General features: G+C 50.9%; 5 protein-coding genes across 8 annotated transcripts; 1 reads left to right on the top strand and 4 right to left on the bottom strand.

Annotated features, from left to right (window-relative positions):
- The first annotated feature begins 8,427 nt into the window (after positions 1–8,427).
- Positions 8,428–73,542, top strand: Shisal1 (shisa like 1). Of its 2 annotated transcripts, none has more exons than XM_057792225.1 (5): positions 8,428–8,771; positions 31,766–31,861; positions 34,803–35,016; positions 46,410–46,727; positions 64,603–73,542. In XM_057792225.1, coding segments are annotated over exons 2-5 (600 nt in total). In that variant the 5' UTR covers positions 8,428–8,771; positions 31,766–31,794; the 3' UTR covers positions 64,604–73,542. The 2 variants fall into 2 exon arrangements, with proteins under 2 accessions (XP_057648208.1, XP_057648209.1); XM_057792226.1 differs by lacking the exon at positions 8,428–8,771 and adding an exon at positions 11,459–11,567.
- Positions 73,543–105,662: 32,120 nt separating this feature from the next.
- Parvg (parvin gamma) lies at positions 105,663–122,809 on the bottom strand. Of its 2 annotated transcripts, none has more exons than XM_057792034.1 (14): positions 122,752–122,809; positions 120,877–120,954; positions 120,541–120,636; positions 119,520–119,584; positions 118,872–118,974; positions 117,538–117,678; positions 116,826–116,941; positions 115,784–115,839; positions 115,391–115,413; positions 113,929–113,987; positions 113,670–113,738; positions 110,677–110,778; positions 107,675–107,747; positions 105,663–107,341 (listed from the first exon to the last, which is right to left on the bottom strand). In XM_057792034.1, the coding sequence occupies exons 2-14, from the start codon at positions 120,938–120,940 to the stop codon at positions 107,232–107,234; spliced, it is 1,077 nt and encodes a 358-aa protein (XP_057648017.1). In that variant the 5' UTR covers positions 120,941–120,954; positions 122,752–122,809; the 3' UTR covers positions 105,663–107,231. The 2 variants fall into 2 exon arrangements, with proteins under 2 accessions (XP_057648017.1, XP_057648019.1); XM_057792036.1 differs by lacking the exon at positions 122,752–122,809 and adding an exon at positions 122,358–122,394.
- A 13,193-nt stretch (positions 122,810–136,002) lies between these two features.
- Positions 136,003–217,717, bottom strand: Parvb (parvin beta). Of its 2 annotated transcripts, none has more exons than XM_057792455.1 (13): positions 217,574–217,717; positions 179,654–179,743; positions 177,993–178,063; positions 171,409–171,511; positions 162,255–162,395; positions 160,337–160,452; positions 157,625–157,683; positions 153,857–153,876; positions 148,190–148,251; positions 147,734–147,802; positions 142,750–142,851; positions 138,939–139,011; positions 136,003–138,761 (listed from the first exon to the last, which is right to left on the bottom strand). In XM_057792455.1, the coding sequence occupies exons 1-13, from the start codon at positions 217,686–217,688 to the stop codon at positions 138,685–138,687; spliced, it is 1,098 nt and encodes a 365-aa protein (XP_057648438.1). In that variant the 5' UTR covers positions 217,689–217,717; the 3' UTR covers positions 136,003–138,684. The 2 variants fall into 2 exon arrangements, with proteins under 2 accessions (XP_057648438.1, XP_057648439.1); XM_057792456.1 differs by lacking the exon at positions 217,574–217,717 and adding an exon at positions 194,732–194,756.
- Positions 217,718–232,362: 14,645 nt separating this feature from the next.
- On the bottom strand, positions 232,363–257,652 carry Samm50 (SAMM50 sorting and assembly machinery component). The gene is made up of 15 exons (XM_057791580.1): positions 257,508–257,652; positions 253,112–253,222; positions 251,640–251,741; positions 249,606–249,693; positions 247,827–247,933; positions 247,267–247,397; positions 246,979–247,066; positions 245,437–245,565; positions 244,916–244,987; positions 244,420–244,506; positions 241,636–241,706; positions 239,397–239,464; positions 237,366–237,512; positions 236,834–236,975; positions 232,363–233,722 (listed from the first exon to the last, which is right to left on the bottom strand). The coding sequence occupies exons 1-15, from the start codon at positions 257,526–257,528 to the stop codon at positions 233,677–233,679; spliced, it is 1,410 nt and encodes a 469-aa protein (XP_057647563.1). The 5' UTR covers positions 257,529–257,652; the 3' UTR covers positions 232,363–233,676.
- Positions 257,653–258,941: 1,289 nt separating this feature from the next.
- On the bottom strand, positions 258,942–279,678 carry Pnpla3 (patatin like phospholipase domain containing 3). Its single transcript, XM_057792720.1, has 9 exons — positions 279,441–279,678; positions 276,232–276,464; positions 274,767–274,832; positions 273,299–273,508; positions 270,874–270,934; positions 267,582–267,764; positions 265,936–266,068; positions 262,203–262,307; positions 258,942–260,744 (listed from the first exon to the last, which is right to left on the bottom strand). Exons 1-9 carry the CDS (start codon positions 279,625–279,627, stop codon positions 260,672–260,674), a joined length of 1,251 nt encoding a protein of 416 aa, XP_057648703.1. The 5' UTR covers positions 279,628–279,678; the 3' UTR covers positions 258,942–260,671.
- Positions 279,679–285,329: the final 5,651 nt, after the last annotated feature.

The following is a 285,329-nucleotide window of genomic DNA, read 5'->3' as shown; positions in this document are numbered from 1 at the left end:
TCCGAGGCGAGGCCACTGAGGAGGAAAGCGACTTGTCCCAAGTGACAGGTTCCTGGTAAGCAGCAGACCCAGCCTGGGTTTTACCTTGTCACATGTGGAAGGGACATAAAGGTTGCAAGGAGGCGTAGAGCAGGGTGGCCTGGGCGAGTACCCAAGCTCTCATCTCAAGATCCCCCACTTGCAGTTAGTCTCGTCTTTCCTAGAGTCCCTGGTGGGCTGTGACTCTGGGTTCCATTTTGGCAGATGGCTCCCGGGGCTCCCACAGTGCTTTGGGGCAGAAGGCAGCCTGTCTCCTTTGTCTAGAATCCAGTAGTCAAGGGAGCCTGGAAGCCAGCCATGAACGAGTCTGTCGGCACAGCTCTGGCCCCTTGTATGGCTTGGGTGGGGAGGGCTAGGCAAGGGTAGCTCTCAGCCTCTGAAGTTGGGGTCTGCTTTTTTCTACACAAACAGTGCTGCTGTAATCAATATGGTGGAGGTATCATCTAATTACCAGCTGTGTGACCTCGAAAGAGATACTTAACCTCTCTGATCCTCCCAAGCCTTTGCTATATACGACGAATACCTTGCTCATGGTGGGTTAGTAAGACTCAGCCTAAGGTGTGTGGACCCAGGTTCTGAACATCAGCATCTACACTCATTGCTCTGGTCCAGAGGAACTGAGGCCTGCCTGGTAAATCAGCAAGGAAACCCCTGACAGGGCTTCTGGGTATCTCTAGGCCCTTGGCCACCACACACCCTCCCTCAGTCTTCCACTCCACACCCCACCAGGCCTTTTGGAAGCTTAGAATCTTCATATATGTGAGCCACTGTGGCTGACCAGTTGTCAGTTGACTGGCCAGTGGTCAGTCCATGGCTTACTCTCTACTGGGAGTCTCCCCAGAATAAAATTCAAGCCGTTTGCTCCTTGAGCTGTACAGAAATACATTTTATTTTTTTTAGTATTAAAGGTTTCTGAGGAGGTCAAGCGGACAGTCTAGGGGTGATAAAGAGACTTGGAACCCCATGGGGTCCCTGCATTTGAGACATTGAACCCTGGATAGCCTGCATCCCCGTGCCTGGACAGAGTCATCCAAAAGCCAGCAAGACCGAGCTTGCCAGAGCCTTGCACTACTGACTGGCAGTAAGCATGGAGCAAGCTGGAAAACTGAGGCCTAGAAGGCAGAGAGACATGCCCCAATTCCAGGGTCTTCCACTCTGCCAAGACTAGCAGCCTGGAGAGAGTGGTGGTCCTAGCTGTGTGATGCTGTGTAAGTCACTTAACATCTCTGGGCTTGCTCTGTTCTCTAACAGGAGCTCAGAAGCGACTTCCGAGACAGCTGTGAAGATTTGAGGGGCATCTGAGTGGTACTGGGGTGGGTAACGTACCCTAGCTGGTTTTCAGTTAGACAGACACACTATTACACCCGTCCTTTCAGATAACCCTAGAGGGCAATCTTCAGTCCCAACAAGCAGGTCAGAGAGAGGCAGTGTCAGCCTGTGACATGAAGTCACACAGACAAACCAAGGCTCCTGTTCCGGCCAGGGATGCCTTGCTTGGCCCTGGAACACTTAAGACAACAGGCTTATGTAGCAAAGTCCCTCATGCTAACCTTCCGATTCAGAGACCCCTCTCCCACAAAGGGATAGCCCAGGCCAATGGGAGTTCCCAGAGGGCTCCTCCTTCCCAGTATCTGAGCTATGTGGCCTGGGGCCAGTTAGACCACTTCTCCGAGCCCCCTTTCCACAACCTAAACACACGGTTAGCCCTGGCCCTGCTCCCTGTACTTCTCAAGGACACTTGGTGAGCCAGGAAGGCTTCTGTTTGTGCCAGGGCCATAATTAGCCTCATGTTGGCACCAGGGTTCCAGGTCTGCTGAGGAGAGTCAGGGCTGGGTGGCAGTCAGGCCTGTGGCTTGGGTTCTCATCCAGCCAACTGATATATGCCCTGTTCATCTCTGCGGCCTCTGGTTTATGTCTATGCTGCTTCCATGGGAAGACGAGGTGAGTTGTGAGGGCCACCAGCTGTGGAGAATCCAAACCCAAGTGGGCCAAATGGGAGAGTTTGCCACTGCCCATGTGAACCGATGTTCCCAAGGCCTGGGCTGGCCTCTCCCTCTGTCAGCACGAGCTCTTCCTGTTGTGAATGAGCTTTGGGAGACCCTCTGCTTGGGTCACCAGCTAGCACAGGGTGAACTGGGGCTGAGGCCCAGGGTTCAGAGCATCACTGAAGCCTGAATGGAAGCCCACACCTTGGCTTGTCACCTCGATTATCAGCTTGTCACCTAGGAAGCTGTTTGTGAGGACAGGTTGTAACATCACATCCCCTGGATGTGTTACAATTTTGTGTGCCTTCTACCCTGAGAATGGAGCCTGGTGCTTCCTCGGTGTATGTTGGGAGGGGGCGGAGAATTATTAGTGAAGGCACAGATGGGGAAACTGAGGCATGACACTAACCCCCCGGGGCTCTTATTTTCCAGTTTTGAGCAGTGAAGTGGGTGACCTATCCCTGGTTCCTTCTTGACACTAGACACAGACAGCCCTGGTAGCCTGATGTCCTATAGCAGAGTCTGAATTAGGCAACTCAGTAAATTGGGAGCCGGAGGACCCTTGCTACTGCCTCTGAGGGTGGCAGGCCTTTGTCTTCCCAAGATAAACACCAGACCAGGCCCCACTCCACTCCGCAGGCTAGACCACAGGTCTGCAAAGCAGGAGGGTAGCAGGTCAGAGCTGTGCTGGCTTGGTTCTGTTGCAATGGGACAGATGAGCTATCAGGTAAAATGTGTTCAGAAGCCACAGGCATGAGCCCTTCTTGAGTACACTGGCTAGAAAGCTATGCTTGGCTTACCACCAGCAACCCTTTGTGGCTCTCATGTGCAGACAGACAACCAACCGGCCTCTGGGGTTCCTCTGCTCAGGCCTCACAGGCAGTCATAATGGTATCTTCAAGTGGAACCCAGGCCCCGGCACTTAGAAGGTTCTGTCTCCTACTGAGACCAGAGTGCCCTTAGCCTTTCCCTTCCTTGCCTGGAGAACCTTATCAGCATCCCAACCCCTCCCACACTGGGGCGCTGGGAATAGCCTCTGTTTCTAAGGGTTCAAGGGGTACAGTCATCACCTCATAACTTTCTCATCCTGCCCTCAGTAGATATCAACATTCTTTTTAATGTCTGCACCTTCTTCCCTTTCTGCTTGCTGCAAAGTCGCAGGCCAGCTGCTGGGGCCATCTTGAACCCGGACGAGCTACGAGTGCCTGCCTTAGCTGTGAGAAATGCGAGCTGTCCTGCCTCTCCTTCTTCAGAATTAGCAGGGGAAGTGGTTACAGCAGCTGCAGTCAAGAGGGAACAGGCTAGGAGAGAGAAGAGGACTGGGAATCTCTAAGGAGTTCCAGTGTAGACAATCAGGCCTTTGGTCATTCTGCAGGGCATGTGGTCTGGGAGGATTTCTGAACCCCTGGGCCAGTTCTCCAAGTCTGAGCTCCCAAGTCCCCAAGATGACTGTGGCACATGCATCGCGCTCAGTTCAGTACGTCTGACCTGGTTAGTTAGCTACATGGACCTCGCTGACATGTGCAGTGAGACCCAGGGCACATGTAGCCCTGGAAGCCACACTGGAGAGCCTGGCTCAGGGCTGATACCATAGCTGGCTTCCTAAGCCCCTGAGCAGCCTGGCTTTGGCAGGCCTGCTCCTACAGCATGGGGAGGCTGAGGCCATACTTTGTTCTGTGGCTCCAGAAGACCCTGGGAAACATGCAGCTGTGGGTCTCACCTTCTGACCAAGACAGAAGGGCAGCAGTGAGCAATAGCTTTGCCTGGGTCACTTTCACCTCAGGGGTACCTATCTCCACCAGGCAGTCTTCCAGGGCACCTCCAAATACTTGCTTTAGCAAAGATCTTTCACTCTTTGTGAACAAGCAAGTTAGCAGGGTCCCCAGTGCAAGCAAGCTAGCCTGCATCCCCAATGCAAGTATTGGAAAGTCCCATGGCCCAGCATGTATCTAAAGACAGAACTGAGGCCTGGTCCAGCCTTATCCTTATTTGGGGGATCAGGGATCTCTAGACTTCTTGAGTCCTGTTCTACAATGTGTATTGTACACTGGGGACCTGGGGCCCAAGGTTAGAACCCTAAAAGCTTGAAGAGGTGGAAGGAAGGAGCTAATGGTCCCTGGAAGGTGGGGGCCACTCCCTGAAAGAAGTCTGGGAGAGACATGTCACAGCTGGGGAGTCAGCTGGCTCTTGCCCCCTGGGGCTGTGCCTCCCCCCTCAGCCTTCCCCAGGAGGATTCCAGAGAGATCAGGGTGGGAAGCCTTATGCCCCCAACTTCTAATTAAATGGCAACGATTTTGACATGGCAGGTGATCTTCTCGGGAAGCCTGGCTTTAAATTTAGCTTCCTCCCCAGCCAGCCCTTTGAAAAGGCTGCACTCGCAGAGAGAGCACGCATGAGTCATCGTCAGGCCGGCCCGCCTGCCGGTCGCCTGCCTGCCCGGTGAGCAGTTGCTTTTGCGGGGGAGCAGGCCTCCCGAAGGCTGAGAAATAGTAAATAAGGCTGGGGGATGAGGGTGGTGCTGGGGTTCAGAGCAGGGCTCCCCGCTGCAGGTGCCGAGATGGGGTGAGAGCAGCTGCTCGGTCAGCTCTGAAGACACCAAACCCACCTCCCTCCTGGTGGAGGAGGGGACTCGGCACAGATGCATTGATGGCTCTATAGATGACCAGTGAGCTGCCTGCCTCTCCTCATCCTCCCTGCTCCCTGCTCTGCAGATTCAAAGGGGAGGAAAGCTGGGCATCACTTCCCTTCCCCCTTGGCACCCCAGCCCCATTCCTGAGTCTGCTGTTGGTCCCTCAAGGGCTGGCAAGATGGTTCAATGGGTAAAAGCCTTCCTACCAAGCCGAACAGACCTGCCCTTTAATCCCTGGGACCCACATAGTAGGAGGATAGAACTGATTCCTCTGACCTCCATATGACACACACACACACACACACACACACACACACACACACACACACACAGTCAATAAAATGAAATAAAATGGAGAGAAATGGAGGCCAGGTTGTGGCTCAGCTGGAAGAGCGTGTGCCTAGCACACACATTTAGATTCCATCCCCAGCAATACACACTGTGCGTGGTGGTACATGCCTGCAGTCCTAGCCCTTGGGGAGTGAAATCAGGAGGGTCAGGAAGTCCAAAGTGACCCTTGGGAGTCTGAGACCAGCCTGGGCTATTTGGGAGCCTGTCTAAAAGAAGGAAAAAGAAAAAAAAAATAGGTTTTCATGTGGTGGGGTTAAAGATGCTGAGACAGGAAGTTGACAGGGATTGTTGGGGGGAGCCCCTGGTGCAGGCTGAAGCAATACACCCACCAGTGATGGATATTAGGGTCACCTGGACTGAAGGTGCAGGAAAGGATCTCTCCAGAAGCCCCCAGGAAAATATGGCCCCTCATATTTGGACACCTTGGTCCAGGGCCAGCAGAACTGTTGACTTAGACTTCAGAACTGCGGAGTATGAAAGAGATGTGCGACACGTGAAGCTGCTTTGTGTGTGGTCATTGGTAGGTATAGCAACCACAAGGTCCTGGGATGCAGAGGCAGGCAACAGTGAAATGGGGTGGGGCCAGGCAGAGGACAAAACCTCCTTCTCTCTAAAGGACAAGAGGACACTGGCAGGACCAAGGACCTACTAAGTCAGTGCTGGCTTGTTGAGATACAGGGCTGAGGTGAGATACTGGTCTGTCAGTAATCTTCCCACTGGTCCTGGTAGTTATTCTACTTCACAGATGAGGAAATAAGGCTCAGGGGTGCTAAGGGATTTTGTTCAAGGTAGGGAAATCTGTGTAACGGGGTTGGGGGGAGAGGGGACCTCATTGTGCCCATGATGGCCTCAGTGTAGCCGGCACAGGCTGACTGCAGAGGGAGTGGTCAAGGGGTGAAGACAGGGGTCTGGGTTGTGGCCTGTTGAACTGGGCTGGCAAGAGGCTGGAAATTAGCTGTCACAGCAACCTATGAGGTTCAGGGCAGTGAGTCCCACATATCTCCAGGTACCTACACTCATTGTGACGTGAGCCTGTTCCACACCAATATGGGAGGCAGGAAGAGGGCACCTCCACCCAGAATGTACCATACACAGATTGCTTTCATCCCAGACAGCCTGCCCCCCCCCCAGGCATGCCATACCTGGGGACCACTTGGGAGTGTCTGGCAAAATGAGATGCCCCATTCATCCCACTCACCCCAAATATCTGTTGTACATCTCCCCCAGGTACTATCTACACCATGACACATGCACCTCACCCAACACACACCACACATATACACATAAAAAATAGGCTACGTCCAGCACTCTGTACACACTACATACACCATACACACATCGTATCAACCTAACACCGGACCACACCACATATGAAAATACCCTACACCATACCATATAACACACATGCAAATATATATACATATATATGTATATATATATATATACAGTCACAGCACACACAACATATACTGCACAATACCCACACTTAACACACATGTATCACATATCACCCATGGGCATCCCACACAGTGTATCACATGCTCCCCCCTGCTCTCCCACCATGCCCTGCTCCCTTGCTGTACACATGTGAGTGTCTTTGGTCTCAGTTTCCATTACTGAGAACTTGAGGCCAGGGTCTCAACGGAACCAGAGAGCTCAAATCTTACATAGTACTGCTCCTAACAAGACCTTCAGTTGCCTCAATCCTGCTGGTTCCCATGCTGATATGGAATGGTCAGAGAGCTCAAAGGGCCTCCTCCTGTCTTCGACCTCAGCTGAAGTAGGGTCTTCCTCAACTTCCTCTTTGGAAGGAGAAGTTTGTGCCAGCCAAGGGCTATGGCATCAAGAAAGAATACAGAGTTACCTTGGTTTGTGTCCAAAACCCAGAGTGATGGGGAGGCCTTCCCTTCTGTGCCCTCCTGTTACCAAGCAGGCTTCGCTTCCCAGGCCCTATCCAGAGCCTGGCCTCACCTAGCCTGGGCAGTTTTGGTGCCCTGGCCATTGGCTGCAGCAGTTCCCATGGGCAGCCCTGGTCTCAGGTGGGCCCGGTGAGTCAATCCTGGCTATATCCACGAAGAGAACAAGGGCACGGATGGAAACCAAGGCCTTCACCCATACAGGCTTGGGTGAGAGACAGTGCTGGTCCTTCCCATCTGGCACCTCTTGGGGTCCCCTAGCCTCAAAAGCAGAAGTGCCAGGCAGGTTCCAGTATGCCATGGGGCTCTTTCTAGAGCCTGGAGAAAGTTCAGTCTGTTCTACAGTGGAGGGGGAAGGGTCTGTTCTGGAAGGATCTCTCCACCGGGAGAGAAGAGTGAGGTTCTTGGGCTTCATTTTGGGCCCCGTTCACCCCTTGTGGACTGAGTGGCTCTGAGGTACTATCTGAGCCTGAGTGTTTATCTGTCAGTATAGGGGAATGGAACCACTCAGCGAGGTGGCAAGAAGTTCAAGGCAGGTAGTGCTCAGGCCAGTTTTACTTGAGATTCCACTGAGGTCTTTAAAATCAAAGGTGACCCCGAAATGTGGGCAATAACACCCTGGAGGGATGGATCTTGGGGTCTGCTTTCCCAGGTACTCAAAGGATATTCTTCTTCGGTAAATAGTGAAGATGTTCCGTCCTGGCTGTACCCTGAGAGAAATTCAGGGTCACCATGAGCAACCCACAGGACTTTCTGAGGCTGTCCAGGCAGTGGGAAAATATAGGCCCACAAGCTTGAGGCTGGAGTCCAGCACCTCCTTGCCCTTCAGGTGGGAGATGAAATGCGGGTGAAGTCGAAACTAGGGGTGTTCTGGGGAGAGATATAGGGTGAAGGCTTAGACCCAGGTCTAGAAGACTAGGGAAGCAGGGCTTTCACCCAAGGAAATTCAAACCAAGTCTGCCCTGATTTCCTGGCTCCGGGGTGGTTGGTAAGATAAACCTCTCAGCCCGAGCTTGGAGATGTGCACAGAGTAGGTGGGGCAGAAGGCCACTGGCTGACCGGGCAAGGGTCTGTCCTGGAAAGAAAAGAGGCTGGGTCCCTGCAGGCAATTGCTGGTCTCTCTTTCGGAGTCTTTCTTGGAACAGGTATGGGGCTGTGGGTCAGGTGGGAAGGAGGAGGAGATGAGGGGAATATTGAGGAGAAGGCCCTGGTGGAGGTTGGGGAGGGGGGAGGAGGGAAGGGAGAAGAAGGAAGAAACTGGAGGAGAGGAGGAGGAGGGGGGAGACGGAGTGGGCAAGGAAAAAGTAAAAAGCTAGGAAGAAATCTAAGGGATGAGAGAGATGAAAGAAAGGGGAAGGTGAGGAGAAAGAGCCAGAAGAGAGAGATGGAGAAAAAACAAAGACAGAGGGAAAGCAAGGTGGAGAAGGGAAGCGGGGGAGGGGGGTAGGAGGGAGAGAGAGAGAGAGAGAGAGAGAGAGAGAGAGAGAGAGAGAGAGAGAGAGAGAGAGAGAGAGAGAGAGAGAAACGCAGAGAGAGAGAGAGAGAGACGCAGAGAGAGAGGAAGAGAGGCAGAGACGCAGAGAGGTAGAGAAGCAGAGAGAGGCAGCGAGCGGAGCGCAGGCCGAGACGGCTCAGGGCAGCAGAGGGCGCGGCGGCCGGGCTGAACGCTGCGCGGGACGCGCGTGGGGCGCAGCAGGCGGAGCGCGGCCGGAGCCCCGGAGCCCCACACGCCCGCAGCCTGGCAGACAACTGTTGCGGCGGCGCGCGTGGGCAGCCCCGCGCCCCTGCAGGCGGCTCCCGCGGGCGCCGGCTCCCGGCTGCATAGCAAGGAGCGACCGGCGCGGGCACGAGGTGAGCTGGGCGCGGGGTTGCGGGGTCCACGCGCGGCTGCGGGGAGCGGGCGAGACCATGTCAGGGGCATCAGGGGCGCCGGAGCGGGGCGAAGTGGTGGTCGCCGGATCCGGACAACCGTCCCAGACCGCAGCGGGGCCGGGCTGGGAGTCGCCGCTGAGCTCGGACGGCTGGAGACCCAGTGCGCGTGGGGCAGGGATATGGAACCGCGCTGGAAGCCGCTTGGTTGCCAGGGGTTTCTTCTTGGCGACACCGGGGACCCCCAGACTGAGCTGCCGAAGCCTCCCAGGGCCGGATCGATAGTAATCCCGCGCCCGGGGCTGGGTGGTCCGGCAGCGGCCTCCGAAAAGCTCATTAGCACCAGCCGTTGTCATAGCAACGAGACCCCAGCGTATTGGGGTTCTATTTATTCTAATTATTATCATTATTAGTATTAGTATTTCTTATCCAGCCAGAGGGAAAAAGAAAGGGGGCAGCGCATCCTGGCGCCTCCAACTGTTCTCCTTGGAAGGAGCAGCGCCGACTGCCTGATGGGCCAAGCGGAGTCTGATTCTTGTCGGGGTCCCCCAGGCTAGGGTGTCCGGGTGGGTGCCAAAGTGGGTGCTTTCTGCCCCAGCCAAAACCCCTGGGGCCATGGAGGGATGGGGAACCATAGTTACATAATGTGTCCCGAGAGCATTTATATATAAGAATCCCTCCCCCCAGACTTTTCTATTTTCTGGTAACCTGGGTTTAGTGGGTGCTCCTGCCCGGGAACCCTGGCCCAGCATAGGAAGAGAAAAATGCCTTGCGTGGGGAACTCCAGGGACCTCTCTTGAGGCTGTGTGACCTTGAGCCGGGCTCTCAACTCCTCTGAGACCATCTCCTCATCTGTAAGATAGAAGGGGAGTGGTTCCCATCTGCAGCAGCTGCTGGAACCACCAAGAACGCAAGCCTGGTGAAGTTCCTGTGAATAGCGATGCTATGTGCCCCAGGCCGGTCTTTGAACCTGTTTCCCCCATACTGTCTAAGATGCCTCAGGTCACTGACACTCTACGATTCTAAATATTGTGGGCGATCCTGCAAGTTGGGCTCCACCCAGAGCCAGACAACCCAAAACTTTGCCCTCTAGGTCCCTCTTTGTTCTCTTGCTTGATTCCAATTGCCTTAAGGTGCTTAGGAACCTTTGAAAGTGTCTACTGTCCGCTGTGGGGGCTGATTAAAATGTCCGTTGGAACCACACTCTGAAGCCAGACTTTGGTATCAACCCAAGTTGGTCAGGGCTTCCCAGAACTAAGGTCTCCCCACAGTGCTGAGACCTGCGTAGGGCAATCTTGGTCTTCCCTCCACAACGGGCTGTTTGCTGGGTCTGTCTGGTGGAGGGAGAATATGGAAAAGAGCTAGCCAGAAAGTTTTGCTGCCGAACAGCCCCTGAACCTCCCGGCTCCAGCGAAGCCAAACGCATCCGAACAGGGTCTTTTTAATTTTATTTTAGCTTGGTTTTTGTTTTGTTGAACTATGATTTCACGGTGTAGCCCAGGATGGCCTGGAGCTCATGCTGTAGCTTAGGATGGCTTCGAATTCATTGCAATCCTTCTTCTTCAGCCTCGAAAGGGCTGGGATTAACAGGCGGGAGCTGCCCGCCAGCCAGGGTGTATGGGGGTGGAGTGGGGGTGGGGTGGTAGTGTTAACCTCACAGGCACTCTGGGTTCCTGCCTGACTCAGGCCTCTCTCAGAGCAGCCATAGAACTGATAGATGGGAGGGAGGGAGGGAGGGAGGGAGGGAGGGAGGGAGGGAGGGAGGGAGGGAGGGAGGGAGGGAGAGTACTTCTGAGAGCAGCGATCCTGCTGTCCTGGGCCATCCAGGCTTGTTGGGGCAGCTGGGCTGGAAGAAGGGGCATGGCTGGGTGTGAGGGCATTTCTGCTTGCTCAGCCCTTTACGGAGGCCAGAGAAAAGAAAGCGGTTGGGACCTGTCCAAAAGGAAGGCAGCTGAGGGCTACTCCCTGCTCACCTGCTGTCCATCTGTTCCCTTGCTGCCCTTCGTCGTCGGTGGCCCCATGCCTGGGCCTCACTCTTGATGGCTCTGGAGAAAGCAGCTGAGGAGAGTCCCTGATGAGCCATTTGACAGTGGGGCACAAGAGGTGGGCACACAGGAGAGGGGAGTGTTGAGGGAGCCCTGCATCAGCTAGAGGGAGAAAGCAAACTTGTGGACGGTGGGGAGGGGAAAGGCCTTTCAGGGAGGACTGGGGGGGTGCACACTACAGGATAGGGAGGACAGGGGAGGTGAGACAGCAGGGCCCTAGGAATGGACACCCTAGCTTCAGCCTGAGAGTGGAGATAGGGGATGAATGGGGGGAGGGATCAGTGAGGAACAAAGCTTCTAGGTCTCAAGGCTTTCAGAGGGCAGCCCTATGGAGCGGTGGGCTGAGGAAGGAACGTGCCCCTCTAACACAAATGCAGCCCGTGCTGGCCCATCCCAAGCTGCCTGATGCCTGGGGCCTGGCTTCTGGGAGAAGGTGGCAGGTGGACTCCAGGCTTGGCTGTGTCAGCTGCCTGTGCCTGCAGGAAGGGACTTCGCTGACACAGACTCTAAGCTGTGCCTGCAGTGATGGGATTCCGTGAGGCAGGCGGCGACAGGGAGGACCATTGTTCGGAGCAATGCCCAGTTTTGTACGAGTGTCTTATGGACTCTCATGCGAGCTCCCGAGGGTACATTTGCTGATTCTTCTGTGCAAATGGGGGACCTGGAGTGGAAAAGCTGCTAATCAGAGTCCAGTTAGCACCCTGCTGCTGAGGACCAGGCCACATTGCCCCTGGTGAGAGGAAGGAGTTTGTTCTGCAGGCAGTGTAGTGACCATTGGGAGTCTGCTCACCAATATTGCTCTATTAGCTTTCCCTGTGATGGTCTCAGAATAGGGCTCCTTCCTGGAGGTGCTCCACCTCTGTTAATGCATCCTCCATTGCTATGGCAATCCCTAAGCAGTGTGGGGCCTTATTTCCCAGCCCCTGTCCTATGCCGTGGTTTTGAGAAGCTTGGCAGCATTAGAAGGTTCTCCTTGTGCGGTGTGTTCCCTGCCTTGTAGGTGCTGCTCTATAGGCCTATCTCTTCCTTCTCCGTGATCCTGCCCTTCCTTCCTTCCTTCCTTCCTTCCTTCCTTCCTTCCTTCCTTCCTTCCTTCCAGCAATCCCATCACATTCCAGGGCTCCTTGGTGTGGCTACTTTTAGATGACACCCCTCCGCTGGGAAGGTGACAGTGATTCTCAAGCTTGCTCAGACTTACCCCTAGGAAGCCCCATCTTGTTACAACCAGGGCCAAGTCCTCATTCATCCTGGGCTGTCTGAACAGGCCATCACCATCTGGGCCTTGGCTGTCCCAGCTGCCCTGGTCCTGCTGATGTTGCCCCCACAGACACACATCTCAGTCCACTCCCTCTCTTTGAGGGTAATCAGTGTCCTTCTCTGGGTATCTTGACTTAGCTTGTCCCTGGCATGTTGGGAGTACCTTGCCTTGGAAAGTGCTGGGGGCACTGACCTGGGAGTAGGGGTGCAAATGCTTTAAAAGATGGACTTTCTCTATACCGCCCCCCCCAAGCCAATTCTTGAGAGCCCCCCTCTGGCATCCCTTCCCTGGTCATGTGAACACTCGTCCATTTGTATTTATTTTCAAAATAAGCCTCAATGAATAGGGACACAGGTCAACATGTGCCCAGCATTCTGCTCTCACCCACTTATGGGAGCTCTGAGCATCACCCCCTTATGAGCCAGAAGATATGGGTACACACACCTTGGAAGATAGAGAAACCATCTTTGCACATCCCAAATGACACCCATTTAACAGTGAATTAAGTTCTGTGAGCCCTGGGAGAGAGAGAAAAAATATTTTTTTGTTGTTCACACTTCCCTGGAAAACAAGAGCAATCGTGGTCTTTTAAAAGCCAGCTCCATAATCTGCTTATTCCTGCCTGGCGGCCTCTTAGGAACAAGCAGAGGGAAAGCTGGAGGAGGGACATAGCTGCTCTGGCTGAAAGCCTTGCACCGGGATGCAGGGCTGGGAAAGTTCAACTCCCGTGCCAGGTCCTCGAGCTCCTGGATGTGCGAGGGGCTCGTGATAAAATGTCACTTTCTCAGACATCAGCACAAATTAAAGGCAGATCCCTTCCAGCTTTCCGTCCGAGCGTGCTTCAGCAGCAGTGGGGCCGGCTTCACGGAGGCTTGCTGGGAACCTGCAGCTGGAATCCAGCTGAGAACTAGCGTAGTTAGCGTTCATTCACTCCCAACTCCCAGAGCACCTTGCAAGCCAGGCTCAGAGCAGCAGAGAGAATCTGACCCACTTGCCCTGCTGTGCTGCGCAGACTGGATGCAGGAATACAGAGGTACCCGAGAGGGACCGGGAGGGCTGCTGAAAAGGGGAGCATCAGCTGGAGTGTGTCTTGAAGGGCATGCAGGAGTGATGCCCAGCAGAGAAGGCAGACGACGTTTCTAGAAAGGGATGTTCTATGTCCCATAGAAGCCTGGCCCCAGAGTGACATCTTCAGGCTTGAATACATTTCCTTTGTTACAATCTAGCCTGACATGTGTTTGTCTCCTAGCCCTCTGTGCCCGTTGTCACCTGTCACCCTTAGATGGCCTGAAGCAGATTTCTGATTCTCTCAGGAGAGCAGGAAGGATGGTGGCCAGTCGCAGACAGATGCGGCGTAACCCTGGACTGAGTGGGCTCCGTGAGGGTGGGGAGCAGCATGGAGGCTGTTATTGAAACTCAACACTAAACTGAAGAGATTCAAACACTGCCTCTGAAGCCCTGGGCTGCGGTACAGACTGGACTTAGGGATGTGGGGTCTGGGCCTGTCCAAGCCCACTCATGCTCTGAGTCCCACTCTCTGCACACCTGGAACAGGCTTTGTGGGTCTGCACGCAGGGTGGCATCATCACTGTCTGTCGGCACAGCAGGAAGCCCACAGCCCCCATCACCTTGTTTGTGCCACTGTGATATTTAGATAGTTCGGGCTTCTGGGAACAGGCCCGGGATGTGGCATTGCTGGGTGTAACTGCCTGGAATTGGAGCCCTTTTGGGACTGAGCCCAGCTGCTGTGCTGGGGCCCGTCACCAAGGCAACGAGTCCTGGGAGTCATGGAGGCAATACTAGGCTCCATTCTGGACAAGTCTGTCTTCTGCATGCTACTCACTGGAAGACCCTGGGTAAGTTACGCAGTCCTGCAGACTCAGTTTCCCCACCTTCAAAATGGGTGGCTCTTCAGAATGCATTTGCTGCTGCCTTCAGTGCCCAGCCAGTTCTCTCAGAGGCTACACTCTGTGATGTAAACTCCTACTCTGTTGTCATTGCTTCCTCAACATTGAGGAGAGCCGAGACAAGCAAGCCCATGGTGCTCCTGCGCCTGCAGCAAGGGTAGCCACAATGGTAGTTGCCATTAGGATATCAAGAAAAGATGCTGAAGTCCAATGCCCCAGCACTATGGCAACTGCTGAGCACAGGGTGAGGAGGCAGTGATGGACTGGCACTTTCACCTCACTCCTGTCAGCCGGCCAGGGGCCTTGCGCATCCTTCTGAGCTCCAGGATAGTAATGTCAGGTATATCTGGATAAGCAGAGTGACAAGCCCCAGGATAGTAATGTCAGGTATACCTGCAGGAGTGCAGAGAGGACGGGGGCAGGAACCCCACCAGTTTCATCGATGGCTCCTTTGCCCCACCCCAGCTCTGACTCCTCTCTGACCATCAATTTCCTCATCGCAGAGGTCCTATGGGATTTAAGCAAGACTGGTACATAGAAAATGCTCAGTACACGCTGTCATAGGATGCCTCAGATACCATAGAGGCCAGAGCAGGGCTAGCCTTCTCTACTCGGGGTGGAGGCCTCTTACCCCCAACTAGGCCTAGCGTGTTGGACAGGTTTGCTCTAACTGAAGAGAGAGATGGCCAAGTGAATGAGTGAGTGGATGGATGGATGGATGGATGAATGAATTGATTAATTAATTAATCATGGCAGGGGAAGCACCACAGCCTCATGTCAGGGCAGCCCAGGGAAAGGCTAATACAGAGGTAGCATCCTCCTGTCTCTCTCTCTGCCACTATTTGTTGAAGGGGTTCGTGGCCTAATCTGGGGCCCAGGCTCCTTGATGTCCCAGCGTTTAGTCCTGCAGCTCGGCAGAGCCACATTCTTCGGCCTGAACTCCCGGTGTCCCTGGAGTGTCTCAGACTCTTCCCTCCCCATCATGCAAGAGGCCACCCTCGTGCAGGCATTGCTCAGAACCCTGGGTGCAGTGACAGTGTGCTTGAAAGGCACCTGCCACCTGTAAGGGGGACAAAATCAGAGGAGGGGCCTGGGGTCCGAGATGCAGTGGTGGAGGGTTTGGAGCCCAGGAGCAACACGGCACAGCAGCGAGGACCACCCAGTCCTCGGAGCCAGTTCTTGTAAAGAGCCCAGGGCACAGAACGGAGAACGGATAACAAAAGCCAGAGGTGCTGAAAAGCAGCCCCAGGGCTGGGCAACTTTGCCAGCTCCCCTGGAGCCCCAGTGACTGGGAGACACCCTCCACCTTCTGACCACAGCTCCATTCTGCTACAGAACCTGCTTTCAGGTTCATGGCCAGTCCCAGCAGAGGGTCTTCCTAACGCATGACTCACCAGAGCCCAGCCAGCTCTGAGTTAGGAGAATGCCTTCCTTGGTCAACAGATGAAGGAAGGGAGGATGGTCTCTGTCTTGGCCACATCCTCAGCATGGTGGCCTCACCTGGTACCCTTTCCCTTCTCTACCTCAGTTTCCTTCTTTGTAAAGTGAGTCCACATCAGGTGACTGAGGGCTCATGGTTCTTTCCTCACCTCCCGTTTGTAACCTAAATACCTGGGACAAGAAAACGTAGCCAGCCTGGGGGAAAGGATGGCCTGTAGGAGCGGTGCAGAACCCTTCTTTTGGTGGTCTGGCTTCATCTAGGGCATTTGATGATTGAGGAATGGCAAGAAGCCTGGCTTCCATGGCTGGAAGCAACCCAGGGAAGCAGAACTGGGAGGATCAGTTGTCCCATGTGTCTGACCTCTAGTACTTGCCCAGCAGGGTCAGAGCCTCTAGTAGAGCTGGCAACAGTCACCTTCTGTGCCCTGGGGCGTGACCACTTTGGGAGGAGATGCACAGATATTGGGAATGACAGATACGGAGCAACTCTATCTGGCAGGGGTGGGGGCATCAAGGAGGCCTGCCTGGAGGAGGTTACAACCCAGGTGCTGGAGGGGATAGAGAGGCGAAAGGGCAACAGTGGAGCACTGAAGAATGAGTCTGAGACACTCCCCACATTGTAGCCTGTCTGTCCCAAAACGTTCATGGAGAGCTGCATGGAAGCCGAGGTCATGGACTCCCTTCCTGGCCCCACTCAGATCAGCTTGGAATTCTCATTTCACTGCATAGACTTAGAATGACAGTAAGTGGAATGAATGACACCACCACCCACTGCTGTGCCCAAGGCAGACATTACTAATCAACTCACCCTAGCAAGACAGGTGACCCAGTCCTCTGTGCAATATGGTCTTATGAGCCCCCCGAAAGGGCATGGTAGCTACCCTGCCTGCTGTGGGCCACAGGATCACAGAAGTTCTTTGATAGCTGTGACTCACTTTGATGCCTAGAGTACTCTCCTGGACAAGGGAGTGGGAAGGGGGGGCTCCATGGTCCCAGGGAAGCAGAGATATTCCACCAAGGACATCGTGTCATTCTGGATCCCTAGTCAGGGGATGCCGCTGTGGAGCCCAGAACCCGTCTTTCTGGAGCCAGTCCCTCACCTGTCACCGGCAGGTCCCAGGATGAGCCCAGGATGAGCCCAGGACAGCCTTGGCTATCCATCTAAACCCTGACTAAAAGAGAAGGGGAGAATGTCACCAGGAGAAAGACCAGCCCGAGGCGCGCGACTTCTCTCCTGAAATCCAAACAATCGGACAATCTGTTCGGGATCGATTTAGAAGCAGCAGAGTGAAAAAAAAAAATCAGCAAATACAGTGTGAAAGCTATTTTCTCTCTCTTCGCGCGGCTGGGAAGCGGCTGGGCTGGAGTTTATTTGTAACCTGGCCAAGGCTAGCCAGGCCTCCCCCCTCCCTACAGTCCACTCATGCCCTCCCTGCCCACAGCCGCCTCCTCTGCACCCACTACCAGCTGGACACCTGGGGGCTTGCTGGACGGCACCACCCTGCTTCAGCCTCGGAGAGTCAACATTGGCAGAGATCACAGAGACAGCCATGGTGGGCTTTGTGTTCCCCAGGCACCTTGTGGGTGGTGGAGGACTCTCGGGAAAAGCACTGGGCCAAGGCCCTGCACTCCGGGGACCCAGAATGTCACATGTCCCAAGATTGGTCTGGCACGTTTCCCCAGGCCCTAGGATGAGGGCATATGTAGCAGCTGTCCAGTAAGCAGTTCTAATCAGAGTGGTAAGTGGAAGGACAAGGGGAGGCAAGGAGCAGCAAAAACGAGGCTTTGACTCAAGTGTCCTGTTCCTGGTCACACTGCTCTCGGTGCTGGTGGCACTGAAACCTGATCGGCCTCCACAGCCTTGTCCCTGGGGTCAGGAGGTAGGCCTGGAAGGTTTGGAGCCTCCATGTCGGTGAGCCCCTTCTTTCCCAGGCGTGCAGAGTTTCCCCCTCTTCATTACCCCACAACTGGAACCTGAGCCACAAACTAATTATTTTAAATTTAAATTTAAATAATTGATTACAGAGTTAGGGCAGAGTCAGAGAGGGACCAGACCAGAAAGCCGACACTTCCCTGGGGGCCTGAGTGGCCCCTTCAGGAGTGTCAGGGACAGTAGGGAGCTGATGTCTGCAGCTGTCTATAGGCACCTCTGGGCAATGGGAAGGCCGGTGGCTCAAATGTTCCTGCTCTTTCTTTTGTCACAGGTATGAGAGGGGACTCCTGGTGACGGTAGCTGGTTGGTTCAGAGACTGGCAGCTTTTTTCCCCTAAACCGGATTTTCTCCCTAATCCAAAGCCAAGGGCCAAGGCTCAGAAAGGTTCTGGGCTGCGGAGACCAGACAAGTTCAGTCTAAGTCCCACGAGTGCGGCTGCTGTGTGATCTTAGGCAGGCAAATTATCTCTCTGGGTTTAGTTTTCTGTTCTGCAAACTCAGAGCAGAGGCCTCTCCTCTTTTGAATATTTAAGCTGCTAAAGTTTGTGGAGCTTGGTGTACAGTAGGTGCTTGGTGCAGTCTTTCCTTTCTGGTTCCACTGCGGGAAGCAGATCAGCCTCTATTTCGGCTCCTACTCTGTGGATTCCAGTCCCCAGGTGACAATGAGATCAATGTCAGAGCACAAGGGAACTCCTGAATCCCAAGCATCTTGATTACCCACCCTGAGCCACACAGGAGCTGCGTGGACGGGGCTGGATTGGCTGGAGGCAGTGTAGAGACAGACGGCTCCAGTTCCCATCTGCCGCGTGTGACCTGCCACAAGGTGCATGTTCCCTGCAAGTGACTATGCCTCAGACCAGACTGAGTCTTCTTCTGACTCCTTACTGTCCCTGAGCACACAGCACACACAGAGGACAGGCAGGGAGAGGGACAGCTCTAAGGTCAAAGATTCATCCTCAAGCCTCCCATGTCGGCCCAGAGTGGGCTCCCTATTTTAAGGGTAAGTCGTGTATGCAGGGTCCTCTCTCCCAGACTGGCCTACTTTGTCTTCAGTGGCTGTAGCTGTGGCCGCCCTCTGTAGGCACCCACCCACCCACCCAGTTCCTCCCTGTTGCTGCCTCTCCTTGGGTTTTTGCAAACCAAGCTCTTCCACAACAGCCTCTGAGGTTACCTCCCCAGTGGAAGAAAGTTCTGAGCCCACAGTCCCCCAAAGTGGTGCTAATTAGACCTCCAGAACACTGTTTATCCAGACATCAACTGAGGTCACAAGGACACGGCAATTTCCTCTCCATAACCAGACACCTTCCAGTTGGAAAAAGTCAAATCTGCTAGGGTGGGCCAGGGGGACATGGTGCCTCTGAGTATGCGTGATGGGGCTCTGCCCCCCAGGTCCCCATCCAGGGTGGGCTCCCAAAGTGAACATTTGTTCTAGTTTGCTTCTATTGTGTGATAAAACACCGAGCTAAACCAATATAAAGTAGTGCTGTGTTCGATTCCCACACCCCAGGTCACACTCCACCACCTCCATGTCCTCCACCACCTCCTCCCCCTCCTCCTCCTCCACCTCCTCCACCACCTCCATGTCCTCCTCCCCCTCCTCCCCCTCCACCTCCTCCACCACCTCCATGTCCTCACCACCTCCTCCCCCTTCTCCTCCTCCCCCTCCTCTACCACCTCCTCCCCCTCCTCCTCCTCCACCTCCACCACCTCCCCCTCCACCTCCACTTCCACCTCCTCCCCCTCCTCTACCACCTCCTCCCCCTTCCTCCTCCTCCTCCACCCCCTCCCCCTCCCCATCCTCCACCTCCTCCACCACCTCCATGTCCTCCACCACCTCCTCCCCCTTCTCCTCCTCCCCCTCCTCTACCACCTCCTCCCCCCCCTCCTCCACCTCCACCACCTCCCCCTCCCCCTCCCCCTCCTCCTCCACCTCCTCCACCACCTCTACCACTGACAGAGGTCAGAGCAGGAAGTCAAGGCCGGAGCTGAAGCAGAGGCCATGGAGGAGCGCTGCTTGTTGGCTTACTCTTCAAGGCTAGCTCACCAAACTTTCTTAGAGGACCCAGGACCACCTGTCCAGGGGTGGTACCACTCACAGTGAACTGGTCCCTCCCACATTGATCACCATTCAAGAAAACGCAGCACCCACGCCCGCAGGCCAGTCTGATATCTCCCACTGCCAGGCGAGATGATCAGAGGTTTGGTCTGCTTCTGAGGGACACTGTGACCCCGTGACCAAAGGCATGCCTGGGTAAGAAGGAATGAGGGCCCCCATGTGGTCAGCTCAGACAGGACACTGTGTCTTAGCTGGTGTATGGTTTGGGATGAGGGTGTCCTGGAACTCCTCTACACTCCCCATTCCCTACAGCACAGTGATTTGCTTTGGGGTGAAAGGCAAGGTAGGGAGCTGCCAATACAAGAGAGAGGAGTTTGGGGGTCTGACTGCTGAGAGATTCTGATTGGGGGCTTGACACATTTGGAGTGGCAGGGGCAGAGATTGCAAGCCAGCAGGGAGAAACTTTGCTGCTTAGGTGTGCTCACCAAGGGGATCAAGAGCCACTCACTCCTTGCAGTCTTTAGAAGTGCTTGGTCCTATCCGTGTCCAGCCATGCCTCTTTGGGGACATCCTGGGTGACAGCCAATGAGAACAGGTAGGCCTGGCCTACGGAGGCCAGTAGCCAGGTCACAGGTCATCCTTGGTGCTATTGCCACTGTTGGGAGGAACATCCAAGCCTTGCCTGCCTCACAATGGCACCTTTAGCGCCAATTATGGGGAGTGGGGGCTCATTAGTCCCAGTCATGGACCAAGTTGGGGACAGATGTGTGAGTGGCCACATCCTCCAAGCTGACTGAGAGGCTGACTGTGACTGTCAGGGAGGGGAGGGGGTACTCTGCCATCTCTGTGGCGGTCCTATTTGCATAAATTTGAAGTTGATTGGCCTAGAGGCAACTTCATTTGATCACAGATGACAAGCTTCTGGTTGGAACAGCAGCCACCGTCAATTGGCCGCCTTGGTGACTTGGTTTGTTATAGTTGGCACTGCCATCCCTTCGCACACTCCTTTCTTCTCGCTCCCTTGATTCAGCACAGTCCCCCAAGGGTACCCAGTTTAGGGCAGCTCAACCCTGCAGACACCTGAGCTGTTAGCACGCAGCCAGGCTCCCAGGCAGGAGTGGGGTAACCCAGAGTCTGCAGTTCCAATCAGCTCCAGGGAGAGGAGTGGCCTGAGGGCTTGCAGACTTGGCTTGACAGTTTGTGTTAATAAAGCTTTATTGAACACAGCATCTGCCTTTCATAGCTCTGTCTAGGAAGGCGATATTGCCTTCCTAACCTGCCACAGTCATCTGCAACAGTCACACCCAGGCTGTGTCTGGGGATCTGCTCTCTGCACTGCAACAAAACACCTGAGACAATCAGCTTAAACCAAGGAAAGATTATTTTGGCTCATCGTTTGAACAGCTAGCCCATGATCAGTTGGCCCTATTGCTCTGGGACTCTAGTAAGGCAGAGCAATGCGGTAGTAATGTAGAGTGAACTCCTTTATCTCCTCATTGGGAACAAAAGGCAGTCAGAGGAAGGAAAGGGGCTGGGGCTTCAGCACCCCCTTCAAGCCTGCCCCAGCACCCCCTTCAAGCCTGCCTGGACCCCAGGAAACATAACCCCAGCTGGATTCCAGGGTTCCCTGTGTGCCTCATCTCTCTGCAGGCATGGGCTTGCCTGTCACCCTTGAGACATATGTATATTTTATTTTTAAGTGCATGCGTGCGTGGTGTGTGTGTGTGTGTGTGTGTGTGTGTGTGTGTGTGTGTGTAGGTCAGGGTTTAACATTGGTATCTTTTGAATCTTCCTCAATTGCTTTTCCCTCTTGTGATTTGAGACAGGGTCACTCACTAACTCAACCTAGTGCTCACCAATGCAGCTGCCCTGGCCTGTGAGCTCCAGGGGTCCACCCATCTCTACCTCCTCAGTGTTGGGATGACAGGCACCCACTACTGCTCTTGGCCTTTTAACATGGGCGCTGGGGACCCAGAATCAGGACCTCATGCCTGTGTGACAAAGCACTTTTCCCACTGAGCCTTCTCCCTGGCCCCCATCTTGTTTTTTATATAGGACTTTTCTATATTGCTCTATATTTTATTTGAGGAACCTAGACCATGCCCCCGGCTCCCAGCTCTCTCCCATCTACCTCCATGTGGTGCCTTAAATAGTTGCCCATTTGTTGTTGGTCAGTGATGTAGTCAATATCCCTGTCTGTCTGTCTGTCTGTCTGTCTGTCTTCACCAGGGCCAGGTGCTGGTTCCTGTGGGTCCCCATAGCATCTCCCATTCTCCCCCGTGAGCCTTGCCAAAATCTGGATGTGTTTCGATACATCCAGTAGATACACATTTTATAGCTCTCTTCAGCCTTGTACAAAGAGTGTCGATCTGAATTCAATCTTGGAAATATAAGCATCTTCCTTGGCTTTGCATGGCTAGGGTGGCCTGGGATGTCTGATGTGACCATTCCTTTTTTGAAAGCCGAGGAAGCTCCGGCATTTGGCCGTCTTGGGATGTTTTTCATGTTTTTCCCTTTGGACGATTTCCAGGTCTCTCTCATAAACAGTGCCACTGTGAGACCATTCTAGAACTTGGTGCCCTTGGGTCTCTCACTGCTTGGCTTAGAAGGGGGTGTAAGCCACACTCCTTAGACCTGGTGTCTGGGTGGGTGGAGGGGAAGGACCCAGAATGTGCTACAATGAGCCTCCCTGACAGACCCCTCCTGGTGCTCTTTGCTTGGCTGGTACATGGCTGGTTTCCGTGTAGCTCTGCCTCTGCCAAAGCGAAGGGGGAGAAGACACTAGGTGGTACCAACTTTGTACCACGATTGACCCTCAGGAGAGCAGTGTCAAAAGTAGTCAGGTGGCCCAAGTTCAGAAAGGCAAAGCGACTCAGGGCTAAGAAGTGTCAGAGCTGAGACTTGAACCTGCGTTCAGACTTCCGGTTTAAAGCCCTTCCTGCTCCCTGTCAGCTACCTCAGTTTATGTCTCAGCTTTGTCACAGGATAACCGGGTACATTATTCTCACCCTGTGCTCTCACTTGTAACCAAGGATCACCATAGCACCCCAAACCTCGAGGATGACGTAACCTCCCGGCCCCTACCACAAGGCGGTCACGTGACATGTGCCCTGCATGGCACCCAGCCTCTGGGCTGCCATGGTCCATCTGGATTATGGCTAGATAAGGGCACACAAACCCATGTGCGCTGCCTGCCAAGAAGGATAAAAAAGGTTTATCTCTGGCCTGGCTCGGGAGGGTAGATTCCAGGGGCAGCGGGCGGGGGCTCGGGGAGCTGGCCTCCTTTATGGCCAGGCTCTTAATGCCACCCAGAAGCTGAAGTGCAGGCTGCTGTAGGGATGCCAGCCCAAGGCAGGCAGGGAGGGCTGAGCCACACAGATCTGGTGTGGGAGGTGTTGTAAGGTGAGGCAGCCAGGAACATGGTTGATGTGGAAATTGGGGTGCAGGGTCCGGGGTTGTGTCCAGCCTGAAGCATCTCAAAGAGCAGGGAAGGGTGGCTCTCCCTGCAGAGAGGCCCCACAGAAGCCCTTCGGGTCTGCCCATGTCCTAGCTCTTTCACTCCTTGCTGTGTGACTTTGGGTTAGTGCTGACCCTCTCTGTGCCTTAAAAGATGGCTGGGAAGAGAGAATTAGATAAGAGACCAGAACCTGCTGTGTGCTGAAAGCTGCAGACCTGATGTAGGGATAAGCTGGGGGCTCCAGGGACTAGCAGGACAGGACCTCTACTGAGCAATGGGTTGAAGGGTGAGAGAAGACGCCAGCCATCTTGAAATCAGGACAGGAATTTGGCCAAGCCGGAATGGAGTTAGCCAATGCTGACTAGCTACCTGCCACCTCTCCGGGTTCCTGAGATATGTATGCCGTTCTTGCTGATGCCGGAGGGCAAGGAGGGTGCAGGAGAGATCCTCACAGTGACACCCTGCCTTCCACTGCCTCCTCCCAGTCAAGACTCAGTGGGTTCATTTCTGTGCTGAGCCCCAGTCAAAAGGCCCCCAGAATCCTGCCACACAGATCTGGTGGGGACATTTCGCAGGATTGTCTTGGTCTGCTCATCTGAGAACTGGGACTCTCCCCGGGTGCTGAAAGGGCCCTCTGGGACAGTGAACCCAGAGTCTGGGTGGAGGGGGCTCACTGGTGACATGTTCCCAGCTTCTGCAGCCCCAGGAGCAGCCAGACTCCTTTCAGCAAACACAGGGTGTGTGGGGTGGAGGGCTGGCCGGCGGGCGGGCTGGAAGCTTCTTTTGCCTATACAAGGCCCGACCCAGCTTCTCGCCCTTCTAGGGTTTAGGGCTGATGGCTACCGAGAGCCAAGAAAGAGGAAAGCAGCTGCAGAGGGATTGCAGCATGTGCAGGTGTCTCTGGCCCCGCCTCACGGAACTCTGAAAATAGGGGATGTCTTGTGGAAGTTTCCAGGAAAAAGTAAAGATGGCTGGGGCCAAGCCGAAGCTCCCCAGGGGTGCACAGACAGCTGGCTCATGACCTGTCCAAGTCCTAAATCTGCCACCCCTTGCTGTGTGACTTTGGGCTAGTGCTGACCCTCTCTGTGCCTCTGTGCCCTTATGCAAGAGCCTAGCATGGAAGGTGGCTGGGAAGAGAGAGCTAGGTGAAGGACCCGGGCCTGGCGTGTGCTAAGAGCTACAGGCCTGAGGTGGGCTGGGTAAGTTGTGTTCTCTGATCTATGGACCAGCAGGATGTGGCGTGGCGGGCAGCGGTGGGGAGGGTGGGGGAGGGAACCAGGTGCTGATCCAGGCCTTTCTTCAGCTTCTGAAAAGTTGGCTGGCATTAGGAGCTCTGACCCTGGTGACAGCTGGCTTTGGACACGGGCACTGTTCCATGAGGGTCCCCTCCCAACCCAGTGTCCAGGAATGCCCTTCTCTTCCTCCACGCTCACCCAATAGGCCAGCCCAGTGTTGCTAGGCAGAACACAGTGGGGACAGATCAGGTCCAGGGGACAGTGGATCACGCCTCCTTTTGAGCCCCTCCCCTACTACACAGCAGGTATTCAATGGCGCAGCCTCTCCACCCTCCCTGTCCTGTGAGCTGTGGGTCTCTATGCGCTGTGGGGTGACTCTCATGAAGCATGCGGTGTCCTCTTTGTGTCCACAGCACTCACCAGGCCCTGCTGGCCTGCAATTCCAGCCTCACCGCCCACTCCATACCCTACACCCACAGGTTCAGATCCACCTCCTGCCTCATGGCCTTGACACGGCTGGGCTTGCTGCTGGCAGTATGCCCTCTCACACAGACTCGGTCTCCTCTGGTCTGATTTGGGTCTACTTACCTACCAGACCTCAGCTTCTAGGACTTTTGACCTAGGCCAATCTAGGCCCTCCCTCTGCCCTCAAGAGTCCTTTCTGTATAGCTCCCTGAAGGCCTGTGGTTCCCAGGCTAGGCTCATGTGCAGTATGAAGAATCGAGTGTATGGGTAGATGAATGAAGAAGTGAATGAATGAATGAATGAATGAATGAATGAATGAATGAATGAGTCAATCAATGCCTCATCTCCTCCTTAGCCCTTCCCATGTCCCTTAGGATGTGTGGGCTGCCCCATTACAGATAGGAAACGAGCACAGGCCCTTGCTCCTCGCCCTGAGAAGGCCCCCAGCACTGAGGAAGACAGACCACATTCTGATAGGCGGTGGGTGAGCCTGCCTTGCCTCCCACCTGTCACTGTAAGGGATACTCCTCAAGTCACATCTCTTCCTGTGCCTGGGGTTCCTGAGGCTGGTTCCCCTCCTCCAAACAGCTGGTTGCCAGGAGGCCTGAGGCAGAGGCTTGCCATACCGAAAAGGGCGAGAGTCATCTCAGCCAGACCCTCCATTTACCCGGAGCAGGATGGCGGGGCGGGGGTGGGGGGCGGCCTCAAACATCTGGCAAGAGGCACACACGGAACTGTTGATGGGTGTAGAGTGGGGAGGCTCTTGAAGGGGGCAGGTGGAGCCGCCCTGGTTGGGCTCAGAACTTGGACCCTCTAAAGCCTGGTTGGCTGTGAGGTGGGGAGCAGATGCGGAGGGAAGGAAGGAAGGGAGCCTTAAATGGGGATAAACTCCTCTCTGGAAGGGGGGCTTAGGGAGGCGGGAAGCTGCATTCTTCCCCGGTTAGACGCCAGTGTACAGAGCCTTCTCCCCTCCCTCACCTGACACCAGCCCTGGAGCTGGGACCCTTTGCTGCAGATTCAGGTGGCTCCAAACCGGGGGCTTGGCACAACGAGCTAGCCATCCTCACCATGCCTCTGTTTACCTCTATTTTTTTTGTTTATTTTTAATCTAGAAGTTTCTAAAGCTTTGCCAATGTCCAGAGTGTCTGCAGGGCTCCTATTCTGAGGAGAAAAAAAAATGGATACTTATTTAGTGCCTACTGTGTGCAAAATACAGAGGTGGAATTAAAAGTCTGGGAGACGTCCAGACTGTGAAGCCGTTCACCAGCAAGCTTAGTAAAGGCGATGGGGCTTGAGGAAAGCCTAGCAGCGCCAGGGAGAGCTGAAGTGGCATCGGCGTGGTCATACCATACGTTCGTTAGGGGGCATGGAGCCTCTCAGGACTTAATCACTGCCTTCGGGAGCTGCGTGCAAATAGTTCTGCCTATGAGCTCAGAGCCGTTGCCAGCTGTGTCTGCTGCCCCGCCAGCTTCAGGCCCCTGTCTAGCCTTATTACCCTCCACAAGGTGGGTGGCAGGAGTGCCCTGTCACACACCAAGAAACAGATCAGTAAAGCAGCTTGCCCTGCCTCCCCAGCTAGTGCCAAGGCTTCCTTTCAAAACCACCTGTACTGACACAGAGCTGAGCCTGCACCCCAAATCCGATGAGTCCCTCTGTAGCTGGGACTCTGCAGCCTCAGCTCAGCTTGCAGTCTGCCACCCTCCGACTCTGGCACATCTCTCAGCCTCTTTGAGCTCCGGGTTGTAGATTTCATAAAAGGAGATCCGTGGCTCAGCCAGCTTCTGCATGGGTTTGGGAGATAGATGCCTACTGTGAGCCACACCCCCTGCCCCAAAAGACAAAGAGCTAAAGCAACAGGGTCTCAACGGGGTGACAGGGCTGGACTCGTATTAGCTGTCCTAGGGTATGAGGAGTTGGCCGACCCCCTCCCACTGCTGGCCACGCATCCTGGTTGCAACCGGTTGCCTCTCCTGCTGGTAGGTCACCTCTCCTGCCTCCTCCCCCACCCATAGTGCAGCCACCCCACTCTGGCTTGCACAGTAAGGAGACTCACCCTCATGCCTCCTACTGCCTCAGACAGATCAGAGGTACAAGCTTTGATCTACCTTCAAACTCACAGTGCCGTGTCCCAAGTTCCTGGTACATATTGTCCTAAAAACCAAAACTCAGGAAGCTGACATCAGGCTGACTGCTGGGAACAGCGCTGCACACTTGAATGACAACTGTCTACACAAGACTGTGGGGGCTATTGGGCCTTGGGTATACGTGTACACGCCTCTGGTATGTTTCTTGGGTTGTATATATGCTGAGCAGACATTCAGGCATATGTGTTGTCTTGATGTGTGTGTCTGAGCGTGCAGGGACCCATGTCCCCATGGCCTCACATCCTGGTTTCTGGAGTGTGGGCCCAGGTTTGACACTTCTTTCCTGGCCCTTTGTTCCCCCCACCCCCACGCATGGTCTCTGGCACAGACTGGGATGGTGAACCAAGGGATGTGGGGGAGATGCTGGGCTCTGTGCCAACACAGGTGGGTCCTGCTAACTGCCCCCTGTGTCCCCTGTTTATGGCTCCCATCCGGCCACAGCGATGCTACCCACAGGACTCTGAGACTCTGAAGGGCCTGGTGGAATTATTTATGCTAACACTAACATCACTACCACTAGCAGTGGGACCCGGGTTTAACCACTAGCTCATTACATGACTGGTTTAACGCCAATTCCTTCCAGGCCCTTCATCCATGGCCCTGGGACTTTGCCTGTCAGTTTTGTGTGACTCACTGTGGCATCTCATCAGGTGTTCATGGGATACAATGGCTGCTTCGGCAGCAAGGTAACATTGTCCTGAGCCACACAGGCAGATCTGATAATGGACATCCCAGTATCACCTGGGCATGGTGGTTCCAGTACAGGTAAGACTCTGGGCCTCCACCTGAGGCCACTTGGAACCCAAAACACATAGGAGAACTCCCTCCCCACAGCTTTTGGCTTCTCAGTGTGCTCCAGGGACTGGATCCAGCCAGTGACTGTCCTTGTGGCTCCTGTCTGCAGAGGAACAGGCCCCTTGCCCCTCACTTCACTCTTAAGACAGGATGCCAACAACATGAGCGCATGGCCCACGGTCTCTGCCCAAGCATCTGGACGGTTAGGGGAGCACCATTTTGGGGGTCTCTTGAGGGGCGAGAATCTGGAATGAAAGTTGCAAGTAGATGCCTCCCATCAAGGCTCTGATCCCAGCTGCGGGGTGGGGGAAGGTGGCCCGGGTTTGGGAGGCAGCACCTGCAAAGGTTCAGGGGAGCCATAGACCCTGGAGGCAGAAGTCTGTGCAACAGGTGATTCAGAGTGGTGAGGTAGAGCCAAGGCCCCAGTGGGGAGCAGGGCCTTGACCCCTAAGGTGGGCGAGTGGTCTGCTGCGTACAGTGGAACATGGACCATGCCTGCCTGGGAGCTGGGTTGTCAGGCTGAGGCCGAGAGCTAAAGGCTGGGACGCTGGCTGCAGCCTTATGCAAGGCCTTCATGCTATAGGCAGAGTCTTGGGGGCAGCACAGCAACCCTTGTTCCAGGGCCCAGCAGATTGAAGGTGGCTCTCCCAATCACTAGAGGTGTGGTTGGTTACAAAAGGTGTCAGAGAGCCAGAAAGTAGCCCCAGGCAGAGTGACTGGCCTGGAGGGTGTCATCCAGCCTGGCTGACCCTGACCCTCTAGGCCATCTGGACACCCTGCTCACACCCAACAGGCTGATGGTAGGACTGAAGACAGGCAGCAGGAAGCGCCAGAGGTGGCTGAGTGTCCAGGTCATGGGCCATTGGTGAGGCCTCCCAGTATGTCCCTCCTGTCCCTCTGTCCCTTGTTCACCATGCCCTTGCCCTGCTGAGCCCTGCTGATGGGAAAAACAGATCCACTCTTGGCGGTGGGGTCTCATCCGTCTCATCAAGGCCTGTTTCTCTTCACATGCCCTTCTTCCTCCCCTCCCAGCCTCGCCAAATTCGGTGTTTAAAAATAACCCTGAAATCTCAGAGCAGCAGTCCCCAGCTGACCCGTGGAGAGGGTGGGCCGCGGCGGTGCTGCGTGCTGACCGTGATCCTGGACCCTCCGCCAGGGAAGTCCCACATCACTCTAGGACTACTCAGAGGTTTTATTGTTGGCGGCAGAGCTACCATCTTAGGCAGCTGACTGGTTTTCAGAGTGCTGGAACACACAAGGATAAACCTCAGATGAGCAGGCGCCGTGCGCTCCCTGGGAGGCCTCCAGAGGCCTCGGCGCTGTTTTGGCTGTTTTGGCATTTGGAGGTAGATTGCTCTTTGCCTCCTGTCTGAGTGACTGTGTGAGATCAGGCAGGTCACTCCACCTCTCTGAGCCTTCATTTCCTCTTTGCTGAACTGGTCTGTGTGTCTTAGGTTGGTGTGAAAATTAGCTGAGGTGATGCGGTCCTGTGCAGAGCAGAGCATGCTCAGTGAAGACCCAGCCAGCATAAGGCAGGAATGGGGCGTGGGGATGGCATAGCCCTCAGAGGCATGGCAGAGGGGGAGATAAGCCCTCTTTCAGTCCCTGCCTCCTCTCCAGCGGAAGTCACTTTCTGCATGTCCCAGGTGGGTATATCTGACAATGTGATGTCCCCTCCCCACCAGGGCCTTCAATTCTGATTTACTTCTCTGAGGCCAGACCCAGGTGGGGGCCGAGTGCTCAGTTGGACCATGGAGCTGAAGACCATTAAGTCCATGAGATCATCTCAGGCTACCTCACAGTCAGACTCAGCCACATGGTCACTTAGCACGGGCAGGACCTGCTGGGCCCGCAGACGGAAGTGTACACAGCTGACCTGGCCCTGAGGGCAGCAGCATGCCATCCCGGAGAGGCCTGAGGATCTGAGGCTGGAACCCTGTAGGGCCAGGATTCCCTCAGGGCCTGGGAACCCTAAGCTAAGCCCCCTGCAGTCAGGTCCTAGCCCAGGGCCCTTCTGACCTGACAGAGGAACCCAGGAGTGAGCCCGGAAAAGTCCGGCTGTAGACACCAGGAACAGCCCGCACTGTGGACAGTGACTTGCTCCTCCGTGTACTCAGAGTCAAACCCAGGGGAGGTAGACTGAGCTCTGAGTCCATTTGAGGAGCCTAGCAGGGGAGTAAGTGAATTAACACATTGGTGTCAGGAGAGCATGGGGTTCCACAGGTCTAGGTTGGTGGGCAAGTGGGAATAAGGACAGACATCCCAGAGGGGGCAGTGCGTCTGTGACTTCAAGATGGCGGGACTCGGACTCACCCCAGCCTGAAGGACAACCTCAGCGTCTTTGCTGGGAGCGGAAGCTGAGAGGGTTGCGGTGGGTGCGCAGCAGCTCTTAGATTCAACCCCTCCCCTCAGTCCCTCCTTGATACAGAGACAGCAGTGGGGAGGCATCGCCCCACAGGCTAAAGATGGGGGATGGGCATCTGAACACCCAGCCAGCCTCCCCAGGATTCTCCATCTCCTCTGAGTCTGTAGTGTGAGACCACCCCCCTCCCAGGTGGTGTGGGCATCTCAGAGGTACTTTCTCCTCACAGTGCATTTTTCCATTTTTTTGGAGCTGACCCTGCGGGTTTCCATATGGAAATCCTCTCCTAAGTGCTCTCAAAAGCCTTAATCTCTGCTCTTCCTCCCAGCAGGGCCAGGGGCAGGAGGCCAAGCTCGGAGCAATTAAGCAGCTTACAGTTTAAGAGGGAATAGAAGGAGGGGGTACAGGCCCTTAGGGACTGTGCCACCACCAGGACATACAGTGCTCAACTTTTGTGACGTGTGTCTGATCATCGAGCTTTGCCCAAGGTCAGCACGTGTTCCTAGAGGTACCTATATATGGCCCCCAGGCTACTGGGAGAAGGGCTCTTCATGTTCATGCCTGACCTAGAAATAGTTAGCCAATTGCCAACCTCCAGATCACCCCAGTGGCCCTCAGCCAACCCTGACTCGATCCTTAGGGAGGTGGAGTACACTGTTCACTGGGTGCAGCCTGAGTTGGATCCCCTCTGCTCTCTGTGACCAGGTGGAGAGCACCTGAGGGCAGGGTGGCATCAAGTCAGCCACAGAAGCTGAGTAAGAGTTGGAAACAGTGTGGGCTGAGAGAGGGACACCCCTCTGTGGCCTGGGCATGGCCCTTCCCACTCTGAGTTATGTTTTTGACAGTATACTAGGGCATTGTCCCTGACTGTCCTTGGGATGCGAATCCTTGCTGTGGAGACATTAGCACCACGTGAAGGGGCAGAAACCTAACCTGAAGATGGCAGGGACGGGAGTATACAGCCTACCTATGTACCATGTGGACTGTGATCACCAAGTTCTAGGTGTCTGCTTCTGCAGATATGACAATTCTAGGCACTTTGCCCCAGATTACTCCACATTTGTATTTCTGTCTTGTCTCACCAAACACAACAGACAGCAAATTCTTTCATATCGGAGAGTGTTTCAGAGCCTTCTTCCTCTCATTTTTACAGTGGTGGGAACTGAACCCAGGGCCTTGCACATGCTAGTCAAAAACTCCCCCAGCTCGGTGCCTTCCTTTTTTAAGGCTGAGTAATATTCCACCATGTCTATTCATGGGTTTTGTTTATCTCCCCGTGCCTATGGAGTCTTAGGTTATTTGGGCTGCTGTAAATAAAGGTGTGGGTATGGGGATGTGAGTACACATTGGAGCCTCTGCTGTGTTCCGAGTCTCCCAGCACTGTGAGTGTTGTGGCTTCCACACTGGGACATACGCCATCGCTTCCTTCTCCACTGTTTGCTTCCTCTTTAATCGGCTGCTGTGTCTCCGGTGCCCAGAAGGGTGGCCTGGCCAGTGTCTGCTTACAGAAAGGTTAATGGAAGTCACCCTCGGAGACACAGCAGGGAGGCAAGGGTCTCAAGCCCTGAGGTGGCAGAGGTAGTAGACCTGTCGTCCCCCCTCCTCCTGGACACTTTGGATGGTGATTTTACCACCTGAGCCATCGGCATCCTTTGATTAAGTCTCATTTTGCTGTGAAAAGCAAAGGAGGTGACGGGGCTGCTGGGGGAAGGTCATTCATTCCAGAGAGGAAATTGGATGGAGGTGTTTCCATCCTCCATTCGCCCGCCCCGGCTCCCCGCACGCTCCTGCCTGCTGCTGCCTGTCTGCTTGTCCCTCCTCTGCCGGCAACAAAGCAAGTGTGGAGAGACAGTTGCCGTGACTCTCTGTGTCTTACACAGGCAGCGCCGGACAGGTCAATGCCAGCCGGATGATGACCAGTTGTGGCCAGCGGTCCCGGAACGTTCTCGCAGTATTCTCTCTGCTGTTTCCTGCAGGTAAAACCTCGGTGGGGCTCAGTGGCTAGCGGGAAGTGGGGGTCCCTTCCAGATCAGAGGTGCAGCTGGGGTTCTGCATGCCGACAGGACAGGGTACCTTAGTCTCCTGATGCTGGTTCCCATCCAGGGATGAGCTGTTGGACACTGGGGGCAATGGGGTTGCCAGGAGCCTGCGCTCACATTGTTCCTCTAGTTCTGTAAGTCAAAAGTAGATGATGCCGATCTACCTCTTGGATGGGTGAGAAACAGGCTGGAGAGCACAGCTAATAGAAGGGCCAGGATTCAGACTTAAGATGTTGGAGCCACACCCTCCCGATACCAGTCAGTCTCCGGACTGACACCACAGGCAGTCTTGGGCTCACAGAAACCAGACCCTTCTTGCCTCCAACCTAGACCTGAGCCAAGAACAGACAGCCCAGCTGGACAGCCAAGACCTAATCTGAGTCTGGCCCTACATAAAGCCTCTTGTGGCCCTGTCTGTCTGTGTCTCGCCCTCTCTCCTCCTCTGTCTCTGCGCCATTCTGTTTCTTTGTATATTTTCCACCCCTCTAGGTATCTCTCTTATGTGTCTCTGTTTCTTCCATATATCTCTCTAATGTCTCTCTTATTCGTGTGTCTCTGTCTCTTTCTGTCTGTTGTGTGGGGCTCTCTCTCTTCTCTCTGAACCTCCCCACACTGTGGCCAAGTCATGGCTTAGGACTGGTGGCTTCCTTCTCTCACACTTTGCTTGGGCTGAAGCTCAGAGCGAGATCGTGAAGGGGGTAGGGTGGGGGCAGGACTCTCAGGAGAGCAGAGTAGAGGCCAAGCTGAGACCAGAATCTGGGGCCATACCCACTCCAGCTCTTCCCCATGTGATGGAGGACCCCGGTTCTCACCTCCCCAGCTCTTCTCCTGTAATGGAGGCGGGGAGGAGGCTGGTCCTCATTAATCTGGGTGTAAAGAACCAGTCACTTCTTGTTACCACTGAGGTCAGGGACTCAGTGAAGGCAAGTGGGTGGAAGTCACACAACTGGAGAACAGCTGATTCCGGAACTGGGGTTCACCGTGCTTCACACAAGTGCTAGGATGCTAGAACCCAAAGAGCTGGAGGTAGTGAGCCTGCACTGAAAGTGTTCAAAGAGCTCCCTGGGGTCTCTACCACAGAGGTACTGATCCTTCTCCAACGAGGGGAGGAGTCCCAGGGGGTGGCTAAGAGCTTGGGGTACCATCCTCTACCAGGGTATTCACCCAGCAATCCTGGTCCCAGCCCGGGGCTCCTCTATCCCTGAGGAAGCTCCAAGGTCGTCTGGTCACTGGCAAATGGTTAAGGCCAGTGGCCAGAGCATCCAGGAATGGCTGTGGGGCTGCGAGCCGGCCCATCTCTCCTGTGTTGACAGTTACCTCCGCAAAGGCCTGACAGCCTTCTGCTGTATGCTGTGTCTCATGGCCAGGGGCTAGTCCCAGAGCCAACCGTGGTCTTTCAGCTGGCACTCTAGGTGTGTCCAGCATCCCCAGGTGCCCACACTGAGCACACAGAGCCACAGTAGAGCTTCAAATCATGCAAGAACCATGCCATGGTACTTGAGTGCTCTCCTCTGCCCCTCCCCGTGAATCACACTGCATGCAGTTGCTCTGGGGCAGAGGTCTCCAGCCCAAGTACACGGACATCCCCATGGCGGGGGCGTGTCAAAATAGATCGAAACCTGCTCCCTCCTGCCCCACCCGACGGGGACAAAGAGCTGAGTAGGGGGCAAAGAGCCTCCATTTTGATTAGCATGCTTGGCGAGCCAAGGCTCTGAGCCTCGCTTTTCTCTTCTGTGTGATGGGAGTAGACGGGACTCGGTGGCATGTCTCCTTAGGGCATCACACAGTAGCCTCCGTGTCCCTGGACAGGGCTCTTCTCAAGAACAAGAGTGGGCTGGAGCCTGGAGAGCCACTACCTTCCCACTCGTGACCGCAGAAGGAGAAACTACCCTTGTGGGAAGGGCCTTTGGAGCCAGCCTAGGCGCCAGCTCTCAGGGTGCCCACCCCCTGCCAGCTGGCCTGCTGAGGTCCCCTGTGGTGGCGCTGTGTGGGCTGCAATCTAATAACCTCTCAGCCAACAGTACTTCTCGTGGGAGCTCTAAGAAGCCAGGGCCTTTGTGCCTGGGAGATGCCTGCTCCAAGAAGCCCCTTTTCAGTGATACAAATTAGATACAGTGAGCCCTTCATGAAGATACTAATTAAGCCAGAGACAGCCGCTCCAGCTTTTCCATTGTTGCTTTGTTCGCATTTGGTCCTGTTTATCACTATCAGTTCATCCTGGTTTGCAGCAGAGGAGGTTGAATAGGGGCCTCTTTCTGTTGGCCAGGGAGGGACGATCTGGGGCCAGCAGAGCCCTGTATGTGTGGGATCCAGATAAGACCTTGCTCGGGTCTTGGGCAACAGCTTTTAGAATGCGAGGCACTGAGGAGCTGGCACTTTTAGTACAAGTAGACCCTAGGTCCTATAGCCCGATGTAGGCTGGCACGGAGGAGAGCATGGCTCACACCCAGCCTACTCTGGAGCAAGATGGAGGCGGGGTAGATTGCAGGAGCTGGGTCATTGCCACTGACCAGCTCCACCAAGTCTGTTAGGCCTCTGAGCCTCAGTTTCTCTACCTGTGAAGTGACATCACAAGCCTGCCTGTTAGGGTAGCCATGTAGATTAAGAGGGGAAGCCCTTGGTACACAGAATAGTGTCTAGTCACTAAGGGCTGAGATGAGGGGAGGGCTTCAAGGAGCACTCAGCCTGGGATACAGTAGTCAAACTGTTGTGACAGAGCTGAGGACCAGGGGTCGAGGAGGCTTTGGGGTGGAGATAAAGCTCTTCCTGGACCATGAAGAGGTCCTAGGGAAAGAAGGACTAGGCTGCCAGTCCCTTCTGCTGGGCACCTGTGGACTGCCAAGGGGACCCTGGTGAACCTGGTGTCTCTATATTCCAGTCCTGTCCGCACATTTCCGGGTCTGTGAGCCTTACACAGACCACAAAGGCCGCTACCACTTCGGTTTCCACTGCCCCCGGCTCTCAGACAACAAGACCTTCGTCCTGTGCTGTCACCATAACAACACGGTCTTCAAATACTGCTGCAACGAGACAGAGTTCCAGGCGGTCATGCAGGCAAACCTCACGGCCGGCCCCGAGGGCTACATGCACAAGTGAGTACCATCCCCCTTCCCAACTGCTCCAGCCACTGCCCACACCTGCCCTGGGGAGGTTGCCTTTGAGGACTTCAGGCAGCCTAGGTTCCTGGCCTGACTCTCTGAGCTTTGCTATTCCCACCTGAGAAATGGGTAGAGGGTGTCCACCAGGAAGTCCTGCTGCAGAAGTTGAGTGGGGTCAAGTCTGCAAAGCTTGGAATTTCCCAGAACTGTTTTTTGACTTCGTTTATCCAGTTCTTGTCCAATAGTATCGGTAATGGCTTTGCTGCAGAGAGTGATCCTTCGGAGGTAATCCATTGAGATTAGATCTCCAGAGGAATTTTACTGGCAGAGCAGCAGGGGGCTGTACCGAGTGGAGCATGATGGGTCAAGGTGGCACACACTCTGGACAGTGTTGACTATCCTTCACTGGGTTTGGGGTCTTTGTGTTTCTGGCTGTTAATGTGACTTTTGCCATTTTTTTTTCCTGTCACATTCTTGGTGTTTTTCTTATTTTTTTTTTTTAACAGGAACTCTATATATGAAGGAAATATGATACAAATATTTTCCAGGGTGCCCTTCACTTTGAGATGCTTTTTGTACATACTCAGTGGTTCTGTGATCACAGGACACCCATTTATTTTTTTCATGGCATCTAATGTTGGCCCTTATTGAGAAAGGCCTTTCCTTCTAAGATCATTGAAAAGGTCTCCTATGTCTTCTATACTGCGTTTCAGATTTTGCCTCCCAGTCTCTGATCTGTTGTCTGGGTCAGGTTTATTCTAATGTAACTTTTCCGACAAGAGCTGGATTTTATTCTCTCTTCCACACACAGAGCGTCTTGCTTTCTTTTTGCATTATTGCGATGTAATACCCTGACTAAAGTGACCCAACAGAGAAAGGGCTTACGTTGTCTCACAGTTCCTGGGGACACAGTCCATTGTGGCAGGGAAGACATGGTAGCAGGCAGGGGAAGCATGGCAGAAAGCAAAGAAAGCTGGCTGGTCACAGTGTACCTGAGAAGCGGGAGGTGAAGAGGAAGTGGGCCCAGGTTATAATAAAGACTCAAGGCTGAATCCTGGAGACTCACTTCTTCTATCAAGTGTCCTAACCTGTCCTAAAGGTCAGTTCCACCAGCTGGGGACCAAGTGAGTCTTGACCAAGGTCAAGCCTGTGAGACTGAGAGGAACATATCACCTTCAGAGTCCAACAAGACCCAGCTGAACTGTCTGCCTTTTTTTTTTTTTTTTTTTTTTTTTTTTTTTTTGACAGAGTTTCTCTGTGTAGCTTTGGAGTCTGTCCTGGAACTCACTCTGTAGACCAAGCTGGCCTTGAACTCACAGAGATCCACCTGCCTCTCTGCCTCTGTCTCCTGAGTGCTGGGATTAAAGGGTGTGCCACCACAGCCCGGCCTGTCTGCCTTCTTTCTGTCTGCCGGTGTGACTTTCAAACTCACCCTATGCTATGATGAGCTGCACACAGGTCCCAGGGCGGAGAGTCGTGGCTTCATGACTTTCACGGTACATGTCATATGCTGGTGTAACATGTGTGAGTTGCTGACTTCTGGTCTGTCTTCATGTTTCTGTGGTTTAATTATCCTGGGCTTGTTAACACCTGAGTTTATGGGAGTCTCCTGCTCCCACTCCCCCATCACAACAAAACCAAAAATCTTATTGGTATCTTCTACTGCCGTTCCTGAGTTACAGCTTCATAGAAGAAAAAAGTTCTGTGACATTGTTTCTTCTCTTTCTTTCTTTTCTTCCCCCTGTGTTTACTGTTTCTACTCAAGAACACACAGCTTCACTGGTTGGTAGCGGCGCATACCTTAAATGCCAGGACTCCTGAAGCAGAGGCAGGCAGATCTCTGAGTTTGAGGCCAGTCTGGTCTACAGAGTGAGCTCCAGGATAGCCAGGGCTACACAGAGAAACCTTGTCTTGAAGAAAAAAAAAAGGGGGGGGGATATAGCTTCTTTGCCCACTGACTCAGATTTTCTAGGCAAGTGTTTCATCACTGAGCTAAGCCCAGCCCTTCAAATTTTCTTTCGCGATGCTTTTGATTTTCCTCGTAGCGAAGTCATGCATGCTGTCCGCATTTGTTTCTGCTTGTTCTTTTCATGTTGCTGTCAGAAATAGCGTCCTTCCCTTTCCTCTTCTGACTGTAGATGATAAAAATTAGTGATCTTTATTTATGAATTTCCCCCTCAGTTTTCGTAACACTTTTTCAATTGATTCTCTCCTGTTTCCAATTATGCCACTTGGAAGCAATCACTCTGTATCCCTTCTTCCTTGCTTTCAATGCAGGAGCTCCCAGGATAGCCCCAGAACCTGCATGCGGTCTTCTAGACCTGGGGTCACTGAATGGCTTTGATGCCAGGCTTACGTTCACATTTTCTGGCCTCAGTCCTTCCTTCCTTCCTTCCTTCCTTCCTTCCTTCCTTCCTTCCTTCCTTCCTTCCTTCCTTCCTCCCTCCCTCCCTCCCTCCCTCTCTCCCTCCCTCCTTCCCTCCCTTCTTCCCTTTCTCTTTTCTCCTCTCTCTCTCTCTGTCTCTCTCTCTCTCTGTCTCTCTCTCTCTCTCTGTCTCTCTCTCTTCTCTCTCTCTTTCTTTCTTTCTTTCTTTCTTTCTTTCTTTCTTTCTTTCTTTCTTTCTTTCTTTCTTTCTTTCTTTCTGCATAGACAAGTGTCTCTAAAACAGGTTCAGGCATTCTTATCTTCCTTGACATTACAGGAAGCTTCAGATGCTTTTCCAGTACACACAAGGCTAACTCCTGGTGCCAAAGCAGGATAGGGGTCTGGGTAGGGGTGTCATGGAGTGGCTGTAGACAAGATCTCTGGTAGTGCTGGGAGCAGCAGTACTGAGGAGCAGGGCTTCTGCCTCTGTCTGACGCTGGGGCTGGAGGTTTTGCTACCAGACTCTGCTCACACTGGGGAAGGTGCCGCTTTCCTCTGGGTAGGCAGGAGATGCAGACTCTCTGACTTCCATCCAAACTCCTCCTCCTCCCACCGTGGCCAGCTCCTGAGAACTCCTTTCTCTGATGCTTGGTGCTTCCCCCTGAATATCCTGCCATCTGCTTGGGCCTCGGAATAATCCTGTGTGTGAAGTAGCTCAGCAAGTCCCCGTCCATCACAGCAGGGCTGGAACCAAGTCTGGAATTTGGCCTAAGCCTTCTGTGAGACCGCGGGCTAATTCCATGAGAAAGCAGTGTAGGACAGGGCTGAGGCTGGGACTCCAGGGTGCTATAGGAGCCTGTGAAAGCTCCAGAGTCACACTTCTTCAAGGTCTGGCACCTGGGGTCTGGGAGCCTTCCTGAGAAGCCCACAGGTTTCTATAATCTGCTCACACAGGGTTTCCCACAAGCAGGGGCCTGGTTGTAGTTGCTGGCTGCCAGAGGGAGTGGGAACAGTGAATCTCTGAAGCTTAGCTTGAGATTTTATTCCTCAGCCTTCAGAAGCACACCTGGGTTTAGCATCCGTGAGTCTGTGCTGCCTGCCCTGTTATGCAGGCCATGGGACTCCCAGCCACAGCTGGTTTGACACACAAGGAGAGTGGGGACCACAGCCATCCTAGGACTCTGGAAGGCATCTTAGGAACTCCAGAGAGTCTTCTAATTAGAGGCAGACCTTAGGGGAGAGGCTCAGGCGGGGACTGCCCACAAGGCACCCTGATGCTGGGATCTGGTCATTCTTTGCTGTGAGGTCATCTAGGCCTGTGCCTTGTAGGACCTTCCCTGACTTTTACCTGCCAGATGTCGGGAGCATCCCATACACACCCTGCAGACAGATGTGGGGTCTGCTATCCTAGGGCATCCTCCTTTGTAAGGAGCCATATTGCTTATACCCCCCTTTTCACAGATGAGAGCTTTGGCCCTCTGAGGATGTGAGGTGAGCCCATGCAGGCAGCTGGGCCCTGCTCCTCACCCCCAGGCTAGCACCTCTTCTAAGGCAAATGAGGCAGCCAGACTTAGACGAAGAGTGGGGTAGACACAGGTGGAGGGATAGGTTACTCTGGGCAAACTCCTTGCAGAGGACAAGGGGAGAGGGATGAGACCTTGTTGGTCCTGGCCTTCCAGATAAGAATGGCTTGCCAGCCAAGGTCAGGGCCTCCCAGCCAGGAATGGGATTTCGAGCCACCGGCAGGGCCTTCCAATTGGTTGGGACCAGAATCCTTTCCTGGGGGCTCTAAGCTGTCTCTGTATCACCAGGCATGTTCTTGAGATGAGGCCTCTGAGGACCTAATCAGCCACAGAAGCCAGAATGTGGCCTGTGAGGGAAGCAAACCCCACTGAGGAATCACGCGAGCCCTCTGTCCTGCTTCCAGGCCTAGGGACTTTGTGGGGAGGGTCCAGGCCAGGGAACTGCCGCGGGGCTTGGCTTCCAGGTAGAGTCAGTCGCAGAGGTGCGCCTGAGGATGAGTCTTTGGAAGCAGAAGTCAGGATGACAGCTGAAACCGAGCCCAAGAAGCTTACCGTAGGGTGGGCACCAGGTGGGAAACCACCTGTTGGCTGTACTACTGTTTAAGGCCTTTGCCACACCAGGGTTACAGACATCCTGGGCCTGGAGTCTCCATCAGCTTCATAGGCTCTTGGGTAGAAGAAGGGCAGGACCAGAAACTTGTTGATGAGGTCTCTTGTCCTAGGCCACCAAGTGATGGCACGAGTCAAGGCTAGGGACACAGGAACCCTGTTCTGTCACTCCATACACATTTACAGGAAGCTGGGCCTTGTCCGAAGCCAGGGAAGCTATCACATCTCCACTGAGGCTGGAGACCCAGAACCTCAGGCAGATCCAAATCTGTGCGGATGCGGCCTGCTGGTTCAAGCCAGCGGTGGTGACCCCAGAGGGCCATGTTCAGAGTGCGGGCTCCGCCTTCTCCACCATGAGTCAGCAGGAGGTGGGCTGGTGACCTAGTCGAAGCCACTGCCTTATTTATTTGTGTGTTTTGGATGAGCAGAGTGGTGTGTGGTGGTTCCGGCTGCCTGCAAGAAAGGCAAGCCACGGAATGAAAGGAGACTGCTTTGCCAACTCCACCACCGCAGCCAGATGCCTGCTTCCAGCCATGCAGGCAGCCAAGGGCCAAATTAGGGCCAGCCAGGCACCCCTGCACCCTCCCAGACAGGCCTTGCCCCTGACGAGTCAGGAGAGGCCTTTGTTAGAGTTGCCAGAGAGATCAGTTAGTTCTTGTGCTCTCTCTATCTTCTCTCTCTCTCTCTCTCTCTCTCTCTCTCTTTCTCTCTTCCTCCTTCCTTCCTTTCCTCCCTCCTTCCTTTCCTCTCTCTCTCTCTCTCTCTCTCTGTCTCTGTTTCTTTCTCTATCTCTCTGCCTCTGTGTCTCTCTTTGTGTCTCTGTCTCTCCCTCTCTCTCTTTTCCTTTCTTCCTCCCTCCCTTCTTTCCTCTCTCTCTGTCTCTGCTTCTCTCTTTCTCTCTCTCTGTCTCTGTGTCTCTCTTTGTGTCTCTGTCTCTCCCTCTCTGCCTCTCTCTCTCTAGGGACAGGACACCAGGAGGTGGCTTGAGCAGAGGGGCCTGCAGGTGTAGGGTTGGGGTCTCCAGCGAGACAGAGAAGCCGACACTCCTGGGCCTCACGAGCTTGTCAAGGCCTCTTCTTTCCAGGCTCTGCCAAAGCCCTCCTTTCTCAGTAGCCACAGTGACGCTCCGCAGTGTGGAGTTACCGGCCTGAGCCCCAGCACCCTGCTTCCCCCACATGGCCTCTAACTTGGCCTCCTGGCATCTTGAAGCATGCTTTGAACTGTGACCCTGGCTTGCCGGAGTAGGGTGGGCATCACTGAGTCATTTTACACACCCGCACGGTCCCGCCAAAGCTCGTCAGGTATAAAAGCTCCTTACACATCATCATCTTTGAAAAGATCTTCTAGAGCTACTATGGCTCCTTGCCTGAACACTCCAGATAGACACCCCCAGGACTTCCCTGCCACCCATACAGAGTGATTACAGATGAACAAGCCCAGTTGCCAGGACTGAGGCCCAGAGAGGGTGGAAGAGTGTCTGAAACCACGCAGCACACAAGGCCACAGTAACATCTGTCCAGCTGTCACCTGGATCCAGCTGCATTGAGGTGATGGACTCCTGGGACATTAGTGGCTCTGCTCATGGCCCAGGCTGGTGTAGTGGTCCTCATCTAGCTCAGGATGATCTGTGGCAATGGGAGAGGGTCAATGACGAAGTCACATGTGGCAAAGGGAGAGGGTCAATGATGAAGTCACGCGTGGCATTTGATGGTTCCCCCTAGGAATGGCCATGGCACCTCTGCTCACATGGTTCTGGCCAGTGCCAGCCCCATCACACCCGGTTCTGCCCCCGTGCTGGAGAGAGGTGTTTATAGGTTTATTCAGGGACCTTGTCTAGGTGTACCACTGGGTCAATCTGGCTCTTGTATGCAGCATGCTGCTTCCTGGCCCTGTGGCCCAGCCCTTTGGTAAAGCCTGTCAGCAGCAGGGCCAGAAGAGACAGCATCTAACTCCACTGGGACATCTCCCTAGTAAGGAAAATGGCGTTTTTGGTAGAAGCGATGTCTACCTCCCAGGTTACCTAACCCAAGACTCAGATCTGTGCCACACACAATGGCATTGACTGACCTCTGTCTTGATGTGTGGCCTTAAACAAGATACTATGCCTGTCTGGGCCTAGACCTATTGAGTACTTCCTTTTATTTGTGATTGTTTAGAGACAGAGTCTCACTCTGTAGCCCAGGCTAGCCATGAACTAGCTAGATTCTTGCGCTTCAGCCTCCTGAGTGCCGGGATCCCAGTCATCCGTTGCCACCCCTGGCTTCACATGAGCCTGCCTTTATTGGTTTCTTCTCTGTCTCTTTCTGTTTTGTTTGAGACAGGGATTCATGTAGCCCAGGCTAGTTACCAACTCTCTGTAGCTTAGGACGACCTTGAATACCTAATTTTTCTGTCTCCGCCTTCCCTTCGCTCAGGTTACAGGCATATGCCAACATGAACCTTTTCTGTAATGGGGATAAAACCCAGGGCTTCGTGCAACTAGGAAAAACTCTACTGGCTGGGCTGCGGCCCCAGCCTCCAAGGTCCGTTCTCTTTCCTGGACTTCATGTCAGTTTGCTAAGTCTCATGGTTACACCCCCAAAGTAGGACATGTCATCAATCCTACTTCAAAACAGAAACCGAGGTTCATCTCCCTAAGACTATAGAAAGTGGATTTTGAATAACTGAGTGTGGGTCCCAGGGGCTCCCACCTGCGGAACCCGTGTCCCCACCTGTAAGGTTGACTGGGCCACTTCCACAGTGTATCCTGCCTTAATTATGGATGAACTCTGCAGGAGGCTGTTCCCATTCCCACCCAGCCAACCCCACCAGCCGGCCAGGGATGCTGCAGCCAGGGTCTTCCTGCTCCTGCTGACTGGACCATTGTTCCCATGACTTCATGGTGGGGATGGGGATTTCTATGCCAGGCCAGGCCAGGCTGCAGCTGTCTGCTGATGTCTGCTGACGTAACTGCTCTGCTCCACAGACACACTGTGACTCCTCCAGCGCTAAGGTTCTATCATCGCTTTGGAAACCCCAAGGAAGCTGAGTCACACAGTCCCACACAGGGCGCCTGCCACTGTCTGAGGCTGGGCGGATGGGTCACAGATGCCCCACCTCAGCCTCTGTCTTTCATCTTCTCCCTCCAGGCAGGCAGCGCGGGTGGGGGTCAGGGTGGGGGGGGGGTGGCGGCAGCCCTGGCATCTGGATGCAGTTAATTTCCAGATTGCATATTTCAAATTACATTTTAAAAATTAAAGACTCAAATCCTTGCAGCTGGCAGGCCTGAGAGGGCATGGCCTGGGGGCTGCAAGCTGTTGCGGAGAGGTTTGTGGTCCTGGCACCCCACCTGCCACACACAGGGCATGTTTCCTGTAGGCAGCGCCTTCCATGGACGCAAAAATGAACAGGCAGACGGGGAGACTGTCCTGCTGCAGACACGTACAACCCAGCCATGCACACAGGTGAAACAGTGACCTTTCGTTAAGCAGAATGCTCAGGGGAGAGAGGACAGGTCTTGTTATTAATTCCTGGTACAGGTGGAGTCTGGACGAGAGCACAGAAGCTGGGCACTCCCTCTCTGGTTCTGTCCCAGATTTGACCTTGGGATTTCCCAGGATTCAGCATACTCTCAGGTTGTAGGGACCTGGCTCTAAACTCCCGGCCTGGGATGGAAATCCTTGTCCCCACAGTGAAGTCGTGGGAACAATGACCCTGTCAACCGGAGCAGGAAGACCCTGGCTGTGGCATCGCTTGGCCGGCTGGTGGGGTAGGCTGGGTGGGAATGGGAACAGCCCTCTACCGGATTCATCCCTAATGCAGGAACACAGAACATGCTGTGGAAAGTGGCCTGGTCACCCTTACAATGGAAAATTCACTTTCCATAGTCTCGAGGAGATGAACCTCAGTTTCCACTTCTAGAAAACCGGAGTGGATTAGCCACTGTGAGTGGTGGCGTGTAACTGCTCCTGTGGGCTCATCCATCAAATGGGATCATCACTCCGAGGCACTAGCTCAGAACTGCAAGTGTCCCAGCTTACCATGGGTATGCCGTTCACACGTTCACACAACTCAAACACCTGGCCAGCACTGGTCAGTTTCACATCCGCTCGTGCCCTGCCCATCCTCAATTCTCACCGTGTCCTCACCCTAACATTGTGTTGGGCATGCAGGGACAAGTTTGATCCCTACCTGCAGTCCCCAGTCTCATGGGGCAACAGTCTTACAAATGCAAACAGGCCCCAGGGTGACTTCAGAAGCTCCAGGAGGCTTCCTGATGGCCAAGCTGTGACCCAGCCCCAGAATCTCTGGGTGCACATTAGATGGGGAGTTGAACCCAACAGAGATGCATCACAGCTGGGGTGGCTTGGTCCCTAAGTCTTGGGCAGGACACCTCTGGAGCTGTTTGTGTTGGGTTTGGCCCAGGTGCTCCGAAGAATGACTGGGGGATCTTAGAGTAGACTTTGGTCCCTCAGAGCTGGCTCTCACTGCCCAATTTCCCCCTTAGGTATGGCTGGTCCATTTCCTTCCTTCTTAGCACCACGAAGAGCAGAGGGACCTCCAGCTGCCCTCACCCTGCGCTCACTTTTAGAGTGTTCCTAGCTCCAGGCATGGCCACCACCCCTCCTGCTCTGGGTGCCAAGCAGCATCTGCAGAGAACGGCCCTACTCCCTCCCCGCCTCCTCAGCCCCCAGGCTGCTGCCATGGGAACCACCAGGAACAGCCTGGTTCTCAGAGCCCTGCCATGGGGGCTGCAAGAGAGAGAAATCTGGGGAGAGATGGGTGCCTGGGACCAGAGCCCACCTAGACATCTGTCTCCCGTGAGACTCCAGCTCCCAAGGGCTGAGCTGGTCTCTTGGCTGTTTTCCTCTGGCAGGCCTTCTCTGCTGTGCCTTGACACTTTCAGGCAAAGCTAGTGTCCATTAATAAAAAGCCCAGGGCTTGGCTGTCAGTCATTCACACCTTCGCTTGGTATTGTCTGAGAGGTGGGGTTGCAGGAAGGAGCTAAGACTTCTGGTGTTTAGGATTTGCTGGGGACTGAGCCCAAGTCCTGAGTACTGAATTCTGAACACCTGTCTTGAGGCTGCCAAGCTTTAGGTGCACAGCATAGCAGAGCCTCACCATTAGCCTCGCCCCTCCCCCACTGCCCTGACTCTGAAGGGAAATCTTCAGTTCAAGCACTTGACCAGCTGGGAGACAGTCCCCTGAGTAGAGAGTGAAAGTGGGTATAGTGGCTTCCATCCTGACAGGGCTGGGCAGGGGATAGCCACCGCCTCACCACCAGAGACCCCAACAGGAGCTAGAGGCCTGTCTGAGAAGATGCAGAGCCAGGAATCTAAGTTGAGGAAAGACTTCAGGCTATGTATCACAGACCCTAGAGGTGGGTGGGGTTTCTCATAGACTACAGGGCAAAGCAGACCGAGGTGTCAAGACTCCTAGGTCAGGCAGGCAGGAGCCCCAGATGCAGACAGGGCCTCCAGGGGTTGCAGCACTCAAGGGTCCTGTCTGGACAGAGCCACAGGTCCCCCTAGAGTGGAGTCTCTTCTCCACACTCTGGCTGGCCCACACCCACTTGAGCAGATGCCCACGGCAGGGGAGAGACTTAGGTGGGTGCCACTTGAGCCATGGATAAACCGGTTCCTTGAAACAGCCCCAGTCCCTGGCAGGTGCTGTCAAGAGCTCAGCCACCCAGTGGCAGTGGCAAACCTGGAACCAACCCACTCTAGGGGACTGAGATCCCAACCTTGGAGAAGGGATGTAAGGAGGACACATATGCCCACAGGTAACAGGGGCCAGAGGAGAAGCTTGCCTTAATGAAGTCTCGGGGGGTTGGAAGAGTCTCACCTGAGGGTACCATGAACAGCTGGGCAGAGGGGGATGGGTTGGGGATGTGGGAACGGCTACCTGGCAGACAGCATGGCCTACGCAAAGGCCCTGGGATGGGAGTGACCAGATGTGTGCTTCAGTGCTTAACCAACCTGTAAAGAGTCAGCAGGGCTTGCCACTGGTTGAGATTGTTTGAGGTGCTAAATCCAAAGGGCTCTTGCCACCTCTGCAGGGTGACTGTGACCTCTGTGGGGAAATAGAGGGGTGATGGAGGGGCCAGGGACATGACTCAGCAAGCAGCGTTTCCAAGCCTGCCTGAAGCCCCCAGTTCCATTCCAACCACTACACAAACCAAGCCCTTGTCATCCCAGTGCTCTGGAAGTGGAGGCAGGAGGATCAGAGATTCAAGGTTATCCTTGACTACATAGCAAGCTCAGGGCTACATAAGGCCCTATGAAAAAAAAAAAAAAAAGAAAGAAAGAAAAAAAAAAGAAAGAAAGAAAGAAAAGAAAAAGTCATAGAGGAGATTAAGGTTTCCCTGTGATCAGAATGAAAAGACCTCAGCAAGGGTGGGTGCTGAGCTGACGTGGGTGTCACAGACAACAGGGAAGGGAGTTCTGCACATGGCCTGGAGGTATAGCACCCCTTCAGAGAGCAGATAGCATGGGGATCTGATGTACATGGGGTATGACTTGGTTTAGTGTGTCCCAAGGCAATGACAGGCCTCCAGCTTCGGCCCTTAGGAGTGAGGCCAGGCGAGATGGAACAGGAGTGCCCGGGACATGTGGTATGCACAAAGCCAGCAGGGAGCCAGGGCACATACAGGGAGAAGTAGGATGAAGTAGGGGCCCTAGTTACGGGGTCCCCAATACACAGCTTAGAAAGCTCAGAGCTCTTGCAGAGTGCCTATCGGGGAAGAACCCTAGAACACAGGGCAGGGGCAGGGCAGTGGACATGGGGTACGAGGGAGTCAAGGCAGATGGTGGGGTGAACCACCCGTGATGTCTGTCTGTCATCCTGTGGTGGATGCTGGCAGAGCAGGTGCTGCTGGGAGTGTGGCTCAGTCTCTGCTTCTCCTCCCCCAGCAACTACACAGCACTGCTGGGAGTGTGGATCTACGGCTTCTTCGTGCTCACCCTGCTGGTCCTGGATCTGCTTTATTATTCAGCCATGAACTACGACATTTGCAAGGTTTACCTGACCCGGTGGGGCATCCACGGACGGTGGATGAAACAGGACCCCCGGCGGTGGGGGAACCCCGCTCGAGCCCCTCGGCCAGGACAGCCAGCCCCGCAGCCGCAGCCTCCCCCTGGTGTCCTGCCACAAGCCCCCCAGGCCGTGCACACACTGCGGGGAGACACACACAGCCCACCCCTGATGGCCTTCCAAAGCTCATCTGCCTGGTGAGTGTTCACAATAACAGCTCTGGTGGACTTGATGTTGGTACTGCTGCTGCATTCGGATCATGGGAAACCAGGCTATTTGACATCCTTACTGTTTGCCAAGGAGGACTTGAAGCCACCTGTGGCGGCACTCGTGCGTCTAGAGGGGAAGCCAAAAAATGAGACAGGTGGTCACTCGAGTTTCCGAGATGAAAGGGGAAGTTGGACGGCTTTTCGTATTCTTGTGGTTTGGTCAAAAGAAAGGGAAGCTCGTCAGGGACCTGAGGGAGAATTTCCAGCAGGAAATAAACCCAGTTAGCCCTTAGCTCCTTTGCTCTGCTTACCTGGAGGTGACTCAGGCAGGCTGTCCTGTGGCGACGCTGGGGAGAGAAGGATACTGGCAAGAGAGGTGGCATAACAAGGACTTGGCTTTGAGGGTGGCCGGGTCTGGTTTCATCATCCGGGCAGTTGTTATCTCTAGGCTGATGGTGATGGTGGGGGGTGGCAGCATTGCTGCCCAGAGCGGAGGACTTTGAGAGCAGCTGTCCCACGGGGCCAACCAGCCCAAGGACAGAGACAGGCATGGCCTGCTCCTCGGCCCAGGGTCTTGGGTGGACAGAGCCTGGGGGCCTAGGCAGTAGCTGTGGGCACAGATTCTGGGTCCTCAGACTCCGAGTACAGTATCTTTTGGTGTCACAGCCCAGAGCCCAGGCTACAAGGTCATCTTGAGCCATCTTGCCCGTGGCCCTCACCTTACAGCATAGTGACCACAGGGCTCTGTGGGCTAATGACCACCTACCCCTCCCAGCACAGTGACCACAGGGCTCTGCCGGGGACTGACTAGCACAAGCCTGCCTCTGCCGCTTCCCAGTGCTATGACCTCAACCGTTGTGTTGTCCTTTGACTTTCTAGTCCTTGTGAGAAGTCAGAGCTGTGTACCCCTTCTTGGGTTATTCTGGGGGTGCCTGGTGCATAGTAGGCACACCGTGAACCTTTGCTGCTTCTCCTGGGAGGTTCAGGCGAGCTTGTTAGCCACTGCTGGAGCGGCTCCCAGGTAGTGACCTTTTCAATAATGAATGGCGTGAATAATTAATCAGATGCATTTACAGGCTCTTGTGCCTATGGACCGAGTAACTGCCTGTCTATCATGTAGGAGACAGCCACTGTCTGTCTTCCCTCGGATGGACCCTGGGCTGGCTCCTGAGGTAGGAGGGGAGGGTGTGAAGAGCCAACATTCAGGTGGGGAGCCAGACACAGATGCCTGGAAAACTAGATGGGGAGCAATCTGTTTACTGTGCCCAATGGCAGGACTTCCCAAAGTGTGTACCTCACGTCTGTGACCACCCAGAGTTCACTGGCCAAGAGGGTCTGGTGGGGTGCCTGTCGGCATCCTGGTTTGAAAATCACTGGGAGACATCTTGGTGGAGTCCCCATCTGCCTCCAAGGTGATGAAGGTTATTAGTGTCTATACTCACAACTGGGGTGTTGGCCTGCATGGAGGCCCATGGTGCCTGGAGATGTACTGAGTCACCACCTCTGCCCCCGGTGTCCCCGGCTTACCCGCTGTGAGCGCTGTGTCTGTCTCCGTGTTCCCCCTTCCCACACTGGCTTGCACCAATGTGAACCTGTTGTGCACTGACTCTGTGCCAGGTGCCACGCTGCACCTTCGGGATGCAGGAGTAGAGGAGGTCTCAAGGATGTGCCCAGAGCTCGGAACTGTACAAAGCTAGAATTTATAGAGACTGAGGGAAGGTGTCTGCCTGGCCATTTGGGACTCACATACTGTCCCTGCTTCCTGGTTCCCTCTACAGACTTGGGAAGCTGTGTCTGAGGCTACCTGACATTTGAACATTTGAACCATGTCCTAGAAGCCCATGGGGTGTGATGTGTTGTGAGGGAATGTTCTAGTCACTGGCCACATTCACACACCATCTCCCGGTCCCTTTTTACCCTTGGATGTGCCCTGACAAGCGATGAGGCTTCAGTATTGTCAGAGGAGAAACAGGGGAAAGGGTTGGGCAGCCATGTGGAACCTCTTCCTTTGCCACTCCAGGGTCCCCTGGGAGACTAGAGGGACAGGGTGCAGGACTCTGGAGGTCACCTTCTGAGCTCAGCCTGCTGCTTTGCCCTCTTCACCGTGACTTGTGTTGAAGACCTCGGCATCTTGGCTGCCTGCTTCCCTGGCTTCTCCGACACAGCCTCCCTCCCCTTGCTGGAGTACAAAGCCTCCCGCAGAGGAGCCAGATCACCAAGAGGGTATGATAGAGGACCCATACATCACCTTACCCTGGGGAGGCTCTCTGTAAGCTGAGATGAGCAGTAGATCTGAACCCTCTAGGGAAACTGAGGCTCACGGGCAGGTGGCCAGCTGGGCAGGGCAGGGAAGGGCAGGTCTAAGGCTCTAGCAAGATAAAGATCCAGGCAGCTTGTGCGTGTGGCCTCAGTTGCCCAGGCCCTAGGGCAGCCCTGCCCTGCTATGGGGGAGGCAGGGGAAAGCCACACCATCGACCACCCGGCTAGCAGCAAGGCCACCACCTGGTAGGTGACCCCCAGCTGGGGCTTGGTGAATAAGCCTTGGGTCCTTCCTAAATTCTTGCCACATCCGGAGCAGTACTGGAACCCCTGGGGGTTGTGTCACAGTCCTGGTCCTCTAAGCCCTGTGAGTACTCTCTCACTCTTCATCTTCCTTTTGAGCAACATGACCACCTGGTAAAGCCAGAACCAGGTGCCAATTGAACAGCCAGGCATACGGAGCTCCAGCCAGCTGACCTGCCCATGGCTCTAACCGAGTTAGGGAACAGGGGAGCCCAGGGTGAGCTGGAGACTCAAGCCTTCATTGAATTTTACAGAGGAATTTTGTTCAGATTCTTAGGCTCCATCTCTGTTCTGGTGACCAGAGACTCAACTCCCTGAGGTCCCAGTGCCCTCCACACCTTGACTCTCTCTTTACCCTCCTCAGGGTCCCCTGCCCCACATTCCACACCACTTGTGTCTATAGACAAGGAAACTGAGGCACAGAGCGATTGGGTGACTCACAGCAAATCAGTGGTCAGCACTTGGATGAGGATAGACTGACTCCCGACAGCCTGGAATGCTTGGCTGGCTGGCCATCCCCCCTCTTGCTCACACTGAGGCGAGAGCCTCCTGCCTGCCTCCATGCCCTGTCCTTTGTCCATCACGGCAGAGTGACCCTTTTAAAACCTAAGTCAAAACCAGCTAATGGAATCAAAATCCCCTTCACTTGCTCGCCCAGCACAGCGGTGCTCCTGACGGTGGCCCAGAGTCTCAGCAGCCATCGCTTCCAACCCAACAAGCATCTTCCTCTGTTAACCTGCAGGACTGGCTCCCTTCATCCCGCCAGGTGCATGCCCAGAGTCTCTGCCCAGAGACACAACCCTCACATCTCCTCTCCATCTCCTCCATGTCCCCCACACCATCATTAGGTACTTCCTGCACACTCTTTTGGTCCCTTTGATGTATTGCCACCACCTGGCAGCGTGTCTGGTTTCCCGTTTGGTGTCTGTCTTTCTGTCTGTCTGTCCCACTGGAAGGAAACCCTAGAAAGCTGGACTCTGTGGAGCTCCAGCACTGAGAACAAGCACCTAACTCGTGGTAGGTGAGTGAAGGCACCGTGTTGCTCGCTCAGGACAATGTGTTGAAGGCTTCCCTGCAGGTCAGCTCAGTGAATGAACCAGGAAGTACACAACAGGTGCTTCCACTGCCTGAGACTGCAGAGCCGCTGAGTCTCCCCAACAGCCCTGCAGGATGAATGTCTTCAGGTCAGTCCAAGAGACTGAGGCCCAGAGGTACTACAGTGGCCTGCAGGCTGGGCAGGATGTGGACTTCAGGATGGCTGATGCTAGAGCTATGTCATGGAATGGAGGTCCCTCCTCTACTGGGACATCTGCCTCCTAAGACACTTGGGACACCTGTCCCAGGCTGGGTGTGTCACCAGCTAGAGAGTGTGGATTCCCTACGTGGGCCTCATCCATCCCTGGAGGAACTTTGAATGTCTCCAAAAACAGGAAGCCTAGGGCTCCAAGCAGCCTCATAAGAAGCCCTCTGGCATGGGGGCCACAGTGGTGGGAACTCAACTGGGATCCCGCTTTCGAGACCCTCCCTGAAGGCTAAGGAGACCTGGTTGGTGGTCCTGGTACTTGTTCGCCCAGGGGCTTGGTCTTCAGGGTCTTTCTTCTTTCTCCTATTTCAGGACCAACATTGTTCCTAGCATTCAAGGACCCAGCAGAAGTGGCCACCTGCCTGCCCACCCTCTACCCACACCCTGCTTATCCCCTGCCCATCTTCCTGCCCACCCCCTGCCGAACCTCTGCCCACCCACCAACCTACACTCACCTGCCTGCTCACTCTCCTGCCCTCCTCCCTGCCCACCCTCCTGCCCTCCTCCCTGCCCAACCACCCTCCCACCTGCCTGCCCTCCTGCTCACCCACCTGACAGTCCACCCAGCCAGCCAACCACCTGCCCTCACCTGCTCTCTGGTCTGGCCGCCTTTCCCTCCCCACGACAGGAGGCTGGGGCAGTGCAGCTGTACAGCACCCACGCTATTTCCAGTCAGCTTAATCCCCACATTTCCGGCTCAGACTCCAGCAGACTTACAGTCTGTGAGCAGCTGTCTCAGAATTGGACCTGGCTTTATACACACCCACCTCTTGGGACCAGCGGGGAAATCTCAGGCCAATCACTTAGGCTTTTGGAGCCTCTGCGTTCCCATATGTGAAATGGGTGCAAATCAGATTACTTCATAGACTCCTGAGGAGGATTCCAGGGTTCCAGGTATAGCCAGCTTCTCAGTGAGCACGAGTTGTTATTATTATTATTATTGCTGTTACTTAATTAGTGAACGACGGAGAGAGGAAAGTCATCAGGCCCACCTGGCTGCTGTTTTGTTTCCTGCTGTCCCCTGTGCCTGCTTTCTGCCTTCCCTTCAAGGATGTGCGGGGACTTTGCCTTCTAGCTTTATCCACAGTAAATTGGCCATTATCGTGCGCATTTCCTTAATGTCTCTAAACATCGTTTTAGCATCTACTGGCTTGTGAAGATCCCTCGTGCTGGCATTAAACTTAAGTTTCCCACAGAGCGACATTTAAGACAGCTCACACCTCTTTTTCTTTTTTCCCTTTTTTCTTTGGCTGTGACAGAAAACAGAGAGAGCGGCAGGGCTGAGAGAAACAAGGGGTACAACCAACACTTAAGGGGTGCAACCAACATTTCACTGGCTTTGGCCTCTCCCCAAGGGAGGAAGTGAGCTCCTTCCTCCGGATGGACTCCAGGCAGGAAGAAGCCTGAGCCTGGAGTGACAGTCTGATGACCCCGTGCACAGTCTGATGGCCCTATGCGCAGTCTGATGACCCCATGTGCAGCTGCCGGGCCTGGTGACACCACAGATGGGGTTCATGATGCAACTCTGGGGCGCTATCTCTTTCATTGTCATGGCAATGCTATTCATTCATTCTGTCTCCTCTCTTGGTGAGCCTCTATTTCACTGCACCTCCAAGACCACTGATAATGGTGTCTGCTTCCATGAACCAGCATTTGTTCCTCAAACCTCGGTTCCTTGGGATTCCCCTCCACCCTCCGTTCACTGTTTACTAAATATATTCTTAATTAAGTTTCAGTCAAGTTGCTTTTCTGGAAAAGCCAGGCCTGCTCTGACTGACACAGCTCGGGCTGGATTCTCAAGGTTTCCTATGCGTGTCCCACATGTGACAGGGTTTCCTGCCCCTTGCCAAGAATGCCCAGGAAGTAGTGGGAATTTGGAAGCCTCTTGCTGAATGGCTAAAATGTCAGACTGTATAAGCTGATGATAAAACCCACTGTAATGGACATGGAAACGGTAACCCTTCAGAACTCCGCACGTTACGTTGCTGCGTTGGCTGTGGCTGTGCTCCTGAGTCAGAGAATGTATGTACTGGTCCGTCTTGTCTGCCTGGGTGATATCTGCAGGATGGGTCAGTTGGGCTATCCTGGGGCATCCCTCCTCATTTAGGGATAGTGAGCTGGGGTGTTGTTCACACCTCAAAAGCAGGCAGCCTGCGATCTGCCTGGTATGCTGGGATTCAGCCTGTGTGTGTGGACTCTGCTGACCTCTGAGGGCAGGATGTCCAGTGTTTGACAACCCTTTCTCTGTCACCAGTCATGAACGTCCCAGGGCTGGAACGTTGCCACCTCAACTACCCTCACCTGCCCCTTGGCCTGTGACCTCTCTGGGAACAAATGTGTCTCTTCTGCTTACGTTAACAAGTAACTTGATGTCTGCAGGATCACCCACAGGCAGGCAGCTGGTGGTCAGCTTAAGGGGCCACCGTGGTTCTAGAAGTTCAGTTTATCTGCTCTTCCCAGCTCCAGGCCACTCCAGGGGAGGGTGGACAACAGGACTGGTCACTTTTACTGTGTGGCTGGATCCTTTGTCCCTAAAGGATCTTCACCAGCTTCCTGGCCCCAGCCGGCTTCCGAGCCAGCCAGAGAGGAGGCGAGGGTTGTACAGACATCACGGAACCCTCACTCAGACAGCCAGTGCTTGTTGGAGGCCAGGTATTGTGTCCATGCCCGTGTTGAGGGTCGAGAGTCAAGAGATGAGAAAGGCAGAGCCCAGAGTCTCAGAAGCCACCATTGGCTCAGCAAAGGCTCACGCTGACCTCCACCTGCTTTGCTTGGAAAAATCAATGCCTTCCATCAAGGACAAACACACCAGAGTGACCTTTGGAGCAGGGAGGTTGCAGGCACCTCTTCCAGCCTCAGTTCCCAGCAGACAGTAGGTATGGAGAACCAGGAGCCTCTCGGCAGACTGTGGGAGAGCAGCTTTCGGGTCTGGATCCCTAGGTCTTTGAGTGAGCCCCTGCCTGCCTACCTGGGAAAGCAGGGACTTTGGGAGACTGTGGGGAGGTCTGCTGGGAACTGGGTAACATGGCTTCCATTTCCCAGCTGGCCACCCGCATACAGGCCTACACCTCAGAGATCCAACCCGCACACTTATATGGAACTTTCAATAAAATGTCCTAACACAGCAATTGTGTAAGAGATCCCAGTCCCATGAGTCATTAATAAAAAGACATTTCATAAGGCCAGGTGTGACCCTCCATGGGGAAGGGACATCCCTCCATGTCCCTGATAGAATCCCTAAAATCACACCCTGAACCACAGCGGCCTACCCATGAGAGGGCACCAAAAGCCCCCTGCCTGCTCCTTCCCACTCGTGTGCTTGGAGGAAAGGACACTGCCCCGTGCCCCGCCCCAGCTGGAAGTAAAGGACAGCTTATGTCATTGTCCCTCCAACCACACGGAAGAAAGAACCTGGGGTTGAGTTTTTTGCTATCAGCTTGGTCCCTGGATCTTTGAGCTCCAGCATCCACTTTCTCAGCCTCGCTGCCTGCCATTGGCTGGGGTTCAGAAAGACTCAACCCCTGGAGCTATGGTTCTGAGTGAGGAGAGCCAGGATGCACAGCTGTGCAGAGCCCACAGTCTCCATCACTCTCCAGTCCTCCTTTCCAACATCCCCACCCCAGCCAAACGACCACCTAAGACACTTCACCAGAGTTTCATGGAGACAAGAGCCTCTGCCCATCCAGGGACCCTTGGCTGCTACTTAGCAGTGTGTCCGACAGGCTTCACTTCCCCTGACCGTCTCACCCCCTGTATCCACGATCTTCTGACCTGAGCTGCCCAGTAGCCTCTCCAGGTATTCTCTGACCAGTATCCCCACAGTGTGGGAGCTGGACTCCACTATGGAACACCTTCCTCCATAAGATGAGGTCAGGGGTCAGAGGACATAGAGAGGGATAGTTGACACTCCCCAGAGCTGCTCCTCCAGGTCTCTCTCTTGTGATCACTGTGTCTCTGCTCCTATCGTGGCCACTTTCGTGTTTCCAAGGACGCATCTTTGTTTCCTCCCAGAGCTCAAATCCAGATGTATACCGATCGATACACATGTGTAATGGACCAATGCTGTCTTCCTAAAAGCCATTAGTCAGTCAATGGCAATAGTGTGTCTCCCGACTGACAGCAGGAAGAGGGGGGCAAAACTCTTTGTGGAGCCTGGGGACAGGAGGGTGTTGTCCATTACTCTGAGAAATCCATCCAAGCTGCGGGTGGGGGTTGGGAAGGCCTGGGCCACAGTGGCAGGTGGCACCAAGAGGAGCAGTGACTGTGTCCAGGCCAAGGGTGGAGCTGCAAGGCTGTTCTAGAGGTGCATGGGACCCAGAAAAGGTGGGTGCAGGTCAGTAAGAGCACAGTGGACTCCAGAGAGACTTGGCATGGCATGGTAGACATGGCACGGTAGGTTACACTGCAGTGAGGGCTGGGCTCTCTGCGTTTCAGGGGAGAGGAGGAAGGTGGGGTGGATAGTGAGTAACTAGGACAAGAAACAGGTGAACAGGAGGCACAAGATGTCCAAAGGCCAGATGGGTCTCCAGCAGGCATGATGACCCAGGAGAGATGCCGGGTAGGCTACCACCTCTGAAAGATGGCTTATCTTCGGTTGTTCTGGCAACAGTGGACAAGGACAAGGGGTGGTTTTGTGTGTGTGTGTGTGTATGTGTTTGTGTATGTGTGCCTGTGTGCATGCATGTATGTGTGTGTTGGTGTCTGTCTATATCAGTGTGCATGTGCGTCTGTGTGTGTGTGTTGGTGTCTGTCTGTGTCAGTGTGCATGTGTGTCTGTGTCTATGTTGGTGTCTATCAGTGTCAGTGTGCTGCTGCTGCTGCTGCTGTGTGTGTGTGTGTGTGTGTGTGTGTATCTGTGTGTCTGTATTCTCTGGTTCATGGTTGACTGTGTACCAGCATGTGGTGTACTGTGATGTCTGTGTGACTCAACATAGACTTGATCCCAGCACTTATTACTGTTTCCCAGCCATAGCAAACTCCTATTCATCCCTCAGAACCTTGCTGAGGCTTTTTTTTTTCTTTTTGATGGAGGGGAGGCTCCTTCTTCTGAAAATTCTCTCTCCTTGTGTCCACTGCAGTAAGAGCCTAGCCACTTAGTCCACAGGAGGACAGGGCGTGCCTGAGTCATCAGAGTTTATAGGACCAAGGCAGAGTTCTGGGCAGGAGTGGGTACTCTATTCTACCCTCTGCCTCCTCTTGCTGTTTGACTGTGTGCAGCCGTGACCTTCCACGTCTCAGCCCCACCTTTCCACAGAGCCTCCTGACCTTCTTGGGCTGCTGGCGATGCTAATGGGACGAGAGTGGCTAAGTGCTTTAAAACCTCTGGTGCAGGAGGTGAAGGCATCTTGATGGGGGGGGGGGGGGATGGGCAGTTCCAGACAGAGGCCTTCGAGGAAGGATGACGGCTGATATAGAACACAAGTTTCCTCTTAAAGTGGTACCATCAATTATTGACCAGTGTGCCATTAAAAATTAACCAGCAGGATGTGTGTGTGTGTTAAAAGGACCAAGGGACCCACAGCTCGGGGGGGGGGGACAGGAGGGAGGGCTGCAGGAAGGATTAGAATCAGGAGCCCCAAAGCCCCCAGCCCACCCTGCAGCCCCATTTCCAAGATGTGCTGCCCACTGCCCTGTGCCATAGAGATGCCTGGCCCTTTCCCCAGGCTGTAACCCCACAGAGACTCCCTGGCCATCAGAACAAATGCATTCCCTCAGCTGCCAGACAGCTTCCTTCTGAAGGAGAGATCAGGGCTCATGTTAAAGATCTTTGCTTTGTAGCCCAGCTGGCCCTGGCCTTCTGTTCCTCCTACCTTCCCGTACCCAGTTCAATGTGGTTCTAGGGATGGATCATGTGGCTTCATGCGCGCTAGGCAGGCCTTCCCCTGATGGATCCGTGCCTTCATCTCACACGTTAGATTCCTCAGAGTACCACCATGTCCTCAGGCAGAGTGGATGCTGGAGGATGCTATGATACTGTCTGCATCATCATAGAGAGGGAGACCCAGCGGGAAGTGAAAGAGAGACTCCAGGGGACGAGGGAGGGCAAGGCCATTCCACCCTACCAACCTCTCCTGTGGGAGTTCTTCCTGCTGTTTCATGGTACCGGGGTTCTGAAAGGTTACCAGCGCATCCAAGGTCAAACAGCCAAGGAGAAGTTGGTCCTCAGAAGCCTCCATGTCCCCAGCAGAGATGAGTGCAACCCTCATTGTTGCTCATCTCTTCTACGCTGAGGCCACAGCCAATGTCTGACCTTCTGGGTGACCTGAGAGACTCCTACCAAAGCACTTGTGATGGACAGCTGTCCACACACTTCTGTCCCCCTCTGGGGCCTGTTTTGGAACCGATGGGTTACCTTTCTCATGCTGGTCGAATGTGGACCTAGAAGCTTCCTTGCTTGTTAACCTTGGAGTGAAGGTGGTACAGGCCACTGGCTTCTGAAGGTGACATCACTGCTGTCCTCTTGCTCAAGGATTCTCTACCTACTGACATAGTACCCACGCGCATCCCTGCTGAGCAGAAGATGATCATGGGGGCAGGTGATAATAGCTGGGAGGAAGGGAGATGACCTCATCCTGAGGGCTAACCAGGACCTGGTCCACACTGCTAGCAGCCAAGCCAGGGCCTGAATCCTTGCTGACCACGGAGACTCACTCAAAACAGAGAAGGGACACAAAACTGAGATGTAGGCAGGCTGGGCACAAAGGCAAACACACAACACACACACACACACACACTTCTACAGTGTGTGGCAGAGCTGAGGAGCCCCAGAGCTATGGGATGTTGTAGTACCTATATCAAGGCAGGCCTGTTCCTTCAGGAGGCGGTAAGGAGACTTCCTGAGGTGCTGGCCCATAATCCCACCTGCAGCAGCTGCTGTCTGACTCCTGTTTCTGTTTTCTTTAAAACATTTTAAAAGCTTCATGTGTATGGATGCTCAGCCTAAGTCTATGTACCGCTTGCCTGACTGGTTCCTGCTGAGGCCAGAAAAGGGAGTTGGATCTCCTGGAACTGGAGTTACAGACAGTTGTGAGCCTCCATGTGGGTGCTGGGAATCGAATCTGGGTCCCTCTGCAAGAGCAGCTGGCGCTCTTAACCGCTGAGCCATCTCTTTAACTACTGCTTCTGAGACCCTTTCATGTCTATGGCTCCCCTGCGTGTGCCCAGCCCGATGAGCCTGACCCTGCCTTTTGTTAGGACCCTGAGGGGACTCCCAGCAGGAAGCTCCAGGCATGGGGCAGGGGACTTTAGAGGCCTTGCCCGTGTATGTCTACTCAAGTGTATGAGGGCAGCCGCGGGTGGGCGTGCACACAGCTCTCCTGCAGTTTAAAGGAAGAACTTGGCCCACTCACATCCTCACCCAGCCCCACCGTGAGCAAGTTGCATCTGAATGCGCATTGCTTTCCATCCTTCTGCAGGAACAGCACCTCCTACTGGAGACCTGCCACCTGATGGGCCCACATCTGCTGCCCAGGCTGCCGCTGTGCCCTGGTATTGCATCTGTTCCCACCACGCTTCTCCCAGCATCCTCGCTTTCTGCTCCCTTGTTTAAAAAAATGTACTTAAAGCTGTCCCAACTGTGGGGTTGCTGGGAGAACACCCCAGGAGAAGTGTCAGGGCTCCTGCCTTGGCCCGGCAGCTAGCCAGTGCTAAATGGCTATGAGCTACCGTCATCCCAGGAGCCACGTCCACACTCCGCCTGTAGTTAGACAGGAGCCTCTCCTTCGTTTTTATTGTTTCAGACTCTCCTGGCATTTGGGAAGCTTTCATTACTATTCAAATCGCCAGGTGCTCCATCTCATTTCAACCAGGCCGCAGACGCTCCACCCGGCCCCCCCTCCATCCACCAGCCAGCTGCACAGCTCCTCCTGTGCCCCCTCCCCCGCCCCTTGCATGGCTCAGCACTGCTCACCAGTGCCGCTGTGCAGAATGGCAGTGTTGCCCAGGGGTTAGCAGCACAGATTGGACAACACTGACTGGACATTAGTCCTGGGCAAGTCAACTGTCCCCTCAGAGCCCAAGTCCTTACCTAGTAAAGTTTGAAAATGGGTTACTGAGGATGGAACTCACCAACACAGGGGACAGCACTCTGAGAAGGCAGGGCTCAGGAGTACTGACCAGCCCTAACTTGCCTCCCACAGAATTTTCTAGAATCTCATGACCCTGGGATGGAGTCCAAGGACCTTCATCTAGGGTCTAAGTCTGTGGTAGCCATTGTCCCTCTTACCAGGCCTGCTATGGCTTTCTGAATGTCCTCAACTAGGCTGTCCCCTGCCCACCCATTCCTCAGTATCAACCAGCTTCCTTCTCAGGCCCCCACTGAGCTGGGGACCAGCTAGGTCCCCTAGGACCCATTTTTTTTTAATGTGGTTGACATAGCAGGTACCCCTTCCCCAACAGTTTTTTCTAGGCCAAGGCCAGGCATCCCAACATGGTCTATGCTGCCGTTAATGTCCAGGTGAGGAATGTCACAGTGGTCAGCAATGACCACTGCGGACCTGGAGTGGCATCAAGTGGGTACCTGAGGCCCTAAGACATTAGTGACTTGCCCAGAGTCACACAGCATTTCACAACCCAGGACTGCTTGACAGTGCTCAATAAAAGCCAGATTCCTTCCCAGTGATGTGGGATATGGGGTAACATGTTACGGATGCCTGAGGGAGGCAGGGAAGCATCAGTAAAGGACACCTAATAAGGGTTCTTGATGGTTGTGTAGGAGTTTCCCAGGTGAAAGGGAGGAGGATGTGTCTAGCATGTGGAAAGTATCCTGGGTTTTCTGGATTAAACGGAGGTCGTGAACCTGGAAGAGGTACAGTCCAGCAATAAGAGGCCCTGAGGTGCCATCCCATACATCAAGACTGAACCCACTGAGGCTGTCTTCCCTCCTCAGCCTCCATGGGAGGGTCACAAGTGGCCACAGTGACAAAACTCCCTTGAGCCCTTCATCTTCCATCCACACATTGACATTATCAGCCTCACCACTGAGAGGCAGAGCCTCAATGGAGGAAGTGGGTAACTGGGATTGGCTAACACTTCCTGTCTGCTGTCTGCCTTTGGATGCCCCCAGACATGAGCCAGAAGACTCCTGCTTCTGTCACCTGCAGGGCTGTTCGTTACCCCCACCATGCCCTTCTCCGCCATGATGGACTATATCCTCAAACCACAAACCCAAATAAACCTGCCATGTTCTAAATTGCTTCTGTTTAGGAATTTGGTCACTGTGGGGAACAAGGAACGCCACTCATAACAACCACTAGCAGGGGAGTAACAAAGAGTTAGTTTATTTCGACTTTGTAAATTTGGGCAGCAAGCGACCCCATGGCAGGAACGCAAAGGGCCGTTTCCATAACCCCAACCCAGATCCCTCCCCTTTATCCTCACTGGCTGAGTAGGCAGGGGTACAGCCATGTCATCTGTTGCCTACAAAGTGGGTGAATGGGTTTATCTGTTCATCCTATATTATTTTAAAGCTTTGGGGGTGCATGGCTGGATCACATCTTCGGGTGACGAGGCAAGCTTGGCAGTTAGTGATTTTTTTTTTACTCTAGATGAGCAGGTGTCAGTGGGCCCAGCATCTCCTGATCATCAGCAGCTGGACCTGAGATGACCCAGATGGTCTTTGCTCATGTGTTCCTTCTCCTAGTCACTGCAAAAAGAAAAATAACATTCGCCTGTGATGATTAATCCTCTTTTGTCAACCTGACACACCCAGGAAGAGGGAAGGTCAGCTGAAGAATTGTCTCCATCAGATTAGCTTGTGGTCCCATCTGAGAGGCATTTTTTTTTATTGTTAATTTGATGTAGGAGGGCCCGGCCCACTGTGGGCGGTATCTTCCCTTGGCAGATCGGCATGGGCCCTGTAAAGAAGGTAGCAACAGGTTAGTCTGGGAGCAAGCCACTAAGTAGCATTCTTTCCTCAGTTTCTGAGTCAAGATCCTGCCTTAAGTTCCTGCCTTGCCTTCTCTCCATGGGGGATTGTAACCTGTAAGATAGAATAAACCCTTTCCTCTCCAGGCTGGTCATGGCTATGTTTGTTTGTCACCAACAGAAAATGAACTAGAACAGCACAGAGTAGATGGTGCTGATGTCCTTGGGAAATGCTGAGGCTCCAGGAGGAAGCAGGAGATGGCAGGGAAATACGGTCTGAGACGATGAAGACATTTGGAGGGTTGCTAGTCAGGGACTGGAGCATCCTTGGAAGCCAAGAAGAATCAGGACAAAGGGCAGGAACATCCTAGAACAGGAGGCATGGCAGAGTCAGCACCATTAGACTAGTGCTGGGAGAGGGAGTGCCAATTGCTGGCCACATGGGGGTCTGTGGAGACCGGCAAGTCATTCTAGTTAGAGAACGGGCTTGAACAGAACATGGGTCCTCCCTTCCCAACTACCATCTACAGCTCATCTTTTGTTCTTCCACCCTCTGCTGTGTTGGAATCCTAGCTGTTTACATAGCCTATTGCTTTCCAAAGAACCAAAGCTAGGTTTGTTTATGAGAGTCATCTTCGGGCTGTTTCCATTTTGATCTTTCTTGCTTTCCTGGGTCTTCCTTGGTTTTGTTTGTTTTTTTGGTTTTGCCCTGTCTAACTGTTTGAGCTTGGTGACCCACTTGTGGCTTATTTCTGAAGGGCTTATTTACGGCTATGAAGCCACCTTTTGGTGCAGCTTTAGCTGCGCCACTCGGCTTTGGGAAATGTTATTTTCACTTTTGGCCAATTTTGAAATTCCTGTTTTTCTTGTCTGATGCTTTGTGATGTTTATTCTTCAGTCTCTTTGACTCAGGTGTTATTTTAAAGAGTTTACAAAGTCTCTGGTAGTAGAGTTTGTTTTGGGAGTTCTTCTCTGGTGTTCGAGTTCGTGTGTAGATGTACATGTGTGTGTACATACATGTGGAGGCTATAGGGCAACACCATGTATCTTCCTCAATCACTTTCCACTTTGCTGTTTGAGACAGGGTCCCTCACTGAACCTAGCTCACCAGTTTGGCTAGACTGCATGGCCAGCCAAGCCAGGAATGCGCCTACTTGCCTCCTCAATGCTAGGATTGCAGGAGCCTGCTATGGTGCCTAGCTTTCTATGTGGATGCTGGGGCTCTGAACTCAGGTCCTCACACTCGTGAGGCGATCGAGTGCTTTATCAGCTGAGCCCCAGCCATTTGTTTGTTTGTTTAGAGTCTTGCTATGTAGTCCAGGCTTGCTCAAAACTTGCAGCTGTCCTCCTGCCTCTGCGTCTTGAAAGTTGAGATTATAAGTGTGTACCACTTACACCTCTGATACCTGAGTTGCGGTTTTTTGTTCAAATTATATTATATTGCATTATGACCAGACACTGTTTTATTTCTGGTGTTTGAAATTTAGGCCCGATTGTCAGTGTGTGTGTGTGTGTGTGTGTATGTGTGTGTGTGTGTGTGTGTGTGTGTGAGAGAGAGAGAGAGAGAGAGAGAGAGAAGAGATTCCCTTATGTCATGGAGAGAGGGGAACTGGGCGTACCAACGATAGCTCACTCTGACTCTTTTTCTCCTGCATCCCTGGCTGTTCCTGTGGAGCGAATGGCAAAGCTGTGTTGTCTTGAGCACAGGGGTTCACTAGTGTTGGGCTTCATGGTGACTGTCCCTACCATTCCACACACTGCCCTTGCTTTTCCTGTTCTTTCTGCCTCTTGTCCCACCCCCATTTCACTTTAAGCCTCACGTAGCCTGGGGAACCTAGAATTCCCACCACACCCAGTTCATCTGGTGCTGAGGATGGATCCCGGGACCATGCCTCGGGAAAGCCCTGAACCAAGCTTCGACTGTGCCTGACCCTGAGTGCCTCCTGGTATCCTGTTACATGTATCACCACGCATGCTGTCTTTTGAAATGGGGTAGAGCGTGTGAAACAAACCTACCGCCTGACCCTTTTGAAGTGTAGGCTCCAGTGGCGTGAAGTGGGGGCCCTCCTGAGCTGCTTGGCCTGACGTGGAACGTAGCTGCAATCCCCGCTAAGCGCCTTTTCTTTTTTAGCAAGTTCGTGTGGCTCATTAATGTCTACTGCCGCAGCAGACACGCTCAGTCCCATTTCTGTCATCCCGGTTTATGATACATCTTTCGCGTTTATAGCTTTGGTGGGGGCTTTCAATTTCCCCCATATGGCCCGGGTTTTCTTTGTTTTGTTTTCCGTGTAAACGCCTTCTGATCACTCGGAAAGCTGTGTTTGGATGCCATGGTTACCTCCATGATTATAATGGGATGCAATAGGCTTAATCATTTATTTCGTGATACGGCGCTTATTTCCCCCCCCCACAATGAAGAGCGTCAATGTTCAGTGTCTTTACCTTCCCCTCCTCTTGTCTCCTGCGTTCTTCTGCCCCGTGCCCCTTCGCACTTCTGATTTGACTTTAGCTGCTGAGGGATTCTTCAGACCCCCAACTCTAAATGAGTCAGACCTCGTTTATCTACGCCACCTCCTCCTCACCTCGTCCCTCCTACGGTCTGTTATTTATACCCTTCCCTGTTTTCATTTCCATTCTCTTCTGTACTTGTCAGCACCCTTGGGCTTTTTCAAACATACTCCTAGAGAGAGCACCTTCTCCGTGCCCTCTCACATGCCCAGGCCTGTCCTCTGATAGTTTATTTAAGACGGCTTCACGGGGATAGTAATTCAAAAATATATCAAACAACTGGCCAGGTGGTGGTGGCGCACGCCTTTAATCCCAGCACTTGGGAGGCAGAGCAGGCAGATCTCTGTGAGTTCGAGGCCAGCCTGATCTACAAGAGCTAGTTCCAGAACAGGCTCCAAAGTCACAGAGAAACCCTGTCTTGAAAAAAAAAAAAAATATATATATATATATATATATATATATATATATATATATATATATCAAACAAGTTTCTCTTGCCCAGGCTTAGTTCATTCACTCATTCATTCATTCATTCAGCAGGTATTATTGAGTCCTATTGGGTGCCAGTTGCTATTCTAGGCCCTGGACATACAAGATAAGGAAACAGCCAATCACATCGCTCCTCTTGCAGCCTAGTAGCCTTTGACTTCCCTAGGTCAGTCACTCCATCACGTGGTCACCCTCATCTGCCTCTAGGAAGACAGGGATCTGGAACTAGGTAGCTGTTTTATTTATTTATTATTCAACAACACATTCATCTCTTTCTTCTGTGTGTGTCTGTGTGTGAGTGTGTACACAGCATGCGTGTGTGAGTGGTCAGAGAGCGACTTTCTCCCCTTTCACCACGTGAGTTACCATGTTTAGGGTCAAGCACATTTATCGTTGAGCCGGCTCACTGGCCCTGGGTGATTGTTCTTAGCATGGTGACCTGTGGAGCAGGCATAATGAGTTTGCTCCCCCTCCCTGTTGTCATACCTGTAGCCAGGTTCATCCACTCAAGGCCCTCGGTCCTCAGGCCTCCTTTACATCCTTCTTACCCACAGTTCTCCCGGCCCATCTCTGGTTCAGGAATGTCTTGAGTTCCTTTTCGTGACTTCATCTGGTCTGAAGCCATGGAGACCTGTCCAAGAGGCATAATGGGTTTTGTTATTCATGTGGAAGGCATCTGTATCTGTTTTGAATAGTTGTCAGCTTATTACACAAGGATGCTATATACATTTTCATCAATTCAGAGTACTCCGGAAGGCTAAAGACTAACAGTATGAAAGTAAAATAATTATGTTCAATGACAGGTGTTTACTGGAACTGTCTCAAGCCAGGGAGTATGGTCAAGCTGTGTGAGATGAGCCCCACTGGTCTTATCAATTGATCTAATGGCTTGAAGAGTGAGAACCATATTTACCATTGCAATCTCTGTCCTGATAAACAGCCTGCTGGCTCTGTTAGATTTTCTAGATAAATTATGTACAGTTAATTGTGATTTGGGTTTTTTTTGTATTCAAGCCCTGGCACTCTGTACGTTTTTCTTGTCTTATTGCATGGGCCAGGAGCTCTAGTACAAATGTCACGTGTTCTTGGTCTCTCCAAACCCTAATGCTTGATACTTCTTTCTTCCACTCTCTCCAGAAAACCCTTTTGCTGTGCCTCAGGATGGAGGAGGTTAGACCCAGAGCTCCTGGTGCAGCCTCCAAGAACAGCTTCAACCAAGACACCAGGGAGAGCCGGGGCAGTGGCGTGGTAACAGAAGAGGAAATACCACCTGTGCCCAGAACCCCCTTTGGAGGACTTCTGAGATTAGGAGCAAACTCAGGGTCCGGGGACAGACAGGGTACAGGAAAGGGGCTCTGAGCCACCTGTCTGCAAGCAATAGTTCTCTTTTGGGCTGGTGGCTTCTGAGAAGAGACTCGGTGTGGACTGAGAGGAACAACACTTAGCTGCCCTGGCTGACCCCAGCCAGAAGGATTTGTGGCCGTGAGTTGTACCATGGTCCAAACGCTGACGTTCCCCCTTCCTCCACTCCCCCCAGTAGTGGCCCCCTTAGGCCTATCTGTGTCGGAATATCGACTGTGAGTGTGTGCGCGCACGTGTGTGATCAAGGTGTTCTTTTTATATGTTCGTTCAGCTAGTGTTTAATCGAGCCCCGTCGCCACTGGCTGTAGGTTCTCTGATGGGCACAGGTCACCGTGTGGCTGAAGAGTCTTGCCCATGCCCTTGTCTGGGGCTCAGGCCTCTTACCGTGGTCAGGAGCTGTGAGGTGAGGGAGGGGACAGGCACGGGGCCCAGCTTTCTCGTGCCATAGGCAGTGGGGATTGGAGCATACCATTGAGGATGGGTTCTGGTGGAATCTGTTCCCACCGCAGCAGTACTAAGGAAATATGTCAGCTGGCTTTGGGCAGCCTAGATTTGGCTGTTTTGTGTGAACCATCCAGTTCCTAGGAGGTGGGCGTGGAACACCTCTGGAAACAATGTAGCTTGGCGAAGGGTGCCACAGTCACATGGGCCAGCTCCACAGTTTGGCCCCCAGGTGACAGGAACCCAAGTCTAGGGTTTGATTCCCAGAGTGCAACAGGCCCCATAACCCAGGTCCCCCACGGTGGTCACTGGAGCACACGCCTGACATTTTCACAGGAGTGCAGCACACCCACCACCCAGGTCCTCCACCGTCACTGCCTGAGCCTCCCCCACAAGCTCACACTAGCCACACGCCTGCCATGCACCAGGCCAGGCAATGGTAAGATCCAGAGGTGAGGGATGCCAGGCTCTGCCCTGGGGTGCTGCACCTTTAAGGGGAGAAAAACCACACAGGCAGGGTGAAGGTTCCTAAGGAAACCCAGAGCAGAGGGTTTATGAGTCTGTCTACTTAAAATGGGGGTTTTCCGAGTAAGTCTGGATACCCGTAACATCTGCCCACAGAGTTCACCATCACCGCCTCAAACCCACTGCCCTCGGGCACATGGAAGAAAAGATATCCCCCTGAAGTGATCCTGGAACTCTCCAGAGGCCGCATTGTCAATGTAGACATGGCCACCCCAGCCCTATCAATGAGGTCAAATGTCCCTGCCCTCAGCCCCATCACCCACCCTACTTGAAGCTGAGCCTCACTTGGCCAGTGATAGCCCCACATGAGTTGGCCACCTGCTTGCCACACACTGTAGGAGACAGTGAGCAAGGGGCAGCAAGGAAGGAAGAGCCAGGGTGGAGGTACCCACGGGGCTCACATTGTGGAGACTGTGTATGGAGGTTTGGATGGTTGGGAAATCTTTAAGCCCGGGTCCAAATGACACGCAAGACCAGCAATGGGATCTAGAGAAGAGGAGCCAAAGAGGGGGCCATGGGAGCCACATGCCTGTCAGGTTCCTAGAGGCAGACAAGCTAGGGTGGTCAGGACTCAAAGCATGGCAGAGGTAAAGGGATGGTTTTATATGCAGATTTCCGTATTTACCATAATGGTGTACACACACAATGCTTCTTCATTGATAGTATTGTGTGTTAGAGCACAAAGCTCTTTCCACTCCAGCTGGCTGTTCATGATCTCAGCCCCACAAAAGGGAGAGATGGTCCCATTTGTAGGCATGGAAGCGGTCACTCTGTTGACTCTAGAGGCCTACTGGGTCAAAGGCCTCTTACTCTTCACCCAGCCTGTTTTCCCGAGATGCACTGCTATGCCCCACACTTAGCCTGGAAAGTTTATGCTTGGATCTTAATTAAAGATGGGCATGGACCCTCTCCCGCATGCTGAAGCATCCTAGGGTGCGGAACAACCATTACCCTAAGGGTTGTTAGCAGTGGACCAGCTGGACCAGCTCACACCTGCAGGTCCCCTGCAGGAAAGGGGATCCTTCCCCAAGCTGCACAGAGCCTGATGTCACCTGAACAAAGAGATCACAGGCAAGACCTAGAACCCTCCTGCCTCAGTTTCCCCAGTAGTGAGAGGAAGGAGTCAGACCGGATGTTGAGGGGACTTCTGGCTTTGGGTGGCTCTGAGTAACACTCTGGCAGTTGCTTGCACAGAGCTCAGGGCTACTAAGCATCCTTCCTCGGACACAGGAGGCCATGGCCATGCAGACAGTAGGGTACTGGGTGGCAGTGGGGTTCTCCATCAGGAGTCTCTTAGGGAATAGCTGAAGGTCCCCACGAAGATTCTGGTTGATGGCCTGAATCTCTCACCTATGTAAGTCTGCATCTCTCAATTATGAGGGACTGCCTTGCTCAGATATATGTCTGGGGCTAAGAGTCTAGACACTGTCCAGGACACAGGAATACCCCGATTGCCAGAGGTCAGCATAGGCTTCAACTTTGCAGCCCTGGGCACCCTGCTGCTTCCCAGCTAGGTGACACTGGCTCACCCACCTAGCCTCTCCAAGTCCCTGTTCCTCACTTGGAAAGCCGGGGTCTTACCCCACACTGCTTCACAAAGCTACTGAACACAAGAGCTGTGTCCATGCAGATGTGAGCCCTGGGGTGGGAGGCAGGGCCCCAGATGGCCACGATGAGAATCTGTCCCCTGCCCATGGTGTCTGTGGCTGGCAGATGTGTCAGTTAGTAGCCTGTCCTGAAAAGACACAGAGTGGAGACAAGTTCCTGAATATTTATTGAGCTGTCTCTGCCTCCTCCAGTTGCCTGTGTCCCCCACCCCCGCCTTTTTTCTGTAAGCCTCAGGCCACAGTACACTCTTGTAGCAACAAGTAGCCACAGGAAGCAGAGAAGCTGGTGGCACTGTGTGCTCAAGGAGGGTCATGGGACGTCCTTGTGTCTGTCTGACCTTTTCCCACAGGGAGCTGTATGTCCTTAGTAAGCAGTTTTATGCCCTGTCATCTGCATTCTGGGGCCTCCCATCAGAGCTCCTCCTTGGCTGGCTGTAGTCACCAGGGAAATGTCTTGCTCATCCCTGTGGGAGTGGCCAAGCATCTGATGGTGACTGTCACCAGTGTGCAGCAGCACTTAATCCAAACAGGAGTGCATGCGCTCACACACATACACACGCACACACACACACGTGCATACCCGTGAGCACACATGTTTACACAATATGTATGCATGCACTCATACACATAAACATAACTTGTGCATGTTCATGTGTGCATACATATGCACATTCACATCTATACGAATATGCATATATCCATATGTGCACATGTATACTCACACGTGTGAGTGTAATTTACACATGTTTACATGCTAGTAATAAACACCTGTGAACACATACACACCTATAGATGAGAACAGATATAGAGTCCCATGTATGCATACCCACCCATGTATGCCACATGCACATATTCACACGTGTTCACAGATACACTCACATATAAACATATACACCTACATATGAACCAATACATACATGCACACACATGATGTTGATCTAGTTCCTTGAAAATTCTGAGACTGCAGGCAAACAGTGATGTGTCCAGTTGTGCGCCCAGGGCAGGGCCACTTCCTGGGTCATCCAAAAACCCATCAGGCATCTTTAGCCCCAAGGTGGAAAGAAGGGTTTGAGGTACCAGGCAAACAAGCCAGGAATGGTGGTTGGGGTGGCCTTCAGTCGAGAGCTGGTTCTCAGTCGTCCTGTCTAGTGCCCCTCCCCAGGTCCTTGCAAACAGCAGGATATGATGTGGCTGTGCTCTGTGTTGACTGCCACCAGCCCCCACCCCTGTCCACACCAGGAGGGCGAGCCCCACTTGGCATCCCAGCCATTGTCCTCTGAACAACTCCTTACAGCTGGTCCCCAGCTCTGCAAGAGCTTGTGAGAGGATCCAAAGCCTCGGGCTTCCAGACATTTCTTATTGGCTTAATTTTTCCATCTGGCTGCTTGGTTCCCACTAACAGGAATTGCTTGGGAGGTAAACATGAGATTCCCCAGGCATTTGGGCACAGGTGACTATCTGAGTGGCCTCCCGGGCGTTTCTTGTGTGTGTGAAGGGCAGGGAGCCAGCACGGCATCTGCCAGGGAGCTCTGCCTGGGCAGCAGTGACCTCAGACTGAGTCACACAGCTTACCATGTGTGTGCCAACATCTGTCTTGTCAGAGGACCATGAGGAGATGATGTCACAGGGCCAAGGTGGCGCCCCGTACCCTCTAGAAAATGAGCCCTTATGCCTACTGTGTGTCGGGTGCCACCATGGTTTCCTATCCCTTCTGTAGCCTCAACAATGTGCCTGCGTTTCCTGGGCTGTGGTTGGGAAGACTGGCAGCTGGGGCCATCAGCACAGGGGCTTGTACCACCCACACGCTGCACAAATCCTCAGCTGTTCGGCAGACACTTGCTGAGTAGCCCCTGCCACTCTCTGTCGCCAGTGTCCACCGGAAGTCCCTCCTGTGTCTAGACGGGTTCCATCAGAGAACATGGAGTGGCCCGGTGAGAGGCTGGGGTTCACCTCTACGGACCTGACTCGCCGTGCCTAACAGAAACACTCCTGTTCGCAAAATAAACACAGAACATTTATCCATCCCTCCCACAAAAGTGACCTTGGAAGTGGCATTGCCTGTCCCGCCCCATCCTGTTTCCAGTCCAAATTCCTGCCTGGTAGCCGGTGCTAGAAATGCTTGGTGGGTGAGTGGGTTTAACCATTAGTCACTCAGTGGTTAACTTAACTCCTATCTTTATGTCTGACCCGTTTACCCTTGACAAACTAACACAACCCTCCAAAACATACAGAGTCCCCTTGCCAGTGCCAACCTTAAACATGGGAGCAGCAGCTGGAGTCCCAGGACCACCATGGCCTCCCATTTGGTCACAGCCAGTACTTGACTAGGGTTGACTCTCAGGCTTGCGTCTCTGTTTCTCACACCCAATCTCTTCCTGTTTCTCCCCACAGTCTGTGTTCAAGCAAGGGGGCTATGTCCCCATCTCATATCCACAGGTGAGCGTATGGGCAACGTGCAATAATCATCAAAGCTGCAGGGTGAGAGCCCAGCCACCCTAGAAGGGCAAGGGACCTCTCTACAAAGGACTTGTTTCTCCCTGGGTCAGTGGGACAAAGCCAGGTAGGCAGGGTGGGGGCAGGAAGGTATCTCTATGCTAGAAGCGCCAGGCTCATGTTGAGAAGGCATGGGGGAGCCTCTCTCAGAGCCCACGACCAGGAAAACCAAAATAAAAACAAAAAACAAAAACCTGATATTAGATAATCATCCCCCTCCCAAATTTGATGTATTAGCGGCGTGTTTAAACCGATGCTGTCTCGCTGCGTTTGTCTTTCTATATAGTGGTTTTTATAATGACGTCCTTAGTTTTAATAAAGGAGAAGTCAAGTTAACTGTTCTCCTGATTGAAGTTGGTTTTGATGTTTTGAACACACACTGGGAACCAGAGCGGTGTAATTCGCTATGGGCTGAGGGGGAAAGAGAACCAGAATCTGGGGTTTCAGCTGAGGGGTAGAGGGTGGCATCACAGGTCCATTCTGAAGACCTCAAGGTCTGCTTGAGGTCCAGAACAGAAAACGGGGCCAGGCAGACCCTGTTCTGAGTGGGTGCAGCCTGGGTCGCATGGTGAGGGCAACAAGAGCAGGATAAGGTTTGGGAGGCTGGGCGTGGCTGTCCTGCTGCTCTGAGTACTGGAGTAGCCGCATATGGTGCTGTAAGGTTGGGTCCCTATCACTCACTATACCTGTGTCCAAACCCACAGGATACAGAGAAGGGAGTGCACGGAGCCTCTGGAAAACCAAGAAGCCTAGTGATGATGACCCCTGAACGTGGGTCACTGACCATGGGGTGAACATGGGTCACTGACCGTGGGGTGAACATGGCTCCAGTGGAATGTTGGAATTGGAGACGCTGGGTGTGCTTCGGGGGGAGGTCAACTGGTGGTGTTAGGAACCTGAAGCTACTCTTAAAAAAATGTTGTTCAAAAAATCAAAAGCAAATGACTCCAGAAACACAGCAAAATGCCTGCACCCATCTGTGCTGTTCAGGGTAGTACTGAGTGCTGGAGCCAGGGTGAGGAGGTAGGAAAGGAAGAAAAAAATCCCCCTTTCATATGACGTAGAATATTCTAAGGAATTTACAGAGACTCAGAAGCATGAGTTTAAAAAGCTGCAGAACACCGGATGAGAAGCCATTAACCTATTGATTTCTACCTATTAATATCAAACATAAGAACAGGAATGTTTAAAATGCTGTAACATCCACAAGCCCCTCCACTCCAAATTAAATACTTAGATGTAGATATAAAAATATCGTGCATGCATGACTTAACCCCGCCCCCAACAAACAAAATACCACCGAAAGAAATTCTAAACCAAAGGTAGGCATACATACCTTCATCATGGATTGAAAGACCCAGCATGATAAAAATATCAATTATTCCTCCGGAAAGTTCTGCTCCGTGACAGGTCCTGTTACAAAGAAGAAAAGACAAGCCCTCTATAGACAAGAGGAAAACATTTGCAGCCACAAAAGCAACAAATAACAGCAGCCAAACCACATAAAGGAAACTCAGAGCAAAACAAGAAAGCATCACATTAGGGCTGGGGGCGTATCTTGGTTTGGAGAATGCTCCTCTAGCACACACAGAGCCTGTGTTCAGTCCCCAGCACCACATAAATGGCGTGTGGAGAAGCATGGCTTGTAATCTCAGCATTTGGGAGGCGGAGGCAGGAGGATGAGATGACCAACATCATCGTCAGTTACACAGCCAGGTGGAGGTAGCCTGAGATTTGTTAGACCCTGTCTCAAAGAAGGAGAAGCGGGAGGGAGAGAGGGAACGTGGAGAAGAAATGAGAAAGTGATTAGGAAAAAAATCAAACTAGATATGAAGAGATATTCACTCCAGAGAGCACAGAAGGCAAATGATTCCGGGGGAGGCCAATTAACCTATTTTTATTTTATTGGCTGTGCTTTTAGCCTTATACCTAAAAAACTGACTTAATTCAAGTCTGTGAAGATTTCTCTCAGCTTGATAATTTAGACTCTTCACACAAGTCTTTGGTCCATCCTGAATTAATTTTGCATATGGTGAAGTTTAGGGCTTTTGCATGTGAATATCCAGTAGTCCCAGTACCATGAGAAATCATCCTGTGTCAAAAGTCAACTCATTATAAATGTGAGGTTTATTTCTGAACTGTAAATTCTATCCCAGTGAGTAATACATCTCCCAATGCCAAGAACACGCTGTCCTGGCTAGCATGGCTCAGCAGACATCTGAGCCCTCTCTGTTCTGCTCCATACTGTCTGGTTGTTCTGGTTCCTTGTGGAATTTGTGAACTGTAGGATGAAGCCATCTGGGTGCCAAGAGGGATCCTATTGTGTCTGCAGATCAGCCTGGAGAACATGGCCATCTAAACACCACCACCTCTTCCAATCCATGAACATGGGATGTTTTCTCATTTGCTGGAATCTTACTCCATTTCCACGTTCAGAGCCCAGGCCTTGTCTTTGTGATGCTACACGTTGACACACCTGGGAAGAGGGACCTTCAGTTGAAGAATTGCCTCCATCAGCCTGGCCTGTGGGTGTGTCCATGGGGGATTGCCTGGACTACTGGTTCGCGTTGCAGGGCTCAGTCCACTGTGGGTGAGATCAGGTGGTCCTGGGCTGTATAGGAAATGTAACTGAATATGAACGAGAGAGCGAGGCAATAAGCAGTGTTCCTTCGTGGTTTCCACTCCAGGTTCCTGCCTTGAGTTCCTGTCCTGACTTCCCTCAGTGACGGGCTGGGACCTACAGTGGTAAGGGGGAGGGGAACAAAACAAAATCTTCCTCCTCACATTGATTTTCGCAGTGATGCGTATCACAGCAACTGAATGAAACAAGGAACTGCAGCGTGACGTCACAAAACCCCCACTAGAGCAGCCACGTCGAGAACTGCAGCAAACTGGTGGCCACGCAGAGAAGGGGGTGACATCTATACCTCAGGGGGTGGCAAAGCCACTCTGGAAATAATTATCAGTTTCTTTTTAAGGTGGGGGAGAAGGAGGGGGGTGTGCTCAGTAGTTAAGAGCACTGGCTGCTCTTCCAGAAGACCTGAGTTCCCAGTTGCCACATTACCCTCATAGTTGCCTGTAAATCCAGCTCCAGGGAGTATGGCGCCCTCTTCTGGCCCCCACAGACACTGCACTCTAGTGCACATAGTCTCTCTCTCTCTCTCTCTCTCTCTCTCTCTCTCTCTCTCTCTCTGTCTCTCTCTCTCTCTCTCACACACACACACACACACATACACACACTTGCCTGTAATTAAAAATGAGATCAGTCTTTAAGAACTGAACATGAAGCTAGTCCATAGCCCAGAAGTCACTCTCCAGGCATCTGCTCCAGATGATTCAAAACTAAAATCCACATGAAAGCCTGCACTGCTCACTCCAGCTCCACTCGTAAGGGCATCAGACTGGAAACAGATTTCCTTCTCCAGGTCAGTGCCTAAAAAACTGTGATACGTCCACCCCACAGAATACTATAGCGATAAAAAATTATATATACAGCAATCTGGAAATTATTGCTCAGAGGGGAAATGTTATATATTGTAACATACTCTATATCATATAGAGGCTATATGTTGTAATATACTGAATATTATATAGATGTTACATACTGTAATATACTATATATTATATAGGAGTTATATACTATAATATACTGTATATTATATAGAAGCTATACTGTAATATACTATATTTATATAAAGGTTATATGTTGTAATATACTGCATATTATATAGAGGTTATATACTCTATTATCATATAGAGGTTATATTCTCTAATACACTGTATATTATAGAGAAGTTACATACTCTAATATATTATATATTATATAGAGGTTATATACTCTAATATGCTATACATTACAGAAAAGTTATATACTCTAATATACTGCATACCATAGATAATTTATATACTCTAATATACTGTATACTATATGGAAGTTATATACTGTGAAATACTATATATTATATAGAAGTTATGTACTGTAATATGCTGTATATTATATAGAAGTTATATACTGTAATATGTTGTATATTATAAAGAGGTTATATACTGTAATATATTATATATTATAAAGAAGTTATATACTGTAATATACTGTATTTTATATAGAAATTGTATGCTCTAATATACTGTATATTGTATAGAAGTTATGTACTGTAATATACTGTATATTATATAGAAGTTATGTACTGCAATATAGTATAGATTATAGATAAGTTATATACTGTAATATGCTGTATTTTATATATACTGTAATATACTGCATATTATATAAAAGCTATATACTGGATGGTTCTGTTTCTACAACATGCTTAAAATTTATCAAAGATATGACTAATATATGAATGATTGCCAGGGATCAGTGGGAGGAGAGGAGGTAAGTGGGAGTGGTTATAGAGAGGATAGGAGGAGTAGGTCAGGCCTTTAGTCCCAGCACTTAAGAGCCAGAGGTGGGAGAACACTGTGAGTTTGAGGCCAGCCTGGTCTGCAGAGCTCCAGGCCTATCTGAGAACAAACAACAGAGAGTACGAGATCATGATATTAAAACATTTAAAGCCAAGCCCCACAGTGACCCCATTAAACACACGTGAATGGAAAGCTCTAGCTGACGCGTGGTGTCTCCACACAGGTACTGTGACATATACATGCAAGCTCACAGAAATAAATAATTGAGAATGTTGTTGAAATATTTGTTTAAATAGGTATTTATAAAAGTTATACACAGCATGAGTATATATGGGGAAAGTAAAGAGAAAGGACAAGAAAATGTACCTGTCGCTAACCCAAAGCAGCAAACCAACCAGAGCTTGTACTGATAGAAGCAAGCAAGGGAAGAGGAGAGGGGAGTGGAATAAAAGGGAGGGGAGGCGAGGGGAAGGAAGGGAAGGGAGGGGAGGTGAAGGGAGGGGAAGGGATGGGGGATTAGAGTGAGGGAAAAGGTCTGAATGACTAAGAAGCAGACAGCTCATGATCAGCAACTGCGCCCAAATTGATGCTGGAGCTAGCTGAAGGCTAGTGAGCGAGCCACACCTCCCACAGATCAAAAATAGACTAGTAAGAGAAACACTAAACAGAAGGAAAAGAGCAATGGTGATGAACGCACAACCACAGGAAAAAAAACCAAACACAACACAGAGGCCGCAAGACCAAGTGATGGTTTACAACAGGAGCTAATCCATCCGACCAATCCTCGGCAAAGCTCTGCAGGATGAAAATAAGACCCACACAGAGTCCCGGGCCCACATGCGAAACAAGCATAAGAAGGTATGAGACCACTGTGGTTGGGTGGACCTGAGTTCCTGAGACTCCCACAGACGGATCTGGGGGACCAACTCAACAGCACTGAGAGGCAGGTCCTGTTAGAGATGAAGCCAAGACGGTGTAGCCCACATGAATGGGATTAGTGACCTAAAAAAGGACTTCATAAAGTATCCGGCTCTATTCTGACTCTTCTGCCATGTCCCCTATGACCTCTGTCCCTTTCACTGTGTGAGCACGCAGCATGCTTTCCCAGGGTGCACAACTCAGAGATGGAGGGTGGCCTCTGCCTAGCACCGTGTCTGTAGGCTCCCTGATCTTGGCCTTCAGATCCAGTCCTACAGTTGCCTCTGTAGTGCGGTTGGGCAATGTGCCAAGCTCCACACATTTTTATTATTTATAAGTGACAGAGATATTTAAAAGTGAAATGTCTCCCCAGGGCTCAGTGTTTTGAACCTTTAGTTCCTGGCTGATGACTCACCCCGTTTGGGGAAGTTACAGCACGTTTAGCTGATGGGACTGCTTTGGTGGAAGTAGGCCTAGGGGAGGGAGGACAGGTCTCCAGGATCACAGTGTGGCCCTGCTTCCAGTCTTCTGTCCCCTGTCCCGCTGAGGTGTCAGCTGATGTCCGTCACAAGCCCCCATCACCCGGGAGCCACCTGATGCCGTTTTCCCATCCTGACAGATTGGATCACCTCAACCCATAAGCCAAAATAAGTTTTTCTTCCTGGATTTGCTGGCTGTGTTTGTTCACAGAGAAGGCAACCCATGTAAAGAAGTGGAATAGAGGATCAGGGCTGCTGTACCAAACCTGACCACGTGGTTCTTAAGCCTTTAGATCTGATTTGTGGAAGGAATATGGAAGAGGTCAGAGCTGAGAGTTGAAGAAGCCTGAGAATGCTTTGAGCAAAGATTAACAGACCAGTCCCGTGGGAGTTTAGATCAGAAGGCCGAGAAAAACGCAGACAGTAAAGGCTATAGATGTATGGGGTCTGTGCTGCTGCCAAAGGCCATGTTGAAGACCACTGGAGACCGTGTGGATGTCTCTGGTCCCTGCTACCGCCAGAACCCGTGTGGAAGTCCATGATCTGTGCTGAGGCTGACTGTTGGGGGCAGGAAAGCTTCTTTTGCAGTGGCATTGATGATCCCAGACTCATAATTGAGAATGAGACACAACGATGGTTTCTCCGACAACTTTGTCCCTCACTCCCAAAAAGTGAACTGGTCTAGAGACAGGAAGCTGTTGAAGAGAGTCCTTAAGAATTGTGATAAAAATGCTGAAGTGTAGTTTTTCACAGTCGTCCCTGCCTCTGGCAGGATCAGGGCTGGAGAAGGCCTCCGTTTGCTTTGAGGAGCTAGCCACTGGGAGTTTGACCATGCTCCAGTGAGTGAGTATGGACTTGGTGTGTCCTTTTCTTTTTCTTTCTCTTTTCTTTTCTTTGGGGAAGGCATCAAGTGGGAGGGTGGACATGGAGGGATGAGGAGTGAGTGTGATCAGGGTGCATTGAATGAAATTACCAAATAATCAATAAAAATAGCATGTTAAAAAAAATAAAGGCTAGACGCTTGAGGTGTCAGAGAGGAGAGCAGACTCTACCAAGAACTGGGCTGGAGCCAAGAATCTGGCCGCATTCTGCTTGTGTACTGCTTGTTATGATTGTGTAGTGGAGAATTCAAAATAATCGAAAATAAAACTAAGTTCAATAGGCAGGCATAGTAAAAACCACACCCATCATTCATGCAGACTCTAATGTGGATCAGTAAGAAGCCACCCCTGCCCTGGGCTGGGGGAGCTGGGCACCCTTTGTCTCGTCTCCTCAACAATCTGTTCTGGTTTGAATGAGATTGTCTTCATGGGCTCATATGTTTGAACACTTGGGCCACAGTTGGTGGAACTGTTTGGGAAGGATTAGGAGGTGTGACCTTGTTGCAAGAGGTGTGTCACTGGGGGTGGGGCTTTGAGGTTTCAAGAGCCCACACCAATCCCAGTTCTGTCAGTCAGTCTGTCTGTCTGTCTGTCTTCCCCTCTCTCTCTCCTACTTCTGGAACAAGAACTAAGTTCTCAACTGTTCCTGCAGCATGCCTTCACTTGGCCAGTGCAGACTCTAACCCTCTGGAACCATAGGCCCAGTTAAACGCTTTCTTTCAGAAGTTGCCTTGGTCCTGCTGTTTTCTCACAACAACAGAAAGGTAAGATAGGCTGGAAGTGAAGCGAGAAGTCCAGCAGAGAAAAATAAAATTGCAGGACATGAGGAACTATTCCTAACCAGTACTAGATGCCCTGAAGCTACAGGAGACACGATGAACATTTTTAAAAAAAATGCCGTTTCTACCTGATAGAAGGCGGCACAGTCAACATCAGCATAAAGCAGAGACTCAGAGTGCAAAACCACAAGCAAGTCTTGGTTTTAACAAACTGCAGACGGGACACACTGACAGAAGGGAGCAAGGGAAAGCACGAGGGACACAGAGAGGCATTGGTCATGAGAAGCTGCCCTGAGACGAAGATCTGGTGAGATGATGAGGTTGTGCTGGGCACCCTCCAGGCTAGCAGGAACAATTCTACAAGCCCTCTGTGGCTAAGGCTGTGAGTAGGGCCGCCTGTTCTGAACTCTAAAGAAGAGTCTAGAAACCACCTGAAAATATCCATTCCAAAAGGAGCACCCCCTCTGATCCCACATGAACAGAATGGAATTCTGTATTAGGTGAGAACAAATTGACTGTGTGTGTGTGTGTGTGTGTTCTATCTACAGGGGATAGGCTCCAGAATGTGTGAGCAGCTAACAAACATTTTTCCATCGAGAACACTCAGCGTGATAACAGTCAGTGTGACTTTCACTCTTACAGTGAGACAGAAGTGAAGCAATGGTGTGGGCAGATGCCTCCCTCCTTGGCATGAGCCTCCTCTTTCTGGATGGAGTAAGAGTTTCCAGATCTCAGAAGAACATTTCTCCAGCTCCATCCTGCTCTCCACGACACAGTAGCCACAGACGTGACGCACCTTGAAGTTGACCGGGTTGGTAATGTTCCCTCTGCGACTTGCTCCAGTCTAGACAGTCAACAAAACCATCCATCTGGCCCTGAGGTGCAGCGCTTGCCAGGCTCCGTGGGGCACACACGGCCCATAGCCAACTCGAAATGCCAGCACATCATCCTGGAGTACTATCCTGGGAGAGACGTGCCGTGCGCCACTGGGTCATGTGCCGTTGCAACAGTCAACAACTTCCAGAACACCTACAATGCCAAAGGAGGCACAATCAATATTCTGAGCATGGATTGCCTTTGTTTTTGATATAAAGGTTTTATTAAATGTTATTCATTCTTTGAGAATTGTGTACAATGTATTTTGATCCTATTCTTCCCCGATCCTTCTCCAACTCCTCCTATACAGATCCACTTTCATTCCTCACACATTCCAAACCTCATGCTCTCTCTCTTCTTTGAAAGATCCCCTGAGCTGCACGTATGCTCTTACACGTGCGGCCATCCACAGGAGTGTAGTTGACCTACCGGGGGCCAGGGACACCCTGAAAGAAAACTGACCCTCCCTCCCCAGAGGCCTTCGAGAGCCCGATATTCAGGTAGGGGTGGGGGCTCTGAGCTCCTTTCCTCAGTACTTCAGCGTTAACTGACTTGATCTTGGGTAGATGGCCACAGCTGCTGCAGGTTCATGTGTGCAGCGGTCCCTGTCATTTCCAGAAGACACAGTTTCATTCCAGTCCTCCCTGACCTCCATCTTACCATCTTCCCACTCCCTAGGGTCCCTGAGCTGCGGGCGGTGGGGTGGGGTGGGTATAATGTGTCTATGGAAAGTTCCCATTATGAACCTTTGCTGACTCTAATAGCTGACTCAGAAGCTCCCTGGGGCATGCACAATCTATCATCACAGGTATCCACGTTGCCTCAGGCCACTGTTGACTGATGGAAGGACAAGGAATTCCCTGCAACTGTTTAGAAGGATGCGTTGAAGGGTGTCATGAGGTGGCTTTAGAAGGACTGTCACAAGGACTTGTTAATTAAAGCAGAGAAGCCATAAGATGGCAGAGAGCACACTGTTGGTCACGTTTTTACAGCACTGTGGCCCCTGGCACCTTTCTGCGTGCATCTCTGAACACTGGTGCACAGTGCCATAAGTCTCAGCAGAATAAACCAGAGCTCGGTTGTCCCAAGGATGGGCTGGGTAGGAGAGAGGAAAAGGAGCCAAACAAAATAGGAAAACAGAACCAAAGAGGCGGCCAAGAAAGCAAACGGTGCATATGTTAACCCATTTGGCATTTTCATAAAATCTATGGATGCATTTAGTTTGTTTATGTTGCTTAAAAATCCACTTTTCAGCCAAGGTCCCTTCTGGGCAGTGATGTAGAGTCTCCCCTTGTGCCGTGAGTCACTCCAGTTGAAACTGGTGCTTTGGTTTGAAATGCCCCCCATGCATTCCTCAGCTGAGAAATTGGTCCCCAAAGTGACTATACTGTGAGGTGAAGTTTTCTAGAACATGCTTAGATCTCAGCAGCTGTACCTTCAAGAGTGGACTCACGCAACCATAAAAAGGTCTGGGCAAGCAGGGGTGCTTTTATATTCTCTTCTGCCACTCAAGGGTGCAGCAAGATGCTGGACTCCATCTTGGACTTCCGGGCACCAGAACTGCAGGAACATAAATTTCCATTCGTTAGAAAGTACTGGTTATGGAGCATTCTGCTGAGCCAGCATGACACAGACCAGACAGTCACCCATCACCACGTTCTGTGGCAAAGCCGTGGGCTGTGCTTACTCCTATTGCTCTGTGTTGTGTTGGTTGGGGTGTGATGGCGTGAGGCTCCACATGCCCTCCCTTGGCTAGCGGCTAATGCTGGCCGCTATGGGATGGGACCTCAGCTCTCTTGCATAACGATGGCTGGGTTCTAAGAAGGCGCACTCCAAAGAGAGAGGTTGGAGGAGGGGTCACTTCTACTGATTCTGTCAGCCTTGGGGTCAGCTCAGATTCATGGGACAGAGAAACAGAGTTTCCCTTTTTATGAGGAAGTAGTAAGACTACACAGGGTATCAGAGACCATGGGGCCCTCTGGAAATTACCACAGCCCTGCAGGTCTATGCAGCACACAGAGAATCATGGAGTCGTTGAGACTGGGAGCTGGAGAGAGAACATTAGTGAGCAGCCAGTCCAAACATCTCATTTGGTAATGGGGAAATAGAGGTTCAAGAAGGGAAGGCAATGTGTCCACCATCACACAGAAACAGAGAACAGATACCAGCCAAGTCTACAAACAAAACAGTATCTTTGTCATCCTTGTTTGGCTAATGACTCTTTCTTTTTTAATATTTATTTATTTATTTATTTATTTATTATGTATACAATATTTGTCTACATATATTCCTGCAGGCCAGAAGAGGGCACCAGACCCCATTACAGATGGTTGTGAGCCACCATGTGGTTGCTGGGAATTGAACTCAGGACTTTTGGAAGAGCAGGCAATGTTCCTAACCACTGAGCCATCTCTCCAGCTCCCTGGCTAATGACTCTTGATGGATAAGACAAACTAGTTTCCTATCCTTACCTGGACTACATGTATTTCCATTCATCCATCCACTATCCATCCATTCATCTATCCACTCACCCACCTACCTACCATTCATCCATTCATCTATCCACTCACCCACCTACCTACCATCCATCTATCCATCTATCCACTCACCCACCAACCTATCCAACCATATATCTATCTGTCTTAGTCACTGTATTATTGCTGTGAAGAGACACCATGACCAAGGTAACTCTTATAAGATAAAGCATTTAATTGGAGGCTTACAGTTTCAGAGGTTGAATCCATTATCATTAAGAAGGAAGCCTGGTGACATGCAGGAGACACGATGCTGGAGTAGTTGAGAACTACATCCTGATCCAAAGGCAGAGAGGGGGAGGGAGAGCAGATGAGACTCAGCCTGGCATGGGCTTTTGAAACCTCAAAGTTAACCCCAAGTGACACACTTCTTCCAACAAAGCCACACCCCAATCCTTTTCAAATATTGCCACTCCCTAAGTGACTAAGCATTCAAATATATGAGCCTGTGAGGGTCGTTTTTTATTCATTTATTTTTATTTTTATGTGCATTGGTGTTTTACCTGCATGCATGTCTGTGTGAGGATGTCAGATCCCTGGAACTGGAGTTATAGACAGTCATGAGCTGTTATGTGGGTGCTGGGAATTGAACTCAGGACCTCTGGAAGAGCAGCAGGTGCTCTTAACCACTGAGTCATCTCTCCAGCTCCTTTGACATTCTTATTCATCCACTACACTATCCATCTACCCATACTTAGAGACACACATATTTATATATCTACACACATCTGCCCACCACCCATCTCCTATCCATTTGTCTGTGATGATCAGTCTTCACCGTCAACTTGACTGGATATAGAATCGACATGGAAACACACTTCTGGCTGTGCCTATGAAGGTGTTTCCATGAAGATTTAACTGAGGAAGAAAGTCCCATCGTGGATACGGGTGGAACCATCCCACGTGCTGGGGGCACCAGACTGAACAAAAAGGAGAAACTGATCACTCTGTAGCCTTTTGACTAAGATCACGTGTGAGAAAGAGAGTGAGCTGAGACCCAGCATTCATCTCTCTCTCCATCGTGACTGAAGAGGCAGGGTGAGCAGCAGCTGCCTCATCTTCCTGCCACCAGGCCTTCCCTCCACGGTGGACTGTGTCCTTAAGCTGTGAGCCAGAATAAACTCCTCTTGCCCTAAGTTGCTCGTTCTGGGCATTTTGCCACCCCAGTGAGAAAAGTGACCAATACGTCACCCATTCATTCATCTGGACCCTTCCATCTACCTATCCACATCCTGGCCACCATGCTGGATACCAAAGGCAGGCATACCTGTGGATGCCTGTCACCTGTGTTTCCTCTATGAATCGCTTTAGTCCTTGCTCCCCGATTCTCATTTCCCTATGGTAAGTCTCCAGCCCTTAACCATCAGTGACAGCCCTAGGAGGCTGGTTGGGCGGCCTGTGATTAGCATCACATCACAGCTGAACAGAGAGCTTCAGCCATGCTCCCGTGGGTAGGCAGGTGAGGGAGGAGCTGCCCCAGCAGAGAAAGACTCTCCTGAAGTCCCGAGCAAGCACTACACAGGTTGCATTTTCAAGCACTACACAGGTTGCATTTTCAAGCACTACACAGGTTGCATTTTTCAAGCACTACACAGGTTGCATTTTCAAACACTACACAGGTTGCATTTTCAAGCACTACACAGGTTGCATTTTCAGGCACTACACAGGTTGCATTTTCAGGCACTACACAGGTTGCATTTTCAGGCACTACACAGGTTGCATTTTCAGGCACTACACAGGTTGCATTTTCAGGCATTACACAGGTTGCATTTTCAGGCACTACACAGGTTGCATTTTCAAGCACTACACAGGTTGCATTTTCAGGCACTACACAGGTTGCATTTTTCAAACACTACACAGGTTGTATTTTCAGGCACTACACAGGTTGCATTTTCAAGCACTACGCAGGTTGCATTTTCAAGCACTACACAGGTTGCATTTTCAGGCACTACACAGGTTGCATTTTCACGCTCCCCCAGCTTTGGTGGCACCATGAAAAGCCTGGTGAGGTCACTATCACAGGAGAACGCAGGCATGCTTTACTCCCAGCTCGGCACGGGGACTGTAGTCGTCATCACCTCGCTTCTTTTTGGCAGCTAAGCATAGAAGTTGGTCCCACTGCTATCCCTACTATGGATGACAGCGCTGAGGGTCAGAAAGCTTAGCCATGATCCCCACACCTGACAACTAGCACCATGACATGCCTGCCAGGGTCAGCCGTGCACACACCTTTTTACATTTACACTCACTTGCCTGTTTACTTAGGATCCAACAAATGCACATTGACTGCATACTGAATACCCTTGGAGGACCCTCCCTCCCAACAGTAGGGGACAGAAAAGCAACAATAACTAATGAAACCTTGTGTGATGGAAGACAACGGGCACTCTGAGAAGACCGAGTAGAGTGAGGCAAGGGTTTGCAGTGTGGGGAAGGGTCACACCAGGATGGTGAGCAGAATTAAAGCTGGTGAAGGCGTGAGTCCAGTAGGGATCTTGGACTACGGTATCCGAGAAGAGGGATGTCCAGTGCAAAGGTCCTGGGGTGCATCGTCAGGGGAATCTCAAGGTGGGCAGTGTGATTATATGAAGAGGGGAGGAGAGGACAGGGAGGTAACATGAGAGGAGACACGGGGAGACCCTGGAGAGGACTCTGGGGACCTTGGTAAGGACTTGAGCTTCCAGTATAAGGCAGGATGACTCAGGAAGTTATGAGGCTAGGGGTGGTGAGCTGTGGCTTCACATTGATAGGAATCCAGAGTGCTGGGGAAAAGCTGACTGCAGAGAGCCAGGGTGGAGGAGAGAAGCCAGCAGGTTCCCATGCTTTCAGAAGACAGAGTTGTGGTGTGAGCCTTGTGGATGAGCCTGGGCTCTTAAGCTCTGAGAAGCAGGGAAGTTGGGAGCTGCTATCTGGTTTGACAGGAGGGCTTCATTGTCCTTGTGGGGACTTAGCTCTGACACACAAGTGTCAAGGCCATGGGGACAGGTAGAAACCCAACTGGAGGTGACAGCGGAGACCTGAGCATCTTGGTAGCAAATAAAGCTACCAAATAAGATCAGATCAGCAAGGCAAGGAGGGAAAAAAAGGATACAGAAGTTAAGACCACTCCAACACATTCAAAGTCAAGGGGACCACCAGGGGGAGGGGGCAAGGAAGACCCATCAGAGAGGTTGGAGCAAGTCATACCTTACAGCCCCTCCCTGGGGGTGGGGGAGCCAGGGCAGGTAAGGGAGGTGACTTAGCATCAGGAACAAATGCTCCTGGAGGCTGGTATGGCTGAGGAGTGATGCTAAGCTCTGGGTTAGTTCTGAAGAAATAGTTTGCCTTCCCCAAAACTCTTTAATAAAAACACACGAGCTGTTCTGGCTAATACACAAGAGGGAACCGGCTGTGAACGGAAATCCCTGTTTATGTAGGTGCATAGCCCCAAGTTACACTTGGAGCAGTTACACGTGCTCCATAGAGACAGAGCTCCAAGGTCTGGTTGTCGAGACAAACGGGGAGATTTGCAATGTAGAAATACTGCCATAGTTATCCCAAGACAGACCAAGGCTGCTTTTCCTGGGCCGGTGCCAGAGTTGCCCTGCCCGCCTGGCAGAATTATGCTCTTCCCAGTAAGAGGCAAAGGGCTTAACGATGGACCAGGACTTGATGCAGCCCTGACCTGGTATTGTTCCCTTTGAAGTGCCCTATAGAGGTTCCTTGATGTGGGGGTTGGGTCTGATGTCTGGCAATGAGCCAAGGGTGTCTCCTTGTGCTATGAGAATAGAGTCTAATTGGCAGCAATCTTAGTGAACTTACAACATGATCTTAAGAAGCATGCTCTTGGCAAACTTAAAGCTTAGTTATGTCAGAGGCACAGAATTTCCTTCCTGGCATTTCTATGACAGTCTTGGTCGGTGTATACTACTCAGCGCTGAACACTCCTCTAGCTAAATTCCACTTTGTGTTATTTAGTATTTTCTTAGCATATCCTTTATAACATCCAGTTATATATTATTATATATGTATATTCATATAAATAATGTATATATATATATCCAGTTATATATTATTTCCAGTTTCTTCTATATTATTCAGACCAATCAATCCCTGCCCATCCTACTGAAGAGTCACATCATGGAGAAGGGAATGGTCAGGAAAGAGAAGGATGGATGAGCTAAGAGAAACAATAGGGCATGAACACAGCTTCCGGGAGCCAAGGCTGGAAGGGAGTTATCCTCTCACGGGTCCTGAGCTGGATGTGGACTGAGACGGACTCTGGCCAAACGCACAGAGAAGGAAGTCAGTGTGCTGCACCCAATCTGAAGCCCCAGCTTTGCTAGGGAGCCTCCCAGCCGGAGGCCCTCGTCACTCGTGGCTCTTTTGTCTGCTGCCCATTCTGAAAGGAGGCCAGTCTCTGCGCATGTGGCGTTGGTGCTCAGATGGAGGGGACATCCGTGCTTTCAGAATAACATCCTGCCAGCATTTGGACGGCCCACCTTCTCATTAATTCCCCCAGGAAATAACCAAGCAACTGGCAAATATCCAATTCTCCAAGCAGGAGGTGGCGAGATGCGATGAGGGAGGAAAGCGAGAGCCCCGCAGGCAGGAGCAGTTGCTAGAGATGTCTATTTGTGGCTCTCCGTCTAATGTCTGAAGACGATAATGAATAGTTGTCCTTCCTTCTGCGGCAGGTATCTGCATGGCTCAGACACAGGATGCTGCTACCTCTTGCTTTTCCAAACTACAGGAATGCCTGAGGAAGAATAGGGGTCCTTTGGGGTCTTGAGGGGCAGGGAACACAGGCCAGAGGCATTTGTCTCTAGAAGCAACGTACACGCCACCAGGGTAGGGAGCTCGCAACTGCCTGGTAGTCTCTGTTGTCAAATGAACCCAACTTCTCCATCTGACAAAGTTCTTTTTGAGATCTGTGCACTGCTCTTGGCACAGGGTGCAGTGAAGGAGATTTACAGGGCTCCTGCCCTCAGGGGAGAGACACAGAAAACCACGGCAGTCAAGAGAAAGAGGTGATGACAGAGAAAGCCAACACAGGATAGGGAATAAAGGGTGACTTAGGGGAGTAATGGGATCCAGCAGGCAAAATGCTAGGTGTCAGAGCAGATTGGGGATGCACTGTGGACAGAGGGGTGGGGCTGTGGTGACGGGCTTGTGCCCTCAGCGAGTAGTTCCCCCCACTTCTCCCACCATCCAGTGCTGCCCTGGAGACCCATGTTCCTGCTGACTGTCCCTGGAGACAGCCCTACATAGACCCAAAACAAAAGTCCTCAAAGGAAAATCTTGCCCCTCCAGGGCCCTCACCAAGACTCCATCAAGTTGAAGAGTGTCCCTAAAAGAAGTAGAATTCATACCCCAGGCCCCAGAAGTTATAATGTAAGCTGTTGGATCTTTGAAGATACAATTACAAGAAAGCTGTGTCTAGACTCACAGACTAACAAGAGACAGACTCCCCAAGTCACCCAGAGGCCTCTATAGCGGCAGGGGTGCAAAGGAATGACAGATGCGTGGTGCTGCGTGGTCTGAGCCCAGACTTGTTAAAAGCTGTGCTCCTGTCAATTTCTGCAGGCAACTCTCCTGAGCAAGTGGCAGTGGCCTGCCTTTCCCCTGTGTGTCCCAGGGACTGGTCAAAGTGGAGCCAGTGCAAAAAGTAAAGAAAATGGTCAGGGAAAAGTTGGGTGGCCAGCCCTACACACGTGGCAGCCATCGCTGGTCACCTCTGACTAAAGAACACGAATAATCATCTTTAAAAATTATTATTTTAGTGTGCATTGGTGTTTTGTCTGTGTGCATGTCTGTGTGACGGTGTCAGATCCCGTGGAGAACTGGAGTTACAGACAGTTGGGAGCTGCTGGGAACTGAACTCAGGTCCTCTGGAAGAGCAGCCAGTGCTCTTAACTGCCGAGCCATCTCTCCAGCCCCTGCACTAGTAATCTTAAATCACCTTTCAAGGTGGTACTCAATTCACCAGAACATCTGAAACCGTAAAAAGATGACATTGGTGTCCCCACTGCAAATGGTGCCCGGTGCCATCAAGGAGAAGCTACCTTGATTCCTCAGTGACTGGCTGGGGTTTTATTTGTTTGCAGTATTAGGGCTTGAACCCGGGACCTCTGTCTCAGTTTGTTTTGTATTGCTGTGATAAAACGCTGAGCAAAAACAACTTGGAGAATAAAGGTTTTTTATTAGAAGTATTATTATCATCATCATCGTCACTATCATTATCATTAGTAGTAGTATTTGGCTTATACTTCATCACAGTCCATCTGAGGGAAGTCAGGGCAGGACCCAGGAGGCAGGAGCTGAAGCAGCAACCCTGGAGTCATGCTGCTTACTGACTTGCTCAGTCTCATTTCTTATACAACCCAGATCCACCCACTGGGTCGTGGCCTCGCCCACATGGGGCTGGTCCCTCCCACATCAACCATTAATCAAGAAAATGCCCCACAGGCTTGCCTACAGGTCAAACTGATGGAGGCATTTTCTCAAATATCTTCCTCTTCCCAGGTGTCCCTAGCCTTAGCAATGAGCCACATTCTCAGCCTTTTCTTTTCTTTCTTTCTTTCTTTCTTTCTTTCTTTCTTTCTTTCTTTCTTTCTTTCTTTCTTTCTTTTTTTCTCTCTCTTTAGTTTGAGACAGGGTTTCACTAAGTCCTCAGGGAGGACTTGAACTAAGACTACAGGACAGCACCAACAGACCCAGCAGGGGTTGGTTTCCAGTACCGCACCGTTCAGAATCCTGCCCTCACCTTGGTTGTGTTTTCAAAATCGAACACATCCCTGCAGCTGTGAATTATTTAAACAGCGCAGAATTGTTCCCCTATTAAGCTTCTGCTGTTAAATTAAACCCATGAAAGCATTCATTTCAAAACCAAGGGTTTTCTTTTATGGAACACATTGATTAAAATGTCCCCCTGAAAAGACATTCAAACTCGTATAACAGAAGCGAAATACGTACAAGCGTCACGGGCTCGACTGGGAAGCCTCACTTCTTGGTGCACCCCTGAGGTGGGGGCTGTGTGGCCTCAGCTGAGGATGGAGGGGCTTGTTCCCAGGAGGGCAGGCAGCCTACAGAAACCCAGGCCCTGATCAGCCTCCTGGGGGAGAGAATCCAGACTTTGTGGATGTTGAGATGCCTGTGAGTCATTCTGTTATCTGATGATATTGAGGTGACCTCCCTGCCCACAGTCCCTGTCTGCACTATCTCTTCCCAGAACAGCCAGAGGTACTCCAAACTCCCCTTTATAATTTGGTTTTTGTTTGTTGTTGTTATTTGGTTTTGTTTGGGAGTTTCGAGGGTCTTGCTTGTATAGCCCTGGCTAGCCTGGAACTACTATGTAACCCAGGTTGACTTCAGATTTGGGTCAATCCTCATGTCTCCGCCTCCTGGGGGATTACAGGTGTACATTGCAGAACCCAGTGGTGTGTGTGTGTGTGTGTGTGTGTGTGTGTGTGTGTGTGTGTGCCCGACACCCTCCACCTCAGTCTCTGAGAGGGGCCTCTCACTAACCTGGGATTCACCAATTAGATAACATTTGCTGGACAAGCACCTGTCTGCCACTGCCCTCCCAGCCCCTAGCACTGGGATAGGAAGTGTGTGTCACAGCACCTGGCTTTTACATGGGGGCTGGGGGCTGGACTCAGGCCTTGAGTGGCAAGCGACTAGATGAGTCCTCTCCCCAGACCTCTTGTTTACATTTTCAAACGGTGAAATGAGTGTTTGGGGGAAGAGTTCTGAGCCACACAATGTAGAAGAGACCCAGGGGTCAGGTATATGAGAGAGGGGCAGAGAGGCAGCATTGGCGAAGCTGAGAGTCAAGGAACCACCAAGATCAGGGAAGGGCCTGGAACAGATTCCCTCAAGGATTCCGATTCCAGGGAGCCCCAGCCTAGCGCTCACCTGAATTGCAGACGCTACTCTTCAGAGCTGTGAATGAAGCCAGCCAAATTCTACGAAGCTGCCCAACTTATGATCCCCTGTTACCACCCTTGGGGAGACCTTGCCTAGCATTGACAAGACCAGAGTTTCATCTTCAGCACCAAGGGGGGAAAATAAAGCAAAAAACCTGCTAGCAAGACCAGGACTCCACAAACATTAGTGGGAAGGGTGATGGGTGGTGACTGGCCCAGCACAGGCAGAGTCAAGCATCCCTCGATGGGCCTTCCTGATGTTGCTCACACCAAAAAGTCCCTCTCATCTGGTCCCTTCAGAAATCCCAGCCTTGGCCAGCACCTTCCTTTCATGGTTCTCCTGGATCAACCTGTCACTCTGTGGCCTGGAGACTCTGGGCTCCTGGTGAAAGTGTATGTGTGGGCTTCTGCTGTGGGCAAAGTGGGGGGCTGGAAACACACAGCCAGGAGCGGCTCACGGTAGCTGTGCAGGCAGCGAGCACCAATGTGTCTCCTCCATCACGCCAGGAAGCCATCACTATCCTGTGCCTTGCACTAAACACAGGGTATTTTTGCCTGAGGTTGATGTTTTTCGTGTTTGATTTTGTTCTTTCCCACAGACGCTGTAGAGCTAAGTGTGTCTGAAGGATCTCGCCGTTATGTAAAATGTTCCCTCGAGGTATTCAGAAACCGAGGGACAGGATGCCCTTTGATGCATTGCACAGCTAAAGTCCAGCCAGGCAGGATGTGTGGCTCCCCTTCTCCAATGCTTGAGAGAATGGGAACTCTCTGTTTGTGCCTGGAAATTAAACAGCCTAGAACTTCCCAGCTTCTGGCAAGCCCTTGGGTTCGTGATGTCAGCCCATAGATGGTCTTGAATCTGAGCTCTGAGGAAACCCAGGTCCAACACATTCTCTGTCTTTACTCAGAGAAGGAGTAGGCTGGATCCTGGAGGTGACAGTGTGACCCACTCTGCAATTTACAGAGCCCAGTGGAGCTCCATCTCCTGCTGGACCTCAGGCCCCCTCTTCTGTCCACAATCTCTCGATGGTCCTCTGGTGCTGATCTATTGGAAATGGGACCTGATATATATATATATATATATATATATATATATATATATATATATATACTCTCACCACCAGGTGTGACAGCAGGAAAGACGTGTGACACCGGTTATACCCAAGAGTGCTCCCCACATAAAGCAGGTGTGTGACTGGTTTTAGTAGTGTGTGGCGCAATGCCAGTTTCTCCCCCACCCCCAAATCTTAACATTTTGGAAATACCTGAGGCAAAGGAGTCGGGTATTTTTGCCTCCAGCACAGTTCCAGGCTGCCCCCAGTGCTGGTTTGGTCCTTTATCTGGAAGCTGAGCCAGGCTTCTATGGAAACACAGCTAGTGTAGAGGGAAAGTGAGAAGCATCTAGAATGTTCTAGGCCAACATGGTGGCTATAAGCACTAACTCTGACATCTGCTGGAGCACGAGGACATACAGCAGAGTGGAAGGAAAATTCTTTCCGCCAGGATAGCAGGATGAGGTGTGACAGCTGGGCTTTTCTGCTCGTGTGACCTGCTACACTGATGAGGACATCTCAGAAAGCAAAGTAACGACCTGGAAGTAGATGCTCCAAAGAGCCCTGGGCTATGAGGCAGGGCTGGCCATACGGCGCCTTCCTGTGGTCCTGGATCCAAGCCCCTCCACCACCATGGCCCTAGAACTCACCCAAACTGCTCTACTTGAGCCAACAGCAGATGGCCCGACAATAGGATGAGCTGACTGCCACACAGACCACGACCACCTCACCAGGCTGGACTGGCATCGTCTGTGTGGCTCAGAGGACACACACCAAGTCAACTAACCAGGAGCAGCAGACTGGTGTAGTCAGAACACCCAGGATCTTCCCCTGGCCCCAGTCCAGGCATTCAGCCGGTCCTCACTGTCTGCTCTGATCTGTTCTAGGATAATGTCACACTCAGCCAGTCCTGGTCCAAGACCCCCAGAGACATGATAGTGTCCTAGCATGGATGGGGCAATGTTTCCGAGCCACAGAGCACATAACAGAGTTTAAGACACATTTACCACCCATTTCAAGACCAAAGCTAGAAGTGATTCCTGTGATCCAGAGACAGCTGCTGGAGTCAAGGTCCAAAGCCAAGAAAGTATAATAAGGAAATGGAGGTAACCACCCAGGGACCTGGGAGACATCACCAGGGCTTTCTTCTCTACTCCTAACAGATTTCCTGTCGAAGGTATAATGGTCTCTGCTTAGCAAGAATTAAGACTATAAAATGGCTGTGGCATTTTGGTAAAGGAGCAGCTGGAGCTTCTAGAAAGAACACGTCCAGACTGCGGCAGAAAGGAAGTGAGTGGTGGAGCCACGTGGAGCCACGTGGAGCCACGTGGAGCCACGGCAGTCTCCGTTCATCGAGGTGCACAGGTTTGGCACACCAGCTGCTGCAGCAAGCACCAGACGGTGAGTCTGGGTGTTGCTTGCACGTGTAGAGGTGGAAACAGGTGCTCCTGACTGCCAGGCCCTGCTCCCTGGTGCTTCCGTCTGTGACCTCACCACCTTGAGCACACAATCTCCAAGACTGTCATGTTGGATCGCCTCCCCTGAGCACCAGAGAGCCCAAGCATCGGCCAGAACCAGACTCACAAGCCCGCATCTCACTTTATTCTTCTCTATTGACTAGTCTTTGCTGGGCTACATCAGATTGCAAAGGAGGCTGGGTAATGTAGTCCAGTGCAAACTCAGTGGGAGGAAGAAAGGGGATTGGTAGGTATCCAGCCTGTCCGGGGTGTGGCTGCTGATGGAAGGGGAGGATCAAGCCAAGGCTGGCTGTGGCCTTTGTCTAGCACATTGCCCAGCCTAAACACGATCCATCATTATCTTAGTTGCTCTGTCAGCTCCTTCCCTGCTATTTAACCCAAACAGGGAGAATCATCCCATTTTTGACATAAGGAAACTCCAGTTCAGAGACAGGCCATGATTTACCCAAGAGCACATGGCTGTTAAGAGGCCTGGTTGGAGATGGGGCCCCGCCTTCCTGCTTTACACTGCTACCTCTCCCTCTAGACAGCAGCACAGGGAAGAACAAGAGCAGTTGACTCCTTTGTCCCCATTTCCTTGGCTGAGCTGAGGAGCCTACAGCTCCAACCCAGCAGTCAGGGAAGTGCCAGGAGTCGGTTCCCGCTTCAACACTGGCATCCTGGGGTGCTAGGGTCTCAGACGTTGGGGTCTGGGAGGTAAGGTAGCATGTACTGATCTGCCTGACCAGGAAGATGTAAGAGGTCATCATCACTGTGTCTTCTAGCAAGTATTACACAGTTCGTCCTGCATGTCCACAGGCAAGGCTGGGACAAGGAGGCATAGGATGCTTCTCTGTTCCTGGCCCTGAATGCCAACTGTGAACCAGGCCCCAGACTCACATACCTCATGTCATGGCATGTCACTAGGATGGAGGAGGGGACTGCCAGCACTGTCTTTGAGAGGAGTGGTGATGGTGATAATGACGTCATACAGTACTTTACTGAGTGTCATAGGCCTAGTCATACTTCAGGCTCTTTAGATGGATTCTCTTTGTAATTTTCACAAAACATGAATAGTAGATTCCTTCTTGCTTCCGCTTAACAGAAAAGGACTCCGAGACCCAGGGAGGTGAGCGATCTACTCAGAAGTCTCATGTGTGGGAAGGATGTATGCAGGGATCACGTGGCAAAAGCTGGCCCAAGCATATCCAAACCAGCAGGCCCAAACAGTGGGCCCCGAGCTCCTCAGACTACAGTGGCTCTATCCCCTCCCTGCTCCAAGCCTTGCACACAGAAAGCACACACAGCAAGGCCTATTGACAGTTCAGATGGAGAAGGCTCTTGAGTGGTGAGTCCCATTTTTTCAGCTGTCAATCAGTATGATAGGCATGTGGGTGAATGAAAGAATCCAGGTAATTGTTGGCCAGCCGGGTGTGGGGGTTGGCGGTGAGCCGTCCTTGAAAGATTCATTTCTGGGGTATTCTCCTTGTCTGCTCTCCACCTAACCAGGCCTCTTCAGAATCTGAGGCTCCATCTCAAGCAAGACTCCACTGACAGAGGAGGCCAGGATGCTCCCTAGGCTAGCGCCCCCCAGCTAGTGAGGACCCTGTGGGGACCCTTCTGAAATGGAAGGAGCGGCACAAGACTTATAAGGAAAGGAACCGGAGGCCGTGGGGGAAGGGCGACTTTGATCCATAGCCAAAAGAGTGGGGAGTGGGCCACACTTCAGCAGACAAGCTGTTCCTCACCAGCTGACTTTGGTAAAAGAAAGGAAACTCACTAACACCATCTGTTCCCAGAGCGGGGCTAGCGTGGGGCCGGGGGCTCCCGCGGCTCCCCCGGACAGACCCAGTTTCAGAAGCTGAGACAGCTGCCCCTGGATTATTTTGGGAACCGGCTCAACTCCGAGGCACCCCGGCCTTCGAGGCATTTCCCGGCACTCTGAAGCTGTTCGCATGCCCCACCAGGGCTGCCAGCTCCTCTCTAGCCCTGGCCGGCTTCCCATCTTCCTGTTCAGCCCACTATAATTATCCTGCTTCCAGCTTCGTCTTCAACAGCAGTTGCAACTGGAGTCGGATTTCATGCCATGAAGAAGGCAGGAGTAGCCTCTGGACTGCGCAGAGCAAGCATGGGAAGGGCTTCTCTCCTCTCACCCCCCAAGCATCCGCTCCCAAGCTCCAGGAATACCCCCACGCCCTCGGGGGATGGTGTGTTTCTGCCTAGATGGCATGGGGCCTCTTGGGCAGAGATGACATCAGGCATGCTGGAGAGAGCTTGGGGATGCCAGGCACTAACGGAGGCAGGAGGGAGGCACGAGGAAAACTAGACCGTGAGTCAGCAGCTCCCACTGTGCCCAGAGGGTTAGAACAACTTGAAAGAGGCCAGTGAAACAGGGTCACTCGGGCTGTCAGAGAATTGCAGTCAGAGAGGATAAAGCAGGGAGACCAGTGATCTGGACTTCCCCGGGGGGGGGGGGGCGCAGGGGTGAGGGGTGAGAAGGTAGGGTGAGCTGGAGGGAAGCACGTGGGTTTGGTACCCAGATCCTGGAAGAATGGGCTGCTGCTCTCAAGTATGGGGGGTGATGTCACCGGGTAGATCAAAGAGAGCAAGGCAGGGAGGTCAGAGGCAGCGTTGGGGAGAGCAGGCTCCAACTTGGAGGTGAGGGGTTTGAATGGCACCCCAACAGAATCCAGCCTCTGAATTGAGCCAAGAGGAAGTAGCCTGGTGGCTGCCAAGAGGGGGGAGGAGGGGCGGAGTCGCCACCTAATAGGACAGTTTCCATACAGAGAGGGTCCTTCAGGGACTTGAATGAACCACACAGTTAAAGATGGTCCATCATGGAGACAGGGAGATGGCTCAGTTGTTAAAGCCTTGGCCTTACAAACATAATGACCTGAGTTCAAACCTGTCTTAGGGTTTCAAAAACGCCATGAGCAAGCAAACTCGAGGAAAGGGTGTACTTAAGCTTAGGGAAGTCAGGGCAGGAACTCACGAGGAACCTGGAAGCAGAGACCATGAGAAACACTGCTTACCTGTTTGGTCCCCATGGCTTGCTCAATCTGCTTTCTTCTAACACCCGGAATACGCCAGCCCAGCCAAGGGGTGGCACCGCCCACAGTGAGTTCCGCCCTCCCCATCAGTCATCCTTAAGAAAATGCACCACAAGGCCACTCTGGTGGGTGTATCCTCTCAAATGACTCTAGCTTGTGTCCCTTGTGCCAAGATGACATAAAACTAGTGGGCACAAACCCCACGTGCACAAACCCCACGAGTCTACCCTGGAAAGGCTGGTGCAGCGGTGCTCATGCACAGGCACGTCTCTAGGCTCCCAGGGCAGCCAACCTAGCCTACTTGTTGAGACCCTGACCAATAAGAGGCTGTGTAAAAACAATAAATAAGAAGTAAACAGCACCGGAAGAAAGACACTCCATACATTTGCATGAGCGCACTAGAAAGAAGAAATACAGGCTAGCTCTAAGCTGCGACAGGGGCCCTCGTCGGGGAGGGATGGGAACTGTCCGGCAAGGGAACTGAAGGCGTGGAAACACGGAAGGCGGGACCAACACTCCCTCCTCCAGGAAAGCCGACCGAGAGGAGCCTGCCGAATTGAGGCTGGACCCAGACAGAGACCCAGGAGGAGGGGCGGGGCTTATGTGCGAGAACATTGAGGCCCCCAGAATCTGTGGGTCAGAGAACCGGAAGTGGGAACTGCAGGGAGAAGAGGGAGGTTGGCAAACACCGTCCTTCATCACACGGGTCAGGGAGAGAGCTCCCTGGTGTGTTCTGCTGAGAAAGGAGCCACCAGCAAAGAAGAAATGACACAGCCTCCAAGATCAGGCTGAGCTGCCTGTCATCCCCCCAAGGGTAAAAGCCGCCGCAAGACAGGGAGGATCCGTAGTGCCTCAGTGGTGAGGCCCCTGAGCTCTGGACCCACCTTACAGGCTCCTGTTATGTCTCCAAGGACCAGATGAAAGTGAAGGTGTGACTCAGTACCCGGAAAGCAGGAGGCACTGGGCTTGAGACCTGCACACCACAGATCTAATGGACTCCCAGTAACTTAACTGAATCTCAAATGCATGTAAAGAAATATTTGGGGAGGGGGGGTTAAGAGCACTTGTTGCTCTTGTAGAGGACTCAGGTTTGATTCCTAGCACCCACATGGCAGCTCACGACCATCTGTAACTACAGTTTCAGGGAATCCAACAACCTTTTGTGGCCTCTGTGGGCACCAGGCATGCATGTGATACACACGCATATATGTACGTAAAACATAGACATATATCAATACACATATATCAATACACATAAACACACAGAGATAGATGCATGTATAGCATCCCTACACATAAAATAAAATAAATGACTCTTTAAATGTTTCGTTTTTATTTTGCATGTATTGGTGTTTTGTCTGCAAGTACGTCTGTGTGAGGATTTCAATTCCCCAGAACTGGAGTTACAGACAATTGTGAGCCCCCATATGTGTGCTGGGAACCGAACCTGGGTCCCCTAGGAGAGCAATGCTCTTAACCACTAAGCCATCTCTCCAGCCCCCAAATAAACAAATCTTTAAAAAGAGAAATACTCTGTTGCATTTCTATTTAGTTGACAGCGACCATGTGCTTGCCACCACACCTATGTGGAGGTCAGAGGACAACTTTTGGGACTTGGTTTTCTCCTCTTACCATACAGGTCCCAAGGGATTGAACCCAGATACCAATCAGGTGCTTTTCAATCACCCAGTCATCTCACAAGAACTATTGCAAAAGAAGACCAGTGCTCAAGGATTTACATTAATCCGTGATGGCATGCAAATTCTTTTTACAAGACAAACATATATCATAATCAGGAGAAGAACTGGTCAAAGGAAAGAATCCCAGAAGTAGCACAAAGTGGATGGTAGTCTCTAAACACAAGTATAAATGACGGATCACTAGACAGAAGTGTTTAAACACAAATATAAATAGGTCTCAGACGCGCAGAAGGTAGAAGAAAGCGTGGTGGGAACTGGGAGTTATTTTACATGACCCAAATGAATTCCCAAGGTGACAGAGCGGCGCCTGAGGTTGGAAACACAATGGAGATAAAAGCAAAGGAGACTGTGCTGGAGAGGAGCGATCGATGGATCGATTGATGGATGAACTTGCAAACAAAAGAAAGGCTGACAGGAAGCGAAGGCGCCACTGCGCTGCAGTGCAGACGGAGCGCTAGCCCAGCTACAGCTGCAGAGGATGAGCTCAGCAGGTCGGAGTCCTTCACTTTGATCCCCAGCAACCACAAGAGAAAGGAAAAAACAAAGCTACAGCATTCGCATGTGACAGCATCAAAAGTCACTTAACCTGGGATTCAGGAAGGGTCAGAGAGAAGGGAACAGGAAAAAAAAAAGTTCGCATACATAATGGCTAAAGTCTTCCCAAACTTAATAAAAATCATAAACCCACAAAACCCAAATTCTTCACAAACTCAAAACACAAGACAAATGTACAAACTCATGCTAAGACTCTTCAAAATTACCTAACTCAAGCACAGGGAGAAGCTGGGCAGTGGTGGGGCCTTTAATCCCAGCCCTGGAGAGGTAGAGGCAGGCAGATCTCTGAGTCCAAGGCCAGCCCAGTCTACAGAGCAAGTTCCAGGACAGCCAGAGCTACACAGAGAAACCCTGTTTTGAAAAACAAAAAACAAACAACAACAGCAAAACAGAGATAAATTGAAAAAAAATCACATAAAGCACCCAAATAGAAAAAGATTCAGTGGGCAAGAGGGAAGGCATGGTCAATTTCTCACTGCAAAGTTTAAAAGCTGGAAGAAAGAAAATGTAAAAAAAAAGAAGAGCAAAGGGGATGAGGAGATGAGTCAGTGGTTAAGAGAATTGAGAGCACTCGGTGGTTAAGAGCACCGCCTGCTCTTCCAGAGGACCTGGCTTCAATTCCTAGCATCCACTTGGCAGCTCACAGCTGTCTGCAACTCCAGTTCCAGGGCATCCGACACCCTCACACAAATGTACATGCAGGCAAAAGTACCCATGCAAGTGAAATAAAAATAAACAAATTTAAAAAGAAAGAACAACAAAGAATGAAGAGGGCCAAAAAGGTGAAAATAAATACTAAATAAATGAATAAATAGGTGGAGAGCTGGCTCTGTGGTTAAGAGTGCTGGTTGTTCTTCTAGAGGACTGAGTTCTAGACTCTCAGCACCTGTGCAAGGTAGCTCACAAAAGACTGTGATTCCAGGGGCTGGAGAGATGGCTCAGAGGTTAAGAGCACTGGCTGCTCTTCCAAAGGTCCTGAGTTCAATTCCCAGCAACCACATGGTGGCTCACAACCATCTGTACTGGGATCTGGAGCCCTCCTTTGGCGTGCAGACATACATCGAGGCAGAATGTTGTATACATAATAAATAAATAAATCTTTAAAAAAAAAAAAAAAGACTGTGATTCCAGCTCTGGGGGATCTGGTGCCCTCTTCTGGCCGCTGTAGGCACTGCCTTCATAGGCACATACCCACACAGGAATACCCATAGTTGAAAACAAAGTAAACCTTGGAAATAAATAAAATGAGAAAAATAAAACCCTGTCCACATGGAATTTCACACCCAGAGACATTTCTCTTTAAAGTGACCTGAAGGTACAGACTCCCTAACAGTCTGCTGGCACTGTGGTGAAGGCCGAAGGGTTTGGACTGAGTTTGTCCTGGAATCCCCTAAGCTGGAAACTTAATCCCCCATGCAGGTGTTAGAATAGAGACCTAATAAAAAGTGTTAGGTCATTGGAGCTCAACTCCATGAGCAGATGCACGACCATTATAAAAGTGCTCGAGGCTGCCTCCCCAAGGTCTGTTGATCCCTTTACCCACCTGCCTTCCACCATGGGATGATGTAAGAAGACCCATGGGTGGGGTCCCTTTACCCTGGATTCCCCAGCCTCCAGAACTGTAAGAAACAAACCTTCGTTCTTTATGAATCACCCAACCGCAGGTATTCTGTGAGGGCAACAGAAAACGAATATGCACCACCACACTTGGCCACACTGGGAGTTTTTATGTGGGTTCTGGGGACAAAACTCAGGTCCTCACACTTACAAAACACATACTTAGCCAGGCGGTGGTGGTGCATGCTTTTAATCCCAGCACTTGGGAGGTAGAGGTGGGTGGATCTCTATGAGTCCGAGGACAACCTGGTCTACAGAGCTAGTTCCAGGACAGGCTCCAAAGTTACACAGAGAAACCCTGTCTCAAAACAAAGCAAACAAAACAGTACATACTTTAGCAACTGTGCTCTCCTCCCATTTCCTAGTTAGGGTGCATGGCATGAAATAGGCTCAGGTAATGGGGGGGGGTTATAAATCCCATGGCAAGTGTTCTTACAGGAGACCCAGGAAGAGGGTTCAGAGAAAGAACTAGAGGGTGAGGTGGGGTGGCACATACCTTTAATCCCAGCACTTGAAGGGGGCAGAAGCAGGCAGATCTCTGTAAGCCCGAGGCCAGCCTGGTATATATATAGTGAGTTCCAAGTCAGCTAGGACTAAATAGTGAGACCCTGTCTCAGAAAGAAAGAAAGAAAAAAAGAAAGAAGGAAGAAAGGAAGGAAGGAAGGAAGGAAGGAAGGAAGGAAGGAAGGAAGGAAGGGGAATCAAGAAAGACAGAAATCAGACAAACAAGAAAAAATAAGGAAAGGAAGGAAAGTATAAGAAACAAGTGGCTTGAGGCAAATGTGGGAGTAATGTGGCCACAAGCCTACATATGCAGACATCTACCAGGAGGCGATAAAGAGAAGGGACAGATGCCCTCCTGGAGCACAGCCCTATGGGCCTTAATTCCAGGCTTGCAATGTTTAGAACTGTGAGAACCCAGCAGCCATAGAAAAGCAGGATAGATTCACCTTAGAGATGCCAAAGAAAAAGGAAGCCAAGAGGCTGGGGAATCCAGTGATTGAACCAAGGATAGGAATAAAGCAGGCTGTGAAAATGTCTCCAGTCCAAAAGAAGAGCAGATATGGACATAACACAGCAGGAACCAGTGAGGCACATGGCAGGGATGCCACTTTCAAATGTTCCAGAGTGCCAGGCACAGTTAGTGCTGCAGAGATCGGACACAGAAAGGTAGCCACCCCAAGGCTGACACGGGGACTGAGGATAAAGACATGGTGATGCAGCATCTCAGTCTGCAGACCCAGGTGTGGGTGGGCACAGAATGGTCGGACAGCAGTGTGAACACACTTGGTGCCACAGAAGTCAGACATGAAAATGATGACATGGTGAAGGGCATGTCACACTCAAATTGCTGCAATAAAGAAATGTGAGCAAGGCCCCCAGAGATGGTTCAGTGGTTAAGAGCATGCACTGCTCTTGCAAAGTACCTGAATTTGATTCCCAACACCCACATTAGGTAGCTCACAACTACCTCTAACTCCAGCTCCAGGGGATCTAACCTCTTTCTCTGGACCTGTGGACACCTGCATTCATGCACATACACAGACTTAAAAATATAAATAAATCTTTTTGTTGTGGGATAATATTTTTGTACACTGTAAAGTGTCTTTGCCAAGGCACTTTGTGATTGGTTAGATAAAGAGCTAAATGACCAATAGCTATGCTGGAAAGGATAGGCAAGACTTTCAGGTAGAGATAGAAACTCTGGGAAAAAATAAAATAAAATCTTTAAAGAAAGAGTAAAATAATATAAAAAGAATAAGCCACATAAGAATGGAAATACACATGGCATCTGGATCCTATATAGTGCTTTATTAACTTCAAATTTTTAAATTCTAATAAGCAAAAAACAAATGCTGCTGAGAGACATTGGATAGTAGAAAAAAACTACTAAATTAAACCAGCCTATATCATTTAAGGATATCTTAACTTCAGAATGAAAGACAGTAAATGTGTTGCAATGGAGAAGAGGTTATGCCTTTGTTTCCACAGAAAACAAAAGCTATAGATTTCTTCAAAATTAATAAAGACCAAATTTAGTCAGGGAGACCTCCTGAAAATCTTGGCTGAAGACATGAAGGAAGAAACCAAGGAAAACTGCAAGACAGGTGACATATGCTGATCCCTCCACATGGAACAGCTCTAGGACTGAATGAGACATGATAAAGCTTACTGGCTACAGAGTCCTCATGACTTATTATTGTATGCTATCCTTTAATGGCATGGATGGAGATTTATATTACATTTTGGTTACAAAATCCAAAAGGAATTATAAAGTTAACAGATGCCCTTTACCTGCTCAAATGTAGAACAAAAAAAAATCATCTTTAGCTGACTTGGGCACACTGCACATTCCATACCTGTGTGAATGCAGATATGCCTGCTACCTTTAAAAGTTTTTGGGAAAAAAGGCCAGGTACCAATGAAAACAAGTAACTAGGTGGTCCAGCTTCACAGAATGCCTCTGTTGTCATTTCCTCAGAACTCTGCATCCAGGACAACTTCAAACAGCCAGTTGAGATGGTCCAGCCTCACAGACTACCACAGTCAGGACTTTAGATAAGTTCTACATTTTCCCACCATACAGAGACTGAACAACAAATGATACAGCTGGCTCTCTCTACCTGACCATTATCCCAATTTTCTCAGGGTCTTATAAAGATTCCATAACCCCCAGACAACAGGAGGTAATTTTAAGAACACAGTGCCTACATTCTCAAGAGGTGGTGTGGGTGGTTTTTGGCAGTTCAGTGCATTATGGGTGTTTGTCACTGTTTAGGAGAAGTTAGTTGCAAGTTGTTATTGGTCAGGGTCAGGGAGGAAGCTAAACAAAGAAAGTTAGATTAAGGAATTCCTTTCTTTTTTCTTTTCTCAATCTTCTTTCTCTTCTAAATAGTGTTGAAAATGAGAAAGGAGATGAAAAGAAAAAAACAGGGGGCATAGGAATGATAGGATAAGAGGGTAGATTATTGAATCTACCTTTAGACTAAAAACAATTACTAGTTTCAAATATTTTACATTGTTATGGATTTTTATATATTTATACAAATTTAAGATTAATTTTGTTGCAACATACTGTAAGTTATTATAGGTATACAACTCATTTAAAATTTTAATGTAAAGTTCTAGTCCTTGAAAACTACTATTACAAACTGTTTAAGATAATTAAGACAACAATAAAACTTGTAGTCGTGTTTTCAAGGTATGTTTTCAAGGTTAACCAGATATATTTAAGATAGATGGTCTTCAAACACTTCAGAGATCTACAGACTATGGCATTTAAGTGGCATTAATCACATGAGCCTTTTCATGGCAGTGAGACATGTCTGCTCCTGGTAGCACCAATCTACTTCAGAGAAGATGATAGGTATTGAAGAACCTCCATATGGAGTTTGCTTTCAATGTGGCAAGGCTATCCATCTGGGCAAGAAACTGCCCTTGCTTTGACTGCTAACAGTATGCTGTCCAAATTGTACAAGCAGGACACAAAAAAATGATGACTGATAAACTTGCCAAGACAAGGTAGGACAAGCCTTCAAAATGCCTGCTTCCCAGAAAAGTCTGTCAGATATTTTAGGCCTGTAGGCTGTAAATGGGTGCACCAACATTGTAAAGGAACCTTGGGTGACTGTCCAGGCAGCCAGCTGTCTCTTTCATTGCTATAATTTTGGAAGTTGTTTTCTCTGAACTTCCTGTTTGCTTAGGTAGCATTCTTGGTTCTCTGGTAGGAGCTGAAGACTAGATAGGTTTACCATTTTCATTGTTACCAAATTAAAAAAAAAAAAAACCTCACAAAAGAGATTGTAAAGTTTTTAAAGGTTGAGAGACATAAATGCTTAAGTTGCTTTTCTAAGAAAATGTTTTAAGGTCTATAAGGTTATTTTTTGGTTGGTAATACAAGTTATGATAAAAATCAGTTTAGTATAAAACTATGAATTCACTACAATAGGATAAAGTATTTTCTCTGAATTTTCCAAATACAAAGGGACTAGACATCGTGAATGTAATTCTTACCTGATAATTGTTCTTATTGTATAAGTTTTACTATGTTCGAGTCAAAAAAAAAATTTCCTTTTTATTTAGATAAAAAAGAGGATATGTTGTGGGATAATCTTTTTGTACACTGTAAAGCTTGTCTATGTCAACACACCTTCTGATTGGTTTAAGAAGGAGCTGAATGTCCAGTAGTTTGGCAGGAGAGGATAGGCGAGGCTTCCCAGAAGAAAGAGAACTCTGGGAAGAAGAGAGGTGGGATTCACCAGCCAGACATGGAGGAAGTGGGATATAAGTACTGAGGAGAGGTAATGAGACACACGGCAGGATGTATATGAATATAAATAGGTCAATTTAAGTTTTAAGAGCTAGTTTGGCCTAAGCTAAGGCCAAGCTTTCATACTTAATAAGAAGTCTCCACATCATTATTTCAGAGCTGGTAGTACAAAGAAAGACCTGCTACATCTTTTACAAATGAAAATGAAATAGATACTGTAATCAAAAGGCAGGGATTTTAGATCCAGGAATGATGGCACACACCTGTACTTCCTGCACTCAGAGGTGGAGTCGAGAGGATCAGCAATGCAAGGTCATCCTGGGCTCCATAGCAAGACCATAGACTAGTCTGGGCTACATGGGATCTATGATGGCTATTCTTGGTTTTGACAACTTGACTATATCTCAAATTAAATAAAACCTAAATGGCTGGGCACACCTGTAAGGGAGTTTTTCTTTTCTTTTTGGGGGATGGTGGTGGTGGTGTATTTTGAGACAGGATTTCTCTGTATAGCCTTAGCTATCCTAGAATTTGCTCTGTAGATCAGGCTGGCCTCAAACTCAGATATCCAGGCTCCAAAGTGCTGGAATTAAAGGCATATGCCACCACCACTTGACTTTTTCTTCTTCATTTTTAAAGATCATTCTCTCTTTTTTTTTTTTTTTTTTTTTTTTTTGCTTTTTTGAGACAGGGTTTCTCTGTGGTTTTGGAGCCTGTCCTGGAACTAGCTCTTGTAGACCAGGCTGGTCTCGAACTCACAGAGATTCGCCTGCCTCTGCCTCCCAAGTGCTGGGATTAAAGGTGTGCGCCACCACCGCCCGGCCATTCTCTATTTTTATATCATTTTAATACTAATAATTTATTTATTTTTATGTTATGTGCATTTGCATGTTGCCTGCATGTAGGTCTGTGTGAGGATATCAGATCCTCTGGAACTGAAGTTATAGGCAGTTGTGAGCTACCAAGTGGGTGTTGGGAATTGAACCTGGGTCCTCTGGAAGAGCACCAATATTTCTAAATCATAGAGCCATCTTCCAGCCTGAAGGAGTTTTTCTTAATTAGCTCATTTGAAGTGGTAAAACTCACTTCTAAGCCGAATCTTTGAGGTGAAAAGATACATCTTTAATCCAGATTTTTTGAGGTTGAAAATCTACCTTTAATCTGGGCCACACCTCCTAGAGGCAGCCTACAAACAATATGGAGGAAAGAAGCGTTTGCTCTTTGCCTGCTTGCTCTCGCTCTCACTGGTAGGTCCATTCCTTCACTGGCATTAGAGCCTACTTCTTCGGGATTCCAGCATATACTAAGACCAGCTGAGACATCCCGCCTCATAGACTGAACAGCACTGGATTCCTGGACTTTCCCTTTGTAGGCAGCCACTGTTGGACTGGCTGGACCACAGCCTGTAAGCCACTCTAATAATCTCTCTTTCTATATATAAAGAGATTCAGTTTATAAGTTCTGTTCCTCTAGAGAACCCTGACTAATACAAGATCTTACATCAAAACAGATAAACAAACAACAAACCCCGCCCCCTTCCCCTTACTAAGGAGCTATGGACAGTTGATGGTTTCTGGGAAGGGAGAGGCAGTTTTCTTTAAGGGTGTGGCTCTGGTTGCTGGACCTGCTTCAATGGATGGCCACACAGCAGGAGACTGTGGGCAGCACAAGGGGGTTAAAAAAAAAAAGGACATGAAGTTGGGGACTGTGGAGGTAGGAATGGGCCTGGGAGGAGATAGAGAAGAGCTGGGGTGAATGAGATCAAAATACATTGCATGAAAGCCTCAAAGAATTAATAAAATTATTTTAAAATTGCAATAGAAAAAGGGAGGAGGGCGGAGGAAGAAGAGGAGGGGAAAGAGATGAAGAAAGAGCGGAGGGTGAAAGGAAGTAGGAGAAAGGAGGTGCCCAAGTCAGTGACCCAACTTCCCAGAGTTCTAGGCTGTCGGCTGACCCCCCACCCTCTCCGACTGAAGGGTCAGCACAGCTCCAATCAAAACCTCAGAGGCTTTTTTAAAATTAGAAAATGACAAACTGTTCCTAATTTTACATCGAGATTCAATGAATTAACAGGGCTCCGAGGAGCCAACGTCGCTTTGCAAAGAGAGAATAAAGCTGGGGACCCACTGCTTGGTTTCAAGATTTCACCGACTCCCCAGCAGAGAAGACCCTGGCGCTGCCACCGGGGTGCACATCGCACACAAATGAGTGCCACCCGGAAGTCATGTGGCAAACCGATTTTCCACCGAGGCACTGCAGAGATTTGGTGGGCGAAGGAAAGTCTTTTCAACAGATTGCTCTGGAATAATGAGGCGCCCAGCGGGAAAAATTACAATTCAACCCTTGCCCTCTATGTAAAAATTAACTCAAAATTCATCCAACGCTACATATGAAGCTTAAACTACAATAATTTTTCTACACTTAAAAAAAAAAAAGAAAGGCAAATGGGGCCAGAAAGAAAGCTCTGCAGCAAGAGCCCTTACTACTCTTCCAGAGGACCCAGACTCCCTTCCCGGCACTCACATAAGGCCTGTAGCTGCAGCTCCAGGGGAGCCAACCTGCAATTATTTTTAAGGGTAATGATTGAAACCAACTCTTTGCCAAAGAAGAGAGAGGGGTGAAAACATAGGAGAAGACGTTGTCCCACCTCAGTCCTGTGTTGACCCCCTCGTGGCCCCGGGACACCATGTGGAGGGACACTATGTGGGGGTGAGCTTTCTGGTGATTAGATTCAGATGAAGGTAGGGTTCCCAGAAGAAGGTGAAGCCTCTCTTTCTCTCTCTCCTCTCTGGCAGCACCCCCCCTGACACACACACACACACACACCCCACCACCACTTGTCCTCATGGAGAAGACAGAAAGAATAACATTTCTGGGCCAGGAGGAGGCTTCTCATCGGTCACCAGATCTGCTAGCTCTTCCGTCTTACAAGCCCCAGCCACCGTAACTGTTCAACAGACTCAGTTATTAAACTGCCTGGTTTGTAATGTTTTGTTACAGCGTCCAGAGCTGACTAATACAGACTCTCAAAACCGGCAGTCATTAGAGGAAGGACGTGTAAAATCACACAGTGAGAAGCCACCACACACCCTCCAGAATGGCTAACACCGAAAAGACAGACAATGCTAAGTGCTGGCAAGACGCAGAGTAACCAAAACTCTTGGGTATTGCAGGTGGGAATAAAAACAGTATATTTACTTCTTGAAAACCGTTTCTCAGTATCTTACAGAATAAAACAGACAATTACTGTATGAATCAATCATGTCAGTCTGGGGGAAGTGAAAGGGATTATTATCATTATGATTTTTTTTAATTTTTTAAAATATTTATTTATTTATTTATTATGTATACAGTGTTCTGTCTGCATGTATGCCTGCAGGTCAGAAGAGGGCTCCAGATCTCATTACAGATGGTTGTGAGCCACCATATGGTTGCTGGGAATTGAACTCAGGACCTGTGGAAGAATAGCCAGTGCTCTTAACCTCTGAGCCACCTCTCCAGCCCTATCATTATGATTTAAATTTGCTATTAGACAGGGCGTGGGGATGTGGAAGTAAGGACATGGAGGGGCCAGGTGGGCAAGCAGGCAATGAAGAAGGAGAAAGGGATTCAAGAGCCCAGGAGGTGAGGGTGGTCTCTGGACACCATGGCTCAGGATGCTCCAGAGAGAACAAATGGGGCATAGAGGAAGGCCTTAGTGGAGGGGTTACCTGAGGTAGAGGCATCTAGGCATTGGCTACTGTGATGATGTCCCTGCTATGGGAGAGGGCCATGTCACAGAGATAGTAAGACAGAGGAGACGTCTGATGGGACCACCACTGTTAGAGCAGGCAAGGGGACAGGGGCTGGGTGGAGGGAAGAGCCTCTAGACCGCTCACACCAGAAATCAGTGCCGCCAGTTCCTCCTAGCTCCACCCACTGTCCTGGGAGGGTGTCCTGTCCTGTGCGGACTCTGCTCCAAAGTCCCCCAAAAGTAAAGCTGTTCTACTATACCACCCCAAACCTAGAAGACCTGGAGCTGGGCAGGCAGGGGAAGTCAGGAGGAGTGACAGCTGGACTGGCCTCCTCACATTCCTGCACCCTATGTGTTTGCAAGCCTGCACCCCATGCACGGCATTTCCCCCCAATAGCTTCTCCTCCAGCCCAAATGGACCCAGCTCAGTTCCTGAAGCTGTTTTTCTCTGCAGGAGACATGAAGTCTCATAAGACAGAATGCCCATGGCTCCCCAAAGATGATCAGAGAGAGCCTGAACCAAGGTACCAACTCCAGGCTCTCTTCCCTGGGGCTAGGGGCAGAGCTCAGGACTGCAACTGTTGGGATAGCCTGGTCAAGGACTTTTGACAAGAAACTGAATTCACTTCTCCCTCATAGGGCTCCAGTCTTTGGGTGAAGACCCTGGGCAAAGTGGGAGGTAGACAGTCAGGGACAGCATGTACTGAGCCTCTGGCTGGGGAAAGTCAGCTTTGTGGGAGACTGGACAGCCACTAACTGTCCAGGTATAGCTTTAGTAGACAAACTGGGAGCTGTCGAGGGCTGGTCTAGCCTGGGAACCAAAGTCTTTCCACCACAGTTAAAGGCTCACCCAGAACTCCACAGGCACCCAGAGTACCCTCCTCAGCAGAAATTCAATTCATACAGCTGTTAAAATACATCGAGCAAAGCAGAGGTGAGCTCAGAACAGATCCCCATCCAGTGGGGTCAAAGGTATCAGCCCACGTGTACGTGTAAGCAGGACGGGTGTGGGAGGGAAGTGCATCATCAACCCACACAGTACCAAGGCTGGGATGGGAGGAGCTGGGACTGCTGGGTCCTCCAGGAGTGACAGGTCCTGAGACATGGCTTGGGGAGGCAGAGGTGACTAGTTTGGAGTACCATAGGGCGCCCTGTTGCCCTCTGCCCTCAGCCCATGCTTCTGAAACAGGCTGTAGAGTATCCTCAGTGTGCTCTTGGCATCCTTGTTCACAATATCTGTGGGCAGAGGAAGCAAGGCAGCCTGTCAGGCCAGGCCAGGGAGGACCATTTGTCCCCAAGGATGAAGGAGGGTTCCTTTTCTTGTCTGAGCTTTCCCTGCATCCGTGTTCCCTCCCCAGCAATGACTGATGTCTGACTGCTCTGCACCCTTATTCCCAGTGACTTCAGTCCCTGTCTGCAGGCACAGTGGCCACAGCACCCCTCCTAGGAAACCCCGCAGTCAGTATCTCTTTATGGACCAGCAAGCAAGGGGACCCCACGAGCAATGCTGACAGCTGCTCTCAGTCACATTCAAGGCTGGTCATCCAGGCAACGGGCAGCCATGCTCACCTTCAGCCTTGACAGGGTGGCTAAGCAGACCTTCATCCTTCAGCAGCTCCAGGGCTAGAGTGACATTGTGCAGCTGTGATGATAAAGGCAATTGATGTCAGCCAATGAGACCCTAGGTCTGGGTACCAAGCCCATGCTGTTACCAATGGCATCTGTCATTGCCCATCCAAGGTTTGAATCCCTGGACCACAACAGCTGTCAGGGGACACCCAGCATCTCCTTCCATGCCCTGTGAATGGAGAGCCCGCTCCTTCACACAGAGACCCTCATCAGCACACAGCCCTCAGCAGATGTCACGTGCTGGACTTGCACGATCAAGCAGACATTGCTAGCGGGAAAGATCTTCACTGAGAAGAATCCATGGGGCGGGGGGGCGGTGTTCTGGTGGAGGTGACACTCTGCATGGGAGTCTGTCAAGAGAGGGGACTTTGTCTCAGATGGAAGCCAGGGCTTGTGTGTGCTAGAGCCCCCTTAGAAGGTGGTAAGCAACCTTTTTTGCTTGGCAGGCCATCGGAGGAGTAGGACCATGCAAAATCAGAACACTGGGACCATGGGTCACTGACCCACAGCTCCACAGGGCTAGCGACCCTCAGAATGGTCCAGACCAAAATTAAGAAGTCTGAGCAAACACAGACCAAAGCACACAGCTCAGGCCTGCCTCTGTGTTCCCAAGTCCCTCCCCACGAACATCCTGGGAAGGGGGACTCCCCATTGCTGACACATTCTTATCGAAAGTGCTGCTTGCCAGCTACCCAGGAAGGAAATATTAGAAAGAGGAACTCCAACTCCTTGCTCTGCATCTCCAAGTCCCAGTTTGAATGCCCTTGACAAGACGGCCTCTCCCCAGAAAGGCTCGGGATGTCAAGGAAGAAGCGACTGTGGCCAGATGGTTTTGGAAACTACTGGGTCCTTCACTGTAGGACCTCTAGGAGCCTTGAACACAACAGTGTAGGTCAAGCTTCCAGGGTATTTATATTTTTCCCTGAGTTAACTGACCACAGACTCCATTTGCCACAGCACCTCATGTGGACAGTTTTGGGGACTGCTTTGTTCATACACTCTTGGGGATTGGCTTCAGGGCCTCCCACGCATGCTCTACCACTGAGCCATATCTCCAGGCCCAGATCTACTTCTTATTTTGAGGCAGGGTCTCACTAAACTGTCCAGGCTGGCTTTGACCTCACTCTGTAACCCAGGCTGGCCTCAAACTTGTGATTCTTTTGCCCCAGCCCCTCCAACAGTTGGGGTTGCAAGCATGCACCAACCATGAGGTCGCCTCCACTCCAGTTCCTTCCACTGGCCCCTCCTCTCTTGGGCCCTGAGCTAAGCAGCTGCCCTGTTCCCCTCACTTATTCCAACTCGAGTTCCAAAGCAGGTTCTGATGTCCTGGGGTTCGGAGCTGACTGTGCCGGGAATATTGGACGCCTGTGCGGCTGCCCTGGCCTGTAACCGCCCTTATTGTATTTTTACATTTATCAGCTGATGGAGGGGAGCGTGTGCTACAGCGTGCGCGTGGGGATCAGAGGGCAGCTTGCAGAAGTCAAGTTCTCTCCTTCCACCACGTGGGCTCTGGGGATCAAACTCGGGTCATCAGGCTTGGCCGCTAACACACTTTAGCCACTGAGTCATCTGGCCGGCCCATCACTCTCATATTTTTAAAAAGATTTTTTGTCCATCAACCGTGAGCCTGCCATACGCAAGGCCTGGAATGGGGATGGCACCTGCTCTCAGGGGTCCATGCTGGAGGGCGTGTACGCACGACTCAGAGAACACCAGCCTGCCCTTAGCATCCTTCCTCCAGGAAGCACGTGAACCAACAATCTGGTCAGACTCCTGAGAAGCACGCTTAACTCTCCCTAGCCTGTCCTTTGCTTCTGAGCCCTCTGAGATGATGAAGAGAAAGCTCCATGCTCTACAGAGCCAAGAAAGGCTGGGACCCAGGAGATGCATTCCCATCTTCCTGAGAGATAATTGAACGTGGGAGGAAGTCAGAGCTTCCTTGTTCTGGTGCTTTGATTTCTGCAAAGCAAACGATCACCTCTCCTCTCTCTCTCTCTCTCTCTCTCTCTCTCTCTCTCTCTCTCTCTCTCTCTCTCTCTCCAGAAATGAGCGGTGGCTCCCGTGCACCCATGCTGCAATCATGACCACTGAGAATGAAACTGCCGTGCTGGAAGGTCGCTCCATAAGAGAATCACCTGGGGCTCCAGCTTCCAGCTAAGAACCTGTGAGCATCATCAGCCATGTTCCCGCGCCGAGTCTCCTCTACAAAACCCAAACTCCCCTCTTGGGCTCTGAGCTAATGACTTGCTTCTGCATCTGTTTCTTTAAATAGGATCTAATGGTGGGACCATGGATGCTAGACCTCTGCCCACTATCCTGGGCTGGTTTGGAGCATGTGTAGTAGCAAGCACAGGCCTTGGGTCCCAAGAAGCCTGGTTGCTGAATGACGTGGACATTGGTCCACATTGCTGAGCCTCCCTCCAAAGACTCTTCTCACGATTCATTCCTGAAGTCTCACTTGATGGATGCAGGTTTGTCCCACACTGTGAGCCTCCCATTGGCTCACCCGGCTCCTAAGAAGGGTGCCAGGGTGGATGGATAAATAGGTACGCAGGCATTGGATGAGGAGATGGGTGGATAGGTAGGTGGATGGTGTCAACTGATGAGTGAGTGGAAGAGTAGATGGATGGATGATGGATGGATGGATGGATGGATGGATGGATGGATGGATGGATGGATGAACAGGCACATAGGTGTTGAATTCGGGGATGGGTACATTAATTGGTGGGCGGATAGGTGGGTGAATGGTATCAATGGGTGGGTGGGTGGAGACTGGGTGGGTGGATGGGTGAGAAGATGGATGGGTGAGAAACGGGCGTACGAACAAACTTCTCTTCCAGCTTCCTCATGGCTTGCAGTTGAATAAAGACTGTCAGGCCAATGCCATAAATCTGTCCACCACTACCCCAAAAAAGCCAGGGAGGGAGACCTTGGCAGCTTACCATTTCCGTGGGAGAGCTGGGAGTGAGATAGAATTCTTTCAGATGCAAGAAGAAGCCTTCCAGCTGTCCGATCAGCAGCAGGAGGATGACGCCGTCTGCAAACTACGGGTGTTGCATGTCAGTCCTAACCATCCCCATGGCACGCTATGAACACCTGGTTCCCAGCCGGACACTCTGTCGGGTGGGGCCTAGCTATAGGAAGCCGATTACTGGGGGTGGGTCCCTGGCTCCTTCCTGCTGGACTCTCACCATGATGTATACAGCTGTCCTCTACCAGATACTCCTGCCCCCATCATATTCTGCCCCAGGATGTGGAGTCAAGCAAAGAGACCAAGCCCGAACCTGTAAGCAAAATGAACTCATCTATTCTTCATCCCAGGCGTTTGTCACAGTGACGTGAAAGGAACTAACATGCTAAAGAAAGGAACCAGGGCTCCCGTGCGGGAGAGGCTGATCTCCCAGAGTTCCATGCTGTTGTTTGCATGCTGTGTGAGCTGAAAGAAGTTGCACCACCTCTCTGAGCCTCACATCTCTTCTGAGAAGTAGGGATGCCATTCCCAGCTACATGGGGTTGTCAACAGCAGCATGAAGCAGTTTTGTCTGACTCTTAGAACATATTCAATTAAAAGAGCTGTTTGTAAACTTACTATGGACTAGTCTTATGTTCTCTCTCTCTCTCTCTCTCTCTCTCTCTCTGTATGTGTGTGTTCATGTATGTGCAGGGATGTGTATATGTGTGAATACCCATGCACATATATGTATGTGCATGTAGATGCCTAAGGACAACCTAGGACATTTATTATTGCTTAGGAACAGTCTACCTATTCGGGAGAGGGAGGAGACAATCTCTCACTGGCCTGGAACTCACCAAGTAAGTAGGATAGCTGACCAGCAAGCCCCAGGGATCCAACTGTCACTGCCTCCCCAGTACTGGGTTTAACTATGTGTGCCAGGGCCTGGAGACATGGCTCAGCAGTCAAGACCACTCTCTGCTCTTACATAGAACCAGGCTTTGGCTCCCAGCACCCACACAGCAGCTCACAACCATCTGTAACTCCAACCCCAGGGAGTCCGACACCTTCTTCTGGCCTCTGCAGTAATCAAGCACACATGTGTTGTGCGTACACAGCTGCAGGCAAGCGCTCACACCTATGAAAACAGAAATGTGTGCCACCACACCCCGGGATTCTGACCTGCCAGGGAAGTGCTTCGCCAGCTGAGCCGCCCCCATCACGTTCACTTTTAAATGACAAGTTATTCCATGAGCTACAGAGAGCTGTGTGCAAACAGAGTTTGTATAAAATCCCCCCATCAGGCTAGGCAGAGAGGGGCACACGGGCCCATTAATATTTCTGTCTGTTCTGTCTGCATGCGCTGAGATAACGCTGCCGTGAGCATGCCATATGCTAATGTAATCCTTCTGAATCTCCTCAAAGATACAAAGCCCAGGATGGGATGCTGCAGAGAGACGCTGCTCTGGCTTTAATGGAATTTCCCCCCATTAAGTCTGTTCGGAGGCTATTAGTTTGGGTGTGGAAGCTTCGCTGCTGCTGTCCTCAAAACGTAGCTGGGAAAACCTAACTCTGCATCTATCTCTACCATCCTGACATGTCTAGATGTCACCTTTGCTCACCCACTCCTGTCTGACCGAAGGAGGGAAGGATGAGGAAAGCTAGTAAACCAGGGATCCCGTCCTGGGTCTCCCAGAGAAAACACAGAGATGAGATGGTGGGGGAGGGGGAGCAACAATGAGTCAAGCGACAGATACTAAACGACACTAAATAGCAATGCTCCCCGACTCACAAGTCCAAGAGGTGGACTTGTTCTCCTTTTATAAAGCAAGGAGCCTAAGGTTCAGAGAAGTCCATAATTCACCCAAGGTCACACAGGACAGCCATATGGAAGTGTCCTCAGAGTCCAGGGGCACAAAGTGCAGGCACAGGAAGGAAACACACATGCACATGGCCCTTAAGTCTATGTTTCCACTTTACTATGTTGCCACAGCGCTCACAAAGCTCACATGACCACCCACCATGCACAGTGGCTATGAGCATATACTTGAACCCTGACTGCTTCGCGGTCCAAAACCTAGGACCACCCCTTAATCACTGTGTGACCTTAGATAAGTTACCTAACCTCTCTGTGTCTTAAAAGTCTCATCTATTGAATGAGGTTTCATAAGTTCTCACATGGGGTGGGGGGTGTTGCAGAGATGATGGCTGAGAGAACTTTGCTCCAGGCCAAACAGGTACCAAGAACTTTCCTGTTTGGCCCCAAACTCAGGAATATGTGGCCTGGCCCTCCCTAGAGAACAGCCACCCACTTGTCCCTGAGTAGACAGCAGCTGTGACCAGTTTTGCATAGGTGTTGAGACATTGCTGATACCCACAGTCTGTTCACTAGACTCCATCACCACACGGTAGGGCCCAGGCAGTGTCTGATCTCTGCATTCCTGTCCCCTTGTGTTGTTGGAACACTAGAGAGACAGAATCTCGGTGGAAGGCATGGCTAGGTGAGGCACTTTGGATCTGCAGGCTTCTGTTCTCACCTTAGGGTAATTGAGTTTGTATTCTCATGGTGGGCTAAGCCCTCAGGACTCGGGACGGAGCCCACTGAGGATGGTGCTGAGTCTGTTTCTCTAACCACTCAGAAAAGGACCCATCATGCTACATCCAAATAAACATGATCACAGGGGAGGACCCTCACTCTGGCTTCAGTACACCCAAGAGTATCCCACGCCCTAGGAGTCATTCTGATACATGAGTAAGAACAAAGCCAGCAGTAGAGATGGCTCAGCCTTCATAGCTTCCCACAGGCGCCCTGCCAAGGGGCCCCAGGAGCTCGCTCCCTGTGGCAATACTGCCTGTCAGCAGCACACCCTATTAGAGAGGGCCCTAAGATCTCTGAAGGTGATACCTCACTTCTAGTCACACAGTAAGTTTCTGGGGCCCAGGAGCCCTCGTCCCTGCATGGGGACCCAGAAGTGTCCCTACCTGGGTGTCCAGACTCTGCACAGATAGACCCAGGCGCTCCAACTTCTCGTTGACAAAGCTCACAATGGCCTAAGACAGAGGAGCAAGGACCTCAAGACCACTCAGGGACCCTTATGCCACCTTCCAGCCTGGGGTGACAGAAAGCCTTCCCTTCTATCACCCAGCACCCAACTAACGTGGAGTGAGACCAGAGTCCTCCCCATCACCCCGAGACACAGGCAGGTGGGTGGTGGGCGTGGGAAGCCTTGATCTCTCCTACCTCTTTGACGGCGTGCACTTTCTCCGGAGCCAATTTAAATAATTCATCAAAGGCGTCGTCTGCAGACCAGAGCGATAAACAGCTCATTATGATGCTGTTATCTTTGCGCCAAACAGAACATTTTCATGCAAAAGTTTCTCAGAAAAAAACAGTCCCATGGGAGCTACAGCTTGATCTTCGGGTTCCTGAATGAAACAGGCCCAGGTCTAGGACATATGGCTCCCTGGCTGAGGGGGAAACGGGGGGGGGGGGCTTCCCTCTCTGCACCTTGATTTCCTCATCTCAAACACCTGGTGAATGATGTCAGTTAGGTATTTTAGAGATCAAAATGGGGGTTGGGCATGCATCTCTTGGTAACTTCAGGGGGGATAAGTGGGTGGTAGGTGGGGGATGATTGGGTAGATATATATCTGACTGGCTTTGTATAGATGGGTGAATGGATAAATGGATGTGTGTGAGCATGTGTATGAATGACAGATGGATATATGTATATATGAATGATGGATATGTGTGTGTGTGTATATACGAATGACAGATGGATATATAATATAATGAATGAGGGATGTTTGTGTGTGTGATGGGTAGATATATGTGTATTTATGAAAGAGCGGATGGGTAAATGGTTGGACAGATAAATAGCCAGATGTATGTGTGTATAGATAGATGAATGGATGAATGGCTAGATAGATGGATGGTTAAGTAGATGCTCAATGGATGGATGGACAATGGGGATGGATGAATGGATGGATAAATATATAAATGGATGGGTATATAGATAAATAGATGGATGATTGTATAGGTGTATAAATGGATGGGTGGGCAGTGGATGCTCAATGGAAGGATGGATGGGATAGATGAATGGATATATAGATGGGTAGATGGATGATTGTACAGGTATATAGATGGATGGATGGATGGATGGATGGATGGATGGATGGATGGATGGATGATAGGAAGATGGAGTGGGTGGGTAGGTAGATGGATAACTGAAAGAAGGAATGATTGGTGAATGGTTGGCTCATCCAACTATGGAACAGGTAAGTGAAAGAAGTAACAGGAGGTCAGCGCACTGACTAGTGAACTGCTTGTCACATTAGCTGCAGCCATGTTTGCACGCGTACCATTGAGAGTGCCCCATGTGCTAAGCACACCCACCAGCTAATGAAGTGGGTTCCAGATGAGAGAACTGAGGCACAGACTATGTGTTAATGAGTGACGGAGTTAGCGGCACTCAGCATCAGCACCCTTCTGCCCTCATGGAGTGGACTGTGGGTCTCTCCCCATGAGAACAGTACTAAGAAAACCAGCTAAAGGCCAGGCAGACAGAAGGAAGGACAAATTCGTGAACAAATCCTACCACGGGAGAGTAAGAGACAAGAGAGGAAACGGTTAACCCCTCCATCACAGTTGCTTTGACCCCATCAGAAGGGAAAATTTTTCCTTCAGTTACTGAGTTACTTACGTGAAGGCTGGTCCTTGTGTGAGCTGGAGGAGAAATTGCAGGAGGCAGGAAAGCAATCAAAGAGTTAGCAAAAAGTCTGCAGCTCCCTTCATCACCTAATCTAACAAGCTTGATGCCAGCAGGTGGCGAGGAGATAGGCTCATTTTCCTGGGCAATCAAGGCAGGGGAGGTGCAGAGACCCTGCGTGCGGAGAGCAAGGCTAAGAGGCTGGCAGCCTTGTCCTGCACGCACACATTTCAGGACACTTGGATACTGTGGGGCTGAGGATGTCGGGCTGGGGGGGGGGTGTTCTCTGCAGCCTGCTGGGGGCTGAGAAGCAGCAAGTACAAAGAGGGTCTCCCTGCCCACCACCCCCTATACCTCCCACCTGGCCAAAGCCCAGCCCACCCTCACCGGCGTTCTGTGAGCTGCTCCACCAGCTTGTCAGATTTCAGGCCAGTCTTAGTGCTCTACAGCAGAGAAAGGGGAAGAAATGGTGTCACTCAGAGAACCCCAGAACCAAACCCACAGGGCCAAAGCCATGTAAGAGAACCTAGTAACTAGTATACTCTGCATCGCCTCCATCTCAGGACGCTACCATGGGCCAGCTTCCTTGTCCACTTTCCCTGTGATTATTGAACCCAATAAGATAGAAAGTATTACGGATGCCTCATTCCAAAGATACCCTAGAGGTGTGTGTGTGTGTGTGTGTGTGTGTAAATGAATGTGTTTTGTGAATGAACACACAAATAATTGGTCACCTCTGATTTACACACATACCATATTGGACATATGAAGGTCACAGACAAGTTTCTATTATGTGGGTCTCAGTGATTGAACTCAGGTTGTCAGGCTTGACAGCAAACACCTTTACCTGGTAAGTTATCTTACCATCCTTACCTGATTTACCTAAGTTTGAGAAAGTCACATAACTGCTCAGTAGTGAACTTTACACAAAGACTTAGGAATGGGTTTGACAAGGTCCATCTGGATACAACTAGTTCTGTAAGGCAAGTAGAAGGAACACACACACATACACACATGCATGCACACACATACACACACACACACACACACACATCATAGAACACAAGCTAACATTGCCAGAGAGCAAAGGTTTCTCCAAAGAGGAGACAGGATATGGTCACGGGAGACAAATGAAAGACAGGATACTGAAGGTGGCCGTGGAGAGATGGTCACCTGTGACCCAGGAAATATGGTGACACCAGCTGACCTCCCTATCAGCATACCCATCCCTGCCTCTGCTAGGCAGAGCTGGCTGCTGAGAGCAGTACTGACTGGCCAGGGCCCTCCTCCTACCCTCCTTGTCTCTGCCAGCCTAGCCCCTGACTGCTGTCCTGATGTGATGTTCCTCATAGGCCCCTGGAGTCACTCCCCATGCAATGACCCCCTGTAGATGCGGTGGCATTGATGACCTGCGCCATTTCACAAGTACCTCAATGTGGATGACTTCCACCTGGACATTGTCTGGAAGGGGCAGGTCCGGCTGGAAGCGTTTGGCCAGGGCCACCAGGAGATGCAAGGTGGCCAGCAGGTCCTTGTTGAAGATGGCTAAAAAGGAGAGGACAAAGTCAGAGCTGAGGGGCCATCAAAACCTGAAGACATCCTCAGAACTTTCCTGTGCAGAGAGAGTACTGAGGTCAGCATCTCTCTCCCTGTCTCTGTCTCTCTCTTTGTCTCTCTCTGTCTCTGTGTCTGTTTTTCTGACTCCGTGTGTGTGTGTCTGTCTGTCTGTCTTTCTCTCTCTGTTTACCAAACTATCGTGGGAAGCATGCACACACAGCACACTCATTTGCTAACAGGCAGAAAATTAATGTAGCTGGACTGTGAGTACCACTGGACCAGGCTGAAAAGTGTGGTGTGTTCTTAGACTCAGCCGTGGCTGTGTTGCCGGAAAGGCATTCTCCTTGGGTAGTACCGACCGCAGTGGTACACCCAGGGCCGTGTGTGTAGGTCAGTTTCTCTCTCACCAGACACCTGACTTTGTGTCCAGCTTGTGCTCACATTATAGGCTGCCTAAGGCCTCTGTGTCCTTCCCTTTCCCTGACGGTTCTTGGGTCGATGAATGTGTTGATCATCAAGTGAGCAGTCAGCGCAGGTGGTCCCGCCTCCCCTCCCAGGTACCAGCCAGGCTCAGCCCCACATACTCTCCACGCTCCACTTGGCCTGTTGCTCTTCAACCTGCAGACTCTGGTTGGCGGCCTCCAAGATGACTCCTAACTTGCGCCTCTGGCTGGCAGAGGTCAGGGAGATTTCCTCCACTTCCAGTTTGAGGGCTGCCAGCTTCTCTAAAGCAAAAGAGCAGTAAGGACCAGGAAGTACTGAGCACCTGTTATGGGGACTCTGCCATAAGGATAATGCCATTCTGTTGGGGTATATGGATCTGTGGGATATATACAGCTGATGCCGAGCCCTAGGCAATCCCAGAACCCTCAACCAAACATACTCATTATCCAAAGATCCCCATTCATATGGGAAATGGAGCATGTATGTGAGCTGGTTACAATCCTTTGCGCCATCCCTCTGGCCTACCTCGCCTTGATCATTCTGCCCATACCTTGATCTCTGCACTGCTGTGGCCATGCCATTCCCACAGGGCAGCACCCTGCTTTCTGCCTTGGTCTTACTCATAGCCAGAGAGAGGGACTGCAAGGCACTGTGCAGAAAGCTGACAGTGCCTGCTCTCTGAGAAGTACACAGAAGCCTCAGCAGAGGCTGGAGGATCACTTTGGAGCCCGTATGCCAAGCTCTGCAGAGTAGAGCCTTGAGGAGGCCCTGAGAATATGGATCTGGGCCCTACCACTTCCAGGACCCCCTTCATTGCACAAGACATCTGCAGACCAGACACCAGTCAGACAGGCACTTGGCCTGACTTTGGACATCATTTCCGTGCACAATGAGACCCACCAGGCAGAACCACCCCTGCCTCTGCTTCTAGAATCCCCCACTCAGGGTAGCCTGGGTTCTTCCAGAAGCACAGGGCATTCTGAGGTCAGGGACAATTGATGTCCCAGCTTCTTAATTATCAGACATGCCAGGTGGTGGTGGCACACACTTTTAACCCCAGCACTCAGGAGGCAGAGACAGACGGATCTCTGTGAGTTCTAGGCCTGGTCTACAGAGGAAGTTCCAGGACAGGCTCCAAAGCTACAGAGAAACCCTGTCTCAAAAACAGAAATTATCAGACACTTCCTAAGTGCTGGATATGCCACAGTGTGGCAGAAGAGCAGCGGTCCAGACATTAGACACCGGGTGGAACCATAGCTCTGTCCTGCCATGCCCGGGAGTGGACAGGGTCTCCACCTCTGCAACTCTGCAATCTGGAAAGTCATAGAAGGGTCCCTTCTCCTGGAGCTGTGGTGGGGACTGAGGCAGGAAGTCACTTGAGGGGTCGTGGGGGGTGCACTTGACTCCAAAGCCCCAGGAGCAGCTGCTTAGGAAGCACAGGTGGGGATGAGGTGGGGCCTGGGCCTCTGCTTACGGAACAGGTGGTGCAAAATGAGTCCATCAAACATGTCCTCCTCCAGGCTGCGGACCACGATGTGCTCCGGGAGGAGCGTGGCATTGATCCACTCCATCAGCACCTGCCAGGCACAAGGGGACAACTGACGGGGTAGGAGTCGCCTGGCCAGGCTGTCATTTCATACTAGAGTGAGTTCTTCTACCCACCAACTCTTCAAGGCCTGGCCAAGTGGTACCTCTTCCAGAAGGTTCTCCCTGTTCTCCCTGGCCATGTGGAGTCTGCTCTGAGCTCCCAAAGACGCTCCTCCCAAGATCTCCCAGACACCTGCCTGAACCCTGAGGGGCTGTCATCCTGGTACGTGGGGGTTTAGTACCTAGGAGTTGCCATCGCTGTAGCAAACACCTAAAACCGGGCACATGGCTGTGGAATTGGGTGATGGCAACAGCTGGCAATGGGTACTCACTTACAAAGCCTAGACTGCCTCCACGAGCGGGTTGTAGAAACATGGAGGTGATTGGGGTGATGTCTCAGGAGGAAAGTAGGGGGTGTGATGTTGGAAGAGAGGAAGGCAGTGTCGGGGTGCGGTGTGCACAGGGGTGTGGTGTCTATAAGTCAGGGCCACCAAGCCTGGCTCCAGAGACCTCAGGGCTGGCCATGATGGTGTACCTTCTGCAGTTCTTCAAACTTGGGGTCCCTCCGGGAACTGGGGGACAGGTATTTTTTCTTTCCTCCTGGAAGCAGAGGAGAATATGACGTGCGTGAGGACCCTGAGGACCCTGGGCAGATAGATATCTCCCTGCAGGTCACCCTCTGACCCCAGGCCCTGGGGGGATCCCTAGTCCCACCTCTCACTCACACTTCCTCAGGAGCACTGGGGGTGCACACTGAGACTCAGAGGTCACTTCTTACCCTGAAGGTCATGAAGTAGATATGTAGTATCTTTTACTTATACCTGCCTAGGAAGAAGGCATAGCCCAAAGGGGCAAAGGACATGTCAGACTAAAGTGGGCATCACCTATGCTGCCAAGTAGCTCTGTGCAGGATGTAGCACCAAGGTCCCCTATGCCCTCTTTGGCTAGGTCACTCCCTTCCATAAGACTTTGGTCAGCAAGGTCTCCTCCGCATTTTGAATTCTTAGAACCCACAAAGCATCAGGCCCAGAGGGGCTTTGTAGGTCAGCTGGCCTCGATGCACATGAAGAAACTGAGTCAGCACATGGGGCTGACTTGCTCAATCTCATAAAATATAACCTGCCATGTGACCCACCTGCCATGTGACCCACCTGCCATGTGACCCACCTAGATGCTAGATCTCACAAAGCCTTGGAGTGTACCCACCAGCCCTGACAGGAGAACAAATAGAACATGGCACTCATGGCTTGGGGTCAGCTACTGATAATGTGAGTGGATTAGTGAGTGAATATGGAGGGGAGGGGAGGAAGAACGAGGGAGGGAGGGAGGAAGGGAGGGAGGGAGGGAGGGAGGGAGGGAGGGATAGGGAGATGTGAATTGATGAAAGGATGGATGGCGGTTTATGGAGTGGACAGACGAATAGAGGGTGGGTGACAGACTGACAGACAGATGGCCACATGGGCAGTCCCCAGGTACAGCCTGCTCAGCCTAGTGACCTGGTCACCCACGCTCTCCCTCCCCTGACTCAACAACCCTTGTCCCTCCAGGACCAGCACCTCTTGGGAGCTCCTCCTCTGTGGGCGGATCCACCTCCTTCGGGAGCTGCAGCAGGTTGTAAAGGGGCTCTGACTCCATCTTCTCCCTTGCCTTCCCTGGAGGAGACAGACGACAGAGTGCATCACTGTCCCCAAGGCCCAGAATCACCATGTGCTCATTCTTTTACTCGGACTGGGAAGATGGAGGCGCGACTCCAACCCAACAAGACACAAAGAGTCAAGCAAGGGTGAGGGGAGGGGCCTGGTGTGGAGACATCTGAAGCCAAGCCTTGCAGGAGATGGTGCCAAGCTTTGACGATTAATCTTGATTGTCACCGCGGCAGGATCTAGACTCACCTGATAGATAAGCAGGCTCTGGGCATACCTCGATTCCCTCAGTGTAAGGAGAGCGCCATCCCATGCACTGGTCCTGGGCTGAATGAGAGAGGAGAAAGTGACCTGGACGTCATTTGTCCCATCCTCCCGACACATTTTGACCAGCTGCCTCGTGCCCCCGCTACTATGACTTCTCGTCACGAGGGGCTATACCTTCAAATTAGGAGCTAAAGAAGCCCCTCCTTCCTTTTGTTGGGGTATCAAGTGATTAATACACAGTCTGAGGGCAAAGCATGGGCAAAGGCTTGGTGAGGAAGTGGGTTCCTTTTCAGCCAGGCACACAGAAGCCTGCCCACCACTCCTGGCCAGGAGGCCCAGCCCTCTCTCAGCAGCCAGCACAGAAACCCAGCTCCCACAAAGTCTCAGACAAGTATGGGAGGAGAACTCTGGGTCAATCTATATCAAGATGAACACCCGCCAGTGGGGTAGAGTGGCTATCCATCCCTTCAGGGCCCCTGAATCCAAGACCAGACTCCCTCAGCTGTGAATGGGGTGGACCAGGCCGTAGGCCAAAGCCACCCAGACCTGTTCCCCATTCTATGCTGGCTTGGCTTGCAGAGGGAGACTGGCCCATCTGGTCTCTAGTTCTGAATGAGGCTTTCTCAGATGGGCTTGGCATCCCGACTTGGGGTGTGGTCTCTTGGGGCTTTTGCTCATGAAGCACAGAGCATATGCTCCTTATGAAAAACAAGCATTTCCCAACCTCTCAGACTCGCAAGAGGCAGTGTCAGGCCCGAGACCAGCAATCCCAGCTCACAAAGGGCAGTGCTAGGCCAGAGACCAGCAATGCCTTCATTCCCAGCCTCATGATGGGCAGTGTTAGGCCCAAGACAAGCAATGCTCCCACCCCCAGCCTTGTGATAGGCAGTTTTAGACCTGCTTCCCACCCTCAGCCTCGTAATGGGCACCAGAGAGGATCAGACTCAGAAGCTAATGGCCCCTTCTGGTTCCCTAACCTACTTCTAGTTCTTCTGCCCACTTCCTCTCTGAAAGTTTCCCTTGTGGCATGGCCACCTTTGACACTTCTCTTCTGTACCTCATTCGGTCTCTGTATCTGCCCCATATTCCCAGGATCACTCAGATGTTTGGGGTCCAGGGTCAAACCAGGAAAAGCTAAAACAAGGAGCCCCAGGGTTGTGTGGAGGGAGAGGAGGCACTGGTGGGGGCTGGGAGCCACCTTCCGCAAACTGACTGCAGTCTGGGGACCTTGAGAAGCTGAGCCCCACCCTGGAGCCAGAAGCAAGAGGACAGAGCCCCTGGGAATGAGTCCCAAGCCTCACGACCTGAAGAAGAGGAGAGATGGGTCGGAGTGGGGAGCCTGGCCCCCAGCCAGCTCCTCCTGGCTCAGGCTGAGTGACTACAGGCCAGTCTGCTCCCTCTTTGGCCTGATACATCTTTACAGGAAGGGGCTGGACCCTGTGTCCAGCCAAGTACACACAGACCTGAAACTGCCCCTGCTGGCCAGTCCCAGGTGAGTCCCTTCCCTGACCTGTTTCTTCGTGGTGTGGGGAGCTCAGCTTTCCCTCATGCCGTGGAGAGCTCTGAAGGACCCTGGTCCACAAAACTGCTTCAAGAGAGGTAAGTAGGACCCTTCAGTGTGGACAGGGCTCACAGTTCCTCTATAAAATGAGGTGACAGCCTCAGCAACATAGCAGGATTCAGGGTTCTCCGCTGACAGACCCTCTCACTGTGAGGTCCCTGCTGAGATGCGGCTCTGGGTTCCTATTTATGGTGCACCTCAGCCTTTCTCTGTGAGTGCTAGTCCCCGGGCATGTAAACAGGTAGAAGATTCTAGTAACTCAGGAATCCCCCAGACCCAAGGCCAGATCCACTCACCAGCCACTTCTTTTCACACCAGGAAGTGAAGCCCACTGGCTCAGAGGGTAACCAGGTTCCCAAGAGACAGGTTCCGGTCTGGAGGTGGAAGGCAGGGCTTGCGCTCACTTCCTCTGCCACCCTGGTGGCTGCAGGCAGCTTCCTTCTCTGAGCTGCTAGGGAGTGAGGCAACCTCAGTTCACGGAGAGATTGTCAGAGCCCCAGCCCTTGCACTGCGCCTAGTCTTCCAAGACTCCAGGGCATCTTGGGGAGTCTCTCTTATTTCCCTCCCTGCTCTGCCTCTCCATGTCCAAACATTGGCTGTCTGAGCAGAAAAATGAGGTTAGGGCCCCCAGAGCAAACTGTGAGCTCTCCACCACTTTTGTTCCATAGTGCCCAACCTTCTCCTCTGGCTCCGTCTGTGCAACTCACCCACTGAGCAGCCCCCAGGGCTGTCCACTAGCTAGCTAGCTTGCTTGCTTGCTTGCTTGCTTGCTTGCTTGCTTGCTTGATTTCTTGATTGTGAGGCAGTCTAATGTAGCCCAGGCTGGCCTCAAACTCATCAAGCTGAGGTTGACCTTGACCTCCTGATTCTTCTGCCCCATCCCATTTCTTGCAAGCCTGCATTACAGGCAGGGGCCGTGTCTTAGGTTTTCTGTTACTGTGAAGAAACACCATGACCACGGCAACTTTTATAAAGAAAACATTTGGGGGGAGGGGAGGGAAGTGGGAGGAAGGGAGGTGGTGGAAATTTTCAATTAAAAAAAAGGAAGCATGCAGGCAGACATGGTGCTGGAGAAGGTTCTTGCATCTTGACTCGCAGGTAACAACAGGAAGTGGTCTTTGAGACACTGGGTGTGGCTTGAGAATATATGAGACCTCAAAGTCCACTCGCACAGTGACTCCCTCCAATAAGGCCACACCCACTCCTACAAAGCCACACCTCCTAATAGTGCTACTCCCTTTGGGGTCATTTTCTTTCAAACCACCACAGGCCACTACACCCAGCCAAAGTCTCCTAAATAAAAGCCAGTCCTCTGGTCCCAGCCAGTGTCCTGCACCCATAACCTACCTGCCACATCTCCCTGACCCTCGCATCCTCTTCCCACCCATCCCACCCACACTGACGTCACACATCCTGTCTTCCACATCTTGCAAGCTTTGTTTAGCTTTTCCCCCAGCTCAAGCTCATTCCTGACATGAACTTTGGTGTCTCCTCCTCTAAGAAGCCTGACACAACATCCCTGTCTAGCACAGGTGGCTTGGGCCAGCAAGCATGCTGTGTCAGCCAGTGATACTGGCTGGTGTCTGATGGCTGTCCTTCCATCCATCCAGGAGCTCTGCAGGGAGGGGCCCATCTCTCCCACTCGCTATTAAAAGCCAGTGCCTACAATAGAACCCTGCAGAAAATGGGCTCAATGAATACATTCTGATGGCTGTTATTGCTTAAAGGACTGTGCTGGTCATTTTTCTTGTTGGCAATGACAAAATTCGTGACAGAGGCTGGATACGTGGCTCAGTTGGTAGAGTGCCTGCCTAGCATGCGGGAAGTCCCGGCTTCAAGAGTACATGAGACACTGGAAGAAGAAGAAGAAGAAGGAGGAGGAGGAGGAGGAGGAGGAGGAGGAGGAGGAGGAGGAGGAGGAGGAGGAGGAGGAGAAAACTGAAAAGAGCAACTTAGGGAAAGGGTTTTATTTGGGCTCACAATCGAGTGGACAAGGCAGGGGGCATGGCAACGGGACTGTGAGATCCCTGATCCCATCGCATCCACAGTCAGGAGACAGAGCCCTAAATGCTGACTCATCTCACACTCTGACCCAATGGTGCCACACCCGTTTCTACAAATGCCCTCACAGACAGATGCACCCAAAGGTGATTCCAAATCCAGTCAAGTTGACAGTGAAAATGAGTTGTCACAGGGACCAAGTGAGCTTTCTGGAAAAGAATGCTTTGGTGACAATGATGTTGGAGGTGGGAACCACCATAAAAAGGCCAGGAGGACATTGGGGATGTAACGGAGTTCCTAAAAGTCCAGCTTCTAGGGATTCCTCCCAGGGTACAGTGAAAGACATCACAATAAGCTAAAGGATGGGGGGGCTAAACTCTGAGGTTGAGAAGTCCACTCCCAACAGGTTCCGTCTGCCCATGTTTCTTTATTCCTCTCTGTTCCTTGTTCTCCCTGTTACAAACATTCCCAGTCACATATATCCTTAAAACCAGCAATTCCCCAGTCCTAGCAGATTCCAGGGCTGGGGTTCTTTGGCCCCATAAAAGTCAGGTAAGAGCCGGGCGGTAGTAGTGCACGCCTTTAATCCCAGCACTTGGGAGGCAGAGGCAGGCGGATCTCTGTGAGTTCAAGGCCAGCCTGGACTAGAAGAGCTAGTTCCAGGACAGGAACCAAAAGCTACAGAGAAACCCTGTGTCAAAAAAAAAAAAAAATAAATAAAAAAAAATTAAAAAAAGTCAGGTAAGAGTTTTCACACATACATACAGATCCATGGCTGTCAGCTCAAAGGTGGGGGTGACGAATGCACGTCTGGTGAATTATTGGAGGAAGTTAGTTAAGAAAGGAATTAAATCATCAGGGAATTCTAGAGGGGAAGGTTAGTGTGCTATGCTACATTTTTAGGCGGTTAGAAAGAGCTAAAAAGGTCTACTTTCAGTAAAATTATGAATAGGGCACAGGTTGTTTAAATCAGAGCGCCACTTCTTTTCTCTCACCGAGTAACCTGGCAACCTACGTAAACAGTCAGGGGGCAGCTATGACCCCTGAATCTAATAGCACATACAGCAGATACTGTAATTTCTATGCCCTAGGTCTGGAGTTTGACTTTTTGCTCTAAGCAAAGAAGAGACCCAGACCTCTAAATCATCAGTTCCAGCGTATGCTGTTATCAGTCGTTCTGGTCCTGGGGTAAAACCAGAACAGCAGTTTGGGCCGGTACTAATTCTATGTCCATGGATATCTGTGAGTATCTTAAATGGAATGTCCTTTCCTGGACCCCAACCACTGATCAAATGTCTGCTGATGAAGATAATAACAGGAAGGCAGATCTCTGTGTTTACCTAGGAGAGGAGAAAGAAAGTCTGGCTGTGGGAAACTGTTTTTACATGTAGCTAGGGGAAAACAGTTCTGAACTGTGGGAATTAATCCCCAAATATGTAGCAGAAAGGGAGTTAGCTACAGAGAAAATCTACAGCAAAAGACAGCCGCTTTATTCACAGAGCAATAATGCCAAAATTCCTTGAATCTTGGTTTCAAAACTTTTACCGAAGCCCCTGGCTCTGATAAGCCGCTCGTGAAAAGATGGCTGAGCAATTGCTGTACAGTGTTACGGGTTGTAGGAGGGACACACAGCACAATGGCTCAGTAGGAACACTCCTGAGCCCAGCTGGTCTCAGAGATTGAATTTTCAGGATCTGGCCTGAGTTAGACAGTTCCATGATGACAGGTGACTAGCTGAGCAAGCAGGAAGCTAGCCACCCTTGCTCTGTGATGTATCATTACAGAAGCAGTCAGAACAGGTAGGAGGCAGAGGTAAAGTGTGCAAACACACTAAAGGACACACTCAGAGTGGCAGTGTGGATGCTGTCATTGCTGGTCATCTTTATCTAAGGGCTCAAAGGGAAGGAAATGCTGAGAGGCTGCCCCTGCATGGAACTTACTCTGCAAAGTAGGTATCACCCCATGGTCACCTCCACTCCGCTGGGAATCCGAGACTCCCAGCTCCCCACTGCCATTCCGACGCACAAGGGCAGGACCAGAGCTCATGAAGAAGTGGGAGAGCAGCCGTTCCCAGGACCCGCATGGCTGGGCAGCAGAGTGGCTCAGTCCCAAACTCAGGTTCCATGTTCTGCGTGGCTTCTGAGCCCTCTGAGCCCTGCATCGCGGCCCAGCAGTCAGTGTTGTGTAGTGTAGTTAGCACACTCGAATGTGGAAACCAGAGTGTGCTCCATGGTTCCATGAAGGAAACACAGCACCAGATGGAAGACTAGAAAAGATTACTCTGTACCCAGTTCAGTGGTGGGGGGAGGGGCCCTGGAGGCCAGAGAGCAAGTGATCAATGGGTACTGAGCCCAGAAAGAGATAGCCACTAGAGAAAGGGTAAGAGAGGACGTGGCCACAAGTAATGACTGGTAGGATACAGCAAGAGGAATATACCCCAACACCCATGACCGGGCCCAGAGAGAGGAATATACCCCCAACACCCATGACAGGGCACAGAGAGAGGAATATACCCCCAACACCCATGACAGGGCACAGAGAGAGGAATATACCTCCAACACCCATGACAGGGCACAGAGAGAGGAATATACGCCCAACACCCATGACAGGGCACAGAGAGAGGAATATACACCAACACCCATGACAGGGCACAGAGAGAGGAATATACGCCCAACACCCATGACAGGGCACAGAGAGAGGAATATACCTCCAACACCCATGACAGGGCCCAGAGAGAGGAATATACCTCCAACACCCATGACAGGGGCCAGAGAGAGGAATATACGCCCAACACCCATGACACACACCTTCCTGGCCACAGGCCCTCCCTCAGTAGACAAATACTGCCAGAAGCCAGGGCCAAGGAAAGCCCAGCGATGGCATCCACTGAAGTCAGGACACAAAGCAGGAATAGGTCCTAAGAGGGGGTGGACAGAAGCAATGGTCACTATGGCTTCCTACCCTGGCAGCTTGTGTCACAGGTTGACTCTGTAGTGGGTACCCCTTGCCACCAGGAACCACCTGTAGCCTGCCCCTTGGGCCTTTCATGAACTTTCTGTGACTGAGTCGGATTCATAAAGAATGGGTGATCAGTCTCACTCATGGGCTGTGTAGCTTCAGGAACGGGCATCTGGGGTTGGTTTCTTGCTTTGGTGGATTTACATGTATGAGGATCTAGTAATCCTGAGAGAAAGAAGTCCTGGGAGATTCCCACAGATGTGGCTACACAATTCCCATGATCACTTGCAGCCAAGCGTGGTTAAGTCCACAGCCTTGACTCAATGGGAGATTCTAAACAAATACTAGCAGGGGGTCTACTCCAACATGGCAGTGAGCTTGCTCTTGGTGGTTCCTGGAGAGCCTAACACACGAAAATAACCTGCCCTGCCTGGAAAAGTCCCAGCAGCCATCTGAAATGTCTGTCCTACCGGGAATGGCATTCTCCTCTGCTCCAGGCTCTACCCCCAGGCTCTACACATTTGCCATAGGAGCCATTCAGTTCTGGGAGTTGATGGGTCGTAGAGGCTCAACCCAACAGCCTCCTCTTTCTGTATGTTTTTGAATAGGTTGGGCAAGTCTGGGCTAGATAGGATGGTCCTGACTGCCATGTCTGTAGCCAGCTGACAGTTGGTTATCTCCGACAGCTTCTCTCCCAGTTTCCTGTTAAGAAAAGTTTCTGGCTGTTGACTGTACAACTCTCACCCACAGCAGGGGCACCAGGGCCCAAACACTTGACAAATCTTTCGGTATCACTTTTACTATTGTCCCTTTGGCCAAAGCGAGTCACACAGCCGATGCAAGAGGCAGCACAGGAAGGTGTTACCCAAGGGCAAGGCAAAAGGGGAGGGAGGAATTATGCCAACATGTCTACCAACCAACACGTGGGCACTGTGCTAGGATGCCCAGTCAGGGCCGTTCTCAGCAGGGTCTAGCCCAGGGCCCTCAGGCTGTGGACAATTGATCCAGCCCTGAAAGAGATGGCCACCCACTGCTCAACCAACAGCAGAGAAATCCAAACCAGTTCAGCAGCCTTGAGTGCAGCTACTGTGACAGAGGGGTCACAGTCAAAGCCAATCCTGGGTCCACAGAATGGCTCGCTCCCCTGTGGTGGGGGGAGGTGAGGTAGGGACAGGGTCAAGCATTTGTTTAAAAGGCCAAGCCAAGCCGGGCGGTGGTGGCGCACGCCTTTAATCCCAGCACTTGGGAGGCAGAGGCAGGCGGATCTCTGTGAGTTCGAGACCAGCCTGGTCTACAAGAACTAGTTCCAGGACAGGCTCCAAAACCACAGAGAAACCCTGTCTCAAAAAACCAAAAAAAAAAAAAAAAAAAAAAAAAGGCCAAGCCAGCTCCGTGAGCTCTCAATCTTTGCCAAATTGAAAAAGCAAAAAGGCGAGGCTGACGCTCTGAGGGTGCATCTCCTGCCTCTGCAGAGCCATGTGGCAAGGGACTCTCACCAGTAAGGCCTCCAGGGGCTTCAGCTGCTTCCGTGTGATCTCCTTACCAGAGCTCAACTCCTCACCAGCAGCTCTAAGCCAGCAAGTGAGACTCTTGATCTAAATCATTCAAGAGAAGACTGGAGCTCTCGCAGGACTGGGCAAGCAAGACACTCTCATGCCCGGAGGTTGCAGCAGAGATGGTCTCATCCAAGGGACAACCAGCTCTTCCCCTTGATGGCCACCATTAAGTCAACAGGAGTCAGTGGGCAAGTCAGAGCAAGTAAACTTCCCATATGTGGGTTGTAGTATACCGATGTATGGCTCCCAGGGCAGCCAGTGTTCAAGCTCATCTTCGCTACCTCTGAGTGACTGTCCTTCCAGTGTGCCCTGAACGTTCTGTTTCTTTCTATGTATCTGTGGCACGGCAACAGTGAGTGGCCCTATTCTAGATGCCTTGTGAGGACACCTGTATGCTGGTCCAGGGACTTGCTGCCCCATGGCCCTCTGGGGAAATCTATCTACTTGTCTGGAAATCTAAGAATGACCCCTCCTAAATAAAACTGCACGGGTTGACTCTTCCTTCTCTTTCAGCAAGGGAGGAGGTTCTGTGCTTGGTGATGGTAGCTCTTTGGATGCCAATGCCATATATACCATGTCTGGACCTCAGCGCTCAGGAGGCTGCCTACTGGGGACAAATTCAGAAGATCTGCACCTGGCCCTAGCACTAATGCCCACAGGTCAGTCTCTTCTGAGCCAGCCAGGTCATTAAGGGTCCATGTGTGCAAAGTATACCAGGATGATGGATGGACAGTGTGGGCAGTGGAGATGTCTCAGTCCTGGCTTCAGAGCTGTGGGGTGCAGTGATGTCCAGTGATGTCATGATCCCTCCTGTTGAGAACTCGCCCTGTCCCCAGCCCAGATTGTCACTAGTTCCAGTGTGGGCTAAAGCCTGAACAGGCTGCGGTTTAATTGTGTCCCCCACCAAAAGTTCGTGTGTTGAGACCTGATGCCTAGTCACATGCTAAGGGTGTTTTGATACAGAGTTTAAGGGATTAGATGAGGTTCTGAAGGTGGGATTCCCAGGCGTGGCTTTGTGGGAGAAAGGGTGACCTAAACTTGCATGATTACTCTGTGTTCTGTCCCGTTGTTCTGGGAGGTTCCAAAACAGATGTCAACACCGCTGGAGAGCTCACTCCCCAGCCTCTAGAACTATGAGTCAAACACACCTCTGTGCTCTGTAAATTACCGTCTTGGATGTCCTGTCATAGCAACAGGAAGCAAAACTAAGATAGTACCCCAAGCCACCATCGACTTTGAGTTGCTTACCAGACACTGGGTGTCATTTGATAGGTCACTCTACAAAACCAGTGAGCCAAAATGTCCCATGGTCAACGGGAAGAGATACACAAGGGGCCAGCAGGCCCTAGTCACATATGTGGAGTTCATGAGCAGGTGACTGGTACGGCCTCTCCCTTGGGTCCTTCTGAGGACTCATGGGAAATTCCCAGCATCTAATCACTGAAGAAGAAAGAAAAGGAAGCTTGACTGGCAGGTGGTCTTCTATTGTGACAGCGGGAAGCAGGTAAAGTTACAGAGCGACAGCTTCATTCCGGTCCAACCCTAAATGCGCACAGCACTCAGGCTCTGCCAGTGGAGAACCTTAGCACCCACGAACTGCAAAGCTGGGCTTGCGTTTTCCTTCAGACAGCGAACATCAGCAGGACAGCTGGACAGATGTAATAAGAGCTGCAGGGCTGATAATGCTGCTGCAGTTGTTACTTCCTGAGGAAGACGCTTGTGCTAAATTCGTATCACAGAATAGCAGTGGGGAAGACATAACACAGATAAGTGTGCAACATGTGTAAAGAACAAAGGGATAGATGATAGGCAGAGAGCGATGATGGGCAGATACAGGGAGTGATAGCTAGATGATAGGTGTGCAACTGGAGGTCTCCTTCCCGCCCGCCGGTTCCTGAAGGTCCTCTCTGAGGCTTAGCATTAATTACAAACTGGCCGATGGCTCAGGCTTCTTACTGACTAGCTCTACATATACATCAACCCATTTCTAATAATCTGAATATCGCCATGTGCCCCAAGGCTTACTGGTAATGCACTGACATCTTACTCCTTCGTCAGCTGCTGGCATGTCCCTGACTTCGCCTTCTTTCTCCCATATCTCTATTTGGATTTCTTGTCTGTCTATATTCTGTACCGCCATAGGCTAAAGCAGCTTCTTTGTTAACCAATGGTAATAAAACATATTCACAGCATTCGGGGTGGGGGGGGGGACTCATTCCACATCAAGGAGGGAGTGGGCAGATAGTTGGAATGGATGGATAGACAAACAAGCTAGATGGTAGCAGATATGTACAGATGATATATGGGGGATAGATGATAGATGATAGATAGATAGACAGACAGACAGACAGACAGACAGACAGATAGATAGATAGAATGGATGGTATCAAGTTTGAAGGAAACTCCATTTCCCCAAACTCCAAAGACAGTCCCCTATCCAGAAATGAGCTCTACCTGAACTACAGGAGGATTTCTGGAGGTTAGATAAAGGCCAGCATTCCTCAGGAACTTGTGAAGCCGGTTCCCCTCTACCAAAAGGGGTCATTCATTTCCTTACCTCTGGCAGAAGGGCCATATAGCTACATGAGGTGCCTATCAGCATATCAAAGCGCACGTTGGTATCACAAGCATCTCTCACACATTTCAAAGTCCATCCTAATCCTAGCCCTTCTCACCTCCTCCAGCTCACAGGCTCCCACACTCATTCTCCTTGTAACCCTGCTGTTCTCACTGTTCGCTCTGCTCTGCTCCTGCTTCTCTCCCTGTGTTCACTATTCTCTATCCACTGCTATCTCCCTCTCTCACAGATAGCTCTGGTGTGCAGTCTGCTGGCCGTGTCCAGTTCTCTCTCTCTGCTCTGAACTCTTCCAGACCCTCTGGCTGTCTCTCTCTCCTATCTACAGTAAAAGCCTTCCCCTTAGCCGTAGCATGAAGTGGTCATGACATCAGTTTAAAAAGATGGTAGGTATATAGGCAAGTATGGATGGTAGATAGAGAGAAGACTAATATAGAAAATAGATTATAGATAGATAGATAGATAGATAGATAGATAGATAGATAGATGATACATTACATGAATTGATTGATACATGACAGGGGGATAGATCAGAACTCATACCAAAATTTTTGGTATTTTTTTAAATACCAAAAAATAGAGACAGGAAGGACAAAACATAGAGCATAATAGGTTAAAGCAGTGGCGGAAACAGCAGCATTTACAGACATCTGGTAAACACAGGGCTTTTTACAATTCCTGTGACTTCTCTGTTAGCTTAATACTGTGGAAAGATAAGATATTAAGAGACAGAAAAAGATCCCAATACCATCCTCCTCATCAGTATATATGCATCATCTATCCATTGATAGCCTATTTATCATTTATCAATCTCTCATGCAGATAATACCTTTTGATTTGTTTTTTTTTAGAGGCAGGGTCTCACTCTGTAGCCCAGGTTGCCCTAGAACTCACTATGCAGGAAAGGCTCCCTTCCCTCCTGCTTTTGCCCCTCTAGTGCTGAAGTGAATTACAAGCATTCGCTACTATGTTCCTTCTGATGCTCAGATCTCCCCAAGCCTAGGACACCCTGAGCCCAGGTCCCTCTGGCCTATGCCACAATCCCTTGCCTATTTCCAACTTGCCTTGACACAGTGTGTTGGGGGGAGGACTCCTGTGCATCTGGCAGTACATCAGAGTCCCTAGCCCTTCTGAGAAACATTGCGCAACAAAGGTGATGTGTGCTTCAGGCGCGAAGACATGACTCAGAGGCAGCGTGACAAGTGTTCTCGCCTTAGGTGTCAGCTTCTGGGATGAGCCATGTGGCGCATCGAAATGTAAGGGGGATGGGGACCCAACAAGTGTGGGGCTCAGTCCAGTACCTCTCTGGTTGCCGCTCACTCACCGGGGGGCCTGTCTCACGGTCCATCTTATCTATGCTCTTCCCATGCTCCCACTCCACGTGGCCCTAGCTTGTCTTCCTACACTGGCCATCTGACCTCCACATGTTCTGTGTCCTCACTTCCTGCCACACCCCGGTGCAAGTAGCTTGAAGTGTGGCACAAAGTAGCAAACAGTCCCTCTGTGTAGTATCTACATGGGGTTCTCCACACCTTGCCCAGGGCAAAGACCACCCTTGTTGGCTCAGACAATGGTAATTTCCTGAAGCAGAGACAGAGGATCTACACAGTAGCCTTCATCTTCCCAGCTCTAAGACTTTGTCCCAGGACAGCACTGACCCAGCTCCTTAGCCTGGGGAGGGTTGCGTGGGTCAGAGCAGGTGGTCCCTTCCTTGTCTGAATCCCCCGTGGACCCATTTCTCCAGACTGGCTATAAAGGAAGGACCACACACATCTGAGGATCTGTACTGGGTGGACTTTCCTGGGGGCCTGACGACAGACTGTCAGCCTATAGAATGGAATGAGACTTTTTTTGTAAGAGAGAAGGAACACTAAGGCCTGAGCTACCCACGAAGCCCTCAGCTCTGGTCTCTCCTCAAAGCTGCCTTTGAGCTCCTATTCTGTCTAACCACCCCCTGCTGCGCCCTGTCACCCTGATTCTCCAGGAGTCACCCATAGGGTCTCCTGCTTCAAAACTCAGCTCTGTCTCTGGCCACGCCACTGGCTCTGGTCAACCAATCAGAAGGTCCTGGAGGGTCACGTGTCATGGGCTGGTCTCAGAAGAACTAGTGTCTCGTATGGGTTAGTTTGACTTTTTATTTTTTCTCCTACTTGACACAAGATAGAGTTACCTGGGAAGAGGGAACTCAGCTGAGAAACACTTCTACCAGACTGGCCCGTGGGCAAGCCTATCAGACATTTTCTTGATTAATAACGGATGTGGCCAGGCGGTAGTGGTGCACGCCTTTAATCCCAGCACTCGGGAGGCAGAGGCAGGCGGATCTCTGTGAGTTCGAGGTCAGCCTGATCTAGAAGAGCTAGTTCCAGGACAGGAACCAAAAAGCTACGGAGAAACCCTGTCTCGAAAAAATAAAAAATAATGGATGTGGCAGGGCCCCACCCACTGTGGGCAGTGTCGCCCACGGGCAGGTGGTCCTGGTAAAGCGAGCAAATGAAGAGCAAACCCATAAGCAGCGCTCCTCCATGACCTCCGCTTCAGGTCCTGCCTCCAGGTTCCTGCCTTGCTTGAGTTTCTAGGGGAACTATAAACTGAAATTAACCCATTCTTCTCCACGTTGGTTCTGATTATAGTGTTTATCACAACAATAGAAAGCATAACCTTCCCTCCACCACACACACACATATACACACACACCACATACCACACATACACCACACACACACACACCACACATATACACACACACACCACATACCACACATACACCACACATACACATACCACACACATATACACACACCACACACACACACACACACACACATACAATTTTTCCTGAGACAGGGTCTCTCATGTGGGGCTTGGGCTAGCTCTGAACTCATTGAATAGCAGAGGGTGTGACCTGGAACTCTTGATCCCGCTGGTGCTGAGATTATAGACATATGCCACCACACGTGGTCATATAGCACTGGGGGTTGAGCCTAGCACAACGTAGCCTCTTCTGCTCTTGAGTTCAAGGCACTCCTCCTGCCTCACTTCCCAACAAGGGCCTGAGAACTCCATCAACTGTGCTGTGTGCTAAGGGGAAAGGGTTTTTTTTTTTTCCCATCAATAGTAACAGAAAAATCCTGCACAACAAAGAAAAATTGAGATGGACTAACCCAGGAGCTGACAGTTTACCTCAGGGTGTCCCAGACTGAGCACAGTGACATTTGGGGACACTATTCTTTGTTGTCCCGTGAGCTGTAGGGTGTCGGTAGTAAGCCAAGCCTCCACAACAGGCCAGTAGCTCATCCTTCCCAGTTGTGGCCACCAATCCACCTCCAGACATTACAACACATCGCCGAGGGACATGCTATTGAAGACAGCTAATTTCTGTCCCTGAGCCCTGGGAGGCTCAGGCAAATTAAGCCACCAGCAGTCACTGAAGGAACAAAGCTGGACTGGGGCCCAAGAGCCCATCCAAAGCCTGGATCCTCCCAGCCAGGGCTTGTCATTTTTAGCTAGCTAAAAAAAAAATAATAATAAATAAACTATGTGTGTGTACACATGTATTTTTGTTGTGGATGGGAGTACACATGGCATGTATGTAGTGGTCCGAGGAACAACCTTAGGGGTCAGGTCTCACCTTCTACCTCCTTTGAAGCAGGGTCCCTTTGCTGTTCCTTCCTGTGCTCATCAGAGTAGCTGGACTAGCAGGTAGTTTCTGTCTCATCTTATAGGAGGTCTGGGATTATGGACACCCAGCGACACACCCAGCTAGAGATTCAAACTCAGGTCTTCCCAATTACATAGTAAGCACCTTACCAATTGAGCCATCTTGAACCCCAGTCTATTCAAATAGCATCACTGACTTGCTGTCTAGGCCAGGTAGGCATTTGGGGGTAGTAAAACTGTTTCGAGACAAGGTCTCACTTGATAGCCCAGGTTACCCTGGAACTATGTAGCCCAGGCTGGCCTTGAACTCTTGGCTTCCCAGTAAGCATCACTCTATAGAGAAAAATGCGCCCAAGGCACGGGATCCTTCAGGGAAGCGGGTATGGAATGCTAAGTTGAGGTCGCCATCACAGGCTGGCTTTGACTTCCACTTCTTCCATGGAGAGAGCAGGGAAGCCCATCCCCCCAGCCCTTCTGCTCCTCACCAGCATCTTCCTTGAGCGTGTGCCCGGTAGCATCAAAAGGGAGAGTTCAAGTCAGCCTGGCAATGTGAAATGTTCTCCCTGCCCAGAGCTGGGCGAGACGAATGGACATGGAGTGTGTGAGAAGCAGCCTTGCAAAGAGCCAGAGGCCAGCTGGTGCATCCAAGCTCTTTGCCAGAGTAAGTCAGAGCACACTGTGACACCCCGAGCTTTGTCTCCCGCCTGAATGTCTGGCACAGGAAGCCATAAGTTTGAGCTGTCGTAAGCACGCTGTCCCTGCTGTCTGCCAGGAGGGTCTGATCAAAGCACAGGCGGGGTTTAGTGGTTTTTATTTAATATCCAGAAATCCAGAGGACACTTTGCTTCGAACAATTAAAAAGACAATAAAGCGCAGCAGCATAGAGGGGAGCGGATTCGACTGTTTGAAAATAAGATCCCGTTCGTCAGGCCGGTGAGGACGCAGGGGCCCCGGGCCCAGGGCTTGCACAAGTGAACAGAAGGGGAACAAGAGTTACCTGTGCAGGTCCACCCAAGTCAGCAGGGCTGGGGGAGACGTACAAATCCGTGTAGGACAGAGGGGAGCAATCCCAGACCTGGCCTGCAGACCTGGGGGAGGAGGTACAGACCTGCCAGACCCTTCCTTGTGACTCTGTGTGGGGCATGACAGACGATGGCATTTCTACCAGTTTTGGTGGCCAGACCTCTCTTCAAATAAATATCAGGAGAGACTGTAGATCCAAGCAGTGGAATGTTCCAGAACTTCCTTGAATTAACAACTCAAAGGGGGCCCCCAGTGAGAGTCATGGGAAAAAATGAGGAAGGGGTCATTAATTACCAGAGGGTATGGATGGAGACAGTTCTCCCTAAATTAATGGGGCAAATCTATGAGGGAAGCCTTGCCCTACACAGGGGGCCCTGAAGTTGGCCTAGGAACCTTGGTTCTCGGTCCTCTGTCCAGGTCGAGGGGATGAGTGACTGCTCCATGGAGAAAAGAGAGCAAAGCTATTAGGTAGCCCTTCACTGGTATTTCAGAACCACACTTCTATGCTCAGCCAATGGGGAAGGTCATGCCTTCATGGAACCCTGTCTTCATCAGTTCTCCTGCAGGGGAAAGGAGCCCACTTGGATTCCAAGTGGGACATGTGTCCTCCAGATAGGGATGCTCAGGAAACCACCAACCTTCCCAGACCAGCCCTTCCCCCCTGACCCCTCAGCACTATAGGTCTCTGCAAACCCTTCACATCAAGGCTCCCTGCCCCGGGGATGTGAGACACCCTTGCCAAGACCACCTGTGAGCTGGGCAAGGCGGACCCAGCAGCTCCCAGATGCTGCTGTGGTTCCGTGCAAGGAGGGAAGGCAACACAGAACATTCCGATCCTGGCTATTTTGTCAGTGTGGCTCTTTAATGTCACTGCATCCCACGGGGAGACACGGTAATGCCATTTTAATTATCTCTTTCCCCTGCTGGGAAGCCACCTCCATCGGAGCAGACTATTCCAAGCCCATTCCCAGCTTAGTAACAGTCAAACCAAGGGATGATATTAAACTGTTTGCTGGAACTCCACGGTCGGCGTTCTGTTGAGTATCAACACCTCACTCCATAGCCCCGGTCCGCGGCAAAGTGGGAATCAGAAGAGGGAGGTTCACCATAGCTGCCGTGAACGCTTAAGGCTCAAGGAAGAGGGTGGCGGTTCCAAAGGCTGGAGGTAGGAGGAACTTGAGAGGGGGTGAACCACAGAAGTGGGGTTCCTGAGACAAGAAGCCAGCCAGCCATGACATTCCCACTCCTCTGTAGAGTCAAGGAGAATGAGTGGGGACGGCTTATGGGAACAGCAGCGTTTTCTTTTATAGGACGTGCTGCAGGGGATACCAGTAGTGTTCTAGGAAGGACGTGGACATTTCATACGCCCAGCTCAGACAAGCCCCACAAACCTGCTCTTGCTGTGTTCAAGGGAGTTTGCCCTGGAGACAGGGACCTTACAGCTGTCATAGGGGCAGTGAGGCCATACAGGGGATGGGTTCCCTATCAGAACCAGGAGGAGGCTAATGCATGCAAAGGCGGAGAGGAGCAGTGAAAATGAAGCCTCGGAAACCAGCCCAGCCAGCACCTCCACCGCCTGCTTCCAACCTCCAGAGCCGCCAGATGTACGCCTCTGTCATTCTGGCTGCCGGTAGCCTGTGGTGAGGCAGGCCTAGTCATAGATACCCACCCCCTTGTAAAATCTCTACAAATGTGTCCATTCCCTAACAGGGCCTCAGAGACGGCAAGGTTCCGGCTCCAAGCCGACTCAAGCTGCATATTCAGAGCCAGCAAGACACCCAGACGGGCTCCGTGGAGCTTCCCTGGGGGCCTGAGGCATTCTGGGTCCTGAGAGTTTATGTAAAAGGTCAGTCAAGACCAGTAAACCACAAGACGGATGTGCGTGTGCATGTGTGTGTGTGTGTGTGTGTGTGTGTTGGGGGGTTGGAGGGACACGTCACAAGTCTGACGCTTCTGAGACAGGAGTGAAAAACTGTGAGGATCTTTTTACTAAGACAGGACCCTGCTTCCAGGGAGAGCCCAGCCCAGGGGATTCCTGAGGACAAGTGGGGCGGAGTCCCCGGAGCAAGGACTGCTGTGCTCCTGCCATCAGTAATTGCCCCGTGGGTTGGAGCACAGGTGGACAGCCCTCTCCAGCTGAGGACTAGGCTGGGGCTTCGTTCTTTTCTTCATCTCTTGATGGCAGCAGAGAAAAAAAGGAAGTGAGGCCTCAAACCTGAGAGGGTGTTTTAAGCACCAAGTTCTCAAAGGCCTAACCAGTTGGCTGGGGAACCACAGAGGAAAGGGGGATTACAAACGACAACGGAACCAGGCAGGGAGCAGAGAGGAGGGACATTACACAGCAGGGATGAGAAGCCCGAGGCCTCCCTGGGGAAGCATCTCCTGGGGAAGCAGGGGCCGGGGATGGACACGCCCATTTTTCCTGCCTAGAAATTGCCCTGGAAGGATCAGCGGCTCCATCACTCCACGTCCTTGTACTTGGTGAACAGAGTGTAAAGGACCCGCAGAGTGGATTTGAGGTCCAAGTTCACCACATCTGCAGAAGGAAACAGACAGACAGTTGGCCGAAGAGGACAGACTTCCAGGAGCTGGAAGCTGCGTTGCCACACGTGCAGCAGAAAAAAACGTCTGCTGCCCATGGACACGCAGGTTCCTGACACCCTGACCCCTGCTGCCCCTCTTTGTGCTCCGAGCTGCTCAGGTGGGGTGTTACCTTCAGGGCGGGCCTTGGGCTTCTTGAGTCCTCCATCCAGCATCAGTTCAAAGGCAAAGGCCACGTTGTGCACCTGCCGGAGACAAGGCAGCAACAGAGTCAGTGACAGTGAGGTCCATGTCCCTGCACCTGACCACGTCCACACATTCCTTCCTTCCATGTGGAGAGAGATGACTGCTTCCCTCGGTACAAAGTCCACCAGGACACAGGACAGGACACAGGGACAGCACACACAGTGCGTTCACCAAGGGTAACTCAATAGTTCCTGTTCCCCTTGTCATGGATCTGGGGTTGGGGAAGGGAAGGATGCCAGCTTCCAGCCTGCCCTCCTCCCCCGGGGCTGAGAGCCAAGTGCCCCCTCTGAGCCAGAACCTGTGACCTGATGAGAAATGACAGCTTGAGAAACTGAGGCTTGAGGAAGACAAGTCCCTTGCAAAGGTCTTATCTCTGGACAGTCCTCTGAACACAGGACGGCTGCTTACTGTCAGATAACTAAGGAGCTGGGCATCTGTGGAGGTCTGACTGTGTCTCTGTGGGATAACACTGTTCCTAGGCAATTGGGGACCCTGATGGAATTGAGGTTAGCCCAAGGGCCAGCGTGGAGATCCCTGGTTCCAGTCCTGCCCACCTGCCTGCCCACCCTGCCCTTCCCTGCCTGCCCAACTGAACACTATTGAGGCTTCCATTCTGCTAATGATGGCTCCTACTCGGAGCCTCTCTGTGATGTTTAAAGTCTATAGAGGTCAAGACCAGCCAAACCATGTGCAGCTTCTACCTGCCCTGAGCAGAGGAGGGTGGGAAGGTAGACCACCAAACCAGCAAGGGTCCAGACACCAGCTGGACAGGCTTGACGGCTCACAGTGACCAACTGTCTCTCCAATAGTAGCACTGTCTGTCACTCCACTGTAGGTGAGCAAGGAATGCCAGCGATAATCTCCCTTACAATGTCAATCATGAATTAACAGAAGGCGGGAACGGCAGGGTGTGAGCTGCCAGTCGTGTGGCTCCGCCTCCCCCCTTCCCACCCCAGAGCTGGAGAGTGAACTCAGTGTTTTGTTTCCTGTGCACTAGGCATGTGCTCCACCACTGAGCTATTCTTCAGCCTAATGTTGGTTGTTTTTGCTTTTTCTGAGACGGTCTGATTTAGCCCAGGCTAGCCTCAAACTAAGCTATAGGAAGATAACTTTGAACTTCTAACCTTCTGCCCCCACCTCTCAAGTGCTGGGATTACAGATGTTTGTCACCGTGCCTGTTTATACAATGCCAGGGATCGAACCCAGGACCTGTTATGCTAGGCAGGTACTCTACGAACTGAGTCACATCCCCAGATAATGTCGTTGGTTAAAGATGCAGGCTGCTGCTTTGCTTGAGAGTGCACCTTCTGGTCCATCTCCTACTTTGCTTGCTGAATCTCTGCCACCTTCAGCACTCTTGAGATGTCAGCAAGATGCCTGGGACCAGAGCAAAGGACCCTCGATTTCAGGCCACAGAGCTGATCAGAGACACTGCCTGCCCCGATGCAGAGCATGGTCCTCACAGCCATGAGGACTAGGAGACAAATACACAGGTCAAGGCTCATAGAGGTGATGAGACCATCCCTAGGAGGAAGAGGTCAGACTCTGTGTGTGTGTGTGTGTGTATGTGTGTGTATGTGTGTATGTGTATGTGTGTGTATATGTGTGTATGTGTGTAGGTGTGTGTATATGTGTGTAGATATATGTAAATATATGCAAATAATAGAGGGACCCTACTCTCATACCTCTCTGAGGACAAGGCCCCAGATGCCTGCAGAGTCACACACGCCAACCTCCTGTCTCCCTAGAGAATGGGCAGACCCTCTTGGTGTGTGCTCATCACCAGAGGCATCCTTGAAACCCTCTAGGCCAGAGCAGTGGCCAGCATAGATGTTAATCCTGGTTACAAAGGGAGAAAGCCAGGCTGAGGAAAGCGGCTTCTCTCATTCGTACAAAGCCTTGTTTAGACAAAGACCCAGTTCTACTGGTTATCCACGGCTCTCACCAGCCTCCTGACTAGTTTAAACAAAGACAAGATTTCCCAGAGATAATACAACCACACAGGGATCTGACTATGCAAGCACCTGTGCACCAGACACTCTGACCTCTGGTTTCTACAACTGCATCAGGCCCCATGATCCTGGTGAGCTCTGGACCACTCGCTGCTCACTGCACTCGCTCTCCTTCCATCCCCAGCGTGGACTCCAATATGCCAAGACCTCTCTAATCTGCCCAGTTCTATCTCTGCAGGCATGATAGGAATGGCATTTGGCCATGAGCAGACAGACTGCTTGGTGCCAGGAACCAGCAGATTGATAAACACTGGCCTGTCCTCTGCTGTTATCCTGACTCCCACTGCGGCTGCCACTGTCTGCCTCCATGCCTCATGGGCCTCACACTTTGGAAAACTAAAGTGGCAGATGCCGTGAGTCCCCAGCAGCCCAGCCTGGCCTCTGCCAAGTCCCCAGAAGTGCAACACTAACTCTTCAGTTGCAGACGTAACTGCAGGGAACCCTGGAGGGACAGACAGCACAGAAGGAGCAGAAACAGGAGCACAGATGCTGTGGGGTCCATCCAGAGGGTCCTACAAGATGAATTTTCTGGGAAACCAAGCACAGCAATAAAGTTTGCACACATACACACAGCCCCACCACATACACAAATAGACTTACATATACAAGTATGTTCATACACATACAAACACATACATACACACATATTTAAATCCACAAGGCATACATGAGGACACATACACACATACATGTGTACATAAACACAGACATGTATATTTATATAAATGAACACACATATATATACATGCACATACACTCAAACATAGAGACAGGCATACACAGACATATACATGTACATAAATATATACACACACTGACATACACGCAGAGACATATACATACATGGCCACACACAGTTATGTATGTATACACACGAAGAGACATACATGTACACATAAGCAGACATAGGCATACACATGTATACAGACACACACACATATACACGTGCGTGCGCATGCGCTCTCATCTTCAGATGACACAAACTGCAGATGGACAATGTCTGGGGAACTGCAGCATATTAAACAAGCATCCTCCGCCGTCACTCCCTAACAATATAGAAAGCAGCTACTTTGCATAGCATTTGCATTGCATTAAGCATTATAAAGCACCAGACAGGATTTAACATCCACAGGAGGAAGTGCGTAGGCTCCATGCTTTATAGGACATTTCACATGTGGACCATGAACATCTGCAGGCTTTGGTACCCAAGGGGGCCCTGGAACCTATCCCTAGCAGATTCAGAGGGACAATTGCGAATATTTGGAAAAAAGCCCTATTGTGCCTGGAAGAAGAATAGAAGCAAATTGACACAGCCAAGAGCGTGAAGTAAGAGACATATGCAGACACATGCCACAGAGCCACACATGTGTCACCCAGAAACATAACATTTGGAGGCTCCCAAAACAGGGACGCCCAGAGGGCTGTGTGCAGCATTTGACCAGAGTCATAAAACAAGCGAACATACAAATAAAAAACAAAACAAAAAACCCAAGCCTGTGGGAAACACTTGGAGAAATGACAGAGTAAGCCCGGGTGTACTGCGTGACACAAAGGGGTTTCCTATTCTGTCTTCAGGGAGCTATAGCAGACTGAACCCCACATGTTGTGTAGGTTCATATTCTAAAGGACACTGAAGGGCTGCAGTCGGTCGGTGGCATGGGTGACATTCCTCTGTCTAGTCCAGTGAGCTTGGCTGGGACCATTCTCAGGAGACAAGGCACCTACCTTCTGGTCGAAGCTGTCAGGAGTCAGGTAGAAGTTGTGGAGGGGGACGAAGTAGTCCTCAAGGAGGCCCAGAAGCAGAACCAGGTACACGCCATCTGCAAACTTCAGAGAAAACTCAGTGACAATTCTGGGGCATGTGTGGGGTGGACAGACACCCTGCAAGTGTGTAGGAAGGTGTGGGAATGCCCACAAGCTGCAGCGCCCACCCCAGGACCCCATCCCCACTCAGCATTCCCACCCTGCACTGAGAACTCTCAGCAAAGCTCAAGGGAAGAGGCCCATGCCCTAGTCACCCACAGAAGGGGACCAGGGGTTCGGAAGAAAGGGCTCTCACTCTTGACACCCATACTCCTCCCTGAGCAAGCCAGAGAGGGGCAACAGCTGCCTTTGCAATGGTAACAATGGGCCCCTGAGATATAGAATACAAAATTGGCCAACTTAACCAGTTTTAAACAATTTGAATCTTTAGATTTATTTTATGTGTATGAGTGTTTTGCCTGCATGTATGTATGTGTACCATGTGTGTGCCTGGTGCCCATGGAGATCAGAAGAAGATATTGGATCTCCTGGAACTGGAGTTACAGCTGTGAGACGCTATGTGGGTGCTAGGAATTAGACCTGGGTCCTCAAGAGGAACAAGTGCTCTGGTCTGTCTCTTTGGCCCTTAAACTTTTAGTATGTGTGTACACACATATACCACAGTGCACATGTGGAGTTCAGAGGACAAGTCTCCTCCCACCATGTGGGTCCTAGGAGTTGATCTCAGGTCATTGCCTTGACCTGGTGATGGGCCACATCACCGGCCCCCATCTTTGCTGTTTTCAGGGGTTGCAGTAGCATGAAGAGCCTTCATCCTGCCATGCACGGCCACCACCTGTCATCTCCATTAAACACTGATTGCCTGGGAACCCCCACACTCCTTCTACTGCTATCGTTGTTATTTTATTGTTTATTATTTTATCTTTAGATAATGTAGCCCAGGCTGGCTTCACACTCAAATTGATTCCCCCGCTCCAGCTTCCTGAGTGCTAGCATTTGGGATTTGGTTTTGGGTTTGTTTTTTGGAGGTCGTTTGTTTGTTTTGTGCATGTGTATGTTATATTGTATAGTGTGTGTATGTGTTTGTACACCTATAGGCAAGCATGCAGAGGTCAGAGGGCATCAGGTGTTCTCCTATATTGCTCTCAACTTTATTCCCTTGAACCAGGGTTTCTCACTGAACCTGGAGCTCACCATTTTCAGCTAGTTTGGCTGGCCAGGGATCCCTATGGATCCTCCTCTCTGGTCCCTCACGGCACTGGGGTTACAGGTGCACATGACCACACCTGGGTGCGGGGGACTTGAACTCAGGTCTTCATATTTGTATAGCACGTGCTCTGGCTCATTGAGCCTGTCGGTCCCCCTGGCCCCCAGCCAGTTTTCTTTTTTTAAACAGGTTCTCACTCTAGCCTCGCCTGGTCTGTAATTTTCAGCCATTGTCCTGCCTCAGCCTCCCAAGTATTGATATGAGGAACATATACCATCAGCCCCCATATCCTTTCTACCTTTGTTGATTTTTTTCTTGACTAACCATTTTAACTGTGGCTCTCTGTACACCTTCGCCACTCAACAGCTGGCAGCATCACTACTGGGCAACAATGTTCAGAACTCCTGAATTTGACTATATTTTTTACTTTTAGGTTTATTTTGTGTATGAGTGTTTTACCTGCAAGTATGTATGCATGCATGCATGCATGTATGTATGTATGTATAAATGTATGCATGTATATATGTATAAGCACAATGTGCATGCCCATTGTCAATGGAAGTCAGAAGAGGGCCCTGGATCCTCTGGAACTGGAGTTAAAAAATGTTTGTGAGACACTGTGTGGGTGCTAGGAACCAAACCCAGGTCCTCTACAAGAGCAACAACTGCTCTTAACTACTGAGCCATCTCTCTGGCCCCTTTGATAATCTTTTCATTACATTATTTATTTGGTGAGTGTATAAGCGCACACATGCACATACACGCCACGGTGTACATGTGGAAGTTAGAGTACAATCTGTGGGGGTCAGTTCTCTCCCTCAACCATTCGGGTCGTGGGACCAAACTCAGGTTGTCAGGTTTGGCAGCAAGGATTTTCATCCTCTGAACCATTTTGCTGGTCCCTGAATCTGGCTCTTTAAAAGCTTATTAAAATACAGAAGGTAGCTTCTGGGGTTACCGGACATATTTGAACCTCAACACACATGGCCAGTGAATGGCAGGCACACCCACAGAATCCCTCTACCATTAGAAGGACACACCAGTCAGACTTTGAAGATTCCCAGGCAGGACTCCTGGAGAGGCAGGAGCAGTTAGGACACCTTAGAGAGGCCATCAGTTTTCAGGGACTAGCACCTCCAAATATATAAATGAGAACATGAAGGGGAGGTACCCCTTTAAAAGTTTAGATCTTTTCAACCCAGCCCTCCACTGTCCTGAGGGTCTTGGAGACTCCCGCCTGACAGCATTTAAATGGAAAAGGGAACATCACAAATATCTGATTTTAAGACCCAGGAGCTTGGTGGGGGAAATGCCTTTAAGAAGTAAAAGGCAGAAAGTCATTTGTGAGTGGGAATCAGGGCCAGTCACCAAGCACAGACTTAATAGGATGCCAGTGATGGCTAAAGCAGACCTTGCCTAGTTTACACTGTGTGACGGCAGGGAAAAAAAAGAACAAAGAGGGAAAATGAAGATTTCCCCCTGGTCTAAGATGCTCTGACTGATGAGTCCTGCGGGGCCACATAAGAAGTGGACTGCCGTGGATGTAGGGCAGCTGCCCACACAGCCGATGCCAGCTTCTGTGATCAGACCTTCCCAGGCCTCACGGCGCATGCTGCTTTGCTCTCACACCTCCTGTCCGCCTCCATTTCTAGATGCTAGCCCCAAGGAAACAGAAAGGTCACTAATAACTGCGGCCAGAACACCTGCCACTCGGCACGCTCATGAGTGGGAAGTGGTCCAATCCCAGGGCTGCTTTCCGCTAATGCAGCCTCGCACCTGAAGGGAAGGTAATTATTTTAACAGTGCTGGGGAGGGGACCAAGCTCTGCGACTGAGGAGTCTGAGACAGGAGGATCACCAAAAGTTTAAGGCCAGCTTGAGCTACAAAGTGAATCCAAGACCCTGTCTTGAGGAGAGGGAGAGAGAGAGGGAGAGGGAGAGAGAGAGGAGAGACCGAGAGAATGAATATGACAGGAAAGTGAAATAGCTTCAGACAGAGACATCCATCTCTCGCAAAAAGATGCCCAAACGTATTTAGGGAGGGAAAAAACACAACACATTACAAACCAGCTGTCCAGTGCGATCGACTGCTATTAAGGAGAGTGTGTTGTTTTATGCATGAACACTTTGAAAGAGACCCAGGCAGAGTTGGGGGAGGGGTGGGCAGTAGGGAGGGAGAGACACAGCTTTTCACGTTAGCTTCCCAGGCTTCAGGAAATCGAAAGTGTCACCCAGCAAGTGCCGCATGAGCAAACAGCTAAGGATAAGCGCTGCTTTTGCAAATCACGGGCACGCGTGTGAACACACACGCACACACGCATACATACACAATCTGCTCCCTTAGGCAGACCACACTGCATACACCCAGAATCCCCAGGAGGAGGGCTTAGAACAAGCCCTGGAGTGCAGTGGGGTGATATACTATGGTGACTTCTGTTTGTTTTCCTTATCTTCATTTTCAGACATTTCTGCGATGAACCTGAATTACTTTTTTAATTAGAAAAGCAAATGAGAGAAGTTAAGGAAAGAGAAAGCAATAGAAGAAAACGCCCAGGGGTTTAGGAAGGATCAGCCATGCATTAGGGATGTCTGCACCGCTCAGGAATCAGACTCAGAACTCGAGCACACAAGTAAGCTGGGGAGAATTCTGTGGGACCCGCAGGGCTTGTATGCTTGGAGACTGTCACCATGATGGCGCTCTAGCTGGAAGAGAGAGCATATGAGATACATATGGCAGAAGTGTTTTGTCCCTATTCCCCAAATGGATGATTATTTTTATTCTTGTAAGCTGTATGATGTTTGGGGCAGGCAACCAGTTCGTGTCCCAGTGTGTATGTAGACACATGACAACTTGCAGGAGTCAGTTGTGTCCTTCCACTATGTGCTCCCTGGGGATCAAACTCAGGTCATTAAGTTTGCTTGGCAATCACCTTTACCAGCTGAGCCATCTCCCTGGCCCCAGGTTGGATGGGGCATTGTTCCCATGCTGCCACAGGACCAAATGTGAGGCTGCAACATCTCTGCCATAGAAGCAGAGGACACAGAATGTTCTAGACCCAGAGACTTTTGGAGCAAATGGCCCTGTGGCAGGATGGGATGGAGTCTTGGGGGTGGATAATAAAGTTGAACTGTCTCTCTCAAAAATAAACTCGAATTCTAATCCCTAGAGTCTGTGCACGTGACTCCATTTGGAAACAGGGTCTCTGTTGCATTTATGCCATTAGGGTGGGCTCTAATCCAGCACGATGTTCCTCTGCTCTCAAGCATCCATTTCTAGACACTAACTCTGGGGGAGCAGACGGGGTGGGGGTGGAGGGCACAGAGAGCTGTGTGCCGAATGCAGATGCACAGGCACAGAGATGCAGACACAGGAGGAGGCCACAGAAGATGGATGTAATACATCTATGGGCCCAAGAACACCAAAGCCTGCCTGCAGGAACACAGCAGAAACCACAGAGGGGATGAGAAGGAGCTAAACTGTGACTCTGTGCCCGCACTGTGACTCAGGACTCGAAGCTTGTAGAGCTCATGGCTCCAGCCTTCAGTCTCTGCCTGCCAGGGCTGCAGGAAGCAGGGAGTCTGAGCAGCCAGCTCGGTCGGGCGGAAACAATGCTGTGGGCTACATACTGGAGGCTCCCCCTGAGAGAGACAAGGTGGTCCCACTGGCTCCTGCACCCTACCTGAGTCGAGAGGTACTAGAAACTCAGGCCAGAGGGACTCTCCACCGAAGCCTGCCTACCTGGGTCTCCAGGTCGGTCACCTCCAAGTTCAGCTTATTCAGGTGCTTGTTCACAAATGTGATGAGAGACTGTCAAAGCAGAGAAGCAAAGGCCATATCAGCAACCTTTTGCAGAATTCCCCCAGCCCCCAACATGGCAGGTGGAGACCCTCCTCTGGTGGCTAAAACAAAAAGGCTGTGTATTAGACACCATACTCTTAAGCCAGGCCTAGTCTTAATGGCACAGTGCCAACAGGGATCGAGCTGTGTGGTCTACACGACCCTATTGTAAAAGAGCCACGCCATGCTATATATTGCTGAGGGTGGTCTCAACATACAAGGCAAACCTTAGAAATTCCAAACACCTTTCATCCCACCTCAGCCTGCCTTGGGTCTGCAGAGAGTGTAGGCAGAGTCTACACAGGTCTTATGAAGGGTGGCGATGGGGGCTGGGGCGTGGGGGGGGGGGAAATCTACCTTCTTTACAAGGTTGAGCTTGTCCGGTGCATGGTCGAAAAGTGTGTCGAAGGCATCCCTCTCTGCCATGACATGCAAGAGAGAACACAGAGGGGAGTTCTAGAGAGGACTCTGCTGCCCTTGGTTCTGAAAACAGCCACCCTGACCCCTCGGGATGTTCTGCCTGGGGCTTCCAGCCTGTTCTATCCCTCTAGTTTCTGCCAGAGCAGAGGAACGTCAAGACTGGCATTGCCCGAGTGTAAGACCGGGATCATGATCTGGTTTGTGAACCAAGGGTGCGTTGGGCTTTCTCAAACTCTTAACTATCTGCGAATCTTTGGGCATGGAAGTGTGGGTCACACATGGCATCTACACACTCCCACTGAGCTCCCGAAGCATCCTTGTCTCTCCTGAGATCTACCACTGCCCTGTGAATCCCACCACTTCTCCACTTGGCCAGGTTTGCAGTTCTCATGCCTGGTCCATCTCCCCTTCCCTGGGGATGCCCACAGCTTCCAGGGTAACTGGCCTCTTCCCCATCAGCATCCAGACTCTAAAAGTGCAACTGGATGTCCTCTCACCCTCTTTGTTTTTTTTTTTTTTTTTTTTTTTTTTTAAAGATTTATTTATTTATTATGTATACAACATTCTGCCTCAATGTATGCCCGCACGCCTGAGGAGGGCGCCAGATCTCAGCACAGATGGTTGTGAGCCACCATGTGGTCGCTGGGAATTGAACTCAGGACCTTTGGAAGAGCAGCCAGTGCTCTTAACCTCTGAGCCATCTCTCCAGCCCCTCCTCTCACCCTCTTATCACTCCGAGACTGTGGTCCATCCTCTCTTCCCAGGCTCTACAAAATGGTCTCTGCAGCCCGAGGTACAGCCCTGTACAGGGCCTTTAATACAGTCTCTGCCCCCAGGTTGCTCTCCAAGGTCACTTCCTCTGAAGGACTCCACGGGAAGGCATCCGAGCCGTTGGTGTCCTCTGCAGGATACCTGCAGGCAGCCTATTCCTTCCTGAGAACCCCAACACCTCTCTCTTCCCTGGTGAACCACAACCTGTTCTGTCACATGTGCAAGCTGCCACCCCAATCAGCACAGAAGCAGCCCATCCTTCCCTACTTGATTAAGGTCAACAGTGGACAGAAGCCTTGCAAAATTACTATAAGGAAAAAAAAAACCAAGTTGGCAAAGAGGAAACCCTGGAACCCCGAAACCCCTCCCTTCTCACAAATGGACGCCCCCAGTCCACAAAAGCTGACAAAGAATTTTTTTCTTAATCTAAAAATCTGCCTGTGCCTCTGGCTCAGGACCCAAGCACTCCTGTGTCTGTGGGTGGCCTGGGGCTCACTGTAACACTGTGGCTCACCCCTGGGGGCAGATGGAAGATGCTAGTGAGAGATGATGACACATGAGTTTGTGTGAACTACATGTGACAAACAGAGCATTCAGAAAAGCCCACTCTATGCAAATGAACCAAAATATTCTTGCTATGCAAATGAGGGGAATGCCGGCTCTAAGGTAACAGGAAGCCCATCTCTGCAAGCTGGAGGCCTCACTTCCTCCCTTGGAAATGGATCGTTCCTCAGGAAATCGGCAGCTCTGGCTACAGTTCTGTGTCTCTCTGTCCTTTGTTCAGGGACAGGAGAACCCGGAACCCCTCCAGAGGGGCCCTCTGAACCTCTATATCTGCCAATATTTGAAAGAAGTAGGAGATACAAGTCTTCGGGAAAGATGACCGCAGCCCAGGTCAAAGCAGAGGCCTGAGGGCTCCAGGGCCAACAGAGCGCTGCTGAGGGAGGGGAAACCCAGGAAAGGACCTAGGTCCTGACCTCTGTCTGCTTGGTTCTTGGGGCACTGTATGCTACTGGGATGGAGCCAGTAGAGAGGCCATCCACTCCCAGCTCCACCGTGGTGTCCCAGTGGGAGGGGGTGCACAGGGAGCCTTCTCCCACCTTGGGGTGGGGGAACACTGAGGAGGAAGGAAGGAGGAGAATGAAGAAGGCTGGGGTAAGCTGAAAAAGCCAGGGCCTCAGGTGGTTTAGAGGAAGCCTTCCTACCTGCCTAGCCCCAAGAGGAAAGTGCCAGAGATTCAGGCCAGGGTAGGGTCTGGAGACATCTCCATCCAAACTGGGGCCTCATTGTAAGCCTTGGGGAAGGGGAGAGGCTAAATGAAAAGCGAGAACCCTGTGTGTGTGTGCATGTGTGCATACTGGAGTGAGCGTGTGTGTCTGTTGGGGGAAGGGAAGCAGCTCCTTCCCCTCAGAGTCGGTGGGGACAAAAAGCTACCCTCAGTTAGCACCAGCTGTCACTCTCTGCCACAATCAGCTCAGTCAGATTATCCCCTGGAAAACAATCTGTAAAGGGGCAAAAGGAGCTTAGTCCTCATGAAGCAGCGCAGCCCGGTAAAGCCTCTTAGGCAAAGCCCCAGGAGCCAAGATGCTTGACGTCACTGGTTTATTTAGCCAGGCCACTGCTGGGCTGGCAGAGCGCTATGTGGGTGGCTGCTGGGCGCCCACGCTGGCTGCTCACCTGGGCCTAGAGGAAGCATCAGAGTGTGTCCTGTGGCCAGGAGGGACCAAGGGCTCTAAACAGGGTTTGGGGGGACAGGGCAGAGCTGGGTTCATATCCTCATTGTGTGACATGAAAGCCCACAGACTTCAGGCCACTTCTGTAGCCAAAGGGTTTCTTCCTTTGTAAATAGGAACAATCCAGACTGTCACCCCACCACCCTGGTGAGCATCAAGAGATGGGATGGGGCCCAGGGACAAGTCCGGCCCTCAGGCATGTTTGGGTTTCCATAATTTCCCTCTTGTGCTGGGGAAATTACTAGTTGGGAGGGACACAGACAGAAGTGTCCCAGATCTGCCTGGAGCCTCACTCAGTCTGCTTCTCCCCAATCCACATTTCTGGGTCCCTTGAAAGCAAAGGCTAAGGCCACAGTGAGTCACACATCCACCCAGTGTCAGGAATCCAGGACAGGGTTGGGGCTTCCTATTTCTCTGTCCTGCAGCCCCCGCTCATAACGCTCAGCTTCTGAGCTTTGACTAACTCTGTCAGGCTGGTCTCTGGCAGCACCCAAGTGTGTATGTGTGGACAAGAGGTTAGAGTCATGGAGGGATGGAGGAAAGGGCCTCGAGATTCAAGCCAGGCTCGCTGGAGTGATCAGAAGGGGAAGGGCATACCCGCCGGAGTGAACAAATCGTGCAAAGAGAAACTTGAGAGACTGGAGTTGATTTAAGAGCAGGGTGGCCCGGGAGGGAGGCTGACGGGAGCTACACGGCTCAGTGTGGCATCCTGGGTGCACAGTGACCAGGGGGTGTGAACCCCAGGTCAGAGTTTTGGCACGGGTTCTAGTGGAAAGGGAAAGGGGGGAGACTGAGTCACAGCAAACTGAGTGTGGGATGAGGGAGCTGCTTCCTTTTCTTGCCCATCCCATCCTGACAGCATCAGGAAGGGCTCCTGAGTGGGGGAATTGGGGAGGAAGGGCCACCAGCTAGAGAAAAGGCAACTGGCAAAGCCGTTGCTATGGAGACCAGGCTCTAACCTCCCAGCTCCCTGGAGACTTGTTTCCAGGGAGAGGAAAAAAACCTGCTCCCACCTCAGCCAGGACAAGACGATGATGGGAAGTGGCTGGGCACCCCTTTTTCTGCTGGAAAGACGGAAGAGGAGCCAGAGAGGAGCTGCTCCCCCTGCTCATAGCACTTTAAGGCCAAGCAGGCTGCAGGAACTGGTTCTAGCAAGGCTCAGCCTAGGAGGGTCAGCATGATATCTCGGACCCTCTTCACAAGAGACAGGGTTTAGGGAGGGCCGCTGAGACCGTGCAGCCTGAGGGTGACTACAGACTGTCCTGGGCCAAGGGAACACACACCAACAGTGAGGCTCCTGGGAGTAGGGCTGATGGATGGTTATAGACACAAAGAAGATGACCCGAGAGTAGAGGACCAGTGTATGCTGGTTGGTGGCAAGGGATCCCTGGTGAGCGACAGCCAAGCCAATGCAGGAGGGAGCCAAGGGGTAACTGAGCAGGAGGGCAGCTCAGCTGGAAAGCAACGGAATCTAGGAAGCCACAGGGTGAGGCCTAGATACTCAGGAGGTAAAATAATCAAAGAGGCCACAGGGGATGCGATGTCTGGGACATCCTTAGAGGCCACTGCCGGGACTGTGGACTGTAAACAGATATGACAAGGGGTGTTTGGGGACCTTCCTCTCCAGCAGTGTGCAAAGAAGCTGAGGGCTCAGTGGAAATCCACGTGGCAGAGGGCACTGTGGTAGCAATGGCAGTAGTGCGACAAGACCCTGGCAGGGCACTGAAGCCAGATGTGCCCAGAAATCTTGTGTCACTCACTCCCCACCAAGAGGATGCCTGGGAGCCCAGGGACTCGCTGCACCGAAGCTAAGGCTGTCAGACGTGTAACTAGGAGACCTCTTTGCGTCAGCAGAAGCACAAGGCGGGGGCGAAACTAATTGCCTGTCACTAGCTAATAGCCTGTTTCATCTTACGCCAGAGCATGTGAGAAGTGAAGTCAGCACAGCCTCCGAGGCCTCCTGTGGCCTCGGATGTCCCCAGTGCTGCGGCTGAGTCCTGGTGCACCTGGCTTTCCCCTTGGGAGCCACACCCTGTGTGCCTTGTCAGGTGTTCTTCCCAGCTGCCAGGGCTCCCAAGATACCAGCAGGGCCCAGGCTCCCCTCCCCACAACCAAACCAACTCTTTTCAAATCCTCTGAACCTGAAACAGGGCCAACCCAAACACAGAAGTGACAGCTCTACCTTCAGAGGCATCTCAGGGCCCCCTCATTTGTCATCTTCCCACCTCTGGCCTCTGCATCCTCAGGGGAAGTGATAGGGGAGCATGGCTCAAAACCAGCCTGCACCTGGATACCACCAGGGGTCCCGCATGGACCCACAGCGGCCTCCACCCTGCCTCTCCTTCACAGAGTGGATAGAGGCTCCCTTCTGCCTTCCTTTATTTGGGTTTAATAACAATGACATTACAGGCTAGGATGGAAACGGGAGAGCTGAGCTGCGTTATCAAAATGCTGACACCCCCGTGGATTCTCCAAGCACCTGTCCATTGGAGAAGGTTCAGGGCCACATGGCTGCGGCTCTCTCTCAGACTTAAGACCTTCCAGGCCATCAGAGCTGGGTCTGCTCTCCACAGGGGTGACTCACATCCTTAGACCCTCCAGATTAGAGAAGGGCACTCTGTGGGGTTGTGGAGGAGGCACCTGAATCCCAAGGATTCCCCAGGGTCAGGCACACATCTGGAATTGAGCTGGGAGCTTCCAGCTGGCTTCTGTTTTCCTCCCCTCCTTGCTGGCTGGTGAACACCATTGTGGCCAAGGACTTTCTGTTTTGAACTGCCCACATCAGCCTCCCTCTCTAAGCCAGGAGCCAGGCTTTTGCTTCAGAGGGTTTAAATGCTGCCCCGCACAGGTTTTTGGTTCCTTTGTCTGCCCTCTCTTGCCAAGGGGACAAGGTTAGGTGAGAGGGTAATCATGTCCTTTTCTCCCTCCCTCCCTAAAGGTAAGCTAGAGACATTCTCCAGGCTGGCACTCCTCCCTCCCTGCAGCCTCACCCCTCCTGCCCAAGTTCACATGCATGACCTTGAGAAGCCCAGATCTTTCTGGGCTGGACCCTGCGCGCCCACAGGTCCCAGCGCGTCCCATCCCAAACCAGAGTACTTACCAAACCGGCCCATCATGATCCTGGAAACAAGAACAAAGAGTCAGATGGTCACTTGGACCAAGTCTTAAGAAGGGGACAGGTAGAGCCAACCAGACCCCAGCACCCAGCCCCAGGGCCCCCCGGTGAGGGACATGTACAGATGATTGACATCAGCACATGAGTGACAGCAAACTGCCCTCTTTCCTGACACAGTGACCACCATGGTATGCCATTTGGAGGGGACAGACATAATGGATCATGGGACATAGAAGTATATTGATCCTGGTCAAATTGTCTCACAGCCATGCCCATCAGATAGAGTTTCTCAGTCTGTGAGTTGTGTGCCCTTTGGGGGCACCAATGACCCTTTCCTAGGTTCACAGATCAGACATTTTGCATATTCATAACAGCAGCTAAATTACAGTTGTGCAGTAGCAACGAAGTAATTTTATGGTGGGGGTCACCACAACATGGGGAACTGTATTAAAGGGTCGCGACGTTAAGAAGGGTGAGAACCACTGGGCTAGAGGGTGAGTACGGAGGGAGTCTGGAACTTTGGGCTAGAAAAGCATTTGCTTAAAGATTAATGAGCCATTGTGAGAACTTGGAAAATAATGCTGGGAAACCCCACTGGTGAAGTTTTGGAGGGAATTTTAAGAGTCCCTCAAAGACTCCATGGGCTTTTTTATTCTTACTTTTTGCTGCTCTGCCTGTATGTACGTCTGTGTTGGGGTGTTGGATCCATGACCTCCGCCTCAGTGTCTACCTCCAGGTTCCCTCCTTGAGTTCCCGCCCTGACTTCTCTCAGGGGTGACTACAGCTGGAAACTGGAGTAAGCCATTTCCCCCTCAGGTGCCTTTGGTCACGGTGTTTACCACAACCATGGAAAGTAAACTAAGATAGTTTGGCTGCAGCTAACCCAGCCACCATGAGTCATGGTCCTGGAGCCAACTTCCAGCTGCCACCCACATGTCCCCTTCCTGAAGCTAAGAGATGCATTCAGCCCCTAGGCAGCAACCTCTAGGGCAAAGCCTTGGGCTCCGTCTCAGTAAATACTTACTGGAAAGACCCACTATGTACATGAAATAAAGACACAGAACCAAACACCCTGAACCTGGACCTGGCCAGAGTTTCTCCTCTACAGCTCAGAGCTGGTAACAAGGAAGATCGTGAAAGACTATGGGAATGGTAAGGCCATTCACTCCTGTTCAGCTGGCAAGCTGGAAGGGCTTCCTGGAGGGAGAGCCCTCTGGGAAAGACAGATGGAAAATAGGAGCTAAGTGTTAAGAGTGTGCCCGGTGTAGTGTGCATAACTTGGATCCCAGTACTCGGGAGGCAGAGGCAGGCAGATTTCTGTGAGTTCAAAGCCAGCCTGGTCCACATAGTTAAGACCCTTTCTCAAAACAAACAAACACACTAACCTTGGGCCTGTGCATCCCCAAAGGTATGTGCACCAAGAGAGGATACAGAGAGGATATAGCCAGAGGTGCACAGCAAGGATGTTGATGGACCATTGTAGTTTTGGCAGGCACCTGATGCTCTACTTATCCATCAGGGCTGCTGTGGCCACAAGGATGGGGGTGGGGGTGGACAAGACAGTAAACTCCAGGTCGGACAAGAGGATGATGGCAGACAAGGGACTAGAGACATCTCAGCTCCTCCCTTGGCTATGTAGAAGAGTCTGGCATCCAGCAGAAATGGCTCAACTCAAGTGTCCCCATCCCTGACTCCAGGGTGCTCCTGCCCCTGGAAACACCACAATGGGCACAGAACCTCCCAAGTTCTCCCTCTGTCTGATCTTACATTCTACCCATCTGTCTCCTTGTAAGCCCTGGAACAGATGAACCGTGTCCTCCACCTGCCCTGTTCTTCCATTACCAGCTCTGGCAGGTACACAGCAGGCCTCTGGAGTGCTGGACACAGATGGTGGGCAGTTAGGAGGGTATCGGCCAAATCTCTCTCTGCTTTCAGGTTTTGCCCCTGATGACTGTGGAGCCCCTAACACCTCTTGCTGCCTTCTCTGGTCCCCCTCGCCCTGTGCAGGCTGCAATAGATGGCTTCAGCTATTTCCCACAGCCGTACAGGCCCCGGTCACTCCAGGTCATTAGGTGGAGTATGTTCTCCTAAATCCCTATCTCAGAATTGTGACCCACAGAGAAAAGGCATGGGTCAGGAATCCAGGATGGGACCAGGATGAGGGTACTCAGCCTCTCAGAACACGGGGGGAAAGAGAGCTAAAGCTCAGCCCGTGACGAGGAAAGGCAGTATGAGAGGCTCCCTGGGTCCATGAGGACCTGGGAAGCCCTCGGATGCAGATTCCACAGGACCCATCATACAGCAAGGTTAGCAAACTGCCTGCCTGAGCCCATTCACATGGCTGCCTGCAGGCTTGTGAGGAAAATAAGATGGCTCAGGGGTGGTATCTCGAGTCAGACCACCAAGCCCCCCCCCCCCCGGCTGTGCATTCCCCAGACTCACCCTTCTGTAGCCATAGACCCATGGTGTAGGCACAACACACTCATACCTGACATCCCCCCCCCCCGCCCCCGAGCTCCCTGCCCTTCCCTGAGGGCTGCGGGATGCAGGACAGAACACACACACATCACAGGGCATACTGCCATAACTTTGACTCCTCTGGCCGCCCACTCACCATGCCTGAGTGGATTCCGTGCCAGTCAGCTGCTGAAAGGCTATAGACGCACAGCCATGGCAACTGCGTGAATGGAGATGGTGAGCTAGCTGACACCAGCAATGCTTTAACTATTGAAACAGCTTTAGTCAGGAGGGGCAAGAGCAGTGAGTGCCTAGGATCTGTCATGGGTGCTGTGGGACCTCACACACAATGCACGACCTGGTTTGTTATTAGGGTGTAGTTCTTTGAGGCTTTTAAAAATTCTAGCTTTCTCAAAGAGACCAGAAGACTCAACAGTGTCCACCATAGGTCAGTTCTGACTGATCATATGGCTCCTCCCTCTAAAGGAGCAACTGGTGATTGACAGATGAAGATTAGGAACAAGCAAGACACGACAGGCTCCATGGCCATCCTGAGCTAGCACACCTGGTACCCCTGACATTCTTTCAAATTTGGGGGCAGGGGGTTGAGACAGGCTTTCTATATGTAGCTTTGGCTGTCCTGGAACTAGCTCTGAAGACCAGGCTGGCTTCAAATTCACAGAGATCCACCTGCCTCTGCCTCCCGAGTGCTGGAATTCAAAGTGTATGTCACCACCGCCTGGCTTAAAATTTTTTTATTATATGTAATGTATGTGTGATGTGTGCGTGCGCATGTACTTGTGCAGGGCAGAGACAGACCCATCACCTTGTTTTTTGAGGCAGGGTCTCTCACTGAACCCGGAGCTCACTGATTTGACTAGACAGGCTGACCAATGGGCTCCAAAGATCCTCCTGTCTCTGCCACCCCAGTGATGGCATTACAGACATGCATTCTTGCACTTGAATTTTTTTTTTTAATGTGGGTGCAGAGGATTAGTTTCTTACACTCACACAGCAAGCACTTTGCTGACTGAACCCATCCCTTCGGTTCATCTTCTAAAATAAGGAATCAGCCTCCAATGGTAGAGACTGACATGGAAAGCCCAGAAGAAAATGTGTGGAGGAAGGAAGCACACGAAAAAAGCAAACACTAAGACTAAAGAATATGGAGAAATACAGGCTCCCCCAAGCCAGTGTCCCTGCCTGAATTCAGAGTCGGGGCCTGGCTCGCATGGGGCCCTGAGGGTCAATTGACCTGAGGTACAAAACCCTGAGGGTCAGTCGCCATTCACTTACTCCGTGGTCGTGGTCAGCTCCTCTGAGACGTGGCTGGAGTGCAGCAGGCCTTCCCGCTTCTGAAAATGGCAAAGCAAGCAGATCAATGCATAGGCCGTGGGGCAGGAGTGGAGTAGCCAGCACCTGCTGACCTCGTGGGAAGTCCCCTCACCCTGGGCAGGATGCCAGCCTAGAAAGGGTCACACACCCAGTGCACACTTCATGCCCAGGGTAGGTATACTCCAGGTGACCACAAGGGAGACCCTTTCAGTGCCTGTGACTGTTCCCAAATTGTTCACCATGGTGCCCTGTGATATGGCTACTAAGCAAAGCTCAAGAGAAATGTCCCAGGAAGGACACACCAAATAACGCTCCTATTCTGCAGCTGGGATGGGGAACATGGGTAATCAGGGAGTTCATGAGGCATGCTGGGGAAACACCAGAGGAAGAACATGTGAGCAACGGGCCATACAGAAGGCCCCAAACGCATCTACCCAGGGCCTCGGAACTTGTTTTTTTCCATGGTGGCTTGCAATACTGGTGAAAAGAGGCCGCGGAATAATGAGCAGCGACGAACTCTGAAGCTGGGATGAGTGGCACTGTTGAACACGAACAAGCAGAACAAAGGACTGCAGCCATGAACCCGGGACACTAAACACAGCCGGCAGAAGCCGAACAGGGCCAAGAGGACTGCTTCCTGAAGCCAGCAGCACTGGGAGAAGAAATCCACCTGCCACTTGAAGCCCCACTCACCCCATTAGTGGCGCTTCACCCCAGCAATCCTGGTAAGTACACAGAGGTGCCAGGAGTAGGGCAGAGGGACGGTGGATGGCAACCCAAATACACTGGGACTCCCCGGAGGCCAGCCAAAGTAACCAGAACCACAGGTCCCTGCTTGAAGCTTCTGAAGGACAGAAATCTGTTCTAACCAGAAGCCCCTCACGTTCTTCCCTGATCTGGCCTGCAGGGATCTTGTAGACTAATTCATATTAACAAGTAATGACAGCTGGCAACCTCAGCTTGGCTCACCCCTGGGCCTTGCGCCAACTGATACACAAGAGCCTGCCAAATAAGACTCTAGGTGTTTGGTTCACCTATTTACGTGCTAAGCGTGAATGAGGGGCCTATTAGTTGCTGGGCATTAGGGAAGTCATTGGTAAACTTAGAGCTGGATAATCGAATGGTTAGCAACATCACCCGGAGTTTGTAGGGAAATCACGGCAACCCTGAGAAATCAAGAGGCAAAAGCAATCGAGAGCCCAACACTTCCACTGCTGGGGGTAAGCAAGGCTTGGGCTTCCTGCCTTCCAGCTGTGAAATGCCCCATGTCTCGCTTTGCCCCATCTCAAGTAAGACAGTGCGTTACCCGAGCAAGCATATGGACAGCCCAGAGGACCTCAGGGGAGGCAGAAAGAAGTTCTGAGCAGGGCCTGGGGGGGGGGGTGACTTCTGAAAAGCTGCTGTCCAGCTGGACCTCCTCACCGAGGTCTCTTCTAGTTTGGGCTCTGTGCTAACAGCTCAGGAACCTGGTCAAGGCACAGCATGCTGGAGGGGACTTGCTGGAGGGGGTCAGACTTTCCAAAAACCCAAGCTTGTCTTGGACCAACGTGTAAGACTGAAAGGAAATACTGGGGCAGTGAGCCCACTCAGCACTCTTGAGGCCTGGGGCTGACGTAGGTAGGTTTAGGAACCATTTTTCCCCTGTGTCCTTGGGAAGCCTTTCCCAGCCTGCTGCCTGTGAGCCGGCAGCCAAGACTAGGGCCACAGGAATGGTCCCCCTGGGTCTGCGTCACTCTCGCCGACCACAGACATCCTGATTGGGAAGGAAGCAAGGAGAAATGGCAGGTGACCTTCACTTAATATCAGAAAGGGCCTTCCCAGCAGGGTACGACTAAGCTCCCAGGGTAGAAAAGAGGTCAGTATGGCTTCAGAAAACACAGGCTCAGCCAGGTTGTCATGGACCACAGACCACAGAACAGATAAGTTAAAAATTCAGAGAACAGAGTAAAACTGAGCGTCTCCAGTAACGTAAACACCAGTGACACATAGGTCCCAACTGTGACCTCAGACCGTTGGCAGACACAGTGGCTCTTCCAGGCCAAATGGGATTTCCTCATTCAGGGTCCCCACAAATTCAGGCATATGCCCGGCACCCAGTAGGTATTTAATACGTTGAAGTCATGCGCAGGAACCAAGTCAGGCCAGCATCTGTATGCCTGAATGCTAAAGCCCAGGACAGCACGCATGGAAAATCTACGCCTGGTCCCATTACCAGGACCCCAGGTCCTGGCTCACTTCTCTAAGTAAATCAAGAGAAATGAACCTAAAAAAAGAGATAATGGGGAATGATGGCTTATAATATGGAGCAAATGTGGAGAGCCTTTAATTTGGGTGTCTATTTCATTCTGCCGGTCGCAGCCTCCTCCAGTGTGTAATAAGCACATTCAAAGGGATTGGATTCCGACTCGGTGGCTTTGGAGAGAAATGAGCGTTCTTTTCAGAAATCTGGGAAATTAAACCTCAACACCCGTGTGCCACTCTTCAAATCAACGCCATTGTTCCCTCTCCAATCATTTCTCAAAGAGCCAGGGTGAGATATGCATTTTATCAAGAGGGAAAAATACAAGGTAGCCTCTTGGGATGGGGGAAAGGGCTGGAAAACTACAAGAAGAAAAAGAGGCAGCTTGCCTCGCCAGCAGAGAGACAGGCGAAGAGAAGGTCCAGTGTACTCACCCGGACGACCACCACCTGCACGGTGACATGCTCGGGAAGGTGGATGGGGGCCCTGAAGTGCATGGCCAGGGAGACGAGGAGATGAAGAATGGACACCAGGTTCTTCCCATGGATAGCTTTGGGTGGAGAGGGAAGAAAGAGTGGCCTCGGGTCAGATGCTGTAGAGTGCAGGGGACCATCTAGAGGGCAGGTCTCAAGGAGACCTCTGGGGGAGGATGAAAGGACCTCAGATAGGGAGGCCCCAGAGGGCTTCTACCTGCTTATGCCTGGCTTCTCTCTATTCTTTCTTGTTGGCTCAAGGCCACTTGACAACCATGTTCTTTTTATTTTATTTTTCATTTTTTTTTTTTTTTTGCAGGATCTCACTATGTAGTCCTGGTTGGCCTAGCACAGCTGACCTCAAACACACAATGATCCACCTGCCTCAGCTTTCCAAGCACTAAGATTAAAGGTGTGTGTGTGTGTGTGAGTGTGTGTGTGTCACTGTGCCTGGTTTGGGCAGTGACTTTTAAAAGCCTCGTGTTTTTTTAAGCAGAGAATTGCACATTGCAGGGAGAAGGGGCAGGTCATAGCCACATACACAAAAACACACGTCATTATCATTGGTGCACTAGGCAAACTCCTGCCACTATACGATCAGCTGTCCTCATGGGGGTGATTGACAAGGGTAGGGGCTGCTCTGGGTCCCAGTCGGTCCTGGCTGCCTGCCCTGGCTCTCGCTGAATAGAAAGCTTCAGGCCAGGTTATAGCGAATCTGTGGAGGGTTTTCAGCTCTTAAGGCACCTCCTACCCATAGCCCCAGCACCTGAGTTATAAGGATAGATCTACCCAAAGTCATGCCAAGAAACCAGGGGCAGGGCCAACCCCACCCCCACAGCCAAGATCTGTGCTCTCTATGCAGGCCAAGAGCCCTGGCCCTGAAGAGCAGGCTTTGGGATCATGCCACATCATACCTGCCTTGCAAGGAGCCAGAGGAGGTGGGGACATGGGCAGGACAGAAGCCATCAGCTTTTTCAGCCAGCTCATCCCCTCCTGTTCCCTCTGAGCTAAGAACTGTGAGTCCACAAACCCCTCAAGCCCGCTGACACATGACATTCCTGAGCTAGCAACCGGCTCCTTGGCACCTGCCTCAGTAAACCACCCCCACATGGGTTCACTTTGTGCCACTACACTGGGTGTTTGGTGTCAAGTCCCAACAAAAAAAATTCTTGGACCAGGCATATAATCCCAGCATTCAGAAAAGTGGAGCCAGGAGAATAAGCCAGCCTTGGATACATATTGAGTTCAAGGCTAGCCTGGGCTACACGAGACTCTTAAAAACAATACAAGGTCTTAGGGGACGTCTCTGTCCATAAAATATTTGTCACACAAGTATGAGGACTCAAGTTGAAGTTTAAAAAAGCCAACTGTGGTAGCCCATGCTAGTAATCCTGGCATAGGATAGTTGGGGACAGAGGAGCCTGAGTTCACTGGCCAGCCAGCCCCGCCTCACTGGTGAGCTGCAGGTCTCAGTGAGAGGCCCTACCTCAAAACAAACAAGGGGTGTGGTTCCTAAGGAGCTGCCTGAGGCCGACCACCGGCCTCCAGACACGGGCACTCAGACCCACACAAAATAAACAAACATATGAACAAATAAGAACCCTAGAGGTGAGACACGGTGGGGGCGGGGGAGTGTGTGTGTGTGTGTGTGGTATGTAAGGAGGTGGGGAGGCAGAGCCCTGGTGTGCGATTGTGCCCTTAGCTGTGTGTCTCCACCCTAGCGTCTCCAGACCTCTCCTCTGCCACCTGGCCTCTGGCACAACAGGTCAAGAGGGTACACTGGTTTTAACCACAAGGCCATATGGAACGATCGATGACAACACGGAAGGACGGAGGATGATTCCTTCCAACACTCGGTCCCCACACAGGGGCCACTCACAGTCCACATTCCAGCGCAGCGGCCAGCCGTGGGGCCGAAGCAGGTCCTGCACAGCCTCCAGGACCGTCTGCAACTTCTGCTTTTGCCCGATCTCGGACTGTGTCACCTCGGCCACATTCAGCTTGCAGTGCCCCAGCTTTTCTGTGGAGACAAGGACAAGGTCGTGAGACAGAGCATCCAGGCGGGAGGAGCTGAAGCCACCCGTGCCCTGGCTGGGGCAGGGACACCTTAGCCCAGATCCCTGGGACGGGGGTACCGGTACCGTGCTGAGCCAGGAAGCTCTGGACTTGGGAGGCCATTTCTACTGTGAGAAGATTACACGATAGCAAGTGAAGGGCAGTTAAGAATGAAGCAGGCGTTCGGGAGCAGCTTATGTGCACGAAATGGAGAAGACCCTGTCACGATGCAGCTGGGGGTCCAGTGTTGTCGTGGTGGCGGTCAGGCACCGGACACCACAGTGGAAGAACAGAGCTGTTCAAAAGTTGTCCTCTAGCCTGCTGCCAGCTAGAACCCTCTAGGCGGGCCTGGGAAGCTGCACCCATGAAATTGCAGCCACACGGTTGCCTCAATAAGACCTGACAATGGCAATTCCAGATGACCTGCCACAATGCCCCACCCCGAGATGAAGAAGCACAGGCGATTAATGGCTGCCGGGGGCAGGAGAACTTGTCTTCTCCAGGGACAGGGAGTCCCCTGGTTGATCGTTTAGTACCAAGTGGTCAGCCTAAAGGCGCATGTAGGAGCAGCACTGAATGCTCTCACTGAGCTGCAAATACACAGATGTAAAATTAATAATTAAAAAAGAGGTCATGAACTTGAGAGGGAGTGGGGGTGCGGGGGGAGAGAGGTGGAAAGGTGGCAATGGTAGAAACACAGGGCCTGTTTATAAAATTCTCAAAGAAAACCCTTAAAAATTTATATTAAAAGCTAAAGTTAGCTGGATGTGGTGGCGCATGCCTTTAACCCCAACACTCAGAGGCAGAGGCAGAATCTGTCAGGGTTACACAGTAAAATCTTGTCTCAACAAAAGAAAAAAAGTTGTCATCTGACTTTTAGGCACACATGCATTCCCCCCACCCACACACATCATACACTAGCGATAATAATAATAATAATAATTTTAAAATAAAAGCAAAAGGTGCGATAGGGGAGTGAGGAAGAGGAAGTCCCTGGGCCGGCCTCATAGGGTGACTACAGAGAGTGTGGGAAGGGGAGATGTCCCAGCAGAGTCCCAGACAGCGAATTTTGATAAACACAACAAAGAAAAGCTCAGCGAGGCTCCCCTGCCTTCTCAGGCTCCTTCTCCAGTCTCTAACATTTTCACATCGCAAGAAGTTTGATTGGAGATTTGCCGAGTTGGTGACTGTGTGGTTTCTAAGAACAGGCAGGAAGCACTCCGGAGGAGCCTGGCCGAGAATTTGTCACATTCGCTCAGGATTCAATTATCTAGACAGGGACCCAGCCGCCTTCAATTTCCTTTGGGAATCGGGGAGGCAGCAGGTGAGAGCAGGTAGACACAGATACAGCAGCCAGCGCTCCGGGGGCCCCTGCTGAAGGCAGGGAGCCCCGTTCCTTCCTAGTCTTTAATTCCAAGATGTGATATTTCCTGACAGGGCTCCTCTGCCAACTAGCGAAGGCGCAGACCCAGGGTGACCGGAGGCAATTTCCTGGAATGTAATTACCATGTCCTTAGCCCGGGATGCAAAGCTGCCATCAGCCACATTGTCACTGAGATCATGAACCCCGTTAAGGTCCCACAAAGTTCTGTCACACACGTTTTCCTGGGCCCGGGACTTCCGTGTTTCTTACCCCGCCCTCCGCCCCCAACTTCCAGCTCCTACAGTTAAAATGGTCTGTTCTTCTGCAGTCTGTGGAAGACCATCTACTACATACAACCCTTCAATCACATGTTCCCTCAACAAACAGCTGCTGGGCACAGGTGCTGGAGACATGTGGACAAGAGAGGCCCTCAGTGGGTTGACGCAGTGAATGTGACAACCAAGAAAGACCATGGATGGACACACGACAGTTTGGGCAGAGGTGAGCGTGATGAAAAAAACAAATTGGTGGTTCCACACTGCCTCTGGGGACAAGAGGGCCAGCTTCCATGGATTCTTGCCACCCGTCACCTGGGTCACAGGCCTCAACAGGGATACCCCCAGCTGCAGGTGTGTGAGCAACAGGAAAACACACAGCAAGCTAGGCCCACAGGTGTGCAGCAACCAAGGACAAGGCAGACCCTGGGGAAGGGAACAGGGAAGAAGGAAGGGACAAAGAGAACCAGCATGCCCGCTTGTCCCCTGCCACCAGTGATGTCACTTGGGATGGCAGAGGAGGAGGCAACAGAGAAGGGAAGGCAACCACATCAGGCAGCGCTGGCTGAGGAAGAGCCGAGTGGTGGCCTAGAGAGGCTCATTCTCCCGACCCTGGGACCAGAGGTCTGAGACAAGGTGCTGGTTGCTTTCTTTTCTGTGTCCCCACATGGATGTCCCTCGGTGTGCAGCTGTCTTCTAAGCTACGTTTTTTTTGTTTGTTTGTTTTGTTTTGTTTTGTTTTGTTTTGTTTTGAGACGTGGTGTCCCTATGTAGCTAGGCTGTCCTTGAACTCAGTCTCCCCGCCATTGGTGGGTTTTCAGCACCTCCCCTCATGGCTAGTTTCTTCTCATAAGGACACCAGTTGGAGCTTGAGAGATGGCTCAGCGGTTAGGAGCGCTGGCTGTTCTTCAAGAGGCCCTGAGTTCAATTCCTAGCCACCACATGGTGGCTCAGAACCATCTGTAATGAGATCTGGTACCCTTTTCTGGCCTGCTGGCAAACAGAAAGGCAGAACACTATGTATACATAGTGAATAAATATTTTTCTTTTTTAAAAAAATAAATAAATAAATAAATAAATAAATAAAAAGGACACTAGTCATACTGGAGCAGGGCCAAGCCCCATAACCTCGTTTTAAATTAATCACTTCTTTTTAAAATGTGTCTCTAAACACAGTCATATTCTAAGGCCTGAGGGTTAGGATTTGTCTAACTAACTAACTGGGCCGCTGTTGCTATGATGAAACAACATGACCGACAGTAACCTGAGAGAAAAGGGTTTATTTCGCTTATATAGCCCAATCATAATCCATTATCAAAAGCAGGCAGGACAGGAACTCAAGCGGGGCAGGAACCTGATGCAGACGCCATGGAGGGGACTGTGCTTGCCCCTCATGACTTGCTCCGCCTGCTTTCTTTTTTTCTTTTTCTTTTTGAGACAGGGTCTCTCTACATAACCCTGGCTGCACTGTGTAGGCCAAGTTGGCCTCAAACTCACAGAGATCTGCCTGCCTCTGCCTCCCGAGGTCTGGGATTAAAGGCATGTGCTACCTGCTTTCTTATAGAATTCAGGACTACCAGCCTGGGAGTGGTCCCATTCACAATAGGCTGGGCCCTCTCACATTGCTCACTGATTTAGAAAATGCTCTACACATCGGGTGATGGTGGCGCACCCCTTTAATCCCAGCATTTAGAAGGCAGAGGCAAGTGATTCTTCATGAGATCAAGGCCAGCCTGGTCTACAAGAGTTAGTTCCAGGACAGCTAGGTCTGTTACACAGACAAACCCTGTGTTGAAAAAGAGAAAGAAAGAGAGAGAGTGGGGGGAGGGAGGGAGGGAGGGAGGAAGGGAGGGAGGGAGGGAGGGAGGGAGGGAGGAAGTATCCTACAGCAGTGGTGTTCAAGCTTCCTAATGTTGTGACCCTTTAATACAGTTCCTTATGTTGTAGGAACCCACAACCACAAAATTCTGTTTGTTACTACTTCATAACTAATTTGCTACTGTTACGAATCGTAATGTAAGTATTTTTGGAGACAGAGGTTTGCCAGAGGGGCTGCCACCCACAGGGTGAGACCTGCTGTCCTAGAGGCCTGCCCACACTCTGATCTTAGGGGGCATTTTCTCAGTTGAGGTTCCCTCCTCTCAGACGACTCCAGACAGTATCAAGTTGACATAAAACCTATCCAGCGCTGATGTCAGTGTATGAGTGTGAGGTTAGGAAGCAGGTCCTGTGCCCCACGGTCTTGCCTTAGGTCGTCATGACGCAGTGACTCTACTAAGCAGTGAAGAGATTTCTCTGCACAGCCACCAGGTACTGATCTGCCAAATGCTGGGTGGCAGATGTGTCATGGCCTCTTCTTACCAATGTGGAAGAGTCAGAGAAAGGCTGAGTGACCCTTGAGTGAAGTACACGGCTGAGGATAATGGCACACATGAGGAAGAACTAAAAATGTTCCAGTGGGTACCAGCTGGCCCGGGAGACCCTCAGCATCCTACACAGGCATTCCACCCTGTCCACCAACTAACCCAGCCAAGCTAAAACCTGGCCTGCTGCAGCAGTTCCCTGCTGCTTCCAGCAACCCCTCTCAGGAATAGAGGCTCCTCTGGGTTCCCTGGTGGCTCAGTCTTGATGAATGTCACATGGCCATGTCCAAAGGTCCATGCCAATGTCATCATTTAGGCTCGTCATCCACTCAAAACACCTTCTCAGGCTGAGGACGCAGCTCAGCAGGTAACATGCTTGCTTCGTGAAACATGGGAACCTGAGTTCAAGCCCCAGAATACAAAAAGCAAAATGTGTTCATGTGCACACCTGTACTCCAGCATTCTTTTAGGAATAAGAAGGAAGGTGCAAAGTCGGGCGGTGGTGGCGCACGCCTTTAATCCCAGCACTTGGGAGGCAGAGGCAGGCGGATCTCTGTGAGTTCGAGACCAGCTTGGTCTACAAGAGCTAGTTCCAGGACAGGCTCCAAAACCACAGAGAAACACTATCTTGAAAAAAACAAACAAACAAACAAAAAAAAAAAAAAAAAAGGAAGGCAAGAGAAGCCCCGGAAGCTAGCGAGTCATCTAGCCTGGAGCAGGCTGAGGTAAGCAAGAGACCCTGCCTCACACACAGGGGAGGGAGAAAGGACATGTGCAGCTGTCTTCTGACCTCCACATGTGCACATGGTCCACACATGCCCACATTCTCATGTGCATGCCCATGCAAAAATTATAATTCAAATAAAATTTAAAAAGTACTTCCTACTCCCACGTGACATTCCTCGGGGTCCCTTCCCATATGTTGATCTCACCAGACTTCTTTGCTAGACCCCCCCTCATCAGTCCTGGCATCCCCACTGAAATCTTATTGTTCAGTCAGCACCTCTTACTTGATCTAACTCTGCCTTTGGAAAGCCCAAGAGCCCAGCACCTATACCAAGGTCACTCCTGGGATCTCCGGTCTCAGAGGTCATGGGAGCTTTCATTACATCTCATCAGAAACAGCAGTGCCCACACAACCAGGCAAAGACGTGCTGACTGACATCCTCTTCAGCCTTGAATACTCTTCCCATTGTCCTTTTCTCCGACCAAACCACTTAACATAAGAGGCTTCCAAGCTGCTTTTTCAAGTACCAACTGGAGATATTCAAATGAGAGGCTATAACAACCACTCCACAGTACAAAGACAGCGGAGCTTGGGCAAGCCTCGAGCCTCACGTTACACAGCCTGGAGAAGCAACAGGGCGGCTTCAGGTCAGTGCTGCATCTACCAGGTAAAATGAAGGGGCAACCAAAAGCACATGCCCAAGAGGTCAATAACATCTGCTCTCAAAGATGGACCAGGGCAGGCATCAGAGCTGTTGACAGCCAGCCATGGTCAGTGTAGATGCAAAGTCAGAGCCCGTCCCATGATCTCGAGACTCAGCACCACCTCAAAGGATCGCTCCATGGAAAGGCATTGCCATGGGAGTGTTGGGAGCGGCAGAGGCAAAAAGCAGTGCTTGTTGCTCAGGCATGAGAAGTTCAGATCCCAGCACCCGAGTCCAGTGGCTCATAAACATCTGAACTCAGCTCTGAGAGAAAAATCTGGGTGTGGCAGTGCCTGCCTGTAATGCCAGCCCAGATGGGGGTGGGGAGGTAGTGTCAGGGAGACCCCTACAGTTCACTGGCCAGGTAATCTTTGCCAAATCGGTGAACTCCCAATTCAGTGAGAGACCATACCCTGATAAATAAGGTAGAGAGCAGCTGAGGAAGATACTTGACATTGACCTCTGACCTCCACTCACACATGCATACATGGGCACATGCACTTGTGCACGCGCGCGCGCGCACACCCACACACACACACAACTCTTGCCAGCCCAATCACCAAGTCAAGAGCCAAAAAGAAGGTAAATTGCTCCTACACTCAAACCCCTGGAGAGGAGGCGGGCTGACCACCCAGGGTAGCCTCCCCATCTACTGTAACTATATGACACATCATTCAAAGCTCAGGTGCTCCCTTGGCCTCAGCTGACTGTCCCTCATGCCAGATGCCCAGTTTGAAGACATGGCAAGCAGCAGACAGGGCTGAGCATGCGCCTGCCACTCTTTCCAGCGAACTGGTGCCTGTAGGAGGACACGCCAGAGCACAGTCGGAGCTCTGATGTTTTCGCCAGAAAACCCGGGTATTTACAAAACCATCTTCACAGTCCAGCAATATTGTTTAAACAAAATTATTAATTAATTTATTTATTGTGGGAGTCTGTGTCTATAGGCATGCATGCCACAGCATGCGTGTGGAGGTCAAAGGTCGGCTTTGGGGATCAGTCCTCTCCTTCCACCAAGTAGGTCTCGGGAATCAAAGGACATCAACTCAACGACACGTGTCCTTACCCAAGGATCTCAACAACTCTCCAGCTTCATTCCTGAGCCACAGAACCTTATCCTAAGACAGGGATTCTTAACCAGGCTGCCATGTTCACTCTTGACCATTTGGTATTCATCCCAATGAGGAGTTTGCAACCCCTCTCCAGGGAATGGTTGGGCCCATGGTGCTAAACACCACCTCCGAGTGGCGGGAGTCTGACTAACTCTGCAGCCAGAGCTCCTAACTCTGGCTCCAGCATGAGGCTCCAGACAGCTAGACACCCTGAATCCTCACTTAGGAGGTCCCCCCAATTCTTCACTCATTCACTAGTTGCTCAGTCCATACCTCTGGCCTCCACCCTCTCTCCAAAACATCTGTTCACATCTGCATTCCAAATCCTAGCCAGAGCTCTTTCAGAAGTAGGCTCCACAAAGAGCACCCTGAGCCGCATCCAGTCCTAACTCCAGACCCTCTTCCCCACGCACCTGTACTCAGAAGCCCAAGTGAACTTTGTAAAATCCTACTAAGATCATGGTATGTACAACCCTGTTCAAAACTCCCAGTGGCTCTTGTGACATGGAAGGAAAGCCTTTGCCTACCAGGGTTGGCCCTGTCTATCTTCCCAGCCTCGCCCCAGATCCCACCTCGCTCTCTCCTTACTTCACAACTCTGCCTCAAGTTCCGTGATCTGCTCAACAGAGCAGGCTCTGCCTGGCCACAGAGCCTCTGCCTCTGAGGGTGTATCTGGAACTCTGCTGGGCTGTGAGGTCCCCAAAGAGGCCCCCATGGCCACCCAGCCACTCAGCACCCCATAATCTCACCATTCCCTCCTTTACTGGCCATCACCTTGGCTGGGGATCAGACCTTCTCCATCACACTCTATCCATAGCCTGGCATTGTGCGCTTCCAGCAATGTGAAGTTGTGGGCTCTGTGTCAACCCCAGTGAAAAGGCATATGCATACTTAGTAACACCGAGGAAAGAGCAATCAGGGCTGGAGTGAGAACTCATGGTTAAAAGCACTGGCTGCTCTTCTAGAAGACCTGCGTCAATTCCCAGCACCCACACGTCAATTCCCAGCACCCATACAGCAGCTCACAATCACCCATAAACTTCAGTTCCAGGAGATCTGATGCCCTCTTCTGGCCTCCACAAGCATTGCAGACACATAGTGCACAGACATACAAACACTCATACACATAAAATCAAATTAAATAAATCTTTAAAAGAGAAAAATAAAAGAGTGATCAGATGAATCTACATGGGTCCATCTTCTATAGGACAAGATGTCCAAACCCTTCAAAGACATCATAAGAGACAAAGGAGTAAAAGGGGAGGAGGGGCATTGGAAGAAGTCAGGAAAGAACAGGAATAGCATAAAATGCCCTGGAAGAAAAGTTATTTGGAGACACTGGGTTACTGGGACTGTCCTTGGGCTGCTGTGAGAACCCACTGTGGTGAGGAAAGACCTGTACGATCAGAACCTATGCCCAAGGCACCTGGCAAACAGAGAAAAGAGAGGAGCTGGTGCAAACCTGACAGCCCATACCTCACCTCGTCCACAGCCACCAAGACTCAGCCAGAGAGAACAGCACAGCCCACAAGACATGCTCATCACAACAGCCCCAAGCACAACATCCCCAAGTAAGAGCTGGTCCCAAAGCGGTGTCATTCAAGGTTTTCTTTCAGAGACAGGCCTTTGTTATGTAGGCCAGGCTAGCCTTAAACTAGTAGTTCTTCTGCCTCAATCTCCTAAGTGCTAGGATGGCAGGCATGAGTCACCACCCCAGACTGAGACATCATGAATCTCATGGCATTACCATCCCCCACCACTGACTTTATCCTTCTCTATTCTCCTGGCCACTCTACCCCAGTGTGTGGTAAGGCCACCCACTCTGGTCGTATAATATGGCATCTGTGTGGCCTTTATACGCTCCAGACCCACAGCATCTGTCACTGTCTGCTCAGACAGACTGCACACTCCCTAAGGGCAGGGTAAAGAGATGTCTGCCTCAGGAATCACTGGCCTAGAACCCAGCATTCAGCAAGGCTCAAGAACCTTCGGTGGAGAGGCTGCCCACCTGTCCATCTTTCCTTCCATCACTCTATCTTGAGACACATTCAATCATCCTCAGTCACAACTTGGGGACAGTAAAGCCTGGAAGCATGAGTCAGGACAATGACACGTTCCCTCACACGGGGTTGTTGGAGACCCACCCTCTGTCATGTCATCCTAAAAATGCTCCTAACTGGATGGAACAAGGGTGGTCAGAGAGATGAGATGAGGGACATTGTTCCTCTCTGAATCCTGTTTCCTTGGTCCATGGCATGAGCATCCGCTAAAACCTGCTGCAGCCCCATGGCTGGGTACATTTCGGCCAGCAGAGAAACCACAAAGACAGATGGCAAAGAAACCACAGCTAGGGCCACCCAGGAGGTATAAACCAAGCTTTGGGCTGTTTCCAGGGCAAGGAGGATGGTGCCACGTGGTGGGATCCTGGCACTCACCCAGAAGCTTCTGAAGCACCTGGCCGTCGTAGAGATCTTCCTCCAGCTGCTTCACAATGATGCGCTCCTCTGCCAGCACATCATTGATCCAGTCCAGGAGCACCTGGGGGAGGGAAGAGGCGTGTCAGAGCTGCCGGAGAAAGCAGAGCCACAGCAGGCTCAGACAGGCAGCTGCCCAAACATACAAGGGCTACCAGGCACGTGCCTGGTAACAATGGAGGCCAACAGGTATCTCTTGGTCCATGATCAGAGCAGGAGTAGAGAGGCAGACCCATGGATGGAGCTAGGACTTCCTAACAGTCCCCAACAGAACCCTGACAGGACCAGGCAGGCTGGGATCCTGCAGGGACCATCAGTAATAGGAGATGCATATCTCCCAGCAGAAGGGCTCATGGTTCCACTTGGGCACTGGGTACTAAATGAGCAAGTGCTGGGAAGAGAGGAAAAAGGGGTGGGGGCATGAAGCATCAACCCTCCTCCTAGCCTGCACTTCAGCAGTGCTGAGTTCGAATCCTAGGCTAATGCAAGAGGTCCCAACCTGGCTCTGCTGCCCACTGCATTCTGTGCACTGCTCAGTCAATGGAGAATCCCCCTGCTGCACCCTTCAGGGATCACAGCACTATGTAACAGTCACGCCAACCCACTTCAGAATGTTCTCCTGCCCCTGAACAGAAACTAGGCCTTCTCCTTGCAACTCTGGCCCTCTCCATCTCCTAATCCTGAGCCCCATCAATGGGATTCCACAGTAGGCAAACTCCTCCCTCACGCCCAGCTTCTCTCAGCATGGTGTTTGAAGGCCATCCCTATTATAGCTCCTCCCTCTCCCCCACTTCCCACTGAGCCCCTTACCACTACAAGACACAAATGTATGTTCATCTTATTTGTCTGCCCCATTGCTGGACATTTGAACACTGCCAGTTTCTGCCCATCACTCTCCTGGAAACATTCACAGCCAAGTTTTTTGTTCCTGTTTTCCAGACCCATATTCCCCAGACAGCTTTTCTTAACAGGTTTTTCCACGCGACGCATTGGGTGGGCACACCGTGGAAGCAATCTACCTGCAGTGCTAATTGTCTCTGGGATAGAGGGATTCTCAGAGACAGTACTCACTCACCATCCCATCCAGAATAAAACAGATACCCGCCCGGGCTGCAGCCACGACACTCAGACTGTGACTTTTCTCGTGCCAGCAAAATGAATTAAGTTATCTAATTGGACCCCTAAGGCCCTGGGAGGTAGAGGTCTGTGGCCACTCTCAGAAGGATCAAAGTGAACAAATCCAAACGCACAGCGTCTTGTCACTTTCTGAGAAAAAACAGTGACCGAGAAATTGGTCACAAAGCCAAGTCCCCTTAAGTCCTGACCAGCTTCCAAGCGACCCCAGGAGACTGATCTCAGTCTCAGATCAGGGATCTCAGAGCTTAAGAGCCGCACGTGGCTAGGATGAAGAGCCACAAAGCCTTGCAGCTCTGCGGACGTGTCAAAGCGCCTTCTGAGGGGCAGGGGGAGAGATGGCGCCCTCTCCAGCTCCCTGTGTTCTCTGGCTGCTGGGCTGTCCCCTCTGGGCAATGAAAACTATGAGGCAGGGCCTGATTGGAGGAAAGAGGTCACAAGGGGGCATTTTCTAGGTGCCCAAACATACAAGGGCTACCAGGCACCTGCCTGGTAACAGTGGAGGACAACAGGTATCTCTTGTTCCATGACCAGAGCAGGAGTGGAGAGCCAGACCCATGCATGGAGTTAGGACTTCCTAACAGTCCCCAACAGAGCCCTGAGAGGACCAGGCAGGCTGGGATCTGCAGGGACCATCGGTAATGGGTGACACATATCTCCCAGCAAAAGGGCTTACCGGGGTCTACAAACCACAGCAAGGATTTCCCTCTGTGCAGAAAACGGCATAATCTTGACTTCACAAGGAATAAAAACACAGCAGTGTATTGAGCTTGCTGTGATTGTTGTGCCGGCTGGACTTGTGCCAACTGGACACAGCCAGCGTCACCTGGGAAGAGGGACCTCAACTGAGAAAATGCCTCCACTAGCCTGGCCTGTGGACAAGCCTGTGGTATAGTTTCTTGATTGATGATTGTTGTGGAAGGACCCGATTTGGGTTGTGCCACCCCAGAGCCGGTGGTCCTGGGTGTAATAAAAGAGCAGGCTGAATGTGCCAGTGGGCAGCATTCTCCATGGGTTCCACTTCCGTTCCTGCCTCCAGGTTCCTGCTTTGAGTTCCTGCCCTGGCTTCCCTGACAAAGACTACAACCTTTAAGTGTCTTTCCTGCCCAGGGTGCATTTGGTCATGGTGTTCATTATAGCAACAGAAACCCCAAAACAACGAACAGATAAGGATAAGTATTCTCTGCCAGTCATCAAAAAGGGAGGGGAAGTTTGTGCTTGTCCTGTGGTCCCACCTCCATCTGTAAAGGCCACAGCTGCTGAGCCTTCACTTGTAAGGTCTCCCCTGGATGAGCACACGAGTGGGTGTCCACAGAAGGTGCCACACGGGGCCGTGACAAGGAAGAGAGGAGGTGTAGTGCAGTCCCTGCCCACGAGGAAGGTTACCTGTCATGGGTGTTAGCTGGGGACAGTGCAGGCATGGAAGGTGTATATAGTGGACACAAAGCCAGCCCCACCTCTGTCTGCCAGAGCTTTGAGGAAGAGTCGGCCCCTCTACCTTGAGAGCCAACATGAGAAAGTTAGCTATGATCAGCTACCATCCCCACACCCCTATCACGGTGTCTCTAGCCCTGGTCACTCTCCTGCATGCTTGTAGGCTCTTGTCACCCTGCCCATGTCAATGGTTGCTAGAACATGCCAAGAGCTGCATGCCGCAGGACCTTTGCACCCGCTGTTGGGCAATTGGCCATGACCTAGGCACCGATGCAGAGGTCTGCTCAAATGCCATCTCCCCGACTGCCCTGCAGGAAACTGCAGAATGGGAGGGGGAGGCTTCGAGGCAGCCCCTGCCACCTGATCGTGTGTTCACTTAGCCCCAATCATGTTTTCTCCCAGGTACACTGTGAGCTTGACTAGTGAGCTGTTTTGCTCAGCTCTCATCCCCAGTGGCTAAGACAGGAGCAGACTCAAGGTCTCAAACAAACCAGAGAACTGCCTTGGGGAATTCACAGCTAAAAAGGACTCTGGGCCCTACAGGCCTCCTTTGCTTCCAGAGCCTTCTTTCCTCAAATGCAAATATTCCAGGAAATCATGAGAGAATGCTTCTTCTATGAGAACAGAAAACTTAAAGAAGAAAACCAAAACAAACAAAACCCCACATCTAGATCTCTGGCCTACTCAGAGCCGGAAGGCAGGAAGAAAAAGCCAAAAGCTCAAAAATGAACTATACACAATAGGCCAGGCTTTCAGGTCCAGGAAGCAAAACTCCTCCCCAGTCTCACTCCACCCCTGCCCCACCCCCCACCCCCCACCCCCCCTACCCCGGTCAGGAGATGCAGTTGACTTGGGGACATCGCCTGTCACCCCATCATTCTGCTCCCAGTCATCCTTCTTATCTTTTAAAGATAGCATCAGCCATTATTTTTAGGGACTCGTTCATCTGCCGAGCCCCAAGTCCTGCGGGTGAATAAGGAGGGACATATATTAATTACATCCTTACACGGCACTCGATCATGGCTAGCTCTATGAGCTCGCCCTAACCAGAATAAAAAATTACTTTCCCCTTGGTTCCTTCTGAATTATAATCAGGTCTGCAGTGTGTCTCCTCCAGAGCCATGACAGTTACATTTTAATCATTTCCAAACAGAGTCCTGGCTGTGTTGTCCCTGGGGATGGAGATGCACCTTACTGAACTGGGTGGGAGTCAGTGGGGGCTGAGCACAACAGAGCGCCTCTACATGACCCGGGCACGAGAGGAAAAAGAACCAGCTTCACGACAAGAGTAAGCCTTGCCCAGCAACTGAACAATAAGATGTAAAATCTGCCCTTGGAGGAAGATGCCCCCAGTATGAGGTGCCTGGCTGCCCTGACCAGTGTGCTTAGGGAGGGCTGTGTGGGTTTGTTGGGTTTTAATTCCTTCCAAAATACATTATTCCAACACCGATTCCCTTAGGATCATCGTCCATTGAAAGCAAACTGGAGGCTCACCAAATGCCCTCATTAGCAGTGACCCATGTGTGACCAAGAATGTGTGCTGCAGGGGAGATCGCACACTCAGGCAGCGGTGAGGGTTTCTGAGCTCTGTGCCAGGCCCTGGGAACGAGGATTGAATGGGACACTGAGTACAGAGGCCTCTCCCTAGAAGAAAAGCACGGGATCCTTTCTAACAGAAAGGTTAATGACACAAAGCATCTCAGCCATAAGCTTCCAACACACTAGCCACCTACAGGGACTCTGGGTTGATTGCAGCAGACACCAGAGGAAATGGCCACAGGAAGAAATCCCAGCAGGACACCAGGGTGAGTCTTTGAGATTCCTGGGCCCACAGAATGCAGGTCCAATTCTAAGGGGACACCCACTGGCCAGTGCACCCTCCCCACCAGACCTGGTCCCTCTCAGTGCCCATCATCAGATAACAAATGGCCGTGGGTCAAGGCACTTCACTTTCCTGAGTTGGGATTGGACCTTCACCCCTTAATGGTCCAATAAGCACAACAGATACTCAAAATAGTTTTTAATGATCAACCTCATTCCCCTGTCTGCCCAGCCAGAGCTGGAGACTTCAGACAAAAGGCAGAGGGCGGCTCACAACATTGCAAAGATGACAATCCCAAAGTAGTAGGGGACAGAGAAGGCCAATAAGACAACAGAGGAAAAACACAGAGGACAGAGGACAGAGAGGAAGAAACGAGGCCAGCTCAGCATCCTCAGAAACTCAGCCCTGGTCCCAAAGACTGGGAGAGGCTGTGATGGTCAGACAGCCATGATGACCATGCCCGGCAGGACAGGATGTCAGCCAGTCCAAGCTGTCCTCTAACCGCTCAGGCCAACATACCAGATAGGTTTTAAGTTTTAAAATACCTGCATCTAGGGAGGCAGGGATATGGTTCAGCAAAACCCCACAAAACCTGTTTTTGGGCAACACCCCCACAGGGGACCATTAGAAGCGAGGTCACTGATCTGCAGCACCACTGACGTCCTGACACTGAGACACAGTGGCTTTCTGAGGTTCTGGAACCATCTGTATAGAGGTATAATCACAAGCTCGCAGACTCTGCCCCTTCTCCCACAGCTCACTCCCTAGATCCTGATCCCAAGCGTGCCTCCCCCAGGTAACCATGCCTGTCACCAACTGTGACCTTAAGGACAACGGCTTCCAGCGCAGTGGTTCTCAACCTTCCTAAGGCTGCGACCCTTTAATACAGCTCCTCGTGTTGTGGTGACCCCAACCAGAACATTATTTCAATGCTACTTCATAACTGGAATTTGGCTACTGTTATGAATCACAGTGTAAATATCTAATATGCAGGATGTCTGATATGTAACTCCTGTGAAAAGGTTGTTCAACCCCCAAAGGGGTCACGAGCCACAGGTTGATAGCCGCTGTTCCAGTGGTTTCTGGTGTCCTGGTGAATTATCAAGCCTGAGGTATGCTGGGACCCCTGAGATTGCCAGTGTGTCATGGAGGAAACTGTCTCCTCTAAAAATACACCCAGAGGGTCCCTGCTCAGCGCGGCGGCAACGAAGCCACACAGTATGTGGAGCAGAGGGATGGAGGGAGGAGGCATGGGATAATAGCGAAGGGTCTGAACAGGGCAGACCTGAGGTGCCTGGCTCTGTGGTGATCCTGGGGACGAGCCAGGCACTGAGTCCAGTCCTAGCAACCGCTGGGAAGCTGGTCACCCCACACTCACAGCACAAGTGCGATATCAAGCCAGCTACTGCCAGGACAGAGAAAGGAAGCGTCCACAGTCCTCCAACATGAGCACGCTCCAACCAAACCACAGCTTCTCTCATTCTCTCATAGCCCTGTACACCTGACCAAAAGTGCTGGTACCCCAGAGCCATTGCACCCACTCCACACTTGTCTGTCTCAAATCCCTTCCTTGCGCAGCAATTTGACACTTTGTACACTCCACCACACAGCCACAACCATGGCTAATGAGCCCTCCAAACTCCAGGACCACTCCCCTGTCCATGGTGTTTACTCTAGCTTTTGAAAGTGCTAGGTTAAAACCAGCCTGCTGTAAGGGGAGATCTCAGGCTGAGTTGCCTCAGGTCTAGTCTCCACGGGAACAGTTGCAGGCCAAAGGGATAGTGCTAAGACACCAGGGGTCCTCTTCAGATGAGGCCATGGTGGGGGAAGACAATAACCTGCTCCCCAAAACCCCATGAAGCTATATCAACCAGGCCTATATGTAAAGTATAGCGGTTCAACACAGACCCTGTGTAGCTTTTGTGAGCACTGTGTGACAGCCCCATAGAGGCCTAGGGCTGTCCTAAGGAGCACCTAGAGAACCTATGTTTCACTTCCTTCTTCAGCCCACACCCCACTCCTCTGACCCCTTTCTAATGTAGTCTTGAAGGAGCCTGGAGGCTCAGCTCCTCCTTGTGTCTACAGAAGTCAGGAGTCCCCCGAAGAAGGCCCAGAGCCCACAGGGATGTTCCAATCACATCAGACTATACCTCACCTTGATCAGCTCCTTGAACTTGGGGTCCTCCCTGGAGGTGGGATCAATCATGGTGCGCTCCTCATTCTCCTCTGCCAAAAGACAGAAAGGGCCAGAGTGAGTGGAGGAGGTGGGGTGGAGCACTGACAGGGACATCAGGGCGTGGAGGACTCCCTGCTTACTCACATGGGGCAGGAACTGGTGGAAAAGCAGAGACCCATCCTGTTCTCAATGAGAACAGGTTGCCGGCCTTGCCAGCTACACACCAAGATCAGAAATAGATCATGCAGGACAGTAGGAGGAGATGAAGCCCGGCTCCAACTCCCCAGTCTTGGACTCCAAAGGCTCTAGCAGCGAGTCTAAACCATGCTGGCACAGGGAGAGAAAAGGTGGCATCTGCCATGGCCTGGGACGTGCCCTACCGGAATCAGAGGGTTATAGAGAGCTTTGAATGCTGGATGGCTGTTCACTGGTCTACCAGAAGCTGTATGGGGCCAGCGCCATGGAAAATGTATGGGAACAGATGGGCGGGCAGCAAATATACAAAACAATATCTACAGGGAAGCATTAAAAATAGCAAAAAGACGCGAAAAGATGACATTTACCCATCTCCCCTGTGAGTTTTCCACGTTCTGGCTCAGATCTGACAGACAGTAAGAGGCCAGTGGAGTTCATCGGGGGAACGGGACAGGAAGGTGGGGAAGGAATGAAGACATGGGAGCCAGAAGTGAAAGGACCAGGTCCTAAATGCCTGAGTGCTGCGGACCCACTGAACTCACAGAGGGGAGCTGGGGGCGGGGAGTCCAGCTTCCCAGGCAGAGAATAGCCCAAGGTACCATGGCAATAATCAGCTGCAGCAGTGGTAACAAGCATGCCCTTCATCAGGGAGAGACATCACAGACCAGTGGTCTCGGATACCAGGCCACCTCTGGGTCACAAGCTGGGCTTCACCTGCTTCCTCCCTGAGACCCTGATGGCCTTGTCATATAGAACCTGGATAGACAGGGATCTCTCTCTGAACTGGAGTTTGGAAATAAGCAGTGTCCACAGTGTACAGGAAACGGCACTTTGTCTGCCACCTGTCATGGACCTGCAAGGAGTCAGGAGCCTCCCCATCCACATTCCCACATAGTCAGTCACATGGCTCTTCAGGGCAGTCATGGAGGTAAATGGGGTGTCTGGAATGTGTGCCCAGTTTCTGAATTTCTTCATGTGTTGAGACATTGGGGCCCACTCATCCTGGGGAGACTGTCCTCAGGGGATGCCTGTCCCCTTGCCTCTTCCTCTAGGAACTCAAGGGGTCCCACACCCTGAGCTAACACTCTCTGCTTCATTTTCTCTCATCCCCTAGGCCAGCTATCAGCTAACTCCGTTTAGTGCCTTGTGCCTAGAGCTTATACCATCCAGTCCTCTACTGAATAAAGAAGCCAGCTCCTTCTCTCTCTCCACCCCTGCTTGCTCAGCCCTGCTGGGCCACCCCCTGGAACTGTGACCATAACAAGCCATGGTCCCAATGCCAGTCATCAACACCTGGATGCCAATGAAATCCGCACTTGCTGTTTCTCCCTAGAGATCTGTCTGAATAAGATGTGGGTCCTCAAACACCTCCCACCCATATGTGGTCCTACACCAGGGATGGACACCAGGGATGGACAACAAAGGATGTCAAATGGCCACAGTACCTAGCTGGGTGTCTTCAGGGTGGATGTCCATCAAAGCTGGGGCCATTGGAGAATTGATGGCGCTCTTGCCTTCTTCTTGCAAGTCAGTCACTGTTGAGGTGAAAAGAGACCCAGTCAGTATGCAGAGAGGAAAGTCTCACGCTTCCAACACGTCACTTACATGCACATCCCTTTGTGGTGGGTGGCCCAGGAAGGCCGTAGAAAAGTCCTCCCAGCCAAGAACACCTGCCATTTTGCTTTGCCTCAAGCAGTTCTTTATTATTATTATTATTATTATTATTATTATTGCTGTATACTGCCTGTAGGCCAGAAGAGGGCACCAGATCTTGTTATAGGTAGTTGTGAGCCACCACGTGGTTGCTGGGAATTTAACTCAGGACCTCTGGAAGAGCAGTCAGTGCTCTTAACCACTGAGTCATCTCTCCAGCCCTCAAGCACTTCTTAATTCCTTCCAAGCCTGGCCAGTCTGTCCACACTGGAATATGTGCCTGGGACATGGAAGCTTCTGGTTGCTTCTAGTGACTTCCAGATCGGACCGAGGCTGGTGCGGTAGACAGCTCTCAGACCCCCGGCAAGGGCAGAGAACATAAATGGAACTGCCCTTCTGTCTCCGGCAGAGCTGTCTCTGGGGTTGTAGACTCGAAGTGTGAACAGGCCTGCTTCCACACACGGGCGATCAGAATTTAAAGTGTGTCGCCTCCTCTGGGACGGAAGTCTGATGGAGGTGCAGTGAACTCTTACATTCTGTGCCGCCCTTGTATCTATTTTTAAACAGGCCAGAATCTTGGGCCAGAAACCGGCTCAGCCTGGACGTATGCCTCCTTCCTGCTGGGCACAACCCTTCTAGATCTCTGCCCTGGGAACTGTTAACCTCCAAGAGGGCATCCGCATGCAGCCAGCCTAGATGGCTCCTCTCACTTCACTTCCACGTGGACTAAGCCGAGAGTCATGACAACCAGCCCTCACTTGCAATTACTCAGATCTGCCGGGAAATCTGCTTGGACAATGTCCTGAACGCAGCAAGGCATGGCCCACGGCCCTCGTTCTCCCTACACGCTCCACTAACTCTGCAGGTGCACGCATGTGCTCCAGGTGAGAAGTCACTAAATCTCCATTACCATCTCATCTCTCCTGGTCCCTGGAGGGACATGCTTCCCGCTAAGATCTTAAATCTCTACAGAAGGTAACAGGATGGGGATCGAGGCCAGTAGGAAAAGCAACAGACTCTAAGGAAGTGAACGAGCTTCCACACTGACAATGTGTGGGCCCAGAAACTGCAAGCTGTGCATAAGCTCGCATGCATGTAGGCTGGAGGTGGGGATAGTTACAGGGTTCAGACACTGCGCAGGTCACAGTCACAGGATGGAGGGGAAGGGGACAGATGCAAGGCTTGACTTTTTCCTGTCTGCAGAAAGCTCTATCATGTTTGGAGCCCTAGAACCAGAAATGGTGGCTTCCATACCACTGAATCTCAGAGTCCAGACTTCAGTCCCAAAATCCAGAGGGGACAGAGCCAGGTCCAGGCCTACACCTGCAGTTTTTTTTTACAGCTCTGAGTGGGGAGCACCAATCACTTACTGATCACACATCCTGTCGTGGGGCGTCGGGGGGATCTCCAGTGATAGGTGTCCTGCCTCTCTATGCTTCCTCCTGGGAACTTCTACAGTGATACACACCTTCTAAACTCTGCCCTGAATATCAGTCACTTCAAAGCTTTAATAATGTTTACATGTTGGTCACCTGGCACGTGCAACAGCAGATGATAGGGGCAACACCGTGTATGATACAGATGGCTCCAACCTTGCTGGCCGGGAGACCCCAAGCCAGTCTTATTAGCCCCTTGGCTCCTGCTGCCTCAGGTAGCATTTCCTGTTTGTTCTCTTAGGTCCCCAGGCAGGCTAAAGAACACAAGTCCCCAGCTTAGAGCAGGATACACAATGGGCTCTTGAAACATGGCTGTGGATCCAGCTCTGGGGACAAGCCACCCTCTGCCTCCACAAGGACAGACACCAGCTCTAACATTAGCAACGATGCTGAGGTCCAGCTTTTTGAAAAAGGAGCCACTCTAGTAAACTCGCAAACCCATGTTCAAGGCCACGTTATTCATAACAGCCAAAAGGTGGGAATAGCACAGATGTGCTTAGATTAAGAAAGAGAGAGAGAGAAGACAATGTGATGGCCTCACCCATTGGGGCGCCCTAAATATGACTCAGTCACACACAGAAAGGCTCTTAACCACTGAGCCATCCCTCCAGCCCCCACAAACCATTTCCTAATTCCTCCAGTCCTCACCATATTCTGTGAGAGAAACAGACAACTGTAAAACCCCTCACAAATCAGTGACCACCACGGGCGTGGACTCCCTTTGTGTCATCTCCCAAAGACACACAGAGATCCATCCTTGGGCACCAGGCTCGTTTAGAAAACAGACCAAATCCTAGCAAATATTTGCACTGTTTAGTGAAATGGAGAGAGTCAGAAATAGGAAGAAAAGAAACTTTCCAGGAAAATTCACTGGCAGCCCAGTGACCAGGGTTTCCCAAATCCCATCCGGCTAACACTTCAGAGAAAAGCACAGGGGTCCACTATGCCGAGGCTCTGTGCAGTGGCCATGGTGACAGTCAAAGCAGAATAAGAGACAGTTTCTGGGAGAATGAGGTCGTCCAGGGAGGCTCCAGCGAGCCCCACAGGTGCCAAGGTGCCACCATTCCTCTCAGAAAGACCTCATGGCGTGGAACTGGAGAGATAGCTCAGTGGGTAAAGTGCAGAGACAGCACGAAGGTCCAAGACCAATCTCCAAAGTGCACAAAAGGCACAGTGGCCCCTGTAATCCCAGTGCTGGGGAGGCAGAGACAGGTGGCTCCCTGGAGCTCGCCACTAGCTAGCCTAATCCATCAGTCTCAGACCCAGTGAGAGACCCCGACTCAAAGAGCAAAGTGGACTGTTCCTGAGACACAACATAAAGGGGGACCACTGGCCTCCGTTTGTACCTGCACATGCCTGAGCACATAACCACAAATAAAACTTAAAGTGACAATAATAACAGCCAAGTCCCTAGAGCCACTACACGCATCAGCCCCCTACCTAGACATGGGGCATGAAGCCCAGGGCCTGGGGAAAAGAGACTGAGATTGTGACTCTGATCCCAAAATCTCAGAGCTTGGGGGGTGGGGGAGGGGGCACAGGGAATGCCATTATCAAAGCCCAGAAACTAGGTCACATAAAACAGAAATTTCCACACCACCCTCGAACATCAAAAACAACACCAAACAGGGCCAGGGACTGGGTGACCTTTATAAACAAGAAGCACGCACACACGCACGCACAGCCTGCCAGACTGTGATCCACATGCTTTCCCCAGGGTGGTCCTTCCTGTTCAAGGCCTTGGGGAAACACTCAAAGCCCAGGGAGAGTGCTGTGATCTTGGCCAAACCTGCCAAGACCCAGCTCAGACCTCACTCTGCCACAGACTTGTGGCATCAGGAAAGCCCCCCTGCACCTCCCTAGGCCTCAGTTTCCCACTGTAGCACAGGGTGGGAAGAGTCCCTGCTTCAGAGGCGTTGAGAGGAGTGGAGAGGCCTGGGGCACTCGGCACCTGGCTCGGTTGCACACATACCCATAAGCTGGAGGGTTAGCTGTGACTGAGGGTGGCACCTGAGGAGGCTCAGGAAAGTCACTACCATGGAGCAAGGAGGAGGTACAGGTCCTTCATGCCAGGAGAATCACAAGAGACTCCCTGAAGGAGGCATCCAGTGAACCAGTCTTGAAAGAAGGCCAAACTCAGAAACAGCTTTGGGAACCAGAGAGCAGTGGGTGGTGGGTGGAGCCCGGCTCAAGGGCCTCCAGACACCAAGGGTAGAGGAATCCATTGCCCCAGCCTGAATCTTCCAGTTATCACACTCTGTGTTGAGTAGTTTCCAGTGTTAACCCAATGGGCAGCCTCAGAGGACCCTCTAGTCTTCAGAGGATGGTTTTTGGAGAGCCTGTGTCTTCCACTCCACCAGTGAACAGCCCACCAGGCTACTGGGTTTTAGTGAATCCCAGAAATACTGAGATTTTTAAAGTTATGGTTCAGTTGCCAAGAGGACACACACTTCAAAGATGTGAAATGCCGCTGGCTGGGCACCAGCTGTGCCCAGTTCCAGACCTGGGGTGGGTTTGTGAGGACACTGAGTCATAGGAGCCTGCCGGCCTGGTTCTCCCAAGCATCCTCACTGTTCTGAGCTGAACGCCCTGTCCACACAGCAACCCGGCAACCGGACATGAAGAATGGGTATCAAGATGCTCCTTCTGGCTAGGAGCCCTCTTGCTGCACTGAATCTCCAGGTTTGTAGGGAGCTGGTTGTACAGAAATACCAGCTGAGGAATAAGAGGAGGAAGCTAGGAAAAGAGGGATATGGAGGCCAGAAAGGAATGGCGTTGGAGGCCAGGGAAGAAGTGATGGAGTTCGGGGAGGGGGGAGGCAGGCAGAGAAGAGAGCCAGAGTGACTGAGGTGAGCCCCTTGTCTCCTCACTCCCTCTCCAGAGACTAGGGAAGGCTTAAAAAGCAAAACGTTAGATGCGGGAATGAACACCTTTAATCCTGGCGTGGGGGAAGCAAGTGGAGGCAGGAGGGCCAGCTCAAGGTCATTCACAGCCCATAGTGAGTTGGGGGCCAGCCTGGGCTACACGAGATTCGGTATCAAGGTTTTCTTAATTAAAACTTAAAATATAAAACAATCTGGGGTGGGGGAGCCTTTTTTCTTGACTTATAGTCTCAGAGGGAAGAAATGGCTCCAGAAGGTTCCCACCCCCAACCCCTCACCCCCAAACCCTGCCATCAGCAAGCGCCTCCTAAGAGTCAGCTCAGGCCAAGCCCACAGTCTTGATTTTGTTTTTTTATCCTTTCCTTTGCATGACTCCATTTATTTATTTATTTATAGCCAGGCTCTTAAGAAAAAAAGGTTTTTTGTTGTTTTCTTGGCAGCCATTTGTTTCCTTTTGACATTATTATGAACACACGGCTTTGAAAGCAGGCTGGTTGAAAAACAAGCCTCCCTCAAGATGGAGAAGAAATGCAGGCACATGCAGCCTCTCTCAGTTGTTCACCCCGAGACAGGGACACAGTACATCTTCTGGAAAAGTGGGGTGCCAGCCCCTCACAGTGAGAGGAAGGGTCTGCAGAGACTGAGGGTCAAGGGCTACAGGCAGAGCTTCGGTGACTCCATCAACTGACATCCACAGAGCAGAGACATCACACTGCCCACAGGGACTTTCTGTACCATATGTATAAATATATTTCCTGGTTTTCACAGAGAACAAAGGATCATGGCAAGCAAATCTCAGCAAACACACTCTGAACCAGGATCAAAGTAAAAATTTCACAAAAGGGGCCACGCCACACCTGCTACACATCAAAAGAAGAATTTGAAACCGGCAGCAAAACTACCTCAATTTGGGGCACTTAACCAGCCCTCCACAGGCTGGTACCCAGCAGTGCCCTGCACAGTCCTGCTCAAAGGCAGAGCACTCTACGGAGTCTCAGAAGAATGGAGGAGACAAAGAGCCCCTTGTCCGTCTCCCCCATCTCTTCTCCTAGCCAAGGGGATGCAGGGCCCCATGCAGCAGCGACAGAGAGCCCGGGACACCTCTGACAGACAAGCCAGGGAAACGGGTTTTCCTAAACTCTCTAACTCTGCGGAAGTTCTAATTCACCAGACACAAAGGGCTTCTCCAGAGCAGTTCCGAAAAGAAATCAACTTGGGCTGCACGTGAGGCTCTCCCAGCTCAGCCAAGTCAAGAGCTGACCCAAATAAGATCTAAGAAAGAAATGTCATCCGTCTGGGCCGCTGAGGAAGACTGCTGCCAGCGACCTTTCTGACATCTGCAGACGTGCAAAGGGTGAGGGATGGAATTCAAGTGGGAGAATTGTTTCGCTCCTGACGCTTGTACACATGAAGACCTTAATGTGCAAGGCTGGTCTATGACAACAGAGCTCAGCACCAAGCATGAGGACCATGTGTAGGACGGATGGAGCCACACCCAGTGTGAAGTGGTAAGGCTAGGGACCCCGGAGAGAGCCTGCTGCTCTGACCCAGATGCGGGAGAGAGGAAATGGTGTTCAGACATCAGAGAAACAGTCTCTTCACCATCCTGGTCCAGCTGAACCACCATTCATGAGAGATGGGTTTGGCTTCCTCACACAGGCCATGGCCCAGGGGACTGAGCACAGGATGTTCCAGGGTGTTAACTCAGTCATTTCTAAGAGCAGCTCTTTCCTGCGCTGTGCTGGCAAAGCCTAGGAATAGAATGGGACAGAGCCTTGAACCATTGATTTATGGACTTGTTCTGCTGGGTCATAAGGTTCCATTCTACTTCTCAAGACACTAAAAATAAATTCAGATGCTAAAAAAAAAAAAGAGTGTGTACATTTTAATAAGGTACAAGGGAAAAGGAGGCCGTCAGGCCACATCAGGAACTACTGCTGAACACGGCGTCCCATTGAGACTGTGGAAGGAAGAGCCCAAGAACCTCTGGATCCCAGAAGGCTGTTGGAGGGTGGGGCCTGACTCCAAATGGCCAACTGCATACTCCAGCTCTGACAGCCAAGCTCGTACTGGCTCATGGCTAAGGAACCAGCGTGATGAAAGAGAAGGCACAGTAACACCCATGCTGAGTCTTGGAGACATATCTGACACTGGGACACTCCGGGTCTTTTGGTCCACTGACATTTTTAATAGAGGGGGTCCCATGGGACACAGCGATCTTCCCAGCACCTCAAGCTGGCCCTGTCACTGACCCAGGGTGGACAGCTCCAAAGTAAAGTCCACGCTTCTTAGTCCCCAAAGCTTTCTGATGAGGGACTAACTTCTCACAAATCCAGCTGTGCCCGGTCCTTCCCCCTCCTGTCCCCGTTGGAGCCAGGCTCTGACGGCCACACCTTCCCCACACTTGAAGCGCGCTGCTCTTACCATAGATATACCTAAGACACGCTCTCAGTGCGCCTACCCACCCTAGATGGAGCTAGAGCCACCCCTCAAGGTTCCCACAGTTCACCAGCCACGTGGCAACCGCAAACGCTTAGCCTGAAACATACTCACCTCCCCGTGCCCAGAACCAGGTCTCAAGTCATCACCTTGGTCATGCATCCAGGCCCCGAATGCTTACACAGAAGAGACACAGGAAGAAGAGGGTAAAAGGTCTTCACCCAGAGAAAGCTACCCGGAACAGAAACTGTTACTGTCACCAACAGTTCACCTCCGGGCCTCTTCACTGGATGGAAAAGAGGCCTCCTATTAAGACTCACATTAGTCCAGCAGTTGTGGGTCACCAAGAACCCAATTACAGCAATGTAGGCTCGACAAGACAAGGGGAAAGACGCTGCCCTGAGATCAGGGGCAGATTGGGCCACACTCAGCCGACTCTGCTTTTATAGGAGGGCAGAGCAACCGTTCATGCAGGTTTCCCAGAGACAGAGACCCCCAGGCCAGGCAGAATGCATCTGTCTCGGGAACTAGGTCTGATCACTGCACAATACCTGATATCTGTGTGTGTGTGTGTGTGTGTGCGTGCGTGCTCCGAGCTGAAGCTCGGAGGTGGGGTTAAACAGACAATTCCCTCAGCCCCAAAACACAGTCTTTTTCTTCCCTTCTGTCCCCCGGGGTGAACAAAAAAATGTTAGAACTACAGAAAAACGACTTGAATAGGAAGAAAGGTTTCCGGGTTCACAGTGAAATGTCAAGTTTACCATATAGGGCCCCCTGGGCAGGCTGAATCAGGAGCGGGAGGGCCAAGGCCGCCTAGCTCATAGAGAATATGGTCCTCGAAGGATGAAAGGCAGCCTAGCTGTCTCCCCACATGCAAAGCTTCGTGGGCCAGCTTCTTCAACCCACCTTCTAAAGATGGAAGGGAGAATTCTGGAGGCTTAACCCGCTGTCAGCCAGGCATGAGCTTCAGCTGGTACCCCCTGCTCTAACCCATTCCACTGTGCTCCGTAGACACTGACCCACCCAGCCCTTCCTTCAACATAGTCCTCTATCGCCTCCAGAATCCATTCCATACCTGCCACAATGTCACGTGCCATCAGCTACCAGCCACCTGGCCCAGCACCTTCTCCCCTCCCTCCAGCTGCCTCCCCTAAAGAGCTCAGACCACAGTGCCTTTGTTCAACTCAAGCATCCTCGCTGGGGCCATATCTCACAGCTACCACTGGAAGTGCATCCAGAACTTTCCATCTGCCTGCGCCTGTCCAGAAGTCATCCCCCAGTTCTGGACCCCAGCTTACAGTCAATACAGTTCAGACAGGAAACGGGAAGAAAGCCTCACAGAACATCCATGAACACAGCATCCTTCACCGCAGGGGATAATAACGGGCAGGATCACGTGGCTGTCATGACAAGTATCTGCTATGTAGAGAGTGACTAAGAGGAAGATTGAAGTCCCCCTACCTCCTTCTCACCCCATCACCAGCACCCAGGCTGGGCCTCATTTGAAACACCTTAGACTCATTCACTCCAGCTAAGCTCACATTCTGGAAGTCTCAGTTTCTGCCAATGCCAAGGGTGGAGGACCTCACTGAACAATGCTCAGGGGACTCAGAGACAGGGCCAAGGTCACCGATTCTCAAAGGACCCAGACCTCAAACGTCCACCCTAAAGACCCTAAAGACCAGGCTGGTTCTATTGGGAAGTCCCTAGATTCTCTACCCAAGCACCTGAGGTCTGGGGAGTGAGGTCTCCATGAGATGCCCACCAGGCCTCCGGGATAAGCAAGATGAAGTATGGCCCATCCTGGCTGTAGCCAGCTCTACAAAGGTGTGCGCGCGGACACATGTGCACACACACACACACACACCACACTCTTCAAAGTCCCTGCAGAGAGCAGGGATCCCATGTGAGCAAGTGCAACGCCTATGGGAGACTCAGGGCCACCTCGGTTCAAAAGGCTATGGGAACATTAATAGGGAGCGCAGTTCAGCAGGAAAGGAAGTACGGAGGCACAGTTACAGGCTGGGGAGAGCAAGCAAGAGGCACAGGCCTCTGAAGAAGGTCAGGGACCTCTGGGACTGCTGCTACAGGTGCCCAGGTCACCACTAGGATCAAACCCAGGGCCTCATACACGCTAGGCAAGTGAATTATGTTCCCAACTCTTATTTTTTTTTCAGCCTGTCTTAGTTAGGGTTACTGTTGCTATGATAAAAGGGTTTGTTTGGTTTATGCTTCCACATCATAGTGCCTCCCTGGAGGAAGGCAGGACAGGAACTCACGTAGGGCACGAGCTGATGCAGAGGCTGTGGAGGATGCTCTTTACTGGTTTGCTCCTCATGACTGGCTCGGCCTGCTTTCTTCTGGAGCTCAGGACCAGCATAGGAGGGTTCCCACCCACAATGGACTGGGCTCTCCCCCGGCAAACACTAATTAAGAAAATGCCCTACAGGCTTGTCTACTCACAGCCTGATCTCACGAAGACATTTTCTCAGTTGAGGTTCCCTCCTCTCAGATGACTATAGCTTGTGTCAAGTTGCCATAAAAAACCAGCCAGAACCGTGGCTCAGGATGACCTGGAACTCTCAGTCTTCCTGCCTCAGCCTCCCAAGGGCTGGAATTACAGTATGTGACACCATGTCCCAGCCAAGGTCACCATCTCCTCTATCTAGTCCGAAGGACTTCAGTCTCTGCATCGATTCCCAACCTCTGACAAACAGCTGAGGTCAGCCTCCTGCTGTCCAGAAGGGGTTCCCTGCTTACCATCCATTTTCATGTCCCTGACCCTCGGCACAGGCGCCAGTGATCCCTGAATCTAAACTAGGGGCCTCAGCGGGCCTTCTGCTGCCTGCCGTGGAGTCCCTGATTTATGAAAGACGCCTTTGTTACATTTCTCCCAGCCAATCACACCGCCGCTTCGACAAAGCTTCAAAGTAATTTTAATCACTGGTTATGAAAACCTGTCTCTAACGAGAGAGAGAGAAAGAGAGAGAGAGAGAGAGAGAGAGAGAGAGAGAGAGAGAGAGAGAGAGAGAGAGAAAGAGAGAGAGAGAGAGAGAGCACAGGAGTGGAAGGAAGGGAAGCGCAAAACCCACAAGAAACTCATAACCATCAAAAGAGCAGAGCCCAAATCTCCCTGCCTGCGGCAGAAACAATCGAGTCCCTCTGAGAAAGCTGCACTTGGTGATCACCAAGGCAGGTGGGAATGAAATCCGCAGGTCACCTGAAACAGCAGAACAAGCCCGGCCAAGCTCAACACAGAGAAATGAGCTGTGTAGAAAAAAAAAAAAAAAAACCACACCAGAAACAGCAGCGGAAGGTCTAACTCCTCGGCAGAGCGGGTGAGGCAGGCTTCCCAACAGTGGAACTAGCATTAATTAATCTGATCGGTAATGTCCCCCACATACTCAGGGAAGTCCAAATTGGTTCTGCTGAGAAAATAAGAAGATTAAATCATTAAGCCATTAACAACAACAACAAAAAAAAAAAAGGACTCTACAGTACACCTGCCATGGGAAACCCCCTACCGGGGCGCGAGCAGGAACGCTATGGGCATAGCACCCTCTAGCGGTCATCTGCACTATAGCTGTCAGATGAGAAGCCGCGGAGTCCAGTTCATTTTCTTTTGCTGAGGAAAAAAAAAAAAAAAAAAAGGAACAAACAGCCTGGACAAGTGGGGCGCTCGGAACTAGCATCGGACTCTGCGAGCTTGGCTCCTACCAGACACTCAGGGTGCCTATGTGATGTTTCATGTAGCCCAGGTTAGAAACAGCCGGCTCCACCCATCCACCGTGGATTCAGACCTCTGAGGAGAGCATCACAGAGTAGGAAGCCGGGCTAAAAGCGTGTGTAGCACTTTCCCTGCCCTGACCGCGTTGGGACCGGCACACCCCACACACTTCCCAGCACGGTTGCTCCTCTGCCAGCTCCCTTTCTTCCCAGGCACTGTGACTATTTGACACATGGGCGCCAAGGGGTTTCGCAGTCACTTCTGTAAAGGGCAGGCATGTCACCTGCTTGTCTCTTGACATACAGCATCCGCTGAGAGCAGACAAACTGCTCAGAGAACATCTGGCTGGTCCTTGGCGAGTTCAGGAGCAAATGAGGCAGCATTGCACAGCTTCAAACAGTCTTCATATTGACTTGTATTGATTTTTCTCCCCATTTTTTTTTTTTTTAGAAGAATCTTGATACATAGTTGCGGCTAGCCTCAGACTCATAATCCCGCTGCCTCATTGGCCCAGATGCTGGGATTCCAGGTGGTTACCACTACATCTGACTTAGCATGCCTTCCTAGGGACTTACTAGAACTCACTAGGCCACTTTTCTCCTGCATCTCCTCCACCCACCGGAGACAGGGTTCCTCCGTGTAGCCTTGGCTGGAACTCACTCTGTAGACCAGGCTGGCCTCGAACTCATAGAGATTCACCCGCCTCTGCCTCCCGAGTGCTGGGACTAACTGGGACTAATTTCATGGCTGCATTGTGTGCCCCCTTTTGTGACAAAGAAACAAAAAGGCCTTTGAATGTGTACTGCGGTTAGCACGGGTAGTGTGAGTGGCTCCATGGAATTTCCAGGCAGAAGGAGAAGAAGCTGTGAGCCTGGAACAGAGACAGTCGGGAGATGCAGTGTTGATGGCTGGGGAGGTGGAGGGCCAACCCAGGCCCCTCCCTGAACAGGAAGAGCTCAAAAGATGGTCCTCACAGAAGTTTCCAGAAGGCTGGAAGCCCTGTCCTAACCCTGACTGATGACTCTCCGAGCTGTAAGGTGACAGACCCATGTTGTTCTAACCACGCAGGTTCTGGGGCTTTGTTGCCACGGCAACAACGGTAGCACACTGCTTTAATCCCAGCGCTCGGGAGGCAGGTGGATCTCTGTGAGTTCAAGACCATTCTGGACTATACAGTGAATTCCAAGACAGCCAGGGCTATGTAGAGAGACTCTGTCTCAAAAGAAAAAGAAAGAAAGAAAGAGAGAGAGAGAGAGAGAGAGAGAGAGAGAGGGAGGGAGGGAGGGAGGGAGGGAGGGAGGGAGGGAGGGAGGGAGGGAGGGAGGGAGGGAGGAAGGAAGGAAGGAAGGAAGGAAGGAAGGAAGGAAGGAAGGAAGGAAGGAAAAAACCAAACAAGAAGGGCTGGCTCCCAGCATGCTTGCACAGCCCACTGGCCAGTCAAGAGCTCTTGAAACCGACAGACCTGGGTCACACAGCCAAAGGACATTAAGCAGAAAGGAAGAGCAGTTTGACCTCATCGTGGATAACAGCACTGATCCTCGCAGCAAGGCAGCCATGGGCCATACTCCATGACACCAAGGCCGGGGAGGTTGACCTCTAGAGGGCAGATCTCCCAATGCACATTGACTTTCACTTGCAGACACCACAGGATGGATGGGTAGCCACCTCCCCTGAGCTGGCTTCTCAGAAGGCTTAGCCTGGCAGCCCCGGGGCTAAAAGGGAGATGGGACCAGGCTACCTCCAGCTTTCCGCTTGCCTGGCCATCTAACAGTTCACAGGACCAGTCGGAGGTGTGCTAATTGCTTGCCCTTTGCAGCCACAGCTGCGCCCCATAAGCTTCTCCCCACCTCCTGAAGCCACCTCCCTGGACCCTAACAAACACGAACACGGCAAGCGTATCCTCTATCCTCTACCCTGCTTTCATTCTCCAGGCACTAAGTTCTTGAGAGCTGCATGGGCATTTTCAAACCCACACACAGGCTGCCAGCTCCCTTAAGGCCCTGGAGGAGGTGGCCTTGCAGCTGTTTTGAAGGCGACTGTCCTGCCAGGAAGAGGAGAGGGTTCCAGTCTTTCCTCTTCCTGTTTCTGGAAGGTGGGGGACTTAAGAACAACCATGGAAAAGCACCCTTCCCTGTAAGGTCTTGGGGCCAGCATGGGTGTCATAAGCCAGGGACAGGGAGTGCTCCTCCAATGTTCCCATCAGAAGGCTGCTCCTCTTCCAGTCCCCAATCCAAAGGGATAAGGAAGATGCTGGGGGAGACACCAGAGACTTCGGGGCCAGCTCCATAGAGCAGGAAGCAGACCTCTATCCAAGCCTGCCACCCACTTCCTCTCTGTGTTGTCTGACTGCAGCAGGCTGGAAGGGTGTAGCCACTTGACAAGGGAGCGGCCATGTATCCAGGGAAGGCAGCAAAATGCTGATAATTCTCATTTCAGTCCCGTCAGTTCCGAGGTCCTTTTCCCATCACAGCAGCCAAGGAGGGCACACCTAAGAATGCTCTGGAAACTCGCTTGGCCTTGAGTCCAGTAAGAAAAAAGAGGGGAGGCATGGTGGCACAAGCCTGTGTTCCCAGCGCTCAAACAGGAAGATTTCCCAGGGGTAGAGGCCAGCCTGGCTACAGAATAAGACCGTGTCTCAAAACAAGCCAAAGGGGGGGGGGCGGTGAGATGGCTCAGTGGGTACAGGTGCTTGCTGCCAAGCCTGAGCACCTGGGTTCGATTCCTGGGATCCACATGACAGAAGGCAAGAACTGACTTCCACACAGCTTGTCCTCTGACTTACCACACACACTGCGGGACATATACGCACAGGTGCACACACAAATAAATGCGTAGTAATTTTTAAAAAGAATTGAATCTTGGGGGGAGAAACACCTTAGCTCAAAGTGGCCTCCTCCTAGAAGGCCCACTATGCTGGCCCCTCTCTTGGGTCACAGGAGTTCAGCACAGGCCCCTGAAGCAAGGACACCAAGGTGAGAAGGATGTGACGCACTGCTCCAGGGAAGACATTGGGAGCAAAGACAGTGGGGAGAGTGGTATGCAGCCGTGGAAACCAGGTGGCCTCTGCATGCCCGGGACTGCAATACAGGCAAAATCCCCAAGCTGCTAGAGCCCTGGGTCCCTCCCCTAACAGACATATAGGTCCTCTCCTCTCTCTCAGCAGCTGTCCATCCACAGGAAAACATCCAGCTGGCGACCGGGTGGGACTGTGTCTCGATGTCAATAGAACAGGTAGGGGGTGATGAGCAAGTTATGGGGGGAGGACTTCCTTGTTCTACTTCAGCAAGTCCCATATGGCTCAGAAGGATAGGCACCTGACACCTAAGTTCCACCTTCAGAACCCCCATGGTAGAAGAGAACCAATGCCTGCAAGCTGTCCTCTGGCCTCCACATGTGTATCACGTCACATGCACGCACACAAACACACACACACACTGCCACACACACACACACACACACACTAACAAATAAGGGCCGAGCACTAGCATTCACTTCTCTCTGCTCCCTGACTGTGGGCACCTTCCTGTCATTATGGACTGAACCCTCGAAATAACCCTTTCTCCAGTGGTCCTCGGCAGGGTCCTTCAGTAGCATCAACACAACAAGTACTCCTTGTGCCACTGAAGAGGCGTGGTGTCAGTCACACAACAGGTCCACAGCCTGGGGGTTGGCAGTGGAGAGGAGGGTAAGGAGCCCTGACTGGGAACCAGGTCACTTACTGAGTGACCTGAGGTGGTTTAACCTCTCTGGGCTCCTGTCGACCCCGCTGTGAAAGAAAACCTGTTCTGAGGACCCAGAAAATTCGGTGCGTGTCTACTGTGTCAAAGCTCTCACATCAAAAATGGATTCTGGGCTACCATTCACAGTGAGCACGGAGGCCAGGCTCCTTCTCGGGCCTGCCCAGCGCTAAATGCCTCCCACTGGCTGCTCCAGTGACAAGACAGGGGCTGCAGAAATAGTTAAGCAGGGAAATGCACTTCCCACCATGACTGAGTTCCTTCTACAGGACCCCTATGGTAGAGAGAATAGACTCCCCTCTTGCTACACATGTTTGGTGCAGCATGTGTGCTACACACACACATACACACACACTCTCACACACACACACCTTCTAACCACAGCCTGTCACTGACAATGCCCCAAGTCCCACTTTTCTTGTTCCAGAGATCCACATGGCCCACCAGACTGACAGAAGCTGCATCCCACAAGTTAGACCCTCATCTCCCTTGGTGGCCACAAGATGATCTAGGGTCCTCCTTCCCCATCAGTAACACCAGCACCCACCACCTTCCCAGGATTAGGACAGCCAAGGGTCCATTCTTGCAAAACAACCCCCACAGAGAGGACCATAGCGGGGCTGGCTGAGCAGGGAAAGAGACAACTCACTGTCAGCAGCGTCCGGCCAAGGGGGTGTCAGAGTGCTCTCTAGATCTATAAGCAAGCAGCCACAAGCACTGTCCAGGCAGGACAGATGCATGTGTGTCATATAAGGGTCACAGGGACATCACCATGACTTGCAAACAGGGAGCCCCTGAGGAAGCCACAGAGGCCAGGGCTGTTTGACAAGATAGTGCCACTGGCCACATCAGAAGCAACTTCAGGAACCACAGGGACAATCCCCCTCCACAGCCACTCCCCAGTTAACCCCAGTGGCACTGAGAAGGCAGAGGGGCAACCACTCCATGGGGTGACTTCAAATTCTGCAGCAAAGTGACCAGGAAATTCCCAACTCTGAGCTACCTCCTGGGGTCTGGGCTGGAGGGTAGGGAAGGGTAGGGGTCCTGCCATCTCTCAGGGACAGCTTCTATGATCCCCAGAGGAAGGTGACACGAGCCAGGCACGGGTGGCCAGGCAGCAGTATCTCCTGGTTGTCAAGTACACAGAAGAACAAACACAAGGGTACTGAGTGCCTGTCACCCGTTGCCACGACAACAGAAATCAGATTCCAACGGCAGCTTAAGCTAGGCAGAACTGTGTGTTTTGTGTTTCAGTTTTGTGGGGACAGATCCTCTAAATACATCCCCAAATGGCCTGAAACTCCTGATTCTCCTGCCTCAGCCTGCAGAGCACTGGGGTGGATTACTGGCGTGTACCAGCAGTTCTGACGTGTTTTGTTTTGCTTCTGTTTTTTTGCAAAGGAAGACACTGGAAGTGCGAAAGAGGAAGTCAAAGTAGGACACTATATCTTTGCCTGCAATATATCCCCTTTTCTGTAGCCACAGGACACTCTGCCTGGGCTCTGAACCCCACATACTATGCAGCTATCTGTTGAGTGGGGATGGGAACCCCGATGGACCTCTCAGGCCATCTGTGATCAATGAGCTCATATAATACCTGACATCTCAGAAGGTCTCTGGTTGCTATTGGTTGTAATTATAACAACAGTAGTGTGTTGCTTCGTACCCTAGTGGGAAGTTTCAGACTGAGGACCACACTTAAAAAAACACCTAGATTTTGTGGATCCATTACAGTGCCACCAAAGTACAGTGCGATGGAACCATAGTGGCCTCACGTATGACCGCACGGAGCATGTGCCCTGTGCACGGCATGCACGCTGCTCTTCTATCCCTCTGGCGGAGCAGAGGTTGCTTGCACAGTGTCTCCCCAGATGTGAAGGAATAAGCTGCGCTCTGATGTCATGGTGACCGCTGTGACAGCCGTGGGATCTTCCCGCTCCATCAGTCTTCCTGACCTGTCAGCCTATAGCAGGCAGCCGGACTCAGAGCCTCTCTCTTGTTCCACAGATGCTTCACAGCCCAGGTAGGTTCCGCAAGGAGAGAGGGTGCCACCTCTCAGGGAGGTCAGTATTCCCTAAAGGGCTCAGCTTTGAGACAGGCAGCACCAGGGCCAGGAGGAAAGTCCCACCAAGATGTGCAAAGTTCCCTTGTCCGTGGACAAAATCCCTCTGCACCATGAGCCCAGATAAACCTCTCCTCCTAAGCTACCACCTACCAGGTGTTTTACTGATGTGGTGAGGACATTAACACAGCAAAGAAATGCAGGAGGGACGATGTGCAGTGTGTCCCTAGTGTGTACAAGGTCAAGGTTGTGGGTTGGATCCCAGGTACTAAAGACTGGAGTGTGTTAAGGCCCTTGGGATCCATGTCAAAGAGTCTAGAAACATCATCTCGATTCTTTTTCTTTTTGGTTTTTTGAGACAGGGTTTTTCTGTGTAACAGTCAGAGCTGTCTTGCTATCATGAACTCATTTTGTAGACCAGGCTGGCCTCGAACTCATTGAGATCAGCCTGCCTCTGCCTCCCAAGTGTCGGAATTAAAGGCACGTGCCACCCTGCCCAGCAACAAATTGCTATCAATTCTTTTTTTTTTTTCTTTTTTCTTTTAGAAACATTTCTAGCCCTAATATTTGGCCTATACCTGGGCCCCTGACCCAAGTTCCTAAAAGCCTTGTCATTCCCCAGGGGACAGGAGCACCTTTTGTTCTAATGAAGCAGCTTATGGAGGTTCCTGCACGGGGACTGGTGCCAGAAGGACCAATGCACCACGAGAAGCTTAGAAACACCAGTTCCCCTGTCTTCTGGAGAGAGGTGGGGCTGGGGTCTGAGTCCCTCATCTGTTCTGCCTTCATGTGACGCCTCTGTAAAATCCCTCACCTAGCACAGTTTGGAGGGTTTCCCAGTTGACAAGACATGTCCTCATGTTGGGACAGTGGCCTGCCTGCACTCCAGAAGGGCTGCTCCCATGTTCAGACTCTCTCAGACTCACCACGCACCTCCTCAACCCACTACTCATACGGGTACTTTGCTGGGCTGTCTTAATAAACAAAGCACAAAGGGAACTGTTTCCCAGGGTTCCACAAATGAACTAAACCAGGGAGGGCATAGGAATCCCACTTCCCATCAGCCCCTTCACCAGCTACGGCCTGTACTTGTACATCCAGGAGTGCAAGTGGGGTGATCTTGCAGGCTGAGTCTCAACCCTCAGCTCTGATGCTCTCTGGATACATGGTGAACTAGAGGACACCCCAGTGGTGTCCCCAAAGAGCTGCTTGGCATGCTAAGAGATCCTCTCGTGCTTGCCAGCAGCAACAGAGGCACAGAGCCACGTGTGGCCATCTGTCTCCGCCGTGGCTGTCTGTCTCCTGCAGTTCTCAGCACACTAGCCAAATGCTGTACAAATCATCCATTGAGTTCTGGGTTTACAAAACCACTCGCTCAAATCCACAAGCTGGAAGCATGCTCACAGTACTGACTCGGCCACTTGGGAACAAGCTCGATGAAGAGGGAAGTCTAAGTTCCTGGGGTACACGTGCCCGCTAAGGTCAAGTGGACGACCTCTGCCTCCTTGTCTTCAGCCTCACTTCTGAGAAAGGACCCATTTGGTGGTCTATTTAGGCCAGTGGTACCGTGATATCGTGTTTCAGGCTGGTGACCACTGTTGATAACATCTGGAGCAGCTGCCAGAGCCCCGACACACAGGCCAGCGGCCTGATGGAGGAGCCCATCACAGAAGCCTCAGACAGGTTGAAAGACAGATGGGATCTGTGAGGTCCATGGTAATAAACCAACAGAGGGAGAAAGAGAGTTTGGTTTTTGGAGACGTGTCTCAAGTCTCCTGTTGAACAAGGCTTGAATTTAACGTGTAGCTAAGGATGACCTTGAACTCTAAACTCCTGCTTCCCAGTCATGTGATCACAGATGTGCACCTCCACTCTAAGCTCTCAACAGACTCGACACACCAGGGAGATGTCTTTTGACAGCAGCACACGTGAAACCTGGTTACGTGTCCAGTGCAAGTCTAGAGCTTCAGAGGTAGCTGGTTCACAGAGGGTTAATGGTGTGCTCTTAGAATCCTCACAGAAACTTGAGCTAGCCGATCCTCACACAGGCCTCTTCCAGCTCAGCCCAGGTCTCTCCTGCCTGACTGCTCAAGGGTCACGTGCTGAAGGCATTCTTTAGGGAACCATGATATGTGCCTGTGGTCTCAGCATTTAGGAAGAGGAGTCTCAAGTTCAAAGCCAGTCTGGGCTTGGTATGAAATAGGGAGGAGGGAGGGAGGAAGAGAGGGAGGGAGAAAAAGAAGGAAGGCGGAGGGAAGAGGGAGGAAAGGAGGGAGAAAAAAGAAAAGTGGGAGGGAGTGAGGAAGGAAGAAAGGAAGGAAGGAAGCAAGGAAGGAAGCAAGGAAGCAAGGAAGGAAGCAAGGAAGCAAGGAAAAAAGAAAATTAGTCCTCTCAGTTCTGATATTGAGGCTAATGGTTTCCGTGACAATCATCCCCGAAGTCCTAGAGAGGCTTCATGCATCTCTGAGCACTCTTCTGGCCCCCACGATACAGGGAAGAACTGAACTTCCAACAAGATGAGCAGAGGGGGCCTGGAAAGGAGGAAAATGTGTCCTGGCATGTCACGCCCACCGCTCCTCTCTGCTCGGCAAGCATGTCACATGCAGAATGGCAAGCGCTATTTAAAGCCACATGACAGCAGGCCTTGCCTGTGTTTAATGACATACAGCCTGCACCTGTCAAACAAGTTTAGTGAGACTTCTCAGGGAAAGCTGCACCACGGGCGGGCGGCGCCTTCTTAAGCTGAGGCCATCCACGCACAAGGTGGGGTGCTCAGCACTCAACTGGCAATACCAGAGTTTCAGGGCCAGGAGTGTCCCTGCACCCCTAAGAGCTACCCGAGTGCCACGCTGGCTCCTTCAGATCCCCAAGGCTAGCAATGAAAACCCTTTAACAGCACATATGTCAGAGAAAAAAAATTATCTCATGGCTGAAATTACATCACACAAAACAACACAGCAGAAGGAAGTTAGCTTCTGGGGTTGGGTACTGTGGACACAAACAGGGCCTCTGGGTCTTCCTCATTCAACAAGGGCAAATCCCCTCTCTCTCCCCTTGGAGCCCAAGAGTCTCAAACAAACCACTAGGTGCAGGACCCAGATAGTTACAAGCAGCTGTTTTGACTATCTACCCCCCGCCATTTCCTCACCTCGGGGGAAAAACAAGGGTAAGAACAGTGATGATAAAGCAGGGGCTTGACAGAGGCAGCTAGGAGCAGGGGTTCAAGGTCGTTCTTAGTTTTATAGTGAGTTTGAGATTGTCCTGACTACATTAGAGTGGGGGGGGGGCTGTGATAATAATGATGATGATGATGATGATGATGATGATGATGATGATGATGATGATGATGATGAGATTTAGTCACTAACAGAATCATGGTTACTCTGAGTTGAGCCACTGTCCTTTGGAACTCATGCCCCCTGGGACCTGAGAATCTACTGATTTGAAAATAAGGTCTTTGAAGACAGATTCAAGATCAGAGCAGATAAGGGCGGGCCCACAGCTACACAGAGGGAACAACACGAGAAGACAGAGGCAGAGGTGCACACGGGTGCACTCGGGAGGATGTCATGTGATGTGGGAAAGATGTATCACAGACGTCGGACTTCAGGAAACTGCTGTAGCTGGGAGAGACAGGAAGCCTCCCTGGATGGCTGGGACAGGGTCCTGCGGCACCCTGGGCTGTGGTCGTTGGCAGAAGGGGTGTGTAGTAAAGTCCCGCTCTTCAAGCCAGCTGGTAGTGTTGGGTGCTAGCACGGCACTAATATTGTCTTGTCATTTTTTAAAAAAATGTTCTTGTTACTTTCTTGTGGGTTTCCCTAAAGAATCGTTTTATTTTAAATTATGTGTATGTGGGGCGGGGATACATATGTATGCACATATGAGTAGCAGTGCCTGCAGAGACCAGAGGCCTTATCTCTCTGGAGCTGGAATTACAGAAGGCTGTAAACCTCCCCACAAGGGTGTGGGGAACCAAGCCCAGGGCCCCTGCAGGGCCACTGCATGCTCTTCACCGCTGAGCCAGCTCTACAGCCTGCACGTCCATGGATTTTGAAACAAGGCCTTGCTGCATAGCCCAGACTGGCTTGAAACTTACTCTGTAGACCAGGCTGGCCTCGAACTTTCTTCAGTTCTCCTATCTCTGCTGGAATTATGGGTACATTCGCCACACGAGGCTGGTTCTGTTGTCGCTGTTGGAGTCTGAGACAGGGTCTCACTGTGTCTATCAGATTGGCTTGGAACTTGCTGTGTAGCTCAGGCTGCCTCTGGCACTGGGATTGGCCACACTTACTATTTTTAAGATTCCACTTAACTGGAATTTGAATCCCCATCAAGGAGGCAACTAAAATTGGGAGAGGTCCTGCCCCAGCTTCCAGCAATGTGCCTGCCTAGAAAGGCTGGGGAGACAAGGCTCTGGGTCATCTTTCTGGAGCCTACCTCATACCACGTGTGTGACCCCACTGTGGCTCCCCAGAACCTAAACCTATGGTCTCAGGACTCAAACCCCAGCTCCTGGATCTATGGCCTCTGGCCTCCCACCTCTACCACACAGGCCTTGGTTCTGAATGGCCCTGTCCCCTATCTGAACTATCACGAGGTTTTGGTTTGTTTTACCCACCAGCTCCCTCCATGAGTGACCAAGGGAGGGCCCCTGCAGGCGCCAGTGTGCTCATAGTACTGGCAAATGCCTCAGGGCTGCAAGGGACAGCCCCTACTAAGGTCACAAAGTCTTTTGAATGACACAGGGGCTCAGTGTGCCAGCTGTCCCCAGACTTTGCCCTTGGCCAAGATTCAGCATAGAGTCCTCTGTGTTTGGAGGTTTTAGAAACACAAAGGCTATTTTTAGCTGTTACTGCCCCTCGGCTCTTCCATTAGTTTCAGAGGCAAATAATTCCATTCCATGTAACTTGATAGGCTCATGCAAGGATTGCTCTCGCCAACAAACACTTATCGAGCATGCCACCACATGCTGTACCCTGCCTGGCTCATTACTGTAAAAAAATAAATAATTTACTTAGCTAATGATCACAAATCCTCTAATTTAATTTGCTCTTAAATGTGTTTAATTTTCTCATAATAGAACCACACACTTGGAAACTAGGCATGTCTGCTGTGTCGAAACAGGAGGAAAAGAAGTGAAAAGAGATATTGGTGTAGTAGGGGCAAGCCTCTGACCAAAACATTCTGAGGCAGAAGTGAAAGGGTCGTGAGTTCAAGGCCAGCCTGGGCTATGTGGTGAAGCTACCTCAAAGCACAACAAACAAACAAAACCACAAGCAATGGGGGAAGGGGTGAGATCACTGACCCACCAGGCTGGAGTACATGAGGCCTTTAAAGAAGAAAGAGTAAGGTGGGAATGAGGTTGTCAGAACTTCTATTTGTTTGTTTGTTTGGTTTATTTTTTAAGACAGGGTTTCTCTGTGTAGTCCTGGCTGTCCTGGAACTCGTTCTGTAGTCCAGGTTGGTCTCGAACCCACAGAGTTCCATCTGCCTCTGCCTCCTGAATGCTGGGATTAAAGGCGTGCGCTACCGCTGCCCAGCCAGAACTTCTTTTTAAATACTAGATCAAGAAGAGATGAAGCTAGAATTAAGTACCACAGCGGTGCCTGGCTTTTACATGGATGCTAGAGATGGAACTCGGATCCTCTTGACTTGCATGCCAGCATTTTACCCACCGAGTTGTGTGCCCCCTCCCCCAGCCCTGCACTTTTTGAACTTCTAAGACCACAGATAATACTTACCATGCTTGTAGCAGGTAGCTTACACAGAGGCCCTGAAACTACTGAAGACAGTACACAGAAAGTACCCAAGCTGGGGGAGGATGTTCAGTTGGTACAAGGCTTGTTGTCAGCATGCAAAGCTGAGCTCGGGTCTCCAGTACCCACATAAAAGCTGGGTGTGGAGGCTCACACACAACCTCGGTGCTAGGGGCGGGGAGGGGTAGATACTGGGGTTTCCTGGCTAGCCAGCCTTACCAAAATATCCAGCCCCAGATTCAGGGAAAGATTGTCTCAAAAATAACCTGGAGGGTTGGCCCAGTAGTTAAGAGCACGGAGTGCTCTTCCAGAGGACCCAGGTCTGACTCCAGACACCCACACGGCTGTTAACAGCCACCTGTAGCTTCAGTCCCAGGGGATCAGATACATTTTTCTGACCTCCATGAGGACCAACCACACATGTGGTGTAAAGACATATATGCAGGCAATATACTCATACACTTAAAAATAAGAGCAAATAAATAAATAATGTTCATTTATTTGAAAGCAGTTGAGGAGGATAACTGAAGTTGATCTCTGGCCACACACAGGCAAGTACATCAAACACACACAGAGAAAGACTCATAGAGATAGAGAGATCAAGAGAGAGAAAGAAACGCATACACAGATACACACATCCAGACTCATGGACACATGGACACACATACACAATGAAAAAAGAGAGAGGACTAAATCATGCCTCTGATCTATGGCATCAAAACTGTGGCACAGATCAAGACTCAGCAGCTGACAGTTCAGGGCAGCTGGCCCTCGGCAAGTGTTTGTCAATAAAGCTTTATTGGAACAGAGCTAGACTCATTTGTTTCCACACCACCTATGGTTGCCACTGCACGGTTCAGTGCAACAGAGCCAGCTTGCCTTCTGAAGATGAAATACCAATTAACTGCACCCTTTACAGAAGACCCCAGGAGTAGATAAAGACTGAGAAGTAAAGGAACCTGAGCTCAAAGACACAGGCCAATGCCTACAACAGTATAAATTTAAGAAGGAAGACACAAGGTGGCCTTGAGATCACCTCTTGATTAACCAACCCCACCATGGCCAGAGCCATTGCATAGCTACAGACATCGAGAGACAGGGGATTCAGAAGCAGGCAGATTCCAGGGGCCTTGTGTGCACCTGAGAGGTCAAAACACATGAAATAGCACTCAAAGGTCCAATGAGCCCAAGGCTGGCTCTTCGTGGACAGATGGGAAGACTGAATTCCTGAGTGCTCTGCCCGCTCCCTCAGCTCGGTGGGCACAGACACCAATAATCTCAGCATGCAGGAGCCCGAGGCAGGAGGACAGGGACATTCAAGGAAAGCCTGGGCTACATGGTGAGACCCTGTCTCAAAACAGTGGGAGGCAGCCAGCTCCGTGGCACAGGGCTCATCTGACAATGCAGTAGAACTTGGGTTCAATCCCTAGTGTAGAAAAAAAAAGCCGTCCTGCACAGCAGATGGTTAAGCCCCTGAGGAGCCCCTCCCAGGCAGCCACCTGCCTCCGCTCACAGGAACAAGGTGCCACTTTGAGTTTGATTTCCAGTTTCTTCTCTGGGGCTGTTGTGGGCCCCTAGGGCTCTCTACAACGCACTCTGTAATGGTGTTTAAAATTAGATGACTCGGACACTAGGAAAATAATAACCGGTAAACAGGGCTACTGTGCGGGCACGCGGCCTCGAAGGGCTCTTTACAACTGGAGGAATCCAATATCTCCCATCGACCTCACCACTGCTTACTCTGCGTGGCCTCCGCCGCGGTCACTTGCTGGATATTTTTATGCCTGTTGTTAAAAAGCTTAACCCACGGGGCGGGCGCACGGCCCAGGGTCTCGGTGCTTGGGCAGCCCGCGTGAAGCCCTCTGTTCAGTTCTCAGCCTCCCCCTCAGAAGTGTGGCGCTGGAGCCATAGCCAATTAGACAGAAGCTAAACCTGAGAAACGGGCTTCCATCTTTGCCTAGCACCTTCCATGGAGAAGGGGCTCAGAGGCTGAGTATCCGTCAAGGCCAAGGTCATGGCTGTTCAGACTTTCATTTAGTTACTATCACATCTGACACCTCACAGAAGTCTCCCGTGGAGAAAAGACTCTGTGAGACCTCCAGCAAGAGACTGGGCTTCTCACCTCTCTGAAGGCCTCAGTCTCCCTGTTCATAAAATGGGACTCATTTCAGGCTGAGGAAGGCAACATAGTACTCAGAGCGCAAGTGTGGCCTGGCGGCTGGGTTCCCATGATAGGAAGTGGTGAGGATGGGTACGGGGCAGGCAGGCGCTTAGGATTCCTGAGAACCCCCCAACACATCATTAGTTCTCTCCAAGTAGTGAATGGCTGGACTTCTGTTTAGATAGAGTCTGCATCCCACTGGAAGTGAAGGCCAATGGTCCATGAGAAATCATGAGTCACATAGCACACCTGTGACCCCCATCTCCTATGGGTGCTTCTCCTATTGGACTTGGGGAGCATGCAAAGGACATGTGGACTCTGATCAGTCTCAATAAATAATATACTGATTCCAACCAACTCCTGCAGTGAATCCTTCAAAGCCATGGGCCAGGCAGTGCCTGGGCGTTTCTTCCCTAGGAGCCCCTTCCACTCGGGGCGTCTCCTCCCTTTAATACATCTTCTTTTTTATTTATTTATTTATTTTTTTTTGGTTTTTTGGTTTTTTGAGACAGGGTTTCTCTGTGGTTTTGGAGCCTGTCCTGGGACTAGCTCTTGTAGACCAGGCTGGTCTCGAACTCACAGAGATCTGCCTGCCTCTGCCTCCCAAGTGCTGGGATTAAAGGCGTGCGCCACCACCGCCCGGCTAATACATCTTCTTTCATGGTGACCACTCCTTGACCCTGCTTATTTTACTCTGAACACCAAACAGCAAATCAGGACACTACCGACCTGTGTCAAATTTGGTGACCATCATTGTCTAGCACCGAGCTCCCTAGGTTGAGGTCACCAAGAACAAGAAAGGCTCCATTGACCTCACCCCACCCCCAAAAAAACCCCACAGCAGGCAGGGGCTGGAGCGATGAGAAGGCTCCACAGCTGAGCGCGCTGGCTGCTCTTCCATAGGAAGGCAGAGGCAGCTGGTTTTCTATGAATGTGAGGCCATTCTGTTCTATTTAGTGAGTTCCAGGCCAGCCAAGTCGACACTAGGAGATCCCATCTAATGAAAGGAAGAAAAGAAGAAAGGAAGGAAGGAAGAAAGGAAGGAAGGAAGGAAGGAAGGAAGGAAGGAAGGAAGGAAGGAAGGAAGGAAGGAAGAGAGAGGAGGAGGGAGGGAAGAAGGGAAGGAGGAAGGAAGGAAGGAAGGAAGGAAGGAAGGAAGGAAGGAAGGAAGGAAGGAAGGAAGGAAGGAAGGAAGGAAGGAAGGAAGGAAAAAAATTGGAGATGCAGCCCAGGGACTGGTTGGTGCTGGCCTAGCCGGGCTCTCTCATGAGCTCTAGAGAGAGGCCAGCAGTGGGCGAGTGTAGCAGCCACTGTGAACATTTATTTGATCGTGTGCTGGGTCTGTGGGTTCTGACCACCAACACAGGGTCAGGAAGAGGACATCACATCTGGGGTTTTCCTGTTCTGAGATTCCAATGTGGAGATCACATGTGCTCAGTCTCACACCAGATGAACACAACCAACTGGACAACACCAACCCCAGACTCCAGTCATGGGCGTGATGGTGCAAGTCTGTTATCCCAGCCTGGGGGATGGAGGTGGGGAAGGAGGAGTGAAGGGGGTCAGGGGGGTGGGCAACAGAAGGACTTGCTGGCCCAGCCTAGCAGAATCACTGAATTCCGGGGGAACCCTGTCTCTGAAAATAGTGCATGGCACCTGAGGGACACCACCTGAGGTTGACCTCAGAACACGTGCCGACACAGGCGCACACACACGTGCACACACACACCCCTGGAGGAAGATGCTAGCAAGCCAGAACTTCATGTCTCTGCACAGTCTGCATTTTATTAGCTCAACTGGGACAGATTCAACTCTGTATAATTTCCCTACTTAGGGACACAAGTCAGCGACTTTTAGAATATTCTGAGTGTGTGACCACCACCACCATCAACTTAAAAACATTCTCCTCACCCACAAGCACTCAAAGCACTCATTCCCTAGCCCCCAGCCTCCAAGGCTCTATTAATTTGCCTACTCTGTATTTTCCATCCCATAATATTTGTCCTTTTGTGAATGGATTCTCAGCGTATTCCAGATTCACCCATGTTGCAGCATATACCAATGTTCCTTCCCTTTTCACTGCTGTAGACTATTCCATCTTGTGGATGTATCACCTTCTTCCTCCCCATTATCAGTTAATGACCCTGGGATTGTTTCTATTCTATGGTTATTATGAATAAGGAATACAAATGGAAACCCTATGTTCACATTCCAGTTCTGATCGAGCCAGCTCCCAGCTTTAAAAACTATAGATATAGTTATTTATGCATGTTATTTTATATGTGTATAATATAAACATATATAATTATATATTATACATTAATACTTGACTGTAGGGTATTAATATGTATTTATAATATAATTATACTGTAATTAATATATTATATTGTTATACATGGTATTTATATATAATTTTTTAAAATATATGTATATATTCTTCTTCTACCAAAAGAGTCTCTCAACGAGAACATTAAGAGTGGCATAAAATCAGATTTCTATGAGAGCAAACTAAATAATTGTAGAAATGCATCCTTGCAATGAGGCCCAAGCAAACAAATAAAACAAAAACACCAGCAGCTGCATACAATAAGATTAAAATTCTGTGTGTGCTGCTCCAACAAAATCTCAAATCATTAAAATCTCATTATACTAATAACATGTCTCCTGCATACATTTCAGGACAACACTCTCCCCCTGGCAAAAGGCTTTCAAACAGCCACACAGGAAGTTAGAAAGTGTCCTTGCTGTCCCCAAGAGAGGTACGTGTTCCCATCCCATCTCTGTAGAAGCCCACACCTGGACCAAGTTACCCTGGGAAAGAGATGACAGACATGAGCCCTGGGTACCCAGCTCCAGTCCCTGCTGGCTCCTCATTCAAGCCTTCCCATGGGAAAGGGCTGCCCAAATGCGCCATGCTGGATGGTCCCATTGTATTGTTATTGCCTCCATCCAATGACCAGCCTTTTCCTCACCTCTGGCATTTCTTCTCTGTCCAATGGGCAGAGTGGGGAAGGTGTGGTAAATTGAAAGAAAATGCCCCCTATAGGCTCATAAGGAATGGCACTATTAGGAGTATGTTCCTGGGAACTGGCTTTGAGGTCTCAGATGCTCAATCCAGGCCTAGTGTGACAGTCTCTTCCTGCTGCCTGCAGATCAAGGGGTAGAACTCTCAGATACTCCTCCAGCACCAAGTCTGCCAGCTTGCTACCATGATTCTTGCCATGACATTAATGGACTAACCGCTGAACTGTAAGCCATCCCCAATTAAATGCTTTCTTTATAAGAGTTGCTGTGGTCATAGTGTCTCTTCACAGCAATAGAAACCCTAAAACACGAGGGGTGGCAATGGGCTGACTGAGGATGACATGCTAACAGAAAGATGTTGGCACCTGTGTGGCTCATGTGACCCCTCCCCCCCAAGGCCTTATGTAAAATCCACAAGCTATGGAAACACATAAAGACCCCCTGACCCTCTGCAGGAGGCCAAGGCTGGCATTTTCCCCCTCTGTAATCTCTAGATCCAGGCAGCAGTCATTGGTGTCCAATGACTGTGTTGAGAAAATCAGAGATAAAGACTTAAAACCACACAGACATGTGACCCTGGAATCCCTGGATGTCATAAGTCTAAACCCAAGCTGTCTTCAGGGCTAAAGCCCTCGGGAGAAGCTCCATGTAGTGTTCCAGCTTCTGCAGCCCCCCACACCCACACCCACAGCACTGCAAATCCTCAGTTCTGCTTCCCTCGGTAGCTCCCTCTCTGGCTGCCCTCCCACTCTCCTCCAACAAGAACCTGTGGGCCTGGGGACAGTGCAGTGGCAGGACACTTGCCTAGCATGTGAGAGGTCCTGGGTTCGATCCCCAGTGGTGAAAAAATAAAGAAGAAAAAGAAGAAAAAGGAAATGGGGTAAGGGGGGAGGAAGGGCCAATGAGAGGGCTCAGCAGGTAGAGGTGACTGCTAACAAGCCTGACAACACACAGAGACACATCCATACATAAATGCACACATAAAGACACACACATACACACACATTAATACATAAATGCACACACAAAGACAAAGACAGACATGCACACACATCCATACATAAATGCACACACAGAGACACACACATCCATACATAAATGCACACACAAAGACACACACATACACACATCCATACATAAATGCACACAGAGACACACATCCATACATAAATGCGCATACAGAGAAACACGCATACACACACACCCATACATAAATGCACACACAGAGACACATACATATACACACATCCATACATAATGCACACATATCCATACATAAATGCACACACAGAAACACACACATCCATACATAAATGCACACAGAGAGACACACACATACATACATAAATGCACACACAGAAACACACATCCATACATAAATGCACACAGAGAGACACATACGCACACATACATACATAAATGCACACACAGACACACACACATAAACACATCCATACATAAATGCACATACAGAGAAACACACATACACACACACCCATACATAAATGCACACACAGAGACACACACATCTATACATAAATGCACACACAGACACACACACCCATACATAAATGCACACACAGAGACACACACATACGCACACATACATACATAAATGCACACACAGAAACATACACACATCTACACATAAATGCACACACAGAGACACACACATACACACACTACGAGTATGGATCCCTATAATCCCTCCCTTGAAAGATGATGTTAGTTAAAAAGAAAAGCAAGAGGAGAACAGCAACAAATTAAGCTTAGAGCAGATGTCCCTCAAGTCCCCTTGACACTAAAATAGTCACCTACACTACACAGGCTGAGCTTGGAGGGTGCTCCATCCAGGTATTCAAAGCCTAGGCCTGGGGGCTCCAACTCCCTGCAGTGACCCGAGCCTTAGCCATTGAGCAGGAAACTCTGGGTCACTGAACTAGACAGCTGCTTCCAGAAACCTCTCAACTTAAGCACACGGTGCACACAAGCACTAGGAGATATAAAAATCTCTGCGGCCTCTTTAACTTGTCGATAACTTACTATTAAAGCCTAGACTCTTGAGATGTGTGAGGTTTTAAATGAGAAGAAGCATAAAGAGTGACGCTTTTTAAAAAAGAATAAACTCCCAAGGTGGTGCTGCCTGGCCAAGCCCGAGTGCAGAATGTGGGCCGGCTGACCAGCAAAGAAGGGTCAAACAGCAAAGTCAAGGTCGGCATTTCAGAAGCTCTAAGCTTGAAGACCCCTGTGCTCAACAACCAACACACACACAAGTCTAAGAATGAACCTCAGCCGGCACTCATTCCTTTTCTGCTCTTGGCTATGACTGTACCGTGGTCAGCTAAGGCTCCCTGGCCTTTCTGGCTGGGCTGACAGCCGCTGGAAAGGCCCAGCATAGGATTCCATAGTATCTGCCGCTACGCCGGCTTGCTGCCTGAAGCACAGACCACAGGGGCAGAGCAAAGGCTCCTGTGAGAGGGCTTCACGGTCACAGTGACTGGAGACAATGTGTTCAGCTTTCTCTGTCAACTTGACACACTGTAACTGCCCGGTTAGATTGTCAGTGAGGGAGTCTCTAGATAAGGTTGGCCTGTGACTGTGTCTGTGTGGGACTGTCTGTGTTTGGGGACAGTGAGTGCCTGCATGGATTAAGTGTGCCTGGTGTCCTGGGATATCAGAAGAGGGTGTCAGAGCCTCTGGAACTGGTGTTACAGATGGTTATGAGCTACTGTGAGAGTGAAGAGAATCAAACCCAGTCCTCCGAAAGAGCAGCCTGTGCTCTTAACCGCGGAGCCAGCGGCACAGGCCGCTCTATGCCTGCAGAGCAGTGTTTCACCACCTGTGGGTCGTGACCCCTTGGGGTTGAAAGAACCTTTCACAGAGGTCACCTAAGATCATCAGAAAACACAGGTATTACATTGTGATTCATAACAGTAGCAAAATTACAGTTATGAAGTAGCAATGAAATAATTACACGGTTAAAGGTCCCCCACAACGTAAGGAACTGTTGCAGCATTCAAAGGCTGAGAACCACTACCGTAGGGGATAGTCTTGGTCGCCTTAATTGATGTAGGAGGACTCAGCCTCAGAGTGGGCAGTACCATTCCCTGGCTCAGAGTCTTTGAGGGCCGAGGACTAAGCCCACTAGCATTCTCTCTCTGTTGTTATCTGGGTGTGGCTAGAGCTGCTTCCAGTCCCTTCCTTGACTTCCCAGCAATGACGGCCACAACCCGCGGCTGTGACTGGATCCGTGTATTGTGTCTGTCAGGGTGTTTACCAGAGCAACAGGAATGCAGCTAGAACAAAGTTAGGGCCCCAACACTCCTCTAGGCAGAGACTTCTCCAGTTGTCCTGGCATCCAGCCAGCTGCCAGGTAGAGCTCAGAAGGACCAGGATAGCGCAGTCAGAGTCGCTGCAAAGGTGGGAGCCCCAGAAAAGGTTTCTGTTCCGGCGAGGCTATTCACACAGGTGGGGAGGCACTTGGTTCCCAGCCCCGTTTCTCCCAGGCTCCGACACACCCTCAGAAGTCTGCAATAGAACTAAGTTTGTTCGGAAGCCGAAACCCACACGGCCCCTTGCTCTACCACCAGACCGAAAGGGCCACTTGCCAGCACTCATTATTAAGTGACACAGCTTAGCAGCCACCCTGTGCTAACAAGGCTTATCGTCCCCTTCCTCAAATCCTATGGAAGATACTGCTCTGGCTTCAGGATGGCAGACACTGAGACTGGTAGAGAGGAAATCTCCCAGACAGGTGGTAAGCACCTGTATTGTGCACCCCCACAATACTGCCCTTGATGCCCAACAAGCTGCATCACTACAGACCAACTAGAACCAGCTGAGCTGCACAACCCTGGCATCCATCTGCCTCCATTCAATGACATAAGCATGGAGGCGAGATCCCACAGCCAACACATAAATGGGGGGTGTGTGGGTCCCCACGAAACAAGCACTCTTGGCCAGGGCTGGTGCTACGTGCTCTAGATGCAAATTCCTCCTCAGTCTGTATTTATCCCTAACCAGAAGACCCACTTTGGAATATGTGTTACTGAGAATTAATGATGCAGAAGCCTGCAATGGATTGCTCATGTCTGCACTCTCTTACCCCAACAGCCATTAGCGTAGACAAGACTAACACCATCAAGCCAACTCGAGTTTATATTCCACTTCATATGACTGGGATGTTTTCCAGCCCAAACGTGCTCATTAGGCGTTTATTTTCCTAAAAAGCAAAGCCCACAGCCAATGCAAAGGGAAGAAACTGTCTTCTTCGGGTGCATTTTTCTGTGATGAATCACGCATTTGCCGAGAAGAAAATAGCTAGGTACAGGGAGCTGACCTCGGGCAGCCACAGCCAGGCAGAATCAATCAAAAGAGCACTTTAGAACCAGCACGGCAGGTGTTGGCCCACTTACACTGTCTAAACATCCCTTAATTATTCTGAGGACTGGACGGGAGCAACGGGGTGAGCAGTTTTGGAGTGTTCGGTAAACACTAATTCCACAGAGGTGAGATGGGAATTGAAAGCAGAGCGCCTCCAAGGCTCGTTGGTTTGGGTGGATGGTTGACCGGATCCTTCTGAAGAAACCATGACTGCACTGTGGGAGACTCACGGAGTTAGAAGAGAAGAGAAAGCCTAGCTCAGAAAGGTAGAGGCTGAAAGAGGCACCGTTCTCAGGGCCAAGAGGCATCTCTTGCTCTGCAGAAGCTGGTTTCCAAGAGATCTCAGGAAGCCGCCAAGAAAAGCACATGCTGGAGATGGGGGTACACCCGGGGACCATGGAATACACAAGAACCCTTGGAGGAAGACCTGGACTTAATTTTATGACCAGAAAAACAATGACGAGAAACCTGATGAGGCCACATGCAGCTCCCCTCATGTCCTCTCAGAGAGATTCTCCAAGTCCCAGGGGAATTGTCGCTCCTGGATCTGGAAGCATCAGAGAAAAAGGTGACAGACAGCTGGCTGCATACTGGGGACCTCAGCTCAGAGATGGGGAGGCTGGAGAGTGACTGAGGACACAGGAGCTGAGACCCCAGACCACCAAACTGGACCTTTCTTCCTGGACAAGGAGCTGCCTCCTCCAGCAAGATGACCTGCTTACTATGTAGGGAAGCAAAGGGATGAGGCTCAGCTCCGTGGTACCGCAAGAGCTCAGCATGTTCACAGCCTTGGCTTCCATCCCCAGTACCCAGGTCCGGGTTTGTAGAAAGGCTCTGTGGACCAGTTTCTCATCATTGGCAGGGTCTCTAGAGCCTAAAAGCCCCTTGTTCCTCTTTCTTTCCACTAGAACATTCTAGAAAGCACAGCATACAGACTCCCATTCCTCACCTACTGAAATCCACTTTCTTCCTACCCCACTGAGGCTGTGAGACTCCACCTACATCCACACCCACACCAGCTTCCTCACTGTCCACTCTGTACCGTGGCCTGCAGGGCCTTTAATGACTGTCACCCAAATAGGTTGGTCACTCTTGCTAAACCCCAGAACCTCCCTCTGTGGCTGACCATGGCCCCACACACCATACTACAGCCCAGGCACAAGGCAGCCCTCTGCAACTTCCCCGAAGGCCTGGTTGAGGGGTCTTCTCTGGGGACGTCCCCCTTCCTCTAGCTAATTTAGAGTTATGTTTTGTTCTCAATGGAAGACATGTCATGGTTAGGTTTCATTGTCAAGTTGACACAACCTGGGACAAGAGAACCTTCATTGAAGAACTACCTCTATCAGACTGACCCGTGGCCCTGTCTGTGAGAGAAAGGTCTGGATGGATGATGGACAGGGAAGGGCTAGGACTCTGGGTGAGCTAGCTGACCAAGAGCCAGCAAGTGAGCCAATAAGCAAAGCTCCTCTGTGGCTCCTGCTTTAGTTCCGGCCCCAGCTTCCGTCAATGACACACTGTGACCAGGGACATATAAGCCAAAACACCCTTTCCTCCCTCAAGATGCTTTTGGTCAGGGTTTTGACACAGTAACAAAGAAGCAAACTAGACTAGGCCACTAGCTCCAGCTGGGACCCCAACCCCTCAAATCTAGCAGTGTATCCCCAAGATTCCACATCTAATCACCCCTCCCTGACCAGGCCTTGCTATCCTAAGTATGGGGCTGAGCCAGGTTGGCTCCTGAGGTCCCCAGTATACAGCCAGCTGTCTGTCACCTGCTTCCTGATGTATTCAGGTCTAGGAGAACGCTCCCTCTAGGGTCTGGGCCTCAGAGGACAGTGGTTTCCCCTCCTTTTCTCCTACTCAGACCCACTGGGATGTGGGAGAATTTGGTCACATTTCCTTTCTTTTTTCATGGCACTGAGTAATTTCACAAGTGTGTGGCTGGGGCCACAGCTCCGTGCGTGGAATGCTCGCCCACTTGTCCAGCATTCACAACGCAGAGGGTTGGATTCTCAGCACCATGGGAGCTCCGCACAGTGGCCCAATGACCACATGGAGGAAACTTAGTCGTGAGTGAGGGGAGCCAGTATGAAAAGCCACACACACTTGGATTCCACTCATGATTCTAGGAAAAACAAAATGTGGAGGTTGTTTAGAAAAAAAAATTCAAGAATTTAGGGGCCTTGGGGAAGGGAGGGTCAGACAGGCAGTGCAGAGAGGAAAGGGTCTGGGGACAGTGGCATTGTCAGGTAACCAGGGAGCAGGGATCCTTCATTCCACACTGTCCCAGCACTCAGGATGAGAGCGGCCTCCCTGTCAACTATGGGCTTCGAGACAGAAACTTAAGTAGGTTTAGGTCTGAGATGAAGTTTCACACTGCCTGAAAGAATTGAGGGGGTTGGGGGTGGGGTGCACACTCCAGTCTTTACTCCATTCTTCTAGGAATCAAAAGTGCATGCAGACAGACAGACAGACAGTTGCCTGATACACAGATTGACAGATGATATAGATAACTGATAAAGTAGAGAGTTGATAGATGATAGATTGTCTAACTGTAACGTATTAATGTGTCATACGTTACATATGTGTGTCTTAAGGCAGCTGGGGACAAGAAACCTCTTGTCTACTCCACTCCGGGTCTGGTGGCCCCGGGCTCTCTGAGAAACCCCAACACTGGTCCCTGGGGAGTGGTGTGTGCCGTTAGAAGACTGTCCCAGAAGCAGAAGGGCCTCTTGGGGAGCTGAACCTTAAGTTGTCCCTTATCACTAGAGGACAGCTGTGTCTCAGATCTAAACAGCTGCAGTTACCGTCCTGGCTCCATACTTGGACCTCTGGGCGTTCCCTCCTGCAGTCACAGGGGACCCTGTGTGGGACATCTTTCTTCCGTACCAACCCTCCTCCATACCCTGACCTCCAGAGGTTGTAAGCAGCCTCCTGACCTCTCAGGGCACAGACTCAGATTCCCCATGGGGAAGCCTGAGTGTTGTAGGCGTTCCCTTCCGTTTTCCAATGTGCAGTTAGTCACACTTCCCTTTTGTGACCAGGCCACCCTGTGCAACTATAGTGCCTCCACTGGACTGAATCACGCCCTGCTCATTCTTAGACATTTCCTGTGCTGGGCACCCTAGAAAGCCCCACCTCCTACCCCTATCTCCTAGAACGTGACAGAACACGTGTCCCCTCTTTGCTACTCTGCTAGGCCGGGTGGAGTTAAATATCCATATGTCCCCAAACCTTGAACTTCACCAGCCATCCCCTCCCTACTTCCCAGGTCCTTGGGAAATGTCCAGAGTCCACCCTGGATGTTCTGACGAAAGAGAAGAAACAGTGTTTGGCTGTCAGGCTGGAAAGCCCCCATGCCCTCCCCCTGGTCATTCCCCATCAGGCATCCATGCATAAGCTCCCACGGCCCAAAGTCGAGGCTAAGAGCAGTCAGGAGGGCCAGTTGCCAAGGCAACAGGTCTGCAGAAATACTGGCAGCTCTCAACGCTCAATTATTCAAGACCTCATTACACAGTCTTCACATTGGCCCCTCCGTTCCTTCTCTACTCCCCAGAGGACCACATGGAAGCCATTCAGCCTTTCCAAGGCTGGTCTTTTTCTCCATTCTTGCCTCAGAAACTAGTTGGGGTTTGTGGCTTTCTGGTTATAGGGAGGACAGGTATTCCAACCTTGAGAACCAAGGTAGGATGGCAACACCAGCAGAAATGGCAGGCAGAGGGAGATGCTGCTGGGGTTCTGGGTGCATTTAAACTGGGCCAGACTGGTCCTCTGTCTTCTGAACATACATGATCTCATACAAGCAAGCTGAGAAGCACCTAGGTAGGACCGGAAACTGAGGCCAGCTCATTATTTGACTTGTGCATCCCTCATGTTCCAACAGTGTTAAGTACCACCTCAGAAAAGTTGTAAGGGGCAGGGAAGGCAGTTCAGTTGGCAGAGTGCTTGCTTGCGCGAGGACTGGACTTCCATCCCCAGCACTGATGGTTTTTCAAAAGCCAAGTGCTGCTCACCTGTAATCACAAGTAAGACGGAGGACCTTGGGGTTTGCTGGTCCAAGTCAAAGAGCTCCAGGTTCAGTGAGAGACCTTGCCTCAAAAAACAAGAAGGAACCAAGTGCAGTAGCGCATGCCTTGAATCCCAGCACTCAGAAGGCAAGACCAGGTTGGTCTGTTTCAAGCCAGCCTGGTCTATATAAAAAGTTCTAGGCTAGCCAGGGTAGACAGACAGACAGACAGAGATAGAGAAATGGGTGGACTTACAGAAGCTGGATAGATAGTGAGCATACCCAGCATGACCTCCAGCCTGTACATGTATGTGCACACACATAGAACACACAGAAACTGTAACCATTCACACCCTTATGCGGGCTTTTCTATAAAAGTTTTGTTTTTTGTTTTTTGTTTTTTTTTTTTTGGTTAGGTTTCATTCCCAACATCACCCCACCTGTTCCTGGGCCCTCTGACAATTACAGCTTAAGGTCATGGGACTTCCCATCGACTTCCACATTATGACATCAATTCCCAGGGCCCTGAAGGATTGAGCCTCCCCTCTACTTTTGAAGGTCTGGACAGTACATCAGATACACAGAGATGGTAAGCCACGAGCCGGTGGCAACATACGTGCAGTTCCTGATACGGTAAGGCTGAGGCAGGAGGATCACCTAAATCCAGGACTTTGAGTCCAGACTTGGTGACATAGCATAACCACAACTCAAGCAAACAAAACCAGACAATGGAATGAACAAAGGTCCATCGTGGTCCTAGCTTGTCCTAGATGAAGAGAACAGACTTCTGGGCAGGATCACAATGGCTACTACACCAGCCAGGTCAGGGAGACAACCATACACCTCATTTAGAAGATCTGATAGAAAAGAAATGCAATGCAGGCCGCCCTGGAGGGTCTGCAATTCTGCAATGGGGGAGGGGGAGAGAAGAGGAGAGAGGAGAGAGAGAGAGAGAGAGAGAGAGAGAGAGAGAGAGAGAGAGAGAGAGCTAGTGCCTGCAGGACTCCATGCCCTCAGGGAACTAGACAATCTAGTTTGATAAAGGGCTCTGTGGGGTTGAAGACCTGGAGAGACAAGTCTGGGCAGGGTGTGGGAGCCACAGGATCTTCGCGGGTTATAAGTAGTACCACATTTCCAGACAAGCTCTACATCTCCCTACAGGCCTTGCCTTTCAAGATGCCTTGAAAGGCCAGAGTGAGCCTGCCCATAATTTACGGCCTGAAGGCTCCTTTAAGTGTAAATACATCACCCTGTCCTTTGGGTCCTTGGGGTGATTGTTAGCCTCCTGGACTATCTTATCCCTGAAGGTTCAAAAAGGCTTTCTAGGAGTCAGCTTGCCTCCTGCGGCTGGAGGAGACCCTCTAGGCAGCCTAACCGATGAACCCAGGCGGCTAATCCCCAGGAAGTAGGGCCCTAGGGTTTCCTTGTACCTGCCTTTTCTCTCAGCAAGCCCCTCCCATTCCTGGTGAGCGCCAGGAACCTCAGCCCAAGGGCAAGAACCTCCAGGCCAAAACAATAGAGGTCGAAAAGTCTCGCAAGGGGAGGGCTAGGAACTGCTGGACGCTTAAGGCACCGGCCAGGGAGCAAAAGTTTCGTCCCTTGAAATTCTGTTTTTTTAAAAGTTTAAAAAGTAAAAAGAAAAAAAAGTTTAAAAAGTAAAAGGATATTGTTTTCAAATTACTTTTCTGCGCAAGGGGTATGATTGGGGGGCGGGGGGTACGGGGCTCGTGGCCTGGTTCCAGGCTTCCCAGGCTCCTGGCCTGTGTATCTTGTGCCCTTTCACTGACTCCCAGTTTGGGGACTAAGCCACGCGTGCAGACATCAAGCAGTCAGCAGCCCGTTCTCATTACGCATCACTGCGACGAGAATGTCACAGGACAAGCCTGCTCGGGTCTGTGTCCAGAGCAGGACTAACGTCCTGGGCACCGGGCCAGCTCTGCAAAGGTCGCAGGGACAGGGACAGGGACCGGCCTGTCGCAGAGGTTGCGGACAGTGCAGCCTAGCCTAGCATTGGCGCCGCCAGGGCGAGTAGAGAGCGGACACCCGAGGGACAGAGCTGGCAGCCGGCTGGCGCCAAGAGAACACGGGGGCGCACTCACCCTCCCTGGTCTTTTTCTTCCTCGCCAGTGTGCCGCCCAACTTGCCCAGGAAAGATTCGTCCTTCTTCATCTTGGGGGCCCGCGGGGTGGGCGATCGTGGTGGTGCGGAGGACATATGGGAGTGCGCGCCACCCACCGCCGGCCGGGGAGTGGCCAGGAGGGCGCGGCCGCGGCTTCCCCGCCCCTGCCTACTGACCTCGAGGTCCCGCTGCTACAACTGAGCTCCCCCTGAGCTCCAGTTCACAACGCAGCCGGACCCTGCGCGTGGTGCCAGGCACCACGGACCCCCTTTTGTGCGGCCTCAGCGTGCTGGAAGCCCAGAATCAATTAGTCCCACAAATGTGTAAAGTCAGTTGTTGAGTCTCGGCCAGGATCCCGGCATCCCTTATTGGGTCGATGCTTGCGGTGTAATGGGTGCCCTTGTGGGACAGTGGCCTCACACACAGTGACCCTTCCCCCAAGGCAAGCTCAGCCAAAGACTTCCACGGGAGCCACCTACCAGCTCCAGGGGAGCGGAGGGTCAGGAAGGGCACCTGGAGGAAGAACAAAGGCTCAGGGAAGGATGTTAGGTTAACAACAAGGCCAGGTTTTTGAGTTGCACCAAATTGACTGTCGCTGACCTGGGAACAGAAGATGATGAACAGGAATGAGACCAGGCAGGGAAGTTTACTAAGAGGAAAGTGAAAGGGTTTCTAGGGACTCTGCGGGCAGAAGCAGCGTGAGAGCCGAGGCAGGCGCAGGCAAAGGGAGAACCAATGGCCTGTGGTTGGAAGAGGAGGGTGGGTGCGCGGTGCAGCCGAGATAGGAGCTATCAGGACCTGGGCTGGAGTGATCTTAGCGTCGGGATGGGGGTGGCTCCCTGGGGGGGGGGGGGATGGGTTGGAGATGGTTCCCTCTCCCTTTGTGCAGGCTCCAGAGCCTCACTCCCTCTGGCGAGCGATTTCAGTTCAGTGCAGGAAATATTAACAATTTACATTGGCGGAAGGGGTGACCAAGCTGGCCTCGCCTTGGAGTTTGTCATGGAGAATGGGGTGCCCACTACCTATGGAGATACAAGACAAAGGTGGAATGGGGACAGTGGGGATTCCAGTAGGTGGAGAAAGAGCAGAGGGCCGGGATCTAGGAAGAAATGGGGAAGAGGGTTGTTAGGAAGACGTGGTTTCCAGAAACAAAGTAAAGAATCACCTCCCTTCACTAGAAGAGAAAGAAAATTCAAAGTCCTAATAGTAGCTCCTGTCTCCACAGAGCCACCTTCCCGCCCTCCTGATGCCACAGGCCCTTTGGCCTTCCCTGACCTGCTCCTCTGTGCTGAGCCTGCTTCCCTCTTAACCATGGGGGAGCCTCTAGGTCCCAGGATCTGGAAAATCTCAGAAATGCAAACTCACTGCATCCATACGATGGTCAATCTGATTGTCAACTTGACCAACTCCAGGACCACCTTGGAAACGAACCTCTGGACATACCCAGGGGATTACCTACTCTGGGCAACACCATCCCAGGAGCGGGGCTTCAAACTGAACAAAAAAGTGTGATGGCTGTTCTCCGTCATCAACTTGACCACATCTGGAATTAGCTAAAACCTAAGTGGCTGGGCACAGCTGGGGAAGATTTTTCTTAATTCCATCATTTGAGGTGGGAAGAACCACCCTAAATCTAAATCTTTTGAGGTTGGAATAGCCACCTTTAATCCAGGCCACCTCTTCTGCTAGCCACCCATATAAGGGGACATGGGGAAAGGAAACTTTTTTCCCCTCTTTTCCTTCCTTCCCTTGTTCTTGCTGGCAAGTCTATTCCTTCACTCGCATTAGAAGTCCACTTTCAGGATTCTGGCGTGTACTGAAAACCAGATGAGACATCCAGCCTCACCCAGTGAGCAAGTACTAGATTCTTGTACTTTCCATTGGTAGACAGCCATCATTAGACTAGCTGGACCTCAGCCTATAAGCCACTCTAACAAATCACACACAAACACACATAAACATATTATCATTTGTTCCTCTAGAGCAATGGTGGATAGTGGCCCCTTTGGGGATCAAATGACCCTTCTGCAGGGGCCGCCTAAGACCACCAGAAAACACAGATATTTACATTATGGTACATAACGGTAGCAAAATTAAAGTTATGAAGCAACAATGAAGATAAGCTTACAGTTGTGGTCCCCACAACCTGAGGAACTGTATCACAGGAACTGTATCGCAGCGTGAGGAGGGTTGAGAAGCACTGTTCTGGAGAACCCTGACTAATATAAAGGAGAGAGAACCAAGCAGCGGCACTCATCTCTCTCTGCTTCCTGACTGTTTTTCCTGACTGCAGTTTGAAGAGCTGCTGCACACGCCTGCCACCATGCCCGCCCCACCTTGACGGACTGTACCTGTGAACCGCAAGTCACAGTAAACCCTTAAGTCGCATTTGCAACAGGGAAAACAACTAACGTGCGTGATAAGGGTGTGGCAGACGGAAGGCGGACGGAGAGGAGAGAACTTGCAGAGACCGGCAAACCTCACAGAGTGCATGCCAGGGTCAGGGATGGGAAGGTCCAGAGGGCTCTTGAAGGCATTTCCCTCTCAAGAGAGAATCTGGATGTTACTAACAAGCGGGAGAACACTGACAGATCACAAATGTAGTTACTGATGCTCCTCTGAGGCGGGGACACAGTTGAGTAGGACAGAGACTTTGGGAACTGAGAGCTGGAAACAGACTGTCATGGCTCTGGCTTCCATGGTTTCTTAGAATCTATTTCCTTAGAGGAGCACACACAAGACATGTACACTGTTTTGTGAGGCCCCACGCACCCCAGATGGAAGATCACTGACCAGGGCAGGGCAAGGGAGATGGAAGTGGGAAGTGGGAACCAGGAAAAAAAATGGAAGAGATCTGTCTTGGTCCTGGTAGGAGGCAGGACAGCCAAGGTGGGAGAATGAAGCATCAGCTGCCGTCCTGGGCACAGAGGGGGTCACTGACTTGAAAAGCTAGGTGACTATTTCATCAGTGACCAGCAAGAACACAGAATTTCTTTATATAGTATTCAAATTTCTGATTTGTATACTATAGAGACAAATCCAATCCTGCCTTTAAAAAAGGAGTTATTTTGTTTTTAATTATGTATGTGTGTGATGTCTGTGTGGGTTTGCACACACGAGCGCAGGTGCCCAGAAGCCAGAAGAAAGCACTGATTCCCTGGAGCTGGAGTTATAGCTAGTGTGAGTCCTGGGATCCAAATTTGGCTCCTCTGCAAGAGCAGTGTGTCGGTTTAAATGACAACAGCCACCAGAGACTCATATGTTTGAAGGTTTGGACTCCAGTTGGCGGACCTGTTTGGGAATGATGAGGAAGTGTGGGCTTGTTGGAGAAGGTGTGTCACCAGGATCTGGCTTTGAGATTTCAAAACCCCACGCCATTTCCAGTTAGCTCTCTCTTTTTCTGTGTCTTACACTTGTTGATCAAATGTAAACTCTCAGCTACTGCTCCAGCTCCTGTTTGCCTGCTGCTGTACTCCCATGACCATGATGGTCATGGCTTCAACCTCTGAACTAATGATGTTTCAAGACAGGCTCTCTGTGTAGCTCTGGCTGCCCTAGAACTCACTTAGTAGACCAGGCTGGCCTCGAACTCACAGAGATCTGCCTGCTTCTGCCTCCCAGGTGCTGGGATTAAAGGCATGCGCCGCCACCATCTAGATATATATTTTCTTTTATAAGCTGCCTTGGTCATAGTGTCTTGTCACAGCAATAGAAAAGTATCTAAGACAAGCTGTGTATACTCTTAACTGCTGAGCCATCTCTCTGACCTTATTCCTGCTTTCTAACAAACCATGCATCATGAAGAAGGAGTCACAGACTCCCAGATCCTGGCAGGGGCTCCTATGTTTCAAGAGGAGAAGCCACAGACAGGATGCTTGATGTCAGGGAAACTGGTATGGGCTATACAGGACAGAGGGGTCCAGGCATTTGAGTTGCATAAAACAAAATCCAATGTCTGTAATACTTGCTTCATGGTGAAGTTCATAGCACCCTTCCCTGATGATGGACACCTTTTGCAGTCTCTTGGGCTGAGAGCTGCTCGTTCACCCAATTTTGTACACACTACTTGCTGCAAGATGAGTAGTTTCCTAGTCAGTGCAGTTTGGAAGATGATTTGAGACGCCTGCAATGGTTAAAAATGGATTTTCATCCCATAAATGTCACTGACAGCAACTGAAGGCATCTTTAGAGGCCGAGGAGGTGGCTTTGCTACACAAGCGTGAGGACCTGAGTTCAGTCCCAAGCATTCGTATTGAGTGTTGTGTGCAGAGGTAAATGCTTATAATCCCAACGCTTAGGAGGCAAAGATGCTCCAACCCTTGGGGCTCACTGGCTAGCCTATCTAAATTAACCAGCAAGCCACGATCCCAGTGGGAGATCCCGTTTCAAACAAACAAAAAAGATAGATGGGTGGGCTGCAGAGACATCTCAGCAGTTATGATCACCTGCTGCCCTTGCAGAAGACCTAAGCGTGGATGCCAGCAACCACATGGAAGCTCACGACCTCCTGTGACCCCAACTCTAGGATATCTGATGTCCTCTTCTGGCCTCCAAGGGAAGATACCTACATATGCACATAGACATACACATAAAGAAGAAAATCTTAAAAGATGTTTTAAAAGATGGACAGGTGCTGAGGAATGGTACCCAAGGTTGACCTCTGGTTTCCACATACACATTCACATATGTACGTGTCCCACCCATGAATGAACCCAGAAACACACACACATTTCTTTGATGGCTATAGTTTAATTTGCATTTTCTTTATAGAGAGAAAGAGACAATGTTGGCCTACCTCCCCACGCCCCCCCTCCAACCCTCGAGCTCTCCCTCCTGGCTGGCTTGCCTCTCTGATGTGGCTTAAGTAAGACTTTCCAAAATGCCAGACTTCAGCAAACATAAACACTAATCTATTCCAAAGAAAGCACCTAAATGGATGCAGAAATAAGCACCTCGCTCCCATCTCCGCAGACACGGTCCTCTGCCTCTTAGTATGCAGTGCACAGAGCCTCCGTGACTCGGAGGATGCATCCCATTTAGAGGATAATTAGGAAAATCGGGTTAGGCACAGCTGCTCCTGTCATGGAAGCCACTTGACTAGCTTTTGATCTGTGGCTTCCAGAGACGCTGGGTCCCTACTAGCTGAGCAAAGGACAGGAATACACACTTTAAGAGCTCTTAGTGCACAGGCCCCGGGTCCTGCACTGGGCTCCATGCTGCGTAGTCTCTGCCACCCTCAGTTACCTCCATTCCTGTCACCTTCCCCACTCACCTAGAGTCACAGAGCAATGCATGCAGATGGCCCAGCGTCTGGTATGGTCCCTCTGGGACCTAACGAGAGCTATGCTGTAAGAACAGGAACCCCAGGATGGCAACGGGACAAACCCCAGCACCTCTCCACCTGGCTCCAAACTTCAGCAGAAGCACAATAGCAATTAGAGATGGGGGCGGGGAGGATGAACAGCCAGCCAGGGTTTGCACACCATGCAATCTTCCTGACCCAATACGCTGTGTCAGGGCTGGGGCGGAGCTCAGTGAGAGTGTGTCTTAGTTACTTTTCTATTGCTGGGAGAAAACACCAGGCCCATGACAACTATGGAAGAGCTCATTTGGTCTTACAGTCCCACAGCGGTAGAGCCCACCCTCAGGAGCATACAGCCTCCATCAAGGCCACATCTACACCATGACAGATGACGAGAAGCCAGGTGCACACACAAGTGTCATCTGCAGCAACACCCTCACTAGCAGTTGAACTCACACCTGGCAGTTTCCATTCACAGCTAAGGTGGTTACCTGGACGGGCACCAGTAAGCGATCAAGAATCTCACAGGTGTATATACTCAAGGGAGAAATCACGCAGATGTGCCCTGCCATGCTATGTTAGTACTTACAGACACACACACACACACTCACACATACACACACACATTAACCTCCACAATGCCTTGCTGCAAACAGCTCAGAGAGTGGTGTCCCTGTGTCAGATAACCTGCAGCCTGTGGCAGAACTGCTTCGCACATGCACACGCGCACACACATACACACATGCTCCAGCTCAGCACAGCTGCGGTTCACTGCCCTCACATTTGGGCTTTTTTCTTACTACGTGTCTGGTTCATCAGTCACCCACCTTTCTCACTGCTGCAACAGAATGCCTGACGGGGGAAGGGGGTTGTTAAGGCTCACCATTCCAGGGGATTTCAGCCTTCGATGGCAGGGAGTATGCTCTGGAGACAGCATAAGACCCTGTCACTGCAGCCAACTAGAAAACAAGGAGCTAGACCAGACCTGGAAATCTGCACAAACCTGCCCCCAGTGAGCCATTTTCACCAGCTAGAACCTGCTTCTCAAAAGACACAACTCCCCAAATAGGGCCACAAGCTGGGGACCAAATGTGAACACATACGAACCAGTGAGGGAGGTTTCACACTCAAACCATCACACCCCATCACACTACAAGTTCGTCTTGTTTCCTTTTCCTATGACCAAAAAGTTGATATCTTCAAAAAAAAAAAAAAAAAAAAAAGCCGGGCGGTGGTGGCGCACGCCTTTAATCCCAGCATTCGGGAGGCAGAGGCAGGCGGATCTCTGTGAGTTCGAGACCAGCCTGGTCTACAGAGCTAGTTCCAGGACAGGCTCCAAAGCCACAGAGAAACCCTGTCTCGAAAAACCAAAAAAAAAAAAAAAAAAAAAAAAAAAAAAAAAAAAAAAAAAATCTTATACGGTTTTTGAAGATCCGGGGAGAGGGAAGGAGCCTTGAGTGGGGGAATTCAAGCCCCTGAGGTGTTTGCATTGCTCACCTCCAAACCTCCAAGCAATTTTGGGAGCACCAGAAGTGTGCTGAGAAGGGACGGGCAGAACTAATGGATTTGCTGCTGGAGAAAATGCTTGATTCCCCAGGTTACACTGTGGAAGCGATCTTAACTGCACTTAGGGGTGGCGTTCAGGAGCCTTCTGTAATCAGACTCTGTGAACCAGCGTTTGGAGCCATGTTATTTAATCAGTTTGCTAATTTAGTGATTTGGCAGGAGAGTCATCTGTGATTTTCACTGTAAAGGCTAAGAGCATGAAAAGATAACCAAGCCAGCCTGGAATCTTCAAAGGGCCTCAACACTCTCTCCCCCACCAAGCATGAGCCTTGGCGGGGGGGGGGGGGGGGGCACTTCTCACCAGCTGCGGAGACCAACAGCCTTTCATCCGAACAACTCTAGAAAGCGTTGGCACAAGGAGACAGCATGCATTTGCATTTAGCAGCAAAGCCCCCTGAGTTTTCCTTTTGCAAACCAGGCAAATGAAGTCACGAACGCACTTCGTGCTCCTAAATATTTTATAGATGAGCACTGTGTGAGGAACTTGGCACCTAGTCTTCCGTGGCAATCCTGGAAAGAGACTTCTCCTGGCTTTTACCAGAGGATAGATGAGCAAGCTCCTTTAACTGTGTCTCTCTCTCATCCCCAGAAGTCTCTCCTCCAGGAAGGAGGATGAAAACGTAAATGCCTCGTATGTGGGCAGACAGACAAACGCCAGGCCTGTGAACCAGGCACACCTTAGTCTGCATTTGTTTTGCCCTTCACCCGCCACACGGTATCTATCACCTGTCTGTGAAATAAAAGGCTCTGCTCCTACCAAACTTGAGAGCGCTGCTCGCCCCTCCCACCTAACCTGAGAACAGTGTTTTGGGGAAAGGAGGGATGATGGATGGTTGTGGGAGAATTGAGGGGTGGTGAGTTTTGGGGTGTGAGCTCGATCTCTGCTGCTGGATCAGGCAACCAAAGCACCCTGAGAGGCCATCACTGGGGGCCACTGGAAAAGAGGCTAGGGCAGGACCTGCTAGGGCCAGTCTGGTACAACATTCATCTTCACTATGGAAGCCTGAACAGGGAGATATACTGTCCTAGGCTGCATACAGAGAAATTACTCATGAAGACAGAAAGGGGGTTCATTTCAGTTTCCCATGTCACAAAAGCTATCCGCGTTTTTGTCCCAAAGGTTAGAACTAGGAACACATGACAAGCAGGATTAATCTGGGGAAAGAGGACCCCAAACAGGCCTCGTTTTCTGACCCACCTCATGGAGCTGAAGAGACTCTCCAAAACTCAATGCAAGGGCTGTGGTGTGGCTCAACGGTCAAGCCCTTGCCTGGTGCATTAGTTGGGGTTCTCTAGAGAAGCCAGAACCAATAGCGTAGATATACATTGACATGGGAGTCACTGGATTGGCTTACACGGTCCACACAGGCTCTCTCACACCAGACAGGCTGAGAACCCCAGAGCTGCTCAGTCCATGAGGCTGGTTGCCTCAGCCATCCCAGTCTGTTGCCAAAGGCCTGAAGGAGGCAGGGCAGAGCTCCATCTGTGATGGTCCACCCAGCGCCCCATGCTCAGTGAGCGCCCTGTGAACTTTGTATGTGATTCATCTGTGACCAAATCCAGCAAGACCTGCTATGGGGGAGTTGAGAACTGCGTGTTACACCTGTGTGCCGACACCCAGAGGCAGGAGAAGCACGGAAGACGCCAAGCCAGCTGAGAATGAGAATGAGACCCTGGAGAGACAGAGAGAGGGAGGGAGGGAGGGAGGGAGGGAGGGAGGGAGGGAGGGAGGGAGGGAGGGAGGGAGGGAGGGAGGGAGGGAGAAGAGAGAGAGCTCTGTGGAGTTCACTGTAACAGCAAGGAAAGTAAGTTTCAACTAATGAACCTATGTATCTGTGTAAACCTGACATCTATGTGTGTTCAAATTCAGTATGTATTGTGTGTGTGTGTGTGTGTGTATGAATGACTGAAAGATGGCTCAGGAGGTAAAGGCTGACCCCAGATCCCAGAAAATTACCCTTTGATCTCTACAGGCTGGCTGTGGCACATGTACATCTCCATTAGTAACGTTTTAAAAGATATATTTATACGTAAGGGTGCTTTGTCTGCATGTATGGCTGTGTACCACATGGGTGCCTGATGTCCTCAGATGTTGGAAGAAGACATTCGATCCCTGGAAGAAGTCACAGATGGTTGTGAGTCACCATATGGCTGCTGCAGATCAAACCCAGGTCCTCTGACAGAGCAGCCAGTGCTCTTAACCATGGAGACATCTCTCCAGCCTATAACAATAAGATTTAAATGTACATATGCGTATCTTGATGGAAGCCTGACTCTTCTGGAGGGGCTGCTAGGGCGTAGTTCGGGGCACCCTGCATGCTGACCTTCCCCTGGATCTGAAAGCTCTGCCCTTCACCTTGAAACAGTTTGCCTGTGTGACACAGCTGGTTTGAGTCCTTTTCATCTGCTGATGCGAAAAAAAAAAAAAAAGCACCACACATTTATAAAGAGTAAACAGGCCTGATTTCAAAACCAATTAGAATTCGTCTTGATTGAGAAAATGAATACTCAGACAAGCACAGCATGACCACAGCTAAAAGCACAGCCCAAGACGAAGGGTGTCAACTTCTCCTCCACAGTGACACGCGCGCGCGCACACACACACACACATACACACCACAGGGAACCACAGTGCCAAGCAGCTGCAAGCAAGTGACACTCTTGAATCAGAAGTGTGTGACACAGCTCGACTCGGTGCAGGGAATTCTCCCAGGACTGTCAACATTTCAGATTCATAAGGCAATCAGGAAAACGCAAGGTTTGGGAAGACTATTCAAACACGAGTGATTTTTGAATATTTATTATCTCAAGCTTAACATATGGGCTTAGTATTTTCTTCAAGGAACATTGGACAGAGCGGCTTCAGGGCAACAGACCGTGCAAACCTCAGCAGTTTCGTCCCCAATTGTGTGGCCGAAGATGACCAGACTGTGCCACAACCCAAACCACCTTGTGACAGAAACTTCCTCTGTGGCCTGGAAGAACACAAAGGAAAGATCACTACTGCTCAGGGGCTTTATGTCTCAGTCACTGTGGGATGCAGGTCACTAGACCATAAAAGTCTGCTTCTGAGGGACAGCCAACCCAAACACCCTGACACCTGGAGGACAAACCAGATGTGGCACCTACATCTTATGTAGAAGAGATTCTGTCCCATGTTGTATGGCTTGGGCCCAGGTTTTTGTTTTCAATTTTTTTTTTTTAATTGTGCCAGGTGGTGCATACGCCTTTAATCCCAGTACTCGGGAGGCAGAGGCAGACAGATCTCTGTGAGTTCGAGGCCAGCCTGGTCTACAGTGTGAGTTCCAGGACTGCCAGGGCTGTTACACAGAGAAACCCTGTCTCAAATCACTCCCGAAAATAAATAAATTAAAACAAATAAATAAATATTGTGTGTGTTTGCCAAATGTCCCTAACATGTGCCTGCAGTGATCACTGAGGCCAGAAGAGGACACCAGATCCCTGGGGACTGAAGTTACAGATGGTTGTAAGCTGTCCTGTGGGTGCTGGGAATCACACTGAAGACCTCTGGAAAAAAAAATAATAGTGTACTTTTTGGAGCAGGGCGGTTCAAAACAAGGATTCTCTGTGTAGCCCTGGCTGTTCTGGAACGTGCTCTGTAGACCAGGCTGGCCTTGCACTCAGAGATTCCGTTTCTGCCTCCTGAGTACTGGGATTAAGAACATGCACCACCACTGCCCTGTTTAGCCAGTGCTCTTAACCACTGAGTTGGGCTCAGTTTTAAAAAGCAAGAATAAAAAGATTGTCACAGAAGGACCAACTGCTACCATAATAAGACAAGAAAGAGAGGCTGACAGTGGGGGCGGTCTGAGGCTGTGGTCCAGTGAGGAGTAGACTATAGTCCTGGATGAGGGCTGGAGAGTGCAGTACCTAGCCCGTGTCAGGTGGCTCAGAACTACCTGTAAATGGAATTTCAGGGAACAGGACTCCCATTTCTGGCCTCCTGAAAGCACCTGCACACACATACAAACACATAACAAATAAAAAGTTCTAAAAAGAAAGATAAACCAGTTATTAAGACCCCCAAATGAAAGGCTGTTGAGTGAAGTCTGAGAAGTACTCACTAGGGAGTCAGAGAGCTAGGGAGGAAGGAAGAACACGCAGCCAGCGTCCAGGGTCCACGTCCTCAGATCCAGACATCCTCAGGTCCAAACCAGTATCTTTCTAAGCCAGGCTTGCTGGCACAGCCTATAAATCCTACAAGCCAGAAACAGGTAAGCATCTTTCTATAGCTCAGATTTTATTAAATAACAATGAGCTCCACTGCTATACCAGTACCACTTGCCAGCTAGTCCCAATCCCCCTCGACAGCTGGCCACGGGCAAACAGATTCTCAGCTTCGTAATGCTGGCAGAGCACAGGCCCCACGTTCCACAGTAACGCCTGTGTGGCAGAATAACAACAAAGGGTTAACAAGGCCCTCCTGGAGGGGGGGGGCTGCTACAGATGGAGAGAGCCCCACAGAGTCCCTCAAGCTGGCAGGCAAGATACCAACAGCCCAGATGGCGAACTTCTGTTTGTGCTCAGACCTGCTGTGCGGTTACAGGGTCAAGCTGGGCTGCACAAGCTAAGAACCATTGAGATGAGGTGAAGGACTGGGTCCAGACAAATGGACGGAGAATGTGTGAATGGATGGGTAGACGCTGGATGGGTGGATGGGTGGATGGATGGGTAAATGGGTAGATGCTGGATGGGTGGATGGGTGGGCAGATGGAAGGATGGATGGGGATGGACAGACGGATGGGTGGGTGATAAAAGGATGGATGGATATATGATAAGTGGATGATAAATGCAGATGATAAAGGACAGATGGACAAATGAGGGATGGCAGTTGGAGTTAGTGCTAGCAGATCTCGCCATGCTCAACTGAAGCCCCTGGGACAGCTGGAAGTTCTCTGCCTATCAGTCCCTTAACACATACTGGGTGGTGAAATGGCAGGCTGGTGGGGCAATCACTAGCACAGTGTTCAGAGTCTTCGTTAAGGAAAGTTGGGGATATATGTGGCTCAGTGGATAAAGTGTTTGCCTGGCATGCATAACGCCCTGGGCTTGATCCCCAGGACCCCATAAACCAGGGGTGGTGGTGCACAACTGTAATCTCAGCAACTCTGGAGGAGATTCAAGGGTTAGAACTTCAAGGCCTTCCTCAGCTGCATAGTAAGTTGGAATACAACCTGAGTTGCACGAAACCTTGGCTTATACACACACACACACACCCTATACAACCCCATAAAATAACAAAAAAAAACCCTAAAGAAATTGGAATAAATCATATCTTCAGATAATATGGACGTCTTCAAATAATAAATGCACACTAATTTTTTTCAGTGCTGGGCTTGGATACAGGGCCTCTTTATGTCATGCAAATACTGTGTCTCCCTAGGCTGTACCCCAGCTGCCTCACTCAGGAGAACTAGAGAGAGGAGGTACACAAAGATGTGCCCAAGGGCCTGAGGCCACAGGAGGCACCTCTGCTTTGGAATTAGGGAGGAAGCCACAAGCACATCCTCCGTGTGGCCAGTGTCTGGCCAGTATGGAAAGAACATGTTTACAACCTAAGGAAGCCCAGGCTCAGTAGCGCTGGTGCCCAAGCACCTGACCTTCCCTTTCCACACAATTTCCATTTCCTGCCCCGGAAGAGTTGTGAGGGAGCTTTTGCAGACAGACAGGAAACACTAACGACCCTGACTGGGGTCTGTGTAAATTGGCAGGAAGGGTCAGATTTGACGTGCGTGGCCCAGCTCTGGAATGGCTGTGAAAACTAAGCGCCTTAATGTCTCAGCTTTACCATCAAGTGGCAATCACGGTCAACCCAAGCAGACAGGTGTCGTGTCGTTGCCGGAACTCCTGTCCCATCTGGTTTCTCTTCTTCCCTGTTAGGCAACACATCTATTTCCACTCCCAAGTCCAATATTAAGGCCACAGTGTCATTTCATTGTGTTCTAATATGTCCAGCAGTCGCTCTGCTGGCTTGGTATTTCAGGGAAATCAGGTTAGAGCAGTAATTTCTGGCTCTGATAATGAGCGGGAGCAATTGCTTTCAGGGCTCTGACTCAATATAGGGAGGTCACTTTGCAGTCCATGGTGATGGAGAGGTCCAGGCCTGCTATAATCTCCACTAGATGAGGCAGACTACTTTAATTGACCAGCCCATCTCCGCCGCAACAAACGCAGAAAGGCTTCCTCCATTAGGGGCTGCCGGATCGAAGCAGGGCTATAATTTTCTCAGTGGGTCAAATTCATCGAATGTACTTCCTTTTCAAAAATGATTGCTATTTATTTTTCTAGCAAGATCACGAAGCATCTCCCTTTGCCCGCGTGTTCTTTGTTCTTAAAAGTTATCTAATGGTTTGGCGAGGAATCCTGCAATTTACTTGTCAGGGAAGTGCCACGTTTGAACCACACTCTGGCGGGCTCTGAGACGAGTTGCTAGTGATTAGTATTAGCCCGGCTCCTCTCCAGGGCAGAGCATCGCTTCTGGGACCACTGCTTCTCTCCGAGAAGGCAGTGTTGAGACAGCCTCCCACTGCTCCTTCTCACTGCTCTGGAGAGTGTAAAAACACGCCAACGTTTAACTCAAAATTGAATAGCAATCTTCAGTCTTTGGAGTTCATCAGAGCAGGAGATACCTATTCCTCTCTCATCTTCTACCCCCACCCAGGTCCCATGCAGATGACTGGTTCTGCCTCCTGCCAATACTCTCGTCTTTCCAACTGGCTGCTGGGGCTTCTGTGCACCCACTGAGTGTCATGCCTCTTGCCTCCACCCCTCAACTCTGTTTCTTGTGATAAACATAATCATCCATCCCTATTTCACAGGACTGGGAGGGAGGTTGAAAATTTATACTTGATAATAAAAGGCTTCTGCTCTGTTGTGATGCTGGGAATCAAAGTCAGCCTCCTACAGGCTAGAAAAGGAGGCATTGGTTTGCTTTTTTTTTTTTTTTTTAACTATCACAGCTATCACCTGGAGACCAGCAGTCTCCCAATCCCCAAAGAACTTCATGACACAATCAGCAATGGTATTAATGGCATCTTTTCATTTTGGGCAATTGTGACATGCTGGCCCCAGTGAGCACTGTGCAATGGCACAGAATCATGCTTGGGAGACCACAGCCTCAAGAAGAGCTTTCTGTGGGGATCAGAAATGAGGCAAGCTCAGGACACAAAGTCAAGAGGAAAGGCCCAGCAGCTCCTCAGTAGCCTTGGCTGGGGGATAGGCGCCATCACCCATTTAACTATGGAGATAAGGTTCAGGACAATCAGCCTGGGGGTGCACAGATCCAGTGTCCTTGTAGGAACAAGCAGGATGGCTACTAGACTGCCCCTTACAGAGTGGAGCAAAGGTTAATTAAACAAGTGTCAAACTCTGTCCCCACACAGAGCGTGTAGTTCCTTCCACACGCTGAGGAGAAATGAAGCATTAAGCTGCAAAGAATCTGGGCCAAGGCCCACAATGTAGCTGCCTGCCCTCCTTAGCTATCTAGCCAAGCCCCTTTTGAGACTCTCTGGCAGCTGGTTCTGGCGAGCCCCCCACACCCCTCTAAGAGACAGAATTCACCTTCCTACCCTCGGGCCTCAGGCTTCCACCACAGCCCAGCTCCCCTCACCCAAGAGCGGCCCTCAGGGCAGCCTGCAAATCAAACTGGTAGGGCCAGGCAGGAGGCAGCCAGGCTGCTTTCATTAAGGAGCCAGAGGCAGTTCCCGGGCAGCACAGCCTTGATTAAAACCAGACTTTCACAAGTGCCTTCTCTGGGTTCTCAAAGGTCATGGGGTCTGCAAATCTGTGTCACAGCTTCCACAGCTCCCAACATCACGGCCCTAAAGGGGTTCCTTCTTCTGTTAAAAGCCATCAGTGAAAGAGTGAGAACAGCCACAACATTCCCAACCATCGAAAGAACAAGTTTATTCTCAGCAAATACCAGTTCCCACTGCAGGTGTAAGGAGAGGGAAGTTCTCAGAGGCGAGCGTGTGTGTGTGTGTGTGTGTGTGTGTGTGTGTGTATGGGCAAGACCCCCAAGACCCAAAATCATCTAGCAAATACAAAAACCGCCACAGGGAGGACAAGACTGGATGGGGAATGAGAATTTTGCAAGAGAGAGGAGGGCAGAACAGGCCTGAGCTAACATCCTGTGTTTTCAAAGACTTCAGAGGAGGCTTAACTCTGTCCCCTTCCCCCATATATATTTTTTCTTTTTGGTTTTTGTTTCTGGAGACAGGGTTTCTCTCTGGCCATCCTGGAGCTAGCTCTGTAGACCAGGCTGGCCTCAAACTCAGAGATCCACCTACCTCTGCCTCCCAAGAGCTAGGATTAAAGGTGTGAGCCACTGCTGCCTGGCTTATATTAATTTTTTAATCCTGTAACATTTTCTATGACAGCCCTGAGCATCTGCAGATACTAACTAGTATCCAAGCAGAGGAAGGGGCTGGCCTCCAACTGATCCCCTTTAAAGATTAAGGGATAACAACCATATGAAGTCAGAGCGAGGGAGGAGCAGGTGGCAGGCAGGACCGAGTGTGCTCTTCAGCTAGCCTTGAACTAAGGTTATCTCGACAATCTGGGGACCTGATGCTGTCAAAGGGTACTTAAAAGACGCAGAGGCAGAAGTCAGGCCTGCTGGCTCTGAAGAGGGAGCATCTTTAGAAATCAGCCTTACCCAGTGGCACCTGGGCCCACGGACCTCTGGACACTTCAGCTCCCTGATGCTGATGGCTGTGCAGCCTGAGTCACGATGTGACGTGCAGAGCAGCCACGGCTGACAGCCAACAGCATACTTCCCCTACTTCCACCTTCACATCAGCACTGGGAGGCCATGCTGCCACTGAAGTGGCGTGTAATGACAGGGCCAGCGTCCTTTGGGGTCACCCACAGTTCAGCCCTACTTCTGGTAGGTTAGAGCCCAACAGCAGACTCTAGGAGTCTGTGAGGAAAAGGCACTTTGGGTCACCTGAAAGCCCGTAGGCCCAGGACTGCGCAGGTCAAACTGTCACAAGTCCTCAGGGAAAGCAGGTGTCCAGACAGACACATGGCCTGAAACACAGACCACATCCAGGACACAGCTGAGTGTTTCAAATTTATTAACGTGATTTCCCAGAAGGTTTATGGCCCAGAAGCACTCAACTGTGTCACCTCCAAACAGGCCTGTGGCCTGGGAGACACCCGATGCTCATCCAAGCTGCCCCGGGAGACTCAAGTTATAGGAACCGAATCCCAGCTCCAAACTGGACGCCATCACAAATCCTAAAAAGAAAGGGAAAAGTCAATCACAGTGCTCCCCGCATCATGCCATCGTGAGTTTCCGCTAGCCCCACAGTTCCGCCTAGGCTAGTAAGCACTGGCTTTGGAGAAAGGAGAAGAGGGAGCGTAGAGCCTGTAGGACACTGCTGTTCCATCCCACCCAAGGTCGCCATCCACCTCGTGTCAGGACAGGACGGGGAAGCAGGAGGCCTACACGTTGGGGCTGGCCCGGAACACAGGATAATCCTGGGGCTCACAATGACCCAGCAACCCAGTCAGCCAGACCTGTTCCTGATCCAGGAAGGAAGATAAAAAGGGTCACCACAGGTGTGCTCTCTGGAGAGCTCAGCTCTGGGGAGTCCCGTGCGGCCTTTCTCATTTTGACACCAAGCACCCAGTTCAGGGTCCTCAAGGCGCAGATTCCTAGGTGCCCCCACAATGGACTGTGCAGCAGTCTCTCACTCCCCCGCTGAGGAGCCCTCGGAATTGGGAGAAAGCAGCTCCCATTGAGGCTGAGAACCTGAGCCCAAGTAGCAGTGTTCCTATGCCCTCAGCCATGGGCCTAGGCTGCCAGTTCCATAATGTTAGAGTAGGGTCCATAAAAGAGACCATGGCTGCTGTCAATGCTTTAGAGACACCCAGGGGAGGTCATTACACCAAGTTCTTCAGAGAACACACAGGCCTTCAGAACAGCTCTGCTACCACAACTGTAAACACAGCAAAGATGTTTGTGCTGTGACACACACACCACAGAGCAATGCTAGGATGGGTACTCAAGATGGCATCCACAGTCACAAGGCCAGGCCCGCCAGGCCTCTGCATACCTGTGGGCCTCCGCAGCCTCTATCTCTGGACCAAGTGCAGGCTGCCTTCCTGCCCGACTGTGGCAATGCTCACCCCTCATACCAGCCCCATGAGTGGTCATCAGGAAAGCCCACTGATGCCTGCTCTTAACCCCCAGAGCTCTTCATCCTGGGTGGTGCGCTAAGTTGTGGGGGACAGCACTCGCAGGCCCCAGAGTCCTTGACAGGCAAAGAGGAAGACATCAATGTGGCTGGAGAGAGGGGTGAGGAAGAAAAAAGAGGCTCGCTTGTCAGCAGCCGTTCCCTGAGGCTTCTGCGACCATGTGTGCTCTGCCCACCATTACTACACCCCTCCCCGGGGACAGCTGTGCCCAGTCAGGACGCCCTTCCCACCCGTGTCCTCAGAAAGTCCTGCAAGGTCCCATCTCGGGGCCTCTTGCCCTCCCTAGCTGCAATGGTGTCCTTCCTGCAGCTCAATGAGCAGCTGGAGCAGCCCTGACTCACTGCTGGCTCCCACAGACCTAGCCTGGGGAGTCCTGCTGTGACAGAACTCTAAGGGTCCCGGAGAAGACAGTGCCATAAATCATTCGGGATGGACGTCAAAACACTTCAAACTGTCTCCCTTTGTAAAGGCCTCAACTGCCAATTTCAGAGCACCTGGCTTAACCCTGGGGGCGGGGCTACAAGACAACTGTCCACCTGCCAACTGCCTAATTTTAGAAACAAGATGAAACTGAGGTCATTTCCCTCAAATGTTACCAAATTCCACCCTTGCTAACAAAGCTGCAAACCAAACTACGCCAGGGAATGGTATTTCCATGTTCAAGGCTGACTCCAAACTTCACTGCCCACAGCAAACAACTGCTGCCATCCAGGCAAACAGCTGTAACAGCCTGAGCCAGGACCTCCCCCACTACAGCAGCCGACTGCTTCTTCATAGAGGCTATATTCTGGATTAATCTTTGAAACATGTGTCTCAGGTTTAACCAAGAGAGGCACAGCTGAGGGGTCTTGAGCTGTAAAGAGCACAAACTAATAAAGGGCCAATTAGTAAAGAGACTCAAAAGCAAAGCAACTGCCTGACGCACACCGCCACCCTGTGGCTGCTGTCAGTATTACAGCAGCATGGGTCACAAAGGCCGAAGCGCTAAAAGCAACAACCGCAGTGCCCACTATAGCCCACCACACTCTCAAAGCAGGCAAACTGGCCCAGAGCACACCTGAGAAGCAACTCCTGAATTCTGGCTCTGACTTGGCACCAACCTGCACTCACAATGATTCCTGCAGGGCTTCCCAGGGACATGGGCCTCGCAGCTAGCCGGCTACAGCTACAGCTCCACCTCATGGAAGGCTGTACAGAGCAGTTAATTCCATGCTGAAGATGAGGCAGCTACTGAGGAGCTACCTACTATGCACCAGGGATCTAGGAGCATTAGCCCCTTCTCCTCACACTGCACTGACAGCAGCAACTGTGGCCTGTCACACTGCAGGCAGCAGGCATGGTGTTAACAGGACACACCACCCAAGGACAAGAAGAGCAGGCTAGTACAATACCAGCGGTCTCGGGAGTCACAGCCACCACATCCAGACCACACAACAGCAGAGCAGAAAACATCACCTTCCATTCTCTGGCTGGCAAAACAGACCCAGAGTAGCTAAGTAACCTAGTCCAGACCTACCACAACTCAGGGTGGCACCTGGCATGTGGCCCTGGGGAGAAATCCAGCTTGGATGAAGTTCTAATCCCCTCACTCAAGCATTTGTATCGTCTCCCCATGAGACTGCCTGTCAGGAAGGTGCCCTAGATAGGAACTTCCCACCAGTACCCGTCTTGACTTTTGACCCCAGAGCCTTGTCATTCAAGCTTCCTATGTATAATAATCCCTGAGTCTCCAGACACTTGCACAATGCCCACAAGATAATACAAGAGATGGAGTAACTTCTACAACCCTAGCAGCACTTAACCGAATTCGTGTAACACAGCCACTGCTCCACGTCCATGGGTGGAGTCCTCCAGCCCATGGCTAGGCTGCGGTGGCACAGGGAAACCCTCTCTACTGCACACTTCCAGTAAGCAGAGTCAATACTTCTCCCCTGGTTAGCTGCTCAGAGGAGCAGAGCTTGCACTGTCCCGGGAACAGTAGCAGTAGTGGTCCAGGGAAAGGCTGGGCATCTTCCTTTCCCCCAGTTATAGTCAACTTTAGCTAACTATTCAATATCTCTTCAAGTCCCGACCTTAAAGCCACCGAAGTGAGCAGCCCAGTGCAAACCGCAACTCCCCAGAGCTACCGAGCTGACACAGCCCACGCACCTGTCGCCCGTCTGCACGCCCATAGGAATGCAGTAGTTCAGCTCCAACCGAGCGATGTTGCCGAGCCGGAGGACGATGCCCGCTCCATAGGACCAGCGGATGCATTCAGCCAGCTTCCGGATGTGGGCTTTGGGGCCCTCGCCTGAAACAGCAAAGGTGATGTGTGGCTCCCTACCCGGAAGGGCCCCTTAAAGCTGGGCCGAGCTACTGGAGCTTAGTATAGGATTGGGTATCTGCTTCACACTCTCCCAGAAAAAGCTGAGTGTCAACTCGCTGGGTCTGGCTATCCTGAACCCTCTGCCTAAAAATGCTCTCCCAGCAAAGCAGCTGGGAGGCCCCATGCCCTACCTCAGAGAGGGCTTGAGGCTCCCAAACTGTTCAGCTCCCTCTGGGAGGACCTCTGAGCTCTGGGCCCTAATGACACCCGAGAGCACTTGAAGCTCGTTTGTAGAGTAAGAAGCAGGTCCCCCTTACACGATGGCATCAGGGAAGGCACCACCCCGCACCATAAGGACAGCCAGGGGAGACTCACCATAGTTGAGGTTACACAAGTTGCCCGCATTGAGGAAAAAGTGGGTTCTGAAAAGCTCTCCAAAGCCACCTTGGCCTGGTCGGAAGGGCAACGGGGTGTAGAGGTGCAGGCCCCCGGCCCAGTATGCCTCCCCTCCCAGGTAGTCTCCTAAGGAGGGGGAATAGAATCTGCTCACTCAGCACTGTGGGTTCCTGCCTTCAGTTCTGCTCCACAAACCAGGCGTGCCCCGCCTCCCTCCTTTCCGGTGTCCTTCCACACTCACACAGCTGAGGGGGCAGAGCACTGCCAAAGAACAAGGCTGCCCTGTGCCCTGTCCACAGTGCCTGCAGCGCTCCTCCTCCTACAGCAGCCCCACTGAGCCTCGGCATCTTCCACCAGCACTATTCTCTTTATCTGGCATGTTGGGACAGTGTCCACCCCAGCCTGCTGGTGAGGCCAGAACCCAGGCTTTTGCCCCCAAACCCGTGGTTTCAACGTTGGCAGGCTGTCCCTTTCTAGAGTCAGTCCTCGGCTAAGCTATCCAGGAGAGGACACCTGCTGGGCTGACTTTCCTCAGTCCGCTTCCACCAGCCAGTGAAGTGTCTGGACTCCATGGGCCCACGTCTGAGCCTTGGTAAGTTCTCCCCACGTGTGCCTCACCCTCGCCCTCCATTTCTCTTGCTATTTTCATGGTTCTTTTGAGCTCTGTGGTTCCTTGCTTTGGGGCTCTTGACACTGTGACAGAAAAGCTTCAATTCTCTTAATTTCACGTTGGTCACCACAGGGAGGGAATGCACAAAAGCAGAGAAGCAAGGGTGCCTGGGAGACCTTACTACAGTGTGTTCAGCTATGGGGAATACTGCTGGGGAGACCTTGGGGAACCCAGGGGATTCCAGCTGACCAGCACCCATAAAAGTGGCCAATTACCCTCCAGTGTATTCCAAATGCATATAGTTATACATCTTTTTGAAAATGTGTATAAGGGCTGCAGAGATGGCTCAGCTGTTAAAGGATAGGCTCAAAACCAAAAATAAAAAAAAAAAAATGTATGAGAGCCAGATATGGTGGTACATCTTTAATCCCAGCACTCAGGAAGCAGAGACAGGCGGATGGATCTCTGTGAGTTTGAGGTCAGCCTGGTCTACAGAGTGAGTTCCAGGACAGCCATAGCTATATAGTGAGACACTGTCTCAAAACAAAACAAAAGTATGTATGTGTTTGTCATCAGCATGTATGTCTACACCATAGGTGTGCAGTGCCTGCAGACACCAGAGGAGGGCACCAGATCCCCAGAACTGGAGTTACAGAGGGTTGTGAGCCATCAGGTGGGTACCAGAAACCCAGGTCCTCTGGAAGAACAGTCAGTTCAGTTCAGTGCTCTTTCACGGCTGAGCTATCTCTACAGCCTTCATGTGTTATTTTACACCTAAAACAAAACAGGGCCAAATTTAATCTACCTCTCCAATGCCCAAAAGTAACAGTAGCAAATCTGTGGCTCCTTCATTTCCTAATTTTTTGATTGTCTTTAACTCCAAGAGATGTGAGCAAATGTGCAGGTGTGTAAACGCAGGTGCTTTCATGTCAGCTTCTGCCCTGGATTCCAGTATCAGTGGACAGCGCTACTATCAGTTTAGAACAGACGACAAACCTCAGGAAAATCACCTTACTCACAGCCACAGATCTACATTGCTTCTACCTGGTTAAGACATTATTCGGGAAACCGTCAATGCCAGAAGTGGCAGTGTATGCCTCTGCAGCCCCTGGGAGCAAAGGCATAAGAGACAAGGCCTGCTGAGTCTTCTGAAAGGGGGCTGTGTCCTAGGACACAGGGCTACATGAATAGCTGGTTTGAGTAGAGGTCACCCCCAGAGAACAGGACTGGCAAGGCTGCTGGAAATGCTCTTATCCTTATACTCAACGAACACTGAAGTCAAAGGAAGTCCTGATGCTCGCACTGTTGCAAACTGGTATTTCCACTGCTTCGGGCTCCTCAGAAATGACAGCCCATACAGAAGGAAAGAACTGCATGTCTTCAAGTTTAAACTCACTGACCTTCGCTTTGGGGTCCAATGCTGTGCATGCTAAATCCTCGGACACTTGTGGGACCGCCCAGGTAAAACCTGCAGTAAAGTGACAGGTGTCAGGTCATTAGGTGAAGACCCATAAGACCCACAGCAAGTGAGAAAGCAGGGTCACAGCTGGTTCTGGGGAATGACATTGTCTCTACACAGCAGAACATTAGGAGAGGGTGGGAAAGATGCAAGTGAACATGATACCTATCAAAATCTACCCGACACCCAACAGCAGCTCACGCCGGAGATATGAGCAATGAGACACAATAGAGCCACATGGGGGAAGGTGAGCAAAGAGGACCATCCACTCTTATAAAGGATGGGCAGCTGTCTAAGAGACCCACCACAAAGTTCCCTACCAACCAGGCATCCTACGTGGCAGACATCCCCAGCCATATTAGGTTGAGAAGGTAGAGTCCACATCACATAACAGTGTGGCACACCACGAGAGGGGCCAGATGATACCAGAGGGAAACAGACCACATAGAGCATTACTCTGGTTTTCTACAGTGAATTGTACTATGTTCTAACTGCCAATGATAGAACCCAGGGTCTCCCCAAATGTTAGTCAAGTTCCTTATTGCCACAATGACCTTGACTTCCTACAATACCTTTTAATTAGGGGAGGGTGTTCTAATTTTTAAGGTATTTCTATATCTATCTATCCATATCTCCCTATATCTATATCTACAAAGATATATCTGTGACAGAAAGTGTGCAATACTATGCCCAGTTAGGACTAATTTTCAGTGGTCAACTATGTGCAAAGCTGTTCTGTGTCCTAGGAAGAGTGGTCCAAGGGGCTGCGACAGTGCACAGGGAGCAAGGGTCTAGTTTTCCTGCCCCACACAAGTCGCTCTGACATGAGGTCCACAGATGCTTTCACTGTCTGATTGCTAAACTTTCCTGAACAGTTTGCTGATATTAATAATGCAGACAAATGGCAAACTCTGTGCTTGGGTGATTCTAAAAAATTTTTTATTTTTATGTGCTTTGCCTGCATGTCTGTCTGTGTAGTACATGCATGGCTGGTGGCTGAGGAGACAGGAAGAGGGTGTGTGATCTCCTGGAACTGGAGTTACAGACATTGTAATCTCCCTGTAGCTGCTAGACATATCCCTGGAACCCACATGAAGAGCCAGATGCATAACAAGCAATGCAATGTCAGTACTTCTACAGTGAGATGGGAGATGGGGAGAGAGTCACGTGGAAGCCTGGAGCAGCCAGACTGGTGTTTGCAGCACAGTAGCAAAACCAAGAGACCATGACTAAAAACAATGGGGAAGGTGATAATCAACTCTTGAAGTTTGTCTTCTGACCCTCCCCACCACATGAACCGCAGCATATCTGAGCCTGCACACACGCAGACGTGCACACACACAAAAAATGTTACTTATTAGACGTTTCATGACTCAGTAGACAATCACTCTATGATCTCTCTATAACATTTAACAAGTGAGAACACAAGCTGCATATAAAATACAGTGTCTTCACAGCTCACTCTGCACAACACATAAACACATTCCTAACTGACCAAAAGAAGTCAGACCAGGGGCTGGAGAGATGGCTCAGTGGTTAAGAGCATTGCCTGCTCTTCCAAAGGTCCTGAGTTCAATTCCCAGCAACCACATGGTGGCTCACAACCATCTGTAATGTCTGGTGCCCTCTTCTGGCCTGCAGGAGTACACGCAGACAGAATATTGTATACATAAATAAATAAATATTTAAAAAAAAAAGAAGTCAGACCAGGGTTAAGGCAGGCTTATCCTCCAGGAGGATGAGCAGTACTTTTGTAAATGTGCCTTGATTTTCACTTATACGAGTGCTAATCAAATTGTTTCATCATACTAAAAAGAGAGGAAATTTATTTATTTATTTATTTATTTATTTATTTATTTATTTATATATTGGTTTTTAAGACAAGGTTTCTCTGTGTAGCCCTGGCTGTCCTGGAACTCACTCTGTAGACTAGGCTGGCCCCAAACTCAGAGATCCACCTGCCTCAAGGCATGTGCTACCACGCCAGGCTGAGAAAAAAATTTAATTCAATAAAGCGTCCCAACAGAAAACAAGCAATACTTGTTTTTTTAAAGTACTGGGGTACTTCAAAATCAGTTTCCACGTGAAAACCAAGAGCAATCTGAATATTGCTCTCATCTGTAAAAAAAGAAAGACAATCCAAAGTCCAGAGGAAAATGGGAGCCTCTGCTGGTACTGACCTGTCGGCGATGCTGGATGGCTTGTCACCGATGGGCACCAACATTCCGCCCCAGAGAGACGTGGAAAATACCTGTGCGAAGCAAACAGTGTTTCTTTCTGTCCCATGAGCACCAGCAGGAGGCTGCTCTACTCTGAATGCCCTTGGCATGCAGAGCAGAGCAGAGCAGGGACACAGGGGACCAGGGCTTGTGAGTTTGAAAAACTCCGAGGCAAGTTTACATTCCAACAGAGTCATACAGAGTGCAGCAGGGCTTGGCTTGTATTCCAGTCAGGACAGGACCCTCTTACATGAGAAGTCATACCCACAGGACAACCTGATAGAGGAGGGTAGCCAGGACCCTTCCTACATCTGCTCAGACCCCAGATGTGAGGGGACTGAGGCATGCAGCTCCTCAGGCTGGAGGTCTATACAGGCTAGGATGCCCCTGTAATCATACAGTGTAAAGCTGTATGGGAGAGTCTCGCTCTCCCAGGGGCAGCACCACCCAGTAAGGGGCCTCAGTGACACACTCTTCAAATCTTGTAGGTCAACCCCAGTACTCATGGTGTTGGACTGGCCAGGGCCTCTGCTCATCTTGGGTCCTTTGCCTGTCCTGTCCTTGCCAACCCAACACAGCTTAGATGATCTTTTTCTGGATGCCTCAGTGGGAAGGACTATAGATACAGAGTAGAAGAGTGCACAGCCGAACCACACACTAGTACCCACATGGCGACAGGATGAAATCTCCCAACTTCACCACTGTCTGATGGCACACTCATATGCCCATCTGTTGGTAAGGCATTCTGGAAGCCACACAAGCTACACCACACTGACTAAAGGCACCTTTGTGGTAGACTTTGAAAGGGTAAGGGAAAGTGCTCCAGTCTGATGAAGGCTGGTCAGGCTGAGCTAGCTGTTCAGGTTACCTCACTTGAAACAATTTCAACAGTAGGTTTGCTGGGAAGTGACGCCATCAGGAAATAAGCCAAGAGGCATGGATGCTCCACTGACATTTCCAACTAGTGGGAGCCAAACAGTGATGACAGTGCTGGCTGCATGGGGATAAGGCTCTGACCTGTTCACAGAGAGGTTGCTTCCACTCCTGGTCCTTCTCTGGGCTGAAGCCTATGCTGCCTGGAGACCTCAAGGGTCTCAGCAGACTCCCAGACCTGCCTACAGCCCCACGTGTACATACCACTACCTCTGCCTGGAAGACAGCTTGCTGGGCTCCCGAGAAGAGCAGACCCCTGCTTTCCTTCTTTCCAGCTCTGCATGGGCTCCTACTCAGAGGCATCTATACTCCACATTCCTACCAGCAGACAAAGTCCCAGTTCCTTCCTGCCAGAGCCAAAGATCCTGAGTCCTCTACTCTCCTCCTATCTACCCTTCTGTCCGTCTACTCATCCTTCTACCTATCTTCTATCTATATATTCTCTTACCCACCCATTTGTGTGCCATCCATCTATCATCCATCCATCCATGCATTCATCCTATCTACCCATCCATCCATCTATCATCCATCCACCCATCCATCCATCATCCACCCATCCATCCATCCATCCATCCATCCATCCATGCACTCATCCATCCACCCTGTCCCCTCTTTCTACCACATGCCACTTGTAGATGCCTCAAAAAAGCCATTCAGCTATTTCTGTCCCTATTCTCTCCTCTATCTCCTAAAATAAGCATTTTGTTTTGACATGGCCTCAGAATTAGAGCTATGGCCCAGATCCCAAGGTTCTTCCTCAGTCAGTCTCACCACAAAACTGAGGGACCACCCTGATCTTCACTTGCTGAACTCTGACCTCGCAGACACTAGCTCTCCACTGATGCCCTCTCCTCCTCCTCCAGGAATCAGTGGGGTGCCACCTGCACTAAGCCATTTCTTCATTAGCAGTCACTGTCCCTCTCTTGCCCTCTATGCCCTGCTTCCCCCAGTTCTGCCCATCTCAACCACCAATCCTTCTGCTCCTTTTAGGTTCTACCTTCACGCTCCCACTTCTTGATGCAAGCACCCAGAGTGCCTGGCAGCCAGGATGCAGGTGTGTGGGGGCAGTGGATGAGCGAACAGGATGAGTGGGTGGGCACACAAATGTGTGGCTAAGAGAAGAGATAGATGGACAGGTGAATGGAGGAAGGACAAGGAGATGAAGGACAGTGGGTGGACAGATGTGTAGACAGATGAATGGGTAGGTGGTAAATGAGTAGGTAAACAGATCAACAGAGGGGTGCTTCCACAAAACATGCACAGTGGAGCCCTCCATCCCTCAGCCCCCCACACAGGAAGATAAGAGAAAGTGGCTGGAGACATGCCTGTGCCAAATTCCTAAAAGGATGTTACAGCAGCAGAAGGCAGATGAAGGACAAGTGCCTGTGAAGGAAGAGCCTCGTCCCTCAGAAAGTGTCCTTAGAAGGCAGCGTGGGCAGAGGAGGGTGAACATCGGGGCACTCCGGCACCACTCTTAGAGCACAGACTCCCAGAAAGCAGCAGGAGGTCATGCATCTGGGGGAGCTCAGCTGGGAAAGGGAGGAATGCAGGGAACTCGGAGTATGCTCCACACTGCAGGCACTGCAGCGGAGTCTGACCAGTGCTAGGCGGAGAGGTAAGGCATGAGGAGCTCTGTGACGGCTGAGTGTGAGGACCCAGCACAGCCAGGCAGGCCATACACATGTTGACCGGAGGGATCCTAAATCCTCGGGGTTAAAGTATCACAGCACAGGCTAACACCAGTGCTTCAGGCACTCAGGACCCCAAGGTGAAGGGTGACTCCCACAAGGCACGGCAAGGCTGGAGACTCACCGAATCCAACATGAGTGGCTTATTCAGTTGAAGTTCAAAGTCTTCCTTGAGGAAGCTCACATCCCCTCCAGTGTAGCCCGCCAGTTCCTGAAGGAAGAAGCCACAGGCCACAAAGACACAGGGGTTACTAAGCATTGTCTTTTATAATGACAGTTTTGTTGTTTGTGCCTTTCACAAGGCCCTGGCCAGATCAGCATCTAGAGAGAGTGAGCCACGTTCATGGCAGGGACATTTCACCTACAAACCTCACCACTCGGTGCTGCTCTGAAATTGTAGACTGGCACCCCGGGTCCTGCCTGCACCATGAGCAGCAGGATGAGACCAGCTGGATCACCTTGGCCTACAGTGTGTCACCCAGCCCCCCTGTACCTTCAGAGTGGTCAGCTGCCCTGTGCACTCAACACTACTTCCTGGGGACAGCAGCCCCAGCGCTGTGTGTGACAGTCCTGTGCACACTTCACTGCTTCCCAACCAGAAGCTCTGGCGAGAACACTACCTGGTTGACTTTGAGCAAGGCCCCTCTTCTTGGTAAGATAGACGAATTCCGAGAGTCGATGACCATGGCATGCTGAGAGAGATGAACGAAGCGTATTTTCACTTCAAGCAGCTCCAAGGGCAATAAACCTGCTGTGCACTGAGGGCTGTGCTGAACATGCCCACAGCGCTTCACCTGTTCCTGCCTTCCCACAATGGTGTACCCAAAGACATCAGAGTTTCTCACAGACACTGACCAGACTTGGTCCCTCAGAGAGCTCAGCACCCACCCTGCCAGCTCGCTGCATTTTTTTTTTTCATTTCTGGAAGGTAAGATTACACAGCCAGCTCTTAAACACACGTTTATCTCCTTCCACTGATGTTACTTACAAGAAATAGAACGAGGCAGTGGAACTGGAAGTCACTGTCCCAACCACCCAGTTGACCCCTCAGTGTCACCTCACTCAGCCCCATATCAGCAGAGACTACCAATGGGTCAAGGGCTCTGTTCACACATTTCTCCACCCAGAGAGCAAGTCCTACCGAGAGAGAGGACTTCAGCGAGTGGCCACTTTCCTTCCGCACAGCAAACGATGCAGTCCTGGAGAGGCAGCCCAGTTCCCGCCACACGCCCTCCCATTTGATGGTATGACTGGTCTTCCATATGGGAAACTGTAATGGCACGGAAGGAAACCTTGTTCTGCACCCTTCACACTGGAACAAAGCGCTGCAAAGCATCCTTTGAAGGGAGGCATCACTGAGTAACACAACTGGCAATTTCTTTTCTCAGCACCAGGGAAGGGATAGATCAGTCCCTTGTTGGCACTTGATCCTCCCCAGTCCCAGCCCCAAGATAAACTGTTTGAAATGAAAGGAAGTAGGGGAGGAGAAGGAGCAGAAGAGGACAGGGGAAGGAAGATGTGGAGGCTGTAAACTGCACCTGAGCAGTGCTACTCTGCAGGTGAAGGAACAGAGTCACACCTAAAAGCTAGGAGTGACTGTCAACAGCAGGTGTCGGTCTCATCACAGTAAGACACACAGATGACATGACATACCCATTCAGCCCACATGACTGGCTGAAGGCAGACTCAGTAACCTGTCACCTGGATGGATCAGCCCCAGAAGAACAAGAAGACCAAGCCATATGCGGCCAAGGGCTTTCTTCCCATTGCCAGAGGGAACAAGCAAAGCCAGGTCCAGGTCTGCCCCAAAGCCTGCCTCTCAGCAGATCTGCCCCACAGCTGATCTGCCCTACAGCCTGCCTCTCAGCAGGCCTGTCCATGGTCTACCTCTCAGCAGGCCTGTCCATGGTCTACCTCTCAGCAGGCCTGCCCCACAGGCCTGTAGGCCTGGAGAAAATACAAGGCCATGGAGGGTAAGGAGGCACCAACCGAAGCCCAGTACACAAAATTGGTGTACAAGAATGTGGACCAAATTGCCCACCTCAGCACACAAGGGCACTGTGCAGGGCAGCAGGGGCAGCAGCCAGGCTCAGCAGTCACTCTATAGGAGTGTTATAACTCAGGTGTTCCCAAGAGCCTGCCGCCAGTAAAGCTCCCTAATCAACTCTTCTTTCCATGAACACAGGGCAGCTCTTAGCGAGCAAACCACTTACTCATGGAGCCACACTGCTGTCTCCATAGTAACCATCAGGAGTCACAGGGCCAGACTGTGCACTTAGGGTGGCCTGAGACACAGCCAGCTCTGCCTGGCCTCATCCTTCAACCCACGCCAACCCCATGCCATCCTACACTTCAGCCCCTTTGCGTCCATTGTTCCAAGTGGAAAGGAAGCCTGACTCTTTCAGAGTGAGCTCTTTGAAAAATCTAGGAAAGAAACAAAAGGGAGAACCAAGGAGAATGATGGGAGAAGGCACTGGGTGCTACAGTCAGTCAGGAGCACAGACGCCACAAGTCCAGAGTGGACACCAGCCAGCTCTGCCCCCGGCTCCCTGCATCAGCTAGGGAGGAGGCATCAAGCCAGGAGAAGGCCAACAAGGGTGAAAAGTCTGCACTCACCCACCCATTCCTCTCTAGTCGATGATCTCACTGTGCCCACCCTGCATGCAGGGCCAGGTATACTCACACTGTACTCGGCAGACACTCCTCTGTCAGTCTCCCGGAGTGAGCTCCACGGGAACTGCCCAGTAACTTTATATAAGTTTACAGAGAAGCTAGGAGGCAATGGGACAGAGCTTTAACAGTGGGTCTGTGCAAAGGGCTTACATTGAGCTAAACCACAGGCCCAATTACACGGGGGCTCATCCTCAGAGCAGCAGCCGCAGCAGAGGCGGTTGTGGCATTTCACACTCAAGCCATCTACTTTAACTTTTGAATCAGGCCACTGAGCTCAAGGACCCGTGTGGCTTCCTACTTTCTCTCGAAGTTTCCAGGCTGTGGTTTGAAGAAGGACAGGCCATAGGAAGTTTCTTTGGTTCCATAAGAAAACTGAAAAGTCACTTTTTCTGCACGTCCTAGGAGATTGGGGAGTTTGAGACCGAGCACCTGAGAGAGGGAAAAGGACAGAGCTGGCACTGGACCAGGGTAAACAAGGCTCAAGCACACACAGCCTTTGTTTCTCACAAGGCGCCCCTGCCAAGCACACACATCCCATACAGGATGATGGCCACATTGACCACCTAGGAAACTGGAAGGCAGAAGTCTCCCACCTCAACCCCAAACCTCTTCCACTGAAGCATAAAGGAATCTAAACAAGAGCATTAATGTGCTCACCTGGCGGGCACTAGGGTTAGTATCACTACAAACAACCTCGACTTCATGCTGACCAGCTCTAGTGAGGTTACAGGGAAATTGTAGATAACACCCAAGTCCATAAGCCAGCAGGTTCCACAGCAACTCACTGTTTTTCCCAACAGGCACACCTCAAAAGCTTACACTCAAAGGACTCTAACAACAGTGGACATGATGCCCTACCATACTGCCTTCGTTGTTCCCAACCATGGTGTTGTAACTGCCAGTCAGCCTCCTGAGCTCCGTCACTTCAAACGTGACATCTAGTCCATTTGGCAGTGCATCATCACCTAAAAAGTAAATATTTCAAAGGGTCAGCAGTCAGCACGGCAGTGGGTACAGGCACTCACTACGCCTGCCAACCTATGCTTGATTCCCAGGACACACATGTTGAAGGAAAAAACTGACTCCTGCAGGCTGTCCTCCAACTGACACATAAGTAGCCACACATATACACATATGTGCACACATACATACACACGTACAAGCCGGGAAGTGGTGGTGCACAGGCCTTTAATCCCAGCACTCAGGAGGCAGAGGCAGGCGGATCTCTGTGAGTTCAAGGCCAGCCTGGACTACAGAGTGAGTTCTAGGACAGCCAGGACTGTTCACAGAGAAACCCTGTCTCAACAAACAAACAAAAAACAAAAGCCACACACATGTACAAACCAAAACACAGCTCTACACCTAACACTGAACTCTGCTCTGTCCCAGATACAGCCCCAGCTGGGAACGGACCCTCCTTTGAAAATGTTGAGTCCTGTTCAACCAACAGCCAAGCATGGGATTCATATGATGGTAAAGACTTTATCACCCCAAGAAGATACGAGCATCACAGTACAGTTAAATGTCCTCCATCCAGCAGGGTGTGAGCAGTGTCTGAGCTGGAGGTTTCTACCTCACAGCCCACCAAGGCCGGGGATGCTCTGCAGAGCGAGGCCAAACCCTCAGGGTTGGGGTCTCAGAGGAGAGGGCAACTCCTGCCTTCTGCCCAGGGCACCTGCTGGGTGCTTCTACTAGACACCTGCACAGCCTTCAGGAATGGAGATGTCCATATGATCTCCACAGGCTCAAGAGGCACGGGTGGAGCCTTGGAACTGTTCTGGTTTTTATTTTGTAGTCCTGGCTGGCCTACCACTCGCCACACAGACCAACCTGACCTTAAACTCACAGAGAACCAACCACCAGTCTCTGCCTTCCGAGTGCTGGGATTAAAGGTGTGTGCCACCACACTAAACTCTATTTTTTTTTTTCCTTTTTTCTTTTTAGAAGACTTCACTTTTCAGGGGGGTTTTGGTGTAAGAACAAAAAGCAAAGTTCCATCAACCCTTGCCACTCTGGCATATATCCCCACGAATAACACCTCACATTTACAAGGTTCATCTGTGACAACTGTCAAGCCCACATTCACAGCAGATCAGTGAGATGCAGTGTACCATGTGCACAATGACTGGTTTATAATGCCCTAAGCAGTCTCTGCTGTTAGGTAATTTTATTGTGCAGTCAGAGCAAAGAGCTGAAGTCACAGCCAGAGAGGAGAGCTGACCAGCGCAAGGCCATATCCAAGAGGGACTGGAGAGAGCTGAAGCCGCATGCCAACAAATGGGCACCAAACTGACCCTGGGGAAGCAGGGCAGGCCTGCAGGTCAAACTCTATCATTTACTACTGGGCCAGAGGCAAGTTACCTAAAGGCTCAGAACCTCTGTTCCATAAGTGAAATGTTCAGAACCCTCACCAGTGTCCTATCTGACTCATTAGTGGGTCCTGAGATTTACCACAAATTAGATCATGGGTCCCCCACCCACTCCTCTGTGATGAAATCCACGGGTGTATCTTTAAAAATGGCTAACTCCAAGACCTGCCTGAGGGACCTTTGGGAGCACTCTGTATCTACCCACATGACTGCTCTGTGACCCTGGAGGCTACATGGTGGCATCCGGATACTCTCCCATGGTACCTACCATGACACGTGTCGATCAAAACATCCACTTGCCTAAAAATTCCTAGGCGAAGCAGTTTTTCACGGGCTTCATGAGCTCTCCGCATTACCTGGGAGAGGGACAGACCAAAGAGAATGAGCTCTCCTAAGACCCAGGAGCACTGAGAGCCATGTGACCTGTAAGTGCATGCACTAAAAGGTGCGTGCTACAGGAAATATCTGTGAGATTCCATGAGGAACAGTGTAGTTGTTGGGCTGGAGTGGAGTTGGGGGCTCAGCAGAGAGGATTGAGCTTGAGGTGCCCTGAGCATTGAGCAGAAACCACAGCATGTGACAGCAACACCGTAGGGAGGGACACAGGGAAAAGCTGATAATGGAGCTGCAAGGTGAACCTGACTAAGATGGAAAGCAGCCACCAGAGCAAGTGCCAGACAGAGAAACCAGCCAGGACAGCGAGTGCCAGACACAGAAATCAGTCAAGAGAGCAAGTATGAGACACAGAAAAGGCCAAGGATAACAGGGAAAAAAGATAACACACAAGACAAACGCTCAACCCTGGTGACAAAGAGATCCTAAGAACGAATAGACGCTGAGAAACCATAGGAGAACAGGTGCCTTGCAGTGAGAACCCGGCACACACCTATGATTCCAGCACTCAGAGGCTAAGGCTGCGAGAGCTAAAGATGGAGGCCAGCCCAGGCTACACAGTGAGATGTTGTCTAAACAAACAAAAAAGCAAAGCAAAACAGAACAGAGAGAAATAGCAAAATTTTAAAAAGTATTTGAGAAAGGGTGAGATGGTTGAGTGAGCTATAGTATTTGCCTCAAAGCCCTAGTTTGATCCCAGGGAGGGACATACACACAAATGGAGATAATGAAACAGCACTGTGTCTAATGAACGGCAAGACCTTAGAGTGTGGCACTCAGCTCTGGGGGTGGACTTCCCTATCCCCACGCAGGGGTATGGAATGGTGGATCTCCTTGAAGACCAATATGCTTCCCTTGAAGTGACAGAGCCTGTGCCCTCTGACCTAGTAACCCTACTTGTACTGTGCATGCTATGAGCCCACAGCCATCATGAGAGCCAAGCCCTCAGCTTAATGTCCACCAACAGAGACACAGTAACAATAGTGTTTGAGGTGAGGCTTCTCAGACAGTTGAAAGGACTGGCCCTCACAATGACACAAAAGAATGTTGGTGTTCCTTGCCACTTGGGTTCATCACAGTCAATGACACACTCAGAAGGACATAGTGGAACCTGAGCTGGTCTCTGAGAGTTGTTAAGCAGTGGCAAGACAGCATGCACATTCACACCAATATGTGCTTCACCTGACGGTAACTGGCCTGAAACATAACCTTAAGCTTTAAAAACACAAACTTTTGCTTGTTGTTTTGCCGACACTGCTCAAGCTTAGCAAGAGGAGGCAGAGAGGAGCCAGTTGACCTGGCCAGAAGCACACCACTGATGACCCCTGTTAGGCAGGTCAGTGTTGTCCAAGAGCAGGACAGAAGGAAACCACAGGCAGCTTCCTACTACAGCACAGGAAAGAGTCTGTGCAACAAACAGAGCAAGAGCCTGGCTGATGTGCAGTCGGTAGCCCCGGGGATCCCACGGTCTGGTTGATGTGCAGTGGGTAGCCCTGGAGATCCCAGGGCCCGGCTGATGTGCAGCGAGTATCCCCAGAGGATCCTAAGGGCCTGGCTGACATGCAGTGGGTATCTCCAGGGATTCCAGGATCTGGCTGATATGTAGTAGGTATCCCCCAAGGATCCTGAGGCTGGGTGATATGCAGTGGTCATCTCCAGAGGGTTCCCAGAGCATTCAGCAGGACCCAGGGACAACTCTGATACTGAGAATCAGGAGAAGTACAGGGCAAGTGGAGCAGACATGACAGACTCATCCTTTCTCAGGATGAACAGAGGAAAGGACAGCAGAAGTTTGCATGAGCTATGGAGGTGCTCTGCAGGCTTGGGTCAGAGGCTGGGCAGAGCTGGGGACAGCCTCAGATTCCTCTGAAGTTTCAGGCCAAGAGTGCCATTCAAAGAACAAACTTACCTCAATGAGGTTTTTAGCCTTAAAAACATCTCCAATTTCACAAATGATGATGTCATCCTTAGTCCGTCCAAGCCCATCAAAATGAACATGCTGAACCACCACCTAAATGTAAAAAAGGGACAGAGGTTATCACCCCAACACAGGAGTGAAGCCAGAGGCAGGGTCTGAGACAAAGGGCAAAGTCTTTTCAAGTGTAATAATCTGGAATTCTTATTTCATTCTTTTTTTAATTCTTGTTTTATTTTGTTTTGTTTTTAGAGATAGGGTTCTCTGTGTAGCTTTTTTTAATATTTATTTATTTATTATGTATACAATATTCTGTCTGTGTGTATGCCTGAAGGCCAGAAGAGGGTGCCAGACCTCTTTACAGATGGTTGTGAGCCACCATGTGGTTGCTGGGAATTGAACTCAGGACCTTTGGAAGACCAGGCAATGCTCTTAACCACTGAGCCATCTCTCCAGCCCCCCACATGGGTCTTTGTAGGGGGAAAAAAATAAAGAAGCCCTAAGCATGTCTCTGAGAAGCTTTAGCCGCAGAAAAGGTAGTGTGTCCCTCCAACTCTGTAGTTCCCAGGACTGACATGGCAGCTAACAACTATCTATAACTGCAAGATCGGATACCCTCACACAGACATACATGCAGGCAAAACACCAATGCCCATAAAAGAAAATAAATAATTGAGAAACAAAATGATCCCTGACTCTTCTGGAAGAAAGGAACAGAAATATAAACTCAAAAACTAGGGGCTGCAGTTCCATAGTAAAGCATCTGCCTGGAGTACAAGAGGTTGCCGGGCATGGTGGTGCAGCGGCACACCTTTAATCCCGCACTCGAAGGCAGAAGCAGGTGGAACTCTGTGAGTCTGAGGCCGGCCTGGGCTAGACTGACAGAGAAACCCTATCTCTAAAAGCAAAATCCAACAAACTAAAAGAGGATGCAAGAGGTTCAATCCCCAGTGCCACCAAAAATGCATACATGCATGTAAACTTAACCATAATTTGAGTCTATCTTTGAAAATTTTTAAAAATTTTATTTTATGTGTTTGAGTGTTTACCTGCACGCATGTATTTGTATTACATGTGTGCAATGTCCAGGGAGGCCAGAAGAAGCCATCAGATCTTCTAGACTCTAGGATCTAGAGCTAGAGTTACAGATGGTTTTGAGCCCCCTTATGGGTAATGAGAACCAAATCCAGGACCTTTGCAAGGGCAACCAGTGTTCTTACCCACTAAGCCATCTCTCCAACCATGAAAATGTTTTTTAATTTTTTTTTTCAGTAGAAATCATGCTTGCCTAAACCAGCCACACCAACTGCCACCCAGGAAAACCTGAGACACATGGAGCTACTGTCCTAAAGCCAAGTGTCTCTGCTTGCAATGGGTGACAGGAGAGCTCCTTTACGTCTCCATAGGGGCTTACCAGGAGAACATTCCAGAAACAACCACATCAAGATGTTCCATAGAATACTCACATCTTTGTTTTCCAGAATTTCCTGTTTTGCTTCAGGTTCAACTTCCACAAACTCGGCTTCTTCCCCCAAAGCTCCAAAGTCAGGTCCATTCGACGGAAGAGGCTCCAGACTCTGCAGGAGATAGAGGAACCGGAGATAACAGAACTTACAATCAAGACAAGACAAGCCTCTCCACCTTTCAGCTTCAGGTGGTGCCACAAAATCCAGCACAGCTGCTCCCTTGGGTGTGTGGGGTGGGTGGGGTGGAGACAGGATGGGAAATAGAAGGCAGGTAAGCAGATGGGCAGGTGCAGGTCCTAGGGGCAGTGTTCATTGGGTTTACTAGTAAGTAAAACAAAGATTTCAAAGAAGCTTGCGCATGCTCATCAATGGGCCAGAAAGCAGGCTCTTTCCACAACCTGAGTTGTGTGGCACTACTTCACATAGTGGCCAAATGCTCTAAACCTGAACCTTCTGAGCTTACTTTTTCTGTTTCTTTGGTTTTCTGAGACATGGTCTCTCCTCAAATACACTGGGCAGCCAAGGATCCCCTTGAAATCCCTCCTGAGTCTGCCCCTGATTCCAAGTGACAATATAAGGCAGATGGTGGTGGTGGCGGCACACGTCTTTAATCCCAGTACCTGGGAGGCAGAGGCAGGTGAATCTATAACAGCTAGTTCCAAGACCACTAGGGCTATTATACAGAGAAACCCTACCTCAAGAAACAAAACAAAAACCAAACAAAACTAATGACAATATGAACTGTCACCACCTCAAAACACAACAAAGGCCAGCCATGGTGGCACATGGCTAGAACTCCAGTACCAGGCTAGGGCAGAAGGGATTCTATCCCTAAACAAATAATCACACAAGCAACTTCTCTCTCTTTTTTAAGATTTACTATTTATTTATTATGTATATAGTGCTGGCATTGGATTTCATTACAGATGGCTGTGAGCCACCATGTGTTTGCTGGGAATTGAACTCAGGACCTCTGGAAGAACAGTCAGTGCTCTTAAACTCTGAGCCATCTCTCCAGGCCAAGAGCAACGTCTTAATAAGCTTCCTGGGTGCAGGGGCTAGGTAAGCATGACTGGGAAGACTGGAAAACACTCTTTCTACACATAACATACACGTAATACAGTGTTTTATCTGTGTGTGCATGGAACATGAAATCAGGAGCTTTTCCGTCACCAGTCTCTTCCTGTAAGTGAACACCCAAAATTGCTGGGACACTTCATGTTAGAGAGAGCCAGGTGTCCCTGACGTGAACTCGGAGTGGCAATTTAGGGGACTGTCAAGAACAGGCAGGCAGTCCTGGCTACCTCTTCACTCCATGCTTGTATGCAGTCAAAGCCCCTCTCCAGTACATACACGTGTTGACAGCTGCAAAGCAAGGAGACCCTGGGACTGCCATTCCCTTCTCCTTCTCCTGGGGTGCTCAAGGTCTCTGTCAAAGGAACCCTATACACAGCCTCTGCAGCAGGATAAGGAACCCAAGTGGATCCTGTCTCCTCCCACACCTGCCATAGAGACTGGTCCTCAGACTCCTATCCAGTATAAGTACTTTCATTGTGAGGCCATGTTGGTTCCTCGAATAGTCTGAAGATCTACCTTAAATGCCTTCTGTCTTTGTGGGAGGGGAGGTACTAAGGTAGGAGGTCTTGAATTTACCATAATTCTCCTGCCTCTGCCTCCTGAATGCTGAGCAACAACACCAGGCTAAATATCACCTCTTAGGCCATTTTGACTGACTGACTCTGTGTGTGTGCATGCAAGGTCAGAATCAGGGTATCACATACCCAGGGATGGCTTCAAACTCACTACATAGGCAAGTAGAGTCTTGAACTCCTGACCCTCCTTCATCCAACTCCCAAGTTCCTGGGATTATGGCCACCATGCCTGAGTCCAAAGGGACACCTCTTAAATGTTAAAAATTTGTGGCTTCAGGGTTTCTTTCTTTCTTTTTTTTTTTTTGTATTCAATTCTTATTTACAGGATACTGATCAAATACAATTTTGTTTTTTTACTTAGTAAAACCACTAAATCTCCGTGATGAAGGGAAAAGAAAAAAGCAGGCACATGCCTATAATCCAACACTCGTGAAGACGGAGGGCTGTGATTTCAATGCCAGCCTGGAGTGCTTACCAAGGGTCATAAAGAATGCATCATTTCATGTCATTACCCACTGGTTTTGCTGTTAAGTGTTTTTAAAACTAAATCGCTATTAACCCCTCATAAGTATGGAAACTCTATTAGGCAAAGCAGGAATGTGACATGGATCCATTCTTAATCCAACAGTTGGCAAATACGCCTTGCCTGAGCAGGGCTTGCATTCCATTATTCTAAAAAGTCCCAAAGTGTCAAAGCATGGGACAAAGTTCATCAGAGACCACTAGCCCCGTAATCAGAGGGCAGATGTCAAAACAGGATGTCACTGTGGTTCACGCTTCTGCCAAAGTGTGGTGCCTCCAGGGCTGGAGAGATGGCTCAGAGGTTAAGTGTGGTGCCTCCAGGACCTGTTTTCTAATGGAGATTCACTCACCACATCTTATTTGCTTTGGCTTTAGACAGGGTCTCACTATGCAGCCCCAGCTGTCCTACATAAAACTCACTAAGAAGACAGGGCCAGGCTTGAACAGATCCAACTGCCGCTGCCCCCTCAGTGTTGAGGTTAAGGGCATGCACCATCATGCCTAGCAAATAGATCTGTAATCCCAGCTACTCAAAAGTATGAAGGAATTCAAACTCAAGGCCAGCCTGGCCTACCGAGTGAGCTCAAGGCAGGCCCTGACAACCTAGTGAAAGGCAGTCTCAGAATTTAGAAATATTTAAAGAGATCTACAGACGTAGCTAGGGAGTGCCTGCCTGAAGGTTACCCATGGTACAGGGGAGGACCTTACCTAACAGGCTCCTGCAGTATTCAAGAGAGCACTGGAGCCGGAATTTGAACTGACTATTTCAGCAGGTACAGCCGAGTGGAGACATGAGCAATAGGACAAGGAATGAGCCCAGGGCAAGAGCACAGTTCAAAGAGTGTGTCGGAGTGCAGTGGTGTGTGACACAGCTGTGTGCAAGTGGTGTGCCCCAGTCTAGAGGCCAGGCTGGGACGCTTGCTCTAGGTGCTGTTGGAAGTAAAGGGACACTACCAGAAAATGAGTCACAGGGCAAGGGATGCTGTCAGCACTGTGTGCTGCTGGCTCCAGGACTCCAAAGGTCTTGATCTGAGGACATTCTGAGGCTCTGTGACTCTAGACAAATGGCTCATTCTCTGGCCTTTGGGAACAATTACAAAATAAAAGGGTTTGGCAGTAAGTAGCCAACTACTTATTCAATAGCACTAACATAGGCCGTTGGCTGGAACTAAGGTACGGCACTGGGCCCAAAAGACTACCCTCCCCCCAAAAAATGGAGTTGGTTAGGAAGAAGTTCTGGGTCACTAAGCAGAAACTAACTTGTTCATCAGACCTTAGGAGCCATGAGGAAGAGAACAGGCAAAAACCTCAAAAAGAAAAAAGAAAAACCCACTCCAAGGCAGTAACTAAGTCGAGCATAACTGATACATGCCTGTAATTCCAGCCCTCAGAAGCTGAGACAGCACCTGCTAATGTGAGGCCAGCCTGGGCTACACCATCACAGGCAGAAATAGACGAGGAAGGAGGAAATGATGAGCCAGGACATGTCTCTTCTCAGTTCTGCTCTGCCCACTCACAGGAAGAGAGCTCATTCTGCTGTACAGAACAAAATGCAGCCCAATTCCAGGTGGCAAGTAAAAGCCAATTTATGGTTACTGGGGGCTCAAATACAGGAGCAGCCCTGGGGTCTGGCGCCTGTGTTAGATGCCCTAGACTCCACATGGTAGAAGGTGAAAACTGCAGCAAGTTGTCTTCTGACCTCCACAGGGGCACACACAAAATAAATAAATGCATGAAACCTTTTAAAAGCAAGAGCACTGGGCTGGAGAGATGGATCAGCAGGTAAGAGCATTTGCTGCTCTTGCAGAGGACCCTATCGATTCCCAACACCCACAATGAGGCTCACAGACCTCCGTGACTACAACTTCAGGTGATCCATCGCCCCCTTCTGGTCTCCATAGGCTCTGCACACAAAGTGCACATACACACATTCAAACACTCTCGGACAACATCATCGTCATCATCACCATAATAGAAAGTCTTAAGTCTGTTAAATAACGTGTTTGTATCTTGTCTTCTGACAAGCCCTTTTTCCCCGCCGCGCTCCGACAGAGACCGGTGCTATGAGGCCACCCGGGAAAATTCCGCGGAGTGACCTTGGGTCAGTCACCACCGTCCTCAGGACCGCTACAGTTGCAGGCCCAAGCGGCTTCCGCACCCTCCCCGCTGCCCTTGCCCCGGGAGGAGCGCGTGTCCCGACCGACCGCCGCGGGGCCTCTCACCCGGGCGTACACTGTCCCCATGGCTCCCTCTCCGGCTGCTGCCCCGCGGAAGTGCCCGCGCCACCCTAACTCAGTCACAGGCACAGACGCGAGGCTACAGGTCACGGAAGCTGCGCGCCGATCATCGCCATATTGTACAGCCGAGGACCCGCCCCCTGGCTCAAGAGCCTCCGCTCATTGGTCCATATGAGACAGTGACCCGGATGTTGTTCACAGGGAAGTACTGTGCAAGCGTAGAGCGCGTAGTAAAGCCCGGAAAGCTGCTGATCTGCGCAGTAATCCACGAGGTGAGTACTGGGCTGAGCCCGTTTTGAGTGCCCAGACCTGGCCTTCGTTCCTGGTGGCTTACACCGGTCTAGTCGTTGGAGCCTCATCTTCACTCCTAAGGTGTGACCTAAGGGCGTAGGGATGAAAGACGAGTGTATACTCCTGGAACGGGGCACGGAACCTAGCTTGGGTCAGCATCGTAACACCTTCGCTCAGATCCCGTAAAAAGGGTGAGTGTGGGGGGGTGAGGGCGTCTCGAGCGCGCTCAGTAGGTAAAGGCTCTTGACGCCAAACCTGACAAAGTTCAGTCCCTCAGACCCACATGGTGGAAGGAGCGACCAAACTCGGAAGTTGTCCTCTGGTCTCCTCACATAGAATAAAATTATGAGTCAATAAAGATTGCCTTCGCAGACTCCCCAGAAACATGTTTGGTTTTACTTTATCTTTCAATTAAAATACATTTACATCATTCCCTTCCCTCCCCGCCTCACTTTTTGTTTTGTTTTTTTTGAGACGGGTTTTCTCAGTAGCCCTGGCTATCCTGTGTCCTGGGACTTTCTCTGTAGACCAGGCTAGCCTCAAAATTCAAAGAGATCTGCCTGTCTCTGTCTCCCAAGAGCAGAGTCTGGCTCAGTAAATAAGTCTATGATGTCATCATTACGTTGAGGTAAATTGAGGGTGACTCAGTTTGGAGCACTCTGCCCATGATCCAAACTTTCGTTCCGATTGTCCCTCTGTTGGATGTCTTTCTTGGCTGTGCCACCTGGGAGTGCTCATATAGGTTTCAAGGCTGTCCACACTAGTTTCACCTGTTGCCTGAGAGGGTCACACCCACCCAGCCCTTTATCACCGCAGTGTCCCTCAGTGTGCTCTGGAGACTACGCCATTGTCCTTTCCCAGTGGTTGCTGAAAATACACGTTCTAGGCTGGTGTGGCGGTGTGTGAACGTGGTGCTGGGAAGGCTGCGGCAGGAGAGTGGAGGGTTCAGGACGAGCCTGGGCTATATAACAATATATAGCAATAACCCGGTCATTTATTATGCAGTGCGGAAGACATCCAGCATGCAGGCCTAGAGGAGAGGACGCAAACCTATAGAGAAAGCTGTCGCACAGCACTTTTGATTGTAGGATGAGAGAGGAAGAGACTAGAAATGCATTTTTAAAAGATCATATTTATTGTTTTTTTTTTTTCACATTGATTATGAACCTTTTTCCCTTGACAGTTGTGGGTACTTTTGATGTATGCATTCAGTACTTCTGTGGACACACCATTTGCATAAGACACCCATGCTTGGCTTTTAACAAGTGAACCAGCTTTGCGACCTGATTAGCAGGTTCAGGAAGTTGCTCCCTGGTATTAACTTTTCCCCTCCAGGTGTTCCTGACAGTGGAGGGCTCCACACCAGCAGAAATTGTATTTCATAGGGTGGCAGGAATATTCTTCCCTGCTGATGAGAAGCTTCTGCCATTTCTTTGTGTTTGTTTTTGAGGCAGGGTCTCATTTAGCCAAGGATGACTTTGAACTTCTGATCCTCTTACTATACTGCTTGAGAGCTGGAATTACAGGCATACGCTTGCCAGCCACACCACAGTTTATACGGTGCCGAGACTGAACTCAGAGCTTCAGCATGCTAGATGAGCACTCAATAACTGAGCAACATCCCCACTCCGGTTTGTTTTCTCCATGAGACAGTCTTTTTTTTTTTCTTCTGTGTAGCCTAGAAGCTTTCTGGAACCACATTCTCTCCCCGCAGAGTCGTCTCCTATCCAATCAGGATCAACCCTGCTAAGATTATGTGCACCAGTGTGTGAGGATTCCTCCTGAAGTGTGTGTGTGAACCTGGAGCTCACGAGGACTCCGGGAGACATGAACCTCACTGCCAGTGCTCAGGAGTATGAGCAGGTCCTTGTTGCGGCTTTTGTTTTCTGTGTTCTAATCTAATATGTGAATTACAGGAAACACATCACGCCCACAGCTGTATACATTCACCTGAGAAAAGTGGATGCTTCTCCCCATTAAGGCCCGTGGAGTAGACGGGAACAGAGAGATGCAGTGATAGTTGATGACAGTACAGAGATTTTGGAGACACTGGAGAAAACAGGCCAGAACCAAGTTGAGGGTGAGGAGGCAGAGGTTCACTGTGCTTCCTACCTGTGTTGTTTTGCCCCCACATACAAGAGATTTTAAGGTTAATTCTATTCACAGCTCACTGACCATACATGTAGTTCACTACACATTCCCTGGTGTGCTCATATAAAATTCCCTATAAACTATTTTAGTAAGAGCCAACAGTGTCCTTGAATGTAATAAGTTACCTTGTCTGACCCTCAACTGACAGGCCCTTTTCAGGGACAGCCACACTCCATCCCATCACACTTCTGAATAATTTTCCTTATGAGATCGACCAGCTTGGATTCCTGTTTCCAAACGCGGCCGCCCTTGTCATCCCCACCATTCACAGGCTAAGAGACTGGAGCTTCCTCTCCGGGTTAGCTCTCAAGCAGCAGACTTCACCCAGACCAAAAGTAGCTTCCTAAAGACCAAATCATCGTCTTTGGTGTCTGTAAACTACCAACTTAGCCCAGATTCTGTGATTTTGGGGTCACAGACATGAGGTTACGGCACAGCATCCAGGGGCAGCTGCACAGGGGCTTAGCTCCCGGAGAGTGATTTCATAGATGCCTCCAAAAGTAGCAGAACCCTTCCCACTACAAAACAGAGAATATAGTCCCACCACCACCCACCATCCAGACATTGTGCTTCAGCTGAAGGTCAGGCTGGGCTTGGTGTGGAAGGCAGGGTGGCCTCAGCTTGGGCCCCTCCTGGACCCTCCCACAGGGAGAGTGTCCAAGTTCATAGGAAGCCAGGAGGCCAGCAATTTACAAACAAGCAGAGCCTCACTGGGACTTGTGTAGCAATGTGTGATGTCCATGCTTGCATGTTTGCTGCTCACTCTTGAGTGCTCGGGATCTGAACGGAAAGAAGGAAGTAAGGTTGGAGGCCCTTCCCCAAGGCTCTCGGGTCTTCAGTTCTGTAGGAATGTGGTTAGAACTCAGCCTCTGCCCAGGTCTCCTCACAGATCCTTCCAGGAACCTCCTGGGACACTGCACAGTAGTCTACCTGAGAAGTGTCTCCATCATCAAAGGCGTGTCAATCCTCCCCACCCCCTTCCGGCCTCCTGCCTACCAGTCAAAGAGCCTGGCTACATATTCTTACTGTGAACCTTCCTCAGCCTCAACAGGTCTAAGAAGGGGTTCCCTCCTCTGCCATGTGGACTGAGTCTCTTCAAAGTTGCCCCCATGTTGTCTATCTCTAGTACTGGGGCCTGAGCTGCCTGGAAGCCCCACCAGACTGTTGCCCCTCTGTCCATCTGTCTGTCCATGGCATTAATAACGCTTCTAATAAGCTATCCCCAGTAATCTAGCTCAGTGTCCTCTTGAACTCCTCACCCCAAACCTAACAGGTTCAGGGAGGGTGGAGCCAGTCATTGAGCCACCATCACGTACTTGGTCGTTATAGGGGTGCAGCCCAGAGCCACAGCTTCTTCCTGCCTTCAGTGCTGAGGGGACAGTCCCCATCCCCTAAGCCTGTGTCTTTCTCCACTGCCTGAACACCCCCAGTGGATAGCCACAGCTTCACCCACTAACAAGCCCTCAACTGAACCATGGGCTTCTTCCACAGGAACATGCTGTCCCATCAAGATGCCCTACCACCTCCTGGACCACTTCCCATGAGTCACTGGAACTGCCACCCCCCAAACTCCCCCTTCCTCATGCCAGGCTGTCCGGGGTTCCTGCCCACAGGCAGAGCAGTGCTGCTCAGGACCTAATCTCCCCTGTGCCCCGAGTCCACAACTCCTCTTCTTTGTTCCCACCCTCCCATTCCTCTCCCTCCACAGCCTCAGGATTTCTGGGGTCGCACTCAGGATCCTCCTTGTCACTGTCTTGACACTGAGTCAGATGTTCCCAGACTGTTGCGTGTGGCCTGAGCACAAACCTTGCAGTGGTTCTGGCAGGAGAGAAGGCACTCTGAGGAGACAGCTGGGTCCCTCCCTTTGGCTCTCAGACCTTTGAAACAGTTGAGGCCAAGGAACTGGGATTTCCCCAGGAGGCTCCTGCTGAAGAGAGAAGGCCTGGCCTGAACCTTGGAGGAGAGCCTGGAGCCCAGACAAGGGTGGGCAGGGCCACGCTGTGACTAGGACTACTTAGCATACCTCTGTTTAAACTTTAATCTCCTGGGGAGAGGGGGAGTCCCTGAACCTTCTTATTTGTGAATAAATCTCCTTTCCCTGTTTTTCACTAGTACTCTAATTGTCCTGTGGGGGACGGACAGGTGGCTGAGCCTGACTTCTTAGGGAAGTCATGACCCAAGCTCTGAGATCAATAGGGATGCCCATCTGGCCCACATACCCTAGGCCAAATTATTTACCTGGTGGAGGGGAGCAGACATGTCATCATGTGGGCATACACCTGGGATGTTGCCCACTGTAGCCACTGGATATCATCAGGGATGTCAGGGAGCCATATCACCAACCTGTGGGAAGGAAGCCAATGACATTGTGCATGTGTACTGCACATATAAACACACATGCACACATACCACACACACACACACACACACACACACACACACACACACACACGGGTTCACTGTATCAGCTTGGAGATAAACCAGAAGAAAAGTCAATAAAAAGCAGCCATCTCCCAACACTAGCCTTTATCCACATGAGCTGTTAGTGTCACTTCTGACCCTGATCCGAAAAGCTCCCTAAGGCCGATCTAGGCTGCTATTACAACAGTGAACCTTCTAAAACTCCTAAAGCAAACCAGGTCATTCAGGGTTTCAGAAAGCCCCTGGGAATGAATGGGGAATGCCTCAGCTCTGTGAGGTCAGTCAACATAATTTCTCGAGGGTTGATGGCAAGTGCTGGCCAAGGCCTAGGCTCTCCACCGAGGCCAGCTGTGCATCGCCACTATGAATCCAAGGGTAGTACCATGGGGACCAAAAACATTTGTAGGCTCTGGCAAGAGGCAGGTTGCTGGTCAGTACCAGCCCAAAGCAGGAGGCTGACTCCATAGGGGACACTGAATCAGTAAAGCTGCCCGGGGATTTTGATGGAGAAGTTAGAGGTTGGACTGGTGCAGGGTGCTAAGATGGGAATACAGGGGGTGCACACAAGACTAGCTTGTTACGTGTCCTATCCGGAGCAGACTTATGCAAGTGGCGGGTTTGCCATGGAGAGAAGCAGGGAGGCAGGCTGGGATACATTTATTTCTTTTCAGACAGGGTTTTGTTCTCTTGCCAGTCTGGCCTAGACCCCTTGGGCTTTTTAGCTTCCTAAGAAGCTGGGCGGCGACTGTGAGCGACTGATACAACTGAGAGATTGGGTAACCTCAGCCAGACGGGAGGAAGCCAGACATTGAAGAGCACCAGTAGAACCGTGAAACTTGGTGGCTTATGCAAGCATCCAGGAAGGGCAGCAGGACAGTCCAGGGAGAACCTGTCTCCTGCAGCAGTGAGCTGGATCAGCACTAGCCACAGCCTGGAAGCTGTGCTAGTGACCAAGAACATGGGTGGGAGGCGGTGAATTATGCCTGACACCTTGCATACACACGAGAGGCTGAGGCAGGAGGTTTGACTTGAGTTTAAGGTCAGTCTGGTCTACACCGTAAGTTCCAGGTCAGCTTGGGCTATGGATTTAAAATTCTGGCTCAGAAATGTGGACACATGGGGCAGAGTGATGATTCACAGGGTGAAGATGTTTTTGGCCCGGTCTGACACCTGGAGTTTGATTTCCAGGACCCAAATGGAAGGAGAGAACCAACTTCAAAAGGTTGACATCTGACCACCACACACAGGCAATGGCCCTCATGAGTGCTCGCACACATGCACACACGCGCGCACACAAAATCAACGCATAAAATATAAAAATACCCCCCAACATACAGACACCCCACCCCCACATACACTTGCACTTACAGACACAGACATGCCCCTCCACACCCTTTTCCCAACACACACATACACACACACACACACACATACACCAAGAATGCTCATGTAAAAGAACAGGAATAAAGGACCAGCCAGAGTTTAGAAATTCATTTATGCTGCTAATGTTAATCCGGGGAGAATGCTGGACAGTGGTGGTGCACATCTTTAATCCCAGCACTCAGGAGGCAGACACAGGCCTCTGAGTTCAAGGCCAGCCTAGTCTACAGAGTAAGTTCCAGGACAGTCAGGGCTACACAGAGAAACCCTGTTTCAAAAAACCAAACCAAACAACAACAACAAAAAAAAAAAAAAAAAAAAAAAAACCCAGAGAATGGGACTGGAAGGTATATTTGAGAAGACTTTAACTTGGAGGCAAAAAGTCAAAGATTTGAAAAATGTAAAAAAGAGAAGGTCCTCAAGGCCAGAATCCAGCCAGAGGCAAAGCTCTCACAGAGCTGCAGGGAAAGGGGAAAAATGGCCATGAAAAAGGAGTTACAGACATAATTATAGATGGTCCAGTCCCCAAACCACAGAAGAGACAGGCTTTGGCTGAGGAAGTGACAGTCTGTGAAGTGAAAGACTAGCCATGGAGGGGCAGAAAGACCAAAAGTCACTCAGCCACAGAGAGGAGAACTAGGTGGAAGTGGACTCTTCTGAGCAATTCCAGGAAAGCCTAGCGTAGGTCTGAGGACAGACTCTGTGCCTGCAGGTCTCTCTGTGGGCAGCTGCCCAGCAGTCAGACGCAGAAAACAGAGGTTCCGGGAGGCCAGCAGAACACTCTCCTTAGGGATTTAGTAAGGCTCCGCTCCAGCAAAGCAAGGGAGAATGCCGAGAAAAAGAGACAAGGCCCAGCTGGGGTGGCGTACACCTTTAATCCCAGCACTCGGAGGGCAGAGGCAGGAGGGGCTCTGAGTTCAAGGCCAGCCTGGTCTACAGACCAAGGCACCAGTCCAGATGAGGTAGGACAAGGACACTAGGAGAGGGCCAAGGCAAATGGCACAGCCAGAACCTCCAGATAACACATCTGTCCCCCCTCCTCTTCCTTCCTTTCTCCTCCCTCTCATTCCCTCCCTCCTCCTGACTCATGGGATTGGGACTGGGGAATTGAACCATGCTAACTATCCACACCACCACTGAGCTACATGCCCAATAACACTCAGTTTTGGGGACAGGGTCTCTACATGTACCCCAAGCTAGCCTTGACTAACTCTGGCCCAGGGTGGTTTTGAACTACTGATCTTCCTGTCTCAGCCTCCATTCAGAGTACTGGACCACAGGTGTGTACCACCATGCCCAGTATAAAAATCTGAAACATTCTAGCATTGGCATGATGCTCAAAACATTTCTGATTTTTTTAAACCTGTTTGAACTTGCTTAACTATAAGCCTATGCAAATACCCAGAATTATAAAGCAACAGCAAAAAATCCAAACCCTCGATGGATAAGGCATATCAGACTCTTGGGTAAGGGATGTCAATTTAGCACCAAATTACTGCTGCCAGCTGGACATGTGAGCACACGCCACACACAGAACCTCACACTGGGCCTCCTGATCATCCTCTGCCCCAGACGGTTTCGTCTCTTCCTGTTTCAGAGGTTAGCTGAGGGGTACATTCCCTAGTCCAGGGCCACACAGTTGTGAAAAGGGGGTGCAGCCAGGTATTAAACCAGAATAGTCTGATGGATGAGCCAAGCTGCCTCTTCACTGTACTGTTTGAATGGGAGCCCCCTTCCCAAGTTCCAGGACCACCTCATTTCTGTCTCCTAATGGCTGACTGACTCATACCATCCAGCCATGACCAGAGGGAATGGGGCTCTCAGCTCAATACTGTTTGCGTGTGATTCTATAGACAGGCCCAAGGACAGTGGGATCTGTTTCTAGACCTGGCCTTCGTACTCACCAGGTCAGTGGCTGCAGTGTTGTGGCCTCACCTCTCCCTACCTCAGTTTCCCCAGGGGATGATGAGTGGCTGAACTAGGGACTAGTTAAGGCCATTGCCAGCTCTAGGACCCGCCAGATGGCTTCAGAACTTACACCATACAGCAGACACCCATGGCTGGAGGTAAGAGGGCCTCTCCCAGGGGCTCCTCTTGTAACGCATACAGCTAGCCTCGGCCAAAGCCGCCGTCAGCTCCCTGAACTGCCACACCATGCCTCGATGCTTACCTGTGGACCACAGCGATGGCCAACTCCACGGGCAGAGTGCAGGGCAGCATGAGGTACGACAGGATCCTGATGGGCAGGAGGTTGCAGGCTTTGCTCAGAGGGCCGTCCCTGTCCTTAATTGCTTCGCTCACAGCTGAAAATGGCAATGTGGAACTTCCTATCTGTATGGCTCCCAAGAATACCAGCATCCAAGCCCTCTGTCTGTAGGGGTCAGACCAGCCTGGGGCCTAAGGACTGGCAGGGGCTCAGATGGGACACACTGAGGTTTTTGTGCCGTTCCTCTCATAGCAAAGGTGATGGATGCAAAGGTCAAACTCTAGCCAAGTCTGTTGGTTCAGGCTTCTAATCCCAGCACTTGGGAAGCTGAAGCAGGAGGATTTCAAGTTTGAGACCAGTGTGGGCTGCACAGTGAGATGGTCTCAGAAAGAAAAGAACAAAGGGAAGAGCCCCATCTCTCCCTCCCCCCCCCTCTGCTAGCCCATATTTAGGCCTAAGGCTCTCTCATATTTCCAGATAAGGGCACACACAGCTTCCAGCCACCCTTGGCCACACTCCACCCCTCATCTGCCTCTTCACCCTTTATCCCCTGATGACCTCCTGACACCTCCCATTGAACAGCTACTGCCTGGAGGGCAGACACTGGGTTCAGTTCATGCCCGAGTCTCTCCTGGGCCTGGTTGGAAGCTGTCTGTGAACTAGGCTGTCTGACTTGGCAGATCAGACCATGGTCACATGCTACAGTTACCCTGCGACTCCTAGAAACAACAAGCACTGACTCCTCGCAGATTTGGATACTGGAAGATCAAGTGTTAGCTCCAGCAGACACTGGTGTGTGGTGAGAGCCAGGTCACAGATAGACCACTGTGGGCCAAAGGACTGGAGGGTATTTACTGGGCCTCTTTCCAGAACCAATCTCATTTGGAAGGCTCTGCCCTCAGAGGGGTCCCAGTGCCTGCCTCCCTATACCATTCCCTTGGGAGCTTGGATTTCAGGATGAAAGTCATTTTTGTTCTTGAGCTAAGGTCTCGTGTAGCCCAGGCTGACTCACTATGTAGCCAAGGCTTGCCCTGAACTCCTGAGTCACCTGGCTTCACCTCCTAAGGACAATACCACATTAGGCTGTTCAGCATAGGAATTTTGAGGGACACAAACATTTAGAACATGTCATTGTCTACTCAGCAGCCAATGACAATGACATAAAATAGATCACATGGTGGCCAAAAAAAAAAAAAAAAAAAAATGGTGGCTGAGCTAAGCTAAAAAGGAAGCTAAGGAGAGATAAGTAGACAAGTGGACAGCAGGGACCCCAAAGGCATTCTGAACGAAGAGTTGGGAGACAGGCTGGACCTCACGTCCTCCCTCATATCCACGGCCCTGATCAGAGCTGGAACGAGGAAGAAGGCAGCCTGGCAGGGTGGGCCTGGGCCTGGCTGCCAGGCTGGAGCCCATGTGAGTAACCTGGGCTCAACTGGATCAGCGTTCCTCCTGGTCATGAATTCCAGGTACAGGGATAGGTAGCAGTGGCCAGTTTGTGCAGTAGGGACATGCTGGAGAAATGTCACCTTCCCCGTCACACACAGCAAGCAGCCCAGTTGCTTATGCCACCTGGTATGCCCTGGTCTCATCCCGCCCCAGTACAGCAGTACCTGTGCTGAGCTTGGGGGACAGGGTCTCCTTGATGCTGTCATCCCAGGGCACAGCTGTAAGGCACAGACTGACTGGCAGCTGGTCCCCCACAAGGTTGCTGTCTTCCAGGCAGAGAGGCATGGCTTCTGGCTCCCTGTCCTCTGAGGACAGACTCAGGCTGGGCTGTGGCCCATTACAGATGCCTGCAAAGAACATGGAGATTCGCACGAGGGCTGAGATGGGAGACAGTCGTCATCTGCCCAGCCACACTCAGCCCCAGATGGCAGGGGAGGTGAGCCAACACAGCAACGTCATGCCTGCTACCACCCAACACAAGGCGTGGATTAAGGTGGACACATCAGAGCTAGAAGTGCCGTGCGTGCATCCCAGCAGATGGGAGTGGAGTCCCTGCCTCGCGTGCTTGCTCACGCTCTAGCTATGTGGGATTCTCTCTGCTTCAGAGCCAAACACTACAGTGAAGAAATAACTCTTCTCCTACAGGCTGAGCACTTTACATTCCAGGCCCTGAATGACAGCACAGTGGCCATTCAACAGCTATGAGAATCATCAATTCCATGTCGCCTGAGGAATCACAAGCACAGAGACTCATCCAAAGTCACACAGCCACTACTTGGCAGAGCCGGTCTGGTGTCCAAGATGACACCCTTCCACCACATGACTTCCAAGTACTGAGAGGCAGGCAGAGCCATATCGAATCCTGGTCTGTCTTTCTCCCTCTCTCATGCTTTTTGACTCATTCCTTTGAGTCAAGGTCTCACTATATATCAAGCAATAATTACAGTTACAATATTTATATCTACTTTATCTTTTATCATAACTAAGGAAAACTATAATTATAAGTTCTTCAGTTCCATCAAAGACTCCGGAAGGATATAATACTACCTAAGTAAACAGGAAGTGTATTGTAAGCAACTTCCAAAACTCTAGAATTGACAGAGACATCTCGCTGCCTGGACAGTCACCCAAAGTACAGGCCCATAGTGTCCGGCAGACTTTTGCATGAAGCAGGAAATTTCAAAGACAGTGATACCTATATTGGCAGCTTGTCAGTCACTTTCTTCTGTGTCCTGCAGAATGTCTAGCAGACTCTTTCATGAAGCAGGAACCCCGAAGGATCATCTCACCTTTAGGCAAGTTCAGCAGTCATTTCTCTGTGGGTCTACATGTCCAGTTCATCTAACAAACTCCATAAGGAGCCTCTTCGATACCCATCTTCCTCTTAAAGTAACTGATGCTGTCAGGAGCAGATGTATCTCATTGTCATCAAAAGTCCTAAGTTCTTAAACATTTTAAATGCCATATTCTGTAGTCTTTGAAAGGTTTGAAGAAAGCCTATCCATTTGAAATACATCTCTGTACATCTAGAAAAATTTAACTGACATGACTACAAGCTTGACTATTATAGATGATTATCTATTAACCTATATTTCTTAACTATATATTACATTTTTAAATTAGCTGGACAAACATAATACCTTAATCAAGAGCAGAAATACATATACACAGTATAACAAAATTGACCTTAAATTTGTATCAGTAAAGCAAAATCCATGCCAATGCAAATCTCTATAGCAAGCCCAGACTGGTCTTGACATTGAACTCCTCCTGTCCTATAGGTCTTTGCCAACAGCCTAACTAAGAAGCAACACCTTGAAGGGCTTTTTTTTTTTTTTTCAGATCATCGTCTTCCTATCCCAAGATGAAGTAGTATTTTGGACAAAGCAGCCAACCCCTTGGGAGCATGCATGTCTGTGTGTACGTGTATCTGCGTGAAGTACTGCATGTTGGGTTCTCTCACTATACTGTCGCTCTCCTCTGATGTGCCCCACTCTTGCTTTAGGAGTCCTCCGTGGCTCCTTGTTGCTGTGGGTACCAGTTGCTCCCAAGTCCACACGTCACTCTTCCTGTCCCTCTTTGTCCATCTTCCAGTCCCTACCCTGTGCCTCTCCAGCCACACGGGCCTTCATTCGCCATCTCTGGGACCCACAGACCTCGACCCCTACTCCTGAGCTTTCCCGTTCCTCCAGGGCCCACATTCTCCAGAACATCCTTGTTCAGTCCCTGATGACTCCTCAGGAGTCAGCCTAAAGTCTAGCTCTTCCCGCCAGTTCACCACCTCCTCATAAGGCTCTGGAGGCTCCTGGTCACGGCCCTGTGGCCTTCTGAGTGAAAGGGCACACATCTGTCCTTACAAAAGCGCCATCTCCTCTGTCTCCACAAATGTGCTTCAAACTCAAACACACTAGGCAAATGTTCTACCAACCCTCTTTTTTTTTTCTTCTCCCGTCCCTTCTCTTCCTTTCTTTTCCTGATGGGCTTGGGGACTGAGCCCAGTAACTTCTATCTGCTAGGCAAGCAACACTGGCACTGAGCCCCAGCCCCAGCCTTTTTCTTTCTTTCTTAAAAAAATTTTCTTGCTGGGTGGTGGTGGTACACGACTTTAATCCCAGCACTTGGGAGGCAGAGGCAGGCAAATCTCTGTGAGTTCAAGGCCAGCCTGGTCTACAGAGAGTTCCAGGAGTGGCTCCATAGCTACTGAGAAACCCTGTCTCAAAAAACCAATAAATAAATAAATACAAATTCTTTTTTATATTTCTTGAGACAGGGTCTCACTAAGTGGTCCAGGCTGGCCTTGAACTCATTTGGCAAACAGGGTAGGACTTGAACTGTAATCCTCCTGTTTTAACCTCCTGAGTAGCTGAGATGACAGGTCTATGTTACTGGCCCAGTTTATGATAGGACACATGTTTTTTCTTTTAAAGAAAGACCAGCTTTCCTTACTGTATGACCATGGGACATACCTGTGTAAACTAAGATAGTTTTGATGTCGAAATGTCATTCCACTGTGTGACTACATATCCATGGTCACCCAGGTGAGCTTGGATGACTCAAGTACAGGTGCCTGCTAAGAAGAAGACCCATCCCGTGGGCGGGACCCATAATGGCCTAGGGACCAGAAACCGATGGCCTCGTCTGGAAGCAGCTCCCAAACCATGTCAAACCTGAGCCCTTATGCTAAAGACTCACAAAAGAGCACAAAGGAAAAAAAAAAAAACACAAAACAAGCTGAAGCTGCCTGCAGAGGAGGGGCCCTATGCTGGGGTCAGGCTGCCCAGGTTCAAATCCCAGCTCTGCCTCAGGATGTATGCCTCTGATCTGCTGGTCTCTCCCCTCCAGTCTGCATCCTATCCCACAGAGCTGAGAGAGGTAGGCAGAGCAAGATGCCGGGAAAGGCCATGAGGACGGGTGACAGAATTGAGGGGCTCTGTAGTCACCCCAGCCAGGACCTACCATTCTCAGCCAGGAACCGGAAGGCGTCCAGGTAGCCTTGAAAGCACAGCTCTCCCATCACCTGTGAGCAAATCAGGCAGGTGAACCACAGGGACCATGACTGCTATGTCCTCTGAGGGCCAAAGACATCCAAAGCTTGGAGGGCCCTTGAGAGGGTCCACCTGACTCTGCGCTTCTCCGTGCCAATGTCCCCTCCACAGAGACTCTGCCAGCAGGAGCTGTGTTTCAGGCAGGTTGGGGCTGGGGCTAAGCCGTCACTCTAGCCAACATGGTACTGCCCTAAGTGTCCCTGGACAATCATGGCTGAGAATCATGCTTGGTGAGCCACGTGGGTACATGCAGCCTGGTTCTCTCTGGAGACCTGTGGATACATGGTCGCTGCACTCAAACACCAGTCAGAAAAGGGGGCTCTGAGTGTGGTGACTCCTTACCAGGGTGAAAATCAGAATCACATTTGGAACCAAAATGAAAACAAGTTACAGATTGGGGGTGTGACTCAGCAGTGTAGCTCTTGCCCAGAACCCACCATTGAGGGTGAGGGTCAGAAGGCATGGCTCAGCTGTGAGCCCTCATCCATAATCCAACAGTGAGGGTTGGGGGACGTGGCTCAGTGCAATGATCCTTGCCTTGCTTCCATCCTCAGCATCACAAAAAAAGAAAACCCAAATGTCTGGGTCAGTGCCCCTGCTTCATTTAAAATTCAGTCTCTCTCTCTCTCTCTCTCTGTGTGTGTGTGTGTGTGTGTGTGTCCACGTGTGCATATGAAGGTCAGGGGACAATTTATAGGAGTTGGTTCTTTCTCTTGCCATATGGGTTTCCAGGAATGAATTCAGTCTTCATGCTTGGCAGCAATTGCCTTTACACACTGAGTCATCTTGATGTCCCATGTTTTGTTTTTTTGGGTTTTTGTTGTTGTTGGTTGTTTGTTTGTCTGTTTTTTGAGGCAGGGTCTCTCTCTAGCTCTAGAGGTTTTGGAATTCCACATTTAGGCCAAGCAGGGCTTAAACTCACAGAGATTCACCTGCTTCTGCCTCCTGAGAGCTGGGATTAAAGGGGCTCATCACCATGCCTTGCTTGTGAGTCTGTTTTTAAGATTCATTTTTAGTTTTTAATTATGTATGTAGGTATGTTCATGTGTATACAGATGCTCACAGAAGCCAGAGGCATTGGGTTCCCTGGTGCTAGAGTTACAGGCAGTTGTGTCCCTGATGTGAGCGTCAGGAGTCAATTTTAGGTCCTGCACGAGAACCACAGGAGTACGTTCTTCACCTCTAGGCCATTCTCTCCAGCCCTCTTCTTTTCTTTAAAGGAAGGGTCTTTTTAGGTATCCCAGACTGATCTCAAGGTCTCCATCCTCCTGCCCCAGGCTCCTGGGTGATGGGATACAGGTATGTACCACCCCACCTAGCCTACTGTGGGTAGTGCCAATTGTCAACTTGAGAGAATCAAGAGTCACCTAGGAGATGGGCCTCTGAGTATGTTTTTTTTTTTTTAAAGATTTATTTATTTATTATGTCTACAGTGTTCTGCCTGCATGGGTCCCTGCAGGCCAGAAGATATCATTATAGATGGTTGTGAGGCACCATGTGGTTGCTGGGAATTGAACTCAGGACCTCTGGAAGGTTTATAGTGACTGTGTTAATGGAGGTAGAAAGGCACGCCCACTGTGGGTGGCACCACTCCCTAGGCTGGGATCCTAGATTTTATAAGTGGAAAGGAAACTGGGCGGCAGCACACATTCATCACTAGAAATGTGTTAAATTATATAAGAGTTAGCCAATAAGAAGCTAGAGCTGCCGGGTGGTGGCGGCACACGCCTTTAATCCCAGCACTCTGGAGGCAGAGGCCGGTGGATCTCTGTGAGTTCCAGGCTAGTTCCAGGACAGGCTCCAAAGCCACAGAGAAACCTGTCTCGAAAAACCAAAAAAAAAAAAAAAAAAAAAAAAAAAAAAAAAAAAAAAGAAGTCAAGCAGTGATTTAATTAATACAGTTTCTGTGTGATTATTTTGGTTCTGGGCAGCCGGGATGAACAAGTGGTTCCTTGCAACAACTCTGCTTCCTGATTGTGGACTTGATGTGAGCAACTGCTTTAAGATGGTGCCGCATGACTTCCCTGAATAAATTGTTTCAGAAAACCTGCTCTTGTCAGGATTTTTTAAATCACAATAATAGAAAAAAAATTTAGACACCATCCCCCACCCCTGACTTTTTAGACCCCAATTCCTGGAAGTAGAGTCTGAACTTTGGGTCAGTCCATGTGATCCCCAGTGGAGGCTGTCATCAGAGGGATGACCAAGCAGCTCTAAGACAGCATCCTTTCTGAGTCACTGTCATGGCACAGTCTAGTCCTGTTTGCTCATGGAGGGACTAACAGGATCCCCAGCTATCTGGGAAGTAGAGAGCAGCACCCTAGCACCCCACTCACCTTGAGATCAGGTGGGAAGAGTGCTCTGGTCAGCAGGTGGAGGTTCCTAGCACAGAGGCGGAGACTGAGGTTGGTGACATTCACCTGGAAGAAGTTGGTGGACTTGACTTTGGGGCAGATGTCATGCTCGCCATAGAAAGGGGACACCGTGATGGTGGTTTTGGCATCCAACAGGGGGACATTGTCACTCACTCCTCCATCCACGTACCGCTGTAAGGAAGAGGAAAGAGATAATGCTGTTTTCTGAGACATTGCAGCTGAGATGGTGGCCTAGGAACCACTTTTTCAGTGGCTTCTTACTGGCTTTCAAGGTCGCTGTGTACTGTTGCATAGGATGCCCGCTGTGCAAAAGTGCCAGCAGAGAGACATGTGGAGATGGGAATCCACCCCATGTTGTGCTTGGCAAATCCCAAGGCAAGGTGGATACCCATAGGTGAGTTGCTATACCATGTATAAAGGGGCTTTATAAACTAGGGGTGCTATATGTCTTGGGGATAGAGTGCAATATGAACCCTGCCTCAAAGGAAACACATGGCCACAAGTTCAAAGCCAGACTCCCTTTGCTGCTTAAGAGATCTAGAACAAGGCATTTAATCAAGCCTGTTTTCCTGTAACACTTTTCTTTTGGGGAGAGGGAACGAGTCTTGAACTCACGTTCCTCCAGCCTCAGTCTCCTGATTGCTGGGATTACCTATGCAAGTCACCATGTTCGTGACAGAGTATTAGGTAGCTACAGCTGGCCTTGAACTCCTGACCCTCCTTCCTGAGGAAAAGCATTCTAGAAAGTCACGGGACGTCACCAAGATGCTCCTGGGTCCCTTCCACTTAGTTCTGGGAAGATCATATGCCTATATTATGTCACAAGACGACTGGGGACCAATATCAGGATCCAAGATGTGCTTAATGGCTAAGGTCCCTAGTAACCCAGTCCTGGGCTATGCCCACAAAGGACACACAAGTGCTACATATACCAAAAAAAAAAAAAAAAAAAAAAGTAGATTTTTCCTCTCTTGGGTGTGGTGGCACCTGCCTTTTAGTCCCAGTACTTAGGAGGATTCTAGCCAAAATTCACAGTTATACCCTGTCTAAAAGATTAAAAAGATGAAATGCAGAGCCATCCTATATTCCCTCTGCAAACCAACTGCCTTCAAGAGTAATTTAATTCCTAAGCATCTTATACTTTAATTAGGCCACCAAGAGGATCCCCAGGGTGCTCAAGAGCAGATTAAGGGAGCCAGGCCAGTGTATCCAACAGATAGCAGACAGGGAAGTGAAAGACACTCCTGGACTGTGAGTCTGGATCAGTCCTATGGGAAGGCCTGGGATGGATTCTGTCCTCCAGGCTAAAGATCCCAGCTCTGCAGTTAGATAGAGTCATGGGTGCTCGAGCCCAGGTCACTGCAAAGGAGGCCTCGAACACTCAGCTGCACCCCCACTCCTACCCCGCCCCCCCCACATATACACTTACCTCTCCTCGGAAGGAAGGGGGGATTAGACCAGAGAAGAAAGGGATGAAGCAGGAGCACAGCAGGGCCTGTGAGGACAAAGGGGCATGGCAGTCACAGGACCAGCACCTCCCTTGCCCTTCTATACCCCCCAGTGACAGCAGAAGTGAGAGGCTTGCTGCACACAACAGGCTTTTTAACACCGGGGTGAATGAATGACACTCACACTAGTATTTGTGGCCCTTGGATCTTAGCAATACCAGCTCCTTATAACCATTTGCCTGCACACTTCAATCTTCTGTCCTTGACACCAGGCTGACCACACTGTTGACTCAGTGGCAGCAGGGGCTGGAACCACGCATCTTGCCTAGGGGCTATAGGAAGCACAGACCCCGGCCCTCTCTCAGGGTTCTCCTGCAGACAGTTAGAGGCCATATGGACTCAGTGGTTCCGCACACCAAACTTTGAGAATCATTGTGATGGACAGCATACTGTCCACTGAGAACAGATAAGAGTTGGCAATTTAGAAGCCACTAGAAATTCAAGAGGAGAACTAGACACATGAAGGGTTGCTGGCCACATGTGCAGCCTCATAGGGACTCACATTCAGTCAAATGCAATTATTCATTCAAGAACTATAAAAAGTCTATATGTGTATGTATATATATATATACACACATACATACACATATAGACATATATGTATTTGTGTGTATCTATATGGCCCAACATGGCATTTGATATGGTAAATTATCTTCTCTATGCTTGATCTTGATACTAGAGGCAAATAAGAATGGTCCCACTCTGGAGAAGCTTCACTCAAAAAAACCCAGCTTCACTGCATAACATTTATAGACATAACATTTATCTCTGAGTCTTGAAGGAGGAAGAGAAACTTTTTAAAGGGTAAAGTTGCACAGTAGAACACTTGTCTGATATGCCCAAGGCTTATCTGGTGGAATAATCTTTTTGGTACGCTGTGAAGATTTGTCACTTGGATTGGTTTAATAAAAAGCTGAACAGCCAATAGCTAGGCAAGATCTTGGGGGCAGAGAGGATGCTCAGAAGAAGGGCAAAGATGCAGAGAGTCACCAGCCAGATGCAGAGGAAGCAGAACATGCAGGAGAAGAATAACAAGCCATGAGTCATGCAACAACACATAAATGAATAGAAATGGGTTAATTTAAGTCATAAGAGCTAGGTAGAAACAAGCCTAAGCTAAGGCCAAGCTTTTGTAATTAATAAGAAGTCTCTGTTTTGTTATTTGGGAGCTGGCTGGAGGGACAGAAAAATCTGCCTACACCTATCTTCCATCCCCAGCTCTGGAAAAAATCAAGAGAATTAAAGGCCTGACGTAGTAGGGCTTCCAGGTGCTCCATCCAATTCACCGAGTGAACAGCGTCCGTATGGCCCCAGTCCAGTGAGACGACAGTCCTGTACGGCTTTTTCATTTGACCACACCCAGAGAGACAAAAGACTTATACTTACATCCACGACTTCATCTTTGGAATGGAAATCAGACACAAGAACATTCTCCCCATCTGACACCCTGGTAAGCGAGATGCAAGCCCTGCCGGAAATGATCTGGTGGACATTGTCCGGGAGGCTCTCCAGGAGCTCATCTCGGATGCACTTGTTAATGTTGAAGGAGGGATGGAGGGAGCCGATGCTGTGGCTCCTGGCTTTCTGCACAAGGTCCATGAGGGCCTGTATGATGTGATCTGGGGACAGAAGACAAACACACAGAACAGGGTGTCACATTGGAGACCAGAAACCACACAGAACTCCCGGACTGTGGCTGGTCCCAATTAAGATATCATAAAACACACCCTGTATTTTGGTCATACTGAGCACATTGGAGGAGGCGGTGACATTATCTCTTTAATAGTGGTTTACAGTCATTTACAAAGTGATAATATTCTGGGTATGGCTCAAAAAATTCAATTTCGCCCTTGCCTGACTTTATTCAATGGAGCAACTAAGAAATATACAATGGCCTGAATGGTGTGTGGTGTGTATTCCATGGATGGTGCTGAGCTAGGCCTTCCAGTAGCCCATGTATGTGAGAACTCCTACCTGTGTGTCCATAAAGTCACAAGCCACCAACACATCAGTACCCCAACCTTGGCACAAACGGACTGAACATTAGTGGGTACAGAAGAAACAACGCAGGCCTGGACCTAAATGTTATCCTCAACTCCACCTCTTACTGAGGAAAGTGGTCTGCCACCTGTCTATCCCTCAGATGGCCTTTTAAAATATTTAAAGATTAGCCGGAGTCGGGCAGTGGTGGCACACGCCTTTAATTCCAGCACTTGGGAGGCAGAGGCAGGCGGATCTCTGTGAGTTCAAAACCAGCCTGGTCTACAAGAGCTAGTTCCAGGACAGGCTCCAAAGCTACAGAGAAACCCTGTCTCGAAAACTAAAGAAAAAAGAAAAAAATATATTTAAAGATTAATTTATTTATATGCATGTGTGTGCTTGAGCTTATGTGCACATGTGTGCAAGAGTCCACAGAGGCCAGAAGAGAGTGTCACATTCCCAGGGCCTAGAGTTACATACAGGTGGCTGTAAATTGCCAAGTGCATGCTGGGAACTGAACCTGAGTCCTTTGCAAGAGCAGTAAGCGATCTTAACCACTGAGCCGTCTCTCCAGCCACTAGACTGCCTTTTTCAACAAAAGTAAAATTTACTTGCTTTCAGAGAGAGAGAAAGGATTGAGTAAAATAACATCTATAAAATGGTCACCTCATAAAAGGCTGCTTAAGTGGCTAGTCTCCACGGGAGCATCTAAGCCCAGAATTCCCAGACTGCACAGTGGGTGCATGGCGTATCCGTGTTTCATCTGCCCTCACTCTCCAGCCCAGCGCTCTCGGGCCAATCCACTCTATCCTGGTACCACGACCACCTCTTCTAGCCCCAAGCAGCACAAATCCTGAACTCCACAAAGACAGACATATCCCAGCCTGTTCTGATCCAACTCTAACCCTGACTCCCAGCAAACCCTGAGCCTGACTTGAGAGTGAACTTACACACTACTGGCAGATCCTACCACCTCCTCTGCCAAGTCTAGCCAGCACTCAGGTGCCCCAAGGGCCCGTGCCTGTCACACCCCTGGGCAATGTGCCTCAGCAGCCCCCACCAGAGGTAACCTGTACCTCTGGCCTCTCTGTGACTTGATAGGACAGCCATAGGCTGTCCCTGTTAACACCACTGTACCAGGGGTTCTCAACCTTCCTTAATGCTACAAACTTTTAATACCGTTCCTCATGTTGTGGTGACCCCAAACCATAAAATTATTTTCTTTGCTACTTCATAACTGTAATTTTGCTGTTATAAATTATAATGGAAGTATCTGTATTTTCTGATGGTCTTAGGCGACCCCTGTGAAATCATCGTTTGATCCCCCCAAGGGGTTACACCCACAGTTTGAGAAACACTGCTCTTTATGAAAGTGGATATACTTTAGATTCCTGGGGTCAATGCATTTACACCTTGTCTCAATAATCACCCACTCATACAGGGGTCCAGAGGCCTCCGTGTAAGAAATGCCTTTGGTCAGTGCTGAAGCCCAGGGTGTGCAATGGCCATTAGGCTGGTCAAGCCTTCCCAGAGGCCACTCTCTCTGACCTTTGCTCTTGTCTCCCTCTCTGGCTGGGGAAGACAGCAAGCAGGCACACAGCCAGAAGCGCTTGTCTTCTAATCCCTGAGTCCCATCAGCTCAGGGTCTGCTCACTGATTCTATCCAATGACAGAGCTCCGCTCACCAGCAGGGGCTTTCATGTGTCTGCCAAAGTCACTCCCGGCTGCCTGTGGCCAGCTGAACAAAGAGTAAAGCGTTAAAGAGGCCCAGATCAATGAGGGTTGATAAGGGGCATTATCATGTTGCCTGGGTACCTTTGGGTGTCAGCAGCTCCCCCCCCGGGGGGGGGGCACTTATCCAGGCCTTGCCCACAACCTCAAAAGCATTCAGCTGTGACACTGGGAAGGGCATTGCATTCTAATAGTTTGGGGGGTGAGAGAAGTAAACTCACCTTCTCTTGCGCATGGATGCGTGCATGGACAAATGTTTAATTAGGCCAAGATTCAAATGCCCAGAATGTCACTGCCAGTGACATCGATCTGGGAGGGGCGGCTTGGCCCAGGTCAGTGAAGATAGAAGACAGTGGAACTGGGCCTGTCTGGGAATCCATTCCAATCTCTAGGGAGGGTTCCAAATACTCTTCTAAGCCACGCACCCCATCCCTAGCAGCCACCTCTCAAGACGACCAGAGGGCTGAACTGCCACCAAAGGTGTTCAAGTCTGGGTACCTTCTGTCCCCCTGGCAGCACCCACCATGGCACCTTAGCCAGAGACACACAGGACAAACCCTTCGCGGCCCTGATGACAGGACCAGAGGACCCCGCCCCCTGCATTGATACCTGCACCTTGTTTTCTCCTGATCCGGAATGGCCCAGCTGGCAGGACCCGGGTGCAGGACCCATTTCAAACCAGGGCACCGGTGCGGGAAGAAGATGCTCAAGCATCTCCGATGCATAGCGCGCCCTCTGCCTCCCACCCTCGGAAATCCCACGCCTGACTCCACGGCACCGGGAAGGATGAAAGCTGTCTGGACAGGTTCCCCGGAAGGTGTCACCTATTCCCCAGGTGGAGAGCCCCTCTCCGCACGGGGTCTGGGTGGTGGCCGTGAACGCACCAAGAGGGAGACTGCATAAGAAGGTGACCACGTGCAGTGCACCGGCCGAGCAACCGAAGAAGGTGCGTGCATCGCGGAGGAGGTGCGGGGCGCGCTCGCTCAGACACAGCGTGGCCCCGACGTGGTAGAAGCCCAGGAAACCGCAGCCGGCGAACGACAGGCTCCAGCCGCGCTCTGGGTCGTACATGGTGCTCGGCGCTCAGGGTGGCGCTGCAGCTCAGCTTCAGCTCCGCTCCCTGTTTGCAGCTCTGAGCCTAGGGAGCGGCAGCAACCGGGGCAGACCTTGGATGACGTCACCCGATGCCCCGCCCCACTCACACCATGCAAATAAGCCAGAGAGAGGCCCAATGGGCTTACAGGACTCCTGCTCCTCCTCCGCCCTCGTGGGCTTTCCCAAACCCTTGGCATGGGTGCTTGCTGGACAGAAGTGGCTCTTTTCATTCTTTCTTTAAGGTCCTGAGTGGCATGCCCGGGACACTTTCTCCTTTCCTTTATTACAAGGGAGATGGCACTATCTAAAAAGGAATTATTGTTTCCTTTATTTTCTCTCAGGTTTTATGTTTCTGCAGTTGTTTATTTTGCTTTCTGTTCGTTTTCAATTCATAGAGAGAGGTAGGAGATTTTCTTTCTTTGTTAAAAAGATACTAAGGGTTTTTTTTCCCCATGTGCATGAGTATTCTGCTTGCATGTATGTCTGTGCACCACGGGTATGCAGTGTCCACGGAAGCCAGAAGAGGATGTTAGAGCCATCAGATGGGTGCTTGGAATTGAACTCCAGTTAGAACACCGAGCCATCTCTCCAGTCCCTTGTTTAATTTTACAGTACTAGGAGCTGAACCAGTGGCCTCCTGCATGCTAGGCAAATGCTCTACCCACTACACTCCCAGCCTTTTTTCCCTTAGGACATGCTGTCTCCTTCAGTTACTTGGTTGGACTTCAACTTCTGCCCCTCTTGCCTCAGCCTCATAAGTAACTAGGATGGCACCACCTGGCAGGGCCTCAAGTTTCCATGTCAGAGTGGCACTTCAAAATAAAAACCTAGATTGGCAGGTGTCAATAAAGGCAAGAGCTGGGGGAACTAGAAGCTAGATGATTTCTGGTCCTGACTGTGCCTGTTCAGGCTTCTGACACAAACTATCTTTGACCAGTTGGCTTAGATTCTAAAAGCCATATTTTGTCTTATTTTATGTATAGTAATGCAATTTGCATATTACTCTATTATTTAAATTTTATTTTTAATATTTTCTGTGTACCCATTGGCTGCATGCATATCTGTGCACCACATTCATGTCTGGTGCCCATGGCAAAGGGCATTGGGGCCCCTGGAACTCGAGTTGCAGTCATGAACCACTATGTGGATGGTGCGACTCGAACCCAGGTCCTCTGGAGGAACAGCATGTGCTCTTAACCACTGAGCCATCTCTCCAGCCCTATAGTAGGATAATTTGATACAATGTTAAGCAGAAGGAAAAAGAGAAAACATTTCAGTTATAAAACCCCTCACTCCACAAAACAAATTTCTTTTAAAAATACTCTTTTGAAGTGGGTCAACATAACAAATGTGTTCAGTGATTAGCAGTATCTAATTCCTACTGCCCTGATGGTCAGTGGATTAAAAAGATATCCCCCTTCAGTCACTGCTCAAAGGAAGAACACAGTCTGGAATCTTTCGCAATGCAAAAATGGTTCTTTGGTATTCCAGTACCCAGAGAGTTGAAGTCCCATGTCCATTATGGAGAGGGGAAACTTTGACAGAGTTGAAACTAGAAAAAAAAATAGCTTTGCATCTTTTCTCGTGACTCATGTGTCCTTTTTGTCCACATCCCTCTTTTGATCTCCTTTCTAACTTGTAGAAAAATGTAAGGGCCTGTTGGCCACTCGCTGCCCTATTGGCCATCCTCGTGTGCTGACACAGAGGAGCGCTCTGCCTCACACATGGTGAGCATCCTTTAACCACCCAGAGTTCTGTTCTGCTTCCCAATCCTAGGGAGGAAAAGCAGATGTGTGTGGTTCACTGTGAGGCTAAGTGTGAAGACAGCTGCTAGCATCCTGCTAGAAGCACCCTTTGTCCCCATCCCAGTCTCTGGGTCTGCCTTACGCCCATACTTCTCCTCTGGTCCTTGCGCAAGCTGACTCCTCTCCTGAGCTGAGCTCCCCATTCTGGCCTTAGGGAGTTTCTCCATATTTCACCATCTGTTCACTCAAACAAGCAAGCGACAACTCTGCCCATGTTAAGAGGGCCTGTGGCTGTGCCCTGCTGGACTCTCTTTCTCTCCCCCCTTCTGTCACACATACACACACACACACACACACACACACTGCTCTGCAGGATAGGATGTCAGATCCCCATGATAACAGAGAGTCTGTTCAAGCTTGAATAATGAAGGATTCTTTCCCAAGAGAAAAGGCATCTGCTTCCCCACTGCTCTGGTATTTAACTCAAAATACGCTGTGGGATTGACTGGCAAGAGCTGGGTGTTCTTTTCTGTAGAGCAGTTCATATTGCCTTTGAGTCCATGAGGTAATTACACTTCACTATTAAAAGCTAAATGCCTAGGAAAGAGAAGACACGATAGGCTTGAACAGACTTTTATTTTGATGAAAACAATTAAGATTTTAATATTCAGTCACATTAAATAATTTATGCTTAAACTTCACTTTTGGGGGCTACAGAGATGCTTCAACTGTTAAGAGCATTTACTGCTCTTGCAGGGGACAGAGGTTCAGTTCCCAGCACCCGCATGGCAATTTACAACCATTCTAATTCTAGTTCTGGGGCATCCAACACCCTCTTCCGGCCTCCCAGGGCTCCATTATGCACATGAATATATACTTGTGCAGACTCGCACAAACATAAATAAAAAATAAGCATATCTTTTAAAAATAAAAGTTTGAGTTACCTGTGAGTCTGAGGCCAGCCTGGTCTACATAGCAAGTCCCAGGACAGTCAGGGCTACACAGAGAAACTCTGTCTCGAAAAATCATAAAAGAAAAGAAAACAAAACAAAGAGTTTGTGTAGCTTATTGGAGAGATTTAAACAAACAAGCAAGCAAAATAACAACACTATTTTCATACAAACTTTCAGGTGCCTACTGCGGTTAACCTTGCTCTTCAACTTGCATAGATTTGAAACCACCTAGGTACCATTCCTCTGACCGTGTCTGGGAGGAGTTTCCATTTACCTATGGAGGGACAACCAAGACCAAATGTGGGTGCCACCATCCCACGGTGTCCCGGGTTGTCCTTCTGAAGATCGAGATTGCAAAGGAGGAAGGCAACTGAGGACCAGCATGCAGCTCTCTCTGTTTCCTGGTTGTACGCAATGCCATCGGCTGCTTCCTGCTCTCTCTGCCCTGCCTTACCACAGAGATGAATACCTCAGACTGCTGAAATAAACAAGTCCTTGCCAGCAAGACGGCTCAACAGATAAGGAGGCTTACTGCCAAGGATGTTGACCTGCTTTCCATGCTAGGACCGTTCAGAGGAAGAAGAGGAATGGCTCTGGCTAGTTGTCCATTGTGTTCTCTTCCTCAGGCCCCCCCCCCCACACACACACACACAATGTAATAAACAATCAGAACAAACCTTTCTGTCCTTAGGTTGTTTGTCACAGCCACTGGACAAGGAGCTGACAAGAGATGAAGGCACTTCCTGGATTTTTCCTGCCTCCGGGAATCCTTCAGTCCAGACATCTGGGATAGCTGACGGCCCTGCTCAGGGCCTTGCAAATGTCAGGGGTAGATTTTCAGCCTACCGCATGTCTCCAAGAGATCCTAACAGAGGTTAATATCACCCAGCAGGAGATACCCAACCCACTGGCCCAGAGATTGAGAACAGCTCGGAAGCAAACAAAGTCACTGTGACTCCTTTAGTAGTCATGGATTTTGCACTTTTTTATTGCCTATTTGCTAAAGTTTAATTATAACTCGCAAGCCATCACTTGTGAGTTATCTGTGGACATGCACAAAGATGAGTATGAATGTGAGCTTTTCAATATGTACGTCCATCTCTGGATGAAGGCAAGTAGCAAGCCTTCTTGTTTGGTTCTCTGGCTATAAACGGTGTCCTTCTGGTCTGGTAACTGCCATGTTTTCACACTGAGGACATTCTTTTAAGTGTTTTGACTGTTACAAGTGAATTGTTCCATATCTGAAACTCTGCCTAGGGTTCCCTGGATTAGGGATCTTGTGGTGTGTCTTACAGAAAGAATGCATTTAAATGGGTAGGGAAATCAGAACTGACTGTGTGCTGAGGGTATCCCTCAGTGGTATGGCACTTGCCGCGTGTATGTGAGCCCTGGGTTTACTCTTCACCAATGCAAAAAGGAAGGAGGGAGATGAGAAGCACTGTATGCTGCATACACCTTCAGAAGGAGGAAGGCAGATGCTGAATTTCATGTTAACGGGACTGGAAATATACAGTGAACGGCTTGCTCTGACCACACAGGGTCCAGATGGTGACGAGAGGCTCCCGAGGACAACACTGCCCCACTCAGCCCTGCTGGATACAGGAATGCCAGCATCCTTCACCCAGTTTCCCAACCCTGCACCCAGGACCTGGCTGCCTGGAGGCTCTCAGTTACCTGCCAGCTTGCTAGATGTCTGGATCATCCCAGGGAGATTTTCTGCAAGTGGGAGGCAGGCTTGACTCAGCCCAGGGCAAAAATGGGATAGAATTGTGTTGGGATGGATGGGTAAGCCAGGGCAACTGTGACCTGAGCCGGCGCTCCGATGTCCTCCGCACAGTTCAGCCTCAGATTGGCTGCTTGTCTCCTCACACCTTACTCAACTTCTTCAGGCCCCCAGTGATGCCTCAGTAGGGGAGTCCAGCCATTGGTCCACTTTGTCTCACCCCCTCACCTGCTCCGTGAACTTTGTCACTGGCCCTGGCAGCCATTCACTCCTTTGTCCCCTTTTAACCTTTCCTGACTGTAGCTCTCAGTTCCCGTGAGTCCATTCCGGCACAGCCATCATTCACACTCCATCCCTCCCCAACACTCTTTCCGCTTCATGCATTGACTCTATCCCTACCAACAATCCATTCTCCACCCCATCCCCTATCCACCAACCATCACTCTGCAGTCGGATTCCCACGAATCTGACTGACCTGCTTCACTTCTGTAGACTACTGTGACATGAACATAGACAGACATTGGCTGTCTTTCCGCAATGGCAGAGATTACTGAATAACGACCAATCTGCCAGTTCCTCAGTTTCCCTGCTTTCTCTTGACCTTGCTTGGTAACTGCAGTCTTGCCCATCAGGAGTTCTTCGCTACATTCGGATGTTTTGGTGTTTTTGTTTACGCCTGTGAGTGTCTTGCCTGCGGAGGCCAGAAGAAGGCGTTGGACCCCCTGCGGCTAGAGTTATAGACAATTGTGAGTCACCGTGTGGATGCTGAGAGAGGAACAGCTGGAGGACTTAACAGCTGAGGCTTCTCTCTAGGCCCATTTCAATCTTAAACACTACTTATCAAACTCATGAAACGTAGGTTACAGAATAGCTAAACTGGCCAGGCGTGATGGCGCACACCTTTAATCCCAGCACTTGGGAAGCAGAGGCAGGTGGACCTCTGTGAGTCTGAGGCCAGCCTGGTCTACAGAGCTGTGGTGAGCCCACAGTCTTATACCGTAAACAGACAGCTGGCAGATCTATGGGACTATCCACAGGAAGTGTATACAGACACTCCGCTTGGAGTAACCCGTTTTTTGCAGACATCTGTCCTTTTGGATAAGTCACTGTCAATTCTGTAGAAATCTTGTGAAATCAAGGTATTTCTCCCTTCTATAGTATCCCAGCGGAGTATAAACTGACTTTTCCTGTAGAACAACTGGGTACCTCCCCCACAGCATGAAGCCGTGATGGGAAAAGGATTCAGTCAAGTCCTTT

This window comes from Chionomys nivalis, chromosome 17 (assembly GCF_950005125.1).
Source record: "Chionomys nivalis chromosome 17, mChiNiv1.1, whole genome shotgun sequence".
NCBI classification, from domain to species: domain Eukaryota; kingdom Metazoa; phylum Chordata; class Mammalia; order Rodentia; family Cricetidae; genus Chionomys; species Chionomys nivalis.
The sequence above is the reverse complement of the archived record's forward strand: the minus strand, read 5'-3'. Positions and strand labels throughout refer to the sequence as shown.

What these genes read in the sequence shown, in the direction of transcription:
- Shisal1 (XM_057792225.1), top strand. Translation starts at nt 31,795, where the DNA reads ATGATGACCAGTTGTGGCCAGCGGTCCCGGAACGTTCTCGCAGTATTC. An exon ending in CTCTCTGCTGTTTCCTGCAG is followed by an intron (nt 31,862 to 34,802) that starts GTAAAACCTCGG and finishes TCTATATTCCAG; the next exon opens with TCCTGTCCGCACATTTCCGG. An exon ending in CCCGAGGGCTACATGCACAA is followed by an intron (nt 35,017 to 46,409) that starts GTGAGTACCATC and finishes CTCCTCCCCCAG; the next exon opens with CAACTACACAGCACTGCTGG.
- Parvg (XM_057792034.1), bottom strand. Translation starts at nt 120,940, where the DNA reads ATGGGATGGCGCTCTCCTTACACTGAGGGAATCGAGGTATGCCCAGAG. An exon ending in AGTTTGAAGAACTGCAGAAG is followed by an intron (nt 118,975 to 119,519) that starts GTACACCATCAT and finishes TGTGCCTGGCAG; the next exon opens with GTGCTGATGGAGTGGATCAA. An exon ending in ACACAAGGACCAGCCTTCAC is followed by an intron (nt 113,988 to 115,390) that starts GTAAGTAACTCA and finishes TCTGGTCTGCAG; the next exon opens with ACGACGCCTTTGATGAATTA.
- Parvb (XM_057792455.1), bottom strand. Translation starts at nt 217,688, where the DNA reads ATGTCCTCCGCACCACCACGATCGCCCACCCCGCGGGCCCCCAAGATG. An exon ending in AGTTCAAGGAGCTGATCAAG is followed by an intron (nt 171,512 to 177,992) that starts GTGAGGTATAGT and finishes TCCCTCCCCCAG; the next exon opens with GTGCTCCTGGACTGGATCAA. An exon ending in TGCAGGTGGTGGTCGTCCGG is followed by an intron (nt 157,684 to 160,336) that starts GTGAGTACACTG and finishes TGCCATTTTCAG; the next exon opens with AAGCGGGAAGGCCTGCTGCA.
- Samm50 (XM_057791580.1), bottom strand. Translation starts at nt 257,528, where the DNA reads ATGGGGACAGTGTACGCCCGG. An exon ending in GAGTGTCTGCCGAGTACAGT is followed by an intron (nt 245,566 to 246,978) that starts GTGAGTATACCT and finishes GTGCCATTACAG; the next exon opens with TTTCCCATATGGAAGACCAG. An exon ending in GGCGTGCAGACGGGCGACAG is followed by an intron (nt 233,723 to 236,833) that starts GTGCGTGGGCTG and finishes CTTTCTTTTTAG; the next exon opens with GATTTGTGATGGCGTCCAGT.
- Pnpla3 (XM_057792720.1), bottom strand. Translation starts at nt 279,627, where the DNA reads ATGTACGACCCAGAGCGCGGCTGGAGCCTGTCGTTCGCCGGCTGCGGT. An exon ending in CTTATGCAGTCTCCCTCTTG is followed by an intron (nt 276,465 to 279,440) that starts GTGCGTTCACGG and finishes TTCTGTCCCCAG; the next exon opens with ATCACATCATACAGGCCCTC. An exon ending in CCCCTTCCTTCCGAGGAGAG is followed by an intron (nt 273,509 to 274,766) that starts GTAAGTGTATAT and finishes TCTTCCTTACAG; the next exon opens with CGGTACGTGGATGGAGGAGT.